The sequence below is a fragment of the Nyctibius grandis genome, chromosome 2 (assembly GCF_013368605.1).
Source record: "Nyctibius grandis isolate bNycGra1 chromosome 2, bNycGra1.pri, whole genome shotgun sequence".
In the NCBI taxonomy this organism is placed as follows: domain Eukaryota; kingdom Metazoa; phylum Chordata; class Aves; order Nyctibiiformes; family Nyctibiidae; genus Nyctibius; species Nyctibius grandis.
The window spans coordinates 41,805,793-42,094,150 of NC_090659.1; the positions used below are offsets into that span (position 1 = coordinate 41,805,793).

Sequence of the window (288,358 nt, forward strand, 5' to 3'; positions counted from 1 at the left end):
AAAATTTTAGCAAAGTTTAGTTTTTAAAGGCTCAAGAAATGAAAGTTAATGACTTCCAGCACGGCTTTGAAAATTAGAAAGATTTCTAAGATTAAGTGAGCAAGAGGTCATCTAGCAGATGAGTGAAAGATTTAGATTTACTTCCACACTGGGGGTTTGACATCACATTTGGCACTAAATATTTTGTAATTTATCCACAAGATGCAGATTCATACAAGCATGTGCTAACCCATTTAGTACTTGAAAATTTAGAACAAATTTCATTTGTAGATAGCTTTGACTCTCCAGGAGTTCAGCTCTCACCTCATACCTGTTGGCAGCTGGGGCTTTTTCAAAGGAAGTATTTTTGGTGGTAAATGCCTACTGGTGGAACTATAACTTGCCAAAATGTATTATTTTAACAAAAGTTTTAATTTGGAAAAAACAAGGCTGAAACAGGATTCCTGGTCAAAATTGGAGCGCAGTCTTTCCCACAGTAGCTAGTCTCACACCTGGGTTGTGGCAAATAGTCTGCAGTCGTTGCTATGCCTGATTTGCTGCACAGATGTGTAAAATCAGATTACATCCAACCTTAGTGATGATGAGAAATGAACAATTTTACTTACAATTTCAGGTACCTACTGCCATCTCTAGCTTTTTCTCCATGTATCTGTCTGCATATTTACACACTCCTTATGTCTGTGGTTTTGGGGTACCTGCTAGATGTATAGGGGCTTGTGGCACAAAGCCAGCAAGTTCAGATGCTGTGCATTAGGTGACAATAACACAGAAACCCATGACAGCCAGGGAACTAACTACTTTAACCAAGTATGCACAATGGTATTTGGAGCAGCACAGAATTTAGATTAATGTACCCCCCCTTGTTTTTTTATCATAATATTTTTTTTTCTAATTTGTTTCTGCATTTGCAGCTTCAGAAAGGTATTTTTGAGAGAGGCAAGGAGTCTGTGACAGTTCTGGGAATAAAAGTCAGATTTCCCAGCTGCAAATCATGCGCCTTGACCACAAACTTTTTCCCTCTTAGAAAATCCAGTTTTGTCCTGGCTTGTATCCTTGATTGTCTTTTTTTTTTTTTTTAAAGAATCTACGGATTTTGGTTTGGTTTGCATGGTGTCATATGATACTTCAGAATAATGTCTCAGATGAATAATCTTTGAATAGTAAGAGACAGTATTTTAACTTTCTTCGGTTGTGGGTTGTTTTTTGGTTTTTTTTGTCGTGTGTTTTTTTTTTTTTTTTTTTTTAGCAATGACTACATTTATATTTCACCATTGTCTGTCCAGGATGTGTTTGATCCCATGATTGCTGTTTCATTTTAACAGTCATAAGTATGTGCATTTTTAAAAGGTGTGGAGGTATTTGAGTATGGCAAGAGGTCCTTCAGATACCAGCTACCATTTAGAATTTATGAGTTTTTGCTGATATAAGTAATGAAAGCTCTGAAAGAGAGCCCAATAGGCCAAGCATGCTTTCATTTTTAATTGAATTGTTTTGTTAATTTTTTTTTTTTTTAAGAGGAACTATTTCTGGGTTATTATAGTTATCTTACTAAAGGTACGTCTTCTCTAAAATACTAGGAGGAAAATGCTTCAATACTGTCATCTTTTTACATGCTAATAGGCGTTTTTCTGTGGAAGTTCTAAAAGTCCTAAACTACATGAAATATTTTTAATACATAAATACTGTCAAAATCTTCAGATGTATTTTTAGAGCCTGCTCTCAGTGTATAGTTCATCTGTGGAATGATAATTAGGAATTTAAAGGAGCTGATAGTCTTCCTTTGCAGTTAACCATTTAAGTACTCAGGAGGGGCTTAAGAAATATGCAGATATCCCTTAGTTTTGCATTTCAGCACTGTTTTTAGGTCTTGCATGTTCTTTTTTGGAGTGTCATGCTCCATAAATACCTGGAATTTGCTGTAAAATTGGAGCAATAATAATGGTGCTTTCCTGTTCTGCAATGTTCTCTCTTCTCAATGCCTGTTGAATGCTGTTCTGACAAGTACAGCAGTGTATAGTGTTAGCAAACTAGGGAATATTATAGGTAGGAGCCCAAGTCAAAACTGCCAAATATCTACTATGAAATTCATGATCAGAGATATGATCCTGCTTTTCTGAGCTGCTATTATGTAAAATATATTTTTTCTTTCATTTCTAGGGTGTCATTTACATTTATATGCCAAAAGCTTGCCTTGAAATGTGAACTTTAAAGGACTGCAGTCTTTCATACATGAGCACATTTGAGTACCTGGCTGCATTTGTGAATGGGTTGGAGATACAAATGCTTAACATTTGTAATGCAGACACTAAATGGTATATTTGAAATTACGTGTCATAAAATATAAGTACAGAATCCCTCTTCTCCCAGCTCCCAGGAATTAAATGAAAGATAACTAGTGTGTTGGGGTAGAGGGAGAAAATTGATGTTTTGTACTAATAAAGACATCTTAATCCCTTAATCTGCTTAGAAAAAATATGTTTATCTTCATTTTTCCTATCTTGTTTATCATATTTTTAACTGTAATGTTACAGCGTGGGGAAGGGACTCTGTTATCTGCATATATTTCTTAAGGTTCAGCAAAATGGTGCTTCTATTTTGACTGGAACTTTTAGATGTGAGTTCAGCATGTTTTTAAGTCGTTAGTATTGAATATATAAACAGAGCTCTTTCTTTGGTATGCTTACTGCTTTAGACAGGTACTCTCTAGTAATTAAGAGAGTGGGAAGACCTGCAAACTTCATACCCAGGGCAGTGTAGCGCGCACGTACTTTTACCCTCTCATTCTCTGGAGAGCAATGAATTCGTCAATTATTTTCTGTGATGTAGGTGCGTCCTCTAAATTCCCATGAAAATGTTGTTTAAAGTAAGGAGTTGAATGCAAAACATCAGATGTAATTTGTTACCATGCACAAATAAATATGGTAGAAATAATTCCCCTTAGATAATACATGGTAGATTTGGAGCTGTGGAACATAGGCTAAATGTGCTTGTGAGGAAATGACCTCCATAATTCATTTGAACTGCACCTTTCATCCATTATGAACAAATTTGTCAGATCATTCTGTATCCCTAAATCTCCAGCACACCCCTGATATATCCTCCTAACTCTTACATTTTTGCTTGTTTTTCTCATTATCTAGCAAAAGGAGGGACAAAAGAGCAGAAAAGCAAAATACGTTTCGGATAAGGTATAGATGCAAAGTATAGAACCCACGATGGGGGTTAGAGAAGAATGTAAATTGTGCAGGACAGCGGTTCAATAGAGTCTCTATGCCTGCTTGTCCTGTTTATGTTTTATTGAACTTTTGTTTAGTTTAACAAAACCTGCTGTAATTACAGCATCACATTGTTTTATTACACACACAAGGATCAAACAAGGGCTGATACGATTCTGTTAACAATTTTTAATTCTCTGTTTTTCATCATACCTTACACTTTAACTGAGGGTAGGAGAGAAACTGTGAGAAGATAAGCTCACGTAAAGAAGCTGGAAGAAACCTCCCTGATTGAAACATCACTTTCCTGCTTTTTCAGTACCATGTACAGGAAAGCCTCCTCAGAAACCTTTCTATTATAACACTTGCAGTCAAAATGCTACTGCATCTTAGCTTCAGTCTTCATTAAACTCCTTTATATAGACTTTGATTATTCAAAGAGGAAACTATTATTTCATAATTATAAAGTCTTTTCTCATTCAATTGAAAGGTTTTGTGGTTATTGTTAAATTATTTAATTTTCCACCTTTAAGCAAAACCAGATCTGTCTAGTCTAATCATATAAAATCCTGCCTACGTTAAGAAATCTGTTCTGCAAGTCACTTTGGGTCCTCCAGACCTGCAGTAATGTATCCTGATCATACATTCCCCTGATTACAAACGGATTTCTACCCTTGCTCTGTTTATACTGGTTGTGAAGAGGTTGTTGCAATAATCCCTACGGAGCTCACCATCAGCACACAAGGCTCCTGCTGCCTGGGTGATTTGCCCAGTTATCTGGGAACTGTAGCCCTGAAGACTGTTGTAGGGCCAGTGTTACATTTTCATGCTGTTGAAATTACTCTGCTTTTTTTTTTTTTTAATTACTTATAACCATAGTAGTCAAATTACTAGTTCATTCTTTTCAGAGGCTTTAAATGTAGTCAGTTCATAGCATCATAGGACAGTTCAGGTTGGAAGGAACATTTGAAGGTAATCTAGACCAACTCTTTCCTTAGTTATAAGCTATAAACATACATGAAAAAGCAGTTCTTTAAGTTTTTTTTTTTATTTTAAAGTACATGTTTTTGTTGGATCCTAACTGATGATATAAAGCACCTTATTTAAGTAAGCTTACAAAAATGCTTCAGCTAACGTAACTTTTCCGATGTCTATAAAAATTCAATTTATGTGTGTGTGTGACTTAGCAAAGCTGACGATCGCAAAGATTTGTTATATGTTTACTTTTTAAGTTTCATCCATTTCTTGATCTTTTGTTCAAACTGGAATCTTGTGTGTTTGATAACACCATCAGGGAAAAAAAATAATAAAATATGACTTTGAAAGTATTGTTCTACTACATGGTGATGTGAAAACCCTTATCCTAACCATTAACTTCAGTAATGTGGTGGGATGTATATAAATTATACTTAAAGTAATGGATTTTAGAAGGCAAGATGACTGGAGGATAGAAATACATTTATTTTGATGTTGAATCTGTACGTCTTTCTTTAGAAGATGTGTTTTCTTTTACATTTAATGATTTTCCACTGAATCATACTGCTAGTGAAAAGTGTTAGGTAATGCCCCTCCTAAAAATAGCTTCACTGTAGAAACATATGTTTGTATTTTCAAAATGGTGTGACAGTGCCTTTGGTTTTATTTTTCGTCAAGTATCAGTATCTCAGTAGGACAGTTCAGGGATCTGCTGTGTCTTTTTGTATCTGAACATTTATCTCTAAAGACAGCGAAGCACACATCATTACACATCTATGTTAATCACAGTGTGATTAATTAATCTGTCTCTTAATTGGGTGTGTGGTGTGCCATGTTCCTTGATAGTCTCATAACTCGGTTAGTGCCAGATGTCTGTCCTGGAATCTGGAAGAACTCTCTTTACTGGTCCTTAAAATATCCGGTGCATCCACAACCACATTTCATGGATCTACTAAGTGCAGTGATTGAATCCAGCTGTTTGCATTCCATGTCTTGCTATCATTTGCCAGCCACTCACCATGAGAGCTGGGCAGGAAACAATTTTCCCATCCCATTAAAATTTTCAGGGATTAAAAAAAAAAAAAGAGTATTTTAAGGCTGTTCCCCAGAAGGGGACAAAGCCCAAAGATTCACCCTGAAAATAACTTGTCCTTATGGCAGTCACTTCAGATGAGGAGATTCAGATTCAAAACTCCAATCTGGATATCTTCATGAAATGTTTATCTTTTTGAATAAATTTTTTGGAAGGATAATTTCCTGATGAAAAGCATTTAATGTCTCAAATTCCTGACTGTTTCTATGCACCAAAGCCACTATATGCACATAGATGAACTGTCCTAATTGTAAAGGGTGTTTTTTTTTTTTTTTTTTCCTATTTGAGTAACTGCCAAGGCTTTGGGAAAAGTGGACATTGCACACTGATTTCCCTCTCACCACCCTGCATCATCCATGCTTCATATAATATAATTTGATATATCTGCTGAGAGCATGGATTGAATTTGCTGCCCCTTTTTGATTTGTAGTCACTGTCAGGGGCACAAATCTAATAGAAGTAGTAGGTACATGTCTGTTCTCATGGTGCTTTTTTGCAAAAGGGGAGGGTGTACACCAATATCTACCTCTTTCTATTATCCATCTAAATGTCAATTTTGGCTCTAATATTAGTGCTTCATTTTATTATTCATAGTATTATACTGCATTATACACTATTATTTTTATACTATATTGTATTTGAAAAGTACATTATTCTAGGCACCGTACCAGCATAGTAGATAACTGTCTTTCACAGCCTAAAACTGAGGATCTAAGGATTTACAGTCCTACTGTATTTAACCCAAATCCCTGCTGCAGTGTATAACTTGAAAGGTCTACTCACTGGAAATTTTGCCCTAACACATATTCCATGGCCATGGGGGTGTGGGCTCTTAAGGGAGAATGGGAAAAGCGAAGAAAGGGAAAGAGTACTCTAATTTTTTTCCCTCACCAAGGTTGGGTATACTTTGGGGGCTGAAGGCTAAGAAGGCCTAGAGCTAGTTGGCGTAGTAATGAGAAATAGCGACATACTTGTACACCAGGTAACTGTGAGCCCTGTAGATTTCCACAGTGCAGAGCAGCAACTGGTTGAACACTAGGACTGCTGCAGCCAACTATCTAATGTTGCTTCAGGACATCCATGTGTGCAGGAGCAGCTTTGGTGAATGCAGCGTATGCCTACTTTGACACAGAATATGATGCTGTCCCTACTGAATGCAATAATAAGGCTTCCAGCTGTTTTTCCCATAGCTGAAATGTTATCTGTTGGCTCTCAGGCATGTGCTTAGAGTGTGTGCCTGTTCACTCCTCCTAGATTTTTCTTTGTAGTACTACAAAGGGTGCATGATGTTTGTGAAGAAGCTGCCAGTACTGGGACAGTCTATATGGAGAAACTGTACTGGCATGTCTGGCACTTGGGCATCTGGCATATTGCAAAGGATTGGGCAGTACTGGTTTACTCTATCAGTGCAGCTCTTGGGTATTCAACACATCATCTTTCTCTCTTACTGGAGGCAGTATGATTTGTTGAATGTGATTTGAATGTCTTATTAAATTGTAAGTGAATCCTTTAAAAATGAAATTCTGTATAGGTGAAATGACTAGATAATTTCTGCATACTATAAATCTCTCTTCTGATTTATGGTTATTTCTATTCATTCTGTGAAAAGATCAGCAGTAAAAGGAACACAGCAATGAACAGCTTTTTTTTGATACTTTCCTTGACTAGTGGTGTATAAATAATTTCCAAAAGATACTATTAACTTCCCTCGTGGGAAAATAAAAATGCTAAATAATTCTAAAGACTGCAAACAGTTCTACCCACCAATTTATTTCTTATAATACCAATAAAAGGGCTTGGTAGCTTCATGATTATTTTCTTTAAATAATTCAAAACCACCAACAACAAAAATATCAAGGTATAACTGTGAGATATAGACCTTGTAGGGTGATCTTCTCACAGGTATATCTTTTATTTATAGACTCAAAGGCTTTTTTATGATACTCCTCCACAGCATAGCTGGGTATCTCATAAAGTTTAATGGCTTTTTCCTAGCAATGCTTATCTTTTGAGGGAGCAATATCTCTGTTATAAGAACAGGTAAGGAAAAAACAGTGAGCTCAGAATTACCCAAGGTCACAGCGAAAGAACACAATAGTAATAGAGGTGGAGTGCAAACTTCAAAATGGTGTATTAATACCTAGTGTCTCTCTCCACAATATCCTTTCCACTGCCACACACTGCTTATTTATAAGGAGCATCATTGCATATTGTGAGATTTAGTTTTGTGTTAACAGTAAAGCGCCTATGATTATTTCTCTTCCAATGCTCTTTGAAAATGTGTTTATCGGTACCTCAAAATGTCGCCATTCTTTTTGTCACAGTCACTGTTCAAATGATAGAAACATGTAGAAAAAAAGGTTCGTCTGTATGAAAGGATTCCCACGATGGAAAGTGACCTCCTCTGTCTGTCAGATGCATCGCGCTGGTTCGCTGCGTGATCCAGCATAAGCAGGGATGACTTCCAGTCTCTGAGCACAATGCGTGGTGTGTGGGGTCACTCTCAGGCTCCCCTGCCCCCTGCTCCCAGGCCACGCGGCTGACCTCCTCCCTCGGGGAGCGTGACCCCTGCCAGTCCAGCTCAAATGAGCTCAGCGGACTCCCAGCCGGAGTGCAAGGCTCAGAGCACGGTTTTCGGCAACAGAAATGGTAATAGGAGAAAACATTTGTCTTTGGAGGCACTGCTACCGCCAAAGAGTATATTCACCTCCATTCTTATTTAAATAGGGTGCATCAAGACTTCACTTGTTTTAAGAGCTCTGTGAGATCTCTGAGGAGAGAAAAATAGAAGCATGCTGTCAAGCTTCTCTGGCAATTAAAAGAAAAATAAAGGGACACCTACTCTGCTATGATTTAGAGTATGTAATTTTAGTGATGTGTATGCACATATATATGTATGCATCTATATACACGTGTGCATGTATAAGTCCATATGTGCAGGGGAAAAAATACAAGTTGCTGTAGTTCACCATCAGCAAAAAAATGGGATGTTTGAATTATTCGATAATCTGTGGAACTAGCAAGTTCCTTGTGTGATTAATCTAGATTCACTCCAGTAACCTTGTTGAGTTCAGTGGAACTACTGGCATAAATGAGAGATGTCGCATCTGGTCCTTGAGTTAGTCCCACCAAGTGGTTACTGTGTGGGTTGAAACGACACACAAATCAAAACCAATGCATTTTTCGTATTTTATATCTAACTTGATTCAAGCACTTCCAATATTGTTTCCATTATATCGTCATGCAGAAAACAAGTCAATCAGCTGCATTATAGAAAATTGAACATTTCCAGGGTACAATACTTAAAATGTTGTTACTTCTTACTGTTATGGTATGCATGATACTTATGGTTCAAACTGAATTTCACTCAGAGGAGATTTACAGTCTGAGGATTAGATTAGTGTGTCCTTCACATCCTTGAATAAGAGAGGGCATGGAAGAAGGACCGGAAGGCCTTGAAATCTGGTGCAATATACTTCTGGATGTGAAGGCTTCTATCTAGCAGGTTACTTCTTGGAGTTATTGTGACCCTGGCCTGTGTAATAGCTCTGTGTAACTGTTCCTATCTCTTCTTCAACCTCCACTCACATGCAGAGACCTGGGAGAATCTCTTTGTTCATCAAGATGAAAAAAAGAGATGTAGCACCTTAGAAGAAAGGTAGGGAAATGGTCAAGCAGATGAGGAAGAGGTTGATAAGTGAATATTTTCATATCAGGGACTAGTGCAATTGGCTAGATGTATGTATTTATCTCATTCTTTATTTTAATAAAATTGTAGCTTATACCCAGCCTTGAAGAAGCATGTGTTTTTAAATTATTTAACAGAGCAATGGCAGAGTAAATTGATGGAGATGGTATGCAAAATTGTTTTACATGCTACATGTGAAATATGAGGTGCCCTGGCTGCTGCTGGCAATTACTTTTTAAAGCCCATTCCTCTCAAGGATTTTGTGATTTATTTTTTATGTTCTTTAAGGCTATGCTCTTGTGACAATTCTCATAACATATTCACTCGTGTAGATAAATCTACGTAAAACTATGAGATCATGAGGGCTTCTTAGGTGTTTCAGTTTCTATTACTTTTTTGGGTTTTATTTGTAGAATCACAGGATGGTTGAGGTGGGAAGGGACCTCTGGAGGTCATCCGGTCCAACTCCCCCTGCTCAAGCAGGGCCACCTAGAGGCAGTTGCCCAGGACCATGCCCAGATAGCTTTTGAATGCCTCCAAAGATGGAGACTCTACAACTTCTCTGGGCAATCTGCACCAGTGTCCAGTCACCCTCACAGTGAAAAAGTGTTCACTTATGTTCAGAGGGAATCTCCTGTGTTTCATTTTGTGCTCATTGCCTCTGATCCTGTCACTGGGCACCACTGAGAAGAGCCTGTCTCTGTCCTCTTTGCACTCCCGCTTCAGGTATTTATATATAGTAATATGTTCCCCCTGAGCCTTCTCTTCTCCAGGCTGAACAGTCCCAGCTCTCTCAGCCTTTCCTCGTCTTAGAGATACTCCAGTCTCTTAATCATTTTCATGGCCCTTCACTGGACTCTCTCCGGTAAGTCCCTGTCTCTCTTGTACTAGGGAGCCCAGAACTGGACCCAGTGCTCCAGCTGTGGCCTGACCAGTGGAGAATGGAGGGGAACACTCATTTGGTTATAATCAGCGTTTGTTCACATTTGCCTGAAAACTTGCAGTGGTCGTGACTGGAGGGTCAGCCCAGATGTCCCAGCTGGTTTTACACTGCTCTACCACAGTTCTCAAAGAGGCCAACTTTTGAGACAGTGATGGGCTGAGACAATGAAAACTGATTAAAACCCAGATGATATTACATGCACATTAGGTGCTTTTACTAAGCTTTCTCTTCATATGCTAGCCTGGGGCCAGGTCCTGATCAAGTACCAGCTGACCACTTGAGAAAACATGCTGGTGACCCAGGGAAGGCACAGGACCAGCCCTTAAGCCACCTAGTCACAGTTCCACATAGCTGGCATGGAAGTCAGTGCGTATTGTCCTTCTGGCTTCAGGGGCACTTGGAACAGATGCTTAATGGCCTCAGAAAACCTAACGATTGTTGGCATGTCAAAACTCAAAGCAAATATGAAGTTCAGTTGTAGATTAATATTTATATGAAAATTGAAGCTGTCCTTTTTGTTTTTCATAAAAGCTGTAATTGTTTAAACTCTCTGAGAAAAGCTGGTACGTAGGACAAACAGGTTTTCTTACCACATGATCAGGGTTGATTTTATATCCCCCTTTTCACTAATCTAAGATGCCTTGGAGAACTGGGTACATGTCGGGCTACATTTTACTGTAGAGCTTAATTGCTGCAAAGGATGATCTGTCTACTAGAATTTTTGTTCCCATTAATAAACTCTCTTGGTAGTTATATAAACATTTACTGTAGTCCGTTAATGAAAAGTGTGCTGGTGCAGGTGTTGAGTGTACCACAATAAAATTTTAGCAGTCAAGAGGTTGTTTATTGTACTCAGTCACATATCTTGTTGTACTCCCAGGTATTGACACTGAAATGGAACACGTGAAAAACCAAGATTAGAGCCTCTTAAAATGGGAAATAAGTTAAAGGAAAACATTTTTAGCCACTGTGCCTTTTTTTTTCAGTTGCAAAACAATGCATGATTAATTTAGAGGAAATAATATTATTTCTTCAAGCAGGCTCTCCATGATTTTTTTTTTTTTTTTTTTAACATAATAAATACTGTTGCCATAAAAACAATGGAAACCAAGAACTCTTGACAACTCATTTTAGGTCTGGTAGGCTTGAATGTAAACTGAGCTGCCCAGAGAGAGTTGGTGAAAGAGTTTACTTGCTGTAATTGTAATAAAGGAAATTTAAAAACCACAATCTGTTTCAAGTCAAAAACCGAACAACTGAATATTGTCTTAAACTTTTTTTTTTTCCCTATTCTTGGCATGCCTATGCTCTTTAGGCAAGTGGCATTACGTGACTCAGGATACAAATGTTATTTCTTTTAGATAAGTAAAAGTGTGTTGTTTCTGAACCCTCCAGTCTATTAATTCAAAGTTTGTAGTTTCAGAGTCTTTGCTTTACAGTGTAAGAAAATAAAACATAAAAGCTAGGAATAAGTCGTAAGTAGGGATCAAATCACATAATCTATTTGTTTCTGGTGTTACACTTCAATTGGTAAACTATACATGCCTAATGGGTTTGATATGATATTAAATGCATTTGGTAATTTTATGCAATGTATCTTCATTATTTTTCTCTAATATTTATGCCAGAAAGGTGTCCTTTCTCTGACTGGCATGCTATTTTAGCTATTACAATATTACAAAACCATAACAAATAATTTTTAAAAGAATGTCTGGAGGGAGGTGTGAACATTTGTGTCTGGCATTAAGCTTTCATTTGAAAACTAAGATTAATGTCATTATTATTATATGATATTATCATTATAACATCATTTTGGTGTAAGCAAAATACGGATTTCTGGCCTAGCTTCTAGATGTCTTGCATATGTAATAGGCATTTTTGAATAGTTTTCTTACTTAAGGTGGTATTCTGGCTAGTATAACTACCGAGTGACTTTGTCTGAAGGATCCATGCTCATGATGGTGCTCACAGTTTTACACCGATTTAACCATAGGAGGGAGCCTCTCCTCCTTCAAAGTTACACGGGAAAATGCAATCATGGGCCTTTGGAAGTCTCTTCTTAGCAGTTTGCATTTGGAAGTGTAAATGCTTCTCTTTTCCCTATAAGGCTGATCTACTGCAGTTTCAAGGCAGGTACATTTACATCTGAGTCAAGCCTGCTAGTTCCAGAAACAGCTATGCAGAAACTATCAAACCCTGCTCCCAATGGATTGTAAGAGTGTGATCATAAGTGAACACGAATGGGATTTAGTCCTTGTTAGAAAGTAGCTGGGTTGCATAAATAACCGCCAGCATCACTACAGCTGCTTCAGGAAAGAGTGCTTGTTTAGCTGTTGCTGCAGAGGTTGTACTCTCTCTTTTTCCATGGCATCTCTGTCTTCATTACAATTGTTATTGGACAAGTAAATATTTTGGTTGTTGTCCCTTTATTACAATCAGGTTAGGTTTGGCCTTAGCACAAAGTTTACACAGTTCAAAGTAAAATTTATGTTTTAATAGAGTTGATTAAGTGGAAGGAAACGTGTGTGAGTATATTTAAATACATTTGTGACTACATTGATTACATTGAATTAGATCAATAAGGTGATATAAGAGAGAGAGAAATTAATCTGTCATTAAAAACCACAAAAGAAATGCAGAAGGGAGATATATAACATTAGAGAGGAAAAAAATGGACCATGGTTAGAGAAGCTTGAGCAAAAGAATGACTTTAATGACTGATTATTAAAGCTTAATACCCAAATTAAGTTAAATTTTAGGTAATTTCATATTTTAATCTATATAAATGAGATCTGAAAGAAGCTACCCTTAAAGTTTTTATGTGGTCAGAAATTATTTCCCAGGTTACTTGTGTTTCATGATTCAGCTTGGGTCTCCCCTTTGTGGTGAGCAGAGGTTTCTCTAATACTTTGACCATCAGGCCTGCTCTCCTCTTCCTCATCTTACATGTCTGAGCTGGGGCACTGGATCTGGAGTGGCCTCTGAATGAGAGAGAGTGATTGTTGCTGAGATGCTATAGAGATGCATAGTGCTTCTGGAGCCTGGAGTGAGAGCTCACAGTAAACTCAAACAGGAAAGAGAGGTCTTGCTTAGGCCGACCTGTTTCTCCAGCCTTGCAAAGCTGCTTTTCCAAGTTTCTCCCCTTGTAACTCCAGTTCTGGGCTGTATTATTGCTTTCTGAATCCTCTGCCCGTGAAATGTATACAATGAAATCTGTCCTGGATAGCAACAGGTTTATCTTACATTATTAGAATCATAGAGTAGTTTTCATTGGAAAAGACCTTTAAGATCATCAAGTCCAACCATTAACCTAGCACTGCTAAGTCCACCACTAAACCATGTCCCAAAGCACCATACCTACATGTCTTTTAAATACCTCCGGGAGTGGTGACTCAAGCACTTCCCTGGGCAGCCTGTTCCAATTCTTGACAACCCTTTCAGTGAAGAAATTTTTCCTAATGTCCAGTCTAAATCTTCCCTGGTGCAACTTGAGGCTGTTTCCTCTTGTCCTATTGCTTGTTATTGAGTACAGGGGGACGATCACTTGCTTAGTCCTGCTGGCCACACTATTTTTGATACAAGCCAGGATGCTGTTGGCCTTCTTGGCCACCTGGGCACTCTTCTGGCTCATATTCAGCTGGCTGTCCACCCATACCACCAGGCAGCTTTCCAGCTACTCTTCCCCAAGCCTGTAGCGTTGTATGGGGTTGTTGTGCCCCAAGTGCAGGACCTGACACTTGCCCTTGTTGAACCTCATACAATTGGCCTCAGCCCATCGATCCAGCCTGCCCAGATCCCTCTGCAGAGCCTTCCTACCCTTAAGCAGATCAACACTCCCACCCAACTTGGTGTCAACTTGCAATCTTACTGAGGGTGCACTCGATCCCCTCATCAAGACCATTGATAAAGATATTAGAGAACTGCACAAATAAAAAAATCCCACGTTTTCTCACAGCAAAACCAGTGCATGGCATTAACTCAGGCATTTCTCACACCTAATATTCTACTACTTTCCTTGTGTACATTATTGGATAATGTCCAGATAAAGTCATATGTTATTTTTTCTTGTCATGTGAATGTGATGATAAGTCCTAGGAGGAATCTTTAATGAGGGGCTAAATCTGCAACAGTGCTTATGTCACAGCTCAGTACTACAAATTCTTGTTCGTATAAGTAGATTTCTTGTATGGAGTGTGATTAACTGTAAGACATTGATGATGCTTGTGTTTGCATTAGTTTGCAGGGCATTTTCCTGGAAGCTATTTATACCATATGTCAGTATGCCACTTTATTCCTTACTTCTCCCTCTTCCCAAATACATCCAAGTTAACTATATTAATTTTGCTTTGTTTTGGGAAAAATGGGCAATAATACCACTATGTAAATCATGGTGTATATGTTTTCACTGTAGTAGTATCCAAAAGTTGGAATTCCAACTGTGCTGCAAACCTCTGAACTACAGGGAAAATGTGCATCTCCTCCAAGATACTTAACAGCCTGAGGCTTCAAGCCTTGGAATTTTTTATGCAGATGTTTGTCTTTAAATACTGAAGGGGTTACAAAAGTCTTGATGGTTGGGCTTGCAAAGGCCTTTCAGTCTTCTCAATGCCTATGTCTGTGTGCCTGCTCCTATCAGTCTGTCTGTAGCTCAATAGTGATGACAATATCTGATCAATTAAAAAAAATTCAGGGAATGTCTGTAGCATGGATGTTTCCTGATCCCGGGCTGCTCGGTCATCCTCAGGCTGGTGCAGAGGTCTGCAGAGGATGGGCTGGATTATGGGGATTTTTCATGGCTGCACAGGGGCAGTACTTCACTGTCCAAATGACAGTTGTTGGCTCATTTCTGACCAGCTCTTCTCTGACCAGCATGCCATGTATGCAAAAGCCTCTGAAAAGGCAGTTGGAAGTGTTTTCTGTATAATTTATAGAGAGCAACATCCTTCTTGCTCCTTACTGCTTATGGATAGAGGAAGGATGAAGATCTAACCTTTTACAACCCACAGGCTGTTCTTTCCATTTGCTGTTTTAATTTTGTTGTTCTATCCAACTTTAGGAAGACTGACACATTTACTGATGTTCGCAGGCTAGATGCACCAGTGTTGGCTGACGAGCTTTGAAGTTCCAAGCCAGATATCCTCAGTTTCACACATATACTCCTAATGTAAACCCAGCTGCACTGCTGAATCCTTGCTTTCATCCAACTCAGAAACAAAAGCAAAGAGAGAGTAGGTTTAGACAGAGTCCATGGAGATCAAACCTAAAGGAAATGCTATTAGAAAACCCTTGTCAAAGTGGAACACTGACTTGAGTAATGTTCTTGCTAGAGTGACTCTCTCTAATCACCTGAGTTTCTTATTCCTTTTACTTGACTATCTTTTTTACTGTGTTCTTCCCTCATTGCTAGTAGTCATCCTTCCTTCTTGTCAGGTCACTCCTCTTCCAGTTTGCAGAACAGCCACCACATTGCTTTCTCAGAAGGTGAATCCTATGAAATAGCTAAAGAATATCCCTGAATTTCAACATACATATGTTACAGGCTGGCTGAGCATAGAACATTAAATAGCCTTACCTGTGAATGGTAAAGTTTTAATATTAATTGACTGTGTTAAAGAGTCAGTTACAAGGTGTGCTCTCTAGGGCATCTACTGACTATGGAATTTGCACTTCTTGATCAAGTGCTTAAAAGTCAGATGATGTGTGTACTCCTAAAATGTGCATTTCCTTCTGTTTATAAAGACATGCTACCTCAATTTTCTACGCTGCCTTTAAGAATTACTGGGAGTTTCTTTCCAGGAGAAGGTAAGCAAACAAAATCATAGAACTGCAGTGTATTGCACTAATCAGTCACACCAGCGAGTCTCAAAGAGCTTAGCAGCCTTTAAAGTTTAGTTTTGCTGGAGTCTTTTCCAGTGCAATTGCCTGCATCACTCTGCTTGTAGAAAAGATTATTTGAAATGCACTTACGACTGCCATTAAAAATGCAGGGCTATTATCCAAATGGCCTTGCCTTATGCTTTTTATTAATCCAAGAAACACAGAAAGGAGTAAATGCTATGCAAAAAAAAGTGGTTTTGACAGATGATACAGATAAAAGATTACACAATTGTGAGTAAATAGAGAAAAAACTATGCAGCAAAGCGTGTAAACCTGCTGATATTTCCTAAAGCTCAGACTTCCTTCAGGCGTTTTTCGTGAGTTAGTCTGAAAGTTACGTTCTGCTACAAGAATGAGAAAAATGAGGTTTTTTTTAGTGCCTGTTGTTTTTGGTATTATGTCCTATCGTGAGATTGTTCTCCTCTATGCAAACTCATTTTAACTGGCTTCCAAGTACAAGGGTGGCTACACTTTTCATGCTTCATTCTTTCTTTTTACAGGTAGAGCTCTTCTCATTTGTGCGTATCATAGTTAACTACATGCTGGATGCTACGAACTTCTGTTATTTAGAAGTTATATATTTTATAAAGTAGTATGTGAAGAGGTCTTATTGTTTATGAAACACTTAATGTACTTCCTTCTTTACAATGGGAATGCTCTCAGATTGTTAGGGACAAACAATGACAGCAGTTTAGAAGCTGTAATTGGGATATAAATGGTTCACAAGTACATCTCTTAAAACTCCTTTTTAAGGGGTGAAATTCACACCACATGACTTTCACCATGCTAGAATCCCACCTAAATCCCTGAATGGGGTCACCTAACGCAAGTGTAATTCTAAGGTGGTTCTCACAGAAAAAAAAAATTAAAAAATTGGACTTAAGTTGGTGAAACAAGATAACTGCAGGTATTCCTCTGTATAAATCTGTCAGATTTTGCTTTTTTTGGGTGTCAATCAATCTCTGGCTTCTATTTGATTATCTTTCAGTATTATCGTGAGTTAGGTACCACATCACAGAAAGTCTACAGAAAGAAAAATATTCATAAATATGAAAGCACGTAAATACCATCATCTGAAACAAAGTGAATATTTTTGGAAAGACAATAGTATTTTTTGAAAGAATGAATAGGAGTCGCATATATTTATGATACATTTTTGCTGCTGGAGTGACTTCTTGTATATTTTCAGACAGAATTATGAATATCAAATCCAAAACTAGAAACAATAGCAACATAATTTGTGTGATAACAAATACAAAATATATAAGAACTTTATCTCAGACATAGGGTAGACTAGTCCTCGTTTTCAGAAATCATCTTTCAGAGCATGAGGACCAATGGAGATGGGACGCACTAGTATGGAACAGCAGAAACTTGGCTTCCTGCCTGAGACTTCCTTGAGCCAGGTCATTTGGCCTCTGTATCCACCTATAAAATCAGAGATTTGACACCCCCCAGTATTATCATAATGAACCAGTCTGATTAGATGAACAGGCAGAAACAAAGACATAAATATATTAGCAACCTGTGTTCCTCTCTAAGGAAATAAGAGGCTGACTTCACATATTATGTTGTTTGTTAATGAGCTCAAGCCTATGGAGGCAGAGTCTTAGATTTTAGAGAGTTCATTCACCATCTTCCTTTTTCATGGAAAGGCAATTTCATCACAGAAAGTTCTGTGAAATCTGGCAGGTTTTATGTTAAATATGTTAATCTTGTAAAAAAGCTTTCTGAACTCATTTTAGCAGAGAATCTGCATTCCAATACTGAATTTGCAGACACCAATTTTATTATATATGAATCTTCTGGTATTTTATGGTAATTTTTAGGTAATAAAGAAAACGCTTTGCATTGCAATGGTTTACCCCAGGTTACTGCACTAAAGCCTGTGTCCAGTAAAGAATTGTTCAAGAATCCTGGTTAAGTAATTAAATTAGCATAGTTAGGAGACAATTCACTAAATTCACAGTCCAAGTGATCTTTGGTCATAAATGAAATAAACAGAATTCCCTCCTTCCCTCCTTCCCTCCTTCCCTCCTTCCCTCCTTCCCTCCTTCCCTCCTTCCCTCCTTCCCTCCTTCCCTCCTTCCCTCCTTCCCTCCTTCCCTCCTTCCCTCCTTCCCTCCTTCCCATTTTCTTAAACTAAAATACGATTTGGAGTAAACCATTGGGATTAATTCCTCTCCTTGGAGCCTCTTCTTATCCCCTAACACCAACAAAGTGGAAACAATTTCCTCCAACTTCCCAATTTTGAGGTAGGCACCTTAGGTGCCTAAGGTGTTCCAGGCATTTATTGCACACATTTGATTCATTTTCACTGTCAAAATGGCTCTGTATGGTGGAAGATCCTCCTCTGCTCCTGTCTCCTCCTTCAGCTAAGCAATAATGAGGAGACAGAGCCATGAAGTCACAACCCATATTGTGAAAAAAAGATCTCATCCATCAAACTGTCACCTCAGTTTTCTGTCCAGGGTCACAGAGGAACAAAGTCAGCTTGTGTCAGGTTGAAATAGCATTGGTAAGTGTTAGTGTGTGTGAAGCTGGTGGTTTGAAGTCTATTTATTTTGTTTGAAAGGCTCAAACAGCATGCTGCTGAGCAGAGGAACAAGCAGGAGGAAGTCTCCTTATAAATTATTACTGGAAGACTCACAGCCATCATTTAAGATGTGAAATTATGCCATCTGCTTTTCTAGGTCTTTGATTTACTTTGTGGCAGCGGTCTGTTTCTGAGTTTCCGCATCTCACAGAGAGGTAAAACTTGCATTAAAAACTAATATGACAACAGCATTTCTTTAACAAAGCTTTAAATCTTTCTTGAAAACTAAAGAATATGCAGGGGAGGTTATCTCAATATCTATGGCATGTTTTCAAGACAAATTATATGAAAAAAATGCTGTCTTTACATAAACTGTGAATGTGGATAGAAATCTATTTTTGTTGTTAAAAATGCAGTTGTTTGTTCTGATTTTAGCTATCATTTCAGGGAGGCACCAATGTTTTTTTTTATATTGCTTTTAATTTGGTGATTCCTAACGTTATTGATTTCATGTCTGTTGGGGTCTTTTTTCTTATACTTTTTCTTATTGATTTTCTGGGGGAACATCTTTGTTGTTACTTTGCTGCTTGAAATATTTAAGGTTTATTTACATGTTCTTTGTTAAAAAGAAAAATCTTAGGCCCGACAGCAGCTTTGGGAAGTCACACAGCTGATTTAAAAAGAACAAAAAGGGCTAACTACTTCAGTGCAGGCTAACCAAGATGCACATGAGGAACTCCTGCAAGTACCCAGGGGTGTGCTCATTTCAGAAATTAGCAGCTGAGAGGGTGAAGAATGGAGATGCGCACTTTTCCGTGCCTTGTCCTGAAGCACTGTCTGTGTACAGGGTGTGATGCCCAAATGCCCAGGGAGCTTGTTTGGACACCCTCCCTGAGGATGGCCATGCAGCGGGGAGCGGGGGGCTGAGTGGCAGCAGCATCTCTTCCCCCACCCCCCAGGAGACTCGCTTCTGCTGAAGTCATTTGGTGTGCGCTGCTTTTTCCTGTGCGAGGATTAGGGAGTAGGAGAAAGGCTTTGTGAGAAGGCTCGGAGAGAGGGAGCTGAAGAGAGGCTGAACAGAGGGGCCGAAAGATTTTAGCCTTTCATAGTTCTTTCAGTCAATTCATTCTGGGAGACCAATTGCGTGCGATACGGCAGCTGGGGGGATTGTTTTCCTTTCAGCTATATACTGTAGGAGAAGCTGGTAAGGTTGTTTTTTTTTCCCTTGTTCTACTGTTCCACGATGCTATTGTAATTGCTTTATCGAAGTGACTGTTTGGTGAGGAAGGGAAGTTGGTTAATGATGCTGAGAGTCCCCTGCATTGTCTCTGCTTTATGCAGCTGCACAGTTTGGGGAGAGGCACTGTTTACAGTAGAGGGGCTGGTTTCCGTTGAACAACTTTGCTCTTATTTTTCCAAAGTTGTTTCAGCCTTTCTTTTGGGTGAAGCTAGGAAAATAAGCAAATAAATGGATCTGGCTGTTTAGAAATGGGTAAATTTATAGATGCTGCAATTTGTTGAAAACGCTGTTCTGCCTAAATCCCAGTTTCAACTGTTCTGCCTTTGATGTTATCGGATTTGTCACTCTGCTGGATCAACTCCAAAACTGGGTTTTATGTGAGAACCTTCTCTCAGAAATCTTTTCTTTGCATTTTCAGCAGGGACAAGATAGGTCACTTGAATTGATAGCCAAAGAAAACAAAAGAAAAATTTATCTGTGGAAGGTGGAAACACTTGGGGAAAGGAAAAATCCTAGGGGAACTCTGGAATTAAAAAAAAAAACGAAGGAGCTTTAATTCTTGGCAGTAATTTTTAGCAGAATGTTCCTGATCAGTGTAATAGGAAGCATGTGGTTAGGCAGAGAATATAAATGCTCTTTCAGAAGATTCAAGATGCGCAGGTGCATATCCTGTCTAACTGCACCCTTCCAAAGAGGAAGTTATCAGATTTATCCTCTTTGGCGGGGGGGTGGGGGTGGGGGAAGAGGGAGGATGGGGGCAGGAAGGAAAAAGAAAACCAGAAGATCCTGGCTATCGTGTCCCTTTCCCTGCTTCTTGTTATTTTTAGAATAGTGACTTGTGTTTGTCAGAGTCTTTTATTTCCTTTCATATTATCGTGGGAAACTTTAGCTTGAATTGGTTGGACATACATGAGCGCAGCTTGGGGCATACCATGTCTATTCCACAGGCAGGCTATGAAAATCCTGCCTGTGACTCAGATGAATTGTAAAGACCATAATTACCAACAAAAGTTTCTTTTGTGGCCATTCAAAAATCGTAAACAAGGTAAGAGGGAATGATTGACAGCACATACACTACTGATTGACAGAGAACCAAAAACTTGGTCCGTGACTTAGTATGTTAGTTTTTCAAGAAGCATTGACCTTCTTCACTATTATTCTGTCCTTTCTGGTGGACTGTTCCCAACTCCCCTGTTGAGGCTAGAATGTCTATCTAAAACGTGTCTTTGTAATTACTGCCTATAGTCTGTACGTCTCTTTACAATGATATGCTTATTTGTTGATGCCGAAACCAAATTGAGAGGTGCATTGCAATCAGACCTCCATGAAAGAATACATATCTTTTATATGCCTCACATGCTTAGCTATTGATTTCAGCTACAGATTTCACTCTTATGAAGCAACGAAGCGCCACATCCAAATCCTGCAATTTTATACTCGCAGTTCCAGCTCTTAATAATGAAAGGCCCAAGGATATCAATGTGGTTACTCATGTGAGTAAAGATTTGGAGACTCATTTCCCGTTCGTGAATGAAATGGTTTAGGAAGTGTGCGGTTACTATGGTTCTCTTTTGGCTTAAAAACAAAAATCTCCATTAAAACAACCACTAATGAGACTTGTTAGAGAGGCCCAAGGATAGACAAATTCACTGATTTAATATAAGAATGTGGTAGACTGTCAACAGCAGTATTTGAAGAAGAACGATAAAAATGTTCTCCCTCTTCAGCTTACTAACAGTTTTAGAAACATGGGAAACATAATTCATCTCTTTGTGCTGCACCACTAGATACGGCCATGACCCTTGAAATACCACCACAACTATGAGTGTTACTCCTTCCTTTGAGAATAAAAGTTAATTTAGTGTGGTCTTTATCACATACTCCCCCCTACTGCTAGTAATAGCTGTCAGTTCTGGCAAATGACAATAAACTGATATTTCAGGTTAGGCTTCCCTGATCTTCTGTAGACAAAGGTACAGTATCTCCAGCATGCAGTGTTTATTACTTTCACATCCTTGGTTTCATTGCAAGCAAACAAGGCAGGATGCGTTCCCTGGTTATTGACACACCAGTTAAGGCTCCTTAGTTCTCTAGTGGAGAAATTACTTTGGTTCAGTGTTTCTAAACTCTTCAACAGCATCCTTCAGTTTACAGAGAGAGATGTATTTTCTGCTACTTCTTTCCTAGTTTTCATTAATTCTAAATTCCCAAATGTGATTTTTGAAGAAAAAATGATTATGTATCTTAAAAGAACTCACAACTGATGTTATATCTATACATGTATATGGTAAAGGAACTACACTAAAGTTGTTGTGGAAGAAAGCCCTAAAATTAACTGCCTGAAACAGAGAAGTGGCTATCTTATCATTTTTTATAAAGCAGAAATACATATACCTTTATATGGCCATTATTGTTGGAAAAAGGGCCTCTAATTGTAAATGAAAGATCACCACCAATATCACATTTATGCATAAAGAAGTAAATCTTGGCTATAAATGTCTTTTATTAAGTTAAAGCAGAACAAATTTAATTCCAAAGGTGGAGGGAAACACATATAAATAAACAACATCCATTTACTCATAAAATTAGAGCAATCTCAACATATTCCAGCAGTCATTAGCTACCAGCTATTTGTCAAAACTAGAAGGTTTAGGCAGGTGAAAACTGTAATATTGCTTCTTGAAACACATACACAATTCTGTAAAAGAAATTGTAAGGTTGGAGCTGCCATATTGGCGCTGTTCTGCAATTCGGAGATTTTTTTGTGAGCTTTTTCACATTCCTTAGTCCAGATATCACATAAAGACCAAAAAAAAAAAAAAAGTGTGTTTTCTATACTATATACATACATACTTCTATATGGTTGTATAAACATTAGTGGCAATTTATGAAAATGCAGTTGGCACACTGAAGATTATTTTCAAGCTGCTTTTGTTAGCATTCTTTTACTTGTACTCTTGTTTGCAGTAGAGTAAGAGTTGTTGTTTGAACAGACCTGTAAAGATGCGTGCTGACATCATGCACGTTCTGTGTTAACTAAACACTTTCTATGTTCATTATTACACAGAAGATTCACAAAGCCTACGCTTAGAGCTCATGTCTACCCATCTTCCTAGAAATAACTACCTGAAGGGAATGTCACCATAAGTCAGGCTAAACACAGTGTAAAAGAGTTCTACTTTTCTTACCCTTAACTGGAAGAAAACATACCTAGGCCCTCATGGGAAGCTGCTATTTTACCAACAGTAAGCAGCAGGAGGTCCAGTCTGGTGGAATAGGATAGGAATTAGAGAATACAGCTCCCACTTGACTGCCTGACAAAACAAGATATTTTGAATGTTGTTTCAAAATCGTCTTCATTTATTTTCTTTTAAATTGCTGTGAAAGTAGTTAGATACTAATTCAGTCATTTTAACGCATGAAGTAACAGAATATAGAACAGGCTGAGTATTTTTTCATATATATTTAAATTATACTTGTAGTTTCTAAGTAGATCTATGCAATTTTCAAAACTTTTTGATGAAATTCTCCATGACTGCTGATGCATCTTTCTGTTACGCACATCCTCCAGCACCTTAGAAGTGCAGCATGTTCCATAGCTTGGGATTTACTTGGTTTTTAAATCCAGTGTAAACAGAGGGAAATTGAACTGCTGAGTAGATCATCTGCAGAACGATTTGAGCACAAGAACGGTGAGAAATTGTAATGATATATGCCCCAGGTTTGCAAAGTTCACAAGCATCCCACTATCTTCCCAGAATGTGTTTCAATGATGCATGTCCATATCCCTTCATCTTTGAAAAGCTGTAACATTTACAAGCATGTTGTCCCCTCTGATTGGATGTAGTAGGTATCTTTCATCTTAGAAATCTTAGTCTTTTAGAAAAGTGGTATCCATTTGCATGATAAACTTCCAGGGTTTGAGATTGACTTGCGGTCCATTGTAAGTTAAAATTTAGCCCACATGGTGTGGCAGACTGGGCAGGATGCTGTCTGTCAAGGTCTCATAGTTGATGCAGAATGAAATTATTGAGACGTGTGGTCTTATCCAATTAATACTTTGACTGAAATGTTAACGGTCTTTTGTCTGACCCTTTGGGAAAGACCACCAGTAATTTCCTAAGGGAAAAGAACTATCAGCTTCCAACCATACCAGAGTCTGTCCAAGCCCAGTACACTATTAGCTGATATCTATGTAGATTTGTAAAAGCTTTTGAAGTTTTCTGGATTATTTGCAGACAGAAAAAAGATGGATTATTTTTACTTCCATGAACCAGAGTATCATACTTCAGTGCTAAATAAAGGAAGCTAAGGGTCAACCTGTCAGTCAAAACTCATCTACATTAGAAAAATGTGTGAAGCTTTTTTTCTGCACTAGTCCTTCTAATCCAGTGCAACCAGCTGTAGAAGTGGTATAAGCTGAGACTTCGGAACTTCAATGGCTTTCAGAGCATTCTTGGGTGGCAAATGAAGGAACAATAAATTTTGACTGCCTCTGCACCTCTCCCAAAGTAGTCCCAGTAGACACATTGGTGGGGATGGAGCTTATGTTAGGACTTGGATCACAGTTTTAACTTCTGGGGTTTTTTTCTATTGCGTTTAACTGGGTCAGATTTAAGCAATCAATGATTGCCCTTTGTGACTGGTTTTCTTCACACGCCCTGTTGATAGTAGCATAGTGTCCTACAAAGAGACATCACTTGTCTTTTGTAAGTTCTCTCAATGACTTTTTTGCTTCTTGCAGTTTCAAGGACATATATTAGACTTTGCATGGGGTGCTATTCCCTTTTGTAAGATTGTTTCTGTACTCCACTCCTTCTTGCAGTCTAAGTTAATAAATTGCCTTGAAATATGGTTCTGAAATGTCAGTAGATGCTGAGAGAACGATATAGTGAAACCTGGGAGCATGTACAATACAATTTAGGTGGAATTTGGTTCCAGATAGACTCTAAAACTTGTGTGACTGCGTACAAATGTCTACATGTGATTCAGCTCAAATGACAGCTGACACCTATGGTTCAATTAAGCTGCCCACCCACAGGCATTTAATGCCATTACAGATGCATTAAGCTACCTTAGACATCTACATGGAACTGAGAGGTAACACAGGACATGTGAACACATTGTCTTTCTGGAGAAGTGGCTCTGCCAGGGCATCCAAAATAATGTTAGGCACCTATGTATAGGTACAGGGAGGTCATTTTAGCTGGCCAGCTCAACAGCTCTTCTAGTTCCACTGCTCATGTTGACTAGATCATCCCTGGCTACAATGCAACCTTGCACAGTTAGCTTGTCTAGAGACAGCTACCCACAATTTGAATAACTGCTGGGTTTTTACATCTTTTTATTGTGTCATTACTCTTGAAGAAAAAGAGTTGAGTTATTTATGCATCAAAATTAAAGTGTTCCTGTTCATTATGGTAGGGGAAGAAGGAAAGCAGGAAGGAAGGGGAAAAGTGTATTTATCCTATATTCTGAAGGCATCTACTTTGAATGCTGAAGTTAGGACACTGAGCTGCTTTGTAATCAAGAGAGAGAGCAATAGACCTTATCTGAATTATTCAAATTCTGTATAAATCACTAGCCAAGGGGAGATAAAGTCTCCCTGGACTGATTCAGGTGGCCTTGGTAAGATGCTTAGGGGGTAACATCTAGGACGAGTCAACATGAAACATCAGGCATGGTCATTATAGCTTAGGCCATGTGAATATGACATACTTTCCTAAGGTTGTTCTAAGTTTTGTTAATAAGTGTTTATGCATATCTATAGTGTTTGTTGAATGTATTCCTGTGTATTTTGAAACAATATACATACGCACTCCACAATTCTTTTGTGGGTGCTGTGCCAGAAAATAATATCCCCAACTGAACAACCTAAATTACAAGTCCAGTTATTGTCTGCTTTGAGGCCCATAATTAGAACTCAGATGGCAGGGCAATCGCAGAAGAGAGTTTACCGATTTACATGTTAATCAAACATAGTCTGATGGACCATGATTAACGCAGGCTCAGTCAACATCTTAATTAACCAGAAGCACATCATGAGGCATTGGTGCCTGTCTTCCTACCCCTGAGATTTTTTTTCCAAGCAAGCACAGGTTCCCCAATAGCTGTTTTCCATAGCATTGTTAAAGCTAAGACCTTAATAATTGCTTTAATGAGGGAAGTCAGTTAAAAACTGTTTAGCCTTGTGTAGAACACCTGAGGTAGCATAGCATCTTCATTAGAGGGCAGAGCCTGGCCAATTTGTAACCTGGATCAGGTACGATATTAAATAACAGATTTGTGCCAAAATCATATTGAACACAGAATATGTTTTTTAAGAACTGTGGATGGTTTTATCTGATTGATTAGTTCCACATGTCTACAGCCCCAGGAATCTCTCCACAGGAGCCCACATGGAATCAGGATAAGCACAATTTAAGTATGCCTTTGTAGTTGGGTAACCTGCTGAGCAGGACTTCATCTCTGCTGACAATGACTCTCCTGATACTTTTTTAAAGGTTTGCTAGTCTGCAGCTAATTTATTTTACAAGTAAAAACCAACTTTCTCCATCCAAATATATTTTAAAATTCCTTGAATACTATCAAATATTGTTTTCAAAATCTAGCCTGTCTGAGGACTAACTACCAGGGGGACTAGGAGTTGTTTAGAATTTTTCCCCATTTGATTCCTTGCTGTACATCTTTCACTGCTGCAAGATATACACAGTGATATGTAGATGGAAATGTTGAGTGTATACTTAATTTTATTTTTAAAAGGAAAATCCTGTTATGAGAGGTTTGATTTTAGTGGGAAGAAGTTCTTTTATTGATGAAACCAGAAACTCTACCTCTCTGGTATTATACATTCCCACTACCACAAGAGTGCAGAATAAAAGTGCAAATAACATGTACATTGTGTGCAATTTCTGTCCTTGCTTTCACGATAGCTGGTGTAAGAGCTGCTGGTGGTGACAAGGAGAAAAACGTCTGTTGTGTTGTTTAAAATTGACAGCAGAGCAGATATGGGAGTGATTTATGATCTTATATTTTCTATTATCTTTAGGCATAACATTGTGATTTTCTGCTTGGTTTCTGAGAGGTATGAACTGTGCTTGGAATCAATACCAGTCACCGCATGAGTGTCGGATGCTGCCCTGGCCTTCCGCCCAGGGGACTGGTATCACAGCCTCCCATACAGAAAGTCTTCCCTCATTAAAGAAATAAAGGAAAGATGTCCTGAGATAAAAAACACTTACAAATTTACAGATATTTCCTGCCAAAACAGAGATAATTTATCAGTGGAAAAGACCCAGGAAGCTTCCTTGGTCTATTTGCCTGCCAATGCCTTGTTATTTCTTACATCCTCTCAAAGGCTTCATTATGTTCAATCCATCCTCTGAGGCTTTAGTGGCAGTTTGGCCTCTTATTTAGAGGATTATTTGTTTGGTATTAAATGTTCACTTAACTCCATGCTTCTGTTTGTAGTACAAATCATCCTGCTCCCTTCAACTCTGGTCACTAAACAAAAGTAGTACTCTGTATGTAATTATAAAAACGTTTTTATTACATTTCTGAGTATACTGTAAGCTTCACATGAATGGTAAGAATTTGTGTTGAATCCTTTTGCGAAAAGCTAACCTTGAAGGTTATTTAAGCCCTAATGTTTGCCATCATAAAATAAGAATTTCATGCCTTGAAATATGGAGTGTTGGAAAGTGCCTTGACATACAGTACTTGAAATATCTTAGGCTAAAAAAGAGCAATTTTAATCTTCATGGAGCCAAACATTCAAAAAGATTCAGCAGCTATCTGCAGCTACCGTATTGCATTAATGTGGACGCTACCGATATTTCTTAACCTAATCACAAAGAAATTGTTGGGTACAATATTTTTTAGCCTAAACGCATACTGACAGAGTTGCCACTGAAGTTACTGCAGTCTAGAGATGGCATGTGGTGACTGACAATGGCTGTTTGGATGAGTAACATGACTGTGTCTACGAAAACTCGGTTTTTGACGGCTGAAAACATAAGAGAAAGCAGCTTATAAATGACACCTTTAAATGCTGATTCTTAAGGTGGTTTTGATATTTGAAGTTTGGATATTTTAGTTGTATTTTAGCTATGAGCAATAGCTCTGGAAACTCTGTTCCCTCTAAATCCAGAAGGAACCTTTTCCAACAGCAGGTTATAACTTTAGCCTTACCTACCCTGAGACATCAGTGGAGGTACCTGTGCTTGGTCTCTGTTCTGTCTTCCAATAGATCCATATTATTAGTATGCTTTATATTATTCCTCTTTATCTTTCTTTCTGATATCCATTCCAGATAACTAGTTTAAAACGGGGACTTATCTCTGCTAACCTCAATGAATGAAAATGCTAGATAGTTTCATAGTTGATTCTAAAGGATAAGTCTTTTCATCTGTGCCTTCTGGAGGTTCATGTCTTTCTCCATTATAGCGAAAGCTCACGTGTTAGATTTAACCCCTAACTGCAACATTTAAAACCTAAGTGAGATAAATCTCTACTTTTATGACTTAAATTTGGTGTCATTATAATGTTAAAGTTTGAAGAACTATCTTTACAGTTAAAGAAAGTAAAATACTATCCCTACACAAATAGAGTGCAAAAGTTTTTAAACAGAAGAAATATCCAAAAGATTTAATCACTGTTTGAAATTGACAGTTAACAGCAAAATGTGTTTACTAATCTATAACCTGTTTTTATTTGGAAAGACCTAATTGCAGCACCTATTTTCAATGGTTCTAGAACATTTTTTTCTAGGTTTTTTTTTTTTTTTAGTTTTTAGATTAAATACTGAATTCAAGTGAATGCAATCAAGACGCAAAACAAAATATTAAAATATGGTGAAGTGATATGAGCAGAGTTTTCTTAAGATGCTTAGTTTGCAAGTCTTAAGAGTGGTCAACTGTCTTCTACAGTATTATGAGTTTCCATTTAACTGCTTACAATGTACTTTCAAAGAGCAAAAGATCTAAAAATATCTTGTATCATACACAGAATTCATTGTGTTGATGCATCCCCGTAATCAGACATCCTCCCAGAAGTATTCAAGTAACAACACTAGAATTATCTTGCATTTACAGTGTCTTTTGCAGTATAAGGAAACCTGTACAAAGTGCTCCCATTTTGCAGAAAGGAAAACAAAGACAGAGGTTCAGTGTTTTGATCATGATTCTGGTATTTCTGAGCCAAGAAGATCTCTAGTGTTCATGATCAGAGCACTGGACATCTTTCACAGATGATCCTCTCTCATCTATGAGATGTTCTCCTGGAATCAGTCCCAGGGAGACATATTGAGGGAGCAGGTGGGCATTTATTGAAAAGAAGACACGGCTATTTGAACACTATTGTAGTCATTAATGATGCAGCCATTAAGCTGAACATACACAGAAAGTAAATATTTATGTGACTGGCGATCTAGATGGAAAAAGTGGAAAATGGGACAAAAATGTCTACGTATTAATTTTGTTTCAGTTAGGTGTCTGACTCTTCCTGTTATGCTATTTCTGTCCTGTCATCTTTCTATAGAGCTGTGGGCTTGGGAAATGCTAGATCAAATTGAGAAAGGTAAAAGTAAAAAAAAAAAATAAAAAAATCTGTTGAGAAAAAGCAGGCCAAGAAAAAACAACCAGCTGTAGTCGATACTGTTCAGTGTGAAAAATGTGGTGTTAATTCTCTCTATTTTTTTTTTTTTCTGTAGGAGATCATTAGAGGGCTTTATGGTCTTTCCACATCAGTACAAAAGACATTCTATATCTTGATGTGTCTCTATGAATTTGAAAGATGTGACCTCCGTAGGGGATACTACTGTTGGTTTTACATCATTAATGTTTCTCTTCATTTATTTCTGCAGAATACCTGTACTGTCTTTTAAAGTGGGAATTGCCTGGGGTGATAAATTGAATCTTGAATCTTTGCACCTGATGCCATGAGAGCCTATAAATTAGTTACTGGCTAGGAAGATAGAATCCTAAATGTTTCTATTTCTCATAGAAAAAATGACCCTTGGGGTCACTAACCAAAGAATGAAAAACCTGGTCTTGTTAACAAGAAAACAATTATTTACAAGCATGTGGGTATTTGCCATTAGCATCTTTAGAATTAGAAGTCCTTGTTCTGCTAGATTTAATTCTGCCCTTGAGACTGTAGTTGTGTTAAAAATGGGGTTCAGTCTAGCCCATATAATACCAGGAAATACGTACAACAGAAACTGTGAGTTAAAGCAGGGCTGTATGTGTCCATTGCCTTTTGGTCTTTCAAAGAAACGAAAATTAATCTACCTTATTTCAAAGTTACAGTAGTGTGGAATCACCAGCAGTAATATGGTAGTTTATTATTCTAGCACATTCATGGCCAAGATGAAGTAAATAAATTATTGAGTGCTGTGGGTGATTTCATTTATTTATTTATGTATGTATGTATGTCATTGTTAGAGCAAACAGTGGAGAAAAACCTTGCATCCTAGTACGACTCCATGGGGAAATCTTAATGCCATTCAGCCAGGTGGAGCTTCTATGTGTTTTTTTTCCATTCACTGCCATCCGCCTATCCATCATAATGCCCTGAGCACTTTTCATCCATGAAAACTCCTCGCTACAGCAATATATAAGCTTTGTAAATAAAGTCTGGCACCCCTAAGGGGAACAATATAGACTTCTAGGAATTCTCATATATTTAATGTGTTTTAAGGCCTGAAAAGTATATTTCTGTAATAAAATATTTTAAGACCTTTTTTGTCCTGGGAAATTTCTTTTCCATGACAGGTGACCTTTACAGGTCCTATCTGGCTACATAACTGCTACGGATATGAACATTTAGGGGTTTCAAACAGATACAGTATGATGCAGGCATTTTTTTAAAGATTACTCCAAGGCTAAAGCACTTCCCCTTCCTCAATATTTGAGCAGTTGGAAAGCATCAAGGTCCATGTTATCCCCACAGATACACGCAGAAAACTCCCAATGGCTACAGACAAAGCTGCACGTGTGCAACCAAGGGCAGTACTTTAGCTCTGAAAGTTAACTAGGATATGAGAGAATAGAATTGGGTTTTGTGTAGCCCCTTTCATACTTGTTATGGCTCAAAGCATCTTGCAAGGAAATAAATGAGATACTACTAGCACAGAGAGCACGTAGGAAGGCTGAGAAGACATTAGGTGCTTAGTAGGAGATCATACAGTGTTTTAAAAGCAGAGCGTGATTTATTAAGAAAAGCAATAGTGGCCAGAAATACTGATGTTATTGTTTTTTCCTTCATCTTCCTCCCTCTATGTCTTACATCCACAAAAGATGCCACTGATTTTTTAACCTTTGGAGTTTTTAACCCACTGTCTTAAAACTATTGATTTTTTTCTTTCCCCTTGGCCTTGTCTTCTGAGCATCCAGCAAGACCTGGGTGTTAGGTCTGAAAAGCAAAATGCCTTCTCAGCCTCAGGCCTACAGTGTCAAGTGCTTTACTGTAGTCATGTTGACATCACATGCACAGCTATGTAGTAGGATATGTGCAGTCACTTGGAGAAAAGACACTCCTAAGCAGGAGTTTAAAAAACTAGGTAGAGTTTTCCAGTAGCTCCTTTAGGGCAATCTGCACTGCTAGAGCAGAGACATCTGGGCTGGCTCTGTCTCTGCTCACTCCAGAATCAGGGGTATGTGGTGCAGCACAGCACCTGAGCTGACAAATCATGTGGGAGCTTAAATTCAGAAGCATTATTGTCACATTTAGCCGGGGGCTAGTGAGTGCTTCCAATATATTAATTCAATTCAAGTCCTACCCTAGTTCAAGTCCCCAGTAGCTTCGATAGCAAGCTACGTGTATCAGGCTCCATGGTACAATGAAGACCTGCCATACAGACCCCAGTCATACAGGAAATGCTGAGCCAGCAGATTCCTCTATAAAGTTCATTGCAAGATTTGGGGTAGCTGGGGTGATGCAAGAGGTGATAACCCACCCGAGACTAAGCACTGTCAAATTTTGAAGGGGAAAGGGTCAGTTAGTCCCAGATACAGTGTATTTAGCCTGGTGCTCCCAGCACCACCAACTGAATCATTTTTAGAATTTGCAGCTTCTCATTATTTGTTTCTAATGCAATGTGAGAGTCGCATATGCCTGTCATTTCTCCTCTAAATCCCTCTGAGAGCAAGCACTCTTGCGGTGATTGCGTAGCTCTCACTGCTTGGAACAGTCTGAATTCATATTACTGACATCAGGGTTGGATTTATCTGATGGTATTTCCTTAATTGTTTAATTTGTTAAACATTTGATAGAACATTTCTGGAATGATGTACTCAATATTTTCAGAATAAAAATGAGCAGCAACATGTGTATCTGTCTGCTACTGTGTTTGAAGTGGTAGGATTCCAATCCCTAACATTCTGTGATTCTGTGATTCTGTGATTTGGTCTTGGGCAGTGCCAGGAGCTTGCTGCTTTTGTAGTTTGGGTGGAATAATTTGGATGCAATCACAGATTTTCTTGCTGATTATTCTCTGTCTTACAGTAAGCAGGATTATTGGAGGTATCCTTAAGTAATGATTGTAATAATAGGATATTATATACCTACAAGCATCCATACACAGATGCATGTGCTACATTTACACTTTTTATATTTGATTTTTTAGCAGCTCTACAGTAATTGCTTAGCTGAACTGCCCCCCTTTGTTGTTTTTTTTTTTTTTTTATATATATATATATATATATCTCTCTCTGTTAACATATCCTTCCTGCTATTCCCTTTTTTAAGCGGAGGTCCTGGTGCAGGACCCAGGGTTTTTAACTACGTAGTGACTGGTGCCCATTTTGGCTCCTTAACTCATACAAGGCTCCCTATTAATCTATGGCTTTGCATTTTGGTGTGGCAGTGGAAGCTGAAGAAGAAAAAATATGAAGTAGTATGATAAGAAGCCCCCAAAGCTTCTAAACTATAGTGTTTTAGCTAGAGTTAAGGGAACATTTGCCTTCCTTTTCAGATCATCCTAGCAGAGTCACAGGCAAAAGCCATCTCATGAAGGACAAAATGGAGTGGGGTCACAGGGTGCTCCTCCACGGGGAAGCGTTGGGAGAAAGAGAAAAGCTGGAAAGAAGAGCCAAGGCAAGACCTCTGGGAACAGGGACTTGTGGCTGCTGCAGTGGCTGAGGGAAGGGGCAGGAAGGGCTGAGATGCGAGAACCTGCCGACAAGGAGCAGCTTCCAGCGGGCACAGCTGCCCCTCTCTGCCTCCTCTGGGGCACACACCAGCAGCCACTGCCTTTGGGCAAAGCAGGCAGCAGGCTGTTGCCACTTTCCTGCCCCCAGCTGCTTCCCTTACCTCTGCCTAGAGCTGGCTGGGGTGGCTCGCCGCGATTTGTGAGGTGTCAGGGTATGGTATGTTCAATACTGGTGAAAAAGGGGAAAATAGAAACCCCAGAACTGTATACACGTGTACAGTTACACAGAAGCATTTGCCAGTGTTTGGCTGTGGGGGAAGTCAGGAGGGCAGGTAATGAATGTCTCCATTAAAATGCTCGTAATGTTGACCATACAAATGACTCTACAATTAATGTTATTTTTAAAAATGTAATGTATAAGTGAGCAATGTGGTTAGTGCCTTATTGATACGTGCCTTGTATGCCGGAAACAGGATAGTTTGTGTGTTGTCTTCAGAAACAAAGATTTCTGTAGTCCCTTCCACTTAAAGAGATTGCAAAGCCTGAGCTAAAGCTGATGAATGACATGGAGTCAGAAGACTGTTTAAAGCAACATGTTATTTGACCTGCGAGTCGGTGTGTTTTACGCAACCTCCTCTGCATCTGCTCTGCAGGGGAAGGGAACTTGCAGCAGCCTTTCTAGCTGTAGCAGGACACATTTTCCCCTCCAGGAGCTCCCTGCCTAGGCTGGCATGAGCACGAGCAGGAGTCTTTTCTTACCTGCAGAGGATGGCTAGCTTTCAAAAAGCATTAACCTCCTACCAGGTTCCACCTCTTTCACAATCATAATATTTTAGCTTAAAAATCATAACATGTTAAAGACAATTTTGCATTCCTTTTCTCTGGCTTTCAAATCGTGGGGTTATATTTGGGTCAGACTGTCAGCTCTCCCTCTGCAACAGTCTAAAGGCTAAATCCCTTTAAAAAAAAAAGAAAATAAATCTTCAGTTCTCACATAATGACTTGGTATCTGAAGCTGAGCCTTCACGGAAAAGATCAAATAGCCTGAGCCTTGTGACAGAACTGTAAGAAATGGCAACGCCTCATTATCCCATAGAGTGACATCTCAGTTATGGTTTTAAAATGGACCAAAAGGACTCGTTCAGTCTTTGAATGTTCCCTGAGACAGATGACCAAGGATATAGTCCCTGGGACAAGAGCTGGAACTGCTTTCACACTGTGTGTGTCGGTGTGTTGGTGATTGTCACTTGTGCTCTAGACTCTTACATTGTTGTAGCTGCTCACTCAGGTGTTACATGGAGTTAAATTGGATGGTTGTGGCATGCAAAGTGGTAATGAGATGTGGGATACTGCGCAAAAATAATGACTTATGGGCACAGATGGGGCCAAAGGTGGTTATGAGCAGCTGCTTGACACTAAACCCCTAGAAAGTCTGAGAAGAACAGAGGTAGAGGGACTATACAGAGAACAGCTTGTTCTCCCTTGACAATCTTTCATTAAAAAGAGAGCAGGATCCTTGTCCCATTTGGACCCAACCATGAGCTCATCTCAGCCTGCACACTCTTCTCCAACAGCTGCAGCTGTGTTACAGAAGCCTCTGTGCCTGTGCTAATGGGAAAAAAGCCTTTCCATGTGCTCTTTTCATTCGGAGAGTGTACACCCCTCTCCACAGCCTCCAGTGTATCCTCGTTCCCTTGAAATGGATTCAAATATTAAAGCCTATTAAGTTTAATTATACCTAAAAGTCTGGGAGGAAACAAAATCTTATGGCCATGTTAAGCTGTTTCAAGACAGGTACGTATAAATCACAAATGTGCAATCACTTATGGGAAATTCAGAAGCCAACAGAAAGCAGTACTGTGTACTGAAGAGAGTGATCATAAAACTCACACGGTCTGCTCAGCCACGTGTGTAGTGTTTTGCAGTTCCTGGCCTGGTGAATATCGTTTCTTAGTGAGGGCCTCTCATGGTCAGGACCTGCGCAGGACAAAGTCATAGCCGCCAGGTGCCGTGTCGTGACACGCCAGAGGCACCACCTGCCTTTCCAGGCTTTCATAAACAAGCCCATGAGCTGGTACATTGCTACTGGGACAACTTTGTGCTTTGTCCTGAAAATTGTTGAATCCCCATAATTTCAAAGGAAGTCAAGGGGAAGAGCTTGCCTTTCAGCCCTTTTACCAGCCACGTGCAAAACAAAATTTGATTTAGAGATTTTTTTTTTTGCTTGTAAGAGAGTATAGAATAAGGCACACGGGGGAAAGTTTTCCCTGTTATATACATACCCCTGCTATCCCTCTGCTATGCTTCTCCCAGCACTGGGATTTCTGATTTTGGGGAAATACTGTATTATGCATGGACAGTGGATCAGCCAGTGGACATCTACTCTTTGATCTGAATGGAGTTTTGTATATAAGTATACACATTTGATGAGGCTGTGCCTACACTTCCCTTCTCCCCCTCCGTTTTCTAATACAAAAGCTATTGCTTTCATTAAGTTATGCTGCAGCAAAACAGCACCATAACAAAAAAATAAATCATTCAGGCCACATTGAGGGGCAGTGCAAAAAAAAAAAAACAGTATTGGTGAGTAGCTGTACTTATGGAGGGGCTGAAGAAAGAAGTGTATTTCCCTCTTCTATTGTTGGGCTGACTTCAAATCAAAGTTCACGGGAAATCTCAGTTTACAATTTAGCATCATTCTCTCTTCTCCCATTAAGAGTATTCATGATGACATCTGGCAGCCACAGCAGCAGCAGGCAAGCTCCACTATCCTTTAAGTATTTGTATGTTTGTTGAGAAGCAACCACCCAATCAAAATAGAAACAGTGGCTTACTTTCAGTTTTACACGTGCTACATGCTTCTTAACATCATCTTTTCTTGTTAATGAACTATTTCAACTTCCTTCTGATGCGTAATCACATTGCTCTTTCTTCATGTATAAAATTTTCCCATAAAAGTTTAAAGCCTCATGATTCTGCTGGAAAGGCCTCCTGTCTTTCTGTTTCTGAAGACTTTTTTTTATCTTTAACTTCATGCTACACAGGTTAAAAAAAGCCATTACTAACAGATTGGGGAGGTGCTATAAAACGTTTCTTGGAAGGGGATATAAAAAGCATATATCATGTTTTGTGGAGGATGCTGCACCTAGTATTGTGGTTGGAAGAGCTGAATCACTTGTTTCTCACATGGAGATGGGACTGTTTGCTAATGCGTGTTGACAATGTGCACTGATGATGCTTGTCCTCTAGGCTGAGCGCTAGCATATGCTGATAAATTCCAGACTCTAATCAAACATCTTACAGAAACATTAACATTTGCTAAATAAACATCTTTTCCTCTTCTCTGTTGCATGTAATGGACGTTTTTAACATTGTTTGCCAGTCTTTCTACAAAGCATAACAGATGGCCACTGCTTCTAATGAAATAATTGTATTACTTAACCCTTTCCTTGGGAAAGAAAAGATTTGGGATTGATTTTTCACTGTCTTACCTCTTGATTTCTGTGAAGTATCTTACCTCTTGATTTCTGTGAAGTATCTTGCATTTGTCACTAGTATTTTCTATTATTGACCCTGACGACAAAGATGATAGGAAAGTTTTTGGCTGAAAAATCTATTGCCAATTTTAAATGAAAGAATGGCTACTTCTCATCGTATTGCTTTTTGGTTTGGTCACCCTCTCTGTTCACAAAATGTAAAAGGGAAAGCTCAATCCAAAAGTCTGTGAAGAAGCATAGAGCTGTTAAGAACCAACTGTCAGAGTGATGTGGTAGATCTATGCTGCTCTCAGAGGCAGATCTTGGGAGTGCTCAGAAACACCCTCTTCTTGATTTACCCATAACATGTTGATGCAATTGCTTAAAGGATATCGTGTCGATACCCTCTGGTTGTCTTCTTTGCATGTTCTTGGTGATGTGCTAAGCCAGCTGGCTGAGTATTATTGAGGTACTAAACCGGTAGATATGCTTATATATGCAAGGAGCCATATGTAGTGGAAACTGGCCTCTAAAATAGGTTGGGTTCAAGCTCCCAGGTCCAGTGTTTGTACAGACAGAGATGAAGCCTTGAGAACTGTCTGCTGGTGAGGTTAGTCTGCTCTCTGAAATACATGTTTGTCCTGCTGAGAACCTGAGCATGCTATCAAAACGGATGCACTGGGAGCGTTCAGGAGCCTACTGGCAAGATGGAGTCTTTCTGCATGCAGCACGCTCTCGTGTGTCCGTGTGAATGGCAGAGTGAGAACAGAGACTCCTCAGACTCAGAATATACTTGATTCCTAAACATTTCAACAAACTATTTGGCCTTTGACATTGATGACATACCATAGATTGCTAATAATAGCATGCCTGAACTTGTGTTAGAAAAATAAGCACACCCCTCAGTAATTCCCACACTCCTAGGTTAAATCACCACAATATTGTATCAATGCCAGGGCTGATGAAATACAGAGAAATAGCAAAACATCAGCTGAATAAAATTTGTTCTCCTTTGAGGGGTCTTTTTTATGAGACTGAAAAGAAGAACAATAAGATGTCAGATAGTCATATGTCAGCACCACTGCTTTTGGACACATATAGGGGTGACAGGATGCTCTTCTTGTCCCGTCTTCTTCACAAGTGTTGAGATCTTGCACAAAGCTGCTGATCTTCTGCTGAATTATTACGGCAAATGCAGTTTCATTAACTACCCCTAACAAAAAGGAAGTATGAGTAAGAGGAAGAATTTACTGAGTTAAGACAGAGGAATTCTTCGAAGGAAATACTATGAATAGACAAGCTTGGAGAGGAAGCTCAGTCTGAAGATTAGGTTGTATTACTTTTTTTTGATTTTTGTAAGATGAATAAAATCTATCTCTAAGAGGAGTTCAAGCTTGGATATTAATTCTAGGTCTGAGCACAGAGGTAAGGACTCAACCTGTTCACACCCACAAATAGTATGAAACTGATTATTTACAAAGGGGGAAATAGTGGGATTTATGCCAAAATTCCTTAGTACTTACATTCATGCATCTAGGAAGAAATGAGTAACAGAAATCTGTGAGTGCAGACAGGGATAAAAGTTCATTTCATTATGAGAAGACCTGTTTTTTGCATTAATCTTGGAGGATGTAGTAATTAACAGAATAATATTATTTCCACAGAGTCATTATATAAAAGGTAGCTGCCCTAGTATTGAACTTATTTCTTACCTGTCTGGACATGACATTCAAAACTGTATTGTTTGTTTGATACAAAAATCCAGTGTTAGGGTTTGCTGGATATCTCTTCTGAAAGCAAACAAAAAGTCTATGTTAAATCAGGAAAGACAGAATGAACATGAAAATGAGCAAGATGGATTGATATCCACATACTTTAAGTGGAATAGTTCAAGTTATCCTGAGGTTTACTTGCTGGTGTTTTTATCCCCTTTATGCTGACTATCAGGATATCCTGTTGCTATAGGCTAATATGTGGAATGCACTCTGCTTTAATGGTCAGAATTCAGTGGTTTCGTCGTATTTTCACAAGCAGAAAGAGGGTCCTTAAGAAAATTTTTTTTTTGGCCCCAAGGGGCTAGGCATATGCTGGGAACAAAATGTATCATAAATTTCAAGTATGCAAACTCTTCTGGGCTTTTAAGACTGTAACTACAGAGAAATTACAGCCTAGAGACTTCACGGTGGTAGTAGTGCTGGGGCATAAAGTGTTATATAGCATACTCCTGGTGTGCACTGGTAATGTACTCCCTTTACAATCATTCAGGCTAGGAGAAAAGTAGTTGCCATCTTGAACCTACGCTGTCTTCTTTTTGCCTGTAGAAATCAGCTTTATGCATTACAAAGGTTTAGAAGCAGAGTTCATGTCACACCTCAGGAACAAGAAGAAGATATCTTACAATGTTATAGATGGCATTATCAGCAGAACCGCCTGCTGTATATGGTTTTTAAAATTTATTTTAACGTTGCTAGGTTTGGATCTGAAGCTCAGCCGAGAAGCAACCGAAACTACAGAACTTTAGCTTTACCCTGCAAATAGAAAGTTTTTGCAGTTCCTACAAGAAACCGGTGTCACGGCTGCCTCGAAGGGAGCCCGCCGAGCGCTCCCGTTTCTTTCCGAGCCACCTGACGTCGGAGCTTGCGAGTTGTCCCGGGTGAGCGGGCAGGGCGGGCGGGCGGGCGGGCGTTGGGGGAAGGGGAGGGGAGAGAGGGGGGCGGCCGCCAGGGGTCGCTGCGCGCCCGGCCAGGGCCCGCCTGGGCCCGGCTGTCCCTCCCTCCGCCCCGGGCTCCACCCCCACCGTCAGCCTGTGCTCTCCGGTTGGCTCCGTCTGCTGTCAGTTACGTGGAACTGGTTGCCGCCATAAGCATGGAAAAGTCAATCCCAAACCAACTCCTTGCTACCGCAGGCATTTTCCCCCTCTCCTTAGTTGTACATGCGAAAAGTTTTGGGGGGTCGTTCTCCTGAGCAGTGTCTCTCTCAGATCTTCTGGTAGCTTTTGCAGTTTTTGTGTATTCCTGAGTTTGGTATTCAGGAGTTTGTTATTCTATTTTAACATAGATGAGCATATTTGCATGGAAAACTCACAGTTCTTTCTTTTGCCACTTCCCTGTCTCATCATTTATCACCCCATCCACTTTTTCATGCTTATTCCTACAGTCATCACTTATCCTGTAAGCACCAGAAGTACCTAATTACTCAAATCAGTAACAGAATCATTATGATAGATGATATCTATCTTGGTAAACAGAGGGTTAGCTCTAGGTTTGGGAACACCTTTCCTTAAAATTGCTAAGCCTTCCAGTGTCTGACTTCACCGTCACCTTCAAACATTTACAAGTCAGGTTGGTGTGTGCTGAGGAACAAGGAGGCAACAAAAGACATTCTTACACTTCGGAAAGGAACACAAATACCAAGTGAGTAAGGATGGGTTGTTCAGTGGATAACAAAAGTGGCGACTGTAGAACAAACATGACAATTTTACCTCTGCTAGCTGTGGCACAAAAATACTTCTTGCTGAATGCTCATTATTGTATTTGTAGATTGGCTTCATATGTACCACATGTGCTTATTGTTGTTGTATTGTGATTTCAAGCTTTTATGAAGTGATAAGCCACATATTAATAGTTTTAACAGAAGGTGCTTTAGTTGTTAACATGGTAACACCTTGCAAGAACAATATGTTATGTATGTCCATTTTTGATTCTAGAAATATGCAACATTCAGCCTAGTTAGTACTTAGATCTGTTCAATATATTATCTTCCACAAATCCCTACCCTGTTGCTTAGTCCTGCTATAAAACTTTGCTGCCTCAGACTGAAAAATATTAATTCATTTCCCAGGAATCTCTTTGGGTATGAGCTGTGAAAACGGATCTGGAAGTTGCAAGCACATTTGTTCTTTTAATCTTACGCAGAACTGAACTGATTACTAACACTAGTATAATAACAGGTGTTCAAATACATACAACTAAGTTATTGCCCTAGCTTGGAGGAATCTCTTTTTTTTCCTGATCACAATCAGGTTATCAGTGGCATATAGACGAAATCCTAGTCACATTCAGCTCAGTAAAAATTGTGCTATTACTACTATAAATGTGTTTCATAGTAGCAGGATTCCACCCTATGACTGCAACCAATGTCAATGAAAGTTTTCACAATAAGGTATCAGGTATATAATGGTCACAGTGGTCCAAAGAAAATCAGTGGTGTTCTCATCATAATAAAAATTAGGGAACTTCATATTTCCTTACATTCTTGATATCTTAATAAACAAGATAAAACTAAATGAAATGAGCATGTTAAAACTTTTCTTTAGTTACATCACAAAGGGGACAGGCAAGGATAAAAATACCAAATTTTATGTCTTTACAGTAACTCCTTTCAACCTGCCCTTCTGAATAGGCAATGCATGAAAGCATTTGCCCGTGAGTAATATCTTATTAAACTGTCATATTTGATGTGACACATTTTTCTCCCAATTTGTAGGCCTGATAATAGACTTCCTAAATATCACTTTCAGGTATATTGGCAAAAAAGTAACCCAGCTGAAAGAAACGTTGGATCGAATGTTGGTGATGGGACAATCTCAGGGCTGTGTATGAATGTGAAACGAAGGGTTCAGGCCATTAAAAGCTATACGGTCTGTTGCCATGCTAATGTTCAGTTCTTTGCGTAGTGTGGGCTTGTTGCCTCAGAAACACATTTCCATGACTCATTAAGTCCTCTGAAATAAAGCTCTCACAATTCCAGTACAGTGGAGCAGTCATTTTCCTATTTAACTATAAACAGGCTAGATAACGAGCTACGTAACTTGTTCTCTTTTCTGAAGGAGGAGAATGGTTAGTGACCTCTCCTTTCTCTTAAACAGTGCCAAAACAGTGCCACTTTATTTGAAAGATGAAGGAGTGGAAAGTCCTTAACAAAACAAAATGGGTTCATAAGAAAATGCCAGCTGGGTGACTAATATTTTACATAACAAGTAAGAATATATATTTTGTGAACATATTTAGTATTCAGCTTAAGAGAATATAGTAACCATAGCAACCCCTTATCACCTGTTTGAGACACTGCAACATCTTAACGAAATGTGCACCAAGTGCCCTGCTAATATCTGTAAAATGTTGATGATATTGTCTGTTGGAGAAGAGCTACACTGAAAGATAAATGTGTAAAATCGCTTGAGATTCATGATTCCCCTGTCTACTATCTGCTTTCTCCTTGCCCTTTTACTTTGCTTATACATATATCAGGTTTATTTGTCAAAAGCAAAAGATTAATGGGTACAAGGAGTCACTGGAGGGTGCAGGGTGATGGACACACATCACTCTTCACCCTATAGCATGCCTATAACCCTCAGTTAAGTGCTCTGAAGGCTTTAGCAGTTTGTGGTGGCCAAACAGAGGTAACATAAAGGGAAAGGTTTCCCAAAATAGTTGAATGTGGAAACTCGCAGGAAGGCACCCAAAAATTACAAGGTAAGCACAGATCCCTTCCTTGAAGCAGTTATCAATTTGCAAAGACAGTTGTGTCCATTTTATTTGCAGGCTTCTGAATCACATACAGACGTAACAATAATGATATTTCTGGCTGTAGTGACAGCTTCTGCCATTTTAGACTTTGCATTTCAGGTGCTCTCCCTTCCTTTTAAGCTTCCAAGCTGAAAGTAGTCAGGGCTTTACACTTCTGAAGTCTAAAATGTGGGTATGGCAGGTGAAGTTTTCTGTGGGGTTATTTCTCTGCCCCACAGCCCTAAAGCGAAGGATGCCAACATGGCCTGCAGAGATCCACTGCTGAAGTGTTGTCACTTTTTCCCAAAGGACTCTGTATGTTGTCCTTTTTTTGTGGTGGACTTCATTTTACCAGTCTGTAAACTACTTAGAGAGGCAGGTGGTTATCAATTATCTGAAGATCCCAGTGAATTCAGAGTTCCTTTGATAAAAGATGGATGGAAACTGTGTTTAAATCACAAAAAGTCTTTTGTTTTGAATCCTCAATATGATTTTTCTTTCTCTCTTCATTATGAAGTGATGTACACTGTGTATACTCCTGAGTACACGTGTAGAAGTAGGGTAGCAAAATCAACGGTTACCAAGTGATTTGGCGATCAGGCAACACAGTTGCACAATTCAGTCTAAATCCTCTGTACGTGCTGAGGGTTCTTCATGTCCAGTTTTGGTCTGCAGCACCATGTAGTACCAAGTTCTTCGCTCTTAATTGCAGGTGGCAGATAGGAAACTGAGGGCACTGAAAGCATGGGTGGCTGGAGCTGACAGGATTATCAGGACATCACTCCCCATGCCCATCAAGATAAAGGGCCTTCTTGGTGCCCAAGAGGTGTAAAAAAGACCTCTGTGAAATGGAAATTAGGACCTTCGCATATCATTGCAGTTTCATAGTGCATTACAGCAAAATATGAGCTAAGGAAGGTGTTGGAACAAGAGGGAGAGAGAGAGTATAAGCACATGTGACGAAGTGTGGCGCTAGGGATCAAAATCTATGTGAAATAGCTTAGGAGGCATGCATTAACCTTCACTGTTGGGGTAATGTGCAGCAGCAGCTACCACTGTTTTTTTTTTTCCTGCTGTCAGAGAGTGTGTTGCAGGCAGGGGTTAGAATGGTTGGATGTCCTTGTAAAAAAACATGTGTACTCATGAATATCTGCAATATCTGCAAATTTCAGCATTGAAATGACAAATAGGGACTAATAATAAACTGTGGAATTATGAGATGCAAAAATTAAAGCCTAGTGGTGAGCATTTATTTCTGTGCTGGCCTTCATATTCCACAAGTCTTACCCAAATCAGATTTTTGGAGTTACTCAATCTTCATGAAGAAGTTTAACACCAACTATGAAAATATAGTTTTCATGGACCAGTCTGTTTTTTTATTTTAGTATTTTTTATAAGAGTAGCTTATAAAATGAGAAACAAAGTATTGGATTATGAAACTGGTTTGCCTGGAACCTGGAGAAGTACATTATCTTTGCAGTCATTGTCTTTTATTGCCAGTGCCATTTAACAAAAAGGGAGGCCCGAAGAGGGGACACATCTGGAAATGTGAGCTAAATAAAGTAAAAATTCTTTAGGAAACTGGTAAACCTACACTATATATGTCTGTAATTATAAGGAATGATGTACAGTGGCTCATAAAAGTACCATCTGAAAACAGTTTAAAGGTTAAAAAAGGGCTACTTGGCACAGATAGAAGGGTGAGACCTGACCAGACCAGTCCTCCCAGGGCAGTACTCCCAATAGGCCTATTTCTAAGTGTAGTGTTTCAAACCCCTCCTTAGCTGGTGTACACATAAATAATTTTAAGCAATGCTCCCTGTGAGAAAAAGCATTAATGCGATAGGGAAGACTCTCTGAAACTGTCTCTTATTTTACTGCTGTGACTAATGCTTTGTGATATCTGCCCACATCCTTGAATTACTCAATTTAAAATTCACTCGTAAGAAGGTTCTTTTGATTTTCTTCTAATTCTTTGCCTGTTTTTCTCATTTGAAATTAGAAGAACGTCATTTTTTTGTGTAAAACTTCCCACGTAAATATATTACATGTTCAGCACCAAGGGCCTTGCTGAAGCAGTGGGAAGGGATAGTAATTTGATATTTCATAGGTAATCTGACCTTGACGGTAACCCCAGTGAACTCCAGAAGCTTATGAGTCAAATCATGAGTCACATATGTTAGCAAATTCTCAGTTGTATAAAGAAGTTTTTCTGGGCAGAGTCTAAGGACCTCAGGTTTGGGCTTAGGCTTTTTGTTGTCATTCCCCAGCCCACTCACCACAAACATTGCAATCCATTGGTATCCTGGCTAGGGAAATACTTCGCTCAGTTGTAGGGAAGACAACCTTAAGACTTCTTTCTCTTTAACAGAGAAAGTCAAAGAATATACATTTATTTTTACTTGAAGAATTTGAATATATTTCTCTTACGCATTCATGTGTGCGCACACACACACACAATTTTCTAGAAATAATTTCAGCAGTCTACTTGTTGTGTTGTCTGATTAATACTGTCTTTCCCACTCTGGCTACATATATTTAGCCCAGAAACTTGTAGTCACGTCTATAAAGATTAGTCTTTTTGTGTCTTTCATTCCTGCTTATGGAAGAGCCTGTGCTGCCCCGATTACTATAATGTGTAAAGATATTTTATTTTTTCTAGATCTATTCTCTCCTTTATTATCCTCAGGAAAATAAAGGCAGCTTCAATACGCAGTTTGAGAATTAAAATGGGGGAGATGAAATGCCTTGCCCATAGACACACAAGCAGTTTAATGGTTGCAGTTTGTATTATCATTGTTCAAGATACAATCCCGAGTCACTTCACAAGGTTTCCATCTGACCCTGTAGCTGTATAGCTGACAGACAGGTGACTTTTACATCTCTTGTCCCAACAGGCTGCCTGCTTCACAGAAGCCCTTTTTCCATGTGGCAGGCAGCTGGCATGGGTAGCTGGGGCACTGGAGAGAAGAGATAAATGAGAATTTCCTACAGGAATATTCTTGGGGGGTTTCAGCTGCAAAAAGTAATTTTCTCATGAAGTTAGGTTTCATGAGAAAATACATTTATTGACAAATTTTTCTGCCTAGAAAGATGAAACAAAAGATTTTAGTCTACCTTGAACTTTTAGACAATTTCAGCTCTGTTGATCTGAGCCAAAACATCTGATTTCAAGTCAGTGAAATATTGGTTGGTTGTCCCTCCAGTGGCAGTTTGCTTCATGGGATTTGTAGAGAGATGCCTGAGCTCCATTTTCATCTCAGTGCAACCCAAGCTGTGAAGTGTCATTCCAGGGAAATACAGTAGAACTTTGAAATATCAAACATTTTCTGAGAACAAGAAATGTGGAGAAGAAAAAATGGTGCAGAAATGTTCCAACTTTTCTTGGTAATGCCTTGCCTCACCTGGGGGGTTGAAAAGTTATTAAAATGCCAGCATTTCTTGTGTCTTGGAAAATTTTGCAACACAGAGTAGATCTCCCTATAGTTCTTTCTGGACATGGCATAATCCCAACAGTGCTTAGAGTTTCTCACGTCTGGCACAGACTTCTGCATGGCATATGATATGTCTAACCTGCTGTGTGCAGGCTGAAGAAAAACTCTCTGTTAGAGCAGAATGGTTTTATTGTGAGAATGCTACACATTTTTTGGTAAACCTGTGGTTAAAGGGTTTCATTTGGAAAGGAAGGATTTGCATGGTTTGATGGTCTCAGCTAATACGTGGACAATGGGAGTTTGGGTAGGTACTTGCTTGCTTCAAGTGAAAATTTATCAGTTTAGGTTTTAACTTGTTTCAGTGAAATTGTGGCCAGATGACTCTTTATCGAATTTGTGTGATCATATGTTTGGACATGACTCCTGGAATAGCAGAGTGGTGTTGGGTTTCACAGCTACTCCTTGATGTTTGGCTGTAAAAAGCATATATCATACAACTTTTGCTATTTGCCTGAATCTTTAATTGCTTAGCTTGAGTCATTGCATGACTCATTTTTGCAATAGGTCGCTAAATAAGTAGTTGGTACAAAATGCAATGAAATAAATTTACTCTTTTTTTCTACGCTAGTAGGGGTTATAGAAACATAAGGCAATTCTTGTCTTGTTACTTTATCATTCTTGTTTTCATGGAGGCTTCTTAAGACTGGAACATTAAGAAAAAAATGGTGTCATTTAACTACTATCTGTTGCTTTTAAGAGTAACGAGGTGTAATTGTCACTGAAGTATCAACTAATTGTAAAACCCTAGGAAATAAAATGGAGGAACAACAGTAAACTAATTACGATTTCCATTTAATTCTGCGTGTATATATACCAGAGAACAGATGTTTTGGAAACTCTGAACCTTTATAGCATCCTTCTTTGTCAGTATTTTTAACTTACTGTACTTCCATATAATTTTGGAATAGACTATCAGAGTCTTCTTATCACTAATTTATTACAGATGAATCTGCACTAATTTGTTCAGCCTAGCAGATCAAGTATCTGCAGATGTGGTAAAATGAAATCCAGCAGATATTGTTCTTTTGATTACAATACCTTAATCAAAAAGTCTAGTCAGTGTTGTCATTAAGGCAAGGGGCAGGTGGATTGGTTTTTACTACCTTTCTGTCTGTCTGAGCTGTGGATTACTTAGATTGCCTAAGTGATGGAGGAAGAAGTTGTCCTAAAGATATCTTGTCTTTTCTGTTACCTGTGGCTGGTGCAGCCCCCAGTGAGCTCAGAGCAGTTTGAGGGACGCTTTAAATAACCAAGTGAGAATGAATGGTCATTTAAGGTCCACTCCACCAAAAGGACTGCAGGATGCTCTGATCTTTCGGATCTCTTCTCTGTTTTGATGATATCCTACTAAAAGGCTGAATCCTCTTGCTTGAAAGGCAATGAATTTCCCAACGGTCTGCCTTGAGGACATCTTTGTGCAGTGTGGCTTTCAGTGTGTATTTGTAAATTTAAGGATGTCTGACATTACTTGTCTTATTTTTAAAATTCTGTTGGAAAACATGTGTGCATTTAAATACCCATGAGTCAGATGCTCTGCCAGGGGAATTAGTTTATCTTCATTGTATTCACTGCAGCGATGATGTTGATAAAAGCAGTTAAGTACAGCTTTATGAGACCCAGCTCTGCACATTCTTATATTCACAAGTATTAGCTATATATTTTCAAAGTATTGTGTGACACTTTCACATCTTGAGAACAGTTTTTCATATTAACACTATTTCAGAGGTTTTGCATTTTTTATACTGTCTTCTCAGAAATTTGTCTTAATCTTGTAACCTCATGTTTTGTGCCAGTTCTTCTGGAGATTGTTTTTACATTCCAGTGTTGCTTTGAGTTATATATCCTAGCGTTATCTGGGGTTATTAAATAGTATTTTGTATTCTGGACATCCTGCTGTCCCTGCAGGTACCAATTTGAAACTGCCGAAGGAGGAACTATAAAAACCATTAGAAATTAATTTCAACACTGATAGTTTGGGTGTGAGTATTACTTTCTCTTCTCAAAGTGTAACATTTTAGCTGCTTGTTTAATTTTAAAAAGTATATCTTTATTTTCATCAGCTGTCTATATTGCAAGTTAAAGGAAATCTATTTGCGATTGACTTCACACCTGAAGATGTTAATTTTTCAAGCTAGGTCTATTTCTTTCTAGGCTATGTGCTGGGTCATTTTTTTCCCTGCTGCAACTCTTTCACTCCTACCATATAATCAGATCCTGGGGTCTGGTCTGTCTCTGTTTGGCACACCTCTGTAAGGAGACAGAGTTGTTCTACCGTCTTCAGCGTATATTGAATTCTCTGGGCCCAGAAGGATTTCCATGGCAGCTGGAATTCAGCTAATGAGAGAAAGTCCTTTTCTCCACTTCCTGTTCTGTGCTCCCCCTGCAGCTGGTGCAGACCTAGCTTGGTCTGGACTGCATAAAATTGTGTTACACCAAAAAAAAGCCAGTGTTTGAGTAATTCCACATTAGGTTGCATTGCATCTGGTCCACCAGTTCAAAACTGTTCCTTTGTTTAATAATTTATTGGAAAGAATGGAAATAATTAAGGAAGGCTGAGTTAACAAATCAGAATAAGCAAAGCTTCAGGTTTTGAAACAGTGGTAAATTTTTGGTATCAAGGTGGTTGTCCTTGCCTTAAAACCTTCAAATGTATCCACTGCATTGATGAGCACTGAACTAAGCCTCATCCCAGTCAACTCAGTTGGAATTTTCCAGAATGAGAGATGACAGGCTGCCAAAGAACACACAACACCAAGTTTACTATGTTTTAGTATAAATACGTGATATTTGTACACAATGTACAATTTGTAACTGATATTGCATTGTGGTGGTGTTTGTTGCACATTCATAAGAACTCCCAAAGCTTTTTGGCTACTTAAACCAGCTCAGGACACATGCTAAAATTACCTCTTTATCTCAAGTAGCAATAGGAGGCAGGATTGTGAGTTAGCACCCAACACCCTGAGCTCTCACAAGTACCTGCTAACTGCTTTTGCCAGGTCAGGAGCAGAACGGCATAGACCATGCTGAAGTTTTTTTTTTGGTCAATGCTGTTGCTACTGGAAGCCCAGCTAAAGTTATCCCACCTTACCTCAGCTTCAGTGAATGGGGCAATATGGTGCTTGAGGCATGAGGCTAGATGGAGGGCTCACGTGTCTGCCCTTTTTGCCTGGGAGGTGCTTGGTGTGTGATAAGGAGTGTGGCAGACACCTGCAGTGAGCAGCAAGGTCACAGCTACTTGGTACTTCTATGTCTGCTAGAATCACACACAACTCTGAGAGCAGGTGAAACTAGGATTGATAAGGAGGATCTGACTATTACTACCAATAACCAGAGTTCACAGAACATAAAACTGCCAATGATTTGGTGTACTTGTTGGCCATTTGTCTTTTAACTTGAATTAACCCCATGAGAATCCTCTAAAACTATCAGGCTCCCAACCATGACTTTGGTCTTGCTTATACAGATCTTTCCCAATGATGCCTGAACTTACACCTGGCCACCACCTCCTCTTGCTGTCCTTACCTCCATAGGTTCCCACTGGACAGACTGTAAAAGTTTCCTGCTTCAGGGGCAGAATCTTCTTTCAGTTCCCCAAAGACAGTAGGACTTTCTCATGCATGCACATACACTTGGGTTATAGATGTGAAACTGGATATTCAGAGGAAGGTGTAAAAAAACAGCACCTGCCTTTTTGTGCATCCCTAGTGGCAATTCCTCTTCCTCACATCTAGCTGTACCATTATGTCTTTGGAGGCTGACTACCTTCAAAACCAATTCAGATGTGGACCTTCTTTCTTCCTCTCATGCCACTCGGAAGACCTTAAGAAGTTAAGTGCACAACCTAGTTTTCCAGTCCACCATCTGTGATAGTACTGCTGCCATGAGGCTTGGTCACAAAGCACATTCCTCAAAGGCGGAAAGTGAATGGTGGAATTAGAAGGGGTGTTTGGTTATTTTCGTAAAAAAATATTCCCCACCTCACCCTGAACCTGTGTCATTGAGGATTTTTTTTGAATGCTTTTATTTTTTTGATAACACTAAAAATGAGTTTTCATCCTATGGGACGAACTCATTTTTTGATGCCACATTCTGCTGAGTTTTCAGAAAAACGCAATTCCCATCACAGCCTGTAAGGAGTGCATGTTGTATATGAAAAGGTGTGCATTTCCAGAAAAGTTCTGCAATGGTTTTATCCTTACAATGTTGGAGTTCTTACTGAATCTTTTGCTATGTTTCCACATGAAACTCTGAAACTGTCCTCAGAATCCCCTTCTTAAAGCCCTGAAACCAAATACAGGTTTTGGGGTGAATCCTTCATAATCCTTACTAATTTTGTAAGTTTTGCACATTTTGGTAAATGACTTTCACCAGGGAAGTTTATCCCTAAGGCTCTAATTACTTCGGAAAAACATTTTTATTATTCCTTTGAATGCATCCTGGAGAGGATTCTCCTAGATTTAACCACAGTAAAATGTCTTCGCATACCACACACTCATTTCAAGTGACACGTGTCCACTGGGCTATGCTTGGGGAACAGAGGACAAGCATTCCTGTTAAGTGCTCTCAATGCAGCTCGTTCTGTGCATTGCAGCTGCTTCGAGCAGCTTGTGCATGTGTGCAGGACTAGACCGTCACTGGAGGATCACTAAGTTGTCTCCACGTTGGCTAGTGTAAATGGCTGGTCATACCCTTATGCAAAGTGCTGTGTCAATCCCTGGGGATAGCTGGTTTCTGTTGCATGCTAAAGCATATAACTGGATCCTTCCACCTGAGGACATGGACCAGGCAAGAGCACAGCCAGCCCTGTATAAAGTGCAATAGTGCTTTAAATCATGTTTTCCCTCCATCCACACCTTGCTTCTGAGCTGGACAGTGCCAATATTAGGCAAACAACTTTCTTGGTTGCGCTTATGAGAAAGATCGTTATTGTCTTTAAATAGAAAAGCAAATGAATAAATTTTTCAGACCTTTTCTTCCTTTCCCTGTGACATACCCCGTGCTGGCGCTTATCAGAAGTTAAAAGGAAATATATTTTACGAAGCCTTTAATTAAAATCCTGGCAGCACATCATTGTAACATTTTTTTTTTTTTTTGCAGATTAATTCAATAAGATTTCTTGTACTGATAGGAATTTTTCTGGATAGTGACTACTTTTCGCCTTGGTAGATAAAGCCCTTGAAGAAGCAAATCCATGATATTGGGGCTTTTCTTCAGACATCAGATTTGCCTGATTGTCCCCTGAGATCAAAAGACAGATTTCCATTTAGAGTGGAACAGAGAGACTAACAGGCTCCTGAACTGATATTAAGTCAGAGGCAAAGAATCTGGAGAAGGGTGGGTGGTATGAATTTGCAGGTTTGTCTTTCTCCGCATTTTTTTTGACTCAAAAAAGGTGTAACTCGAACAGCAATGGCACTTCAGATTTGGGATTTTTTCTTTTTGCCTTTTGGTTGTTTATTTTAATGAAAGCCACGGAGGGGCAGCAGATAAAAGCTGATCTCATTGTCAAAAAAAAACAAACGTTTTTTCTTTAAAGTTGCATTTGGGGTCCAGTGTTATCCTGCACAAGGAACTAAGCTTCAGGAATGAGGAAATCACCCTCCCTAAAGAAGGGAAAGCAGATAACACACTAATGCTAAGGATGATTAAACATTTGCCACGGAGGCGAATACAGCTTTGCAACAAAACATTTCCAAAGCCTATGGATTCGCACACATACTTCTGGTCCTTCCGGCAGACAGGCACTTGCTCTTGATGCAGACGGCAGACGGTATTTTACTACTTTCCTGCTGGTGTCATTATGTAATTTACTTTTTAATCTGATGTGAGGAAATCGGTGCTTCTGGAGTGCATGTGGCTCCCACTAGTACGGGATATTACCACTTTACCGGGCGGCTGTTTAGTGTTTCTGCGTCACTCTGTTGTTTCAGTAGTTTCAACTGGACATTCACATTTTCTTGCTGAAGTCCTGTGAGCCCGTTAAGCTTTAAGCAGACCCAGAGCAGTTAGATGAGAATGGGAATAATCTCTTACATCGCAAATTGACTTCCTTCTTTGTAGCCCTAGACACTGTTTCCAGCTGCTTTCAGTCTTTTAAATCCTTGAAAGCTTTCCTAATCCTCATGTAGGCAGCCTTTATGTGCTCTACCTCCCTCCCCTTCCTCCTGATTGGCGAGGCTATTTCACGGCCTAATTCAGCCAACTACTACATCCCTGGGCTGCGGTTTGAAATAAGAGCCAGGCGGACAGTTGCCTCCCCGCTCCCGACTTTTAATAGGCTGGGGAAGGAAGGTTGGGAAACTTGACATTGTCTTAAGAAGAGTCCCCCCAGCAAAGGATAAAAAGGGAGGCGGGGGGGTGGGAGGGTGGGAAATAATAATAGAGGGAGAGGAGGGCGGGGGGAAACTTGCTTAGGGTGGGAAACTTGATGGATTTCTGCCCTGTCGACAGCAGAGCGGTGTGAGCAGCCCCTTGCCGGCTGGATGGATGATGGGAATCTCACCATGAGGCAGGTAAGGAGCCGCTGTCCATCAGGGCCTCCCGGGTGAGGTGAGCCTGGGACGGGCTGTCGGGGCTCACCTGGCCCAGCCGGCCCCAGGTAGTACCGGTATCAACCTCTGCAGAGCTCCAGCTGCTCTTTTTTCCCCCTTTCTTCTTTCTTAGCCTTGTCAAAAGTAAGTTTCCGAGGTGGAAAAAAAAAAATTAACCGATTTGAGGGTTTTTGCTTAATCCTCCCGGTAGGCAGTGATGCCATGCAGGTCATTGTGCATTTCAGGTTTGCACGGGCATGAAAAGCGGTTTGCGAGGGATGTAAATCAATTCCAGTTTGCCATGGTTTAAAGGCATTGTGTAGGCTGTCTCGCAGCCCTGTTTGTGACATGCAAAAGGAAAGAACTTGCTGTGTTATAAGGCTAAATATGCCAATAATTCAGCCCAGGGATAATTTATTAAACAGCTCTGCATGAGTTTCTTGCCTGCCAGTGCTTTAATCTTGTGATTGTTTTAAAATGTAGTAGTTTCAAGCTGCCTTACAGCTTCACAAAAGTACTTCAAGATGGGTTTTCTAGGGATTTTTTTCCCCAAGATTATTCAAATGAGATTTTTTTTTAAAACTTCTATTCACCTGAGGAGACAAAAGGGGCTTTTATTCTCATTCTTGCAGTTAAAAGGCACAGTGGCAAAATGTTTTTGATTCTTGCTGTTCATAGCTTTGCAACAGCAATGTGCGGTTAGAAGAGCCTTGTGGGAGCAAGGAAAACTGGCTGGGTTGTATCTTAAGACTGAATCAGAGATCTGTCCCAGTCTAAAAAGCCTTGCCAGTCCACTTCTGAAACTTGCACTTAATATGTTATTTTCTAGGTAGGCAATGGGTAAATATGAGGAAATGAAAGAAGTTTTCTAGGTTCTTTTCTGTGTGGGTGTTATTTATTTGGCTCTCAGTGGGACTTTTATAGTACGTGTCCAGGGAACGCATGTGTGAGGATGTTGCACCTGTAGTGCAAATGGAGCATTTGTTTTCCACTCACTTTCTGAAACCATGGTGGGAAATCTCAGCTTCCTGAGATTTCCTACTAGTTTTCTGTAAATTACAGGAGGTGGAGAAGAGCAAAGAAAGAGAGAATACAGGTGATGGGAGGAATAAAGGTATTTATTTCTCTCACTAGCCCCCAAAAAATACTTTTATAGCTCTTAAAGAGAGAGGGGAATTCTTGTCCTTGCGAAGCAAAATGAAGGGCTTTTTTTATATAGTGCATAGCTCAAGTTGGTCAGTTGGATGCACGTAGTCATCAGAAATCATTATCACCGCAAGAGGGTACTTTGGCACAGGGGGTTGCCAGCGAGGAATGAGAAAGCAGCAGAAATGTTACAGGATGGCAATAATAAGAAGTAAAACGCTCTGTGAAACATTCACTTCACTCTCCTGAAGTATTTCTACCTGAAGAATAAGGCTTCATGGGTAATGAAGATTCATAGATGGTGGGTGAGAACAGCAAAGCAGAGAAGTCAGAACGGGGGAGGGGGGGAATGTTAGTGCTCACCCGACACACGAACCCTCCCTCCCCCCCAAAACGGGAGGAGGGGGAAGGCGGCAGACATTCCAGCCTAAAAAGAGGTACAGGCACAGGCGGGCTCATTCTTGCGGGGCCGGCCCGTCCCCGCCGGTGCCTGTCTCCCCGTCTTTCCCCCGCGGGAGCGCAGCGAGCGGTACGCGCCTTCCCGCGGCGGGTACGCGCCGCCCCGCCCGGCCGCGGTGCCTTCTCCCGGGGCGGGGCGGGGGGGCGGGGGTGGAATGGGGAGCGCCAGCTGAAACGCTGCCAGAGTTTGTTTAAACACCTGCCCGTGAGCGCGGTTTCTCTGTGCCGTGCCAAGCGAGCAATTTAGAAGCGTTTCTCCGGGTTTGTGTTGGTTTGTTGGGCACAAATATTTTCCTGTTTGGCAGTGAAAGTCCGCGGGCGCTGCTAGGGCCTGAGGGAGAAAATCCAGGGAGGTGGCAGACAAGGGTGGGGGGGGGGGGGGCGGTGCAGAGCCACTGGGCACATGGGCCCCCCGCAGCAGACTGTGGGTTCTAGTGGGAACTGAAGATTGTGATGAGCTATGAACTAACCGTACAAAATGTTCAGGAAATCCATTATAGTGGACACTTAGGAGCAGGAAAGTCACGTGCAGCTGGAGCCCTTCCTCCTGCTTCTGGGTTGAAGTTGTTACGGAAAAGAGGAATATACAGAAGGTGACTTTTCTGATGGCCCGTTTACTGCCCTCCTATTCAGAGCAACAAAACTTTTTTTCACCTCATCTTCTGCCTTCCAGCCCTCTCTCGCTACCTGTCCTGTTGCTTTCCCTGCCCTCCCCTGGTGCTCCCTTCCTCAGCCTTACACCAGACAGCTATAAGGCAGTGAGGGGGTGAGTTAACTCCTTCCTCTTATCAGGCTCTGGGAGCGAGTGCTCACACTTTGAGAGGCTCTTGGCAGGAGCTATAGCTTAATTTGGGGTTGCAGAGTTAACCATCAAGCAGGCAGTGTGTTGCCTATGTTGCAATGAAACCGTGTATTTTGCTGATGACTGATCTGGCCTAAAGGCAGCCCACAGGTACTGAACAATAGCACATAGTAAGACAAATGCACTAATTTTCCCAATGGAAGTGCAGGAGTTACTGTAGAAATGTAATATTCAGCCTGTTGAGTTGATAAGATTCAACCTACTTTACCACTGTGCCAGGCCAATAGTCTCTGGCAGATAATCAGGGGTTGGTGTAAATGTTGTGTTGAGATTTGTAAATGAGACGGTATAAAGAAGCAGTCATTTTTAGGTGATAATTGAAAACCTGAAAACCTCAGCAAGAAGTGTCTACTTGCTGTCTGCTAGAATGATCTCGCATACAATCTCCAGTAACCAAAATGGGAAATTTTCCATCCTATTGATGTGCATACGACATCTGGGAAAGTATACTGGTCACCGTGTACCTGTAAAAGTTTAAGCATCCACAGGAAATATACCCATTTGGGTGTGCTAGTGTGCTATAAGACTAGTGTTACGAAGTAGAAGTGCAGTTTTTTAAAGGTATCTAACATGATTGCAAGACAAAAAAAAAACTAACCTGACAAGAAAAAATCCTTTGCAAGTAACACATTTTCTGCTTTGCAGAGTACTAGATTCAGTTTATTACTTAAAAAGAAACTCCTAAGTAAGGAAACTTGCAAGCGATGGAAACTCCTGAGAAGATGCTCAGCTTTCATGTGGTAGAAGGGTGGTTTCATGTGGCTGGACACAGTTACATGGCTGGATTTCCTGAGTTTGCTGCAGAACTGGAGAGGGCACTGTGGGCTCTGTTTTAAGTTCCCTAAGCCTACTTCACAGAAAATCAAGTGTTTGATGAATTTTAATACTTCATTTTCACTCACTTTCACCCACAACATATCCCTGAAGTGTAGCTCGTGGGAGTGTAGTTGACAACAAATGCAACTCCTTAATTTAGCCTCTTCCTATTGAAGTCCCATTGACTTTGATCCAGGCAGACTTGAGCCCTTCATCACATGAAGAGGTTCAACAAAACAACTGTTAACTGACAGGCCACCTAAAAATGAAAAGTTTTGTTTCTAAGGCACATAAAGCCATTACAATTACATATCATGACTGCAGTCATGTAGCTTTTAGCGTGCGTATAATTCACCAAGTGAATAAATGCTGCACATAATTTCGGTGCAAAGCACATGCAAAATTCAAAATCATCCCCTTTCCTTACAGCTGTTTAAGTTCTTAGCATGTGTTTCTTATTTCCTATTTTCTTTTGCATACCTTTTAAAATTCTTAATGTGTTCCTCGGTAGGAAAGCTGTATGCTTATCCTGGAGTGCTGTAATCCTTAGCCTTACTTTAGGAAATTATCTTTTAAAGTTCATCCTGGGACATTTTGTTGTTTGTTTGGTCTGTAAGGGAAGAATGAGCATCTTGGAGAATGCTGCTTTTTTGTGTGTGCCACGCAGAATAAAGAAAACAAGTGTACAGAGTCCGCAGGCTGGGAGTGTATCAGTTAATTAGCGGCTGGACATTGCTCGGTAGGAAGCCTGGCGAGGTTTTTTGTGCGTGTGTGTATGTGTGTTGTCTGCTCCCTTTGATCACTTGTGTGGTAAATAGACATGCAGGGTAGCTATAGCAACATGTGCTGTAGGTTGGTGGGAACAGAGGGGACTGGATCCCTGGACAAAGGGTAGTTTGTTAGAGTGGTTGGTTCTGATTAGAAAAAGGTGGCACCAATCAGGGCATTTAAAAACATCAGTTTTGCAAAACGCAAATGGATGTTATTGGTTTCAAAGTGACGGTTGTTTCTGTAGCTCTGAAAGAGCAGATCATACGGAAGATTGGGAAGGAAGGGGGAGGGATAATAAAAAGCAGAAGCAAAACCCTGTAACACTTTTGAATGTAAAAATGTTCATGCTGGATGTGCTTTTTCTGGCGTTGTGACACCACCTATGCATTTTGCAAGAAAGTATTTGTAGGAACCAAATTACCACAGATTATGTTACAGATAGTAGTGTTTTTAAAATATGGCTTTAGAGATGCAATGATGATAACCTGACGTTATGTAGTACATCTGATCCATTACCTTTCTCCAATTTCTAAAAGTCCGATGTACAATTTGCGATCAAAAGGTACTGTACCTATTTCAGCAGCCTACCTGTAGAGGTCAGACTTGAAGTTCTCAAAATCTTCACTTGATGATAGAATTTCAACCTAAAGCTAAAGCTATAAAAATACAAACCCAGGCACAGCCACTTCCCTCATTAACTTTATGTGGAATACTCTTAAAATAATGTTGGTTTGTCAGTGTCGGGTTATTAAGTAACACAGCATTCTGCATTGATGGCAGCCTGAAATACATCAAAATTCAGCCTCGTCTCACGTCTTGATCAGAGCCCAGCCTAAAGCTTTTATTAGCTCCTGAATTATTTAGATGTGTATCTCCCTCTCTCTGATCCCCACCAGGCCTCGTACCTTTGATGAGATCTGTCTCCGGCTCTCTCCCTCCCGCCTGCCCAGCACTCTGCTGCGCTGGCTGCCGCCTTCCCACTGCTGCCCAGTCCCAGGGCTTCCCCGCTGGGGAGGGACGGGGAGGCAAGCGGCGGCACGGAGGGCTTCAACAGCTTCTGAGCTCTGCAAAAAGTTCTCAGACCTCAGAGTCCCTCCGCAGAGTAGCACCAGAGGTAAGGGGTCTGCTGGAGCCTGGGGTCGAGGAAAATGAACTGCTGGGAACGAGGAGCCTGTGGCAGTAAATGTTCAGGGAATATGCTGAAGCTCAGTAAATGCTTCAGCGTTTGGAGAAACAGTTTGATTTGGCTGTGGGTGAAGACTGAGCTGAGACAAAGAAGTAGACCTGTATTCACATACAACCATGTGAATAGCCTTTTGAATGTGCGCTGGAGTTCGTTTGAACTGAATTTCAGACTTCTTAGGGTACTCCATTCTTTAGCCTGTTCTTGGATTCAAGTCTTTTATTACAGTCATGCAGCTTAGAGCTTGTAATGCTTTAGCAAGCTGTAAGGAATTACTGAATATCCCTGAGATCCCTGGCTTGCAGTGCAGAATCCACCCTGTCTGAAAGCTGGGAAAGGCGCTAAAGGGTAGGAAGCTGATTTTGATCTCTTTTCTAAACAATAAAAATAGCTCTTAATTCTTTAAAATTCTTTCCTATTTGCTGTCATGTCATGGTTGTTTATCATTATTATTTATGTCTTCCCAGAGGGGTGTGGGAGGACAAAAAAGCTGGCAAATAGGCCATGTTTGTTTGGCCCTGAAGTACGATAAAACTTTTTGGATTGCATAAGTGTTGAGATAGCTGGGTGCAAGAACAATTTTAAGATAGTAAAACAAACAGAAGAGAGTCCAGGCTTTTCCTCCTGGCTTAGCGGGACAGTAAATGAGGAGATCCACGGGGCTGATAGGATTTTGCATTGTAGTGTGATAGACTGTAATGAAAATATTTATGGAGGGATATTTCATGGCCCCAGAAAGGAGCTGGTGATACGCTACGACAGTTGCTCCACATTTTGGGCAGGGAGGCCGACATATTTCTCATGCCTCTGGCGGTGCCGACAGCATCCCTGTCACGCTGCACCCTGGCCGCCTTGGGCTGCCTGTGCACCTGCGGGCCTGTGGCATTGCCTACCGCCTCCCTTCGGCACCCCTGCGTCCCAAGCAGGTGCCCATGACTAATGGCATTAATCTGGCTCTTCGGGTCTGCAGGTATTTAATTACTGAACAGCTGCAGCGGGAGCTCAGAGAGACCACCCCCCCACCATCAGAGCGGTAGGCTGGACTCATTTGTGATACCCACAAGCCAACGCACTACTTAGACTGAGGTGAAGAGAGAGCTTGCTCAGATGAGACCCCTCAGACCACCTCTGGGATCTCCCTTTCTGTTTTGTTTTTTTTTTTTTAATTAGAACTTTTATTCTGAGCATTAGCTGAGACTGGTGCTTTCTTCTGAAAAATACCGAGAAATCAGTATTTTATGGCAAAATGGTTCTCAAAAAAAGTCTCTTATTTTTTTCAGTAGTTGTCCCATATGGAAATATGATCCTTCTTTTTATTTGGTGTTGTTTTGTTTGTTTGTTTTGTGTATTGTTTTTTTTTCCTTCCTGAGAGGTAATTGGCAATATAAAAAAAAGAAGAAAACAAAAAGAAAAGAGGAACTCTACACATTTACACATATATACATAGAGTTATTTAGAATTGTATATATGTAATAGAATAGATATTTAGAATTGGAGTTTCTAAATTGAGCCACTCTGTCATAAGAACAGCCAGCATCCCAGTTTTGAGGTACTCTTCGTCACCAAACAACCTTCAAAAGTGTTGGAAGGGGTTTTATCATTGGAACATATTGGGTTTTCCCACGTCAGATTGCCCCCTCCCCCCATTGCAAAATCTAGGTATTCTACAGGAAGACGTAAACTCTATGGACAACTTCTGCTTTGTGGACCACCAAGGTCTGCCTCTGTCTCCTGCCTCAGCTTTTTTCTTCCTTCCTGACCAGCCCCATCTCCCTGGGTAGCTGGGGCCTCAGGCTCTCAGCTGCGTCTCTGGTCTCACCTCAGCTCTGGAGGCAGGGATACAGACATATCACTCTCACCTCTCGTGTTTCTGTTCTTGAGGGAGTCATGAGGGGCTGTAGGTGGAAACCTACACAACTCTCTTTATAGTCTCACTGAAAAATACACATGCTGTAAATCTGACGTGAAGAGGAACAAGAAAAGTAGGGGAAGGGAAGGCTGCCCTGAGCAAGGAAAAGGACTGTTCCTTTCAGAGCACCGCACGCAGATAAAGCTTTTGGGCAGGGACGCGTGATGGCCAAGCACGAAGCAGATTTGTTCACGTGATGCTCAGGAGAGTGTATATGCCTGGGTTCTGCCTTGTGTTAAGTTGCATCAAAATTAGTGCACACTTTGCTTGCTGACTGATGTTATCTATGCGGACCTTGTTTATGACAAATATGCAACTTCCGAAGCTTAGATTTTGACCTGTGTTCAAAGTTATGCTACTCTACCAGCCTTAGTTACACCTATTGAAACAAGTGACTGTAAAGAGTTAATGACTTCATTTCTAACTGGATAACCTCAGAAGTATAGTTTAGGCAGAGATTTCAAACTGGGAGTTAAGCAGTTCAAAAGTGCACTATATTGTTTTGGTCTAATTAACACAACATGGTGATAAGACATTAAAGCAGAGTGACAACACTATACATTGATAAGAGGGGACATTAATGCCTGCAGACACAGTCTACATTGTAAAAATCTGAAAAAAAAGGCTTATTATGTTAGATAGGTCAATGTGATTTGACCTAGTTTTGCTTTGCTGCTTGAAAATTATGTCAGTATTCATTATATCATCTCCTTGGATGAGCAATTCAACATCCTTTTTGCATTGCAGTGTTGTCCTAATATTTTATATATATTTACTTACTCTCTAAAAGGATCCTTCAGGCTAATTCTAGAGATCAGGGAAAAACTGATACAAAACAAAACCTCCTGAGACTGGCTTCCATTTTACATGTCCTCTGTGCAACAAAAAGGAGTGAATTTAGTCACAGCAAAATTATAGCTACAAATTCTGAAAAGCATCTTATTCCTTTTGCATGTAAAGCTCATTAAAGTTAATAAATAAAGAATGACTATGCTAACTCATACAGCCACGTACACCTTTCCTGTGAAGGTTTTTCATCGCTAGAAAATAGCATTTTTAGCTTTACCTGGATGCTTATGTAAAATAGAGTGGATAAAAGGAATCACACCATATACTTTCCTTGTGAAATGTAAGGTCTCATATGAAGTCATCAGTATTTCTCTTGGAAAAAGTGAGGTGGTTTTTTTAGTCTTCAACAAAATTGCAAGGACTTTCCTTCATGCATATGTTTACTCTTTTTTTTTTTTCTCCTACCATCTGGACTTGTAAGGCAAGACATTTTGTTTGCCAGGACTCAAATTGTGGTACGTCAGGGAACAACCAGAGGATTAAATGCTACTGTTCTTTGTTCCAATGGAAAAATAATCTGTTGCTGTTATAGCCAATTACAGTATTTTGGTAAGTGCTAGCAAAGGAAAGCTCTGTCTTTTCCTTAGCTTTACTTATCTGCCCACAGCTATGCCCCTTACTGGTGTGTAACCAATGTAGGATATTGCAAGGTTGCACCTTTTGCTTCTTAGCCTTGCTTGATCCAAAATGGGCAGCTCTGAAGCCTGATTTTGCTTCTGCTGAAGTCAGTGGGATTGGGCAGGTGGGATGGAATCCTCCTTCAAAATACTGTGTTATAGTAGTTATTCGAGAAGTATGTCTGTGAGTAAATTCACACCCTTGTGACAAATGCTGAACAGATCAGATGATAGTGTGGAAGCAAAACCAGGCTTTCTTTCCCTTTTTTTTCTTTTTACAATTTTAATTTTCATTCATATTTTCTTGAATAATAAAAAAAACGTTTTTGAATTTCAGCATGAGCTTGTTCCTTGCAGTGTTGAAATATTTTAATGAGGTAAGAGCTGTACAGGTTCCTCACCATTTCTTCACAAATACATCTAATCTTCAAAAGGCCCCACTAACGCAGATTTTTCAGCTCAAGTAAAATTTAAAATTGTAATAGCTATACTTCAGATGCAAATGCTCTTACATCCCTTGTTAACCAGCTTAATTGGAACAAAAGCCTGATACAAATGAGTGTTCAGAGGTGCCTCTTCTGTGCTATAACATTTGCTCTTGATCCCTAATTAAGCATTGTTACTGAAGGTTAAAAATCCTCCCATAATATAACTCTCCTTGAATGTCTTGACTGCAAAAGGCACTGTCATGAGAGAAGTCTGGTATTACCTCCCATGCTCCTCCTCCCTTTAAAGAGAATTAGAGTGTAAACTGCTTCTGAAAGATTAGCAATGACTGGAAATAAATATCACATATCCCCAGAGTAGTAGAAGCCCCATGCCTGAGGGAGAAGATGATTGTGGACTGACAACACTATTCGTACAGCTAGCAAGACTGTGCATGGATAGGGATTCACAGAAAGTTCTGATTGGGCTCTGGAGATTATCTGGTCCAACCTTCTTTTCAACACAGATCGCTATAGCAACTTATTCAAACACTCTTGAACATTTCCAGCCCATGAGAGTCCACCACTTCCCTGGGCAGCCTCTTTCAATCTCCAGCTGCTCTCACGGGGAAGAATTTTTTTTTCTGTATTCAGACAGAATTTACCTCAAAGTAGCTCATGCCCACTGCCTCTTGTCCTGTCAGCGGGCATCCTTGTGAAGAGAGTAGCTCTGTTTCCTCTATAACTAACTTTTTAGATATCCAAGAAGTGTAATTATATCTCCCTTGAGCCTTCTCTTCTCCAGTCACAGTATTCCAGGTGTGGCCTAATAAGTGCCAAGTTGACTTAAATAGCCATATTCCTTGATTTACTGACTGTACTCTTGCTGGTGCAGCCCAGGAGACTGCTGGCCACCTTCCCTGCCAGGGCACACCACTGGCTCCCGTTCAGCTTGCTGCCTGCTGCCACCCCCAGGTCCCTTTCAGGAGAGCTGCTCCTCAGCCCATCAATCGCCAGCTTGTGCTGCTGCTTGGGATTACTTCTTTCCAGGTGCAGGACATTACATTTATCTTTGTTAAAGCTCATATTATAGCTGCATTGAGAAAGTTACTTTACAGCCTCCAAGAGAGGCTTCGTGGCCAACACAACAAAACAAAACCCAACCAAACTTTTCCCCGTTTAGCTTGATCTTATTGAATGATTGCCTACAAAAGGCTTTAGTTGTTTCTCAAGGATCATCTGTCTTTCTGGACCAGAAATCCATGATCTAATGATCATGGATTTTGTCTAATTTGTCTATTTCCATTATTTTTTCTATTGTCTGTTTCTATGAATTTATACCTGCAAATATTGTAGAGGAGTTAGCTTTAGGAAGACAGATTTTGTTGTTGTGGTCTAGAAAATCTGGAAACTGTTAACAGAGAAAACAGGCTTGTGGAGAAATGTGCTTTATTTCCCAGTTTGTCTTGAGCTGATGAGGTAGGTATGCCCCAAGAGAGACTAATAACCAATGATGCTAATTTTTTCCCTAAGGTTCCCTTGAGTTTTCAGAGTAATTCCAGTACATTCTCCTAGTCCAGTGATTTTTTTACCTCTTTGAATCGAGCCTTGCTGCCGTCCACCCTGACCTTGCTCTAGGGTTTCTATTACTGCCTCCTCACTTCCCTGTCCCCAGGTTTTTTGCCTCTCTTTAACTTCCTGCTCCTTCCTCAGACATCTGGACAACACTAGAGCTCAGGGAACTGTAGGGTAAACCCATAGGGAAGAGAGGGCTCTTGAAGAAAGAGGGGAAATACCATCTCAATACCATCTCAATCCCTCTTCTTTTTGAACGTGCTTTTAACTTCATCAGGGAGGTAGTCTTTGCCAACCTAGGACTCCTGTCCCTATCAGTGTGCAGCTGGAAGTTTGAGCATGACAAAGAAGAAGAAAACTGGTAGCACTTTTTAAATCTTCTCTTCCTTCTATCATTGAACTGGAATTGGGAATTTTCCTTGACAATTCTAAGGTTGAAAATATTTTTTAGTCTTTCTGAACATCTTTTGGCTGATGTTTATGCCATTGGTTGATGCTATGCCATGGGATGACTAAATGGGTTTACCTTCTTGAGGTACTTGAGGAGAGGTAAAGGAAGCGGAAGAGAAAGCAAAAGAAAGGGTCAGCTCTGGCTGTTTGTGTGCTATTCCTACATAACAACAGGGGAAGCAGCTCTCTGTATTTTTCTTGACAGCAGTACATTTTTAAAATATCAGGGTGCATTCCTGAGACTAGACTAGGTTACTCAGAAAATAAAGTACAGAAGAGAGGGACAAAGAGAGGCCCAGAGGGAAAACAACTATGTGGGAGAGGAGACCAGGAGGAGCCTGCAGAGAAGGAAAATATTATCAGACTCTCTTCTTAAAATTACATTAGGAAAGCAGAGGAAGCAGCCTTTATACAGCAATTGTGAATGAAGCTTGTTTGAAAGCCTCGAGGATGAAAATAGGACTTTTCAGTGCTACAGAATCAGAAGTTGCCTTGGTAAGCACAGATGCAAGGAAGAGGAATAGTTCATAAACTTCAAGAGCTTGGAGGCAAAGAGAAGGAAGGCAGCAGACAGAAAGGTAAGGGGAGGATAAAGAAGACCTCTAAAGGCATGCAAAGGGGGTTAAACATTCAGAACAGCCATTTTAACTTCCCATTCTTTCTCAGTTAAACTGTCTGACCTACATCTTCTTGAAAGAACCATTCCTGATGGTACCCATCCTTTACAGGCCCCTTTGCGTTGCAGTATAAAGGTGTAATGGAATGAACAATGGAGTTTTGTTTTATAAATCCTCTAGAAAACTATTTTCCTAGCAAGCTTTTCTTTCTAGTAGGTATTAAAAAGACACTGCAATATTCTGGGGTTTTGGGTTTTTAACATCTCAAAAACCAACTAAAATACAAGGCTTAGTTTTCTGATCAAACTGCAAGGCTTTTGGCTTTTTCAATCTTGAGGTCATTACGTAGTGTGTGTGAACAAATGTTTTCTACTAGGCGCTGAAAACTTGCACATGAAGGCTGGAGGTATACATAATCCGTTAAAAAGTCAAATGTACCAATAACTTTATGCATCTTTATTTCTAAAATTTGTAAGCCAGTCTTATGGGACAACATTGATGTAAAAAATTCTGGGAATTTCTTTTACCATAAGGCGCTGTTAAAAAAGGGCTTCATTCCAATTAAAACACCCTTACTCCTAATGATCTTGTGGGTCTTCCACTGTGTGAACAAAGACTCACCCTGCAGAAGTGACAATCTGGCTTTTAGCAGACAGAAAAACAAACCCATCTTGCTTTATTTTGCAAAATTCTTACTCCCCAAAACTAAAGTTTTCCCACACAATTTCATTACTACAGTTATATGGGAAAAGCTAGTTTTTATGATAAAGTCATTTGATGTTGTGATATGTCATCTCAGTAAAAAGTACTATGAAAGGTGTGACACCAGTTAGAAGCTTGTATGATATGGACAGATATTGTACAATGCTGTACTTCAGGCCAGGCATAAGTCCAGCCATTAGAGTTGAAAGGTGACCGACTTAATTAATTTTCCCAGCTTTGGACTGTTTCATTTGAAAGTGCTGTGCAAAGACTTATCCATTAGAGATTTAAAAAATACATGTTAATGTGCTTTGCTGTGCAGATATAGACTAAGCAGTATTAGGGTGCCATATGCACTGTAGCAAATCAAGCAAGCTTGGGGATTTAGTAATATTTACAATAGACATTTGTTTACTTACTCTGTTCTCTTTCTTGTGTAGGGTGAAAAGGTTACCCATGTCTTCAGGTGATAATGGACAAATTATTTAATTAGTAGGGGTGGTTTTGCTCCGAATCAAAAGGTCAAGAATCTTTGCTTAGTGTGTGGGAAAGAATGATATTCAGAGTGATTAACACCCAGAGGAAATTTCTCAGAGTTTATTTTGGCTGGTTTGTAGTTGACCACTCCCTTGGCTAATGGCATGCCCAGCTCCACGTCAATCACCATTTGCAGAGTTTAACTCTGAATAGCAGTTATTGGTCACATATGTTGGCCTTTCAACTCTCTTTTCAGAAACAGGATGCAAAATAGCACGTGGATAAGCCGTAGCATTTGTGGGTTTTGTTTCTATTTTGTTGTTGTTGTTGAAAGACTCCGATTTTTAAAAAATGAAAAACAAGAAGGCTCTTGATGGAAGTCTGTTTGTATGAGGTAAGAGATTCTCCATGCCACACTACTTCATTTTGCAGGCAGGAGGAGTTTGAGAGAGAGGGATTAGGAGAATGGGAATGACTGAACAAGTTCCCACGGCTGTTGCCACTTGTGCCCTAGGCTGACAGGCAGTGCTCTAATGATATTAAGGATTGTATATGGATAAAAATGATGACCTGATATCATACCGTTGGTTGTTGTTGATGATACGCACTGCTGGCTAGGCTTGTTTCTGTAGAGAGTTGGAGGAGAGGATACTCTTTGTGTCCGAAGAGTGTTAGCTGATGTGTGGTCCAGGGCATCTATGATATTCTGGTGTACTGCTGCTCAAGGAGTTGCAAGTACAGCAAATCCACACCAGCTAGCTGAAACAAACTGTTAATCAGGAGGGGGAGCTGAACAATGACATACTGGAGAGCCTTGTCATGCCTTGGTCTTGTCTGGAAATGGAGATTATAATAATGACTTTGAACGATGTTTTGAAGTTTACTTACAGTTTTACTTACAAAAAGTGGTAAGAACTGGTGATATTGATGATTTAAGAAGGCATAGGAGACAGCTTCTTACCGTAGGGTTGAAATGTATACTGTGTCTTTGTGTAATATGCTTCTCTTAAAATGGTATCCTCTTCCCCAGCAACATCCAATCTTTCTTCTCTCCCCAAATCCTTAAAAAAAAACCACCCCAAAAAAACTCCTTCCAAACCAATCAACCCACTAAAACTGCTTCATTTTCAGATGACAGAACCCCAAAATAAGGCTACTGTTGTGCTCTGAGGTGTATCTGGACTGAGCAATTGTTTTGTTCATCTTGACTGTATTAAAGCACTAAGTATGTTATTCTACATACTATATGTAAAACAAAACTATTTTGTATTTAATGGCAAAATTAATTGAAATAATTTTTGATTTATTTCTTCATTCATGTTGACATACTCCTGTAAAATTTGTATATTTTGATGAAACTGAACTTCTCAACAGGGAGTTGTTCTATCAAAAAAAAGTTTGATCTGTTCCTGTGATCTGAATGAGACTGAAATATTCATTGGAATTAAAACATCTGATGAAACAGGAGATGAAGAATTCACATGAATAAAAAAAAAAACCAACATTATTTCATTGTGAAATTTTGTGTCAGACCAGACAATATAAAAGACTTTATGAAATGTAAAATATGAAATATTTTATTTTTTTTAAAAATTAAGAATGTTTGTATTTAACTGTTGATAAACAAGTCTCCAGTAGTTAGAAGGACTTAATCTGATTAAGTCTCCTGACCCCAGTAATAATTGGTCTTTTTTATTATCACAGGATTACTATTATATTTTAGCTATTCTGGAAGAGAAAAAGTCATTATATGGTGGATAAACATCCTTAGCCTAGGCTATAGTGAGGATCTGGCTAGCTACCTTAAGGTAAACATTGCAGGTACCTTGTTTCTTCATGAGCTTTTATAACAAGATAACTAACGTGTTTAGTTTTTGAATTCTTTCTCCCTTACCACATCTCTATCCAGACAGACATGCACATAGTTTTGTAAGAAGTGAAGGAAAAAAGCTTGAAAGGTTACATGAGGCATCAACAGCGGGCTATGTTCAGATATCATTCAGTGATAGTCTTGAAGCAGAAACTGATGCAAAATTTAGTAGTGATACGTAGATAGGAACAAGGGACCAATTCCAATCTTGAATATAGTTGCTTAAATATAATTCCAGCAATGATGTTCCAGTAGCTCAAAAGGGTACAAAGAACATCCATTCTCCAAATCCTGATTATACAAGTAATGAAAAGAGTCCTGGTATCTCATAAAATATTTGAGATGGTATAAAAGATCAAAAGCCGTAAAAGCCTCTAGAAAGACTCAGAATGAGGGAGATAAATTGCTAGTGTCATTGCACTAGCAGGAAATTCTTTTGGGGGGAAATTGCAAATAATGCTAGGAAGTGGACTATGCTCACACTAAGGAGGACTACTCCACAAAATATACTCTAAATCTGCAAATCTGACTGGGGGAATTTCTGTCCAGACTCTAGATCCATTATCGTTTTAACTTTGAGCATGTAAGATGTGTTGACGACATTTTCCAAATATTCAGAGCATTTAGTTTCAGTGGATAAAATAATTCACAGATATTTTAGTATGCCAAAATTTGGCTGTGGTTTAAAGCATCGCATTAAAGGTTTGCTACATGGTTGTATTTTTAATATTTTGCAGGTTTCTCTTTATTTTTTAAATGTGAGTATGCTGAGACAGGAAGCCTGTACTGGGTCAGTTTGTGTCTCTGTTAAAATTTCATGTCTCCATCTGTCCATGCTGCAACTGAGGAGTTACTTATTCATCTTGTGGTGGTGGTGACCCCCAGCTCTCCCAAGCTAATGACATAGGCGTAGGTATGAAGTAGGCCCCCAGTTCTACTTTCATGTCAGCCACTATACATCCCCATGTCACCTCAGGGAGAGGACACAGATTAAATCAGTTTATGCTGCTAGTTCTCTAGTGCCTGTCTATACTTCCCTCCAAGTGCCCAGAAGGTTGGGGAAGCCTTCCTGCAATTGACTGGAAAGCATCGTGGAGGGGTTTCAGATTGCAGCTGGAGGAACCACAGGAATTGCCTCAACAAATCTTAGTAACAGACATGGGAACTTCAGTCTGAAAACTGGTGTGAAAGAACAACAGAGTGAAAATTGTAAATACCTGCGTGAACACAATTTTATCTACCTTATTAACTGAATTTTAGATGCTTAGGTCTAAATCTGTGGCTTATTACTTATAACAAGGAAAGGAGGAGATATATAAAAGAGGACCAGCAGAATCAGGCCTTTCTCAGCAAAACCTTGCGTAACTAATCTTTATTAACTGTGCCATCTATCTTCACACTATATATGGTTTGACATACAGAGCTGCAGCCTCCTGGTCTTATGTGGGATGTTTGCTTTAACTTAAGGAAGAAAAGTGGTGGGAAGGTTTTAAATAGATTGTGGTGAAGGATATTTTTTTTTTTAAACATAGGTTTGATCTAGGCAGAACAATACAGAATAATGGAAATAGCATTGCTGCTATCTATCTGAGAAGTCAAGTTTAGTGAAGGAATGCTGTGTTAGTGTTTCAGCAAGGTCTAATATGGCATGAGGGAATAGGGTGAGGGAAAGGCATCTCCAGTAGGTTTGGGATTTTTAAGAAAACAATAAAAAATTCATGCTAGCCTTAAATCCAATAGTACTCTTAGTTTGCACTGTTCTCCCCTCATTCTTACTTAAAAAGATTGAAAAATGGAAGTGTTTGTTTTTAAGACAGAAATATTATTTATACAATGAGACAGCAAAAGTCTACGCTGCCTATAAGACATACCTTTTAAAACTGACTTCAACAGGAAATCCAGATGTATATAACTAAACATTTGCAAGAAATTCAATGACCCATTTGATATGCATGCGCGAAGGGATGCCATCCAGAGGGATCCTGACAGGCTTGAGGAGTGGACCAATGTGAACCTAATGAAGCCGGGGCGATGCCCAGTATCAGTACAGACTGGATGATGAATGGATTGAGAGCAGCCCTGAAGAGAAGGCCTTCCCATACTGGTGGATGGGAAGCTGGACATGAGCCAACAATGTGCACTTGCAACCCAAAAAGCCAACAGTATCCTGGGCTGCATCAGAGGAAGAGTCACCAGCAGGCCGAGGGAGGTGATTCTGCCCCTCTACTCTGCTCTCATGAGACCCCACCTGGAGTACTGTGTCCAGCTCTGGGGTTTCCAGCAGAGGAAAGACATGGACCTGTTGAAGTGAGTCCAGAGGAGGGCCACAAAAATGATCAGAGGGCTGGAGCACCTCTCCTATGAAGACAGGCTGAGAGAGCTGGGCTTGTTCAGCCTGGAGAAGAGAAGGCTCTGGGGAGACTTTGTAGCAGTCTTTCAATATATAAAGGGGCTTATAAGAAAGATGGAGAGACACTTGTTACCAGGGCATGTAGTGACAGACAAGGGGCAATGGTTTTAAACTGAAAGAAGGTAGGGTTACTTTGGACATAAGGAAGACATTTTTTATGATGAAGGTGATGAGACACTGGAACAGGTTGCCTAGAGAAACTGTGGATGCCCCATCATTGGAAGTGTTCAAGGCCAGGATGGATGGGGCTTAGAGCGACCTGATCTAGTGAAGTCCCTGCCCACAGCAAGGGGGTTGGACTAGATTATCTTTGAAGGTCTTTTCAACCCAAACCATTCTATGATTCTATGATTTTTTTTCTTTTTGTTTATTTAGGTCCTGTTTTAGGCAATATTATGAGATGCCCTCTTTTAATAAGCGATTCTAATCTTGTTTAAACCATGCACAATTGCATTCCAGGAAGTGTACTAATTTAACTGGAAATATTTTGGATATACTGCACTCTTGTGATGGGAATCACCTGACAATATAGTCACTGACAATGGGATATCTATGTCTTAGCCCATTTGCTGCAGGCTTCTTTTCTAGTCCATGGATATAGGTACTTGCAGAACAGGATTCTTTTTTTTGCACTAAAGACATGTAAAACTGATCAGATAAATTGCTTCCTTGAAAAGCCTGTTGAGTATAAAAGGATCCCAGGATCAGTAGGATCTCGTGATCTGTAGGCTTCTATATTACGGACACGTCTACTTCGTCAGATGAACTGAAATTTAGTAACATTTAGAGTGGGCTTTGTTTTCCCTGACATCTGTTATATCCCATTCGAAGACTGCTGTATAAGACATGCAGAAAAATCTTGCTTTATGTTGTCTTTCTGAACTAAAGTCAGGTGAGATGAATTTCAGCCTCTATAGAGCGTGTGACCAACTAAGGTTAGCAGAGTGGTACTGCAGTCTCCTAGCAGCCAGGGATGATTTCTTCAGCAGAATTCATGCTACAGTTTAAGTGCTACTCTCTGATATTTAGTCACAGTGAACTGAGCGAGGGCATAAACTAACAACTTAATTTCAAAAATGTTAACTTTAGAAACATTTTTCCCATCCAGAATGTTAATATGGCTGAGAGCTGTATTACACCTTGCAGGTCTCCTAACAGGAATCTCAGCCTGTGGCAACAAGGGTTACCTACTTCATACCACACATATTTGTCTTCATAAACCAGGGCTTCAGTCATGAGTATCTCCCGTCTTTTCAGTGTCTTCCACTCCCACTCATTCCCATTCCCATTACTTCACCTTTCCCCATATGTTCTGTTTATGAAACTCCATGTTTCCCACTTCCCAAACTTGCCTGTGCCTGAATCCTCAGTCAGATTTTCCTGAGGGTCCTGAGGTTTTGGCATACTCAGTACCTGTGTCCACGTTAACAAGTCATGCTGGACCAGTTAACAGCAGATCTGTAAAGCAAAATGATTGATGCAGAGAACCCAATACCCAGACTATGCAGATTTTACTCCCAAACTGTATTCCTTCTAGTCAGGGCCTGAGGACTGCGTATTCATTAGTGGCTGAAGGTCATTCTTAAGTGCTCATCTAGAGCTCATCATCTGGATTATTTCATCTGAGAGGATGAAACTTAATATGCTCCAGCATCAGTCAGCAATGTGAACCAAAGTTTGATTAATGGAGAGGATTGAGAGATTGCTTAAAAATGTTCTCATGACCTGAACTGAAGCACTATCAGGAAGGCATACAGCAAGCACAGAGGCTTATGCTTTGCAAAAACAGAGATATCCTTGAATTAGCATATGCATTTGAACCGCTCATTCCCTTAATACTGCTTTCCAAACCAGGCTCATCCTGAGTGATGATGTTAACAATGCAGATACAGTTAATGAGCAAGTCACACTCAAACCACTCATAAGGCACAATGGTGTGACTATCCCTCAAGTGAGGAGGTTAAGTTATACATGAGTGAACTTAGTATTCTGAGCACAGTAAAAATGCTGAAGGGCAGGCTTAGTAAGAGGAAGATGGGTTTGGGTCAGGGGGAGAGAGGGGAGTACTGATGTCAAACAGTGTTACAGTGCTAATCCTTTTAACTTCCTCTCTGGGCTTTGTTGCCAGACCCCTGTTGGGACCTGATTATTCAGACTTCTCTCTGTCTTCCCAGGCATCTGTTTCGAGCAGAGCTGCCTCTTTCCATAGTTAACAGGGAGCTGAACGGCAATAAGCAGCTAGTGTTTCTTCAAGGTGGCAGACGGCTTTTTACTGTTCAAACATTGTAATTCAGCCAAAGGTACGGAATATCAACTGACCAAGCATATGAATGTGTTTAGGAAGCTATATTGCTCAGAAGTGTAAGAGTATTGTATCTGTGTTGCATTATTTCTTATCTCAACGAACCATGGAAAGATTTCTTCTATAGAAAAGCTCAGGAGTACATAAAGGCACTGTTGTTTCTTGGAGTTAGTGAAGCTATGAAACGCATGAACTTTACCCCTTGCCTCTACAAAAGGTCTGCCAATTCTATGAATTTTAAATCCATGGGAAATTTTTGTTGCCCTCGGCTGTTGAGTTTCAATGGCTAAAACTCTTTCTGAAGTTATGCTTGAATGCTGTTTTCTTTCTAGCCTCCAAAATGACGCCTTATGCTTTTCTTGCATTCATAATGCTGAGAAAAAGATGAACAAGTGTTCTCTGTTCAGACAACCGTCATATATAATCTGGTCTGTTTGGCTGTTTGAATGTAGTGATTTAATGCCAATAATTCAAAGAAGTACTAAAATGTGTTTAGCAGTTTGGTGTTTTAAAATCCGGGAATAAAAAAGCTGATGTTATGATCCATGAAGGAATAGCACATACAAACTGGGGCTAGGGCACAAGAAAACTGAAACCGTTTCCTGGGTAATGAACCATGCATGGCAAAGACTGTAAGCAATGGCTGGCAGCAAAGAGCTATCTGCAGTGGTGTAGTCATTTTATGTTCCATTAAGGTCTTGTTATTTTACTATTTAAACAAAATTATGCTGCAGGAAAATATGGAGCCTGTTGCCAACTCTGGTAAGGAGGAAAATCAAACTTCAAAGCGTTGGGCTGTCACTTAGAAGAATTACATCCATCAAATTCTGATTTTTAGGTGAGTATTTTGGAGATGGAAGAGGGGAAGCTTTGATTCAGGAAGGAAATGGTGGCACACTGAGCCCTGGAAATGTCAAGGCACACGTGGGCAGATGCAAACAGCACTTTTTTGGCTATGTGACCGCAACTTCATTTTTGCTTACTCAAGAGGATGGGCAGAACAGCCTGTATTTTCAAGAGTCACTAGTAACATATCAAATGGATCTGTTTTTAAAAGAGTACTGAGTGCTTATTCCTCTGAAAAATTGGACACAAGATGGACATATAAAAATATATATATTCTCGTATACCCTTTTGAAAATGTAAGACACAGCAGTAAGCAAGGGGAAAAAATGAAATCTGCCTTCAATTTTCATTGGTATTATAAACCAGTATCATAACCAAAACCATTCCAAGATATGTCCAGACTACATGGCTACAATGGCTCAGACAACATTGTGGTCATTTGCAGTGCATTTGCCCCAAGCAGCCCTATCCTGCTGTAGACTTGAGAGACTTAATGTGAATTTGATCTCTGGACAGTTTGCTTTCAACCACCTAAATGTGTAGGTGTGATGACTTCCACCCTCAGTGAGGCTAACACTCACTCATGTCCCTTGCTGGGTGGCTTTGCAGACTTGTTTTTCACACAGAAAAAGAGTTGAGCTCTTGTGGCAGTGCAGACACCCAATGAATCAAAGCCCAGGAAGCACACTGAAAGATTTCTCAGTTTATTTTATGTCAAATGTAATAAAATAATAGCTTTTACATAATTTTTCTAAATCCAGTTTCTGAATTGCGTGCACGTGAGAGTAGTAATAACAAGTCTCCAGCTGGCCCATGGAGCTTGTCTTGTTGTGGGCTGTGATGGAAGGAGGTGAATATCAGATCCATTCTCCCTGATGGCACTCTGCTAACCCATTCACAAACCAGTTGTCCTGGAAAAGTCAACCTGTTCCAGATGCTGTGTACCAACACACAATTCCTTTCCGCTCCCCAAGCACCTGAGAAAGGCAGACGGGGAGCTGAAGGGAGGCTTGGTAATATTGAGCACACAAAGACACCTCTTCCCACTATCTAAACTATATCTTTTTAATATGTCATTTTCTAATATAAACAAACATTTGCTTCTGAAATATGTAAGTTGAAAGCAAGACTGTGGCCCCAATTCTTTAATAGATGAAGTAACATAATAAAAATATATATGTGAGAATGCTTTAAAAGATTGTATTTTTAAAATGTTTTGTCTTAAGAACAAGCACTATTCAATGTACTAGAGATCTTTTCCAAACAAGCAATCCATTGGGAGAACTGATATACTTCATCTGATACAATAGGGTAATATTTATCTTCAGACTAGACAGAACAAATCTTCTTCTTAAGCCCTTGTGGCCCATTGAATACTGGTCTGACTCAAAGTAAAGATATTTATCAAAGAATCTCAAGTGGATGGTGAAGTATTATGCTTTGAATGATTTATATTCTCTTCTCTCTCCTATATATTATTTTAAACTCTGTTTCGCATTGCATCTGAAATATGATGGTAGGATATCTATGTTCCTGATGCAACATGAAGGTATGTGACATAGGGTTTTTTGTTTGAGTGTTTTGGGGGAGGGGTGTTACACAAATGCTGCTGAAAAATTAACATCATTCACTGATTGAGGGCTCAGATTTCATATGTCTGATTTTCACTGTTCAGACCATTAGTGGTGGCATACACATGAATAATTCTGTTCATAATATTGTCGGAAGTTTTCCTTGTTACTCAGGTATAAAACCTGAATAATATAATTTACTTTATTGGCTTCTAGAAGTGAAAATCATTCTAGGCATTGTGGTCAGTCACTTGAATTTGGTATTTTTCACCATATAGTTGAGTCATTTCAAGGATCTCTCACACAGTGTTTTGGGTTTTTGTCGCTTTTTCCCTTTTTTTTTATTATGCACATAATATATTGAGGTTTCCACACAAATGAAAGAGGTAACATCTAAAGCAAGGCTGATAATACCTTGTAGTTGTTTACATGGTTCATAATTATAAACCATCTTGACCACATCTGGATTGCGTACAAAGGGTCCAGCCCACCTTCCACCTACAGACAATTATGAAGCTCAGTTTGACTTGATAATAAAGCACTCAGGAAGACAAGAACTGTGTCTCTCAGAATCACATTTCAGTACATTATTTTCCAGGAAATGCTAATTCTTATAACTTCATAATCCCAAGTGCAAATATAATGCAAAGCAATAGATCTTAATAATATATGTTTTTTATTTGAGTAGTAGCACTTCAACATTTCAAAATAATTTACAATAAAATAAGTGGTAAAGGGAACAGAGTTTCTCTGCTGAAGTCACTCTATGCTTTGTGTATGTGATAAAATCCCAGCATGAATGCACAGCAAAATGAGTATTAACTTTCTTTTCTTCCTAAGAGTTCAAAACATTTTGCCCCTGTGGGATTTAATGTAAGTGATGCTGGATGTTTAGTCTACAGTCTTCTATTCACCTTTGAAAAGCCTAGGTTGTAATCTGATTTAGGTCACAATTGAAAGAGCTCAGTGGTCTCAGTTTAGTTTCTTGTTTATGAAACCACCTTCATATACTTAACACACTACTGAGCATGGCAATAACAGACCCATTTTGAGGCACACTGGCACAATTGCAGTAAAAGAGGCATGGAGTATAAATTTGGCTTTTAAAAGAAAAAATCCAACAAATTCCTTTCTTTTAAACAGCACAAACATTTACTGAAATTTTGCAATGTCGAACCCTCCCCACTGGATGGGATGCCTTTATTCTCACAGATGATGGACTATTCTGCATTACAAATGGCAAAGCTTTTGGTACTACTGGAAAAGAAATCCTCACTAGGAGTAACTGCATTATGGTAAAAGTGATTTGTACTGGTTTATTACTGATATCAGTAGAGCAGAATCTGGCCAGATGGTATGTTGTTAAGTGGCCTTCAAGCCAGAAACTGTGCTAGTTTAAGAAGATACTGACTCTGATCAACATCTTCAATCATCTGTTTACATCTGACCCATCCTGAAGTTGTAATAGACTTGATAAGGTAGTGTAAAATTCTGCAATAATAAATTAATTAAAATAAGCTGATATTGGAATAAATTAACAAGTAGTCTTGAGCCATAAAGGCAACAAAAAAAGAATTTCTTTATAAAAAGAATGTTTCTCATCCTGCATTATTAAATTCTGAAAAGAAAGCTCTATTGTAATTTTTGAAAAACACCATGCCAGTTAATTCCATTTCTGCAACCAAGTATAGATGAAAAGCTGTGCATCACAACCATCAGTAAAGGTCTTTGCGAGATACAGAGTAGATATAGCAGAAGAAACATGTTTGGAGTTTAGCACTTAAGGGGGCTAATGTGTGTTAAAGCTACTTCTCGAATGGACCATAGCTTAATCCCTGTGCTACCAGTCAAAATAGTGATTAAAAATCACCCATCCAGGAAATTGCTTCCGGATGTTGATGTGCTGGGTTGTGGGATGGAGTTAAGGGGGTGGAGAAGAGGAGGGTTTATGTATGTATGGCTGATGTTTGAGCAGCTGAATTTCAAAAAGAGGGAGGGGAAGACAGGCAAAAACTTGGCTGGCCCCACGAGGGAGAAAACAGAGAGAACAAAGCTTCCTTCAGTAAACTCAGCCAGTCACACCATCATAATTTCTGAGTTCCTCACAAGAGAGCTACCCCACTATCACTACTCTAAAGAGAAAACAAAGTTGTGAAATTCAAAGTCAGCACTGGGGTGGGGTGGGGTGGGGGGAGGTAACTTGTAAATGAGACAGGGTTTATGCTGAAATAATAACCTTAGTAGTGATAGCAAGGCTCCTGGTGAACCACTTGGTGGACTTTTTAATCTATCTTCTCAGATGCAGAGTGTCTGCTGTTTTTAAAGTAGGTTCTTTGTGTCAAAGGAGCTTAGCGTTGGTGACAGGATAACGTACTCTTTAATGTGAATATGGAGGAAAAAAATACCTTCCCCATCTCCACTTCTGGTAATTCTGATATGTAGATAATATCTCTATATTGCTTGCTTATTTATTTTGTAGATATTTTTTTTTATCCAATTATTACTAAATGACTTTTAAAAATCAATGTGGAGAAAATACATTTGTTTTCTGGTTAACTGAAACAAATGAAAGTTTGCTGAGGATAGCATTAAATCGTCTTTCAACATTAAGTATTTAAGTAAGTGATGACTGTGCTGCTGCCTTTTGAATTCACACACGGCTGCTAAAATATTCCGTCTCTCAGGCTTTCCTGCACATCTCATCCATGCTAATGGGAGGAAAATGTGTTGGTTTGTGATCTTTTCCAGAGAATATCTCATTGAGTGGCTGGTACACTCAGCTCCTTGAACAGAGAGGGTAGCGTATTGCTGATGGTTTTAGCCCGACAGATTTACTTCAGATTAGCTGAAACACATGGAGTCCTTAAGGACCATACATTTTTAATAGAACAAAGCAGCATGCCATAAATTACTTTCCTCTGTCCTTTAGATTCATTCCTTTTGAAAGAAGGGAGAAAAATTAATATCTTGTCAAGGAGAAGGCCTAAGCTGGCAGCAAAGATCATTCAGAATACATTATATAGTTAAATTTAGGAAAACAGATAAGAAAAATTAGTCCTACCAGTTCTATTTCCCACAGATGCACTTCTTTTTTCTTTCTTTCTTTTTTGATTTTTAATTTGGTATTACTGCCTGAGAAATGGGCTGCACAACAGCTGCAGGGTATTTTACACGTTGAGGACTTCAAAACTTGATGTTTTACACAGGTTCTTTCTCAGAGTAACACTTCAGAATCTGGTCTTCCCCCTGCTGTAGGAACTGTGTTGTTTCATTGCTAAATTACAGGCACCTCAAGATGAGCTGGAAGCTCTGCTAGGCACTGCTGCTACCACTTCATCTTTTATATCTTCCTTATATCTTTTGGACAGGAGACCTGCCATGCTTCTTGCCAGGGGTTTAAACTAGTCCTTATTTTCTAGAGGTGTCCATAGTTTAGGGAAGGAAAACACTCCAGAAAATATCATAAAAGTAGTATTTTAACAAATAAGGTGTCCATACATGGCCCTTTCTCATATGCAATGTTGATGATTGAGTTGAAAGACAAGCAAAAAAATAGAAGCGGCTTCTACGAGGGGTTTTTCAAGGCTTGGTTCTTATGAGCTTGAAATGAGAGCTGCCATTGGCTTTAATCAGTATTTTAGATACTGTTCAAAAATTGGGCTAAAGTAAGCTTCTGAAAATGGACTTGATTTCTTGCCCTGGCTTGTGTGAGTATTTTTATGTCATCAAGATGGAGTCTTCCCTCACCACTGCATCTGGAAGTCTTCCAAGTGCATTTGCAAGGCTAGTGGAAAGGGGAAATGTGCAGTGGAACAAGCTCTGCCCATTTCTGCTCGGCTTAAGTAGGTCTGGCCTTTGTGAAAGTCTTGAAGGAATGCTGGATCATCCATTCCTGAATGGCAATCCAGGAACACGAGCAAGGCTTGAAGGAAGTGATATAGGATATCAACTATCTGGTCACCGCAATTATACACTCCCCTCTCTTCCAGAGAGGACTGGTTTAGCTGTTAGAAGGTCAGAAACCCAGAACAGCTGGCTGTACTGACTTTCTCTAAGTTAACAGTGGAAGAGATGGTTACTTACAAAGGGACACTCATGCTATCTAGTTTGGACATCTACCTCCAGAGGAAGATTTATCCCATCCTGGGGTGCCTGTTTCACTCCATTTTCTAGAAAGAACCTAAACAGCTTGCTAAAATTTTGTTTAGCTTTTCAATGGCTAAAATTAAAGTTTCACTCTCAGTCATGTCTAGAGAAACTTATCTATCAGTCCTTTGACATGGGAAACCTAACTGAAGCAACATGTGTCTCCCACCCTGCCCTCTTGCCCCATTTGCCCTTTCTCAGACCTGTTTCTTGGCAATATAATCAGTCCCATGCTATCCAGCTCATCCTGTCTGTGGCACTAGAGATGACTGAAGTTGTCTTTTCCTAAGTGAAGGTGGGAAAAGAAGCTGCAAGAAATCTAATTATGGAGTGAACGGATCAAAGCATGGATCCAGGTGTGACTCTATGGCAGATGACGATTCTGCCACTATTGTAGGTGTGTGTCAGAGTGCAGTAGCAGAGCCCTTAACACATCAGTCTCACAGGGTATACCAACTATATTTACCTTAAATTCCAGTAGCAGCAAAAATCTTCTTTCTGCCATACTGTAGCTACTTCTTTTCTCCAGCACCTCAGGTAATACAATACTTCTTCACCATTTCTTGTAGCTGGAATGGAGATGATAAATGTTCATGTTCTTCTTAGGGGATTTTCTTAGCTAGGACAAATGCAAGCAGAAGATAGTATTAGGTTGATCCAGAAGAAAACAAGGGTGGTGAGAAAATGTAACATTTACATCCTTATATCCACCTGCAAGAGTCTGTGGTTTTAAGACTGATACAGGAAATCTCGTGTCAAGGAGCAGTTAGTTGCCAGACGGATTGGTTTCCCGGAAAAGAAGTTCCTGTAGGCTAGCTGCTATTTAATAAATGCCCTGTGGCCATCAATCAAGCTCTTAAGCAGATTCTTTTTGTTTGTTAAGGGAAAAAAATGGAATTATTCACTCTTTGTTATGCAAAAATCATCATGATCTTGAATTTACCACAGACTCACAGAAGTTAGTGCAGTGTAATCCAAAGGTGGCTTGTTTGGCCTGTCTTGTCTTTCTCTTTTTTTGAAACTCATTTTTGGATATCAGATGTTGCTGAACCTGTTTGGTTGCTTTGTGAAGTATGGATGGACGCGAAATACCACCTGGAGCAGCTACCTGGAGCAGCCGCTACTATGTCTGACTAGTTCACAAAGACACATTTATTCTGGTTGGCATTAATTAGATGGAGAAGGTGGGAAAGAAAAAGGGAAGAAAAGAGAAGTTATTGCATTCCTGAGCTGATGATACATACAGGACTGACAAGTGGAGGGGAAAATTGCAGAGCATAGCAGCTGTCTCTACTGGCAACTGAAAACTGAGCTAAGTCAACAAAAGTGGCTAAAGCAATCTAGCCCATTATTTGCAGCCTGATAACTTCATTATTTCGAGGGACTTCTGCTTTGTCTATTTGACCTAAAGAGAGGTAGAATAAATTAGTGATAACTGTGGCAAATAAATGTTACCTGGAATGGAAAATTGATTTTGCAATTAATATTAAAATGCTGTGCAGCTTCACTATGGAAAGCACTAGTAGGCATCGCATCTGCTTTTCTGTTAAATTATGGTGCAGCAGGTCCAAAACTTAAAATTAACAGTGAATCTCATTGCCATGGGATGTTATGAAGGCCCAAACTAAAAAAGGGCTCTCAAAGGAAAAACTGATGGGACATGGGCACATGGATGGCTGTCCAGCTGCCTATTGCCAGCAGTAGAGTGGATATTCCCGGGAGAGGTTCAGTCAGTAACTGGTTGATTCTTCCATTTTGTCTTAACTTACACATCTTCCATGGGACATAACCTGTCCATGGCAATAGTGAAGAGGGACATTTGGTTAATTCATAGTTGTTTCCCATGAAAAAATATGTCTGTATTAAAAATCTGAAGTTCAAATAGATTAAATTAATGACTGTAATATGTATTATTCTCAGCTGGTTAACTGGTGTTCTCTGTGGCTTATTAGTATCAGTCTTGTATGATCTTTAGCTTTTGAAACATATCTTTGAGTGTGTGATGACTTCTTCATTGACAGAAACTTGAAGTTTAACACCCTTACCAGTTAGAGGACTTTGTCATTCCTTTCTGGCTGGAAAATTTCATGCTCTAGACCTGGAAGTTTCATAACAATCCCTCCTCAAGGATATTGTTACTGCTTGAATAACCAGCTGATTTTTTTTTCTTGAGTCACTACTGAAGTCTTTGTTCTTAGGCCTACCTGCTAGATTTTGTTATTATTTAAACTTTTTCCTTTTCTCTTGCTTGACAAAAAATGCACCATTTCCCCTTGGTTTTGAGGTATGCTCTTAGTTGTAATTTATGTTGCAATTTATGATAGGTTACAGTAGCAGGAAACTCTTTTGAAGAAAAGCAGAAAGTAAACAGTATCATGTTTCTTTCCTTGTCTCTTGGTTGGCATTACTTTTTGGGGAAAATTCCTTTACGTAGGCTACAGTGATAGTGAATCTGAGAACTGCAGGGGCTATGGAGAGCCTACAACTTCAGTGACAGTCTCTTATTTCAGGCTGATGTGAGAGAATACTTACCTGAGTCCTTAATCTGTAATTTGGCAATGAGCTGTGTTTTTTCTGTCTAGATGCAGGTGCACCACCATGATGAAGACACTGACAAGAGAATAAAGATTAAAGAGGACAGTTGCCAGATAATTAGAGATTTAATAATAAATAGAAAAAAAATAGTTGCTCTGTTACCCAAAATTGGTGCTCATATAATTTCTTGGAAATCATGAGTACTTAAAGAGGGAGAATGATTGACGGGATTAATTAGAGCTATATGTTTAACAAGTGCTCCTAGCTGTAATGGCCTCATTAATTAAAACTTGAACTTTGTAAGAAGCTCTTTACAATCCATACTGGTTTATGAATTCTCTCTTTTCTTTGTTTTTGAATGGAGGAAAAATCAGATGAACGGGTCAGTAGCACAAACTACAAATAGTATGTAAAGTGTTACAGTGATCTATATTTCTTTGGAGAATCAGAAAAACACAAATCAAAACATAAATAAAGCATAATCAGCAAGACCAGCGTTTATGGAGATGTTTGCTTTAGCAATCTCTGGAGGTCTGTGTTTAAATTTATTTTATGTGAGGTTATATGAACCAGTCTTTGAACTAACTGTAGACTAAGTATAACATTTTTATGTTTTAAGCAATTTGTTTTCCATTGAGAACATTGAATATCCATAATCCTCTTCTTTTACACACTTGCGTTTGTAAATAGTTATATCTCTTCAGTTGATAAACTCTTGGCAAAATAACGTAAGGTTGTCTGTGTTTCCATGTGCATCAACAGTCTCGATCCTGCAGTCTTTTGCAAATGTAAAATGCACTTAAGTCACTCAACAGGCCCTATGTTGTTAAGTAAGGATTTGTGTTCCCTGATGCCTGCCTTTGTTTTGCATCAGTTAATGTCCTTTAAAAGGCACAGCTTTCTTTTACTGACACATTTCAAGGCTATTCATTTCAATTTGCTAATGATCCTCATTCATTTTAAAATACACTGGTACAGTGAATATAGGAATATCCCTGGAAGACAATAGGTAAACCCTCAGAACTAAAGATCATTTCATTAGCATACACTTGCTTTGGCTCTAATCCTTTAAGTATTTGTCCATGTACTTAACTTTACTTAACATTCCCAGGAAATTCATGTATCTGGTCCTGTCTCTTAGTACTAAGTCTGCAGAGCAACTGCCACTACTATTTGCAATAAGAAGACACCCTCTTTAAAGAAAGCTGTTGAACTATGTCTTTAGTTGGAAACTGAAGTTGGAACTGAAGTTTCAGCTGCAATTCACATGTGTACATGCACATTTTATTAATAAGCAAATAACAGATTTCTGTATGCACTCCTAAGTTTGTAATTAAAGTAACAGTTTGGTAACAACACATAGTTTAGAGAGCGCTATGTACTTTCCAATTATTACACAGTTGCTTGGGAATACATGGATTCCTGTAGGACAAAGCACAGCCTGTAGGAAGTCTGTATGGCAAAGAGAAATGTAGCTGGACTTGCCTGTGAACATACAGTGGCTGAGTCACTAAAGATAACATATTATGTCTTAACATGAAGTTTAATGAGAGTGTTTAATATCTATCAGTCTTGATCACTTTTCTGCAATTTTTAAGGAATTTTGAGTTAAATGCAATTTTTTAAAGAAACCTTGACCTAATTCTGTATTGTTTATGACTCAAAACTTGCATCATTTTCAGCAAGGATGTTGGCTTAAAAGCAAAGAATAAAGACATCTTGGTACTTACTAAGACACTTAGACATGGAAATACTAATTGTTCCTTATTCAGCACAGAGCCTGCGCTTGCAGAGCTCTTTGGGAAACTCATCTTTCGATTTTTAACACTGAAGCATCACTGTTGCCCTCAGCAAAACTGAGAGCTGAGTATGAGGCTAAAATATACTTTTAATTACTGGAAGTGTAGATTTATAATACTACTCTTAAATACCACTCATAAATGCCACATAATCTTCCTGTGAGACTAAGGGTTATGTTTCAGTGCTTAAGAATATAAATTTAAATTGGTTCTCTAATACAGTTCCTTGTGGCCACTGTATAAAAACATGAACAGATTCAGGCAGTGTTTCTGAAGTTTGTTAATGCGATATTCACATCCCAGTTTTCTGAGTCAGAAGAGCACGTAGAGGTAAAGCATAATCAGATATCCTCTTTGTAAAGCACCTCTGAAGCTCCACCAAAGAGATTAATCAGCTTGTTATGTTAAAAAAATATTTTTTAAAAAAAATATGAAACACTGGGGGATTTACATATAGCCAGCAGCCTCAAAATCAAGACTCATCTCTAAACCTCGCAGAATTTTGAGGCTTTGTAGATTTGAGATCTCATTGTCCTCTGCAGCATTTAGGATTAATTGCTTTTCCAAATGCTGTAGCAGAGACACTGACTTCAGAAGACTTCTTTAGAAACTTCAGGCTTCATGTTTAGTAAATTTCAGATCAAGTTTGTTTTGGCATCATACTGCTAAAAAGCAGTTTACAGCAAAGCAAAAGAAAATATTTTTGTTATCTTTTCAGCACAAAACCTTTTCTGTGTGATGAATTTGAACAGGTAAACAATCCTTTAGGCTATGCTGGAGGAGAAGACGAAAAAAAGAGCAAGTTCCTGTGGATTTGGCTGGGGTAGTTTGTGTCTTTTTTTTTCCCCTGTCTTTAAGCATACAGTTGCACACTGATATTCTTCAAATCTTATTTTAATAATTTGGTCCAACTGTGTCATTCAAGGGGACAGATTAGAATTCAGTGCTGCATCATTAATCTGATAATTGTGAACAGAGTAATTAATCTTCTCTTTCTCATTCTGAAACCCAAAATGCAGCACTGAGCAAATGGCTTCATTGATCACAGGGAATTGTTAAAAGCAAGTCCTGTGTAGTAGTGAAATGGGATGAGAGTAGCTTTTATTTTTCCCTCTCCTCACCTCACCTACCCCCCAAGATTACAAGTAGCTGCTGTACATTGTAAGCAAGGGGATTTTTTGTCTGTGGCTTACTTTGATGTTTAGAAAGATACTATTTTGTTGGAATAAGGGAAATCTGATATTCGATGGTGCAATTCATAATCTATTCTGCTGATACGAATCAAGTACTACATGTTGCTCCTCCAGCGAGGCACAAAGTTTTGAGATCACATGCTGCTGTTGAAATTACAGTTTGCCTCCCTCCAGAGAGCATTAATGGTGGGTCATTTATAGTATGGCTTGCTGGGCCAAATTAAAATGATATTTAAATACCGTTGTAAAATGCAGATGAAACATTAGAGGGGAAAATGGCGTACCTCCCTACAGTCACCCATTGTTGTCCTAAGATTTCCACCAGTGAGACAAGAGAGGGGTTTTATAGCTCGAAGAGCAATTAATATTAAACAACCTTTTGAAGGAGAATTGGTACTCAGCAGTCATATGAAACAATTTCATATTAAGAAGCTGTTCATGTTGTATCACGAGTTGCTTTTGCTGACATGATATTTCCTAATTTTTCCAAAAAGCTGGACTGACTTTTGCTTCCTTCTATGTCCTTGATGTGCAAAGAGAATCACAAGGTGCAGACACTGACTAAAAGGCAGGAGCATCTGTACTTTCTTCATTTCTTTTACTTGTGGTGGGCAGAGGACGTGACTAATCAGTAATGTACTGAAGGCATTTGCCCAGAGCAGGAGAGCCCTAAGTCTCTGACATGCTGTTCAGAACAGCAATGAGGCTGCTCTGACTTTGGCCCTGTTCAGTGAAAGAGAGAGTCACAAATGTCTTTTGGATCAGCCCCTTTGTGCTGACTGACAATATGGCAAGAGAAGAAAGAACGGAGAGAGAGTATTTTTAACCAATTTTTCTTCATCAGAAGATCCTATAATTAGCTGTATAGAACAATTTGTGTGAGTGTTCTTGCCTATGAGGAAGTTACAAACCACAGACATATTAACACATTTGTTCTAATTGTTAATATTACAGCTCCACTATGATCTCATTATACTACGCTACGTCGTCTGCTTTCTGTAGACAGTGGATTGATTGGTTGGAGTGTCAATTGCCTGGTACCTGGTAGCAGCACCTATCAATCTAAAAATGTATGTCTCCTGTCCATCAAAATAAGATAAAATAAAATCCCAGAAGTAATGGGCTTAAAAAAAAAAAAAGATTGTATTTCTATTTTGGACATGGAATGAGTGGCATAGAGAATTCTCTTTCGTGGGTGGATGGCAAAGCAATAAAATGAGGTTTTGGAAACTGCATATTAGGATTTCCAAACCAACAAATAAAAAATCTTACTGTCTCGCTTTCTTAAAAACCACCTGGACCAATTTCAAAGTCCAGCTGTTTTTACCAAGATATTTATGCCTGACTTATTAGCGAGACAACTGAACCCAACAAAAAGCTGTACTGGACGCTTGTGGATCAATGAATTCCAGTAGTGACACTGGAGTAGTTTTTTGCCTTGTCTAAGTTGCTTCTCCCAGTCAGTCCTGGTGTTATCTTTTTCTAGGACTTTGAATGTTTTGTGGAAATAGGACTTCTTGTAACCTGATTGGGCATCTCTTTGTTTCTTTCCTATTGTTGATCTGCTCCAGCTCTTGAGGTGCTCTGTTTCTTGATTGCAAGGAGCATTGTAACCAGAATAATCCTGGATTACTATATAGCACAGTTATGAGGTATAAAGCATGCTATTTGTCAGTCCCTTAAATAATGGGATCACACTGGACAAACTCTTACCATGCAGAGCTGACCCTGAATTCTGCAGAAACAGAAGACTGCACAGCAAATAGGTAAATTCTGGCGAATCTGCCATCAGAAATACATAACTTAGAACTCACACATGATGAAATAATAATTTTACAGTGGTTCAATAGATGGATATTTGTTAAGTATCTGAGGCTTAAGCTATGTTAAATTTAGATACATTAACTTACCTCTCTAGTAATATATTAGCTCATAGTCTTAAACTGAATTTCTTCAGAACCTGATTGAGCTAGGCACGTTGCCAGTTGAAATCTAGTAAATCTTTTGGACATAGCTTAAGACATTACTGTCACCAGCTATCTGCTTCTTTCCCCTGCTGTACCTTACTGCAACCATATACACCTTGAGCAATAATTTTTTAGTTTGTACCTTGCAAAGAAATTCGTGAGTTGTGGTTCAGCACATAATCTACTGGTTATGTGGTGAAGGTGGTAACTTTCAGCAGAAAGGGGCCATTGGTGGCTGACACATCTTGTGTTTCCTTAGTAAGATTCACCAAAGCTCTTAGTGAGTACCATATGTATGCAAGTGCACAGCTGTGCTGGCTCTGAACTCTAAAGATGGTATCTTGTTAAACTGTAATAATTTGATCCTATTCAGTCGTATATCTCAGTCCTGCTGCTATGTGAGAATCTAACTCCATATCCAAAGACTTGTCTAGTGGAGCTTTTATGAATTTCAGTAGATATTGCAGAGGAGGAAGGTTAGAAATCATCTATTTTACACTTGACACATGAGTTCAGAAAGTGGAAGAAGGGAGATTAGTATGGTAGAGGATGTGGATATTTGTAGGATGCATTCTTTATCTTAAGCTAAGGTTGCTGGATGATAACTGGAACAAACTAACGTAGCTAGTGGCACAGGTAGAAGTTCCAGAGGCTATCAGTTTGAACCCATAATTATTTATTTACACACATGTGTGTGCATACTTGTGTATGTACAGTGAGAAGTGCACTGAAGCCTTCACAGACATACCACCGTATAGACATACTCAGATAAGTTTTGAAAGCTTCTTCCAGTGTTGTCTTTTAAAACATACGCAATGTTACCCTCTGACTGAAGAAGCACACGTGCAGAAATCAAGGCGGATGTATCATCAGTAGAATTAAGATTATTGGAATTATTTTGCATCACTTTTGTGACTGATTAAGGAGAAGATTTAAATACAAAGGGCTATTTATTTATTGAAACTCTGTTTCAGACTGTGACTGGTTGTCTCCAGGCAAAGGACATGAAAGACTCAGGCTGACTGTAATGTGGGCAAACAGAGCAGCAGAACAGCACCTGCTGATAATACTGGTCTTTGGACTAGTTGATCCCAAATGCATCTGGATGACTATGAGCCAGCATGGCTGGAGAGTCGGTCCAAATAAGTTGCATGATGCTGTTCAATGAAAGATCAAGGACAGGATATGAGCTGAGGAATCTAAAATCCTTCCGGCTAGGACTTGTGCTATGGCCCCTGCTGGGCTGCTTATAAGTCGTCTTGACTATAGGTTGTCCAGGGACATTTAATATAATGGAAAAGACTTCCAATAACCGTAATCCCTCCACACATCTGTCTTGCTTTCTGCATGCTCATTTCGCCAGTTACAAGCTGTCATTCCACACACATACTAACAGAGGTTGCCAGTAGAAACCTTTAAAAACCTTATGAACAGTGTGCATTTGTGAGGGCTCCAGTCTGTTGTTTCAAGGAAATGAAACGAATAGGAAATTAAATAATCACAATAGTTGTTTATTGTTTCAATGAGAGCAAAGTGCAGACTCGTCCATGGAAGAAAGACCAAAGACAGTGTGGATTTGCAACCTTATGCTCAAATGTCTGAGGTATGTTTCATTTCACTTTGCTATGTTACCATTGTATGAAAAAGGGCATTGCAACATGAAAAACAGAGAACACGAGGAAGCAATTCTTTCCTGCTGTTTCCACTTTGCATTAAATTTTAACACCTTTGCTGGAGACCAAATGTCTGATGTGACTTCAGTCAGGATTCCTCCTGGACATTTTGCTGAAGCATTTCTAGTTTTCTGTTGCAGTTTGCTGCTTACACACAAGTTTAGCTAAGAAAAAAAAAATAATGAAGCAACTGCTATCACCTTGTGTTTCACCTCCTGAACTTCAGAAAGTGGAGTCTCCACGGTGTTTGTAGGAAGAAAAGTCTTAGGTACTATGCTCTTTCAGACTGTCCCCACTTTTGTCAAACTCCTGCCGGACTTTGTGTTGTTAAGTTTGGAAGTGATCGTCCCCCTGTACTCGGCACTGGTGAGGCTGCACCTTGAATACTGTGTTCAGTTTTGGGCCCCTCACTACAAGGAAGACATTGAGGTGCTGGAGAGAGCCCAAAGAAGGACAACGAAGCTGGTGAAGGGTCTAGAGAACAAGTCTTATGAGGAGCGGCTGAGGTAACTGGGGTTGTTCAGTCTGGAGAAAAGGAGGCTCAGAGGAGATCTTATTGCTGTCTACAAGTACCTGAAAGGAGGTTGTAGCAAGGAGGGTGTTAGTCTCTTCTCACAGGTAACAAGCGACAGAATGAGAGGGAATGGCCTCAAGTTGTGCCAGGGGAGGTTTAAATTAGATATTAGGAAAAATTTCTTCATGGAAAGAGTTATCAAGCAGTGGAAGAGGCTGCCCAGGGAAGTGATGGAGTCGCCATCCCTGGAGGTATTTAAAAGATGAGTAGATGTAGTACTTAGGGATATTGTTTAGTGGTTGACTTGGTAGTGTTGGATTGATGGTTGGACTCAATGATCTTAAAGGTCCTTCCCAACCAAGATGATTCTGTGATTCTGTTTTTGAGTAATATTTGGAGAAAACTGTAAAAAGAAGTGAACTGCTTGTTTACTGTGAGTCTGTTGTGCAGGGTTCTGCCTTTCCAGAGAACAGCAATTTCTGAAATGTTCATTTTGTGCATGACAGGTTTCCCAGTCCAGCTCAGGCTCCTCTTTTGGGCCTGGGCACTGCTGGCTGGTTGTCACTCAGTGCTGGGTTAATTGCTCCCAGGGCTGAGCATTGCCCTTCCCGGGGCTTCAAGTTGCTGTGATGGTGAGAGGATCCATTTCTCCTGGCTTTATCACCCCACCGAGGCTGGCCCTTGGGAGGGAGAGGAGGTATTTTACTGTGGGCTCAGCGCGAAGGGCTGGCTTTGGGAGCGCGGATGCTGGCGGAGGCGGTTAGGTGGAGCAGGTTTTCCTGCAATTGTAGGGGAGATTTTCCTGTTGTGTTTCGGCCGTGACTGTTTTGCAGTTGCAGATGCAGTCAGTACTGCTACAGGATTACTGGGACGGTGCAGCTGCTACCGCCTGTCCCGGCTGGGCTGCCGGTGCTTTCCGAGAGGGTCAGCGTGGTCCCTGTCTCCGCAGCAATGTTTCAGCCAGAAGATGTAGGGCGGGATCCAGCGGTGGGTATGCGGCTGGGTGGCTTCTCGGGAGCTGGAGCCAATGCATATGTGTAGGCTTCCCATTGCAAGTAATTTAGGAAGTGTTTTATAATGCATTTAGCAGTCGTAAGGGAGGAGTTGAGGTCTGCTCTGTTCTGTGATGAATTATCTTTCTGGTACTGAAAACTCAGGAAAAAAGGGAACTTTTTTAGCAAAGAGCATTTTTTGTCTTGTGTTTTCAAATAAGGGCTTATTGTTGCCTTGTTAGTTGTCGTAAAACTAGTAAGAGAGATAAAGGGAAGATTAGCATCTTCATACTGTTAACAACATCTGGAACATTATAGTTCTGTTTTAAAAATAACAGATGAAGGCTGAGATACATGTTTACATGAGAAGAATGAAAAAAATATGGTCATTCCCTAAAGCCTGCTCCACTCCTTGTGCAAAGTCTTTCAAATCCCATTTATTTGTGTGTAACTGATGAAGTTACATAACCTAAAGCGATGACGTGTTTAAGTGTGATAGCCAAGAGATGATGTTTTTTCAAAGGCTGTACTTTTTGGCACTAGCATGCTCAAAGAGATGGTCTGGTCACTACAGTTATTTTATATGCAAATTCTATATCCAGAAAAGCCCACAAAATGCGTCATACATTAAGGAGGATGAGAAGCATGTGTAGTCCACAGGTACAGAATTTCTGATGTGATTTTCCTGGTACAATATTTCAAGCTGAACAATTGTCTGAGAACAAGATAAGCAGTCATTCAGTCAAGGTTTAAAGTAGATATTTAACAAGCTCATGGAAAAACAAAGCTTGAGGCTGGAGGTTGTGCAGATGCATGCCAGTAGTTATTTCATGAGAGCTACTCTCTTTATTGCAGTAATGGTGACCTGCTTGCTAGCTGACAGGAAATGTACAATTTATTCTAGTTTTTTGAGATAAACTGTGAGACTTTATATGTTGTTGATGAGAAATGTCTCAAAGGGATGTGATAAAGCTATTGTTTTCTCTTTCCATGCTATCTTGAAAGCTGCTAAGCTATTTTGTGAGTGACATTGAGAACCTTTTACTTGAGAGGCCTATCTGGGGTATTGATACTGTTATTCAGAAGCAATTGCTCATTTTAGTTGTTTTTTCCTACTCCCTTTTGGGATGTTCTTAAGACTATCTGCAGGACAATTAATTTGAGGATGTCAGATAATATAGCAAGCAGTCCAACCAAACTAGTAAGTAGTACAACAGCTTATAGCCAATGGATCCTTTTCGTGTGCACATCTGTGCGTGCATAGGTGTGCATGTGTTTGGCAGAACACAGCCATAGCTGGGCAGTGAAAAAGCATTTTCCATTCATTTCATGAGGCTACTCAGCAAGACCTTTCCCAGGATCACGATCTCCTTGAGCACGGGAGAAGGGCTGTACAAACCAAACACCACCCACACCTCAGGGCTGGAGAGAGCTGGGACTCTAAGTAACAAAGACACTGTATAGTGACAGCTCAAAAAAACAATGCTTTCACTCGACAGAGTAAGCTTAAATTTAATACTGGAGCTTCTGGCTGTTGTACAGTTCTCTGGTTCATGTCAAGTGAAGCAGAAGTAAATTGGATCATTTTTTCTTATCACTTCACTAGCTGGATTAGAAACTGGTGTTACCTCGTTTCCTAATTTACTTCAGCTCCCAGAGCATTTCTATGGTCATCAGTAGGGTTTAAAAAGACTAGTACTATTTATCATTTCAGTTTCTAAGCTGCAAATTACATTGCTGATGATACAATGCAACCCTTTGCTGCTTTTAATTTCTTAGCTTGAAGCAATGAAGTTTTGCCACAGTGTGGTTACTCAAAACCTGTGAGGCAAGATTATGTGGCTGTGGTTAATGATTGGTTTTGTCTCAGGTCTTTAAAAAGTCATTAAAGAATAACATTCTTAAAGGATGTAAACGCATAGAAGAAAATATCTGAGATCACCAGGGTTTATTGTGGTATGCTTCTGTTAAGTAACTTTCTCAAGAAATCAAATGCATGTGGGTGTGCCTTTGGGAAGCAATAAAGCATTACTGGTTCTTTGCAAAAAGCACCAGCTGACATGACTTAGAAAGTCCTCAAGAGAGGTTAAGTGGAAACTTGCCACATTCTTAGGATTTAGCTATATTAGCAAGGAATAAAGACTAAGACTTTGCATCCCATTGTGAGTGAGGGGCGGTACCTCACTGAACAGGCTGGATTGGGATGCCAAACCCTTGAGTGTCTTAGGGGCAGAACAGCTGGCTCTTGTCAACCACTACATACGACTCTGTACTTCTTTCTCTTCTCAGTTGAGTTTGCTGTTTTCGTTTTGTGTCCTGTTGTGTCAGGGTCAGAATTTTTACTCATGCACTATTTTACTCATGCACGAACCATTTTGGAGTGTTTGGCTTAATACTGCCATTTGGTAATGCCAAGTATCCTGAGGAGAGGACTAGTAAAGTAGTTACTCCACTCCCTGGTATTGTCAGGGGGAGAAACTTAACCCTTTGAAGCCTGTTAGAGAGCTGCAGTGGGATGGCAGGAAGGACAGCGATGAATACTGGGAAAGACGAGGGTCTTGCACGTGGTTCATGATCTGCAGTACAGGAAGGCAAGCTACTATTTTGTCAAAAAACTATGAATAAATTAAGACTTAGTGCCGACTCCACTGCGTCTGGTTCTCTGGAACTGTCTGCGTGACCTTCAGATGCAGCAGGGATCGAAACCATCCGAATCCAGAAAAAACCCTGCTCAGTAGTGTCAGCTGGAAACGGGTTGCTTTGGGATCATTCTCCTGCAACTCAGTTCAGTTTTCTGTGTATCCTTTTGGAACTTTACATACAGAGAATGATAGAAATGAGGCACATTGGAAGAGAATTATTGGAAGCAAATTTGACTAAACAAGTAATTGTTGAGCTCATAATAACAAAGAATAGATGTAGATTCTCCATTTTCTTTTTTTTAAAGCTGAAGAACACTGGAAATACTTACTTGTTAGTTGATGTAGTTTTAATTTCTTACATTCTTATATTCCTTTTATACTTGGAATGAAATAAGCACAACTAGAAAGCACAGATCACTTAATCCTAAAGATAATCTAAAATAGTTTAAATGAGATGCCTTTAGAGATGCCTATGTCTTTCTATTGGCTACCAAGGGACTCTACAGAGACCAGTTCAGGTGAATGCCACCCTCTGTGATCAGGAACCACTGTGCAGCAAGAGAGAGGAACTGCTAGTTCTGCTAGTGATTTGCTACAAGGTATTTGCAGATTTCTGTTCTGATCTACAGGGCCAAAGAGTGCTCATAAAATCCTTGTGCTGATGGAGAATATGAACTTAGCACCCAAAGGTGGAGCGGCCGAAGCGTGCTCGTGGCGGCCCCAGTGACATCAGTAGGATGGGAAACGTCTCAGAGCAGGCCTCGGGGTCTGGCGAGGGCCTGCATGAGGGTTCTGCTCCCCAAATGGAGGAGCAGCCCTACTGGTTCCCATTCTGTTATTCCTGGGCCCAGGAAGCCTGAGATGGGCGTTTCCTGCACCAGTGACAGAGGTTGCTATCAGAGGTCTAAAATAGATTACATTCAGAGCACAAATATAATTTGTTCCTTATCCTCCACCCTCCCACTGTTCACAGCTGATTTCCCCTTCTAATTACTTGTTTATAATCTTGATTTTTAAATACACCATTGATCTTATGGGAGTTCAGTGTGCTGAGAGTACACAAGTATAAATTAGAAGGAGCTCTTCAAGGTTGGACAGTGGGTTTTTTTGCAGTCGCCAGAATCTCTTTGTAGTCTCTGCAAATGTGCAGAATGTAACTCTGAGAACATGTGTTTGTTCTTCTAAAAAAAAACCAAACCCTTTTATAGGCTTTTTTGGTGATCACATATGAGGAGCAGATAGCAGGACAGCAAGAGACTAACATTGTGTGCCTTGTAATGCGATAGGGATAGATTTATAAACACAAGGAGCTTTAGTAAGTCAAAAGTGCATCTTACATGTTAAATCCAGTTGGTGGCCGGTCACAAGTGGTGTTCCCCAGGGCTCAGTATTGGGGCCAGTTCTGTTCAGTATCTTTATCAATGATCTGGACAAGGGGATCAAGTGCACCCTCAGTAAGTTCGCAGACGACACCAAGTTGGGTGGGAGTGTTGGTCTGCTTGAGGATAGAAAGATTCTGCAGAGGGATCTGGACAGGCTGGATCGATGGGCCAAGGCCAACTGTATGAGGTTCAACAAGGCTAAGTGTCAGGTCCTGCACTTAGGGCACAACAACCCCATGCAACACTACAGGCTTGTGGAAGAGTGACTGGAAAGCTGTCTGGTAGAAAAGGACCTGGGGGTGTTGGTTGATCGTTGGCTGAATATGAGCCAGCAGTGTGCCCAAGTGGCCAAGAAGGCCAACAGCATCTTGACTTGTATCAGAAATAGTGTGGCCAGCAGGACTAGGGAAGTGGTCGTCCCCCTGTACTTGGCACTGGTGAGGCCGCACCTTGAATACTGTGTTCTCACTACAAGAAAGACATTGAGGTGCTGGAGAGAGTCCAAAGAAGGGCAACAAAGCTGGTGAAGGGTATAGAGCACAAGTCTTATGAGGAGTGGCTGAGGGAACTAGCGTTGTTTAGTCTGGAGAAAAGGAGGCTGAGGGGAGACCTTATCGCTCTCTACAACTACCTAAAAGGAGGTTGTAGAGAGGTGGATGTCAGTCCCTTCTCCCAAGTAACCAGTGATAGGAGAAGACAAAATGGCCTCAAGTTGTGCCAGGGAGGTTTAGACTGGACATTAGGAAAAATTTCTTCACAGAAAGGGTTATCAAGCATTGGAAGAGGCTGACCAGGGCAGTGGTTGCGTCACCATGCCTGGAGGTATTTAAAAGACGTGTAGATGTGGCATTTAGGGTCATGGTTTAGTGGTGGACTTGGCAGTGCTAGGTTAATGGCTGGACTTGATGATCTTAAAGGTCTTTTCCAACCAAAGCAATTCTATAATTCTATAAATTCAGAGTCCTTTGTGGCAGGTGAGGTTACACCTTCATACCTGTTTTAGTTCCTGGGACATTTCTTGCTGCTTTTTTAAAGGCTCTCTGTGATAAGAAAGCAGACCTTGGGGTTCTTCCCTGAGAACTTATAATGTCATTATCTAGGTGGAGGCTATGATTATGAATTTCAGTAAGTAGTATTTACAATTCCTTTTACTTAGCTGCAGGGAAAGAATTTGTAGGACAACTTAGTGGAAAGAGAATGCAATCATTTCTTTAAGCCATTCTAATATCTTCCCTGAAAACCTGCAGTAGCTTAAGGGCCCAGTGTTTCCAAGCTGCACTAAATTACATATCCATGTGTGTGAACACATATGACTAGAAGGAACGTCCTGAACTATTTCTGGCTATTTCTGTTGCTGTATCATCTACACTAAAGATCAGGGAGTACTGTGTCACCTAAGGCATTACACAAGTGGAATTCTCAGACGGGGAAATGTGAGAGATTTCCAGCTCTACTGTGCAACCAAAGCCCTATGAAAACTTGTGGGTTTTGGTATTTACTATTTGGGTAAAATTATTTTACCTTCCTTTTGTTGCAGAGTAGCATCCATCATTTAGGAAGCTCTTAGCTTGAAATGAGAGAGAAAAAAATTGTGTTGTATATAGCTATTTTTCCCCTTTGGCAAGTTTTTGGGGTTGCTCCAGTTGTTTCCCATGCTGCCAGTATCCAGACCAAGATGTGAACCCAGTTCCTCAATATTTGTTGTTGTATAGTTATGATATAACCCAAAATAAATACCAATTTTTCAAATGAAGAGTGTGAATTTAGTTGAAGAGGTTTATGGAACAGACCTTCAGCCATAGACTTGTTAAGCTGTCACTGCTGATGCCAGTAGACCTATGCTGACTCATGCATGCTAGAGATTAAACAATCCTTTGCTTTCATTCCCCTGAAGCATTTTGAGGAAATCTTGTATCCAAATAATGTAAAGCTACAAGAGTTGCAAGAATATAAAAAATAAAGGTCAAAAAGCATTGGAAATGTATACTGGTATAGATTTATGCACACCTGTGTAATACTGTGTCTAATACTATAGATAATATTAAATAAATGAAATATTTATTGATTGCTTTGGGATTTACAGGACACTATCTTTTTTTTTTCTTGCATGTTAGCTTTTGAGGCTCAGTTATTGTTTTAGCTCCCATGAGAAGGAATATGTGATGTTGTGCCAAAAACCTTAATTCTGTGAGAAGTTCTTGTCTCACTGAATAACTACAGGATTTGGCTTTTTGAAAATATATTCTCCTACTAGCATTTATTTCAACCAGATAAAGGTGTTGTCCGGGCTTTATATGACTACAAACAGCATAGCAGGATGTGCTTTTCCTGTATTAATATCCTTTAAATATTTCAAACAACTGTCTCGTCATGGAAACACTGCATATAACTTACTTCTAGACAAGGCAGCTAATCATTCTTCTGTCAGTGAAAATAGGATGAATAAGATGAACTAGTAATTTTCTTTTATGCTGAGTATTTTTTTTTGCATATCAGGAGCTGTTGAACAGCATTGTCCTTTGAATATTTATTAATTTGCACTGCTTTGATAAAAAAACAAGTGGGAAAACAAGTATTTGCTTGCTTCAAGCTGTGTGCAGCTTGCTTTCTTTAGCGTTATAGAAGTTTTCATTAAACATTTCTAAAGAAAAATTCTGAGATTTTATTATTAGTTCCTTTTACACTGCTTACACGAATTACACCACTTACTCGAATATCTCACTAGCTGTGCTGCTGGCAATTACTAGCATCATGAGTACTCACAGACTTCAATGTCTGTGCTGCAGAAGGTAAAAGCTGTAATTGACTTGGGACAAACTGGGCTATGAAGCAGTCCATTGGTTTAGTCACATTTGAAATGTTTATTGAATGTGATGTGAACCAATCGCATTCACTCATTGGAAGGAAAAGTTGCTCCCAAGACAATTTTGTGCATATCCTAGAACAGGATAGAAAATAGCAAAAATAATAGCATTTTCTTTTTTCTTTTTTTTTTTTTTTTTCCCAGAGCTAACAGAATAAATTGCAAGTGGGTTTTTTATTGCCCATAGCAGATTTTATGACAAGAACGTAAACTTAAAATTTTCCTTAACAGCACTTAACGCACTTAACAGAAAAATACTGCCACTTTGAAAACTACAGCTATGCGCGATAGTAGCCTGCTTAAGCACTTGCAATAGTTTATTCAGGAATAGTGTGTGTGTTGACTGTGATTCTTTTTGTACTATAAACCTCAGATACGTATACGTATGCATGTACACATGCATACATACATGCATAACACATTTTATTACCTTTCATACTTAGATTATCGTATTTCATACAAAATTCCATTTCATATTCATACAATGGCAGTTTAATAAATTTTATTTTCTAACTGAAAAAGTTGGCAAGTGTTTTCTCCAAAAACACTTAAGCTACAAGCATTTGATCTTTAATTTAGCCTGCAGTCTTGTGTCCATTTATGAACATTCCTATATATGGAGGACCAGGGCTGAGAGCCTTACAGTAGTAGGCATTTGGTAATAACCTTAACGCAACAAATTGTTGGAAAATATTATTAGAAAAAAATGCTATTCAAACCTGCTTGGGCATATTTTGGCCATAGTTCATCAAAACATGAGAAACTGCGATTTTGCTAGAGAGTTAACACATTGAGGAATTTTGCAACATGGCACAAGTCCAGCTCTTTTACCCAGTGCTATTTGTTACTAAGATGCTTAAAATTTGCAGAATGGCCTACAGCTCTGATTCCTCCTTCAATGTCACTGAGTTCACTACAATTTAAGAGTTCACTGAAACAGCTTTAATTCATGCTGTGAGCTCCACCTTTACTAGAGTGGAAAGCAAAGCTTTGCAGGACATCCTCTTCCACCACTTTTTCACTCCTGGCAGACTCTCTTCTCGCCTTCACCGAAGGATGTAAGAGCAGCTGGAATAGAAAAGGAGCAGGAGGCCACACATGGCACGCTAAAACATTGCCTGCTAACTTTATTCTAAAAGGTAGTGATTTATTCTGCATGGGGAGAATTCTGTAGTGTTTACTGACAGAAAGTGACCTCAGTATACTGGAATTTTTGACACATTCATTTTTAAGGGTAGTTTTATATTTTAGTCATTTTACCTCAGACATTACGTTAACACTTCAGAAACATGCCCTAGCTTGAATGTCCTGCGTTAAGGTGAAGAATGTTCTTTGGCAGTATCACACTATAATTACTTTGTAAAATACAACAAATGTAAATAATTATCAATATTATTGGTCATCTAGTTAACACCAATGAGAAACAGATAAATGTAAAGACCATGTCAGGTCACTAGTTGCCTTTCTGGTGACTGTTACTAGTTAGGCTGAAAAGTCCTATCCAGATCCAAATTTAAAGATGGTGTTAGCCTTCTTAAAGTATTTTATTACTGTAGCATCACCAGGTCCTATGGTATTTCTGCTGCATGTTTGTCTTTTTCCCAAGGAGGTTAGCAGGATAATTGTTTTGGACATTAATTACAATTTTCTGATTGTTATTTGGGTGCAGAAAGAGTGCTAGCCCATGTACAGGAGCCGTATAGGGGTATTTGGTGTGAGAACGGCTCTACGTAGCAGCGTATGGTTTGCAATATCTTTCTAATGGTAGGTTATTTCTTCAGACTATAGATGTTTGTTGCTTCCTGTGAGGAAATGCTTACAATTCTGGTTCATGGAAATCTCCCCCCACCAACACTTTCTGGTATTTTTATCCTGCTGCTTCTATATAACTGCTTTCTGTACTTAAAACATAGGGATCATCCGTAAGACTGGAACTCCAAGCGATGGAAAATCAGGAGTCAGCCTTCAGTCAACCCTCTGCTGATTTCAGGGACACCAAATCACCAGATTTTCCTATAAACAGTAATGTTTCAAAGAGTGATGAACTGCATATTTTATGTCCTCCTCAGGAAATGTATTTATGGTCTTTGATTACTAGGGTCTCTTTGAGATCAGTGGTAACAGTCTTCTGGACTTTGGTAGTACCTCTGATCCATAATTTTTCAAGTAGAAAACAAATGGAAGGTATAATACAGCGTTTTTGCAGCATAGCATTGCATCCAGTTATGAAACAGCTTGACAGATTTTTTTATCTGTTCAGCTTTACTGGTACTTAACATACTGAAATTTATCTAGTTTAGTTTTAGTTTTAATTTCTGTCATGTCTCTTTACTTCAGAAAAGTTTTGGGTGCCCTTCTGTGCATCTGATGGCAATAATACCACCTGCAAAATATGTCATGCTTAAAACAAGAAGTAAAAAGATGCTAATTCCACTAGGGTTAGTAGAAGTCTTGCCATGAACTACATTGAGATCAGGATTTCATTTACTGCATTGCTTGCCAAATAACGCATAACTAATCGTTATGTGCTGGGGAGATGTCACAAATCCGAAGTTACTAAGTATATTTTTGATTTTTAAGTGACACTAGTCTTCTAACAATCACTTTTGCTTTGATATCTGTTCTTAAAACTACCTCTCGTGGATAGAAAAATAATACTTCTCATTTCAATTATGTTTTGGTAATAGTATAATTTTCTGCCAGTCATTCCATATTTTTGCAAATAAGAAATTATGTGCTCATAATTCATTCTTTCTTTTCTGTGTCTGGAGACTGTCTATGTGGCTTTCAATTTATGGGCCTTGTTGAATATGGAATACAACCATGTGCATATATAAACCATGTGCATTGAGTTTCTGCCTAATCTTCCAGTTTACCCTAGCTATGGATTATCTACCGCTCTCAAGAAAAAAATTACTGAATATGAAACTTTAAGGCAAGGGCCAGTGGGTTTGAAAGATTTTGTAGCTGAATCAGCAGCATGCTCTGTGCTTCAGGCACCAACCTAAATGTGAAAGCAGAATTGCAGTCGATTAAAGAGTAATCATTGGATTGCCCAGAAAATGCAGCCCCTCTTCAGCACCCATTAAGGGATTCATTATTCAGTCCCAGATGCAGTGTGTTTTGACTTATGGGCAACTGCAAAAGAAAACAGGGAAATGCCATTTTTTGATTTCTATCAGTGTGCTCAGCTTTGGTTACCTTGGAAGATAAGCTCTTATTCCAAGATGTTTACAGTCTAAGATCAGATATTGGCACCCTTGCTCATACTGAATAGCATTAGTCAGGGCTGAGCTGCTGCTCATTCAGGTCAGATAGATCAGAATTAGTCAACAATTGAGACGGTGGTATTTCTGTACAACCACGACAGTGATTCAAACATCTTTCCACAAGACAGTGGTGGAAATGTTTTCCTGTTGGTTTTATCTGTTTATCCATACCTCACTTTTATATGAGTACCATAAAAAAAACTTTAATTTAAAAAAAAATTAGTGCTTTAGGAAGGAAACTGAATGAATGAAACCTTTTGGCGTGCAAAGGAGCAGGAGGGATTTTACACAGAAAGAATAGCATGGAAGAAAGCCCAAACATGGTCCTAAGGAACAAACCCAAAAGGTTTTCACTGGACTACCAATAGATGAGCAACGATTAGTTTGCCTTTTTAAAACGTTGTCTCCTGCCAGCTCCAAATCCCCTTCTCTGATTTCCAGCACAGCATTCGGCCTGCATGATAAGCAGATGATGAGGTACACAGTTGTGAAGTGGAAGGGATTCAAACAATGTGAATGAGATTTTGATCTTCTGGGACTTGTGTGATACAAAGAGTGAAGAGGAGGAAAGACAAACTGTTCTTCGTTTGCAGAAAAGGCTTTCATCTTTTCTGTGCTGTGTGGCTATGGCTGAGGAGAGAGGAGGGGAGTTGTTTTCCTGCGTATATTAAATTGCCAGGCCTTTAATTTTGACCAGATGCACCATACAATTATGGCAGCTGATGGATAGTTATGAATGAATTAGTCTTTGGCAAACTGAACTATATTTCAAGTAAGATCAGCATCACGGAAGATACAGTAAAGCAAATTCTGTGATGGGGTCAGTGCATTTTTTAAATGCTCAGATTTCTTGGCAGAATAAAAGGACGCATTAGTGCAAAGAGGCAAAGTATCCTAATTTCTAAGCGTACCTCTTCAACAGATGCCTTACTGCTCTTCCCACAGAGCAAGCAGGACTAAATACCGATGGGCAGTCTGAACCTTGCCTTTGCTGAAATTTTGTTTTTGCAGTGGTTCATATTGGGGTTATAGGTAGCATTCCTGTCACTGCCACTGCGCTCCCCACACTAATTGTCATGAAGTACAGAAGGTTCAAGCACGCTTGGTTCCCAAGGCTGCTAATGAGCCCTGAGCACTCCTCACCCTTAATGAACCAAGATTTGTTTGTGGGGGATTCTTGTCCGTCCCTCCTTTTCCCTGGTGAGGGGAGGAGGCAAGAGTTCACACAACCCAACAATGACTTTACAGTGTAAAGACAATGCAGCTGTGCCATCTGAAGCCATCCTCAGTTATGAGCAACAAAGCTTAAATAGATTGTACTGTGAAGAGGTACGGCTCTGTGAGTGTGAAGCGTAGCTTTTGCTTCTGCTTCACTGACCTGTCTGCTTGCGGCAATGATGGGCCCTTGATGGGAGCTTAGGCAGGGAGAACTGCGTAGGGCGACTCTTTCAAAACCACTCTCTGTAACACCGAGCGCAGGAAAGGAAACAAAATGAAGTTTCAGTTGATCTCTGACGGGGGTGTACTGCTGTGTTCTCCAGAAAATCCCATGCCCTCCATTTAAGTGTCATTGATTCCTAATCCACTTCAGGTGATTAATAAGGCCACTAAAGCAAGGAGTAGTTCATAAGTTTTAGCAATGGAGAGTACTCACACAAAAGTGCAAGCACACACACACACACACACAAACCCCTAAGCATATCAGACATTTCACTGTTGTACTCTCTAGAGTCTCTTCTTGTACTATAGATTAAGATCATCAGAAATTTGGACTAAACTACTGTTTATCATTTACTTATCCACCTTCCTTCCGGCATTTCAGTTACGACACTGTGTGATCCTCTGGCTATATTTATCTTTCTGCAAATATGTATGTGGTATATGTCTGTGTATATGTGTACAGGTACATATACACAAAAATATAGGTACATATAAATACAGCTACATATGTTCTTGAAATAGGTAGGAGGAGTATATAAGTATATGATAAATACATGTTATATATATTATATGTAAAAATATCACATGCTTTCCTAGAAACATTATTCCCTGTATATATTCAGATATATATTTGCACAGGTAAACACAGATGTACTTTAAATGCTGTACTATTGCTTTAATAGCAAATGAAAATTTCAATCTGTGAAAATAACTGTTAATTGTAATAGCAGTGAGAGATTTAAGGTTATCAGTTATAATACTCTGGACTAATCCCTGCACACTGCTGTACAAAGGTGAAGTTTTTTAAAAAAGTTTTACTAGTAGATTAGTGAAGCCAAAAGCAGCATCTGCAGAAGAAATCTAATTTTGCTGTAATAGGCTGTTTGAAGGTCATCATTTTGGTCTTTAATAACGCACAGAAACATCTGCTGTTTTCCTCTATCGCATGAGAAAGGGAAAGAGAAAAAATTAAGAAGGAGCTTTTGTTTTGCATTCTTAAGTGAACAGAGGCAAGAAAAAAAAATAAAGCAGTCCAGGTTTAAATACCTTGATGTGTGCATGTGCAGGTTCAAAACTTTAGATTGCTCTCCCTCCTGGCGTGGTGGGTTGATAGTCCCGGGAGCAGTGGCGAAAGTTGACAACCCCCCACGGCTGACCCCTCATGTTGTCTCTCGCCTAATCGAATTTTACTTGTGTTTCCAGATAGCTGATCAGCTTCCCTGGATTTCGCTGACGCCACAGGAAAGCTTTGCCTGAAGATGGAAACACTGGAGTCGGAACTGACCTGCCCTATCTGTCTGGAGCTGTTTGAAGACCCGCTGCTGCTGCCTTGTGCTCACAGCCTCTGCTTCAACTGCGCGCACCGCATCCTGGTCTCCCACTGCGCCACCAACGAACCGGTGGAGTCAATCACCGCCTTCCAGTGCCCGACCTGCCGCTATGTCATCACCCTCAGCCAGCGTGGTCTAGACGGGCTCAAGCGCAACGTCACCCTGCAGAACATCATCGACAGGTTTCAGAAAGCCTCGGTCAGCGGGCCCAATTCCCCCAGCGAGACCCGCCGGGAGCGGGCGTTTGATAGCAACAGCATGTCGTCCTGCGAGAAGGTTCTCTGCCAGTTCTGCGACCAGGACCCTGCCCAGGAGGCGGTGAAAACCTGCGTTACCTGCGAGGTGTCCTACTGCGAGGAGTGCCTGAAAGCCACTCACCCCAACAAGAAGCCGTTCACTGGCCACCGTCTCATTGAGCCCATCCCGGACTCTCACATCAGGGGATTAATGTGCTTGGAGCACGAGGACGAGAAAGTTAACATGTACTGCGTGACTGATGACCAGTTAATCTGTGCCTTGTGTAAACTGGTCGGGCGACACCGTGACCATCAGGTGGCAGCTTTAAGTGAGCGCTATGACAAGCTAAAGGTTAGTGCTACCTATCAGCATCTCTAGCCAAGCGGCATGTGCTTGGGAAGGAAAGTGCCCTTTGGTTGCATGCTAAATTCCTCATTTGGGCAGGCATTGGTAAAAGCAGATGTGTGGTCTCTAATCAGACAAGATACACGTATAAATCTATGCATGCATTTGCTCATCACCATTGAAAAGGTGTCTGATTTTGCTTAAGGAAAGATTCCTCAGTTGTGCTTTGGTTTCTCTATAGCTATCATAAGGAATGTGCAGCATATACTACTGTTCAGGTGAATTTTCTTATCTATCTATGGCTTTATTCGTGGCAGCTGACAAGGTTTAGTACTGACTGCACATACACAGGTGCTGATTGAAATGTCAGGCATTCTTTGCGTACACTCTGCTGTTGATTACTTTTCATTTGGTTGCTTTCATTGTGAAAAGCCCTTCGCATCGTTGCTAACAGGAGATGCATTTATCCATGCTGGCTTCAGGGACGCCAGCTGCCTGTCCAGACAGGGAAACCGAATGCCGGCTCCACTCTTCCCGCGCTGCCTCCCACCCAGGCTCGCAGGCGATGCAGTCCTGGAAACAAAACCAAAATTGTTTCTGAGCTTCTTGTGGCATTCCCACGGTTCAGCGAGCTCCCAGCACATCCCCTGCCAGGTAGCCGGGCAGCTCCGGCAGCCCCCTGGCCCCGCGCAGGATGCCCTCAGTGGGATGGCAACGGGCAGCCATGTCACAGGGTGCTCTGGTGGTTCTCCAGGCTGCTGGTGGAGGCAGATCTTCCACTGAACAGTGAGGCCACGGTGAGTGGCCTCCCACCCACCTGGATGTATGTTCCTCTCATGCCGATTTAGGTGTTGCTGCAGAGCAAAGGCAGGAATTAAGCATCCCAGACTTCCCTCCCTCCTATCCCTCCAGACGGTCTGTGTGTGCCTGTGCATGGCTGGGGGGGGGGATTTTTTAAAGATGGACTGAAATTGAGAAACAGCAAGTGTGGAGGGCAAAGCTTATCTGCCAGCTTTCTCACTCGGAATTTCAGAGGTGGAAAAAGAAACTGAATTAATATGTTTAACTAACTGGGAAGGTTTTCTTAAATACCTTTAGGTATTTAAATTTCTTAAATACCTAATATTTTCTTAAATACCTTAATATTAAGAAATATTAAGAATACCTTTCTTAAATACCACACCAAATATGTGGCTGCACATGTCTGTGATAACTTTATGTGAGTGCAGGTAAAACCTGCATACACATGCTGCGTGGATTTTGTGCCTCTATGTATGTGCAAATATGCAGATCATATTCTGTGATTATATTCATTTAATGAAAGATGCTTCTTCACCTGGACCTGATAGCTTCTTTCCATGTCGTAAAGACTTTATATTTACTAAGGATGAGTTGCTATTTTTGCTTTCTGAACTCGTTTGTTATTTTAATAGGCAAGAGTTTGGCCATTGATAAATTGGGACATAGACTATAAATGGGAATAGAAGGTGCATGGAGTTACAGTGCTTTTCAATAATCCACCAGGTTTATATCCTTAACAGGTGCTACTATTTAGGAAGCCAACAGTGTATTGTTTATCAACTTTATATGAGTAGGAATACACTACTTAACATGAAGTACCTTCAACATTAAATACTGAATAAGTATATTTTTGAGGATGTAAAAAAATACTAAACATTTCTCAATGTTGATGTACACACATACGGCAAGTCTTGAAAGAAGACTTTAAAAGGCATGTGTCTTCTCTTAAGATCTTTGACTTAATATTGCAAATAGTTAGGAACATAAATGAGGGTATTTTTGCATGATCTATGACATTTCTGTGCAAGATGCCTAAGCAAACTCCGAAAGGGTATCTCAGACAGACAAGCAACATTCACATTAGATGTTACCCTGTTTAGCTAACTTGGCAGAAGTCTAATAGAGTACTTTCCACTAGCCTCCTTGAAGAGTAATTCAAGTAGTAATTTAATGGTTAACATAGGCCTGGGTCAAATAACTCTTTCCTTGTAATGGCAACTCTTATCATTGTTTATAATAACTGTACGGTTTTTTTTTTTTGAGCTGTGGACTTTCTTTATACCTAAACTATCTAAAAGTCATTTGTACAGACAATTATTAGTCTACATGAAATCCAGTTACTATCCTCTTTGTCATAAGGCAGCCTATTTCACTTCGCTAATGCCAATCAGTCATGCCAATTATGCCAGCGGTCATGACACATTTATACTCTGAGCCCAGGAACAGAAGGCTAGGTGGTTTCCATCCAGATCCAGCATCCACTCTCTGTTCACAAGAAGGTAATCTGAAAACTGTATCTTTCCTTTCCTCATTGCCTCTTCCATCTCAGAAATTTGTACCATTTGATATATAGAACTCCAAGAATGAGATTTTCAGTTCCATAGATTGGCACTTATCCCTCTGGAGTAAAGGAATGATATCTGTTCACATCAGCGTTTGGTAGCAGAAATGCAAAAATTTCAGGTCCATTTTCATGTTCAGGCCTTCTCCTTCATAAATGGTGATACAACCTCTTGAGTCACTGGCTATGCTGCTAACGTAAATCTTAGGTATGAGCTTGCAGATGATCTTTGATAACTTACAGATAATGTGCACACATCATTGGCAAATTCAGTATTCAAGTGGATCAGAAAATCACCACTGGAAAAAATGGGTTGTTAATTGCTATATTGCTGCTGCTGCGGGTTTTTAAAATACATGGGGTTTGATAGACAGGCTGAAAGAATTCTGAAAGAATGAGTGTTCAGTAGCCAATAGTATAGTGGATTCATTCAAAAATGGGTGGTTAATTGTATCTTTAAAAAAGAAAAGCAAAACCGCTTCAAGCGACACTTTCTTTCTCGTGATTTTTCTTTTTAAATTGAGACATTGTTGATGCTAACAACAGCAACTGGTGTTCCTCTGGGTGTCAAGCTATGCTAATTACATGCATTCTCTTCCAGCAGTGTTACTAATTATTTAAACAATATCTCACACTTCATTAAGCATAGGACAAAAGATGCCATTACAATCTGGCTCCTTTTGTGGCAAAAAATGAAAACCCTTAATTAGGAGTTCTGTGTACTTGTCCAACAGAGACATCTATGCTGAAGCGTGTTTAACAGTCAATGTAATAGCAATTGTGGACATCTGAAAATGAGAAAGTGTTTTCCTTTAGCAATGACGGCTACAACCCTGAGAGGTGCTTTTCTTTCTCAACTTGTGCTGGGGTGGAGGGTGTTGAGAGCACTTGTGTTCTTCCAGGGGCAGTCCTTTCTTGCTTAGTTACATGACCACATAACACACCTTCATGCTTATAGTTGGTTTAGGGTTTATAGATGTGGTGTTGGGGTTTTTTTGAGTAGATCATAGACAGGTACGTATTAAAAATGGAAAAACAATAAACCATGACCAAAACAGAGAATAGGGTATATCCTGGTGATACACTGAATTTATGAGGTAGTGGTCAAAACTGTGGTATAAACTGTAAATAATTTTTAGTTGCATAAACAACGAGAGCTTTAAAAACAGAAAGTGTGGAGACTTATGCTTACCCCACCATATTACCTCAAAGAAAATATTTATGGCTAATTACTTTTGATACTGATTCTTTGCTTTTTTTCTTGTTGCAATGAAAAGGAAAAGGCAACTTAAAAGTACATTCATTTTCTTCAGAGAAAATTCATTAAGTTACCATTATTCTATGGATATATTTATTGTCAAGAAAGTGATAAGAAAAATGAAAAGATAAAATTTATTTTGAACGAGAGAGAATATTTTGGGGAGAAAGAAGTTACAAGGTGTGGATGGAAAGATGTCACTCATTTAATATTAGTGAAGAGCCATGAAGAGGTGTAACAAAAGAGGAAGACAGAAGGTAAGCTGTGGTGTAGAACCAGCATAACTCCATTGAAACCAATGGATTTACTTGCCTTCATATTTACTGAGAATATGGCTGCTGACGCATATGTTCTTCCCAAAAAATAATTTTGACACAGTTTTTGTACTGCTTTGTCAAGAAAGATCTTTTGTTGAATCAAACTGCTGTAGGCTAGCTGTGGTTCTCCATGGTTTTATTTGAATTTTATTGGTGCTGACGTGTATTGGACATGTTTATGAAGGCAGGGCAGCCCTCAGAATGACACTCAGCAATTCCAGGAACAAAAGGGAACTTCTTGTTTGTGTGGTTTTCATCTAGTTTTAGTAGCACAATCCATATACATCTATCTTTCCTACACTGTTAGTTCAGGATGCAAGGATTAAGATGTGTTTTCTGGATGTGTTTAAGAAAAGACTGGACATGGCACTTAGTGCCATGGTCTAGTTGACAGGGTGGTGTAAGGGCAACGGTTGGACTCGATGATCCCTGAGGTCTCTTCCAACCTGGTTGATTCTGTGATTCTGTGATTCATTTTTCTATGGTGTGTCAATTCAATTACAAATATTTTTTTGGTGGGAAGCAGCCATAAACTGTTCCCACATAGGGAGAAATGCATTCAGCTCTTATAAGCCTACTTTGACTGGGTAAAGATAGGACTTTGTCAAGTGCACAACTGCTACAAACAGAGCGCAAAAATATGTCTGCTTCCCTGCTACGTATATTATGAATTAAAAAAACTTGCCATATTTAAATGTCTTTGCAGAGATACTGGCTAAATATGTGTTGAAGCTTTCCAGCTATTTTTATTTTGCAATATTTTGTATGTGCAGCTTCATCATTAGTTGGTATACTGTGATACCATAAGAACCCAGCTCTTACAGATGTGTACTTGTACAAACAGTTGGGCTGACAATCCAGAAATACTGGTTTCCGGATTTACATATAAATATATTATGCATGTATATGTAAATATATGTCTATATACATTTTATTCATTTTATGCACATATTTATAGTACTGGTGTTAGTATGTAAAGGCAATACTACGTAAGTTTGTGTGTGTATGTAGAATTGTTTGTGTAGCATAGAAATACATGTAATTTCTAGCAGTGTCTAAGTTCATGAATATCTAGAATCTTGAATTTGAATAAATACAAGTATGCCTATATTGTAATTAAAATATATAGTTTCATATATATGTTAGGTTAGTAAAAATATATTTGATCATATATATAAACTACACATTAATTGTTTTACTTGATATGCATTTTTAATACTCCATGCATATATTTTTTTTAGTAACTGAATATTTTCACATCTAAATCTATAGTTTCCCTGTATACCCTTAACTTTACTAACATCCTCTTTAATGGGTGCTATTTACACTAAAAAAAATCCAACTGATATGTAAAGAGGTAGTATGTAAGTGTTATAGAGGTATGTGTTATTAAACATTTAGATAAGTGGCGCTTTTCCTTACATTGTACTTAATAGATTCAGATTGTGGAAAGTTACTTTCTATAGTGCCAGTTATGCAGGTTTAACATATCGTTAAAACACTATATCCACCCTGACAAAATATGGAACTTGTGGACTTATGCTATTAGGTTATTATTAGATTAGCTACAGCTTGACAGATACTTCAGTGCATTCATTTTTTATGAAATTAAAATGATGAATGGTGACATCTATTAGTATGGAATATTATCTGACATTACTCAACCCAGAAATAGATGCAAAAGTATAACTAACTGGTTGTTCTACAGTATTTTCAGAGATCCAAAAATATTAAGTTGCTTCATGTAAGAGGATTGATGTAGGAATGAACTATTTCACTACAAATATTTTCCAGCTACACTTATTTTATTACATTAATATATAAATATTAAGGCAGACTTTAGAACATTCTCTCTTTAGTCTAGTGTTATCTCAAGTGGCTGTCTTTCCTCCATCTGATATTTCTTTGGTGGAGTTTTGAAGGATAATAGAAAAAGTCAATACAGTAATAACATTAGTCCTTTTTGGGAGGGAGGGGGTGTTTTTTGGTTTATGTTTGTGTTTGTTTTTTTTTTTAATTTTAGACTGGTTTAGACTAGCTAAACACAAGTTCCTTGTGTTTATGACTGTGGATAATGAACTATGACTTTACAATAGTTACAAGTACTATGAGATTGTTTGTGTTTTAGCTAGCTGAGATCCTTTAAATAATATAAGCCATAGGTTTTTAAAACTTATCTTCACAAATGTAACAGTTGGCAAGTCTTTCAAAAATGTTCACATACCACTTATTTCCTTCCATTTTAAGGGGAAATGATAGTGTTGAAGCATTACCTATTCAGGAAGAACAAGAGAATTTAAAAAAAATTGTAAAAAGTACAGCATTATCATCTTTGTTTTCATGACTCTGGTTTCCAGGGAAGCCAGACTAGGAATTAAGCAAAATGTATTTTAATACTTTTCTGTGAATCTGTTCCAAACTGTTCAGATAATGGACTTTAAGTCCATGTTCTAGCTCTGAATTTGCTTATTGTAATGACCTCCTGAATGGCCCTTCGTTGCTTATGCGTTTTTAGATCATACGATGCTTGAGAGTTGGAGGTGGAATATAATGCATGACAGATACTTCCTCAGAATGAGAATTTGTGTTCAAACAATAAATAATAAAGCAATAAAAAATAAAGTAATAAAAATGGAAATGAAGCAAATAGATAAAGTTAAGGGAAAATAACAAACTGTTTTAGAATGTGTAGTGATGGCACAGGTTGATCCTTTGTTTAGGAAATGTAGCATCTGCCTGCCGGGGTAACAAAGATAGGGTCGGTAACAGAAAAAGTTATAAACAAGTGACCTTTCAAAGGCAGAACATTTATGGGTTTTAGCATGACAGTACGTTTTCTTATAACTGATAAATAGAATGAATAAGCTAATTCTTTTAGTGCTTTACTGGGGAGTGATAAAGCTAGTTGGGACGGTATGGCTAAAAATGCTGACCATGGACAGTAGGCTAAATCTCGCACTCTTCAGTGGCATTGAGAGGTGTGTGGAAGAGTATGAATATGTGTGTCTATAGGTTAGGTGTGTATATCCTGAACTTATTTTAAGGTATAACCTTATTTTAATGTGAATTTAAAAAATAATGTGACAGCAAATACATTTTCAGACAAAAGTGAAGGTGGTTAATAGTATGCTTTAAATAGCAAAAAACCCACACCAAAACCTGGATGAAAATATCTCCCATATAAGAACTGCAGAACACTCAATATTCAGATTTCTCTCAAGCTTTAATTTAATATGTTAAATTACTCCATGAAGAGAAATACAAATTACTTTAACTCTGCCCTGTAATGACATACAATCATAGGAGCATGATTAAAGCATTTTAGTTCTTCGTTTTATATTGGACAATTTTCATGACCTATTATAATTTTTTTTTCATATTGTCTGATCTTAAAACACAAACCCAGCAATGATCCCAGTACCCTGCTTTCCATTTCAGGCTTTACAAGTGTACATCTGTTATGGTTTTCTTTGGCCTTCTTTTCTTCAGCAAAATGTTCACTTCCTAGCAAACGATAGTACTTGTATGTATCCTCAGCCCTGTGAGCCTATACATAGGGGTTCATACCAATCAGATACGGTGCCTAATTTGGAAAGCCTGAATAGTCCATCGAGAGGGAAGCTCCTCCAGAAGGTCACAGACTGCAAAGCTGTGTTGCGTTGCTAAAGCACACTTGGGACTCAAAGCCTGATATGGGTGATAAGACTGTGTGTTTCATCTTTCTCCCATCTGTATTTACCTCTCCCCAAAACCAGCCACCCAGCCCCCGATCTCCCTTGGCATCCCTTGACCCTCCATGCAGAAAGCCTTTTCTTTTTCTAGGAAGGACGTTGTTGCCCCTGAGAGCGAGCACCCACACTGAGGATGTGGGGCAAGGGGTTTCCTGCCCTTCGCAGCTTTCATGTCTCATGTACAAAGCATTCTCTCAAATCAGACAGAGCCTGCTCTGTTTTTCCAGTTGTCTAAAGTTAGTGAAAAGTGAAGGAGGATAAAAGAAAATGGAAAGTAGGTGATTTTATCGTAGTGTGACTATAACGAGTTATTCCTAGACCTTCTGTAAATGCTTACTTAAGCAAGTCTTACCTTGTAACAGTATAAACGCTTATTTGAAAGTGCATTGTCTTCATCAGTAAAATGCTTAGAACAGGTCGGGTAGCTAATAAATAAGTAATATATCACTGGATTTCTTGGTGGTCTGCCCTATTGTGCCAGCAGGATTGCTTTTTATGATAGCCTTTTCGTTTTCAATTTCTGCAGGCTGAAGTGGAAATATTACTTGTTTTACAAATTTCTGCTTTGTGTGTGCTGTTGGCCCTATGCAATATCCTGGTTTACAACTGTGGAAGGGGAGCACGTGCAGCGTTGTTTTAATGCCCCAGACAAAAGCACTGGAGGGACTGGAGCTCTGGGCTGCCACTTACAGGTCCCCTCCGTTAGAGTTTGTCGACCTGCTTTCAGCTGTCCCCAGCTGTCAAGATGTGAGACTTTGTTGTATCTACAATTGCACTGCAAAATTTAGAAAATTCTGAGCTGTCTACTAGCGCCTGTCTGTTTGCTCAGGTGCCTTGTTTCCTCTGAAAGAGCTCCGTGAGATTCTGGGTGCTGAAAACTGGAAGGGAAGAAAAAGGGACAAGCAATGAGTCCATAGTCAGAAGTACAGTTCTGTAGAAATACTTCCTCATCCATCCCGAGTATGACGCTATTGCACTTCCAGAATTTCTGGGCTATTTGCATGTTTGTACTGAATGCATGTTCCAAGTTGCATCAGTTTGACTTTGAAAGCAATGGGGTTTGGTGTGGGTTTGTTTGGGTTTCTTTTTTCCATACTCACAACATTTCATTTTCAGATAGATTAAAATCTTCTGCCAGAATGTAATCTGTCTACTCTCTTGAAACTTTGCAATTTTAACTTCCTTACAGCATGTTGGCCAGAGTAGCATAAAGTAGCATTATGATCCTTTAATTATACATTACAGTATGAGAGGGATCAAATTCAGCACAGATGAGAGATGTAACTGGAGTGCCTATGGCTAGCTTTTTCCTTTTGTGATTTATCTGTTCAATTAGTTGTGATATTGAGAATGGTCTTCTAAACTATGACAGACCCCTGATCCATAGCCTTTTGGTGGCCCACAGAACATTGGCTGCAGAAACCAAATGCTGAAAATTTGCAAAGGCAAGGATATTTTGGTGGAGTAATATACAATATACAATTTCATATCTAGATGGAAGTTGAGTTTTTTTCTAAGAAAAAAAAAAAAAAGGAAATCTCTGTGGGCATTTGTGATTTTGGAATAGAGAGTATTCCACTGTACTATCATATCTGCCAACTGTGTCTGTAAATTATAGAAATGATTTTACTTCATTTTGCTATGGTAATTCCCAAAGGTTCAATTCAAAAAAAGTCCTGTAATATAAGATCTTGTACAAGTACATGATATGTAATCCCAGCTTCAAGAAATATTCATTCAACTATGCTTAGAAGAAAATATGAAAGCAAGCATGACAGGTATGTAGAAATTTTATACGGTCACAGTAATATTCAGGCGAGCTGTTGGCATCAAGTAAATGGGTAAGGTTAAATAAGAAAAAAGTCTTAAATTAATATTGGCTGGTTCCACTAGTCAGTGGAGGCACTAGTATTTGATTTCTTATAATCATTCTGGTTTGAAATAGAATGGGCTCACTCCCTCTTGCCACTACGCTGAAAGGCCTGGATTCTTGTGGCCTTCCTTTAGGACAAGAGGTCCCAGTGCAACTCCTGGCTCTCTATGTCCCATCTCATGTGCCAGTCTCATAACAAATTAATTCTGATGTCCAAACTGATCTTAGTACACTGTTATAGCAGTACTCTCTATTGACATTTGAAAAAAAAGAACTGAAATATGAGAGATTCCAAAACAAGAGAGAATCTCTCTCATATCTTATGAGAGAGAGGTTCTCTTCTATCTTATAAGTGTTTCAGCTTTTATTTCTTAATGAAATTATGATTTTGATATCACATTCTTTTCCAAAAGGTTATGCTAAATAAAATGAACATTAAAACCTGGCACAATGAGCAAAGAACTTTCAATAAGTAGTAATAAAATGTGTATTCTTTTCTCAAAAAACTAAAAAGTACAAAGGGGCCTTTTCGGTACCATTACTTCCTAGTACACAGAATCACAGAATCAACCAGGTTGGAAGAGACGTCAGGGATCATCTAGTCCAACCGCTGCCCCTACACCACCCTGTCAACTAGACCATGGCACTAAGTGCCATGTCCAGTCTTTTCTTAAACACATCCAGAGATGGTGACTCCACCACCTCCCTGGGCAGCCCATTCCAATGTCTAATAACCCTTTCTGAAAAGAAATTCTTCCTAATGTCCAACCTGAACCTCCCCTGGCGAAGCTTGAGGCTGTGCCCTCTTGTCCTATCGCTAGTTGCCCGGGAGAAGAGGCCAACTCCCACTTCACTACAACCTCCCTTCAGGTAGTTGTAGACTGCAATAAGGTCACCTCGGAGCCTCCTCTTCTCCAGGCTAAACAACCCCAGCTCCCTCAGCCGTTCCTCGTAGGTCATACCCTCCAGACCCTTCACCAGCTTGGTCACCCTCCTCTGGACTCGCTCCAACACCTCAACATCTTTCTTGAAGTGAGGGGCCCAGAACTGAACACAGTACTCAAGATGCGGCCTCACCAGTGCCGAGTACAGAGGGACGATCACTTCCCTAGACCAGCTGGCTACACTATTCCTAATAGAGGCCAGGATGCCATTGGCCGCCTTGGCCACCTGGGCACACTGCTGGCTCATGTTTAGCCATTTAGTACCATACTGCACGAATCATTTCTTATGCCATTACTCACCATACGCTCACCAGTTGTGGGTGATAAATCACCATTGTTAATACCAAGACTGAGTGAAGAGATGGGAGTGAGATGGAGACGGAGCTCTTGGGTGCCAGGGCTAGTATCAGGATGGGTTTGTTAATATGCCTGTTGTTCAGGGGTATGCCTAAAATCATAAGCCACCCCAGCATATTTTATGTATTGTTTCCTGTAATTCCACACACATTTTGAAATACATACTTCAAAGGTGTTAAATTTCCATTTTTGCCTCAGAAGATAAACACTAACCTGTTCAGCTACAAATAAGCTGCAACATCTCTTATGGCAGATAGTACTGAAAGATTTCTTAGAGTGCTCAGAGTAGCAGAACTGGAGGAAGCAATGACTAATTTGAAGTTGATGAAGGAAAAAACAATTTAAGTGCTTCCCTGATCAAAATAATCCAGTTCCCTTTTCTTTAAATTTTGTTTGCATATATGTGGATACTTTTATGACTTGCTAAACTCTCCTGTTTTCCTCATGCCGTGTATATTGAGATTTCATGCTATGTGTGAATAACAATGTCAATTCAACCTTGTAGTGCATTTGAATGTCAGAGTTTTCCGTATCTGAGTCTAGCTGATAGGTAAAATTAGTTAAAGGTAAAAACTTCTTTCATTAACTACTAGAGAAACAAAAACATCCTGTGACAAAGTAAAAGAGAAGAACCTGTGTTGCTGTATTAGTTATATAGATTCATGTTCTTTTGGTAAGGACTCAGTGCTTTAAGACTGGCTGGCAGTTGCTTTAGGTTCCAGCGTTACAGTAGCCTTCCCACTGAAACGCATCTCTCTGCTCCTGGAGATGTACTGGCTATTTTGAAATGTGAGGCTATACTCCCAAGTCTTGGTATTTGCTGTGATACGGTCAAACTTTAAAAGATATTAAAGAAGCATTAAGCAGACTCCTTAGAGTATGTGCAAACTTTATTTCCAGATTAAGCCAGCAACATATGGAGAATATAACTCATTCAAACTGAATTTGAGTAATATCTGTCTTAATAATAAGTTACTAAAGAGAAGAAAACTTATTGATCAGTGTATAGATGACAGTTCCTCTGAGTTGGTATTTAAAATGTTTTATTTGTGGCCCCAAGACTCTAAACACATACATGCAGGAAATCCCTTCAAAGGAATAACTGAAGGATCTATTAAAATATTACAAATAATATTTGACAGATATCATCAGTTTTAAAAAAACTAAAATTTGACAATCCAAAAATTGATGTTTTCAATGGCTGGCCCAGTATACCAAACCTGACTATATTCTGTAGACTGTAAAAGGGGAAAAATATATCTGAAGATATGCAAAAGATTGGTAGAGGTGAATACTTGGAAGAGAAAACCCCTGTGTTTTCCCAGTAGTCATGGACCTCCTAGTCGCTGTATGGTCTTTCCTGTGATTCCTGCTTCTCCCGTGTAGATGGATGCTGGGGGCTGCTGGGGCAGTGGGTCACTCCAGGATGACCCTACCAATGCTGGGGCTCTCCCATTGCACACGGTGTTCTTCAGCTTGGTGGGAGTGAGCCACATTTGCTTTTCTGTGAGTAAGTTCTTGCTGTTGGAAGGCTAGCATTGAGGCTTAAAATGCATCTGTACATTGAAAACTGCCGTGTGAGGGAGCTCCTGCATTGAGACCCTTTTTCATCCCAAGGGGTGGTAGGTGCCCACTTACCGAAAGGACCCACTCGAGATGCCTGGTGAGATTATGCAAACTTTGGGTGAATTTATATGATGATGCAATCTTTTTTTTCATGTGCCTTAAGTATGGGCAGGTGTTGTTCTCTCCCCTGCATTTGGTTACAACCTTCAACTTGAAAAATACACTGCAGCTTAAGGGTAGGGGGAAGGGGTGTTATATTAGACATACAATAATGTTTTCACCCTCTTTTGAGCATTTCTTATGATCGCTCTTGAGGAAAAAGTGACCTTTCCACTCAGATCCACCAATTAGATCAGGAACCATGAAACCTTTTTGTGTTTGTTTTTTTTTTTTTTAATGTTATCTTTTCCTCTGCTGAATTAGCTTTCTTTTCAGACTTGGAAGACACATGCTCCAGCTCTCCTGAAATTCTGATGCACTGAAATTCTTATGCAGGCAGGATGCTATGAATTACTGTAGTTCTTTTTGGGTAATAATATTGTCAGAGGAACCTTTTTTTACCCCTCTAATTTGCTTGATTACTTCCAGCTTTGTCTGCATTTATACAAATGGAAAACCATTGTCTGAACGTACAGTGAATTACTGTAAGTAATACCACCTCTTTAGATTAGTTAATTTAGATTCTTGTAATGTCTTTTGTTAAAAGAGGTCAAGTAAAGGAGAAAGGGAAGAATAGAAAAGTGATAAACTAAAAAAACATTTTTTGAACACCTGAAAAACATTTAAATTAAGTCTGAATTTTGAGCAGTTTTAAATGAATTCTTGCTCTGCCTAAATCAGTTTGCACATTCTCACTTGAAAGCCATGTAAATTTTCTGTGAAATAAATCACTACTAGTCTTTAGGAAAAATCAAACAAACAAGCAAGCAAAACCAATTTGGAGTTCTGCTCTTAAATCTCATAATGCTTAATTTCAGCACTGTTAAAGTCAGTAAAGCCTTTAGATTTTAATGCGTACTGTATCAAAATAATTTTGAATAAATCAGGAAGCTATTTTATTCTAATTGTTGCCTCTCTTGTGTGCAGAGTTGAGTGTTTTCAGTATAGGGGTACAAGTAAATTGTTGGGTTACAGGTAAATGATTGTCACAAGTTACAAATTCAGATGTGGGAGGGCTTATTTTGTAACGGTTGCTTATAATTAGCAATGAAACTGTCACTCCAAGGAAGAAAACAACAGAAAAGGAGAGGAAGGAGAGGATGCTTGGTTTTTACATTTTTTCTTCTGACATATTCTGAGCGTGGTAAGAACCCCATTTCACCCTGAAGTTCAAGGCAGGAGTGCCTCAGTGAATGACTCCTGCTTGCAGAACAGGCTCTGAATCTGCTGTCACGTGTTTTCCTTGGAGGAACTCGTTTCCTTCCTGAGGAGGTCTGCAAGGTCAGGCAAATATCCAGTCTTGGAAGCTGCCTGTCTCAGGGCTGCCCTCTCTGAGTCATTATTTCTACAGAAAAAGTCAGAAACCCTGGAGTGTAGCTAAGCGTTTCAGTAATGGGAAGCCATTTTAAATTGGGCGTGCCAGGTAGAAAAATGTTTTGAAGCTTTGGGGTTTTGTTTTCTTACATAGTATATATGTAATTTCAGTGTTTTTGTTTAAGAATCAGAATTCATGCAATTGGTTTCTAGTGCTGTGAAACAGTAAGAGCTTGGTAGTGTGAGTAAAAGGCCTCCTGTCCAGTCTTAAAAATTTGGCCCTATTACTACTTTTGCTTTATATTATGTTTACAGTATAGACCAAGTTCTGGCCTTAGGCATACCAGCAGAATCCCACATTGCTTCAGCAAATATTATTGGATTTTAAAATTATTTTTACTTAATAATTATTTATTTATTAGGTACTTATTATTGACTATTTGGGGGTTTTCTTATTTATACTGTTAGCACTGAGGGTACATTATGGGATCAGTGAACTGATTTAACAAGCCTGCTGCTAGCAAAAAATGGTTCATCCTGTTATGTCATTCTCCCTCTTTGCTGCACGCTACTGCTGATCCTGCTGAAGGAGCTCCGGTACTTATGCGACCGTTTGGTGAGCTGATTCCCTGCCTTTTCTGCTGGCAGTGAGCAGCCCTGACAATGCAGTGGTGCAGGCGTGCATGAGGTGGGACCACTGAGTCCACTCCATTTTATCCCTCTTTAGGCACCCAGCCATCTTCACTGACCGCACAGGTGTACTCTAGGAAGACTGCTGCACTAGATGCTCATGGTAGATGCACAAGTCAGGTGCCTAAAATATAATTTCCCAGCAGCCAAATCAATTTAATGGATGGTTTCTGTGGGTCCACCATTTTCCTCCTCCTGTAGTGGTGCATCCTTACCTCCTCCCCAGCATCTGTGCCGTGCCTATCTGATCCCACCCTGAGCTATCCCAGCTCTCAGGGATGGTAGAAAAACAACTCTGTGTAGTAAGTGAATAATTTTCTGGATGTCTAGCAAGTTGAAATGACTCAGTGATGGGTCAGACTTACTCTGGTTCTGGCACAAAGTAGAGATGAGGATCTTACAGAGTAGGACAGAGAGGAAAGTGATTGAACGGACTTTAAATATTATCCTAAGCAAGAAGGAGCAATTCCACCTATAGCCCTTAACTGTGTATAAAAAGGGGGGTATAGTAACTTCTCTATGTCCAGCTCTGTTAAGGGTTGTTCTCTTTATCACCATAGACCACCGTTAAGATGTACAGATGTGACTCTTGATATTGAGTCAACCTTTCAGAATTTGAGGAAAGATGAAAAAAGAAAGTTTTGTTTTTCCTTGTGCCGTTAAAGTGGCCAGAAAGTATTTTTGCCAATAAAAACGACTGTATTGATAAACAAAGCAAAACAAACTACAGAGGTACAAAAGTGGTGCTATAACTATGCCTATACAAAGACTTTTTCAGTACTAAAATTCCCTGCGGAAGTTACACCCCTCATATGATTTTACCACTCTGGCAAAAGCTTCTAATGCAGCTTCTATTGTGAAGCTGGGGCTTTTGTTGGGAATAGTGGTGGGAGAACAAATTTGATCTTTGGAGGTTTTTACCCCCCTGCTGTGAGTTTTGCCCTAAGATTAGGCTTCGTGTCACCCCCTAGTATGTGCTCAGTACTTACTGTAAGTCCTCCAGACAGTTTCAAAAAATTGAATGAATATTTCGCAAATCTGGCTTAAAGTTTGAGCTTGGAAGCAGTCACAGAGATAATTTGTTTTAGATTTCCTTGAGAACCCTTACGAGATTTCTAGTAGGGATGTAATCTTTTCTGCTTTGGGAAAAGTTCATCCACGAAAAATATGGACAGAACTGAGGATTTGTTATTTATGTATTTATTTTGATTTATACACATGGCTTTTGAAATAGTCCTGGAATATTCCTTGAAATATAGTGGAACGGCTCTGTCTCTTGATTAGCTTTTAACCACAAACCAGCAGGACTTCAATAGCTGAGCTGCAACAGGTGTAGATATATCTGATTTTTAAGAACTCCTGTCAGAGCCTTCCCACTTTCTCACAGACTTCAGGATCAAATGGACTTGGGAGTCACACTCACTAAAACAGGGCTATTCTAAACTAAATAAAGAGGAAATTCCAAAACACATCAGAGCTAATTTGCCATTGTTTTTCCCATAAACCATAATGAATCCTCATCAAATGAATGCAGCTGCTGTGGTGCTGTATCCAAAATAATGTAATTAAATTGCTGCTTGGGGAATTTTAGAATACAAATTTGGCAGAGACTCATTACTGGCAATTCAACAATGAAACATTTATAATCTTATCCAGAGAGGTGATCCTGTGTTCTGTCATTCTAAGAACAGAGAGAGGAGAAACAGAACCAGGATGACAAATGGCCAGACTGAAATCTGAAACAAGAAACCACAAGAACTTATGGCTAATCCAAGCCATGCTGGAAAGCCTATTGGGAAGGCAAGGGGAGTACAGGAGGAGAAACCTTGGATGGGTTGCATTAGAAAAATTCTCCAGCATGCTCTGTGGTGACAAGGTCAACGAGGAAAGAGAGTCCACCAAAGGGAGCCTGCAGGAGTCACAGCTTTGCCACCATCAGGGTAAGAAGAGTCACAGTCCCAAAGGAGATGAGCAGGCTCATCCTCGCTGCTTGCTCCCCTACAAAAACATTCTCCCCCCTGCTGTCAGTGAGTGTGTGGATGCTTGATCATAACTTAAGCAGCCTCATCTAGGGGAAAGCAGTGACGTGCAGCTTGGCCTCTTACATGATGAATTCCCCTGGAGCTGCCAGGACCCAGGCTGGCACATGAAGATACAACATGCAACTCAAACATCTGTAAAAACTTCCGTGATGAATGTGTGCTGAACACACCACCATTGTCTTTACTTGGGCTGTTCCAGATCAAACAAGCAGTCATTAAAGTGCCAAGAGTTATGATGAAGTGACTACTACAATCATTTTCTTAGTTACAAAACTGTAAAATTAAAACCAGTGTCATCCTGTCTCATCAGAAAGCATATTTTATTTATAATTTGTGTTAAAAGTGACCCCAAATTAAATTTCAATTTCAGGAGAGAGAAATTTGCATTGGGGCCAAATCTGAGCCTTTAGATGTTTATGTTTAATAAGCCTTACTATGCTCATTCTGATAAATCATACATGAAATATTGCAGCCTAGAACATACTTTAGTTTAACAGCTATGTTTCTGTTCCTTTACATGCTAAGCAAAGCTCCTGGGATTGTGTTTCCAATCTGAATATTCAGTATTATGGCTTTAGAATTGGATATCCATGAATATTTAACATTACATGTTCCCAAAGGAGTTATCTAACACTTCAGGTTAGGGACAGCTGATCAGATGAAGCCAACAAAGTCCTTCACATTATCGTCAAACAAAGGCCTTCACATTATCTTCTCTTTTTAAATTTTTTTTATTCCTTAGTGCATAGCAGTTGCTAGCAAACTTGCAGAAGGAGCGGCTGACAGCAGTGCCAGCAGAAGTAGTTGAAAGTGGGGGACGAGGCAAAGAAGGAAATTTCAGGCTTTTGATGAAAAAAAAAATCATTTACTAAGAAAGAAAATTGTAGAGATCAAATGTTGAGATTAGGGACATATTCAACAATAAATTTCACAGAACGTCTTTGATGTGGAAAGAACATTAAAAAATAAAAGAGCAAAGAGTTCAGAGGTAGGTGGGAATCCCTATTATAGATATATTTAGAGAAAAACTATATTTTGAGGTTTGATATTCTTTCTACCCTAAGGTTTAAAACAAGAAGACAAAATGAGCCTGCTGTGTCCTTCTGTTGCGCAGCATTGGCCAGTAACCTTTCTTCTGGATGGGAATAAAAAATAGTTATTAGAGCTACCATTTGGCCTCAAGGTAAGTGTTCCAGCAACATAAATCTACTCTAGCAAGAGACTGGTGTCTCCTGAATTTGAACTGCCAGAAGGGGAAGTGAAAAGAGATACAGGCAGGGTGGGATTTGTAGGTCAGTCACAGATTTTATGTGATTCATTTGTTTATGTAGCTTTGCAAACCCAAAGCTATCTGAGATTTAGAAAAACAAATACTCGTATCTTCTCAGAGGTCTGCCAAATGACAGAGTGCTGATAATCTTAGTGAGAGGCTGAAATCATTTGTTGCCATGTTGTTTCAGCTCACAATAAGCTTTACAGTTATCCTGGATTTCATATGTAATACCTTCAGCATTGCTGAAGGCAACCGGGTGCCTCTATCCCGTGCTATACCCAAAAAAATGTTGTAGCAGTTGCTTAACAACTCCACTGTGATTTCTTTAGCATTACTGGAGGATGACTTTGGTTTTGGCCTGTCTGGTCAGGTTAATTGGCTGCTGTAAAGTTCTGCAAAGTCACTGAGAAAATGCTGGCATAATCTTGAGCTTATTGGAAGGATCAGACTGGCCTTATTCTGCAGTTTAAGCAGTAGATTTGGGTAACATTTTTAGTGACTCCAAATTCATCACAAATATGGTTTTAATCCTGAAGCTGTTTCCACTTTTGAGTAGAACTGCAAAATCAGCTTGGGGTGAGGCAAAAAAATAGCCTGGAGATAAATTCTAGTCATGTCACCCTTCTTTTAGCCACTGACTCGAGGATTGTGGAATTTGATTTTTACCTCAGCTTGAGAGTCTTGGAAACCGCACCTCCCTCTGCAAAAAGACAGTGTCTCTGAGGAGAAAATCAGAGGGAATTTGGAGTGGCTCTTCTTTTTCTCTCTTCACTGTGCTTTGTGTCTTTCACTTGTGAGGGTAGAAAGAGATTCTTCCTCTGGCCCTTTCCTCAGTAAACCACAGTAGCGTAGTTTATCCCTGATGCCATGCATGGAGTCTCTTGTGCCCAGCGAGCCAGAGGTGCTGGGCTCTGCTGTCCCCAGGGTCTGCAGCCTGCTCTCCTGGCTGCTCTGGCACTCAGAGTCCCCTGCAGCACACAGCCTCGACACTCATACCGCAGCTGAAACAGCTTTGACAGCAGAGATGTCGTTGGCTGTGTTTGCCCTCCTGTTTGGTTGTCCTAGAGCCTGAAGGTTCAGTCTCTCTTAGAAAAGTGGGAACTGCAGCTCAAATTTGTTCTTTCCCAGTCCAGGGTGGGGATAGGACCAAAGAGACATAGTCACTTTTCTGATTCCAGCATTTCAGTTTGGCTGCTGACTCAGAAAATCAGTTACAGTCACAGCCCTACATAGTGTAGAGTAAAGTAATATTCAGTATGACAGTGGTTATGTCTGGCCTATGTGGAGATAAGACACATGCGGAGGCTGCTTTCCACGTGCTGCCATATTTATCCCTTTATACTCCTTTACATTCTCCAAAGGAATCCTCTTTTCTGTGCAGGTTTATTTAAAATAGAGATGCAGTACATTAAAAGAATACTGACTCTTTTTTTTTTTTTTTTTGGCACAATAGTTCTACAGAGTGGCCTTAGATGAAGTTCAGTTAATTTATGTACTAACAATAGTGATCTGATATTTCCTCTGATACTGAGATTTGGCAGAGAGGACCAGAAGGAAGTGTTTCAATCCAATATATAGGAGAACAGCAAAAGGGAAAAGAGAGACTTCCTCTTTATTATGTGAGGAGAATAATATATTACAAATAATTTCCACCCATTAGAATGCCCTTTTGTTCTTACAGCCTGGTTTGGGATTTGCAGTCAGTCCAGTTTTGATCATTGTAATATCTTTGCAACATCCCATCTTTGCTTCCTCCTATCTATAGCTTGCCCTTGCATGTGTTGCATCTGATCCCAGCTATTTACAGTCCAAGATCATTAACCAGGTCACTTATTACTAAAGAGTAGTGATCAAAGTTTGGGCTATTCTGGCCCAGCTGTTGTGGCTGGATTTTTGTGGTCCTCAAATCCAGTCATTTCTGGATACCTTCATCTTTAATCAACTGACCAGCTGTAATTTAGTGAGAGCAAGCACTAGTGGGCCAAGTTCTCTGAACAGGGATATTTAAATCAGCTTTCTGTAATTTTGCAAATCCCAAGGTTAAATGTCAGGTTGAGAAGCTTCCCACAGAGTTTGAAGGAAAAAAACATTGTGCCGTGCTATCAGCTTTTTCGGTATTCACCTGAGTGACTGAATGGTATGGTTTTGCATTGCAAATGAATTATAACTGGAGGAGAAAGAAGGAAAGATTTTACGCTGTTCTTTTTTGTACACCACCAGCAACACAGCAGTGTTTCATTTATTCGTATAAGGGATATTTTCTTTACTGAAGCACTTGGCTTCTGTGGCCCATTTTGTCCTACCAGCATTAGGAAACTCTATTAGCGACTTGTCGCTGCGAGCATTATTTCAGCCTCAGAGCGCTGAGGGGCTTGCATTGTTTGCGAAGCACACAGTGCAGAAGAGCTGAGTTGCTCAAAGTCTTTTCCATCCGAGGCATGCCATGAAGCCTGATGTGTGTCTGATTCAGAAACCTTGGGGCAGTGTGCAGTTTAACAGCGGAAGGGACTGGGAAAGATGTTGCCAAGTCCTGTGGAACCCAACACCAGGTTTCCCAATGTGGCAGAGGAGGGAAAGATTTCTGATGCCAAGGTTTTCAAAACAATCAAGAAATGGCAGTAAATTCTGTCATGCCTTGGGAAAGGGCTGCTTTCCAACCACTGATTTTGGATAGCTTTAGGATATAGTCAAGCGATAAATGCCAAAATAGTGCTGCTCTCTTCTGCACTTTCACATTAGTTGCAGCTAAAATCCAGAAGCCTGGAGGTTTGTTTAACAGCCTATGGAGTGCAGTCCTGGGAATTAAAATTATCCAAATAATGAGCAATATGGAAAAAGTTGTGTTTCTGATTTGGTCCAATTTTTGGTTGATTTCTCTTTATTAAAACTAACTGCTATCATAATGAGCCTCTCCTTCCAAGAAGCACTGGAGTTTAATTTCTACAAGGACGCTCACCCAAAATATTACTTTCTATTGCTTAGTTCTTATCTAAGTAGAAATTTACAATTGCGAAGTTTCAATCACAGAATAAAGTTAGAATGGAAAAATATTTTTTTGCTATGGTTATTGTGTGTGAGCCAGAGGTCCATTCCCAATGAGGGAACTTTTGTTTCAAGAATTTAAGTTTTGCAGAACACAGATACTGATACTCTAGTAGACAGCTGATGACAGCAACAAAAATGTTTATCCTTTTCTGGAAAATAACACCTTACTAGTTTAAGTGGAATTTCTTTACGATGAACAAGCTATAGTACTAGTTTTTACCCAGCTTTTCAGCTGAGTTTAGCTTGTATAATAACAACACAGCTTTTCAGTGTCAACTCTGCATCAGATCAGAAGGATGTTTTCTATTAGCCTTGTCCATTCTGCTCAAGTGGACTTCATGGGAGAGATGGGCTTGGGAAACCTACTGTGGTTCCCTGATTCTGGCTAACTGAAGTTCAGCAGCATTCATTGTTGTGATATATTTTTCACATTCTTATCCCTGGCAAGTTTGTAATAAAAAGCTTCTATCCACCCAGGTTTTATCAGGTAAGTCCTCTCCTTCTGGATTGCGCAGATTTTAAAGGCTGTAAAAGAGTGCCCAGAATTTCCAGATGGTAGCTCTAATGGATCACATGCTTCTAATTTGGCTGCTCTTCATCTGGAATCCTAAATGTCTTTGGGATTTCCAGCGATCACCACGCAGGCATGTGCATGCTGCTATTTACCCGTGCACAGGAATTCTGATGCTGTCAGGACATCCCAGCCTTCCTGAACATGCACTATATTATATGTTCACTTTCAACTGCATAATAAACCTTCATTAGGTCTCTGGGAAGAGTCACACATTGCCCAGACAACCTCTGCAGCCCCTGCAATTCTATATGGCCTTAAAACTTCAGATTTATTGAATATATAGCAAATGTTCACAGCCTTTCACAGGAAATCTTGCCTAGCAATAACAGAGTCCTCTTCTATGTAACCCAACCTCCTGCCTCCCTGGATGATCCACATAGGTGGAAACAAAACCACCACCAGCTTTCTAACTACAAAGAGCTTTTTTGCATGGTGAGAATGGTCCATTTTACTTTTGCTGACCCACTTAACTCTGTGTTGATGCTTCACTATAAAAATAGTGAGTATTTAAATTTTATATAAATGCCCTGCAAGTATATTGGCTATATTAGTCTTGAAGGTAAAAGAATGACTGTGTGGTACAAGGAAATCTGTCACCAGGATACTGGGCATTTGATCTTTATTTCATTCTTTATTTCTTTGTTTCATTCTTTTTTATCTTCTGCATTTCATTCATGAATTAGTAGCCTACGAAGTTATGGTGAAAATAGTTGGAAAATATGTCCTGTCTTTCTACTATTAAAATAGTGTTGCGTGAATTGTAATCAAAAGGAATTTGAATTTCTGGAATTACTTGTTGCTGTATCTACTTGTTTTATTTCTCGTCACAAAGTCATAAGAGACACAAAATAAGTTAGTGTCTACTTTAAGGAGCAAAAATCGATGTCTCTTGAATACTCTTTTTTTCATTCTGAGACAGTATTCTTTGCTCCTGAATTAAGATGTTACTCAACTCCTTTTATTTTTGATGTATGTAATTACATATTTTTTGAGTATCCTAATGCATTTTTTTGCTTTCAAACTGCATGTGAAAAGTGAATAATTGCTATGTCTCTGAAATTCATGGTTCTAATATGTTTTAAGATATTTCTGAGGCAGATATTTGGTGGATCTGTTGTTTATTGACTTCTTATTCTGGAGAACATCAGCATTCATGGTGTCATTATAGTTGTTGATCTATCTGAACATTACAACTTGCTATTTGACTGAAGTGAAGGGCTGCTTATTTTGACGATGTATAAATTAATTGGTGAAAATTCTAGTTGAATGTAGTTCAATAATTACAAATATTTCAAGATAGATTTTTTTACTCAGTTAATTTGTAAAAAAATTGTAAAAGAGAGGAGGAGAGGAAAGAATGGAAATTAGCATAGAAGTATGTAAGAAAAGAAAAGGTAAATAAAAGCTGTGTAAAGGTCCCAGTCCTCTATGTGGAAATGTTGCTGTTGATTTAAATGGGAGTGGAACTTGCTCTTTAGTAGAATGACTGCTTACAATATATGGGACTGTCATTATGTAAAATAATTTTGTGTATTTGCTATATTTTTTTCATACCATGGAAAACACCCAAGAGCTAAAGACCCCTAGGCTAGCATTTAATGTGTAAAATAAGTTTAGTAAACCTCTTATTTTTATTGGCAACCTGCAGTTTGTTGCAGCTCTCATTCTGCTGTCAAAAAATCCAGGGTCTTTAGTGAGGTAAAATATGAGCTTTTCATGTCTGGGGACTTGGCAGAGGATGAACACTGGAGTCTCAGTTCAGCATCTAATGTACAATAGGTGATTTCACAAAGCACCTTTGCAATTTGGCAGCCTTGTTTGCAAGAGACCTCAGGATTAAATGAGCCTATAGTGAATTACTTAACATTACCCCATAGAAACCTGCCTCTGTAGGTCAGCTCTGAAGTTAATTCACTAGAAGTAGTGCAGTTTCTTCCTTCTGTGCTGTTCTGGGCCTCAGAGTACAGCAGGAGACATCTGGCTCACCTCAGTACCTACTTCACCCTTTAGGTATTGGTGTGAAATGTATTTACAGCTCTGAAATACACTGAAGAACTCAGTGAATATAGAAGTGACATTCAATGAGAGACTTTAAAAATTTTTTTCACCTAAAAAAAATTTATCCGGGATCACCAAATTAAATCTTACTGTAAATGCTATGGGTTATGTTTAGGGAATTAGAACTAATATTACCCTAGTTCTTCCTACTCTGATTGTGACCCCTTACAAAGTACCATTCAGTTTTTATCATCCATTTTTAGGGGTGTGCTTCAGTTTCTGTACCCTGCTCTTCCAAAGTTGGTATTAACATTGTTCTGTGATGATAGGCCTGATTCAGGGCTCGTTGGCATCAGCAGAAAAGGCCCTAAATGACTTTGGAGGCAGCTGCACAAGTACCACAGGGAATCAATGGCTATATCCATAAAAAATTTACTGGGATTAATTTGAGTGTTTTGTCTGCATCTTGAGTAGTAAAGTCTCAAGTAAGGTCCAGGGAGTCAAACTCTGTATAAACCATTTAAAAGCACTGCAGCAAAAACCATGTGCTGTGACTGAACACTTAATCAAGCAATTAAATGCCCAAGTACCACGAACTTTGCATTGTGAATTAGGTATCTGACTGCTATTTACTGATTAACTCCTCTACAAGCCCTAATAATGTCATTGTATGTTATTTTTCTCACATATCTTTTTTTCTCATTCCATGCAAAATATGTCTAGAAACCTTTAAAATATGAGGGTTTTCTAAAACAATTTTTTTTTATGTTTGGTTTGGAGAAAAAAAATATATTTACAAGCTCTTCCAGATTACTCTTTGTTCTATTTGCTCTTGGCTGTTTTATTTAAATTTTACAAGACAGAGATAATGTCTGCTCTGGTTTTATAAAGATCCATGAGTACTTTTACCATATATATGTGATGGAGGGTCTAATTCTAAGATTAGCTCTTCATAGGTAAGGTTCTACAGGAGGCCATGAAACATTATGTATTATTAAATCCAGGTGTGTAATTGCCTGCAGGATCGGCAGGCATCGTCTCATAAGTGAATTTTTTTGTTCAGGCATGTTTGATGCAAATGTTGCAAATACTTTTTAGTACAGTTCTACTTTACTTAATTATCCTTGTAGTCTGACTGAGGTATAAGGAGGTCAATTGACTGTCACAAGGTTCATGGGGTTCCTTAACTCAATTCCTCAGCAGCCAGACTGAGTGACGTCCTTATTTAACACTCATGTCTTTCACAAATTCATAGAATCATAGAATGGTTTGGGTTGGAAGGCACCTTAAAGATCACCTAGTTCCAACCCCCCTGCCATGGGCAGGGACACCTTTCCACTAGACCAGGTTGCTCAAAGCCCCATCCAACCTGGCCTTGAACACTGCCAGGGAGGGGGCATCCACAGCTTCTCTGGGCAACCTGTTCCAGTGTCTCACCACCCTCAGGAGAGAGAATTTCTTTAAAAAGTCAAAAGAATAAAGAAATTATAGAAGACCTCTGCTTTGAGACTCTTAGAGATGGATGTTTACTAGCAGTATTTGTTTGATAGGTTCATAATTATATCACATATTTTATACTGCACTCGTACAATGCAGAAACCTTCAGGATTATAGTTCACTCAAGACATGGTGAAAAAAAGGCTTTGTTTTCAAATAAAGTCAACTTTTCTAAATACATGCATTGGATTAATTGTGGCATTTATCTGTTGGCCTAAGCTAAGGATAATGGGAAGCTGTTTATTCTGCCCTTATGGGGGCACTGCCCCCTCAGTGTGCTTAGGTCCCATGAGGTGGGATAACTGTGATGGAACCTCTACCTGGAAGAGGTCACAGCAGTCCAATCCATGTTGCTTGCAAATAAAAATTATCCTGCGTTTTGTGGTACCATTTGGAATGGAACTTCTAAAGACTGCACATGTTATCCCAAAGCTTTTAAGAAGGGAGAGGCATGAAAAGTAAAAAGTAATATAGTGTATCATCAGCCCCATGTAATGGAAATATATGGTACATAGTGATCTGTTGCTGTCTCCAGATGTGCTACTTACAAGAGTAAGGGTCACTCATATGAGAGCTTATGGGACAAAATCCAGGGCTGCTGTTTCAAAGCACTAAGCAGAATTGCTAAATAATAGTATTTTCCAGGAATGCCTCCAAACAGCATTTTTTTACCACAGTGCAAGAAACAACAAACTGAAAACATCCCTTTCTCTTTGGCATATTTTTCACCACATGATAAAGCTACACAGACATGTTGAAAAAACGAACATACTCTTTTAAATGTAAGGCTGCATAAAGCAGGACAGATTCACTTGAAAATGATAAATAAATAAAAAAATAGAATAGTCTATTTTTTTAATCCTCTGAATTTCTTGGTATCTTAAGTTTAAATAAAAAATTATTGAGTCTTAAACATTGTCTGAGCCAAAATCCATTTAAAGCATTACAGCTAGCATTGTTGTGTGTTGTAAGTCATCATTGAAAAGTGGGAGTGTAGCATGTCCCAAATGTATAAACAACCTGAAAAACAGAGATGCAGCCTGTTACTGCTAGCTGTGACTTTATTCCTGTGAGTCACCATCAAAGGTTGCAGCAGAGATCACAGAGATCATGCAGTTTTTGTATTGTATAGTGGATTGCACCTGAAAATCAACTCATTCAGTCACAGGGCTAGCATAACTACCAGAGAATTTTGGAGACTGAAAATTATTTTGGTTGCTATAACAGGTATAGTTATGATCTCTTGATTTTTGTCTGGATTTTTTAGTCTAGTTTCTTTATCTAAACTTTTGAGTTAAGGTGCTAGTGGAAATTAAGCAGGATGGAAGAAAAGCTTTGTTGGAACTTTAAAGAAAACCACAGCATGAAGTGGAAGCAATGTGACACTGCAGAACACCACAAATGTTCTTTCATCGCTTCTATTGTGCTCTCTCCTCTTGAACCACTTCAAAACCATATCTACTCCCACACTAAGGGTGAGCGTACCCTTAGTTTAAAGCGAGAACAGAAAGCATTGTGTTTGTCTCACCCACAGTCGTTGCCAAGCCTTGAGATGGAACCTAGAATTTTTTCTTCTCTCAATAGTCAGGTATAAATATTGTGCTCCTATTCTAACTAGTAAACAATGCTGCCTCAAGTAACTGAAAAAAAAATTCTCAATTCCTATCTAGGTTTCAGATTTGGATTACCTATGTTATTCCAAATGTTTCAATGTTTATTTCAAACAAGGAAGCTGATCAAATGTTTTATTTTTAATTATGTTAGATAGAAGTATCTTAAAAGTCTGACAAAGCATTATGTCCTAGTGGAACAAATAAAGCAACCTGAAACTTCACAAATAATGAAGTATAACTTCCAATAGAAAATCTCAGTATACGACACAGGCAGATCAGATAGGTTTATCTTTGATCAAGGGCCAAAAGCATCAGGAAAATGATAGTCATTTTGTATTTTTTTATTTTCATAGAGAACATGAGATAAGCATTGGAAACAGTTATTATTTATGTTAACAGGGGTATTCATTATTAAATTACTTTTTTTAAAACAAAGCTAAGACTGAATGAAATAAAATGATATACTCTCCTCCCATCCTTACTCTTAATATTTAATAAATTATCTTATCTTCTGTCATCTGCTGTCTAATATTCTATTCCATTCTTCAGTCTGCAAGAAAAAAACTTTAAATTAATTATAGTTTAATGCCTGGGCACAAAGCCACTTTTAATGCTGTAATTCACTTCAATAGTTTTTTATAATTTCAGAACCAATAACTGAATCTCCTGTCACTTATACACACTGTTAGGTCATAAAGATTCAATTTGCATTCCGGTGTAAACTTTCAAATAGAAACACTTGTGGGTTTTTTATGGTTGTGTTTTTTTTTTTTCTTAATTAAACATTCCAGTCTGCATTGCAAAGAAAATAATTAGTCCAAAGGTGAACCCTACCTGTCTTTACAGAACTTTTATTACAGAGATCTATAGATACCAGGATGATAGGATTGTGTATGGGATTGGAAGCAGGGACAATAAGGAATTTGGGAATGAACTTTCTATTGCTGTTTTTTTGTAAATGCTGGTATATATATAATTTTTTTCTCCAGAAATGATCCATTTTTAGTAAAATTCTGCAGAGAGAGACAGAAATTGCTCGAGGGAAAGGGAAAAGGAGAACCATCTCAGAATAACCTTTGTATTCTTCTGTAATGATCAGGGACAACTCCCTGTTGGAAGTTCATGACAGTTTCTATAAGTGAACATGTATGTAAGGGAGGACTTTGTGAAAGAGGATGATAGGAACTGCATGCTCCAGTCACAGGTATATTGCTAATTGACATTTAAGGCAACTTTTTCAAATCAATAATATGGGATACCAAAGTTCAAGTAGGAGTTCAATAGAATATATGATCAATATGTAACTATTTATAAAAGTTGAAATCACAGCAGGAACATGGACCTCACACACTAGTATATTGATACACAATGAGAAAATTGCTCTGCAATTCCAGAAAGAAAACATAGCTCCTTATATGTGTAGTTGTGTTGAAAGAGTCATCTTGGGGACGAAAGGAGATTTAAAAGCCTACTTTTACTTACCTTATGAAGATTCTGACCAGTGTATTCATTTAATACAGTATCTTTCTACCATTATTCTTACAAAGCTCTACAGTCTTCATTCATTTTTTGCTAGAATACATTCAGCCAGCTGTGGTTTTCTCATACACGTTTCCCTCCCATGCCCCCACACTTTCTTTTGTTCCTTAAACTACATGAACTTCCTTTCTCAATAGCTGCAACTGTTTCCTTGTTCCCATCTGTCTACTGCTCTCTGTAAAACTTTCCTTCAGAGAATGTGCATCTAAGAAATTAATTTTTAAGTTTTTTGACACTCTGACCTTTAATGACATTTGTGGGGCTTGACATCTTTCTCTGAGAGTCGTATCTCAGCATCCCATACACTCAGGCAGTACTTCTCATCAGCATGCTTGGTTTTAGCTTTTTGCAGTTGAGATCAGTCGGGAACAAGCTCTGAAGGTGAAGCAGCTGGGGAGAAACAAACACAGCTTGAAACAAAAAGAAAAATCACTGGAGTCTGGAGAAAGTCAACCAATTGCATGGGTTGAATAGTACACATTCACAGAAGTTATTTAATTTTGTCAAGATATTTTTGACCACTGACAAACATGTGCATATATGTGTGTGTCTGCATATATACACACATATGCAGGTATTTATTTTTACATACGTATATGTGTGTGTATGTATGTATGCATTTTTCTAAAACAATGGTTTCAGGCTGAAGTTTCTCATGTCTTCAGCCTTTCATTTTCTGATACAGCTTCTCACATGCTCACGTCCTTGCTTGTCCACGTGCTCATCATTCCCCATATAGGCTCCTACTTTGGCCTTCTCATGAATGTTGATTCCAGTCTCGCTTTACTCCTCCTTATTGTCCAAGGTACTACTGTCAAAATGTCTCAGCTGTTGCTTCAGCCATGTTACTTTGCCATCACTTTAGTATCCTTCTGTTTTGATGTCCTGAATTGCAACTTTCCATCGTTCCTTTGAACAGCCTACATGATGGTACTTTGGCTGCATCTTCTATGTCTTCCCTGTTCTCATTGTCTCAATGCTGCCATTTTCCAAATATGCATCCATTTCTCACATTGAGTCCCCTTACCTAGAACAAAGCTTAGTGATTCAAGGCAAGGTCACTGCAGGCTCTAAGATGGCTCTTTGAAAGCAATGAAGTCTGTATTTCTGCTTTTTCAGGAGGTCATATGTCAAGGATTAAAAAATAGTCTTAATAAAAGGTGATATTAATTTTTCATATTTTTTAATGTTAGGATCTGTGCTTGTAATGTTTAACTACATTTGGGCAAGGGCTAAATTTTTGTCTTACATTTATACAGTATCTAGCAGAGCAGAATTATGTGTGGCAGGACTCTGCAGCAAGAGACAGAAGAAAGAATAGAGTGTGTCACTTCAATTGCTTATAAATTCATTACTTTATTGCGAGTATTTCAAAACTACTGACTAATTCACTTTTTATCTTGGATCCACTATATAACAATATAGTAAGTATTAAAAACTGCAGGGAAAAATTTTAAATATTAGTTTTATGATTTTTTTACTTATAAATATTTGGGATAGTTCTCTAATCATAAATTATTGGTTTTGAAGCATACTATTTACATAGAAGCATTTCTATTTACATAGAAAGTTGATAAATTAGTTTAATTTTGGCCAACTCATCAGTAATCAATTAGTCATCTGTGGGTTATGGAAAATTATCATTATTTAAGTTTTAGCCTAAATCCTCTAACTTTTAAACAAGGCAGTATTGGAGTAAGTGTCCCTGGAGGGAATGTTTCAGTGTTCAGCTCTGCCTTTAATTACTACAAATTTCTTTTAACTTCACAATTATTCACTAGTGACATTTTATTTACAGATAAATGTCTCAGGCACCAAAGAAGGAAAGGGTTTCTAGCAGGCTCAAAATTCAATGTTTTGTCCTTTGCTCTCTGTTAATAATTAGCATATTAATGGATTCTCTGAATATTGCTTTATTTTATGTGCTTATTTTTTTATAAATTGAAGGCTCACATCGATCTTTGCATGTTGTAGAAACAGCATAGTTCAGATGGACTCCTAGTGCTGAGTAACTCTCTGAATAATTATGAAGGAGCTTAAGGGTGAGCACATACTTATGCAGCTTGATGAATTCCAGCCTACATCCTCTGAACCATTCCAGGAGTCGAGAAAAAGGCTCCCTTCACTCTCAGCAGATTTATAAATGGGGCACTATGATTGCAAATGGCAAAGTCTACCTGCCTAGATATGATGCATTAGCTGAGTGCTTCACATTATTCTTTGGAAGGAATTAGCTAAAGAAAAGTTCTTTAGGATAGATCAGTTCCTCGGAACCTTCTTAAAAAGTGCTTAGAGGAAATCTGCCAGTCTATAGATCTAACTGCATTATTTTGATAATTTAGATCTTTCTCATTAATTCAGACACTTTTTCCAAATTTGACAGGCATACAAATATTGCAAACATGAATGTGAAACTGTGATAATACAACAAATGTGCTAAAAATGCAAAGCTGTATTCACTGTAGTACTTGACTATAATCCTTTCCAGGCTGTGGACTATGCTTTTACTTCTCCTGTTACAACTAGTGATACTGCAGTAGTGCACTGCAGTATTGCAATATAGTATACCAAGTAATAATGTATAGTATATAGTATCAAATGTATTTTAGTATACTACATAATGATATATAGTGGTACCCTGCAGTATTGCTGGTGATACAGCCGGTATTACTGTAGCACTTTCCAGCTAAGGTTGATACTATACTTTCTGCTTTGAGAGTGGTAGATGCTCAAGAATTTAGCCAAGAATTTATTCTTTGCTTTTACTTCTCCTGTAGCCAGACGTTAGCCCCTTTTCTGGTGTGCATAACCCAGCCCCAGTCCAGGCTGGAGACTCTGGAAAGGTGGAAAGTGCATTACAAAGTAGTCTGTATGGGCAACAGGACTAACAAAGCTACAAATAGAGTGGCCTGTGCCTCGATAACTCCTCCAAATAAGCCCAGTTTCCTCCCATGCTCCATGGATTCAGTTTTCCTTCCTTGCAATACTTTCTTGAAAACCCATGGGTGTCCTCAGGACCTCTTCCCTTCCTGAGGCTACTTTCTGGGCAAGCAGCTGTGCAGCACAGGGGGTGCTTCCAGGGTAGCTGTATGCTCCAGTAGGTCCTGTGGGTCAGCTCAGTTCACCCCACGGTCTTCCTCCTAAGCAGGGTCATGAACTGAGTCCTCACTCCACTACTCAGCAGTCAATTTTCATGAACTTTGTAGGACTTCAACATATCCAACGCTTCTCTCTGCTTTTTTGAAGCTAGCCATTCAGTTTGTAAGCTATAGTAGATGTGGCAGATATCTGCATGGAGGTGTAACAGGTCAAAGTTAGAGAGAAGGATGAATTTAAATGAAACCCTGTTGGAAACAAAACCATTTCTATCCTCAATATATTCTCTCCCTCCAGAATGCTAAAAAGCTACTTTTTCACCCCCTGCTCTTCCCTCCTTCCCCAGCACAACTCTACAGGGTTAGTTGGACCAAATTTTTGCAGGGAGTGGCTAGTGTATTTTCTGTACTTATGAGTGACCCCTGTGCTTCTAGAGATAAGTGTTCTGAGGATACTCACCATTCTATAGTTGTAACTTGTTTATCTAAAAGCATAAGCAAACTATAATAGCATGAAAATAAAATATTTCTGACTAGCTGAAATCTAACTGACCCTTTGCTCATAGAGCAGTAACATACTTCTTTGTGTGGCAAAGCATATAGATGCTACAATGGGGGCTGTAAATCAACTATGTTGAGCTTATGCAAGATTTGCAAAAGTTATTCAGGAGTTAGAGTGCCCAAAATGTAATGCTTCATGGGAGTCTAATTTTTCTAGTGCTTTTTAAAATCCATGCCTTGTAATGTGTCCTTCAAATCCAAAGCATCTGGAAAAACGAATCAGTAACGTTTCTAAGTAAAAGTAGCTTAATTTTCAGAGGGGCTGTAAGACTTTCAAAAGTCATAAGCCTAAAGAAAAAAAAGTGTAGGCTCTAGAAACTTCTGAGAAAAATATCATTTACAGAAGTTTTGTAAGCAGTTTCAGCTAATCTGAGACCTCATCAATAGGAGAGATGGTTCTGCTTCACCACTTGCTTCGAGATAACTTGTTATCCACTGCCTCACTGGTCCTGGCTGTTACAATCATGCACCTTTGGGAAGGATTTGTTTTCAGCAAGATGAATATTTTGATGCACTTGACTATATGCTCCCACATGCTGTAGTGGTGATGAAAGGGTGACAGCGGGAATGCCCCTTTCAACAATGGCACGTACTTAAGTTATTTTAATAACTTTTGAAATTAAGTCACTAGCTGACAAAAAAAAAAAGTAAGGCAAATAAAACTATGCAATTTTGTCTGACTGTCTGGTGAAAGGAGCTTAAACAAAGTCCTTCCTCTACTCAGAGAAACAGTGTGAGGTTTTCTATGAGGGAGTCTTTTCTGGAGTTTCAGAACCAGTCTCCGAGTCACATACCACACACTGACTTTGTTATAGAATTGTAGAATCATAGAATGGTTTGGTTTGGAAGGGACCTTAAAGATCATCTAGTTCCAAACCCCCTGCCATGGGCAGGGCCACCTTTCCACTAGACCACGTTGCTCAAAGCCCCATCCAATCTGGCCTTAAACACCGCCAGGGAGAGTGCATCCACAACTTCTTTGGGCAATCTAATCTAATCTATCTAATTCCTCTCTCAAATTGTATCTACCATAAATAAAAGATGCAAGGATGCCATAAACTCCATCTGTGTCAATTAATTTCTTTCTCACTAAGGAACTAACCCCACCCTGGAGTCCAGACCTTGCTGAGAGTTCAGGAGCTGTGACAGTATCTCTCTATAGTGCCATGATAGGCCAGGTAAGGAAACCTGCATTCATAATTCAGTTTCCTGAACACAAGCATATACACATCCAGTAATGAGTACATTTTCAGTTGTCACGTGAAAGAAATGGTGTCAGATAACTGAAGTAAATGAGGGCGTTGGGTTTTGTACTTTAAAGGAGAGCAAGTGTTTTGGCCACATACGTAAATTTAAAATAGATCTTAGAAGGGAAGTAAGACACATTCATAGCAGAGATCATCATGCCAGTTTAAAATAAGTAAATAGAACATCATTAAATTATCAGGTTTAATGAGTAAGTAACATTAATTTTCACCTGGAGTTGACTGGCTGTTTTGCAAATTCGATAATGTTTGACCAAGGAGACATGATCACACACCTCAGCTTATGCTTTTCTGAGAACTAGCACCAGTTACACAGTTACTCTATTCCTTCCCTTTCTCTTTTACCATCACATGTAGTATCAGATGCTGACTTCACATTTTTCTTTAGTAAATTCCTCTCTTCTTTTAATATCACAATATCAGTGAAAAGTAGTGATCTTTATAATTATATTTTACAGTATTTAAAGGGACTTAGTGAGACAGAATGACTTTTTAGTGAATCTACAAGATGATGGCTCTGTTGTGAAGACCGCCTGGCAATTTCTGACCCTTCAGGACCTTGCTCTCACTGCTCTGTCACAGCTCATCACCTCCTCAGTTTTTCTGCTACAGCTGTCTGTGGAGCTGCGTTGCAAAGTGGATCTCTTATACTGGTTTAAAGTATATTCCCACTCCCTCCTCTTTTCTTCCAGAGGTTTATTTTTAACCCAGACCTGGATTACAGTGCAGCTGCACAGAGTGGTGCCAGCAGGGGTAGGGCAGTGCCTGTACTTCTTAAACTGGCCTTGTCATCACAGCCAGTAAGTGACAATATCATGCTAAAGACTACAGGACTCTTCATGTTCACTGTTCTTGCAACACTTCTATCTAATCAGTCCCGATCAGTTGACTGGTGCACGCTGAGAGTGAACTTGCACAGGCTGCCAGAACATTCGTAGCGGCTGCTCCCACCCCACGAAAACCAGCAAGTGCCAGTACATGGTGGGGGAGCTGTGGAAGGCCTCTGGGTACTGCCCTGAGGCCAGCTTTGCATTGCCTCATTAAACAGAGTTAGGCCAGTATTACTTTCTTTCTTTTATAAATGAAGGAACTGAAATACTCAGTGATGTGAAGTGGCAAAGGCCAGAGAATAAACATCACTCCTGGGAATAAAAGTCAAGACAAAATGTATGTGAAAAACTTGCTCTGTAGTTTTTTTCCTACCAGCCTGTGCTCAAAATAATGCAGCTCTCATAACAATATTTTTTTTTTCTTTGCCAGATGTTACCAGTCAGGAATGCTTTTTCCTTAAGACAAATAAGAAAGTAACATAGTAAACCTGTTACTTTAAAAACGTGCTTACTGTGCACTGGAGCTATATGCCATTTCCAGAATCTCTTAAAGAAATCGTAAATCTTGTTTTGCTTAAGTATTTTTTTCACAAGGGAATTGGGATTTGCTGAGATATCTCTGTGTGGGTTAAGTCAGACATATGAACTTTATTTTCAAAAGCAGTTTTTCTTCCAGATAGTGACTTACTCCTTGAACAAATAGCAATATCTAGCAGTGTAAGAGAAATGCCTAGCACTGAATAAAGGTATTGAGGGAGAACATTTCACCTTTGGCATACGGCAAGTGTTGGATGAGCACTAAAATATCTCTAAACCATCTCACAGAGTCAGGCTGTGGCTTTCCTAAGTGGTCTTAACTTGTCTCTGGATGTAAGGAATACAGACACGTTTGCTTATTGCAGTATTAGCACCTAGCAATGTTTTTTTCCATTGTGTAATATTTTCACCAGATTTGGCCTCAGTGCAAGATATAGGGAGATAGGCTTTGGGTATAGAAACATGGATGACTGAAAAGAATGAGTTTTTACCTGATATTTTCAAACATTCAGAATGGGCCTTGCATTTAGGAGTCTGAGTCCCTTTGAAATTTATAAGTGTTAGATATGAATGACTTTTTTCAGATCTGTATTCTAGACACCTGCTTCTCTAGGTGTTTAAGAATATCCCACAAAAAACATATTTGCATTGCAGCCAACATACCTGTGAAAAGCATAAGCATAACACATTGAGCCTGCTCTAACACCAGATGCTTATTTACCTGGTTGCAATCCAAACCAGCTCCTCAGAATTGAATGTACACACAGATCAGAAATCGATGCAGTTCAGTGCTGTACACACTGAAGGTCTCAACCCTGACAGAGATGGGTTGCAGGGACAACTGGGCTGTAATGGCATCCTTGACTGGATTGTATCTGGTAATAAATATGGAATTGAAACATAGTGAACCCCACATGTTCATAATTAACATTTTAGCATGCTTTTGAAGCACTTTGATAGGCAAGACTTTCACTTCTTTTGTGGTGTGAGACAAAGTGTTGCCAAGTGGCTGGACACAAGTTTTGAATACTGATGGTTGTAGGACCACACGACATATAGGGGTGCAAGGACAGGGTGGCTCAGTCAGGGCAGTGTGGGCAATAGAGCTAATCTGGGGAAAAGTCCCTGCAATGTAGCATATGGCTTGGTGTCAGGGCAGAGCAAGGTCTCTCCCACTGTGACCCCAGGTGCTAGAGGGAGCTGCTCCCAAGAGATGGCCACAGCCTAGCCCACCTTAAACCTGTTTGATGCATAGCCACTGAGTAGTACACTAAAAAATGCCTCCTGTAGTTTTCTGATCTGTTTTCCCATCTTATGACAAAGTTATACCACCGCTTTGCTAAATCCTACAGTTAGATCTGTCATTATATTTGTACTTGACTGTCCTATATTAGCCTGAAAACTCAGTGCTCTTCATGTTTTTAGTGTAAGCTTTTAAATGACTCATGTAGAACCTTAGACTTGTGTGTCAGATTAAGTAGCACAGCCTCAAAATTGTGATATCTGTGGGATATTTGTCATGATAAATATAATAAGGTACCTCACCTGTTTTTCAAAGTAAATAATCAGCAGCACATTTAGCAGGGACACATTTTTCAGTTGACATAAATAACTTTGTCAGTCACAATTCACATCAATCAAGGATCTGTTCCTTAAAAGCAGATGCTTAAAATTCTAGACACTTTCCAAAGCAACAAATTGCTGTAGGCCAAAACTGTCACACATTTGGTAAGAAAACACATTTTGTGAAATAATTGTAATATGGGAAATTAAATCACTTTAATTTCTTTTTTGATTGGCAATGTCAAAAAAGAAAAAGAACTACAAACTCCACAGAGTCTTCTATTTGGAGAACTTATTAATAAGAACACTAAACACTCAACCTGACTAAAGCTGATGACAAGTTGCATTGTATTATACGTTATACTTGGTAGCAGGTAGAAGGAAAAATGTCGTCCTCTAACACCCTGCTAACTTGCAGAGACTAAAGAGCTGATCATTACACTGAAATATCCCTAACAAAAATGGAAGCCAAACAATCATATTAACATTGCAGCCTTTTATTAATTAAAAGCTGGATTAGGAGAACAAGTGCTTTATTTCGGTTTCCTTTTCAAAGAAAGATGGGGTGAAATCCTACCTAAATCAAATAAATGGCAAAACTCATAGAAACAGAAATCACAGGTTGGTAATTTAAAAGAGTAAAGGATCCTTTGATATTTCCCTTTTCAGTGCCTACAAAAGAGCAGCATTTCCAGAGGCAACAATTGGACTGTTTATGCTTTTCACATCTCACTTTTTGCATATAAACAGAATTCCCAAGGCTGCAAAAAAGAATTGTGAGAAACAAAAACAGAACGTTGCCTCTATTGGTCTCATTTATGTGATTCAGCTGTAATATATGATTGCATTTCTGCTGGCAGACAGAAATATTTTGCTAAATGGGAAGTATAGCTGATATCATAGGGGTCATTTGAGAATTACAAGAATGCTGTCTGGAGGTGACTTTTTTCTCTGTCAATATAAGCCCACACAAAGGCTTGCAAAATTGTTCACCTAGAGGCCTCTCCCTCTGAGGAAGACTAATTTCTAATTCCCATCTTCTTTCCATAGACTCAGTCTTCCCCTTTCCTGACACCTGGTCTCAGCCTTCTTGCTTGCTCAGACCCTTTTCCAGTTATACATGCTCAGCATCCATGCCCCAAGAGTACCATTTCCCTGGCTCTACATCTGTATTTACTCTGAACCTTTTTCTTTGGTTCCCAGACTGCTTGGATCTCCATGGATGCTCATCTATTTTCAGTAAGCCTCCCCTTCCACAGACCACTGTTCTGCTCAGGGATCTGCCCTCCCTGGTCTTTTGCCCTAGTGGCTCTGACCTGCAAGGCTTTATTTTCTCAGTCCCAGCTGTTTCCCCATCACTGTAACTCCCATATACAGATTCTCATCTAACTCGTGCTGACCTTCCCTGGTCCTCTGGAAGGTCAGCATGAGAGCTTCCCTGGAAGCTCTGCTTCTTCCTCCCCTCACCTTATCTTTCAACCATCTCTGCCTCTTTTTCGTTCCTGGGGTTATCATGTCCAGTATCTACATTGCTATTTTACCCTCTGACTTCCAGGCTCTCCTGTCTAGCTGTACTTCCAGAGGGGCTTCCAGCTCACCTGACTCCCAGCCTCAGCATCCCTTTCCAAAGTCACTCTTTGATTGCTCTGCTTTTCCAGCTGCTCATCCCCATTTCTTCCCAGCACCTCCTTCCAATCTAGCCTCACCAGGAGCAATTTTTATCCATTGCTAGTCTACAAGATCCCATGTCTTTGTCAAACTCCTTTCTCTGTCTCTAATCAAAATACGGTACTTGCTTCTTTTCAATTTTCAGTTGAACTTCCCTGCATTAACTAATGCGTCCTCATGGAGGGCAGCTGAGGACACAGGGGAGACAAACTCTCTGCTTTTAGATCTGGAATATGACCCTGCCTCGGGTCATCAGGTGGGAGAAGTCATTACAAGGATATTGTAATTTGATTTTAGTAGCCCTGAGCTGTACCATGATGGTACACGTACTATCTGGTCAGCTGGGAGTCTGGAGCTCAGCTAGCATTGACAATCTTCAGAGCTTTTAGTTGCAAAACTGTGATACGCAGTTTTTTCAGATCTTGCCTGAATTTGGAAGGACTTCCAGCAAAAGGCAAGAAGGCATATACCTGGCACAGAAATCTCTACTGCCAAATTTACATCCAGCTTTCAAAGCACTGAAGCAGCAGAGAAAGAATGTTTATCATTGACGGTGACATATTTCCCCTAGCCTGTTTTGTGAAAACAAAAATTAAATAAAATCAGGACAAGGAAACAATGTAACTGGAAAATTTAGTCTGGAATAACTAAAATTTGACATTGCTCTATGTGAAATCAGGATTTAATAATGGGAAAAGTCAAATGTACATAGTCCTAGGAGAAACCACAAACCTTGCTGATATGAGTAACAGCTTTAAAAAGTCTAAAATATGTTCTAAATAGTTAAGGATAAATTAGGAACTGAGCTACATCTCTGGAAATCATCTGGTTCTTACATTCAACTAATGGCTGAATTTAGGCCTTTGTGTATAGCAAAACTACTTTTTAAAACTTGCTTCAGGCAGACATTACAAATTCTCAACTTTCTAAGGCCAGACATGACCATGGTAATTGCAGAACCTGACCTCATGTGCAAGAGAGACTGCAACCTTTTGCATACCAATTCTTTTATTTCCCCTAAAACTCACAGTTGAACAAGAAGATAGCCGTTAGTGTATCTAAATCCAGCTATCAATATGCATTTGTGGGGGTGGGGGGCATGGGTCTGTTTCCTGGGTTGTGTTCAAGAGAAGAGGTTGAACCTAATGGCCGTAATGACATGACTGTATATCTTAATGAGAACACACCGCTAGCAAAACATTCCAATTAACAGGGGAAGTACTGAGCTGAAATAAATGGGTTTAAGTGATGATCAGCCTGGTGTGAAATTATAAACTCCATTGTCAGTATGAAAATGACTAATTACAGCTCTGATGCAGAATAGCACTCAAATTTTTAGATCTGTGGGAGTAAACTGAAAATGCTTTCAGTTTTTTTGCAAGACCTCCAGGGAAAAATGAAGACCATGCAATTTTTAGCTTGCATTTCTATTTAATTGGTGCATTATTTCGGTACAAAGCATTATATAATATTTATTTTCTCTTTCTCCAGTCTTTTTTTAAATTGAGTTTCCACAGGACATCCTAATTAGGAGACCCATACTGTATATCCTCAAAAGAATTAAGGATTTCACTTCAGCTAAGTGGCATTTTTGACTGTGGAAAAAAAAGCACAATTTAATGGGACAGAGAAAATCAGGGCAGCCAGGCTATTCAGGGAAAACTGAGAAACAGGCACAAGTTTTATATAAGGATTTGTAATTCATTTAGGTGGTGCTCTTTTCTTTACACTTTTCTAACACTGCATAATACTAAATTCTCTTAATTTAATTTGTACTTCTGTGTAAAGCAATCCACACACATTTTAAGGCTTTTTCTTCCTTTTGCCCTACAGCTTTCATATTGAGCAAGCAAATGTTAAAAACAGTTAAAAGCAGGCTTGAATCTGCTCTCTCCATTGATGGGTTTTAAAATTAAAGTTGTTTGAATCTTTCATGCCTATCAGTGCAGCCCAGGAGCACTAAACCACAAATGTCTGGTGCCACACGCTGACAGACCAAGTCTTGAAAAAAGGGTGGCAATTTTACCACCCTTGCTCAGAGTGCCTGACCAATGCTGAAAGGAGGAAAATAAATCAGGTTTTTCTTTTTAGTAGAGTAAAGGCTCTCCCTTCAGTAAAGGCTGAAGATGCCTTGAAGTTCCTGTTCTGTTTTATTTATCATCTCTCACAATTGTCCTGAAAACTGAAAACACCTCTTAATAAATTACAGTCTCTTTCTTTGTGACAGATTCTAGGTGAAGTAGAAAAGGTGTGATGTTTCTGTAATTGTACACTACCCAGAAAGTATATTTTTCACTGAAAATTGATATCCTGCAGAAGATAAGAATTCAAAGAATAGTTTCAATGAAGCTAACAGAACAAGCTATGTAGGCATATTATTCACTCCTGGTTTACAATGTACTTTGAATAGCGTAATCAAGTGTACAAAAAAAGTTGGCACCTACGTACTATAATGATGGGCATATTAGGCATATCTGATAAAGCTCGCAAGCTTATCAAAATCCTAAAAGCTGATTTTTCTGAAATCTGTCTCCTTGAATATTTAAAACAAAATCTTAAATTAATAGATATTTATTAGTTCCTTGTACTTTTATAAAAATCACATTAGCTTACCTCATATCTGGATATTATAGGTCTCATAGCTCTGGTGAAAGATAAAATAGTGTGTAAGAAATCTCCTAAGTAAATATATTCCATTAAATTCTTTATATAAAAATTATTTAAGGCTCAACTATGTAGCTCAAAAGATCTTCAGATTTTCATGATTTTAGTAAAATTTATGATTTATGAAGATAAACACTTTAATTACAGAATTACAGAATAATTTAGTTTGTAAGAGACGTCTGGAGGTTATCTAGTCCAGCTCCCTGCACAATAGGACAGGTTACTTAGAGACTGTCTATTTTGAATATCTTTGAGGATGGAACCCCACAGCGTCTTTGGGCAATCTCTTCCAGCATTTGAACACATTCAAGGTGACAACAGCCACCTTTGCTGTGAGAGCACATGGTCAGCTTGTTGTCCACCAGGATCCACGGGGCCTCTTCTGCAATCGTCAGGGTGAGCAGCTGTTTTACCAAGTACAGTGTTTCCTTAAAGAAAATCACCAAGGTGTACTATTAGATGCATTGTTTTTACAGTGATTTCCTTTTCTTTCATTCACGTTTGATTTTAGTGCTAGCTGTTCGACCCCAACTGTCGAAAGAATTTTTATTGGACAAATTTCATTTGTACCTAAGACATTTCTGAAGGTACCTGTAGAGAACTCTGCAAAATGAAACAAACCAGACTTCTATTTGCTTTGAAAAGCACCCAGCAGCTAATGTTATACACTGGAGACATATCGCAGCGCATGTTTAGTAATGGAAATGTACAGGTCTTAACGGTCTGGACAAACCCACCAGGAACTACTAAAATCTCCTTTTATCAGTCATGCAGTTTCAAAATGACATTCGGCAACAAGACAATAATTTTTCATAAAATGTTTCTGATGTGCTAGGTTTAGAAGACTGAATTGGGAATGTTTATCCAGTAAGTTTTAAATTTGATCATGTGTCAACAGACTGTGGCAAGGGCAATGTTATGTTAAACCTTTGAGTCATTGCTTTTGTTGTCATCGGTAATCATGTATATGTTCTTTGAGCAATAGTTTGATATCAAATACTGACAACAGAGTAATAATTAATCAGTATCTTGAGTGCTCAGATTACTTGTCTGTACAAGCATGTGTTACCAGCACATGGTATCTGTGACAGGAGGGACCTTCTTCTTAACTTTACTGGCATCTGATGAATCTCATTCAAAACCTGCTGACGCAGTAGAAAAAGTAGCATAGCCTTCAGTGGGTTTTGGATTGAAGGCATCTGATTTTAGGGAAATTGAATAATCTGTAAAATAAGGATCATAATGTTTCTCTCTTGTAAAAGTAATTGAAATTCATAGAGGGAAAGTACAAAGTATGCACTATTACTGTTCTCAATTAAGAAAACTGGTTTTATCAATTTTTATTTGATTACTTAAATGAGTAATTTAAGGCATTTTAAGGCCTCATGTTTTTGGTGTTTCATTTGTTTCAGTTGAAACAATGTGGTTACTATGGAAACAAAGACATTGCAAGATTTGAGTTGCTGTTAGCTTTGGGAACAAATACATTACTATGAAAACAAAAAACCCCTGAGATATTGAACTATAAAGTAGAATAAGATCCTTATTAATTAACAAATCCTGGGTAAAAGCTAGTTTTATGCTGTAAGTGTGTGGAATGGGAACCACTCTGGCAGAAACAACTGAAAAAATGAAAGTTAATAGAGCTGTCATGTCAATATTCAATAATATTGTCTAGAATATGCAATTTCCCAGATGTAATTCCCATATCCTGCACGAACAGTTACAAGTGTGAAAGGTTTATGGATGCCAACGTGCTTTTTGTGTCACAATGTAACTGCAAAATATATGTGCTTCTAGAAACAGCAGAGCAATTGGGAAAATAGAGCTGCTCTCAACATCATTTTTGTGGGCAATATATGGCATAATCCTCCCGGCACCCCCTCAGCTATTTGCACAATTATTTTCTTGGCCATCTCACAGACTTGCGTGTTTATGCATGGGGCAAACAGGCGTGCATGCAGAAAGGAGGAATCGAAGCCCCTTAGTCTGGGAGAACCTGACGACCTGAGGGTTGGCAAGTGTTGCCAGGCTTTGCTTTCCAAACTCCTGGAGATATGGGAAAAAGTGGACCAGGCCAGTAGGAATTAGAGAGATGTCAGTTCTCCTCTCCCTTATGTAGCTCATTTTTGACTGTTAGTGACCCTACAGTGGTCTAAATCAGGAAAGAGTTGCATAGTTGAAATGAGCTCAAACTGGGCAAATCAGCTCAAAATACAGGCATGGAGCCAGTGAGCTAGAATAAGAGCCTGAGTTAACCTGTAGGTTGATTTCACTGTAGTATTTGCTAAAACACACCCATATGCATGCACACGCCTGCACATGCACACGCACACACATGCAGAGCCACACTTAGAAGAATGATTCAATTATAGATACAGCTCTTTAACTAATAAATATATGTTATAAATCATCAATCATAGAACACCCCAGTTTGGAAGGGGCATCGAAAGATGATCTGTTCCAACCTTTTGTGGGAAAGGGAGCCTAGATGAGGTTATCTAGACTATCTGTCCAATTGCATCTTGAAAACCTCCAGCGATGAGGACTACCATGTCCCTGGGGAGGTTTTTACAGTGAATGATCTGTAAAAAATTTCTTACATCAAGATGAAACCTCTTCCAGTGTCACTTGTACCCATTGCCCTTTGTCTTCTTCATGTGGCTTCTTGTGAAGAGAGAGCCTCCATTATCTTTGTAGCTGCCCTTTAAGTACAGGAATAGTGTGATGAGGTCCTCCCTGAGCCTTCTCTTCTCCAAGGAGAAGAGCCCTAACTCCTTCAGTCAAGGAAAAGAATAAAGGAAATTAAAGAGCTATATTTTCATGGGGTGTTTTAAATACTGTTGAGTGTACAAAATCAGGCTCAGCCCTCAATCATTGTCGTGTGACCTTAAAATGCTCTTGTTAATCATGCACAGAAACACAAGAGGAGACTCTGTGTTCTCCCTCTACAACTTGGGCACATTGCGTAACTTATTTTTTCTGTGTTACAGAACATGTATAAGCACCCATGTAAATGCGTGCTTGTTTGTGTATGTTTTATACAGCTAAAGAGAAGGTGTTTCTCACAGTCAGTAGGCCTGACTCTCAGAAACAACGGATGTAGAAAATACAAGCCTAAAGTAATGTACTGGGTGAATTAAGTCCATGTCTTTTCTCCAAAGAAAACTTTGTCTGAGATCAAAATCAAAATTAGTTAATTAAAGGCCCCAAATAAATACTTCCATGGGCTTTACAGTTTTCTTATCTTCTCAAAGTGCCATGAAAAATCATATACTTATATAATCAGCATTGGCTCATGTTTTCAGTGGAAAAAATTTGCCAGCCTTGATAGCAGTGAAAACTTCAAAGGCTGTGATAAATCAAATGAATAATTTGTCTGGAGGGAGGTCTGTGTAAATTAGTCGCATTATCTAAATGTGTCAAATGAAATGTTAAGAACTCCCTCTCTTTCTCCGGGAATAATTGGATTTGCACATCTCTAAATTGTTAGTCTTTTCCCCAAAATGTAGGCACATATATTTTTTATGGCCTGAATGCCTGTCATGATAAATGATAACAGAAAAGTGGCCGAAGTTATGTGGGAGTGTTCAGGCAGGCTGATTCTACATTTTCCTACTGTTAACCCATGTAATATGAAGATGATCAGCAGGCCATGTAAGACTAGCTCAGTTCTGCATCCCTAATTTAAGTGTGCTGGACTGGATAAGATGAAAGAGTCTAAGATTCTTTGTAAGTCATTCAAAAGTAAGTTAGGCAGCTTCATTATGCACACGAGTTCCTCTAGTGGACCATCATTTCTGCATTTGGCATTCTAGAAGAAGAAGAGGTAACAGGAAAATCGCACTTTAAAATGATCTTGATTTTTGTTAAGTTTCTCAGGTTTTTAAAGAAGGTATGGGTTATACCTATCACTTGCTGTTCTTATAGAAAAGGGACTGAGGATTCATATGCTTTATTCTCTGTTATTCATATTTTGTTCTTAATTGGGCATTTATTAAATTCTGGGATATATATGTACTTTAAAATTGCTCTGTTTTTCTATGCATTAAATGCTCTCTTTTCTGATGCCGTATTTACCAAATCTACTAATGCAAATTTGGTTGTTTAATGTTAAGGCCAAAGACAAAGCATCTTGTCCTTATTTTATTAGTAAAATGTCCAAAGTCTCTTCCTGTTAGATCATGTGGATCTCTTATTAATTGTTCCAGTTCTTTTATGAAGAGAACATGCAGATCTTTCCTTAGTGTTTTGCCTTTCAGCTGAGAATCTGAAATGCCAAGAAAACAGAGAAAGTTCAATTTAGAAGCTGCTGCGCAGAATAATGCGTTTGAAATTAAAACAGTGATAGATAAGCTTGTACTTGTGCAGTGTGAGTTTGAAATCTTACAGGTGCATGTATTTAGGCTTCTGTTTACACTTTTTTCCTAAAAACATCCTTTGATTTCATATGATGTTATCTATTACCTTGCCAAACCACAGCAGAATTTTTATTTTTTAATGGTATGTTTTAAATGTCTTCAGAGACCAGAGTTCTGTAGTGCTACTAGGAACGCATTGTCACAGTCCACTGGTTCTTACCAACAGAAGTTTTACCCTGGATATGCTTTCAAGCTACATGTAAGCTGAAGCAAGAAATGGAAAATAACATTTGGAATATAATAATGGGACATCAAATATTGATGAAGTAGAACTGGCTTGAGTTAAGTTTATGGTTTGGCATGCTACAAGTGATTTATTATCGTAGGAATATAGTAAAAATAAACTACAAAAGTACTTGCAAACATGCTTTCTTGAGCTAAAATTCACTATTTTGAAGTATCCTCATGCAATTGTTCTTTTTATTATGAACAATTCATTAGTTCATACTAATTGATTAGTTCACATTTGTAAAATGAAACACATCTGTGATTATCTGCAATGCTGAAATAAGCAAAATACGCAAGTCTGCTGTGGCCTCCACATGGGACATTTGCTTTTGGCTGTTGGTTTTTTTAACTATTCCATATACATCGTCAAGGACTGTTAAATAATCATCTGTTCTTGAATTATTGGCCCTTCAAATGATAGCTGGATTAACTTGAATTGATTGTTGCATTTTAATCTGTGTGAATGCACGCTCCAATAGGGACTGAAAAATAATATCTTAGCAGGGGAAGGAAAGGAATTATTTCTTCGGGTGCTCCCCTGGCTGTAGCATGTATCTCTCACCCCCTGAGCATTTTCTTGAGCATCCAAGTTACTTTCAGACCTTCCACCCAGAACCTCTTGGCACCGCACACTGCCTGCAAGGCAAGAGCCAGCAACTGGGTTCAACTCAGGTTCATACAATCTAGCAGGAGGTGAGGGGCACATTGTAGCGGCAGGTCACAGCATGACCAAAGGAAAAGGGGCAAAATACGTACATGTTTTCTAGGTGAGAGTGGTGAGGGAGATCAGGATGTCTGGGAATGGAGTTGGATCCACTGCTGAGGCAAGGGGAGGAAAAGCTTTTAGTGTTCTACATTAAATAAGAGAGGGTGATACTTCTGCCTGCTGACTATTTCCTTGGTATGCTTTTCTTTCATTTATCATTTGCAAATACAAGGCAAAAATGAAGTGCTATTTTTATTGTGGTTATTTTTCTGGTGCATCGGTATTTAAATTATACTCAGACCTGAACCTGGTTTTAAAACCAAAAGCTCCTGCTTTTTTGTTGTTGTTTTGGTTTGGTTTTTGTCTTTTTTGTGTTTGTTTTTTTTTGTTTTGTTGGCTGGTGAATTTGAATTCTGGAGTTGATCTCTGATGAAGTATTGGGCATAAGGGTTAGGCAGGTCAGAACAGAAACTTCACCTGAGTATGACAGAAATATGAAACAAAATCTGATTCCAAATCATAATCTGTACCTTGCAATTTATACTCACTATTTAGTTTAAACTCATCTCACCACCATCACACTGTTTTAATAAGTCCCTAAGTATGTAATTGTACTAAGATTATTTAACATTATTATCTGGTTTTATTCATAGCAACTTGTGAAGTCAAAAATTTAAATATAATAACAACTCTGTAGCTGAAATCTGAGTCAAGGATTATTATTTTCCTCACTCCTAAATTCAAGATCTGGTGCTTGGTCAAAAGCTTTGTACAGAAAAATACTGATAAATTATATTATCAGGCCAAGTTGACAAGTATTTTAGATGAATGTTTATGCCTTCGTTTCAAAAAAGTATTTAAGCCCAGGTCTAAACTTTAAAACTGTGAGTAACTCAAGTTCACCATAATTCTTTCAGGGCGTTTACTCAATATAGTAGAGAGTTTTAGTTTACTGAATAGGAAATAGAGCAAATGAAGAGAGGAAAACACAGATTTACACTTCTGTCTAGACCAAGCTCTAACTGTGGGCAGCAAGGCAATGAGCATGTGCCGGAATGAGCACTAAACTGGACAGATGCCAACTTTTTTATTGCAAGTAACTTCTTGCAGCTGGAGCCTGTTCACTGGAAGGTAAAGGCAGAGCCACCAATGGCTTCAGTGGCACAAAACCAGAGCGCTCCATGAGTGGAAGAATTAGGTCATGGTGTACTTCTGGGCAAAATCCTGAAGAGATTATAAACAGAAAAAATACCATAAAATGTAATTGTAAATGGTGCTTTGTTCAGTACTATTCGCCCCAAGTCAGAGCTGGGTCTTTCTGGTTGACTGGTTGGCTGACACTTGCCTCATGCACCATGCTGTTGGACAGTGAGATCAGCATTTTCCAAAAGAGGTTATGTGCTCTGGCTTCACTTGGGCTTACTGATGGTCCTTATATATGACTCCTACAATGCCGCTAGAGCAACAGCTGGGAATATATGGTGTTCACAGACGCACCTGTTTCCTCGCTGTAAAGGATTTGCACAGAAAGTCACTCCCATTTCTTGAATAAATTCCTGCTGGTGGTCTGTTTAGCCCAACTGCTAGATGCTGCACCAGAAGCAGGCAAAGCCAATGTGTGCCCTGGTTGTCCCAGTCCTTCCAGCCGTACCAGGAGATGGACTTTCAGCTTCGTTCTCCGGATGGACAATTAATATCCTAGGAGGGCAAAACTATTGATGTCCTTCAGAGTGCTGTTTGCTATACTGAGAAACATAAATGCAGATCGGTGTAGCTGCCTCAAATGGCAGCTTTGTTACAGGCCAGCAGAAAGAGCTGGATTAGATTTGTGACAGCTCCACCGTTCTGCTGCCTAACACAGACCAAATCACCATGTTGACCCTCTCTAATCTTTGCCCACATAGCTGTCCTTTCTAACTTGCCAGTTTTGCATAATACTGATTTGCTTTTTATACATACCTGGTTAGATAAGAGGGAATTTTTCAACCGTAAAATGCAGTAATATGTACTGACTGAATAAAACCAGATTTTTTCTATAATACAACCTCTTAAATAAAATACAAACTTTCAGAAATGTTTAGGCAGACATCTGTAGAAGCCAGGATTTTAATAACACTGCATAAATTGTGGTTCTTTAGATGAGATTTTTGCTTTCTCTTCATATAAATGTCTGTCATTAGTTATGTGCAAAACTCAGAACTTCAGTATTTGGAATCAATACTTCCCAGATCTTGCTTGTGCAGGATTAGATTAGGCATCTCATGAGCAGGAGCTCTTGTTGAACTCCTGATTTCAAGTACATTTTTTGTCCTGGGAGACTGAAAGCGGATGTAGCCAGGATGCTGCAGGACAGCTGTGCAACAGTTCAAGTTCTCCTTAACCCCCCTTCATTGCACTGATTAGCCCATGGGGAAAAGAATGAGTTTATGAACCCTGTAGCTCTCCACAGTAAGTCTTTAATGACATGCTTATATGCAGGGTGTCTGGTATTTGTTGTGCTCTTTTAACACTTCAGCTTCCAGTTTGACTAGTGCATTGAAAGAAAACAAAATCAAATAGATTGGGCCCTCAAATATATCTACAGTTTTGCAAACCTTTATTAACTCACATATCAGTCCAAGACTGGTTTTGGTTTTTAATTTAGTCAAATGCTTAATCCAGTCTTTCTTGATCCTTGATTCCTGATTATTATTTTTGGTCCTTCTTTGATTAATGACTCATTAGAAATAGGGCTGAACCAACCCCTCAGATCCCAGACAAGTCAACTTTTGGATATCTTCTATTAGTTTAATTGAAATGGGAAGCTCCTAAAAAAATTGCTTGTCCTATATGGTCAGTTTTGTCACTGTCTAAACTAGGACAAAGTTCTTATAACCATGTTTGAACTGCCCTCAGAAAATGAATTGCTTTCTCTGTTTAAAAGAAAATGTTCTTTTCATTTTTTGTATGTCCATTTCACATTATAATATTGAAAATAACTAAGCAGTGTCAGTTCTATTTGCCTGTGTTCTTGGTAATCATGCAGGCAGAACAGATTTTAAGTATATATATTGTTTCTTTCCCAAACCTAATACTGCACATCAAGGAAAACTTCTGCTATAGTGTACTATATAGGGCTCTAGTCCTGTCCTTTTTTCCTCAGAGAACCCAGCTGTGAAATTTCTCTATGCTCTGAGGAAGGGAGAAGAAGCAGTGAAGGAAAGCTAAAGAGCATGGCAGCAAGCAACTCACAAGGCAGATCAGTGTAGTTAAATCAAAGGGCAGAGCCATGACAGTGACACATGGCTGCAAGTGGCAAGTACTCATGGTGTATTTGAGGGCCCGACTTTGCAGAGAAGTGAGAGTGCAATTGTAGGTTTTCCCTAGAATATTGTCCTCTCGGTTAATAAAGATTTTATGTGGACAAGAACATGAAATGCTTGGATTTCCTTTAATTTTAACAATGTTCCATTTTAAATAAGTGTTAATAAAAAAATAAGCGACATCCTTATGAAATATGAAAAGAGGCCCAACTCAGTCAATATCATTTAAGTCATAGTGGCTTCAAATGGAGCTATTTTTAATAAAAATACTCCTGGACAATTAATTAACAGTGCTGTATCTCATGGATCTTTCCTTGTGATATACTGTAATTACTTAAGGTAAAAATCTCAGTCCCCAGGAGTGTATCAACATCATAGCTGTTATTTCTTTTCACATAGAAAAGCAGAGTGCAGTTGTCAAGCTCTGCACATTTGAGACTTGAGGTCAATCATTCCTATTAACCGCAAATGTTACCATTCCCTGGCTGGAGAAATACAGGGCCGAGCATGTGCATCCTACGGAAGAGTAGTCATCTGTTTCAGGACAAGTACATAGAATAAAAATCAGCTTAAGTTTTTCCATCTGCACCTGGCTTGTCCATTTAAATAAAGAACACCAAAGGAAACATTAAACTTGCATACACCCAAAACCTGGCTCAAAACCATGCTTGATATTCTGGCAGTTCTTCTGGAATTGATTGTCAACTTTTTTAATAGGTTAGACACAAGTCCTGGAGGCAACAGGCCTGGTTCGTAGGGTATGTCACCACGACAAAGTGGAAACATAACTGGAGCACATGCAAGCATAACTTCTTCGAGTTAGGAGGAAAAACAGTTGCAGTGAAGATGTGGTTGCATGGACTTTGTTAGTGACAGGGTATATACTTACGACCTCCAGCCAGCCTGCATATGCTAAAGACTGATCTGCCACGTCAACACCACTCTGGTTGCCTTGCTAGCTTGAGCAAGTTAGGATACGATCACACTTCTGGTTTGTGGCAGTTTATTCCTCACCTCTGTTTTACTGCAGTGTAACTGTGTGGCTTTTGGTTACATGCTTTAACCAAACAGATCTGAAAATATATAACCTCTGTTATATACCTTTCAGTTTGACCACTTCTAAAGAGATGATGGGAAGGTGGCTGTGGTTCTCATGAAACCTGTGTAATTACTTAACCTAATTTCCACTATGCAGGGGTCTGATAACCCCAGAAGGCTCTCCAAAGGTGTTTTCTTCTGTAAACCAGGAGGTAGCCTCAAAATATGCCTTACTCTGGTCAATTCTACACCAGGAGCAAGGAAATGCAAACTGCTGTCTATGTCTGCTGCCAAAGGGCTTTGATCATGATGCATTTGGTGTAAATGTAGAGCAAAGCTGTTGTTACCAAGGACTGTCCCACAGTGTGTGAGTCTTAGCACGTGCTGCAGTTTTAGTGGATCGATTGGTTCTCAAAACTTTCCAGTAAGCAGTGAGTGGAAAATACAAATGTGTACTTATATTTAACAATGGCAGGAAAGAGAATATTCTTCATGAGAAAAAGACAGTGGCTTTACTTCAAATGGAATTTAAAATCTCATTGTAGCTAATAGCTATATGTTTTATCTTGTGGCCCTTTGAATAGACATTTTTTATGAACCAGGAAAATGCCTCTGAGAAGATCATCTCTGGGATGTTGCTGTTTTCTCTGCTGTGACACAAGGCAGGAGCACACAAGTCAGCGTTTTTCTTCTTAAGAAACTTACGTTAATTTATTTTGACAACATTTTCAACCCATATAGTAGTTTAGGACTATCTGTTTGTGCTACCTTCTTATTTTAGAGAAGCGATGCTTTGCGTGAGACTGTTAATTTGGCAAAGGGCATGGGTTCACATTTGGTTTTCATAGACTGATAGATTTAAAGGCCAGAAGAGACCATTATGATCATCTAGTCTGACCTCCCATTTCAATCAGGGCACAAGCCTCACGCAATTGTTACTGCAACGAAATCATGACTTCAGTGTGAGCTAGACAGCAGCTTAAAGAAGGCATCCAGTCCTGAGTTGCTTTCCTCTAATTTTTAGCATTAATTTTTCCAACTTCAGACTCCAGTCCCTGGATCATATCATTTTATAGGCATGCAGAGTCAAAATGAAACATCACCCTCAACTGTCCTTTTCAATTACATGCCTGTGATTCCATCTACTTGGATTTATCCCAAGATTATAGGAATATTTATGTTGAATAGTTGTCAGACCATGCTAAATGGACAGTAAGCATTCTTTTCACTTTATACTGGATCTTGTAAAAACAATTGCAAAGCACGCATGGAATGTCAAGATCTTGGGCTAGGTCTGCACTGGTAAGTCAGGAAGCATTCAGCCTGGCTTTTGTGAGCAGTTTGCTTCCACTGAGTTAACATGCAGGAAGTCTGTTCACAGAACAAATGCACAGCAGCTATTGTCCTTTTAAAAACCACGCCCTGCATTTCTAAGATCAGTTTTTAATAGACAAGTGATGATGAAAATTGGCAAGTGACCAAAAAAGATAAGGAAAGGCAGATGGAAGTGTTTAAGAAATTATCATTTATCTAGAAAATTTCTAAAAATCCAGTTGCAATTTGGTTCACCTAAGAGAACAGCAGTAGAAGATTAGGTGGGAGGAAGGAAGATACTTTGAATAAGCTTATTCTGCCACTCATTTTCACATGTACTCGTCATAGTGCAGGAGCACACTTTCTCCAGACTTAAAACCTGGCTACAATTCACTACCCCAGGAATTGTGCTCTACAGCACTGGATCAATTTTTCAAAATGGCCAGAGCTCCACATTTGGCATTGAAGTTTTACACAACCTGCGAAGCGTCAGGTGTGGATGTGAAATGAATCTGTGACACTTTGGAAAGTCTGAGCAAGTTAAAGTACTTCTGAAATAATAGAGACTTTCAGAACCTTTCCAGCTCCACCTGTACAGAGTAAAGAAAGAGGGCAGGGCTTGAACTCTGCTTCTGGTACATACCATCATATGGTAACCAAAGTGGTGCCACTTCGTGTATGGTCTGTATGGGAATGGAATAGGGGAAAGGACTAGAGGAAGATAACTGCCAAGAGAAAATCTGGGTAAACTTGCTGCAAGAATTGTGATCGAGTTTTATGACCTTTAAAACTTTCAAGTCAGGCCAGTTTGAAGAGCTGCCATTCAGTACTTGCCCTAGTGAAACTGGAAAGATTGACATGAATTTCAGAAAGCAGCTGCCAGGTTTTTGCTATTTAGCAAAGCATTAATATGAACTGATGTTCTTCAACACAAGTTTATCAAAATTCTGATACTTCTTGACTTAAAAAGACCCCAACCTCTTGCATACCAGACTGCAAGGAAACAAAATTCCAGGCTTTCCAGTTTGAAAATGACACAGTTTGAGGAGCTACAGCACAGGAGTGCCTTAACTCTAATTTTTGTAAGGCAACTCATTTCTTTAGTGGTTATCCTCTGTTTTCACAATTGGGAAATGCAGAGGACATCAAGAGACCTGTGAAACCATAACAATATATATGGGTTTATGTTTATATTCACTGGATAGAGAACATATTCTAAAATTTTGTTCTTTATTCAGGATTTGAAATATCCTGGATATAATAATCTATATATAATGTATGGGTAAATAAATTTCTGTTTCAGAGAAAATACTTGCTCTTCATGTATTAATGGCCTTAGTTGAAGACACTTGCAGGTTATTTAAAATCACTGCAGTATTCCATAACAGCTTTAAGAACATTTTGTCTTCATAGTATGTGCCGATCCCGACTGTTAGCATTTATCGTGTCCAATAGTACATTTGAAATTAGGCAATCTCAATCAAGACATATATTTTTCATTTCAAATATTTTGGTATAAAATATTAGAACATGTACAAAATGAATATATGGGCAATATAAATATCATTTCGACAGTATTTGCACATTTTGACCCCCTTAACAAAACCATTTTTTAAAGACAAACATCTGATACTGTAACTATATATGGTATTTTGACTTTGCATGTGAGTCTCAGCTCTACAAACGGACGTCTAACAGCACAGCAAACATGCCTTTGCAATTAAATGATCATTCACAGTACAGCTTATGGAAATGTGAGATACAGCTCAAACTGTTCAGTAAAGAATGCCCGTTCTTGTTACTCTTTGTTTTAATGGGCTATAAAATAAATGCAGTGTAGAAGGTATTTTTACAGCCATAGTTTCTGATACACAATATGCGTGGTTGTGCTGGGAAGAAAATGCCAAAATTATGTACTTCAAACACCCGCTTCTCGGAAGGGTTATACATGTAAAGCTATCAAAATCCTGTGCTATCTTTAATGGAACAAGACTGACTGCTCCTCTGGTGTTTACAGCATCAACCCTGGTAAATGCCAAAGTATGTATGGTTCAACAGTGAAATACTGCCAGCTTCATTCATTTGTAGAAGGAGTGAGAATACTGCATGGCTGCAGAAAGGGAGGGCAAGGAACAAAGTGTTTGAAAACAGCATGAAATAGGCAGGGAGTAACAGCACCAGAAAGCGCAGACACGCACACACATTAAATGCGTGCACAGAGGTGGTAAGGATGCAGGGGGAAAAAAAGGATGAGAAAAGTCAGGTGAGTTAATGGTAGCTGAAGGGACTTAAGCGATGTAATAGATACATTGGGGGGAAAAGTAGTAGCGTGAGGAAGCCTATTAATAAAAGATGAGGAGGGATGAAATTAATGAGAGCTCTGCAGAGATGCTACAGCCCTTGTGAGGAGAGAAGCACAGCGCGCAGTTCTGGTATTCTTGTTCAGTACCTCCTAGATACTGGGGACTGCTTAGAGGATGAAGTACAATTAAAAGGCAGGGAGAAGTACAATTAAAAGACAGGGACTGTCAGCCTGTCAGCCTGTCAGCTAAGCAAGGGACTAGTCTCACACGCTTAAGGTGGGTGAATAACTATGAGGAACAGCTTGTCATGCCAGCAGTCCCCGGAATTCGCAAAATGAAATATAGGCCTCTGAAGTTACTGAAATAAATGAGTGTTTACGGTCAGGACTCTCTTTAATGGCTTGCTTCTTTTTTTTCTTCTTCTTTTTTATGTGCTTTACAGCGCTTTTTTATCTCTCTGGAAACTTTGCATTTCATGCAAAATCCAGGACTTTTTCATGCCCATGTGCTTCCAGAACATGGAATTTCCTGTAAAACAGCAGCTGTCACAGGATGTTTAGTAAAAAGCAAGGAGCTGGTAGTTGCAGGTTTCACGGTGCACCGCAGGATTCTGGTCCTAAGGCAGCCAGACAAGGGGATGGGTCACAGCCATCACAGACCTCCTCCTCCTCATGCGCTTGGATTTCCTTGCTGTGGATATAGAGGGGAGAAGGGATGCTGAAACATCTGTTTCTAGACCTCATTAGCATTTTGTAGAATTTAAACCTCAATCTCACATGCAATTGTACAGCGGCCAGGATGTGGCCTCAGATCTGGAAGCTGGAAAACACCTCGAGCTCACGCAGTTCCAGATATTTATTGCAGCCCTAATCAGTTGACAAACACAGACACAAGCCACAAGTTCTCTCTTAAGAACGATTAGTGAAGGCACAGTCTGTGAGTAGGTATTTCATTCTTATGTGTAGAAAGGATGTTTTTCTTTAAAATTATTTATTAAAAAATATAACTCTACTGAACTAGGGGATTAAATCAATAAGATCAATCCCCCCAACACTGCAAGTGCCAAGAAGAAAATGCTGATCCATCTACTGGGTCCTTACAAGGACAGTCCCAAAGGGGCACATGCTTGGAGACCTCAGTTAGCAGTAGGCTTTTAAATTCAGATGTTAGATCGAGAGCAGGAAATAAGGAATCAAAAAGTGTTCTCAGCCAAAATAAACCACTTTTTCTGGTGAAATGTTTTTACCTTCCTGCTCTTCTCCTTACTCCTTTTTTTTTCCCCCTGACTCAAACTAATTGCTTAATCTAGTTTTCAGTAGGTCCTTAGAATCTCTATTTTCTAGAACTTGCTCTCATCTTGAACTTCTCTGCTCTCTTATCTGGCCATACTTGATGCATAAACGAAACATCTAATGGAGCATACCAAAATGAAAGTCTCATGTTCATACCTGTGTAATTACAAAATTCAGATCCTGAAAATATATCCCCTTTTCAACTGTTCACTTAAACATTAAATTCTACAAAATGCTAATGTGCTCTTTTCTTTCTTTTTGACAGCAAAACTTGGAGAGTAACCTCACCAACCTTATTAAGAGGAATACTGAACTGGAAACTCTTTTGGCAAAACTCATTCAGACCTGTCAACATGTAGAAGTGAGTACTGACTTGCATTTGAAATACTTGTAAACTTAATTACAATCACTTCTAGCATTCAGGAACAAAAATTTAAACAAAAAAAAACAAGCACAGAACTGAATTAAAATAGTGATAAACTGATTTGGAGCTTTTTCACTGATAAATGGTATTCTCAATACAGATGACCTCCTTTACATTCCTTCCTATCCCCTTTTAATTATGATATATTTGTATGGCCCCCACCACTGCTATACTTGAGCACATCACTCACTATCTACTATAACATGGTTTTGGGTTCTTTGTGAGGTAGAATAATATTTACAGGTAGAGAACTAAGGCAAAGAAATAGTAACACCCAGATCCACAATGATATTTAAGATTCTATCAGCCACTGATTATTTTTTTTTCATCAAAATTAAGTATCTAAATACATATGTGGACTCAAAAGTCATACATGAAATATATTTATCTTCAGAAGAAGAAAGATGCTTACAGGCCTTAGAGTTACATCAGTTATGTATTCCACTTTGAGTGTCACAGAAAATCTTTAGCAGGGAGGGACCTGAATCCATGTTTCCCCCAAATCTGGGGGATTTTTTAGATAGCTCTGTTGAGGCTGCTGCTCTACATGCAAATTAAAATAATCACAGACTAATTCAGCATGGGAGCTGACACAGGAGGAAATCAGAGTCCAAAATAGACTCTTTTTTAGCAAAATTTTTCTTTTTAATTTTTGCCATGCTGTAAGACCTTCTCAGTCTCTTATAGTACATTCAGGTCAACAAAGCCAAAGCCACTATGAACAAAAAGCTTCCGTGTCATACAAAACTTGCAAAAGATAACATGAATTTATGCTTTCTGCTAGTAAATATTATACAAGCATCCCCATGGCATCAAAACTTTATCACCAGTGCTTTCCTCATTGTCACTTTCAGCCGTGAGACTGAGGTGACACACCACACACTTTCACCCCTCCTCCAGGTAAATTGTGGCTGAGAAACACAGGAAGACTAGGAAAAGCCTGATATCGTGAGGCGCACGTGCTTGTTGACAGATATACTGGATTCATTGAGATACAGCAAGTTCATCATTGGCAGTGTTATCAGTTTTCATAAGTTCTAAGTTCAGTTTAAGATGTCATGGGAAGGTTAAGGCGATAGGAATCAGAGTAGCTGGCACAACATAAATACTGCTGATTTAGAGTGGAACAAACTTCAGACCTCAATCATAGTGAAAAGGTATTTTCAGTTGAACAGCTAATTACTAGTCAGATTAGCAGGGAAAACTTATTTTCCCTGTGAAAAATGGTTGGGTTGCCATTCGCATTACAGTGTTGTCTGTTGACAGGCTTCTGCATAGGACCATTTCACTTCTGACTGCATTATAGTTCCTGCAGCAGCCTCGTTTATTCAGAGAAGGGCGCACTGCCTGTTCCTAGGACAGGCAGCATAAATAATAATAGTGTTGCGTAGAAAAGGTATTTCACTTTGAGTATGGTTGTCTATATGTGTGAAAGGAAGACAGGTTTCTTCATCAGTGCTACCTAGGGAGTAGCCCTCGGGAATTTGAGTGAGGAAGGTAGCCTTAACCCAGGGATTCTGAAACATGGATATAATTTAAGAGACAGTTAGCTGTGACATACACTGCCATAACACAGCCACCTGCCAGCTCTGCAGAAAGGCACTCTCTTTTTAAAGAAGCCTCTTCTTTAACCTTGTAAAGTCCCATGGAAGTTCTCCGTAGGACTACTTCTTTTCTGTCTTTTCCAGACTAAAGTTGAGTCACCTAAGTAAGCCCAAGAGCAACTTTTCTTGTGAACAGATTCAAAGTCACATTTTGATAATTTGGCGTCTGCTTAAGTACCTTGTTGACTGTGGCAACAGCACAAGCTGCAGAATAAAAAAGGAAAAAAAAATCCACCCAAAAACCCCAAAGTAAATAAAAGAAAACCAAACAAAAAAGCAAAACAAAAAAAAAACCCCACCAAGATTGTTCTTCCAAAGGTATCATCTCATCCATTTTTCTATCTGCTCCACTTCTGTGGAGCCTCACTGACTTCATGGGGCTCAACAAACCATGAAAGTCTATCCACAGTATCAGACCTGAGGTGAACGGTTTGAGTTCTTTGTGTAGGCAGCAATAATGTCAGGCAGAACAACTGTAGTATCAGCTGGAACGACTGTAGTAGGTAATGAGAGACAGAGAGAAGGCATATTTTCTTCCTCTATATATAAAACTCAGAGCAAACCCCATGAAGCAGATGGGCCCAGGACAGCATAAGGCCTCTTCTTCATTAGTGGCCTATGTCCAAGATGGGCTAGATCTGGAAAATTTAAAATTGCTCCTCCATCTCCTGTGCAATTCTGCATTATATTACCAACTCTAAGGTTTAGTATTACAAAAAAATCCAACTTGTTCAACTGATAACAGATGCGCTACTGTCCCTGGAGTCCTGTTTCAGAAAATATCTCTGTAGACATAAAGCAATAGCAGCAAAGTTGTTAATGAATTCCTACCACGTTTTATTCATCAAATTAGTCTAATTAGCATTTTAATTAGCTAAATATTAAGAAATGAGCTTCAGTCAAAACCCTGGACCTGGGCCGTGCTGGAAATCAGGCAAGCAGGGATGTGGAAGCAAACTTTAAAGCTATCTCTGTTTCTCAGAGCTCTCTGAAAACTTCAGTTATGATGTGAATATCTCCAACCTTAGAGAAGCTGAAGCTTAGATAGATTTTTAAAAAGTCAGTATGCTGTCTTTCTTTGTGCTTTTTCATGACAGAAATTCATCCCAAACCATGAACCTGAATGAAGCAAACAATATATTGGTTGTAACATTAATGTTATAAATTTAAAATTACAAAATCTTAGGAAAAGAAAAGCTGCTTTCCAGTGACTGTATTAGTGTTGCCATATGAACTCACTCAAAGATTGAAACCAAACAGGTAATTAATTTTATAGGAAATGTTTTCTTTTTTCATTTTTTGATACAATATATTACAGATAGTGATGTAAAATATATTGTATACAGTTTGTAAACACGTGAAAATATAGGTAGTACACTTTAAAAACTGCTGTTACATACTTTGATTTTCCTCACCTAATTTTAAATCATTTTAATAATGTTATTTCACTGTCAATTTAGATTTTTGGGGGTTTAAGACCAGTTGAAAAAAAAAAAGAAAACAAGCTTTGGGTCTCACATATAATTTGAACTTTGAAAGACAAGGAAGGAAAGGAAATTATTGTTCCTTATGTTAAAGTTACCAAGTTTTATTAAAGGATATATAAACTTTAAAGTTATGCTAATTAACATTTATTTGCAGAAATAAACACTAACATTTTTTGTCATGTCATAAGCTAAAAAATTCAATATTACATAAAAAATGAAAAAGGAATGTCTTTTTTGGCTTTTGATATGGAGTAGAAGCTGATGTTTCTGAAAATGAACAACAAACAGGCTCTGTGTCTTTTGAATAAACGAATCCTCGCCAGCCAAACCAAATGTTGTTGCAGAGCCACTGTTTCTCATCAACCAAGCGAGCTGTTAATGGCTTCCCAGCAACCAGCTTCACTGCAGGTTAATTATCCACCCATACATCCTTCGCATCAGGCAATCGTAACTTCACTGATAGGAAAGGCCAAATCCCAGTTTCTCTGTGTTTTAAAACTAATGTTTATTCCCTTCTGAAAGAGACTTGTTTTCACTTTTCGTTCACTTGAGCAGGCAAGGACTGGTCGGGGATGTTTGCTATCTGGAAGCCGGACACCTTCCAGCCACACAGGAAGTGGGGGGAACTGGAGATGCCTTTCATCACAGCAATGGAGGCTTACATCTCACCTATTTTTAGATGGCGTTTATTAATCTATGACAAGATTTATCCTGATGAGGGACCTGATCTTGGGAGAATCGAGAAGTCCACTTCGAGTCTTGAAGTCCCATGGGTGGTTCTGGGCATATTGGCAGGAAAACTTTTTCTAATAAATGAAGCCAAACTTATATTCTTCACTGCTTTAAGTACAGCAAAGATACTGTTAAGCATTTTGTAATAATAATAGTAATAATTCTAATATCTAAATGTCTGATTTCATGCCTAATATAAAAGCAGTCTGTGATAATAGTTTATGGTTACGCTTAATTTTAAAAATCCCATTTTCTCAAAGGGAACCACACCCTGAAAAGTGAATCCTTGAGACTATAACACTCCTCTCTGTCCTAAATATTTCTGTTTTGTTAGGAGCACCCTCGCACACTGTTTTTCTCTCATCTTTCAGACACATCCCTAACATATTTTTTGTTTTACACTCATTTTTTATCTTTCCGCTCTCCCTCCCTCTGTAATCCCGTCTGTCATTTCTTGGTTTTGCAGAAAGCCCGAAGGCCGTTAATCAGGAAAGTTTTGTTTTCCTTCCTTGGAGATGATGGCAGGTCTACAACCTCATGCTTTTGGCAGGGCTGCTTTCTGCGGAGCACTCCCTTGCTCAGGGCAGCTCGCTGGGTTGGCCCCCATGATCCAGCTCTGCTCCTCGCTCTGTTTAGGGAAGGCAGCTGTGGCTGCCTCCCCAGGGACAGCAGGCTTGGCTGTGTCAAATGATAAACTGATTCATAGGATAAAATATAGTTTTCTCCACAAACAGGGAAAATGGAAAAGAAATGGTTACTAATCTGAAATATGTTTACTTGTAGTCCTAGTTCACAACATTCACTCATCTCATAGTATCTGTAGAAAACTTTTTTAAAAGCATTAAAAACCATCCTGGAGAATTTTATCTTTGAATTCTGTGGACATTCACCCAGAAAGCCCTCTAGCATGTGGCTAAATCAGTGTGTAGTTCTTAAAAGTCCATAAAAACATCCGTATGTGTCAGGAAAGCAGCTACTTAGTTCTGGAGCTATGGTAAGGGGAAGATGTTGGAGGGAAGAGGAAGTAATGTAATTATTTATGCTTTGGCATAAATTAACAGTCTAGGTACAAATTGTCTACATCAGCTGAGGGAGAAGAGGCTCTAGCTGGATCTAGTCCCACTGGGTGAAAAAAGGCTGCAATAATTTGCTCGTAACAAATGTGCTGCGCAAATTGCTCGTGTGTATATCTGAACATTTCTGTAGGAGCCTTGGACAAATCTTCAAAAAAAACTATTGTAAAATTGAGGTTGACAGGCCTAGGATATGGCAATATAGGTTAATCCCTGGGTGATAGCATCCCCATGGCCATACCAACCCACTGCCAGGTCTCTCTGCCTCCCACCTTGTGCCAAAGGGACACCAGCACGGTGCCCTGGGGTGGCCTTTGGAACACCTCCCCTACCTGCCCCCCTGCATTCTGCAGCACTGCCAGCCTCCCCTGCACGCCCACTACACGCAAGGGAATGGGGGCCGCATCCTGCTCTGCTGACCTGTGGCTTTGCCAGCTGTATGCAACTCCGGATTTAGCCACTTCTCAGTTGAATCAGGGAAGGATTTAATGCTGTAAGTGCTTAGGTTCTCCCCTTGGTTTTAGTGTCACAGGTTTCTCTGGCTGACAAAGTGCTATGTCACAGCAAATTTGCTTCTTTGTCATAGTTTCCAAGGCACATTGCTTCTATGAATGTGTGAGGCTTCTGGAGACCTCTTTTAGATCGTGACATTAATTGGCATAAGGCACAAATTTGAGCATGAGCCTTTTTTGCCAATTACTTTTTTCCTAAGCAATTTGAGTTTTGTTTCTGGACTTTTTTCTCATCTCTTCTAGGAAATATATGATTAAATGTCTGTTACATAGTCAATACCATGAAGCTTCTCTCATCTGTTCAGCAGAAACATAATCTGAACTCAGCTGGAGGAAAAATTGGAGCAATTATCTGAGGGGGAGGGGAAAGGAAATAGGTTTTGCTTGTAGACAGCTTTATAACATCTGTATCTCCATCTTTCTGTTTGTTTTGTTTTGTTTACAATTCACCAAATGTCATAGGAAGCAAATTCTGGACACCACTGCAAAATCGTTTTTGGTTGTATAAAGAAGGGAAGGCATTTTCCTCTAGCTATGTAACCCTCAAACTGCTGCATCCTTTGCTTTCTGTTTGTAATGGAAATGCTCAGTTTCTAGCTCACTTCTAAAGATCTGCTGCAGGCTAAATCTCAGCATAAAGTTCCCAGTCAAAAACTGGTTTTGTGTGGGTCAAACAGTGGTTTTTTTATAGCCATGTTATATAATCACCTGAAAAAAAAATAGTATATTGAAAGACCCTTTATTTCACTGGCACGGATACTGAACACTCACGCATATCAGACACATTTTAAATCAATGTAACAACAGTAGTGCAAAAGTGATGAAGAGAAGATGGTAGCACCTGGAAAATCCTGCTGTTGCCTTTTTTTGTGTGTGGTGGATCAAAAAGGAGCGAGCCAAGTGGGAAAATTGTAAATAATGAAAGTTTGAGTTTCTGGTAAGACTTCAGCTACAAGGTAGCTTCTTCAAATTTTGCAACAAAATGCCTCCATCAGTTTTGGTATAAGAGACATATAGCATTTCTGTTACTTGAAGGGCAGCAAAATCAAAACTTGTCTGTCAGTGTAATTCTCTGAGGACACTCAAACAATGTAGAGGCTTTGTCTGGTGTCTGAACCATAGCAAATGGCCTTCCTAGTCATACAAAGGTGACCACTAGTGGTTTGGAATAAAGAACTTACTTTGCTGGGGGTTTTTTTAGATAGTAAGAAAGGGGCAATGGGTTAAGTAAGTGTTTACCATCACTGTGAAATACGTGGAGCAGATGATAACTTTGAAAATAGCTCCACTGAAAGCTGCTTTTTCCTCAGCCCCAGTATCTTCCATTTTTGTGAAGATGTTAGTTCAGCAACTAAATTTATTTGCTATATTTAAGTGCTAGAAGTAACTGTCATTTTTTGATTTGTGAAATAGACAGGAAAATGTGACTTGAAAGGAATCAGGAGTTCTTACTTTCAGTAAGAGGCTAATTAACAAACTTCATGATGTGCATAAAACCCTAAGGAGGAGTTTACAGCATTTGTTTCCTAAGACAGTTTCTGATGAGCGAGGGTACAGGAGACACTTGCTTTATTAACATTATTTAGATGAAATACATGGCATGATCTACTTTTGATTTCTAATTACTTTAGTTCTACTTTTAATTCCACTCTCATAAAAGTTTATTTCATTCAATGAAAGCCTTGGGTAATCTTTAGTCAGAGTCTTAATTTTATATAGCATTAGAGAACAGAGAAACTTCAGAAATAAAAACTGACAAAACATGCTGCATGACATGGCAATGTGGAGTATTCATTCAAGGATGTCGTAAACTGCATGCCCAGTAAGCCCTAGCCTAGTAGTCAAATATTATTTGCCTAAAGAATTATTTAATTGCTTTTACAAATTACTAATTAAATGTGTAATTGGTCCTATATATATATATCTAGAACTGCAGCGCTTATGCATACATTTTACGTACAGATTAGGCACATGCTGGAATATGTTATTGCATCTACAACTTTTGTAACTTCTGGAAACTGGAGTCATAATTATAATAACAGGTCACACAGATTGTATATAAACTAACAGCAGTGCTTGCCATTGCCTGTTAAGGTGCCCAAATCCCATTCACTCCATCTCTCCCTCTGTCTCACATCCATACATGTATATGTGTTCACATTGTGTATGTGTTCACATTCTTGTTAGGCTGATATTTCTGCAAAACTTTGTCCTTAGACTAGAAAATGGGGTTTAGTTCACTGTTAGTCATGGGTTAACTAATGCAGCAGGTAATACTTTGTGCCTGCCATCAGAGAATGTAACTTGTCAGTCAAAATCTTGTTACTTTTTGGAACCTTCTGTCTTTGAGACATTTACAAATGTCTTCTGAGTTCCTCCTTTTTCTGCCTAACATAAATAGTTGCAGAGCAATTAGAGCAGCAAGGAGACTAAAGGCATTGGTCCTCTAGTGAGTATGTTAAATACTAGGCTAAAGACTCTGGACCCTTGATGAGAGTTTTAAGTACCGAACTGTTGGTTACAAGGGCACTGGCTTCATCTTCATCAAAGGACAGGCAGTCTTTTGAATTCTAGTGATTACTTAATTGTTTTTGTTTTTCTACCCTAAATGAAACACACCAAATGGAATATTTTGCTCAACATGAAACAAAGGCTTAATGTCAGCAGGAAAAACAAAATAAAAACAATAAATAAGTAAATATAGTTCAATTCAAAATATATTTTCCTTATTTAGGTTCAAAGAAAGGACTAACATAAAGGACAAAAATAATGACTGAAAATAAATTATTAATATGGCCCTTTTACTGCATTTTGAAAAAAACACATCCCTCTTAGGGGTTAGTTTCACAGTTCAATCTGATCTTAAGCCTCATTGCTGCCAAAAGTCTTCCCACCTCTGCTTCAGCCCTCCCCACTGTGTTTCTCTACCTGGTTCCCATGAGTGTGTGCAACAGCTGGGTCAGCCCAGTGAGCTCAGCCCAGCCATTTCCCCAGGTGGCCACACTGGCTTTTGCAGAGGGAAGGAAAATGGGGAATACCTTTTTTCTTTTTGGCAGTATGATCCCAGAGCAGTTTAACCCAGTTGTGAAACTGTGGTTTGTCTCTCAATAAATGTCTTTTTCTCCAGTGTGCTTTCCTGTCCTGAGAAATGTCAGCTATTGTTCCAACATGATGCTGCATTTGTGTTTTATAAAACCAATACTTGGTTCATTGAAGCAAGCCTAGTCCATGGACTTTACAGCTGTCAGCATAAGTGCCTCTGGAGTAGCTCTTTATGAGAACTTTCCAGATCATCTGAGTTTAAGACTTTTTTTTATGTTTTTAATGGAAATCTTATCAAAAGAATTTGTTTGTTTTCTGTGAAACGTCTTGTTTGTTTGGTTTTGTTTTGTTTTGAGATTAGATTGTAAATGTCACTGGAGGACTGCTAGGTATCTTGCTGGTTAGTTTCTCAACAATGTGCTTCAAAGCACAGTGGGACAAAAAACTTTAAAACAACATTTTAATAAGTAACATGAGTATTTCAAACTTCTAAAAATGTTTACTTTCAGTCAAGATTGGGGCAGATAGATAGTCTTATCAGCCTGACCCAAAGTGGTTTAGCTATCCTGGCCCAATCGATTCTTCATTCACAAAATTCTTAGGTAGCCAGAGTAAGATGCTATATTTTTGCATTGACCTTTGTTTAACCTGCTCTGAGATTGCCTCCAAACACAGGTCTCCTGGTTAGAGATAGATGTGGAATGCAAACAAAAACAAAGCCTCTGGCACACTTGAAATGGGAGATGACCATTCCTTTTTCTCTTGTGCCATTCAGAATAAAGAGTTGTAGATGTTCCACTCAGATGGCAAACTGATTAATATCACATATTTCAAGGGCATAGTTTGTCATAACAGATAAAATCAGTTTTACGCTTAGACTAGATAAAGTCTGAAAAGTTTTATTCCAAGAGTTGCTTTTGCTCTACCGAAGACTAAATTGAATAACCTATAATATCAGACAGGGATATGAAATGAAAGAATTTTGAATCCATGACACTCATTCAGTCTAGCCATCCATAAAAAGAAAGGGAAGAAATGTTTTAATAAATGCTCATTAATAATTATCCTTTGTATTTCCATTAAATACATAAATGAAACATGGATGATGTTAAAATATGACTTAAAAGTATTGTGACTCTATGAAGAAAAGTTATTCACTGTACAACGTGGAATGGTTAAAAAACAGATAGACCTCTCTCTTTAGATGAGCATAATCCTTTGATTCATCTAGAGACTCTAATCCCAGAAAGTGTATTCCACATCTACATGACAATGAAGAAAGTTTTCCTAGAATAAACAGGTACTGGCCATTATATGTCATCATTTTAGATTTTTTTTCTCATTTTCTGGGTTTGGCATATCAGGCTCAAAAATCTAGAGTGAAATATGTGGCAATGATGCTGCAGTTGTTAAGTGGAATCATTGCAATTTACTTTTCTGAAGTCTTTGTTTATATGTGAGTATATAGTAGTTCTATAATCATCAACTCAAACCCATAAAGAAAAGCTGATACCTCCTCTTTACCTGTATGTCCACAACTGCACGCTAATTATTTTTGGAGGCATTGAGACCATTTTTAAATAGTTAAGCTGAAACTCAAATGCATTCCTCACCTTCCAAAGAACAGTCTTTCTACAATCTACTTTCTTCCATTTTGCAGAACTAGTGGAGGACTAGAGAATAAAAATTAGTCTGGTTTTGGTAAATTCGTCCCAGACAGTATAGTCTTAAAAAAGCAGGCCACCTCTGACTTAGGGTGTCTTATTTTGCCTTGTCATTTAGAGATATTTGCCAAAAAGTCACATGTGCATTTCCACTCACAAACAAAATTGCCTCACCCATAAGGACTCCCAGAGGGAGAGTTTTGCTGCTGCAAGGAAAATTCTTCTGAGACAATTAAAAAATCCTTTGATTCCAATATGTTAGTTAGGGAAGTTTTTGTGGTTATAAATCTAGACCTCTGACACTCTGTTTGCCTTTGAATTAACCAGAGAAGCTTCTCTGTAACCTTGAACCTCTAGCCATGCTGTAGTTCTGTGATTTCCCAAACATCTGCTGGGGACTTTGAAACCACCACATTCATTTTCTTATGACCTAAGCTGCAATTTAACTCAGGTCTCTGAAGATGAAAGCCAAGGAAGCCTCTGCAGAGAGCAGAACACTTTCCAAAGCACTTCTCAGCTTGTAGAGATGGGAACAGCTGGCCTGCTCTCCCCTTCGGGTTGGGAGGGCTTGTTGTTTCCAGCTCCCTGTCAGACAGTTGAGGAACCCCCATTTTTCTTTTTTTTCTACACCCACTCCTTGAGGCAAAGGCCATCAGTCCCTACCTATCTGTCTGGAAAACCTGGAAAGAACCCTGAATTTTTTTGGGGGGGGTAAACTGTCTGAGGTCTTCGGATATTACAGAAATAGGGAATAAATTCCCCACAAAAGCAGCAGGACTAGAATCAGTCCTTGCTTGCTTGTTTGTAGTCAGAAAATGACATAATTTCTGCTAAATTGTAACAAGGACTCCTAGTCAATTTTAGAAGCAGTTTTGTGGCATGGAAGGGAAGTTTATAAAAATGATACTAACAAAACACAAAGTTTAGGTTCAAAGTAGTTCTGGACATGGATTTTTAAGGAATTGTTGATACCAAAACTAAGTGTATTGATGTCAGTGAGCTTTTCTACAGAAATGTGTCCCCAAGTCCAGCATAAACTCTCAGACAATAGATATCTCAGATTAAGGAGTCAACATTCATCTGGATGGAGGAAGCACAGATTTAAGTTTGCTTTCTGCATGATTCAGAGCCTCCACAACCAAAGTGAGTGACAGAGTCTCCAGACTTTTCTAATGCAGCTCTCAGTCTCTTTAATGAACTCCTTGGAAAGAGGTCTTGTTTTAATGTGGAAAAATGTAGAACGTAAAACCTCAAATATTTTCACCAGACAGAACTCGGCATTCCTTGGCCAGCCCAGATGGAAGTTATTGTCAAGGTTGCTGTTCATCAAAGGACTCAAGCAAAAGGCAGAGCCTTATTCTGCTGTTTCTGTAGCACCTGTACAGCAGGAGCCCTGCTCTGTGCCTGTGGCTCTTTGGTCTGACATATGACTCCTCAGAAACATACAAGTAAATAATATTCAATGTTAATCTCGCAATGGTCCCTTTAGGGCCACAGCTAATACGGTGCACCTTAAAGTTAGGCATGTGCTCAATTATAAAGTTATTACTGAATCAGAGGCCTTGTAGGCTGAAAATTTGATTAAGGAGTATTTCAACTTGAGAAAAGCCCCTAGATTAAATGTGGGTTTTTTTCATACAAAGCTCAGACATATCAAATAATTTTGGAATATTCTTTCACTTTAATAAGCTTGTCGCAGCTATAAAGTTGGAAATGTCTTCAAATGAAGTTTATAAAAGTGTATACTTTTCAGATTTCAAAGAAAAAGAGAAGTCTGCAGTCAGTGTGTAAGTAATCCGAAGTTTTTTTCCAAGCAATTTGTTTTTCTTAGTCTAGACTTTTTTAAGTTAAGATTTAATTAATACATTATTATTATTCAAACCAACCAGAGCATTAAATGAAACAATGTTGACTTAGCATTCGGTAACTCTACGTTTCAAGACAGTTACCCCAAAGATTAATTAGATCTGCTCAACAAAATGAATTCGTGATGAGAGTGGTGACAGAAGTAACACTTTGAGTGGAACCTACTCAAAAATCCTGTGAAGTGTTACTGTAATAAAGTGCCAAAGCTGGCTCTGGCACGAGCAGGCCTCAGTATCAACACAGAAGGAGTTGCACCCGTGTGCAGTGAATGTGTTCGTTGCCCCTGACTGAGCCCATTTGGGATTCCTGCTCTTGGTGGAATTTCAATCCACTAGTGAAACTGGAGTCGGGGCAGGGGGAACTTGTGCACTGGACGGCTCATTGAAACAGCTCTGCAGAGGTTCATGCCCAAGTACGGTGCATGACGGGAGGGTGTGATGCAGCTGGGGTGGTGGGATGACGAGAAGTGGGGGAATAGGACGGGCAGTGTTCATTGACTAGTTCTTCCAGGCTCCCTGTGCGGTCAGTGGAGAGACCCTGACAACTGCCAGAGGCTTTGGGTGAGCTGCTCTGTTGTCTGTCTCTCCTTCCGGACCACAATGGGAAGCCAGGCAGAGCAAACAGCTAACGTAAGGAGATAAATAGGCACCTAAAACTGCACAGTGGAAGTACTTTCTACATCTTCACCTACTGCATGCAGATCTCCCCAGCGCTTTCAATACCATCCGACCCCTTTCAGAAACAAATATATTTTCTCCTTATAATCCTGATACCTTAATTAATAATTAAGCCTGTAAAATATGCAATCAAACTTTAATTTTATGATGGTTTGGGAAGGATAATCCAAAACCTTAATGAAAACAGGCCTTTGTAAACAACACACCTCTTTGCCTGGAAGACACAATGTATTTCACATAAGAAGGTTATTAGTAAAATTGGCGCTCATCCAAATTTAGATATATAAGCATTTGCTTAATCATAATGAGCTCCATAATGTGCTTACAGGTAAATGCGTGTTTAAACACATTGTTGGAAGAAAAAAAAAAAGAAGGGTGAGGCAGATCAAGGGGCTCATCAGACTGAAAAATAACCAAGGGGAGAAATACAGTTACTTGTCACCAGAACTGTTCCCTGTTGTTGTTCACTGCTAGCTCTTACTAGTCCAGTGGAGAAGGTGACGTGGCTCTAGGAGCAATTGGCCAGGCCTGAAGGCTTGCTCTACCCTCTTAGCAACAGTGTGTATAGAAACACAGCTCTGAAATCACTCCTTTAAATTTTTCTTTATTCTAGATACAATTAGAACTTTTTGCCTTTTCCTCCGACTCTTTATGCATACATGTAAGCTCTATATACTACTGCTGGTGGGGAAGTACATTTTCCTTGTCGTACAGAATGTTGACTTTTCACTGAAAAAATTCAGTCTCCCTCAGAAACAAAACATTTTCAGCTGAGAACCAAAACTTTTTTGTTTTAAGTTTTCTATTTTTTTGACAGAAGTCAACATTTTCCATAAAAAACTAATATCCTTTGTGATTTTTTTTTTCATTAAAAATAGTTTCACTGGCTCATATATTTATACTGTAGAAAACTACATGAGCATAGCGATTATTTTCTATCATCTGATTCATTGTTGAGGCAAAGTGGTAATAACAAAGACAGTCAATACACATGACTTCATAACGTTGCTTGGATCCTTAGTGATTTGAATCTTTCAGGAACCACTATATGGATACTGAAAATAATAAACAATATTTTCAAGTGTTAAATTCAGCAAATCAAACGTTAGGAATCATTATGAAAGTATTTGAGATGAAGTAGAGAACATACCGCTGTATGACTTCATACTTTTTTTGTACCTTGAATACTTAGTACAGTTATGTTCCCCATATCAAAAAGTTGATGACAGACTTCGCAAAGTTCCAGAGAAGAAAAACAAAGATGATTGAAGGTATGGTATAGCTTTCATACACGGAAAAACTGAATCACACAAGACTCTTCAATGTAGAAAAGAAGCCCTGCTAGAGGACAAAACAGTGTTCTATAAAAGCACAGGCAACACAGAGATTGTGGATAGGTATCAGTAGTTCACTGTCCTTTCTAGTAAAAGAACTTGGGATCATTAAATGCGGCTGGAAGGAGACAGGTTCAAATCCCTCTAAAGGAGGCAGTTGTTTGCTTGACTGTGAGTTAAGCTGTCGTGCTCATTTTTGTAGGATGGTGGGGATATTTAAAGCTTGCAGGGGTTGAAGGAGAGACTAAATAAAACCACAAAAGATAACTCTTCTAAGGATTAGTGATGATGTAGAAATTTTGTCTGGTTCAAGAAGACTCTGAGCTGCAAATAGTTGGAGGATGAGAAAATATTCATGAGAATAATCGTATATGTTGGGACTTCTTCCTAAGGTGCTTTACTAGCAGACACTGGTGCTAGCAGAAGTAAGAGACAGGATACTGCACTAGAAGGGCTGTCTGATCCAGTACTTGTGCTCTTATGTGCATTAGTATTCACTGCAGTCCTATATATGGCTTGAATCTGTGATGTGTTAAGCACCTTCTGAAGATCCTTAACTTCTCACTGATGTCCACTATGACTGACATCACTCAGTACTCACAGGACCAGGTTTTTCTCACTTAAGTTAGAAATATCTGATGACTATCTATCTGCAAGTCCTACCTCCTACAAAGAAGCCATTCAGACTCATTTCAGTATTTCACAAAATCCAAGACAGGGAAAACAAAATAACACATAGATTATACACAGAAAGGAGCAAAAAATGCCCTAACCAACATTTTAGAAATTACTATTTTTAAATTAGAAAAAGGAAAAGGAAAATGTCAAAAAAGGTTTTCCTGATCATAATGGTTTTCTTTGTAGGTAAATGCATCCCGACAAGAAACCAAGCTGATGGAAGAATGTGACCAGCTCATTGAAGTAATCCAGCAAAGACGACAAATAATTGGAACCAAAATCAAGGAAGGAAAGGTAAAAGCTTTTTTTCTTTAGATCAGAAGTAGGTCAACACTGCTTCCTCATGCTTACAGCTTTTTGACCTCAGGTACTATTAATACAAATTTGTAAAAGTCCTTATGTGGTCCTGGGCTACTGCTATGTCGACATAAAGAGGAATGAAATATATCCTAATTAGTATGCTAGACCTCAACAGTTTATTTGGCATTTCTCTTACTTCATGTGATTATGATTTTTAAGGCTAAACACAGAAATGATGTCACCATCAGTAAATGATAATAAAATGATGACTAATTAATAATTCCTTCACTCTGTTTTATGCCTGACAGTGTTTCCCCCAAAGTTTTCACTTTCACAAAGTGTCACAACATTTGGTATCATGGCTGGCAATTATCTCCATGAATATTTTAGTCTAGATACTTTAAGTATTTATTAAAATACTATCACATAAAGAATTTGTTTCAATCGTTGTCATTATTGAGAATAGGAAGTCTAACTTATTTAGAAAAAAATTTCAAAAATATGCAGGAAGTTAAATGAAGTGTGCATTTCTAATTACTGAAGTACAATGACTATTAGCGACAAACATATTGAGCAGGAAAAATCTGTGATATTCAAGTTTCAACACATTTTGCCAGCTAGCTGTTAACTCAGAAACACATTACAGTTGAATTAATGTTCTTATTTTCTAGGTACATGGTGTTTACTCTTTAACTGCTAAACTAACTAAGTCAAATATAAACTCTTCTTGTGTGGGAAAAGCTCAGGAAAGGAATAAAGGCAAGAGCAGGTTAAATGTTTCATGCAGCTGTCAAGATATTCCAATTAACTTGAAATAAAAAGCCTGTGGGCAAGGGCTGACTTAAACATGTTTGAAACCACAGGTCCTGTGCATTGTGTGACAGAACCTGAATTTCCTCATGCTGTTAACAAAATATAATTCCCTTAAAAATGGAAAAGATGGCCTTCTGCATTATTGCTTCAACTCTGTTTCTCTATGCAGTGAGACCAGCTATGCTTCCAATGAAGTAGAAAACTTTTCATTCATTTGGATTTGTGCTATATACATGAGTTGCTTTTAAAAAATCTATTGCTTGCCAAGATGTATTCTAATGTCCATATAAAGCATGCAAGATTTAATAATACAATTTACTCCAAACTTATCTGAATATAGCTGATATCAGAATCTATCCCATTCTTTGTTCTATTTTGTTCAACCAGAAGTGGTATCAGTGAGGTCCAGTAAAAATCTGGAGTGCTTTGCCTCAACATTGTATATGTTGAAAGATTTCAGGGGTTCAAGAGACCCATGTGGAAAAGCCACAGGGAATTCTGCCCAAAGTACCTTCTTGTAAGAGGACCTGTGGCTAAGAGTCTTGTGTGGAAGGTAGGGCACGGCAAATTTGTCTATAGGACTATAGTTATGGCTACAGAGCTGGAAACACTCAGGTATAATGTTCTAGCTATGGCTGCAAGGCTGCAGATTCAGACATACAAGTCTGACAATGTGATGCATCTCCATCCTTAATCTCACCTATCACCCAAAACCTATAAAATCCCAAAGAGCATGTAAAGAGGGAAAAAACACTTAAAAGCAAATAGATTAGATAATTTCAGTGCAGATGTTGTTCCTGTCATTGGCGGGGTGGGTGGGGAGGCAGTGAGATGAGACTCTTCCTTTTAAAGTTTATCATCAGTTGTCTTCTTGAGAGAAGATATAAAAAAGAATCAAGCAAACAAAAAACCTGGTTCATATGTAGACCTCATGCCTTCTGATTGCTAAAAGCTCACAAGGTAAATTTATTTCTGTTAATTGTTTGTTTTTGTTAATAAGTAATAAAGAGATGAGCTACTTAATACTGCAATGTACCTTTCCCTGGTGTGGACCAAATTGTAATCTTTGCAAACGCAGTTAGAGAAAATATTATGGCAGTAGTTCCTCCTAGAAGCTGACCGGATCATTAGCGTTATCAAAATCTTTAGGCTTTCCCAGCATTTTTCTCCCTTTATTGTTTCTATCTTTAGAAGAAATACCAATGTTAGAGGACACTAATCATTTGACCAGTACTTTCTTTTTGAAAGTTTTCCAAAACATTTATTTTCCTAGTGGCTTCTGTTGTCGGGTAGGTGCACTAAGACACCCTTATCTCTGCTTAGGATGCAATTATTTCTGAAATTCAACTCAGCAACTTCATAGCTTGTGCCCTAATTGCTGAGATTGGGAACTTTATCTTGATTATAAATTTGGATATTTCTGCCAATCCACTTGGTTGTCAGTTTCCTCATTTTACATGTAACTGGGTCTTAATGCCTTTCTAAACTCCAGAATTATTTCATTTCCTTCCTATTGCCTACTCCTGTTCAAACTATGATCCTGGTGTGATAACAATGGGAAGGACTCCCAGACCTTTCAGGAACTAGAAGTTTTGTTAGCCAACATTGTCTTTAAATGGAGGGTCGACTGTGCCCCTCCCTAACCTTTTAGCTAATGATTACAGTCACATCTACTGTGTTTATCTCCAGCACATATCTTTGCAGTAATAATAATCAGCTCTCCAGCACTACTGTGCTTTTGTCCAGCTAAAAATACCCAACAAGAAAACACCCTGTTTGACTAAAAGCACATAATGAAAAGGGCAGGCATGTATTGTTAGTAGACTTGAACAACAACTGTTAGTAGACAGTTTTTTTCTGTCAAGTTTTATTTTCAGGTTACTTTTAACGAAACTCACCTCTAATAGGAAAAAAGTAGTTGATCTATAAGATGCCTTTAACATATATCTCATCATTCAGGGAAATGGTTATCTAAATAACCCTTAGTTATCATGGAAGCAGAAAGTACCAGGAAATGATGTTTCTTCTGGTGGAAAATAGGCCAGCTGTGCTTGTTTTGGCTCTCCCCTGTTGTTTTCCATGTGGAAAACATTGAGGCCGAAAGGCTGTGCCTGTCCCCTTATTTAAAATGTTACGTGGCTAGCGGAAGGGGCTCACCATCAAGCTAGGGTGAAAAAAGCTCTTGTCAGTGAAGCCATTCATCTTAACTCCCTTTGCATTCCAGCTTTGCCTCAGAAGTCCAAATGCAATCATGATTTGTGACCTTAGAGATGTGACTGCTCTCTTATGTTTCCACTCAAGGTGGTGAGGTTGAGAAAACTGGCTCAGCAGATTGCAAACTGCAAACAGTGCATTGAGCGCTCAACATCCCTCATCTCTCAGGCTGAACAGTCACTGAAGGAGAACGATCATGCTCGCTTCCTGCAAACTGCTAAAAATATCACTGAAAGGTAAAGGTGTTCCTCTTGCAAAACCTCAGTGTAAGGCAAATGGGTTGTCGTAGTTGCCATATTGTCTTGTACCACCATAGATGTGGTCAAAGGTGGGGGGTTAATTGACACATTCCCCCAAAATGATACTTTGTGCAGTACCAGAGTGGGAAGGACCTTACAGTAACGCTAAATCAAAACATCACTTTGAAAAGAGGAGCAGTCAAAAAAGGGTGTGAAATAAGAGTTAGAACAGTAATATCATGCACAAATGAAGGACGTATCATGGATGCCAAGCAGATGTCTGGTGCTAAAGACACTAAAAAAACAGGTTTCTGGTGGCTGAAATTCCTACTCCATGAAAAATTCTGAGATTGAGAAAGAAATCAGGCAGCGAGTACATTCCTTAGAAGAAATATGGAATTATCGTAATGGATTCACATTCTTCACAAAATAGCAAGTGGCAAGGTAATGAAATGTGTAACTTTGGAAACCTGCAACATGCATCTCTGAGGTAGCCCACTTGAAGAGTTGGAGATTCAACAGCCTGGCATCTGGAAGTTATGGCAGCTGCTGTGTTGGGTGCAGGGAACTTCTACTGCTTCTAGGATCCTAGCTCCTCTTCAGCATGCCAGATATACCAAGGACCCAAAGACAGAAAATTTGGTCTGGTTTTCAGTGCAACACTGTGCAACGCTGCGAATGCTGAAACATTCCCATTGAATTTCAGCAGTATTTTCTGATGAAAAAATGTTCTGTTGGAATTATCAGAAACAATTATTATTGTTTCTCTGTTTAGCCATCAGTCAAAGAAACAAAAAAAAAGGAGAATGTGTCTGGACAACAAAGAAGAAAACTATAAAAAGTATGCTCATTTATTCAGCTTTTTTTTAATCTCTGGCTTCACATTATATCTTCACATTGTCCAGCCAATTTTTACCTAATCAGACGCATGAAGTTCCCTGCTCTTATTATTTATTAAATCTGTCGCTTACTCTGGAGTGCTGTATGCAGATTCTCTGAATATCAGGCTTCACCAAAGCTATTCAATCAATTTATAAATATGCCAGCAACACTGGGTTCCTCATTACAGGTTCAGAGAATTGAAAATCTATTGAGAAAGGCAAGGCAAGGCACAGGAGAGAAAGGCAAGGCAAGGCAAAGGAAGCGAAGGCAAAGCAAGGCAATTTTCTCTGTCAGATTTGGACCCTGGTTTGTATTCTGTCACCAAGTGACGTTGTGGCACTTCTTTTTCACAACTGAAGCTGATAGTAAACCTACTGCATGAGTATCATGAGTAAAAAGCTGAAGATGAGGATCTGGCCTTTTTCAGTATTCGATGGAACAAGCAATAGGGCAGAAACCTGTGGAGACACAAAGCTTTTTAACTGACAACCAGAGAATATTCAGAGAAGCTCCATTTTGAACTTGTAAACATGAACCATTGCATCATAAATACAGTCACAGGAGAGACACTTGGAGAGCAGAAATTACACCAGCTGACATATGTGCCCAAACAAATCTAATTCTTGGCTATCATAGAATGCTGTCTGTAATGAGATGGCTGTGAACGCCCTGAAAAATCAGAGAATCCTTACAAGCAGTGAATAAAACTGCGGAGAAAAAAACAACACATGCTTGCAGACAAATTGCAAGTGGTAAAAGAGACTAGATCTGATTAATAAATTATTCCCCACAAGTAACTCTCTTAGTTCTCATGTGGTGAGCAATATTTTGTTTGCTTATAGACTGCTCATGTAACAGTCTCACCAGGGCCCTGAGCTCCAGCAGCTAAAACAGTCTCCTGAAATTATGCTCATTGCATTTCTTCATCCACATATTTCAAAGTAATTGCAGTATAATATTCTCTGTTGTAAGCACAACAGGTAACTCTGTATAGCAAAGACATTACACACACTACAATGATTTAGGTCGTGCATTATTTACAGTGGGTGGAATGCATTTATCCTAGAAAAACCCTTTCCAACCAAGAACAGTGTCAGATAGAGCAGGCATAAGTACAAGAGGAAATTCAATCCTCTGAACCTGATATGGTGACATGGTGTCTGAAGCGGCAAACTGTTGAGCTCACCGAAAACTGACTTTAACACACTTACACACAGTGCACCCTTTGCATAGCCCCAAACAGCAGTCCATAAAGGCCTGGTGATATGGTCATCTTCACAATAAATACATGCTTTATGGAGGTATTCAAAGAAGCTCTTAATCTTAGATACCTGCTTGCTGGTTTATTAGCAAAGCCTTTGTTAATTTTGTAGAAGTGTGTATCACCCTGAGTTTGCCCTAACACAGGCGCTACAAGACATGCATGTCTTTTTTTTCCTACCAGATGTAAAAACACCATAGTGTAATTGCAGATGAACTACTAGGGAGTGGAAGGGGTGAGGGAGAAAAAAAAGTGAAAGAGCTCAGGGAATTTTTCCCTCTAAGTACATGGGGCAAAAGGCACTTAAATTGTACTCTCTAAAAAAACCCACATCTGTACCAGGATCTACTTTAAACTAAGTTCTACAACCACAGTTGCAAGAGGAACAGTGATGAAAAGTGTGTAACACAAATTATTGACTAGGCAACCTCCTCAGCTCAGTTTTTGAAAACTATGCTGAAGACAATGATATGTACGGCTCAGTTCTTGACTTTCCTAACTGTATTTTCCTAAAATACTACACAAGAAATATATAAAAACATAGTTCTTAGTAAGCCTTTGTCCTGGAGCCATATGAATCCTGTCTACAGAGACATACTGTAATTTGGAAAACTGTTAATTGAAGCAACCCAAATATTTTGATCTGACGTGTCATAAATGACAGATAACTGACATACACTGTGTGCATGGTTGTGTGTTTACCTCCAAACGGAAACAATTAACAAATTAGGTTTAATAACCTCTTTGCTTAAATGGACCCAACTTTCTGTAAACATATCCGGTATCCAGCTCTCCAGTAAGATGTATTTTGAGATATCAAGCTGAAGGATCTGAAAAATACATCCTGATTGCAGTTTTCTTGTGAAAGCTCATCTCTCTGTATCAGTATGGCTGGACAGACAAAAAGTGGATGTAGCTCCTGAAATGAGGTAGGCAAGGAAACTTTTTGGTTTTGGAGGAAATGTGAGTATGCACACATGCTTTGCAAGGAAAAACCTTTCAAAATAAACTGTGCTGACACCTATTTGTTTTATCTCCCCGCTGTGTTTTTTAAAGTTAACAGCAGTGTGCTGTGCTGAACAGCTGAGGAGGTGTGGGGATCCACACCAAGCCCTTCAGACAGCAGTGCCAAGGAATGCCTGGAGCAAGAAACTACTTGGAAAACAAGGGTTGTGAGAGATGCAGCATCTGTCAGGATTGCTTAAAACACAGATAAAAATGATGCTATTGCTACTTTGATTCAGCAGGTGACTGGAAAGAACAGTACAAAGTATACTGTTGCTTAACCAATATTTTGTTAAAAACTTATCTAACACTGCATGTTAGGCAAAAGCTAAGTAATAAAGGATTGTTGCTGGAGACTTTACTCCCAAAAATAAAAGTGGCAGGAGAAGCTTCTAACTTAAACCATCTAAATAAAATACATGTAAGAGTTTTTCTCAAGCTTTTTGAGAAGTGATAACAGTCATGATGGTCAGGTCCTACTTTGACGTGAAAGTTATCTTGTCTTAGGTGCTAAAAGACTTTTTTCGTTCTGTTATAGGGTTTCCATGGCAACTGCATCCTCCCAGGTTCTAATTCCTGAAATTAATCTCAACGATACTTTTGATACCTTCGCACTTGATTTTACCAGGGAGAAGAAATTGTTGGAATGCCTTGATTACCTTACAGGTAATTTTGTTCTCAAGTTACTACTATTATATGTTTCTCATAAAATAGTAGTGATAGGATTTCTCTCTGTGGTCAGTAAACCTTGGCTGGTGCCCACCAAGCCGCTCTCTCAGTCCACCTCCTCAAAAAGACAGGGGGAGAAAATACGATGAAAAGCTCATGGGTCGAGATAAGGACAGGGAGATTACTCAGCAATTACTGCCACAGGCAAAATGAACTCCACTTGGGGAAGATTAATGTTATTTATTGCCAATTAATTGTAAGAGTAGGATAGTGAGAAATAAAAACAAAACTAAAACCAGTTTCCCCGCACCCTCCCATCTTCCCCAGGCTCAAATTCACTCCCAACTCTTATACCTCTTCCTCCCGAGCAATGCAGGCGTTTGGGGGATGGGTGTTGTGGTCAGCTCGTTACACGTTGCCTCTGCCGCTCCATCCTCCTCACACTCTGCCCCTGCTCTGATGTGGGGTTCCTCCCACAGGATGCAGTTCTTCCCAAACATCTCCAGTGTGGGTCCTTCCCACAGGCTTCAGTTCTCCAAGAACTGCCTTCAGCATGGGTTCTTTTCCATGGAGGTGCAGTCCTTGGGGGATTGACTGCTCCTGCATGGTTTCCCTTCATGGGCTCCTCTCTCACAGGCTTCAGCTTCCTCAGGGCACATCCACCTGCTCCAGTGTGAGTCCGCCACTGGCTGTAGTGTGGATATCTGCTACACTGTTAAACTCCATGGGCTGCAGGGGGACAACCTGCATCACCATGGCTCTTCTCCGCAGACATGCAAGGGAATCTCTGCTCCGGTGCAAGGAGCACCTCCCTCTCCTCCTTCTTCACTGACCTTGGTGTCTGCAGAGCTGTTTCTCTCACTCTTCCAGCTGCTCCACAGCAATTTTTACCCTTTCTTAAATATTCCCTTTCTTAAATATTTACCCTTTCTTAAAATTCTTAGTGACCTGTTGTGCCACTTGGACGCTCACAAGTCTATGGGACCGGACGGTATCCACCCAAGGGTACTGAGGGAACTGACAGAAGAGCTTGCTAAGCTGCTCTCCATTATTTATTATCAGTCCTGGCTAACCAGGGAGGTCCCAGATGACTGGAGGCTGGCCAGTGTGACTCCCATCCACAAGAAGGGCCGGAAGGAGGATCCGGGGCACTACAGGCCGGTCAGCCTGACCTCGGTACCTGGCAAGGTCATGGAAGAGATCATCTTGGGTGCGATTACAAAGCACCTAGAGGACAGCCAGGCAATCAGGCCCAGTCAGCATGGGTTTATGAAAGGCAGGTTCTGCTTGACTAACCTGATCTCCTTCTATGACAAGGTGACCCACTTAGTGGATAAGAGAAAGGCTGTGGATGTAGTATACTTGGACTTCAGCAAAGCCTTTGATACTGCCTCCTATGGCATTCTCCTGGGTAAGCTGGCAGCCCACGGCTTGGACAGGTGCACTCTTCTCCAGGTTAAGGACTGACTGGGTGGCCGGGCCCAGAGAGTGGTGGTGTATGGTATGGCATCCAGTTGGCATCCAGTCACTAGTGGTGTCCCTCAGGGCTCAGCTACTGGGCCTAGTCCTGTTTAATATCTTTCTTGATGATCTGGATGAGGGGATCGAGTGCACCCTCAGTAAATTCGCGGACAACACTAAGTTGGGGGGAAGTGTTGATCTGCCTGAGGGTAGGAAGGCTCTGCAGAGGGTTCTATCTGGACAGGTTAGATAGATGGGCCGAGACCAACTGGCATGAAGTTCAACAAGACCAAGTGCCGGGTCCTACACTTTGGCCATAACAACCCCATACAGCGCTACAGGCTGAGGGAAGAGTGGTTGGAAAGCGGCCCAGTGGAAAAGGAGCTGGGGGCATTGGTGGACAGCCAGCTGAACATGAGCCAGCAGTGTGCCCAGGTGGCCAAGAAGGCCAACAGCATCCTGGTGTGTATCAGGAATAGTGTGGCCAGCAGGGACTAGGGAAGTGATTCGTCCCCCTGTACTCGGCACTGGTGAGGCTGCACCTCGAGTACTGTGTCGAGTTCTGGGCCCCTCACTTCAAGAAAGACATTGAGATGCTGGAGCGAGTCCAGAGGAGGGCAACAAAGCTGGTGAAGGGTCTAGAGGGTATGTCCTATGAGGAGCTGCTGGGGGAACTGGGATTGTTTAGCCTGGAGAAAAGGAGGCTGAGGGGAGGCCTCATTGCTCTCTACAACTACCTGAAAGGAGTTTGTAGCAGGGTGGGGGGTTGGCCCTCTTCTCCCAGGCAACGAGCGACAGGACTAGAGGACATAGCCTCAAGGTACTCCAGGGGAGTTTCAGGTTAGACATTAGGAAAAATTTCTTCAGAGAAAGGGTTATTAGGCATAAGAAAAGACTGGATGTGGCACTTAGTGCCATGGTCTAGTTGACACAGTGGTGTTGGTTCAAAGGTTGGACTCGATGATCCCAGAGATGTCTTCCACCTAGCTGATGCTGTGATTCTGTGAAATACGTTATCACAGAGGTGCTACCACCATCGCTGATGGGCTCAGCTTTGGGCATCAGCGGGTCCATCTTGGAGCTGGCTGTATCTGACATGGGGTCAGCTCCTGGTTTCTTCTCAGGGAAGTCACCCTTGCAGCTTCCCTGCTACCAAAACCTTGCCACGTAAACCCAATACACTCTCCCACTTTATCCCAAAATATATTACTCCCACAGACACAGAATGCCCAGGAAGCATTAGGTGCTAGAGAACACAACTGGGATGCATTTCCTACCTCCTCTCCTTGCATCCCTCCCCACTAGGTGTGGGCAGGTAGGAGTGAGAAATGGTTAAAAGCCACCGCAAAGCAGAGTGAAATGAAAAGAACAGCTGGAGCTCAGCCTGGAGTAGGTAGAGGAGGGAGAGCAGGGAGAAAATCCTGTTTCCCAGGGGATGGATGCTCCTCCTGTTACCTTCTCCCTTGGGGCTGCCTCCTTGCTGCAGCAGATTGCAGCCTGGCAGATTTCCCATGAGCAACCAGAAGCTGTTCAAGCAATCAGTATCAAGAGCTCAGCAATGAAAGATGTTTCTCATGCCAGTGACACTGTGTGTTTCCCCTGTCACAGAACTGGAGGACCTCACTGTGTCTGGGGCTAGAGAGCACACAGTGTGCTCTGCAACAGGGTGTGGGATGGGTTCTCTGCAGAGCAGAGCCCCAGCTCACTTAACTGAGAGCTTTGGCCTGGAGAAGCCTGCAGGATTAGACCCTTACTGAAGGCCTGAGTAATGTGCGATTTCAGAGTATATGACTCACAAAGAGAAAAAATTACTGTAATTTAGGGTGTTTTGATTTCAATGCCAGAATTAGAACAATTCATTCCAGTTGAATTGAAAACAGAAGAGACACAGAATCACAGAATCACAGAATGGTTAGGGTTGGAAGGGACCTCTGGCGATCATCGAGTCCAACCCACTGCCAAAGCAGGTTCACATAGAGCACGTTGCACAGGGTCACATCCAGGTGGTTTTTTAATATCTCCAGAGAAGGAGACACCACAACCTCCCTGGGCAGCCGGTTCCAGTGCTCTGTTGCCCTCAAAATAAAGAAGTTTTTCCTAATATTTAGATAGAACTTCCTGTGTTTCAGTTGTTTCAGAACTTCCTGTGTTTCAGTTGTGCCCATTGCCCCTCATCTTGTTACTGGGCACCACTGGCAAGAGTCTGGCACCATCCTCTTGACACCCACCCCTAAGGTATTTGTAAGCGTTGATAAGACCCCCCCTCAGTCTTCTCTTCTCCCAGCTAAACAGACCCAGCTCCTTCAGCCTCTCCTCGTAAGAGAGATGCTCCAGTCCTCTAGTCAACTTTGTGGCCCTCCGGTGGACTTCCTCCAGTAGTTCCGTGTCTTTCTTGAACTTGGGGCCCCAGAACTGCACACAGTACTCCAGATGTGGCCTCACCAGGGCAGTGTAGAGGGGGCGGATAACCTCCCTTGACCTGTTAGCCACACTCTTCCTAACACACCACAGGATACCACTGGCCTTCTTGGCCTCAAGGGTGCATTGTTGGCTCATGGTGAACTTGTCCACCAGGACTCCCATGTTCTTCTCTGCAGAGCTGCTTTCCAGCAGGTCAACCCCTAACCTGTACTCGTGCATAGGGTTATTCACAGAATCACAGAAATCAGTCAGGTGGAAGAGGACCTCAGGGATCACCGAGTCCAACCGTTGCCCTTACACCACTCTGTCAACTAGACCATGGCACTAAGTGCCATGTCCAGTCTTTTCTTAAACACATCCAGAGATGGTGACTCCACCACCTCCCTGGGCAGCCCATTCCAATGTCTAATAACCCTTTCTGAAAAGAAATTCTTCCTGATGTCCAACCGGAACCTCCCCTGGCGAAGCTTGAGGCTATGTCCTCTTGTCCTATCGCTAGTTGCCCGGGAGAAGAGGCCAACTCCCACTTCACTACAACCTCCCTTCAGGTAGTTGTAGACTGCAATAAGGTCACCTCGGAGCCTCCTCTTCTCCAGGCTAAACAACCCCAGCTCCCTCAGCCGTTCCTCATAGGTCATACCCTCCAGACCCTTCACCAGCTTGGTCGCCCTCCTCTGGACTCGCTCCAAACACTCAACATCTTTCTTGAAGTGCGGGGCCCAGAACTGAACACAGTACTCAAGATGCAGCCTCACCAGTGCCGAGTAGAGAGGGACGATCACTTCCCTAGACCGGCTGGCTACACGATTCCTAATAGAGGCCAGGATGCCATTGGCCTTTCTTGCCACCTGGGCACACTGCTGGCTCATGTTTAGCCGGCTGTCGATCAGCACCCCCAGGTCTCTTTCCACCGGGCCGCTTCTAACCACTCTTCCCCCAGCCTGTAGCGCTGCATGGGGTTGTTGTGGCCGAAGTGTAAAGACCCGGCACTTGTTCTTGTGTTGAACCTCATGCCGTTGGTCTCGGCCCATCTATCTAACCTGTCCAGATCCCTCTGCAGGGCCTTCCTACCCTCCAGCAGATTGACACTCCCACCCAGCTTGGTGTCATCTGCAAATTTGCTGAGGGTGCACTCAGTCCCTATGTCTAGATCATCTATAAAGATATTGAACAGCACCGGCCCCAGAACTGAGCCCTGGGTAGGTTTTCATTTTGCAAGGTCTTTAAGCATCTGCTGTTAACAGCGAGAATTTGCGATGAAATGCACAAAGCACTGTTATAAAAGCACTTGAAAACACATCCTGGGCCCGTTCTCTTAGCCCGATTTGCAGGAGATATACCTGTGTTATTTCAGAAGAATGTGAGACTGCAGAGTCTCCTCATTGCCAAGCACTGGATCTTTTCCATGCAGAGGGATGGCTTCTGGCTTTTCTTCAGAGGAAAGGCTGAAAGAGTTGGGGTTGTTCAGTCTGGAGAAGAGAAAGCTCTGGGGAGACCTTGTCATGGCCTTTCAGTACTTAAAGTGGGCCTATAAGAAAGATGGGGTCAGACTTTTTAGTAGGGCCTGTTGCAACAGGACAAGGGATAATGATTTTAAACTAAAAGAGGATAGATTCAGACTAGATATAAGGAAGAATTTTTTTACAATGAGGGCAGTGAAACACTGGAACAGGTTTCCCAGAGAGGTGGTAGATGCCCCATCCCTGGAAATATTCAAGGTCAGGCTGGGCGGGGCTCTGAGCAACCTGATCTAGTTGAAGGTGTCCCAGCTCATTGCAGGGGAGTTGGACTAGATGATCTTTAAAGGTCCCTTCCAACCCAAACTATTCTGTGATTCTATGAATAAGTGAACAGGTTAATACTGGGAAGAGCAAGACTGTATGCACAGGGCAGCACCACCCTTGCCTTATAGAGCTGTGGGATTCTTGACATATCTGAAAGAGACATTTTATCTGCAAAAAATTTCTGTGTCACTGTGTGACTGGTGAATACAATCAGTGTTTAACACATACTTGAGTAAATAATACACAATAGTAATGTGATGAGAGTCATTTGAACTTTTTATACAGCACCAGTGAAATGTTATGGTGTCTGCCTCTCCCCAAAGTCTGCTGGAATTTTGCCACCATGTTGAGTATTAACCCCAAAATCATAAAAAGCCAAGGAAATGAAAGGAAAGGTTAAGAAAAAGCCAGACACTTTTGACCTAACCTAGGAATCTACCTGTAAAATAATCATCCTCAGCTTCCTTTATAGTCAAAAAAGAGGAATAACCACCTCATTTTAGAGCACATATATCAGATCAGTTGACTCCATTCTGGAGGTGCCTATTTGTCCCAGTTGGCTCCAAACAGAGGCTAAAGAGACTCATTCAAATATAGATAATTGTGGTTTAGATCTTTAAAGTTATATGAGGTGAATTCTACCTAGCAGTCTGTTCCCTCATGCCTCAGGTCTTCTCCCCTTTGCACATCATATGTCAATATTACCACCCTAATTGCTGTACACTGAAGAAAATGAAGGTTGTAAACTTTTGCAAAATCCTTGTAAATCTTGCTAAAATTGAAGGGTAGTCTTGATACAAAGATACTTTCTTTGGTCCATCATGCTGGCTGTGTCATTTACACAGCTCCTTCTCTGCTTTCTTCCTACCTCATCCACAGTCTTGAAAAATTGCTCACAATGCAGTCTAAGGGAACTTGCAAATGTATCAAGCACTTTAGCTGTTTTTTCCTAATTACCGTTTTTGTCCTTGCCCTTGATGCCCAGTGAAGAACAGCTTTAGCTGGCTCTGTCTTCGTACTATTTTTTTTCACATTAATAAATAGCATATGGCTACAATGGCAAAATCCAAACAGATGGACAAATTATTTGAGCATAAAATACAACCTATGTGGACAGTTAAAATACATTTATGTAAATATATGTATATATGTAATGTATATGTGTATATGTATAGTCCCAAGAGTCAAATGCACTTGATTATTCACTATTGTTGTTCAGAAACTCTAGAGGAAGATTTATTTTATTTTACCCCTTTCACATTGATGAAGGGACTCTTCATAGATTTTAAACTGAAAACTGTGTGACAGAGTGAATTGGGCTTTACTTTTATCGTGTTTCATAGTTAAGTAAAATGAAGACCATTTGTAAGTCCTAGTGGTACATCTGTGTTGTGAATCAAGTGAAGAAGCCTATATTATATCTATTGTCTGTACTGCTTCTAACAAAACATCAAAGCCTGAATTCCAGCTTCATTCTCTCTGCTGTCAGTTGCCTTAGAAGCAATTGACCTTGGTTATCTTCTGGAGATTTTCTTCTCCTTTGGTTCTTCCCAGTGTACTTTTTGTCAGATCTCCTTCATCTTCCATCTCCCTGACCTCAGTTTTCTATGTGGCACACTGAAGTTTGCATCTTTCTTTCTTCCTAGGCTATTTCTTTCCCAAATATAAATTTAGCTATTTCGTGCTTATCGTTTACACAGCTGTCTGTCCAAAGCTTCTGCTATCCAAATGAAAATCTCTGATATCTCTCTGAAAGTTGAGATGTCAAGCACAGTACAGTAAAACAATACCCTTAATCTTCCTCTGACTGTTCTGTCCTCTGTATATATAGCCTTGATGTCTTTTAAACCTTTCTTATCTTCCAGTTGCTCAAGCTCTTCATCTGGAACCTCATCTTTTTCTAAACATGTATCTAGCTAGATCCAGGCAATGCATACAATTTGCAAACTCTCTGCACAATATACTGACATAAGGACTTTTTTATATCCATTGTGAATCAGAAATACTTGTTCTGTGTCTTAATACTTTTAAATCAATTGCAGGAACATCTTTCTTTGACCTTGCAATTTGCCCTGCTTCAGAAATCCCATCTGAAACAATGATACATTTTCTCATCTATCACTTTAGCTATGACTGCATGAAGAAATATGCATTGCCTAGCATATGCCAGCAGTTTTTTCACATGAAAACAACTTCATTCTGGAAACCTTCACAACCTGTCTTTCCTCCCTAACTCTTTCAGTATTAAAAGATCAAAAACCACCTCCAGCTAGCTCAATCTCATGCTCTAGGTGTAATCTCTTCTCATTCTGTTGGTTTTGAACAGTTCTGGTCTACCCAAAGACTATGTCTAGATGGTGTATGACTGTGCTCTTGGTGCCAACTCATGCATGACATGTTACTAACACATCAAATTTGTACCTACATCTGATGTAACTGTGCCTTTCAAGTTCCTGCATGCTGGTTCAGTCTAGTGTGATGATACACCATGGAGCCAGTAATGAACAGCTGAGAGAGGTTCAGAGGACCTTCCTCAGCTCCCTCATGTTGATACCAGCAATATGAATATTTCCAGCACCATTAAGTCAAGGAGACGGCTTAGATCTTTGTTTTTTACTCAGTGTCAAAATCAGTAAGGAACTTTTACAAAGTCAATCACCCCATCCCAGCAGGGAGGTGGAGACCGAGCAAACAAAAGGAAGTTGAGGTGGTTTTTAGTCAATCTCTGTGACCTTGAGCTGAAAGGATTTAGAAATAGTCTCAACAGTCACCGAGGAGCCACTGCATTCATGCTGCGAATCACCAATGAGAGGTGGCAGTTTCCCTAAACTGCCTCTCAGGTGTATGGACCATGTGAGTGCATTCAGCCTGCTTCAGAGCAAAAGTCATGCAGATGACATTGAACGGAAGGTGTGTTAGACTAATCTGGTTGAAAGGGAGTAGGTATGCTCACAGGGTCAGTTACTTTTGGGAGCAAATTTAAGAAACTATTTCTCTAATATTAATTATTGCCTTTTGGGCACTTCAGATGTGGTTCCTGACTATTTAAGTGCAGCTGCTCAGTTTTGAGTCAGTCACACAAATGAACTAAAGCAGCCTTCAGCAATGTTTTTCACTCTTGTCAGAGAGTGTTGATCCGTGAATACAGGTGGATGAAAGTCAATGTGACTGAAGCAGTTACCACTCCCAGATGTTTGCCCTGGTCCTCTATGGAGATTGCCACCCCATGACCAAGGAGAGCTGCAGATGTTAGGAAGCAATTCCTTAAACCACTGCAGCTTTCATTGTGCCTTGCTGTCTGCTGGTGCTGATTCCAGGTTCCCTCACTGCTCAAGGCTGTAGATTTGGGATTTTCAAGATCTACTTCACATTTTTTTAGCTCTCCTTGACATTGGGTAGCAGTTTGTAGACAGCAGGCTGCCAATAGCTGAGGATATTAACAGCATCAGCTGTCAAACTTCAGTCTTGTTATGGCTGCAAGCCAGTGCTCCATCCTCACCCTGAAAAGGAGTGGAAGGGCTCATGGGCAATCACTGCTTTTCCACCAGGAAACAGGACGGAAGGGTGGATATGAAGCTTTTTGTGTTATACCATAAAGACATTGCAGAACTGACCAAGACACTTCTTCCACTGCTGTGCCGGAAGTATGCTGGGCTTCCCCTTCTAATGATGGAGCACGCCTGAGTCAAGACCACATGGGGGATGGTTCTGGTGCAGCCTTGAGATTGCTCTGGGGTCTCTGTAGAGCTTTCCCTGTGGCACCTGAGCTCTGTAGCAGTACTAGTAAATGTGCTAAGGAGTGCTAGTAAATGTGGTAGTGAAGATAACTGATGAAGGTCAGTCTCTTTAATTGCATTGTGAACTTACATTCGCCAAAGGAGTATGTGCTGTGGAATGATGAATTTGGCAGTCAGACTTCTACATTATTTTGAAAGTTGTAACAAACTATTTGCATGCAGACTTCCCTGTCTGTCTGCAGCAGAAGCAGGTATATTTTGTTTTATTCTGAGTGGTTTATGAAAAGAGTGTAGCTAAAGATTCGAGTTTCATGCAGTATAGTCTCAGGTGGATGTGGGTTAATCATAAGAGAAAGAGAAAATATGTCCTGCTTAGGTCAAATCTCTTTTCTATCATTCTCATTACATGAAGGCCTGTAAATCTCCAGCCATAAGGCCAGCCAGGTGTACATATGGAGAGAGAACCTAGGCTGTCATTTTCAAAGGAGCTGAAGACACTTAAGTGCTATTGAAATGCAGTTTACAGTTCATTAAACCTTCAGTAATTGTTGCTTTCCATAAATTAATGTTTATTATCTGTGTTGTAGTAATAACAGGTATATTTCTCAAGTAAAAGGTTTTGCTCTGTTAGGTGCAGGAGATGTCTGAAGAAGACTTTAGTTGAATACTAACACACAAAAAAATGGATCCAGTTGTATATTTGTAATTAATATTTTTTCAATTTTTTTTTGCCTTTGAAGGACAGGAAAAATACGAAAATGAAGCCGCAGCTAGAAATAAAAAAAAAAAAGCTCCAGTAGATCATTCTGCTGAATACATTTTTGAAACACAGCTGGTAGGACCAATGCAGTACTGCATAGCTTTCACAACAGTTGTTTGCCTCAGTTAGCACACAACCTCTAAAGCACAGCACTAATCTTTCCAGAAGATTACAGGGTTTTCTCCTCCTCCTTTTGTTTATATTCCCCTCCTGGATGACTGTTCTTATTTTGGTTCATTTCTCTCTCTCTTTATTAATACCCCTCTGTCCCAAGGGTACCTCTACTGAGAAAAAAAAAAAGGCATTGGTAAGCTTCCGTACTACAATATTTAGAGCATCACAAATCACGGTCATATCATGAAACACGTTTGAATGTTTCCTTATGTCCCTTGGTTGAAAGAGGCTGCTTGGAAATGCATCTGCACTTTCATTCTTGGGAACATACATCAATAAACCAGGGACATGAACTATAAAAATTCTTAATGGAAAGTAAAATAGATGTTTCATAAACATAAGTTGTTGCAAAAGTAAAGGTGGAATTCCTTCAGAGGGACTTTTTTTGAGGCCATTATTTGTGGCTAACAGAAGTTAAAAGGCTGAAGCAAAAATACCATTCAGAGTTGCCTTCCTTTTCCTTTAATTCAGGCATATTGTGGTTGTTTCAGCTTGAGTGCATTCCTTCCTCGCTCTGTGACAGCTGGAAGGAACATTATTAAGCATACGGATTTCTTTTTTTGCATGACGGTGGCATGTAGGGAAGATGATTAGGAATGAGGCTCCCACTGAGACAAGCATGCAGGAAGGCTCACCAGTCTTTCAAAGAAAGACTCATTTGTTTCTTATTTAGGTACTTGGCTTTGTAGAGAATGCAAACAAGGAAAATTTAGACCTAAGAAGTTTGCTTCAAGATACACTTCTCTACATCTTTAAAATAAACCTGTGTGTTAATATGGGAGAAGAATGTATAGCTTGCTACACAGAGATCTTGTCTGTTGATTAAAAAAAAAACAACCAGAGGGACAACTTTTTATTAAAGTGTTTGGGTTGTTTTCTAGAATTGTTTAATTAGCTATGGCATTGAAGTTTAGGTTGTAATAGTCATACAGTCATGAAGTTAGGATAAGAACTCTTTAGGTAAGGCTGAAAAAAAGTGAGTTGTAAAGCCAACAGAAATTATATGCATCTATATTAGAAAGGGTAGCTAGGAAATAAAGAATGAACTTGGGGAGACTGAGCATGAAAGCATGAGTGATCGGAGGCTTCCTGAAAATTATATTTTTTAAATACCACTTAGCCAATCTCTGGTAAGATAGGCTAGGCAAACACTGCTCTCAAGTCAACAGTGAAGAGTGTTGACTCTCCCTATTGATATATGCTTCAATGAATCTTTGATAATTTTAGTGTGATGGTCAGAAACAAACCTAGAAAAAATAACATGTCAATTGTACCCATTAATCACAGTTTAACGTGACCACCAACACATGACTTGTGCTAGGGCATCTGAAACAAAAGCTACTTTAATACAAAATATTTTCAAAATCTGGAGTTCCTAGGTAGTTATATTGATAGCAAGAATTCCTTAGCAACAATTTATTGATAACCTAAGTTACTACTGAAATTAGTGAAAAGTTGGTGAAAAGTCTGTTGGACAGTACAGCTGCAAACTCATACATCAGACGCATCCCCTAATTTTAGGTGAGAAGGGAAATATTTTACTGATTGTGCCAGTAAGCCTCCTCTGTTGTATCTCACAGCTCCCAACCCACCCACCATTCGAGAAGAGCTCTGTACAGCTTCTTATGATACCATTACTGTCCACTGGACGTCGGATGATGAGTTCAGTGTGGTCTCTTACGAGCTGCAGTACACCATCTTCACAGGACAAGCTAATGTTGTTAGTAAGTATAAACCTTCTCTTTTCTAGTTCTGTTTCCTTATGGTTTCTCTGTAAACCAAGTGCCTTTAAGTACAAATGTACTCCTATGTCAAGAACAAAAGGAAAATATATTTTTAGGAAGATTTAAAGCCAAAATTTTAAATCCAAACCAATAATGATTTTGAAGGGTTTTAAAATTCAGAATTCATTCAGTTAAAATTTCTTATGTGTTTTCTGGGAATGCCACATAGTGAGAGCTTTTGAAGAGTAAAACCAGCACATATTCCCAAAGGCACAAGTACTGTCCATGTTAAAAGGAATTATAGTTTCATAGAATCATAGAATAGTTTGGGTTGGAAGGGACCTTTAAAGATCATCTAGTCCAAGCCTCCCTGCAATGAGCAGGGACATCTTCAACTAGATCAGGTTGCTCAGAGCCCCGCCCAGCCTGACCTTGAATGTTTCCAGGGATGGGGCATCTACCACCTCTCTGGGCAACCTGTTCCACTGCCCTCATTGTAAAAAATTTCTTCCTCATATCTAGTCTGACTCTACCCTCTTTTAGTTTAAAACCATTACCCCGTGTCTTATTGCAACAGGCCTTACTAAAAATTCTGTCCCCATCTTTGTTATAAGCCTCCTTTAAGTACTGAAAGGCTGCAATAAGGCCTCCCCGGAGCCTTCTCTTCTCCAGGCTGAACAGCCCCAACTCTCTCAGCCTGTCTTCATGGGAGAGATGTTCCAGCCCTCTGATCATTTTTGTGGCCCTTTTCTGGACCTGCTCCAACAGGTCCATATCTTTCATGTGCTGAGGGCTCTAGAGCTGGTCGTAGTACTCCCAGGTGGGGTCTCACGAGAGCAGAGTAGAGGGGCAGAATCACCTCCCTCGACCTGCTGGCCATGCTGCTTTTGATGCAGCCCAGGAAATGGTTGGCCTTCTGGGCTGCAAGCGCACATTGCCAGCTCATGTCCAACTTTTCATCCACCAGTATCCCCAAATTCTTCTCTGCAGGGCTGCTCTCAATCCCTTCATCCCCTGGCCTATATTGATAAAGCGGGTTGCCCTGACCCGGTTGCAGGACATTGCACTTGGCCTTGTTGAACCTCATGAGGTTCTCATAGGCCCATTTCTCAACTTGTCTCTTGCATCTTAGGTCCCTTGTTTCATGTGTAGCCATGGGGGGCAAAGACCCCATTTCCATTGTTTGGGCTAGTCAGGTACTTGGGAGCCTGTGTTGAACTGGTCATTAGTTAGAACTTCAGCCCTGTTGTCATTTAGATACCCTGGACAACTGGACCTTTGTCAGAAATACAGATTAAGTCCTTCGCTCTAATTTTTACTGTCTTCAAGACCACAAAGCATAGGTCTCAGTATATCAAAGGCTAGGGCAGCAAACATCAGTGGAATAACAATTAATATGGTAACTTTGTTTGACTTATAATGACATTAACTATCATTGCTTTATGTTTTGTATTGTAGCACATTTTTTACTAACTACACTCTCTCTTTTGAATCTGTGGCTTTCCTGAATGAACAAGCTTACTGACTATTCCACAGATTGTTTTGTAGTTAAATAACTATTCCTCTGAGAAAATGATATTGTCTAACCTTTGGCCAGGAAGTCAACACTTCTGGGTTCAGTGCATTGCGATCATTGACTACGAACTTGGAGAAGTCATTTAACATCTTCCTATTCCCCACATGTTTAACGGGAATACCACTATCTGACATGTACTTGCGTTGTGAAACTGAAGGATTCTGAAATGAACCAAATCAATCAAAAGGTGGAGTTCGTTCAGTCAACATGTATTTAAATTTGGAACTCATTGCCATGAGGGTTGTTGATTAAAAGTCTGAGTTCAGATGACCGGACAGATCATGCAAGAAAAATCCACTGAGAAGAATGGCGTGCAGAGACTTCCTTCTAGCTCAGGCAGTCCCTGAGCTGTAAGTTGTTGGAGCCTGGGAGAGTGTGTTGAGAAATGATTGCTGTGTGCTTTCCCTGCTCCTCAACACCTTCCTACGCTCTTGCTTTTATCCACCGTCAGATACCTCGGGTACACACTAAGCTAGATAGGCTTGGCTCTGACACAGTGCAGAAGTGATTTTGTTCTTACAAAATTTTTTGAGATGCTTTGATGAAAGTCAGTGCTGTGGACACATTTGCATATTTTATAGCAGTGGAAAAATGGTATGGTCTGTGCCAAGTCTCATTACTGAGCCAAACTCTTGCACTGACTCCTCTGTTGGTGTAAGCGCCTCATTTTCTTCGTTGCTAAAATGGAGTTAGTTCTCCAAGCCACCTGAAAGGATATCTGAGGCTTCATGCACTGGCATTTTAAAACCATGTTTAAGTAGCATACTGTGAATATATCATGGTATTCAAGATCAACTGAAAAATCAGGTGGACTATTGAAAATTTGATGAGTGTTTTGCCGAAACCTCCATTTAGTATTTCACTAAACACCCTAATCTTGGACAACACACTGTAAAATTTAAGACTGCTGGAAAGACCAAGTGACCTTCAACACATGCTCCTACATCTGAGCAAGCTGGATACCAAAAAGGTCTAATAGTAATTTGGAACAAATTGGAGCATGGTAGATAAGGAAGGAAAAGCTTCCCTGATTAATCATTACTAAGCAGTCAGGTCTTAATGATAACACAGTAGTTTGCTTGTTTTCTGACCCATTTTTATCTATGGCTTTATGCAAGTCGGTTACTGGCACTACATGTGAACACAGCAGCAGAAAGGTGTGCCATTTCCACACCTTCGTGATGTGGGGTTTTATTCTTTGCTAACTAGTGAATAAATAACAAGGTATTTCATTTTTGTTGAAACCTGTATTGCAGGTTTCCCATGTGAAGGCAAACACTTTGATCCGCAAAGCATGTATCAATTAGCCTACTTTCAGAGATGCAATATGATAATTTTTGGGTATAGCATGAACTGCTTAGTGTGCAGTCTGAACCTTCATTTTATCACTTTGCAAAAATGGTATCATTAAAATTTTGAAGAGAAAACAAATCAACACTGTAAGAAACTTAGTTTACAAAATGCTGTGAAGATCTTAAATGACAGTAGAAAGAAATCTACTGTCAAACGTAACTGCTGCAGATCTGCCCAGGTTTCTAACACATGGAACTCTCCCAGTTCATTCCAGCTTCCACAGATATGGGAGATTTGCCCAATAACATCCTGATTTTACTCAGAACACTTCTTGGATGTTTCTTCACTTTGTTGTGTTCTATTTGTCCTGCAGAAGGGTCTAATATCCCAACTTTTATAGATGACTTTCCAAGATTGTTCCTAGAATATCGGAGCGTACCTTAATAGTGTGGTATAACACAGAGAGCTATTTTCACTGTGAGTGACATTAGCAGGCGCTGCACTGCAGCCCTCATGTTTTGATGAACTGAAGCTGGGTGATAATTTTTTTTTTAATCCTGTTTTAATGGAATAGATTTTGGATTAGCACAAATTTCTTTCTATTTATGGCATTTGCATGCTGTTGCACTTAATTATTTTTTTAATTTATTTCACTGTCATATCACAAAAAGTTTCCATTGGTATTGTGTGTTGCCTGTAGCAGATAATGTAAACAGGTCCATAGATAGTCTCCAGTTCTGTGTTTTTGTAGCTATGAATTAGTCACAAGGGAGTAGCTAGAGTACTGCATTAAACCAACAAGCTTTTTTCCCCTGGGACAATAGGAATCACTTTGCATACATACCCACCTACCGTGCTAATGGAGGTTGTTATTTTGGAATCCATTTCTTAAAACCACATAGCCAGATGCACTGCACTTTCCACTCTTCAGTACATTTCCTCCACCAGAGGCATATATCATTCAGAGATTGCTAAGAATTCAGTAACAAAAATAAGCAATGCTATGTTTTTCTAGTGTATTTTCTATCCAACATAATCAACTATATTCTTTTTTATTAACTGAAAAATTGGAGAGTTAACATATGATGGAAAAGGTCCAAACAGAGTATTTCATTTTGAATCCTATTTCATACAGGAAAGATTATTTCCAAATGTGGCCAAACTGCTTGGCCATTAAATGCTTGGCAGCTTTGTTCTGTGCGTAAGAGCAATACAGAACTTTAAATTAAGCAGGATTTTACTAAAGCAGCTATTCTCAGAGTTATACCATTCACACATTTGCATTTCTGAGAGGCAGCTAATCACCTGCAATCTGAATATTGTAAAGGCTTTTAGAATTACTTTGTCACTAGCTAGCTAACATGCATTATAACTTCATTATCTCATTTCAATAAATTTTCAAGTATTTATGCATTTTTTTCAAGTATTTTATGCATTTTTTTAACATCACGGAATTGCTTTAGTGTGCTTCAGGAAGGTTAAAATTTAAACACCCAGCCTTTTACCAGCTGCAATACACAAAACCACATTTCTCTCTTCAAGAAAAAAGTAGTAAATAATTCTCTCTTTCCTGGTAACTGGAATTTAGGTTAGTTAGTTAGTTTCATTGACTAAAAGTACTAAAATTCACTGTATTAAGGATACAGTGTACTATCAGAACCTTCCCAGTGTTACATGGTTACTCTTCCTATATGATAGGATAAAATTTTGTTGAAGGATCTAAGACAGTTAGAAGCCAAAGCTTCCATGAATAAAAGTAAGTTTATGAATCACCAATTAATTTTTGAATATTCCAGCTTTTGCCTGTTTCTGGAAGTTTAAATTTATTAAAAAGAGCTTCCTTACAATCTTCAGATTGCTACTGAGAATTTTAATCGGTATGTTTCAATGGCACAAAAGCAAGTTTGGGATAAAACCAAGAAAACTTCTGCCTCTTGAAGAGTATAAAGAAATTGTATTTCTTAAAAAAAAAAGTTATGTGTTTTGCAGAAATCCTGCATATATTATTTTCTTTCACGTGGGAACGCAGAGTAGGGGTGGAGAGCTATCTGTTACCTTCACCTACTGTAACTGTTCTACCAATTTGAACTGGTAATAATTTATTTAAATAAAGCATTTTAAAGTAATTAAAATACTCAAGAGATTAAATAACCTTCCCATGACTTTTGTGCTTCTCTTCCAGTTTTCAAGAAGACATATTTTATTAAAATCTACCAGTGTAAATTTTAGGAGGATTTACACCTTGAGATTTTTCCCATCTGCTTTTTAAAGTACATCAACAGACAACACCAGGGAAACAGCGTTACAAATTATTACCTCCAGACTCTGAGAAACTTGTTTTGAAAACTCACACATCCTGTACGAATATCACCATGCTCCCTGCACCATTCCAGGATGCAGTTTAAATTCTCTACATTTTTGTAGTCTACAGTTTTAAAATACATTGTTTTACCACCTGCATAACCCTGTAAAAAGCCCTGGGTTTTTGAAACAAGAAACCTGAATGTAGCCTGGATTATGAGTGGGTACAATAGAAGACCGTTAGCTCCTGCTGCTACACCAGTGAGGAGAAGATGTGTACTTTTCCACTTAACCTGCTGCAACTGGCAGGGAGCTGAGGGGGCAAACGCTTCCCCTGGATGCCCATGTTACCAGGCTGCTTGCTCATTTCCCTGAACTTTCTTAATCCTCTCCTTTTGCATTCAGAGAAGAAAGGCTGTCCTGACAGGGCACAACTGGAGACAAATTCTTTTGATGTGGTGACAAAATATTCTTTCATACATAAAAGCTTAACTTGGCTACCACTAGTTACTATTCTCTGTTTTGAAGGATTTTGGACTTATAGTTTGACACCATCAAAGCTTCATTCCCAAGATTTCTTAATCAAAGTTCAATTTAAAGCTTGTTGTCAAATGCCTCATAGTCAGGAAGCACATGGACACATCACTGAGCCCCTTGGTGCATAGGCAAGAGCCGAGCTTGTTGGGACAGTAAGGTTTGTCAAGCAAAGTAACCAAGTCAGTCATGCACATCCAACATTTATTGTACATTGGTAGTCTGGGATGCCTAAGACTGAAAGGACAAAGAAAAGATACCCAAGATGTCTTGTGTCATCAAAGAGGATAGAGCCTTTCCCTAGAATATGAGTCAGGTCAAACGGAGGGTTCTCAACTCTCTCTATTGACTGCGCAGAGAGTTTAGGGTAGGTAAGGTCCTAACTCAGGAACTCTGCTCTTTTGTTCAAGATCAGGTGGGATGAATCTGTACCTGCCTGTGAGCATTTTGCCATTAACTCCCAGCAGCAGAAGCCAAGATATAGCAATACCTAAAATTATTGTGGCTTTTCCTTCTGTAGACAGAAATCTAAATTAGGCATTAAATAGATTATTTGACAATACAATTTACCCTGTGTGTGTATTTACAAACTAGTGAGTATTGGGTATGTAGAAATCCACATACACAGGGGGAGAGGGTAGACTGGAGAGGAGACTCATAGCAATGCATCTGTACCTTTACAGTCCTTCATATATTAGATCCAAGTTTTACACTTTTTTAAGGAGCAATCAGCCTCTGGAGGGTAACGTAAAAAGTGTAATGCAAGCCTGAAAAATATGCCCTTTAGAGAGTGGTAGTGACTGATACAAATCCATTTTTGAGCTGATTTAGCAAAAACCTGGGCACTTCTGTGTCTGCATAAGGGTTTGTTTATATATGGCCTGTGTATACCATAGACATTTGCTTTTGAAGTGTGGCTGTGGAAGGACAAGACACTTTCAGGACTCCTGTCTGGATTCATCCCACTTACTGTCATATGTTATTTGATACCACATCAGAGGCATCTGAGTTAGGGATTCCTTGGTTAGCCAGGACTCCTTCTCAATCCAGTGCTTCATTTTGTTTTATTTTAACTTAACACTTAGCTGGAACACAGGAGGTTCCACATAAATATGAGGAAAAACTTCTTTACAGTGAGCGTGACCGAACACTGGAATAGGCTGCCCAGAGAGGTTGTGGAGTCTCCTTCTCTGGAGACATTCAAAACCCGCCTGGACGCGTTCCTGTGTGATATGGTCTAGGCAATCCTGCTCCGGCAGGGGGATTGGACTAGATGATCTTTTGAGGTCCCTTCCAATCCCTAACATTCTGTGATTCTGTGATTCTCTGTAACAGTTATTTTACAATAGCACCTATGAGCCAGGTAAGTGATGGTCTCAATGCAAAATCAATGTGGTAGTTCAACCACACAACAATTGTGCTTTCACTCTAATACCTGTGGCAAATTTTCATTGGGAAAAGATGAGGATTCCTCTGAGCAGTCAGTGGAATATTTTACACCAGGAAACTGCTGCTTTTATTTCCTTTCTTCCTCTTAGGAAACCATTAACACCCTGCCTAAAAAAATAACCATACCATTCAGAAGGTATGGTTCAGTGAAACACGGCGTGGACTAATGTTGCTATAAGCAGTTTACTACAGGTGCTAGGCACAACTGGGGTTTTCATGGGGTATAACACTGGGTTCTTTTTTTTTCGGAGATAGACAGGTGATTGCTCTATGTGATCTAGTTTTTCAATAGTCTTGAGAAAAACAGTGCTGCGAGGTTGCTTTTCTTTGCTGCCTCTATCCACATATACCAAACTGTTTGAATCTCTTGCTGATATTTAGGGAGGCTACATGTGGTCAGGATGCTCACTAGTTGGAGCATAAGGAACATCCTTGAATTCTTTTTTCCCACTTTACACCAGGAAACTGCAACAAAAAAGTGTTCTCCTTCTGGTAAATCATGGTCCAAAGGCCGCAACCCACATGTGAGTTCAGCCACAGGCTTAGACTTGCAGACTTCAAATCAGGGTGGCGGAGGGGTTTAATCTCATCTCATTTCAGATACCTGAAGTTAGAGATCTCACTTATGCTAATCATCTAGGCTTCCTCAGTGGCCAAGAAAAGAGAGGCACTAGTGGTAGGATGTTCACACCTGGAGAAGTGATAGAAACAACTCACTGATTTCTGCCACTCCTCAGAGTCCAGAAAAGTATGTTAAGCATTGCAGCTCTTCATTAGATGACAAGGTGATATGAGTCCCACCTGAAACTGTGCCTCAGTTACCCATCTGCATAGCAGGATGGATAGCTGCCTGGCTCTCAATGTTGGTAAGTAATATAAGATAACTTTGAGACAAAACCTACATAATTCTTAGATTGAAATTTGGGGTATGATTTCTGTTTCTAATGATGTTTTGTTATGAAAGGCACATCCCAAATTAAGAAGGAATATCCCAGTATGGTTATGAATTGTCTAGGAGTCTGTAAACCTGTATCACAAGTCTTTTTCTTTCAAGTTTTGTGTCCAGTAGCCTTTTAATTTTTACTTTACATAAAAGTTTTGTATTGCCTAATATGCAGATCTGAAATTATTATGACTTGTAAAAGATTCTCTTTTAGTACTTACTGGTTTGCTGGTAAAACATGAGTCAAAAGCTGAAAGTTGCTTTTTAATACACAGTAGCTTTCATAACACATTTATGCCCAGTAAAGGCAAAAATCAAGAAGTCTGTCAGGTTCCTAATCCAGTGAAGCATTTTATTTAAGTTTTCCAGCCTTACATATGCACACACATGTATACACTTCCATCTGCATATATTTTTTCTAGCTGTATAGCTATATAAAAGGTTATGAATATATATACACTTCATGAATGTTAAATGTGTTATTTATGTAAAGATTTATAACAAGAGAACTATCTGACTGGGGATCCATTAGACCAGGAGCTGTTCCAAATGTACAGTTAACTAATATGGGTGATTGACTGGCATTGCAGTTATATCAGAGTAGGAAAAATTTATGTAGATGAGTAAGCTCATCTTGATGGAGTATTTTCCTGTTTTGCAGATGATGTTGCTCCTCCCTTATTTGACTTACTTCCTACGTATTATACTTCTGTGGTAGATATCAAACGTACCAAAAAAGTTTGTAACTGGAAAATTATCCAGCTCTTCCCCAGCTGACACCTAACCATGAGGACATAAATCAAAAAGTTGCATCCATTAAATTTACTGGCTTAGATTACATCCTGGCAAAGTCTGGAGTGTAAGAAAGAGCCAAAGCTTGCTCTGGAGCTCACGTTCTGCCCTGTTTGGCCTCCCATGATTTGTCTCAGGTCCTGAAGAATGTGTACCTGGGAACTGTCAGCAAAGGTGCCTCCCTAGCCCTCCTAGCTTTGCTGCTTACATTGGTTTTCTGAGGCTTAAACTGAGTTCATTAATCCAAAGAGTAGATTGACGGGATCTCCATAATCTTCTAGCTCTTAAGCAATAAAGAATTCCTTGTGCTGGGATATGAAAAATCTCAGACTGCTCGTGCCTTCACTGAGTAATTTCTTAAATATCCATTTTTTATGGTTGACTTCACGTAGCAAGGACTTAAAAGGTACCTCGGCTGAGGGCTGATGAAATGAGTTAGTGAAACTAAGTAGCGACTCGGTAAATGTAACAGCACTTTAAAGGGTAGAGAAGCAAAAATGGTATTGGTCGTTGGGTGCTCAGGAGTGCCCTAAATGTTCCTCTGTTACCAAGCGTTTAATATGTTATGACTAACACGCTCTGTTTGAAATTGCAGGTTTATGCAACTCAGCCGACAGCTGGATGATTGTTCCCAATATCAAACAAAACCACTACACGGTGCACGGGTTACAGAGTGGCACTAAGTACATCTTCATTGTTAAGGCCATTAATCAGGCGGGCAGCAGAAGCAGCGAGCCTGGCAAGCTCAAGACAAACAGTGAGTAATGTGAGATCTGGCACGCACGCATTCTTCTCCTTTCTTGCCTTCCTTTTTAGGTTTGATCTTTGGAAGATACAAGAGCGCAGAGCAGCTTAACTTGTTCAAAGTGCTTCCTGCAATGAAAGCCACTTATTTAACTCGATTCAAGACTGCCAGAGTCTTCAGTAGGGCAGAATTTTTTTTTTTTTTTTGAGAGGTGCATCTGTAGTTTGGTCACTGGAAATAGCATTTAGGAACACAGCCATCTCATGTGAAATGATTGAAAATACTCTTTTGTGGTTTTGTTTTAATGTCCTCTCTATGCTTTTTTCCTCTACAAAGAAAAAATTTGTCTTATGTTTGCAATGAAACATTTTATTTTTGTATGATGTTCGTAAGATAATTGCTAGTTTAATTTTATCCTCCAAAACGATCTCTTTCTTAGGACACTAGAAAACTTCCTTAACTCCATCCCCCTCAATTTTTTATGGGGTTCAACAAGGTGGTAGATTAGTCAGAGATCCCACTTCAAATAAACAATGGTTACACAAAGTATTAGCAGATGTAGTATAGCAATTTTAAGACTGGTTTTCAGCCTTTTTCTTCTTGTGTCCCAGCCAATCCTTCAGTCACGTAGTCATCACGGGCAGCTCTGAGCACAGGGAAGGCAACACTGGGATCTGTGCACCCTCTGAAACCTGCTTATTATAGCGGGTGGTGCTCGAAGAGGGGTGATACTGAATGTCGCAAGAGGGAGGCTGCAGGGAATGGCACGCACACGTTTCTCGTTTTCCCCTTTCTGCTATTAACTTGGCTTGTGTTTCTGTGTAAAAGCTGCTCATACAAACCCCACATCTGCTACCAAGCATCTGCTTGTTGTTAAACCTGGTAACCTACAAGCAAATGCATAACCAGAGGACCTGTTTGGAAATGGCAATCTTTTATCCTTTTGTCTCTATGTGACCCAGTGTTGCACAAAATCAATCTCTCAGGTGACTGTAAGAAATGACGTGACCAGATATTTCTTCAGTACAGAGAAAGACATCCTACAGATACTGCTTCAGCAGCACAAAGGCTGCTAACCAGTTAGAGAGTCAGGGCATAGGTATTTTACTGCTACTGAACGGTAAGAAAAAGCAGCTAAAATGTGCCCCAAATACTTTCCAATCGGTTCATTTTATATGATCATAATACATAACTAAATACACATTATGAAAGTAGATGATAACTCTAAAACTAAAAGTACTCCCTATCTAATTCCTGACCCATCTCTAATAATGTTAATTGAGAATTAGTATGGCCTCAATCATCTCTCATTTTAAATGTCTGCATTTTCAGATAGCCTAGAGATCTGAACCAACACATATTGACTGTCACTGTTCAGATGAACTTAATTTCTTCTTACCTTCCACATTAATTCTTTCAGGTTTACTGCATGAGAAATGTATAACTGTTCTTCATAAACTCTGAACAATTTACATCTTATTTGAAGTACACGTGTCAGTGCCTGACACAGACCCCGTGAGCAAGCTCGTTTGTGTTTTCTGTGCATGTCATCATATCTTCCACTTACATTTTTTTTTCCCCTGATATGAAAGACAATCAGAAGGGAAAAGGGCTTTGCTGGACCACTCGTAGAGTCACAGTTTCTTATTTATCTCCTGGTGGAGGTAAATGATCGTTCTGCTTTTTGACACAATGTGCAAACCTGTCAGAATTGTGACGGGCTTTATATATCTACAGGGTTCGGTTTACCAAAAAGCTTCCTGTTATTGTCTACAAACCTTGTGCTTCAGCTGAAGCTACTTGCCAAGAGCAACAGCCTCAGTAATGTTTTTACACCATATTATTTGACCAAGTTACAGTTCACTTCCTTCTTTTTAATGCACAGTATCCAGCACCACATGGGCGTCCTTCCAAAGCGATCCTGAATTGTTGACTGTGCTTGTTATAAATAAAGCTGTGAGTGAACGAACTGACAAGGCTAGTGCTTCTTCTTATTTTCAAACTCATTTTGTGAGATTTGAAATCATACTTTTTTTGTAGGAATGATGAAGATGTTATTATGGAGCTTTATAGCTCCATAAGAGCTAGAGAATTAATAGAACGTAGCTTATTCTAAATCTAATATGCTGTGAAAAAAGCAACCCTCAGACCTTTATTAGCATGTATATTGGTTTCAATTACATGCAAGAATCAGAGTATTCAGGTTACCTCTAGGTCAGAGATAATGGGCTTGATGATTATGCAAGGCTTTTTTCAGGGATTATCGACACTGGGAAGTTAGTGCACAATGAGATTGATGGTAAACTGACAATGCAAACTAGCTATTGCATGGAACAGAATAGGTTAGGCTATCTCAAGAATGCTTCAGAGCAGAGATTAATATGATTGTATAATCTTGTGGGCTTCTTAGAGGCTCACTAATCCACTCTCCTTTTCAAAATCAAAGCCAAACAATTCTGCCATCTTTGTCTCTGCCTCCCTAGGTCAGCCATTTAAACTGGACCCCAAATCTGCTCATAGAAAATTGAAAGTGTCTCATGATAACTTGACAGTGGAACGTGATGAAACATCCTCCAAAAAGAGTCACACACCAGAGAGATTCACAAGCCAGGGGAGCTATGGAGTAGCTGGCAACGTGTTCATTGACAGCGGGCGGCATTACTGGGAGGTGGTTATAAGCGGGAGTACGTGGTATGTATATAAAAACATATGTAAAATAATCACTAGTTCACATCATTCAGGTCCTGGCACAGTTTCTCTGATAGAGACCAGTAACAGAGGCAAGGGGAGCAATACCAGAGCAGGACAAGCCTCTGCGTGAGGAACAGTGCAAGAGCAGGACAAGCATATACTTTCATGTAGCATGTCAGACTATTTTCCCAATCTATCTCCAGCACTTTTGGATAGAGCATCTTTATATTTAACAGCCTTCACAAGACTTTTACTCCATGACTGGGGATGGTTTTCTTTTGAACCCACATACAGTACATTTTAAGATTTTAGCAGATTGGAGAGCTCAGAAAGTTTCGTCTTATTTATATAACAGAGCAAACTTTTTAAGTGTGATCATTTATTTACTAAATGTGAAAGCTCTTAACGTCCTTCAGTAAAAAAAAAAAAATAAATGTGAGGACAATTTGGTGATCCAGTTTCACGGGGGTGGAGGTCAGGTTTGCTTCTGGGGAGGGGGCGTGGAGCAGCAGAGCTTGTAGGTTTGTGCCCCAGGGTATGAAGCAAGGGGCAGGAAATGGAAGAGTGCATTCCTCTGCTCCTGAATGGTCCTCTGTATCATACAGGGGTGGATTTCAGAGGCTCTTTAGTCAGTGAAAAAGTTGTCATCCTTTGGGATTCAAAGGCAACAATCGCAATGGAGGTTAATGGAGTGGAAAAATCAGTAAGGTCTTCAGGTATGCCCACTACCTCAAACAAGAAAAATGCTGTTTTCCTGTGCCAATGCTAAGGAATGGAAATGGAGTAACTTATGGCACATTAATCTCTGTTGGTTGAAAGCCGAACAAATACTGCAGTGTCTCTAGAACGTGAGGAACTTTTACATTTCTGTTATATATGAGAAATCAGGTATTTGCCCTCAGTGTCCATTAATGAGAACTTTTTCACAATTCTTTTTACCCTGCACATCTTGTCATAAATTATGGTTTGCAGAGCAAATGTCTTCACCTACAATTGCTTCACTTGGCCCCAAACCCAGTCTCAAAAATGCTCATTTGAATCTAAAAACCACACCAACATCTGGTATAACCTATTTGGGAATGGCAAAAATGGGGATTTTTATGTGTCCTTTGATGTTTACTCTTGCATTCCTTCTTCTGGGCCATATATTAAAGGAGCAAGGAGAGATCAGATTAGCTGACAGATAGCAGTGCATTTTAAAATCAATGAACTGCTCTGTATTCATCTATTTGGAAGTGGAAATTTGAGGCCCAGTAATTTAAACCCTGAGTTGCTGAGTACTCAACAATCTTCCTTTTGAATACAAGAGGCAAGTGCTCCAAAAAATTACCGTAGCAGCCAAACTACAAACAGTACAGGGACAATAAAGTTCCCCTGACCCCTCAGACCCAAAAGAGAGATGGGGGAAAACATTAATTAAGCCTATGCAGATATTGCAGTGAAACATCACTTGATTAGAACTTAACCAGCAGAAGAGGCTGGGGCATTCCAGTGAGTCCTCTGGGCTAACATTTGACTTCACTGAGACACAAACTTGGCAGGAAACATTTGTTTCCTTGACTTGTTTTTTGTTTTGCAGGTATGCCATTGGTATTTCCTACAAGTCAGCTCCAAAGCATGAGTGGATCGGGAAGAATTCTGCCTCCTGGGTGCTTTGCCGCTGCAATAACACATGGGTGGTGCGGCACAACAGCAAAGAAATCCCCATTGAGCCTGCACCTCACCTCCGGCGGGTTGGGATTTTGCTGGACTATGACAACGGTTCCCTTGCTTTTTATGATGCTTTGAACTCCCTACACCTTTACACTTTTGACATTACATTTGGGCAGCCGGTGTGCCCCACGTTCACTGTGTGGAATAAGTGTTTGACCATTATAACTGGCTTACCTATCCCTGACCATCTTGACTCCTCCGAGCAGCTCGCATGACTGCTAAAAGCCAAAAAGTAGGACAACACGTCTTCCCAGGGCGGCTAGGCAGCTGCCCGCAGGAGCTTGCCGGGAGCTGGTGGACTGTGCAGCATCCCGGCTGTCACTGCTGAATCCGGCCAGAACTGAAAAGGAGAGAGTATCTCTTTACTGTATACTGTGTACGGAAGGACAAGAAGTGGCTTTAATAATATCTTAGAACTTTCTTTTGAAGTTGGTTTTGTTTGGTTGGTTTTGTATTTAGTCTCTTACAGGAAGATTTATAAATTATTTATAAAAACAAAAAAAAAAAAAGAGAGAGGGAAGGGAAAGCCTGGTTTGGACACCTGGAAAATGACTTATTTGTTTTGCACATTGATGGTCCTATTAAAGTTTCATCAGCCCTTTACATCATTTTATTTTACAGTGGATAAAGGCAGGAAATTGGAAGGATGAAAACTGCACAGTGGACAAGTCAGTCTACTGAAGGTTTTATTTGTGCCAATATTGGCGCTCTCCTTACCAGTCTTATTGAGTGCGGGATCTCCTAATTTCTGCTTTGCACATGGGAGTGTGCAGACCAAAAAGAAGAAAAATAAACAAGTGAGGAAGTGCAGCTAACCAACACAACAAAAGAAGAAATTTTGATTTACTTCTGTTCACAGGGCAGTGCCCTCTCTGTTCATAAAAAAAGATGTGGAATGTCTCCTAGAAATGTGAGTGGATAAATCATCTGGTGATTTATGTTATTGATGGCACCATTCCCATCTACCAGTGCTTCATCTTTGTCTTTGGGAAACACTGTAGAATCACTGAGGATGTGAAAGACTGTTGCTGTCTCTGAGAATCAGCAACACTGGAGGAGAGCAGCCAATCCAAGGTCTGACTGTAGACTAATTTGATAAAGCACGGCATCATTTAAGGACTGATTGTGGTAGAAGATGTCAGGTTCTGATGGTAGACATGTGAATGCTTATTGCTGATTTTACAAGGTTCAACATAGCCAGCCCAGCCAACAACTCGGAAGTGAGACATGCGCTACTTTACCATTGATTTTAAATCAAATACAAATGTTTCATTGTCGTACATTATGTAGTCTCTATAAGAAAGCAAGGAAATCTGTTTTACATATGTTGCATGGAGAAACACTGCAGCTGGGGTTTTCTCATAGTTACCATTGTCCTGGGTTGTTTGCGAAAGCACAGTGCTCTCTGTGAACGAGGAGTAAATAATGAATTTTCAGCAGCAGTAGGAATCTGCAGGTTCAGACCCTACGTTCATCCTGATGTTGGTGGATGAACTTCAGTGAAGTCAATAGAGGTTATACCTACTTTATCTCACAGCTGCACCAGGTGCATTTTTCTTCTCTTTTCCTTCTACAGAATAGAAGCCCTTTGTAATTACTACAATGCTTATGTATAAATTATCATTTTGAGAGATGCTTGAGGCATATGACAACTTTAAAAGAGTCGTTTTCCTACAATGTTTTGTTGTTACTATGCAAGTGGTGAAAATCTGCCTGTGTAGAAAGAGGATAAATTGAATACCAGCTCTAAGAAAATATTTGCTCAGTAATTTATAACCATGCTTTAGGTGTCTTTTGAAAAGGATGCCTTAATGCACTTTGTTCACTAATGGGTCCAAACTAAAAAGGTCCCAAGCTCAGCTTCAGATTTTTAGAATACCACTTCTCCAGGTACCAGGCTGTACTGAGGTTTGCCTTATGATGATGTAGAAAAATTATGAGCAAGATGAGGAATAAATACATGCCTATTTGTTTTTTTCCTTTTTTTTTTTAATGCAAAATAAATACCTATCCATGTTCCTTTGATTTCCTTTTACATGCCCTGCTAAATGCTGAATTAAATGGAGAAAAGTCTGACACTACGTTGCTGGTACCATGGCTTTCAGCTGGGGCAGCATCCCATGGTTCACAGGTAGGAGCCATTGATCTTTCCAGATTTGACATAAATAAGCAAAAAGTGTACATATAGTGAATTGCAGAGTTTATCGTAGTGTCTTTAATAATGCAGAAATTTATACCGTCAAAAATGAAAAAGTAAATAAATCCCCAAATATTATATTTTATAATTAATCACAAGGCTACTAATACAATCTGAGGTACATTGCCCAGATGATCTGGCCTGGGATGTTTGGAACGTAGCTGAGATGGCATGAAAATTGTTATAATGAGTTTACAGGAGACTTCTGATGCAAAACAGTGATAAAAAGACACAGGAGGAAAGGAGTTTTAATGTAGGATTATTGATAAGTTTCTGCCTAAAAGGGAAGGGTGTATTACCAAAGTACACGTAGCAAGGCTGTGTATCTTCTCTTTTGCCAGAAATATTAAATCTAGAAGCTGATTTCAGTAGTGGACAAACTCAGAACACTGTTCAGTGTTTGGCCATACAGTGTTGGCAGAGATTGAGCTGGATGGAAGTAATACCATGAATTTTGAAAGATCCCAAATAATCTCACATATTTTCATTGTAAAGATAGATAGTGAGTCGAAAGACAGAACACAGTTTTGGCCAATGGAAGAAGAATGGTCTGTTATCTACAGGCCTTGCAGTATCATTTTTATTTTAACACATAATACTTCATTTGGAGCTAAGCCACATTTCTCCAGTGAACTATTCATTCAGTCAGTACTCTTTGTGCATGTATGTTTGTGTATATATGTATACATATGTATGGGCATACACACACCAGTATATGCACAAATACAGTGTGTAATTTGTGTATATGCATACGTACATATATACACACACAGACTGACAGCAATTAGTCAGGTGTTCCTTTTTTGCTTGTTTCTTGAACAATTTCATGTTCTGTATGACTATGAGGAAACAAGTTTGCTATGTATGAATGATATTCTTCTGGACATTTTTTAATGAACAAAATACTGTTTATTTTACAATATTTGATTCAATGCCTGATTAATCAATAAAAAATCCATTCGAAAATGTAGCTTCTGTGGTTTCTGACATGGTCCATAATAATCAATTGAAATCTGGAGGAATGGTAGTCCTCATGTAAAAATAAAACATGGTACTTTAATGTAGCTTGTCATCTTAGATGAAGGTTTTCCCTGATTTTTGAAAGCTTTGTGACTAGGAATGAGGTAGCGTTGAATAATGGCGTGTTTAACAAAGGCAGATTTTTGAGGTAATAGTCTGCTGAAATGCAAGCAATGAATGTAGTAGATAAAAACCTGTGTTTGTATAATGATTGTTTCAAAGGTGTATTTAAAATCCAAGTTGGGATTCAACAGAGTTAGAGCAAACTGTAGCACAACTTCTTTAGAAGACAGTAGCATTAGCTCAGTCAAAACTCTTGTCTAGCTTGAGGTAGTGGAACGGTGGGGGACTTTTTTCTCTCTGAGGCCAGATAAGATTTTCCATGTGTTAGGTTCCCATGTGTTAATGCACGCCTAATGGGGAAAAAGTCATTCAGGAATGCACTGTATGTCATAAATTATTTAGTAGACTGCCTCCAGCCCACTGTAGTTTCCCATTGTTGGCTTTGAGAGAGCAATGAGAGAGCTGAAGTTGCTGCATTTTCTTCCATGAGTTTATTCTTTGTCTGTTTTGAATATCCCATTTCTCCATCGCTCAGCAAAGTGACCCCCACTGAGCAGTGGGTCCCAAGGGTAGGGAGCAGCTGTGGGTACACTGTGAAAAGCTGGAAATCAGCAAGTACAGGTGAAAACACATGTACGTCCTTCGTTATACTAGCACTAGTAAGTCACTAAACAGCAGTGTGCATCATCTGTTTTAGTCCTGCATCTTAATTGCAAAGACTATATTCTTTCCACGTTAGAAAACACAACAGGACAGTATTGACAGCACAAATTAAAGTGTCAGCTATTTAACCATTTCATTTTGAGATGGCCGGCATTTATAGCACTATAAAGAACTATTGTCTGTGTGAGATTTCATTAAACTATTATTTGACATCAAACACAGTATAAGTATTTCTTTCTTCATTATTCTGATAAAGCAGATGTCTAGTAGTTCCCAGATTCTACTTTTAGTTATAACAGCATGAATTCCAAATAAGCCCATGCACCAAAACAAAGTGAGACCTGCTAGTGGCTCTCATCTGTTTCGCGAAAACTGAGGCTATTCATTTTAATTGGAAACATTGTCTTCATTTCTGGTTTAGGAGTGAAGAAGTGTTGGATCCACACAGAAAGTACACACTGGGCCATCTCAGTAACTGGCCAGGCATGCCTGGCCTGAAGGCCATTGGTGGGGCAGCTTTGGGAAGCTAGTGATAAAAAAAATATGTGCACAGGTTGCTTATGTAGTGATGTACACTCAATTTTTTTGTAACACCATCTCTAATGTCTTTTCACACACTGATCTTTCCAGTAGTGGAAGTGTGTATTAAGATACAGGAATGTAAAATGCAGTCTTTTCCTGTGTTATTGGATTGGTTGCCGCTTTAGAAATTAGCATTTTCAGCATAGTGTTCTGAACTTCAGCCTTAATCTTTGTCTTCTCCACATGGAGAAAATCCCTGGTCACTCCCAAGTGCTGCTGGTGGGTGTTCCAGATTATGCTAAACTATTGTTTTTCACTTTCTGAAGTGAAAGAAACTCTCTTTACATTTTAACCTTTGATTTAGGAGTTGATTTTCGTATAAAAAAATTAAGAGACTGAAGAGCAATGATGTTAACAGTGCTTCAATGTGGATGAGACTCTTAGTTTGGACCATGAGGCTTAAGGCATCTGTGTACATAAATCTCTATGCCAGGATAGACTGATTTGTCATTCACGTGGGAGTTGAACAGTACAGGTGCAAGTATTTTCTTTTGAGGCAGGCTTTTGCATTAAGTTCACTGTTGCAGCGAAATATTCTGTTTCTTTAATTTTTTTAAATTGGTTTTCTGATTCAAGTGCAGAGCATGTTAGTAAGACTGTAAGTAAGATAATCTTTCATCATGTTACTTATTTTGGCAAACCCTACATTGTCAAGTGCCTCTGAACCCATCAACTGCAACTATAACCTTTGCAACATCACCTCCAATGTGTGGAATGATGTTAAGCCATTGCCTAAGTATTTAACTTTCCCAGGTGGGATTCATCTTGCTTTGAGTAAGGAACTCAACACAAATGGTAATACCAGTTCAAGGTTAGAGGCTCATATATTTCACAAAGATGATATAGGAAAGATATGGGCTTGACTACCATCAGCATTGAGACAGTTCTGGTTTAGAAGCATGACAATGTATTAGGAAGGCATGAAGTCTACTGTTTCTAGTCTTATTCTCCTACAATGTGATCAACAATGTCACTATTACTGCTGCCTGAGAGACAGAGGGAGGTGGCAAAAAATGGAGTTCTGGAGCAGTGCTGACAGAGATCATTTGGAGTGACAGGACAGATGGAAACCTGCCACCGCTACCTGCCCTGGCACCATGCTGCAGCTCTGCAAAGCGAGTCTGCACCTATTCTTCCTTTTCTTAAGGCTCAGCCCAATCCACATTCCCAAATGACAGGAAAAAAATACTGTTATTATATGTTTGAGATCCTAACTCAAATGAAAGCAGCAGGGCAAGGATGACAGCCCCAGGCCTTGATTCTCCTTTATTCACCCAGATTTTTACATCTGCCGACTTCAAAGGAGATAGTCCTGATTTACACAGAGGTAGGTACAAGCCCATGTATCTTCAGTTTCCAAAAGGTCAAACCCGAGAGAAGCAGGAACCCCTGTGTGAACAGCTCAGCATTCCTATTAAATCATGTCTTTGGAGAAAGCACATTAGCTGCTAGCAAAACTATAGTTTCTCATGAGCTGTTTCCCAAGGCCAGCACAGGTGTGGTTTAAAATGAATGGTTCTTTTAAAATGTATAGTTCAATAACATTCTTCTTGGGTGAACGGTTAGGGCAATGCTTTGCTGTTTCCTCCAAGCAGGATGGGAACAATTCTCTTAGCAGGTGCTGTGTTACTTTTATAAAAATCATGAGAAAGGCAGATACATAAGTTATGATTTAATGCTGCAACATAAGACTGTTGTACTTGGACTCCCATTTAAAAATGGATAATAATTAAAGAAGTTAAAAGTCTACTTCCTCTGTTTGTCCTAAATTATGTAATTATTTGAATGTATGGAGATGTTTCCTCTCCAGGAGTATCACCTCATTTCTTTTTAATACACGCAGACACATAATAATTAGGAGTATTCCTGAAAACCCACGAATTCATAGAATAGCTTATAATCAAGCCTTTGGAAGACAGCAAATAGAGGCTTTGTGTTTTGCATAACGTTAGTCATTGAACAGGGGAAAATGCTATAGCTGTTTATATCACTGAAACATTTAAAAAATTACAGCCAACTGCCACACAAGAGGATGGGAAAGTTTTCATTAGCAATTTTTTATTTCTCCTTCATTTTTATTTTATATGGAGAACAAACTATTCCACTTGAAATTATTTCTCTGTTATCCTTCCATTTCTTCACCTTTCTTTTCTGCTTTCAGTCTCATTTTCAGATTTTAAATCTTAGAGTAGCAAGAAGTGTGTGTTTTTAAAAGTTGGATTTATTTTTTATTTTCTTGAAAATTACCTTTTTCAGGAGACTCACAGAAAATGAAATGAGGAGTCAAAATACTAATGCAATATGGAAACTTGAAAGTTGAGAATATTTTTGAAGTAGAAGTTAGAGAAGGAATGCGGATAAGCCTGTCACTCTTCTACAATTACTGAATTATTTGGTTTCATTATTCTGGGCTTAATAGTATTGCTCTCTAATTAAAACAGTGTTAGGAGGCTTAATTAAGGAGCACAAGCAGAGGAATAGTAGGTTATTGTAGGATAACCTCTGGAACAAGTTCCCTTTAATAGTAACATATATATTCAACCTCATTAATATCAACTCTTTCTTATTTTTTTTCCATTTTTAAATATTGTGTTTCTTCAGTAGCAGTAGTTCACAGCCTAGAAGTATGTGTCTCTTTTGGAAAGCATAGGGTCTAATCCCTTATGAAATTGGGAAAAAGTCCTCTCTATGCCAGGTGTGAAGGTGGTGCTAGCACAGTGACACCATCTCCCACTAGCAGCAGGCAGTTTGATCTATGTTTCTGTCATCTTGTCTGTGCAAGTAGTAGTGATGGCCAAACTGAGGACAAAATAGGTTCATCTGGATTTGTGGGTATGGAAAGAGGTGGAAGGCCTCTCTGGTGAATCATGACTAGTGATTACAACCAGTGGTAGACCTAACCCAGAATTAGAAATTAGCAAATGGAGATTTGTTCCTTATACAATCCTTATACAATCAGTAACATGCCCTTTTAATTTCTTCAAGTGACTGTGACCTCTCTTAATTTGTCCATCAGTTTACATCCACATGTTCATTGATCATCTGTTAAAATTTGAGTTGAAGATGTCTGGGTTTTTTTTAACTGTTAGGTTTTTGTCAAACTACCTTGAAAACAAACATCGCTGATATAGAGCCAGTAGCTTACGGCAGAGGGTAGAGGTGAGGAACAACGTAGGACCTAGAGAATAAATACAGGTGCAGACTGAGTAAACATAGCTTTCATCAATGCTAATGGAAATTATTCATATAAGTGAAGAGAGAGAAACACAAATTCAGCTTTGGCATGTGTATGAATAATAGTCACTACAAAGTAGCACAGGGGGTGAAACAGTTGAAAAACAAAACTCTTCTGTAAAATTAATAGTTGATATTGTTTCTACTCTAACAATTGGTTCACAGCATTCATACATTGCATATATTTAGACAAACAGGAGGCATTATTAAGAAAGTGCCCCGAGTTATGCTGTAAATTCTTACAAATGTAAGATCAATTGATGAAATTAGGATAAATCTTTGAATGACACACACAAAAACAACAGAAAAAAAAAGTTATTTATTCGCAATCAAGAATTCAAACAACTGTACCCAAACCATCCTTTCTTATTAAAATCCTGATGCTGCCTTCCTGCATCCCTCCATGGAGAGGATGAAACAGGAACACTTTTTCTTTCTGCTCTTATGAAGCCAGTGCTCCATATTAGTGTTACTTGGAAATCTCTCAGGATGAATAAATTTAGTAAGAACAAGTACAGAGTTCTCACCAGTCTTGGAGCCTGAATAAGCCAGTTTCAAGGATAAATTACCATCAAGTTATGAATGCTTTCATGTATTTTTTACTGTGCAAGAAGAAACATGTAGCATTAAAAAAGTAGTGACCAATTTTATATAGATGTGGGAATAGACGTCATTTTTTCCAGCTGAAAAGCTGCTATTTGGTACAGGGATAGGAAAATATTTTTATGGTCTTGGTATAAAGCACCTGCACTTGTGCTGTTCTCATGTACGCAGAACTGCTGCAGCCATAGGTCCTGACAACCTTTTATCTGTCTGGAGAATTCAAAAGCTCTGCAAGTCATGCTGAGGAATGGGTTAGTGTATGTGAGTACAAACTTCCCTAAAAGTGCTCCCACTGGCCCAATTTTTCCTGCTTCCAGGAGAGGCAAGTCAGCTACCAAAGGTCTTCAGCTCTAATCCTTCCCTGACCTTTCTCATGGCAGGAACAGTGAGGCTATGGGCTGACCCTTGTTTCCACATCTTGTGTGGCAACAGAATTATGCTATGAAGCTTTAAGCAGGCTCCTCTGGCTGAGGAACTTGACACCACAGAAAGAGAGGTTGAACTAGCTGCACTAGCAAGTTTCAGACATTTCTCCAGTAGCTTCCTCAGCTTCTGCTATAGTCGAGAAATGCAAAGAAAATCTGCTGCAGGACTGGGTGTGAAGATGACACATCTTCTAAAGGCATGTCCAAGAGGCTCTAGGAGAAAATTTTAAGTGGCATTCATCCTCATAGGAAGGTCTGTGTAAGAAGGCTGGGATGCATTTTTCCATGTTTCCATGAAGGCATGGAAAGCCACCTCCTTATGTCCCATGTTTGGTAGTACTTGTGGGCAGGCAGGCCTCACAGTTAATTTTAAGAGTGGAAAATCATTGGCCTGTGTTTTTCTCCTCACTCTCCTAGAAGTTTGACATATGGGAAGAAAAAAATTGTCACATTCCACTGCATGAATGCTCTTACCAGTGGTCTTCATTGTCAAAACAATGACAACGCAAAAAGAGGCAGCCAAACCTGTGTGTGCAGAATTGTTATTTGTTACAACTGTTTCATCTCTGACATATTTTTAATCAGATATTATAATAGTAACAGAAACAAAGTGGAAGATTTATCTTGACAGGAACTCTGATAATGAAAGATAGAACTAGAAGTTGAAGACAGAAATAAAATAACTGAGGAATGCACCTGGGAAGGTAAAACCAGAAAGGGTTGCTACCATGGTGCAATGAGTCTGGTAGAAGTTCATCTGGAAGAGTGCAAAATTCTGGTCTACCACAGTCAAGAAAGGTGCTATTCAGAAACACAGGATCAGAGAAAGGATCATCAGAAGGGAAAGCCAAGGGAGAGACTAGGTTAGAAGGGTAGATGTGTATGTGGTTTATTTAGTCTAGCAATTGATGGCTGAAGGGAGGTAAGGTTGTTGTGTCTGTAAATGTATGATTAGAAGTAGCACCAGGAAAGGAGAATAACAGTTTCAAATAAAAGGCAATATTGATATGAGAATAAATGCAGTCAACCTGCTTATGGACAGTTACATCCATAGAAATCGAGATGGTTGCTTCACGGGACAGCAGGGCGAAGAAAGGAACCTTGCTGTTTCTGAGACGAAGCTTTGTGGGTGAGATTAATCTCCCTTCAATCCAAATGCCCAAATATTAGTTGACTAGGCCTAAGCATATTTTCTAGGCATCTTCTATAAAGAATGTGAAACAAATAGCATCTCCAGGGGTCTATTCATCCCAGTTATTCTAGCAACCTAACTTGAAACAGGAACAATCCCACTCCATGACTGATCTTTCACCATTGGTCATACGAGGAGTCACAGGCAGCTAACACGTACTTGATGCCTACCTTTTAGATAGCTAAAAGCAGATCAAGTGACTGTCACACTACATATTTAGCAAATGGGATATAGACAATTTTACAGTGGTAATTATAGAGTAAATCCGTTTCTTTGGCTAGAATACATAAATTTACAGACAGCTTCTGACTTAAAAACCTTGCTGGGCTGAAGTAAACAAGCAATTTTTCATTGGCCTTCATGAAGCTCAGGTTTCACCTCTTAAATATGGGCAAGGTAAAACATTGTAAGTCAAAGTCGTATTAAATGTAGACATCTCCCCTAACCAAAGAGTATTCTAGACACAGAGCCCTTGTTTTTTCAAAGCAAGTTATTTATAATAATACTTCAGCAAAACGGCCATCCAGGCAAAGTCAATGAATGAAAATGCATCTGTCTGACCACACAATAAACCATCTTGTAAATTATATGTGCTTGTTTGCATTCTGTTGCATTGGTTGTGTGTACAAGTATTTTAGACTCCAAAGTGTGTAGGTTATACAATGCTGCAAAATGCTATCTGTTGATAGTTAGCATTGTTCTATCATTATTCTTAAAGTTTGTTTTAATAGATGTTGCAATCAGATCTCCTCTGGCATTTCCTGAATTCAACAACTAACTATAAGATTGTATCAAAGCTAGAATAGCTAGATACCGGTTGCCACGGCTGCATCATTCATTCCTCACAATAGTAAGCCTAAATTGGTATGATAGATGGAGTACAAGTATTAAAACTCACAGTGCCTGTGCCAGATGGGTTTTGTTTATTGAATCAAGAGCTCCTCAGTGTAATTCTACTAATGGAAAAGTAGCCAACAATTATATGTTAAAAGGAATGTGTAAGAGATAGCTGAGAAGTTCTAGCTCTTTAACATGTAAGTTGGATGCTGAGGTCAAAAGTACTTTACTATGTAATTTAGTTGCATCTTCTGCAAAGGAAATAGGGCTGGTTCTCTAAAGGATAACTGAGAGTTCTTTTGATATTCATGGTAGATTGTTTTGGATGGCTACCATCCAGAAAATCTTAATGGCGAGAGAAAAATATTCTGTGCATGGATATAAATATCCTTTTTTCCAGGGTTTTATCTTAGCCTCACTTCTCTACACTGTATAGGTTACTTTCAGAAGTTTCTTTTTATCTATTTCTAAACAGCATGAGTATTTATCTAATGATGCCATGGTGAGCTATGATTCATCCTTCAGGTTAATAGAGTGCATAGTTGAAAAAAAACCTTCACATGCCAAGTATTGTTAACTGCTTGTTCTTCATAAAAAGAAGGGAAATGACTCAGGCTGGAGAAATGTTGTAGTGAAGATTTTTGATGCTCTTCAGGCTGATAGAAAACTAATTGCTCAAATAAAAGGTGAGAGTTTCTGCAGGAAGCACTTTCTGATGGGAAAAGGATTAGCGCTCCAGGAAGGACAACTGATAGAAATTCACCCACACTAGGCAAATATTTTGGAAAATGCTTGGCAAAGAGGGATTAAATGGGGTTCAAGTCACAGTGAAAAGTGGAGTATGGACAGGACTGTGATAGTCTGGTGTGCTTTGGAGGTACCAGACTGAGGATTTCTATTTGCAGAAAGTGTGGGAATAGCTTGTGAAACTGCACTGGCCCATCCTGCTCAGGAGTCTCAGAATCAGAAGCAGCGGCAGAAAATAAAGGAACTTAAATACAGGTCAAGAAAGAAGGACCTGGGAACATTTGCTTTTGCTTTTCCTTTTCTACTCATTAAAAAGAAAAAGAAATTTGAAATGTCCAACAGCGAGAAGCAGCACAGCATGAAAAACTTTTGTAAAATGACAGTCTTTCTCCTTACCTTTGTGATTTGTAATGTCAATGATTATTGAAATGGAGACAGCTTTTAAATTGTAACTTATTTTCACTTATTGTGGCAACTTGCTTCATTGCTTTTGTTAATTTTTGCTATTTGAACAAAGTGTTCCTTCATTTCTGCTGCCTAAAACTCAGTCAACCTGTGATCCTGATTCACGTGCAAGCAGGGTCTTACCTCCTTAGCTATTTCTCAATCCATACAAGTGTGGAATTAATCCTGTCTCCTTATAAACCCTGGGCCTTTCCAATAGTACAGTGGGAATGCGGAGTCACTTTTTTCAGCTTTAGTTGTCCCTACCGAGGTTTTTGGTAAATGATGTAACTAGGCAGGTACTGAGTCTCTATGAGGCCTCTATGTTTGGGAGCTTGGTGGGTTGATGTGACAGAAGTAGGGCTGATTTGTCTTTTACACAGAAGCAGGCACTGATTAAGTGGTTAAAAGCAACAACGGATGGTTTTGTGTGGAATTGCTGGAATGGAATGTGTCTGAAGGGTGGTGAGGACGTTTGATGGTGGATGATGAGGAAGTTTTGCCAAGGCATTGGTGAGGTCTCATTGTCAAGGATGTCAATGAAATGTAACTACACTCACTGTAATCCAAAAGGATTTTGACAAAATCTTTGTAAGGCTGTTGTGCTCGAAATGGTGTTAAAATATGGAATTTATGTAAATGTAAATGAACTGATGTTTAGTTATTGGAATAAGATACTGCAGATGTATTGTGGGATGTATATAAATGGATGTGTACTCTAGATGATTTGGATTATAAAAGATGGTGCTTTGGCCACCTGTCAGTGATTTTCTCTTACCAGGTCAAGGGAATTGTGGATATGAAAGGAAATAACAATTTCTTAGCAAGTTCTTGGATTGTATGAATGTGTCTTGATTTTTGTAATAAAGAATGTTAACTCTACCTCTTAATTTCTGCTAAAGTAAACCTGTGAATTTCAGTAATTATTTTAGTTTGGGCAGAATCTAGTTTAACAAAAGTAAGAGTGGTAATTAAACCTTATCTAATCTCAATTTAAGATAATGGTCAATAGACTAGTGATTTGCTCATGAATCACTGCCTTGCTAAGGAATTCCTATTGAAGGGAAATCACAGGGCATATGCAGCTCGAGGCAGCTTTCCAGAATTTTATCCCAATGATAGCCTTGAGGAAAGCAGGGAAAGTTGCCATGAGGAAAAACACCAGGTCAACACACGGGTGGATTTGCCTGACTTTTTATGACCAAGGATAGCAGCCTTCATGGCAAGGGGAAGGGCTCCCAGCCTCACACCCTCACATTAGATCAAGGTGAATTCCTGAAACCAAGCCACTCTTCCCAGCTCACACAAGCTTTCTCCTCCATGTAATTTCATAGGAATTGAAACAGTCCTGGAGCAAAATTATTTTGTGATGTAGAACTATTGAAGTCAAGGGTAGTAACAGCAAAGCTACATTTGGAGGGGTGCACAGGTAAATGAGAGAACAAAGAGGGGTTTTACTGGGAGTAAAGAGGTGAGGGCAAGATGAGTAAAGCAAAGTTCAGAGGATTTTTTTTTCTGTCTCTGCATCAACATAAGTTTTGAGATTATCTCTGAGTCACAAATTCCAGCCAGCAGTATAAGAAAAAGTTTAATTTCACTTTTGGCTGAAAGACAACTTTCCATCACATTGCCACACCCTTGCCTCAGAGATACCCTATCTAAACTTGCTCAGAACTGCTCATCGAGCCCCTGCTAGAAGAATCGCACATATTTAGTCACCTTTTATTCCCTAAAATAAAAATAAAAATAATATAAAGTACAAGAGCCAACTACAATACAAGATTTATAAACTCTGAACTTTTCTCTTGGCAGATGCATGACATGATACATAGCTTATCATTCCTTGAATTAGCATGCTTTATAATCACTTTAGTAAAGGGAAACTCTTGGTGAATTCAGTGGGCCTGCAACTATCTCAGTCCTGTCCCGGCCTCCCATCAGCTCTCCCAAGCAGGGCTAGGCCAGGCCCAAGTGCTGGGAATGCTGAGTCCTTTTGCTTCTCAGATTATATGTTGAACCCCATTATGATGTTGTGGCATATCAACACGGGTAAAGAGGTTTAACTGAAGCGCACATGGGCTTACTGAATGAGCCTAACTTAAGCTAATTCAGATTTGTGTTCGGTTTTGGGCCCCTTACTACAAGAAACACATCAAGGTGCTGGAGAGAGTCCAAAGAAGGGCAACGAAGCTGGTGAAGGGTCTGGAGAACAAGTCTTATGAGGAGCGGCTGAGGGAATGGGGGAGGTTTAGATTGGATATCAGGAAAAATTTCTTCACCAAAAGGGTTGTCAAGCAGTGGAACAGGCTGCCCAGGGAAGTGGTGGAGTCACCATCCCTGGAGGTATTTAAAAGACGAGTCAGGGGTGCTTAGGGACATGGTTTAGTGGTTGACTTGGCAGCGCTAGGTTAAGGGTTGGACTCGATGATCTTAAAGGTCTTTTCCAACCAAAACGATTCTGTGATTCTGTAATTCTGACACCAACAGCCATAAATATCCAAATACAACAGTTATGCAACATTTCGCTTGCTGTGCTTGAAGACTGATATCACATCCCCCACATTTTTTTCTCTTGTTTTATGTTTAAAGTCCCTAGTTGATTCAGTCTTTCCCCATAAATTGTGTTTTTCAAGATTTGCCATACTTCATATTGCTTCCTTGTGGATTCTTTTCAATTGTTCTGGATTGCTTTTTCTATAAAAGCAGTGCCCAAAACTGGATAAAAAATTGAGTGCAAGACTTTAGCAGCTGTTTGGAGCAGGATAAAAACAATGGTCTTTCAAGGTCACCACCAGTCTTCAAACCCCAATATGGTGCTTGCCTTTCTTGTAACACCATAGCAATGTTGAATAACATACCTGTCATGCTCACTGCAATCCCTGTAGACTCTTCAGGAGAGCTACCACCAGTCCATCTTCACCTTGTCAGGAGCGTGTCTGGTTTTAATCCCATCTTGTCAGGATCATGTTTGTTTTCAGTCCTGTGCTGCAATGAATTTACAGCCTAGCTTCATGTCAGCTGCGAATGGAATAAATATATCCTCTGTTCCACCTCTTTGGGGTATCTGGGAGTCAACCAAGACATGTTCAGCCTGAGACAGATCCTCCCTTCCTCTGAGGAATACCTATCAGTGCCACTATTGTGACAATGTACTCAGCTACTCTATGAGCAGAGTTTTTCTAATGGCTCTTATACCTACTTGTGGTAGTTTCAGTTTGATAACATTTCCCTAGTTTGTTTCTAAGATTGTCACACGAGACAGTGCCAGAAGTTTCACTGAGTACTAACTACGTGACAAGTACTGCCTCTCATCTCTTCCCAGGTCTGGTTACCCTACTGTAGAAGGAAATATGATTTGTCAGACATATTTGTTCTTGACAAATACATGTTAACTTCTACTCATTTTGAAGTTATTTTCTAGGTGCTTAACAATTTATTTTACATGAATAGGCACATAAAGAGCTGACAATGATGACTGTTATTCTAAAAAAAAAAAGTGATTCTCTTTCCAAAAAATACTAAATGCCTTCTCCAGCTAAATTAATATGCAGTACAAAACAAAAAATGAATTTCAGAACAGATGAAAGAGGAAACAGATATTCTGTGAGATGTTTGATTCAAAACTAAGACACCTAAACACTAACATGTAAGTCAATAGTGCCCAAGCACAGGCATCTAGTGCCATTTGAGAAACCCCAGGGCATGGAAGATATCTATGGGAGGCTGACAGATGTACCACAGGATCTATGGGACACGGCTTCTCCGAAGCAGCAAGCGAAGTATTCTAGACACAAAAAATGGCCCATAGTTAACAACTGGGTCATTCCTGAGTTGACCTAAATTAATTGACCTTAATTTTGTCATTTTAATCTCTAACAGAATCACTGCTCATTCAGTTTTATGTTACTGCTGAACTTTGATCCCCTGGTGTTGGTAGGCCCTCTTGGGCATATCATCTTGAGCCTCAGGTTGAAAGGAAAAAAAAAGCTTTTTTTTTAATTTCTTGCCCTTTTAGAATACAGTTATTGTTATGTATAATGGGAAGGAGGAGGAGAATCTTTTCCCTTTGCTATACCTTCCTCATAGCAGACTTTTCAATAGCTCTATTTAAACTGCCTTTGTGCCAGTAATTACAGTGAGTCAGAAACCTGTCCCAGCACTGCTACTTGCATTTGAATTACTGGTGTTCTCTCAAGCTTTGAAAAAAAAGCCAGGGAGCAAAGAAAGAGGATTCACATACTGGTCTGAGTTCAGAAAAGTCTTTAGTGGATACAATAAATCACTAGCCTAATCTAGGAAGAAAAAGAGATCATATGAAAAAAATCTCGAACCGTTGGGAATCCAGATAGCACTGTGATGCAAATGGGGAATCTTAGAATCAGAAAGCAATATGCATAAAGAAAAAGAGTCATCTGAAATTATTTTTACTTGCACAGAGGAAACTAACAAGTGCCTCTTATCATACTTAAAGTATATCGCAGAACACATGAATTCCTTCATCTATATCATGTGATTTATTCATTTAAGGCCAGATCTCTCTGCTCCCAGAAGGACACTTACCGCAATGGCTGGAGTTGCACACAGGTTTGGTGCTGCGTCCGTGCTCCATACATGTAGCAGAGGGGTAGATGGATTTGCATTCACTGGGGTACTGGAGGAAAGCAGTGGCCTTTCTGCACTCCTAACAGAGCCCACTTATGTGCTCAGGATGCAGTTGCCAGATCCCTGCCCGTTTGACTGTCCGGTCTGCTTATAGCCTGGGGGGGAACTCATCTTCTGCAGCAGCCCCCTTGGCTCTGCAGCAGAACTGCTGCCAGGGTGTCAGCCCCAGCCCCAGGCTCCTGTTGACCTCCATGTATTCTGATGGGTCTCACAGTTCTGGGCTTGTATCCCATGTGCCATACACATGTAGGGATCAAAATTAATAATGGCAGCATGTTGCCTTAAGCATTAGCAGGGAGATTGTCTGTATGGCAAGAACCTGTTACACACATAATTATGTTCTCTTTTAGCTATGTCCACTTTGGCAAATGCCCAATTTTTAAGCTGGCCATATATAAGTCAGTAGTGGTCTGGAAGCTGTAGAGCTGTGTTAACATTGGACTTTCCTGAGTTAACATATAATGTCAGGAAGCAAAGTGGAAGAAGTGAATTGCAACCTAACTCCCATGCTAGCAGAGCCATATACTTTCCAGCTGAGGCAAACTTACAGATGGTGTTTCCAGAGTGTGCGTCTTCTCTATATGTATGTGCATCCATGCTTTGACCAATTAACATCTCATCCATTGATGTAAGTGAAATACAAGCTAAGTCTTCATAAAATAGATTTGAAACAAAAATATTTTTAAGTGTCCTGGCAAAGAGACTTAACTTTTTTCCAAATATACTTCTTTTAAAATAGCCATAAATTTGTAGCTTCACATTATTTCCAGAATTATAGCAGTGAATTTAATGCAACTTCTTATCTGCTTTGAAGATGTCTTTTTTGTACTTTGAAAAACAATCAGACTAGAAAAAGTTAAAGAAAAAAAATGCATTCAAAAAATTAAAAAATTATTCAATGTTTGTTTCAGGATCAATTTTAATTTAATATTAAAAACTGAAAAAGCATGTGAATGCCGTGGTTTCTGACGAATGAACAGCTATGCCATGACAAGCAATCTTAAATGTGTTCCCATTACTAAGAATCTCATCATTTTCATTGTGAGGCTGATTAAACTACAGAAGGCTTCTCTTCTTTTTCTGAGTGTCTCCAGGACAGATGTTGCCAGCCTTCCTGAGGTTAGCACTTCATACCCTGGGAAGTGCTCAGGAGCAAGCCTCAGCTTCCAGGGGAAGAGTCAGAGTAGGATGAGTTATGTCTGGCAGGAGGAGAAGGTGCTTGCAGGACATTGATGAGGGTCTTAAGCCATTTAAGGAACAGTTTTATCCCAGTCTACTTGCAAATCAGGGCATAGAATTAGTAAATAAATACGTATGTATTCACACTATATATTACTTACCTTTAATATTCTGCCTACATAAATGAAAGTTTCATGCAGATGATAGGTATCTAGACAGCTGGATTGGTAGTTTTAAGCCCAGAGATGAAGACTGGCTGCTTCTCTCTCTTTTCTGTGGAGGGCGGACTGCCCCTGAGCTGGGGGATCACCCCTTGCACACAAGCCCGCTGTGAGTGTGGCAATAAGAGGCAGCAGGAATGTGCCCTTCGGAGGATGCTAGGCACTGCGTATGAGCGTGCCAGGGCAGCCTGTGGGCTGCCTCAGGGGACAGGGAGGGAGCTGCTAGCCAGGAGCAGGCAGGGCATGCCATGGGGTGCTGGCTATGGATCTGGCTCCCCTGAAGCATATCAGTATAGCTGTAACCCCTCTCTACAGCAGAGCTGTTAACTGGGTTTCTTTCAGCCTGTGCAAAGAGTTGAGGAAGGACTATACACAGTTTGTGACACACAGCATGTATTTATTGGCTAATGAGTATTAATATGCTCACCACTCACTGGCGAGGCTCTCCTGGCCCTGCAGCCATCAGTCAGGTAGGGAAGTGCCATCCCTCGTTGCATGGCTGAACATTCATCTTGCTGAGCTTCCATTGTCTGCCTCTGTACTTCCCCCCGCCATCAACCATTTTTACTGCTTTCCCAGCAACAGTTCTCTCTGAAGTCCTGGACTAACAATTACAGACTCACTCCTGCCTTTGTTTTCACTTTTCTTTGCTCATGTAGCTTTAGCTTAGGAGAGGGCTCAAGGACCCCCCCGGCAACAATTCTGCAGGAGCAGGGCTGAGCCAGGCTCACAGTGGTGCCTGGCAGAGCCGAACCTGGGGTTGTATCGCCCTCAGCACTAAAACTCAATTTAATTTAGTGATTTACACCAGTACCTTCCAGTGTGACTGTGTCTCCTAAGTATACACTCAAGGTGGATTCAAAGATTTCAGTAGATGGAGAGTTTCTATATTGAAATTGTTCCAGTGATTAATGTAATAGAAGTATGATTTAAATAAAAAAAAACTTACCTTAATTCCACTTTTAATTAATCTAGTTTCAGCTGCACATGAAAACACACAATTCAAGATTTAAACAAATAAAAAAATCTCTTTTTGAGAAATAGGTGTATCTGAAACAATGGAGGTGGACAATTTCTTGGAAGACTGTTTTTAGAACTTGGCATTATACATAAGATTGGAAAAAAAAAGGAAGCTTGGGGGGGAATATTATCTTTTTCCCCTACCGTTTAAATCATCAGATAATTCAATAAACAGAGGAGCACCTCTCTCTGCTTGTCATATTCTCAGCTTTAATCTCAGCTATAAAAAGCTAGTCCATTGTTAAGACTTAAAATCCTCTACTGTGAAAGGGAAATATAATAACCTTTGCTGTATATACACCAGCTGTTGTTCCCTAACAAGCACTGTTGATAGAGTGATGTTTAATCTTTGATGGTAATATCAAGGATATATTGAATTGCAACAAAAGCACTTTTCAGACACAATATCTTCCAGGATTATAAAAATTTATGGACAAACCATATGATTCTGTATAATGGAGTTGAATACTGACTAGTAGTGCCAAGGTAATTCGGGTAATATTGTAAGTTTGATCTCTTACGTGGGAAAAATCCAGAGAGTTTAATAGCTTTATTAAGTGGTAAGATTTTGTTCCTGCACATCAGGTCAGCAATAAATTCTTACATTACTACTGTTATAAAACTCAGTAACAGAAACCTGAAGCTGTGTTATATGACTCTCCCCTAGGAAGGGTCAGTGATTCACTTCTCTCAGTGCTGCACAATGACAGTAGGAAGCACCAGATTTACACAGAAAATTGGGAAAAATTGTGATCCAAACTCAGTGCTACACAGTTGCAATTTAATGTACCACTGTTGAAAAATTCGTTTGATTATCATGTTCAAAGTGGATTCTCACTAAAAGCAGAATTTGGGAGGCAAAACCTGTTATTAAAATACACTGAGAATTCTGCATGAGCTGAAAATGACAGGGAAGAGTGGGAGGAAGCAAAGGCTAGAGGCAGAAAGTAGAGTGATTTGCACCCATTCTTATATGACATTCTTAGCAGGCGTCTAACTTGTTCATTATTTTAAAAATCCTGTCTCAATCTAGCACCATTTTTAATCCTTATCCTCAAGTTAGATCGTGGTCTTAAATGTCTGTGGTTCAGTCTTATGCCCTGAAAAAAGCAAGAAAATCACCACCCTTCTCAACATGAAGACCCAAAGTAACAGAACCCTAACAAGAAAAAGTGTCATGTCTCTTAGGGCCTTTGGCTAGGATATCTTTGCATTTCTGTAAGACCCAGCTCATTGTTACCACTGAAAAGTAAAATCCAGGTTTCAAACCAGCCATGGCCACAAACTGGAACGCAGGAAAATGTTGAGATAAAGGGTTAATGTGGCTCCAGCAGCTTAGCACAAGACAGAAGTCTGCCTGTGTTTCAGGGCTCGAAACATGCCTCGTTTCCACCTCTAGGCAATAGTAAAGTATGTTACAGAATTCATGGGAAGGCATTAAGCATGTTGTAGCCAGGGAAGTTTTAAAATGAACTGGGATTAATCTTGCCTACCAATTAAATGCTAATCATTTAACCTAAACTAGCACTTAGCTTCCTGCTATAGCCAAGGGAAAAGGACAGACACCTCTAAAGAGTGATTACTCCACCCTCTACTGAACACCCAGCATGGGAAGAATCGCCTTTCATAAGTGTCTGTAAGTCTCTACAGAATACAGAAGGTGTCTAGATGATTAGCTAAACTCACAACTTTATTTTGAGTCAGCTTAAACTAGATAAGATTCATTTCACTGCTGGTGATTAAAATAAGGCATTTTTCACTGTTAACATCAATTGTCCAGAGAATTGTCAAATGCATCCACTTCTATCCGGTCTCATAAATAGAGGAAAACATGGAAAAGGAGTATGGTATTTTGGCTAGCTCATTCTTTTCTTCCAGCTAGCATTATTTAAGTCTGGCATGGATAGTCTGAGTCAGCACCTTTTCCTCCAGATACTGATTCCTCCTAGAGAGAAAAGCAATCTGATGATGTCTCTGGTTACACCAGAGCACCGTCAATGTTCTGTGGGCCTGACATCACGTAACATCCCGTCACAATCCCAAATATTATATTTATATTTTGAAAATATGAAAAAAAAGAACATTTGGGCTAGAAAGACTGTTGCCTACCGTGAGTCACTGACTTTTGTTAAGGCGAATAGTTAAAACCAGAGTAATGCCCATTGCTCCAGGTGTGGTGACTCTGTAATTCATGCTCTGAGGTTCTGGAGCTGCAGAGAGCCAAACAACAGGAGCTTTAGGATGTAATTTGTATTCATTGTCCTAAGTAATATTATAGTGCCTTGAAGACCAGGTCAGCTCAGTTAGGAAGCATGATGGCAGATGTCACATGCTTTTCATTCTTTGCCTCTCAGCAATTTTCCCAGGCTGGGGATAGGGAAACGGGTGATGTGGCTTTTCTAACTTCCTTATTCGTTTTGGAACTGTGACTGTTTTCAGGGAGCTTGACAAACTAGCTTCTTTGAAGAAGGTGTTGATAATTTCCATTAGCAGCTGACAGTAGTTTTTCCACTGGCTTTCACCAGTCATCGAGAGTACAAATCTGCTTTGTAGGAGGCAGCTCGCATAATCCTAGGGGCTTCTAGAGTTTCATTGTGTTTGATGGAGTTTCATTATGCTGGGGTAGTCAGGTGGTTAATACCAACCAGACCAACTCAAAGTTTTCTGCCCCTGTGAGTTCCTGTTGCATTTAGTTCATTTCTTCTGCAAAGTAAGATGAGAGTTCTTTGTAACAGGCTGGTCTCAGGTTTAACTCAAAGACAGTGTTTGAATGTCAGCTGTAACTGGCCTCTACTGATTACTTATCACACTATACTTAAGCAGAAATGAAAATACAAATAATAGATACAGGGAGATAGATAAGATAGATAGATAGATAAATACACACACAGGCAGCCTTTACACAAAGGTGTTGTACATAGAGCTTCCTGCAGCCCACAATTCCTCAGTTTCTACATGATATATCCCTAGTCACCACACTGTTTGTCAAAAATTAGCTTTTTTAAAGGAAAAAAATATTCATCTAGCCTCTCAACTAAGCAGCCACCCACTGAAAGTGCCTAGAAAGGCATTGGTGTTCCCAGCAAAAGCTATGGTCACGTTTGGGAAGAAAGCAGCCCAAGGAACTGAGATCTCCCCATTTTGTGGTGGGTTATGTAGCAAGGCAACACCAAGAGTGGCAAGACCCATGTGGTCCTGCCTGGGGTCCTGCAGCCAGCTTGTGAGGTTTAAGAGCTGGAGAGAGACTGAAGAGTTGGACTGGGAATCTGTGTTTCCAGGGCCATGAGAAGCTGACTGTGAGACAGGCACTGCTAGGGGAGTAGGAAAGTCTTTCTAGCAGAGTAAACCCTATGCCTGTTCATACGGGCAGGCTGGACCAGGAGTATTAACCCTGAAACAGAAAAGGGCTGGTGTCCCACAGAAAGAAGCATAAAACAAATCCAGCCTCTGCATGAATGACCAGAGAGTCTGGATCAATCGTTTTTATATGTGTACCTAAAACCAAACCCAAACCAAATAGACTGGCATGTTCTTGGGAAATCAGCACAAATGATAGGACTGCTAAAGAACATGCCAGGATTTTGCCATATGCAAATGGTTGTCTTTGTGTGATTTAAGGAGGACAATTATCCTTCTAGCTAATTTTAGCTGACTATCATTTATCTTTATTACTGTATCAGCTGTAATTACAGAGCAAATTATTGACACTGTGAGGAATTAAACCTACCCATTTAGCTTGAAAGCTTTGTTAAGATTTCCTTGATCTTTGACACCTGACACCTTTTTACTATTTTGAAGGGACATCCTTGGCAAGTTCGAGACCTTGATTGAAACGGCTGTGAAACAACGGTGCATTCTTCCAGTGAGACACACCACAGTGCACAGGGAAGTAAAAAAACACCTTGTGCTCGGGACCAAGAGTCATTTCTCTCTACAGGGTACCAAATCTAAATTTAGCTACTGTCAGCAGTGGCTACCCTTCATTGTTACCCCATGGCTCTTCGCAGCTTTGGTTGGGATTTCTAATAACTATGTTGTAAATCTGTCATCATTTTCCCTTCTAATTCTGAGTTACTTTTTGTCTGACAACATGCCTAAGAGTGTATCACGGACCTTTTTTTTCGGTACCAGATGAAAGGCAGATGGGAATAATTCTCTTTGTTAGTTCCTACTCTACTCACATCTCTCTTGCTCTTCAAAATGTGTTCCCACAGGTGCCCCTGCTCCCCACAGACATTTTTTCTTCATCTTTCTGCTGTCTTTTTTCTCATAATCTCATAGGACTCTTTTTTTCTGTGAAGTCTTCAAGTCCTCTTTTTTTTTCTCCTCCAAATGGTCTTATAGTACATTTTACCACAGTTCTCCTTATGCTGGATCTTCCCACATACAACCACTGTCTCGGCATCATGCAGAGACTGTGGACACAGAGCTGGGCAGGCATCAGTTTTCAATTAGTTTCTGGATCATCCCTTCCACAGCAGGAAGAAGGGGGAGTCACAGAGGGGTTTCAAAATCATGGTCAAAAAACTATAGATGTCGCATCAGGTCCGGAGAGGATCCAGAAAAAAATTGAAAGTTTAGCAGGTTCGTAGCTTTAAAATTGAGTTGATACAATGGGAAGAAGGGGAGAAACCAAAACTAAAATAGGACTTGCAACACAGGCAAAGAAAATAAAAGGAGCTGAGCAGGAAGCATAACTGAAAACACTATAAAAGAGGCAAAATTGCAAATAAATAGTAAATGGAAAGAAAACCATGGTCTCTGCTTCCCTATCCTTGGTACTGCAGTAAGTGTTCAGGGCTCCAAGTACCTGTGTTTTTTAGAAAGTCTCTACTGTACAAGTGTTGGAAAACAGATGCTTTCATGGTTTCTGCATTCCTTCTTGTTATTGTCAAGGACTGTAGTAACACACTGCCTGGTGAACTCAGCTGAAATATTAAAAGCCCTCTGCTGCAGACAAGCCATTCATTGCTGATCCAGAAATGGATACCTTCTGAGATGGTGGGAGAATTCCTGCCAAATGAGACTGGATTGCTTGGTATTCTATAAAAACTGCATGAGATCAATTTTTTTTTCCTCACTTCTCTATGGGGTATTAACTGGAGACTCACTGACTGAACCAGAATGGTGTTATGAAAATATTTAATATGCAAAAATGTACCTTTTATTATGATCAATTTTAGCAAAACACATCTACTGCAGTAGTGCATCAAAGAAGTGTATTTTGTCTGAAAACCACAGGTAATTTGTAGGTATCTGTTGTTGTCTGACTCTTCATTATAGCTAACCCTTATTTTTATTTATCATTGGACATAAAGACACCAAAAAAGTATTGAACTCCATTGTCTTAGGCAGTATACGAGTTCAGGATAAGAAATGAGCTAATAAAATGTCTCATGAAATGTGTGTGTGTTTGCATTAGTTGTGAGCGTATCAGTCTTTCCCTTTGTCTGAGATTTCTGCATGGGTGCTTCCATACATGCATAAAAAAAATCACACATACATCACCACACACAGGTATGATAAGGGTAAAATTAATGTAATGTGGCAGAAGGCTTTAGTACAAGCATTTTTTGAAATACCACATTTCTAAAAAATGAGCATCTTTTGACTTAAATAGGCATACCACAGAGTAGTGGAATTTCAAAGACGATCTCCAGATGATCTCTGGAGATCATCTCATCCAACCATTCTGCTTGGAGCAGGGTCAGCTGGAGCAGGTTGCCTAGGATCATGTCCAGTCAGATTTTGAATATCTTCATAGACAGAAACTCCACAGCCTCTCTGGGCAACCTGTGGCAGTGTCCAATCACCCTCAGAGGAAGGAAGTTTTTCCTTATGTTTAAACAGAATTTCCTGTATTTCAGTGTGTGCCCTCTGCCTCTTGTCCTGTCGCTGGGCACCACAAAGCAGAGTCTGGCTCCTTCTTCTTTATTCCTCCCATCAGGTATTTATATCCATGGACAAGATCCCCTTGAGCTTTCCCATTTCCAGGCTGAATAGTCCCAGCTCTCTCAGCCTCTGCTTGTATGGAAGATACTACAGCCTCTTAGTAAACTTTGTGGCCCTTAACTGGACTCGCTCCAGTATCTCCATGTCCCTCTTGTATTGAGCAGTCCAGAACTGGACCCAGCACTCCAGAGGTGTCTCACCAGGGCTGAGCACAGATAAAGGACCACCACCCTTGACCTGATGGTGACACTTTGCCTAAAGCAGCCCAGGACGCTGTTGGCCGCCTTTGCCATGCTGGCTCATGTTCAGCTTGATATTCACCAGATCACCCAGGTCCTCTTCTACCAAACTGCTTCCCAGACACGTGGTCCCCAGGAATAACAAATGCAGGACTTTGCATTTGTCTTTGCTGAACTTCATAAGGTAACTCTGTGCCCATTTCTCCAGCCTGTGAAGGTCACTGTGTATGGTAGCACACTCATCTAGGGATTAGCCACTTGTCCCAGTTTTGTAACACGTGCAAACTTGCTGAGTGCACTCTGTCCCAACATCCAGGCCATTAATGAGGATACTAAACAGTACTGGTAACTGCACTGTTCTCCTGCGACCAGCCTCCAGCTGGGCTTTGTGCTGCTGGTCACAATCATCTGAGTCTGGCAATTCAGCCATGCCTTACCTGCATGCATATGCTTGAGCTGGGCCTCCTTGGCACCAATTTGTTGATTAAGAAGTATCTCTTGTGCATGTCACCCTGCATCTTTTGCTTACCAACCCAGTCTACCATTTTCTCTCTTCACTATGAGTCATCATTTCCATCTCTCATTGTTCCTGCTTTAAAGGTCTTCTCCCCGTGTTGGCCAGTCTGTTGGCAAAAATGCTTTTGCTCTTTTTGGTTGGCTGGATCCTATCTCTTCTAGACAGTCCCCATCAGCACAAGAGCAGGATGGGTCCAGTCCTCCTGAAGCTTTCCCCCTCATTGACAGAATTGAGGAGAAAATCATGTGCATGTGGACTCCCAAGCCTTTCATCCTTGCCATGAGAGCCATGTAGCCATGCCTGACACTTTCCAGGTCTCGTCTGGCCTTATTGCTGGTGCCAACATGGGAGAATAGCATTGGGCCAAGGGGTAGACACCTCAGCTGTCCCTCCAAGTCCCTGGCAAGCAGCAACCTCCCCCAAAAGCAGGTCAAGTTGGCAGATGAGAGCCTTCATGCCCACAGGAGAGAGCCTTCCACTGCTGCCACTAGCTGCTTCCTCCAGGTGCTGCCATGGGGCTCAGGCTCAGAGGCTGCGGTGCTGGACTGGGGAGAGCTCCCAGCCCCTTGACTGCTACCAGGGCACTGAACCCATTCAGTAGGTGCAGACCTGCAGGCAGAGAAGGAGTCATTCCCCTGATGCTTGAATTCATGAACTTCCAGCCATCCTGTCTCCATTTCCTAAATTGATAGGCACAGACCCTGATTGCCCCTCAGGCTCCTCTTGTACCCACAGAGAAGCTCAGGTCACTTTCCTTTTCACCATCCCTGAGGCCATGCAGCCTACTGATTTCCTCTCCCAGCTCCTTTCCCTGTTAACATAGAGCCTCGTCCCACAAACAAGGGCTGCAGGTGAGGAGCCCCTCTGCCCTGGCCCACAGAGGGAGGTACCAGGCACCTCTCAGTGCCCTGGACCTGCATCTTCCTGGGGGAACTTGCTCTGGGACAAGGCCTCTGCTCCAGTGGGTGCTGGGGACTGTGCCTTGTGGCATGTCACCACCATTGCCAAGTATGTGTATGGGGGTTTTGTCACCCTCCTGTGCACCCTTCTGCATGAACTGCTGCACCAAGTCCTGTGCCTGTTGGCTGCCTCTGCTAGCTGCATGTATTCTTCATAGTTTGCTCAGTCTCCATTCAGGTCATCTGATAAATCCCTTTCCATAAAAATTTCTAAGTTTTTATAGCACGCCATCAAATATTTTATGCATGTTTACAGAGAAATGGACTCAAGCTAACCTGTTGAAGTATTGCTTATAGTCTTGTCCTAGCTCTTCTGTCTATACATAATGTATAAAGAACAGGTTAATAATGTAGTTATGTTGAAGATATTTTGCATATAAATAAATTATTAAATAAATACAAGCACATGCACGCACATGCACACACATGTGCTTGTGCACTTGAGGAAACATTCAATATGTCAGGCATTCAACACAGGGGCCATGGGAATGTGACAGGTGTTGCCACAATGCCTGAAAGCCCACAAGCCAAATTTATCAGGCTCATTTAGGGGCTTGAAGAGCTCTAGACCCTGTATGGGGACACATTAGGCTTTCAGACCAGAGTTTGCCACTGCCAGCGCTGTGGTGCCAAAAACAGGCCAGAGTTTCATGCCTGACTCTCCTAGCATCACTGTCTGTATTTGCTTAGGGAGCTACCTCTGTAGTAGGTGTTCTGGAAAAATGAAATTTAGTGCCTGAAATAGTTTCCTTCATTTGTATGACTAGAGTAGTGATTATGTGACTTACACAGCAAACGGAGGCTCTGGAATTACAGGTGTTCCCCAGTGGAGCAGCTGGACAGCTTGGCACACCAGGAGAGTGCCCTATCCACTGGATCCTGGAGAGCAGGGGAGCCCGCATCACCTTTCCTATTGAAGTTGGACTGGCATGCAGCCAGAAAAACCAAACTGTGGGACTCGCTTGAAGGTTTTGGATGAAAAAAAGAAAAAAAAGCCAAGAGAATTTCTACACACACGAGTGGAAAATAAATATTTTTTCAATCAAAATATTTCACGATAGTAAATAACTTCCAGTGCAATGAGACCTACCATTTTCACAGACAGAGCAGAACAAGATCTTACAGAGAAAAAAATGCAACTAGAGATGACTTGCTCTACCAATAAGGGCACTAGGCTTTTGAGAGTTGGACTAAGCTAGAAGCTTGCTAGGACCAGTAGTTGCTTGTTTCTTGTTATGTGCTATAATGGTGTACAAGTAGTGTAATGATGAGCCAGTGTTATCAATCCAGTCACCACTGAAACATTCCTGAAAACATTCTAGGAATTTCAGGTTACATTAAAATTCTGTGAGCTTTTTTTTTAATTTTAAGACTTTTCCTGGAAGACTCCTTACTGCTTTACAAATATAAGAAAAATATCTCATATGTGTTTTCTGAGTTGTTTTGGGGGCAAAAATCTTAATTAGCAAGAGAACAAAGGAATCAGATGCACAGCCACACCAATGTGCTGCAAAAATCCTACCTATGAATTTTATCATCTGTGAAAAATATATACAAGTCAACACAGAATTGGCAGTTGTCTGCTATGTTTTCCAAAACAGGGTGGGTGTTAATTGCTTAATAGTATATCCAAGGAGTCTTTGTACTGAATTTTTTTTTTCTGCTTTGGGATTCTGAGATTTTCAGAGATGACTGTATCCTTTCAGAGAGTCTGAAATTGTGTTTCTGAAGCAAATTTCTTACAGCACTTCCGCATCCTTAAAAGTCATTGACAGAAATAGTATCTCTGACAGATACCACTGAACTGAATTTAAAGTCCAGTCCAATTAGTCATTTCGTTGTCTGTGAATGACTGTTCCCTACACACTCCTTTTTAAATTGTATAGCTCAGCCTAACTTTCAAATGACCTCAGAGCCTTTAAAAGATCTTAGTGACAGAGCTGAACAGTGCAGTAATAGAAATAAGTCTCCACAGAAGAAAACGTTTATTGACCTTTTGAATATTCAGGAATGCAATATAACAATGCATGGCTCAAATTATGTTAATCTTTACATATAATTAAGCATACTTTAAGTCTCCCTATTGGGAGTCTACATCAGAATTCCAAACAGAACTTGTTTGTCGAGATATTTATTGTCTGCCAGTAACATAATATATGCTTTGGTGGGGTAAGGGGACCAGCAGCTAGGGAATTAATTGTTAGAATGGGGAAAGATTATTTATCCATGCTGCAATGTGCCTAATTTAAGAGTTTGAACTATCAGGGAAGGAAAACATGTTTAAAATTCTCATTTCTATTATTTCAGTGAGTCACAGAATCACAGAATCACAGAATCAATCAGGTTGGAAGACACCTCTGGGATCATCGAGTCCAACCATTGCCCTGACACCACCATGTCAACTAGACCATGACACTAGTCATTCTGGATTCACACCAGACTCCATGTTTTTCACATTCTGAGCCTGATATGAAGCTCCCATTTTGACGGGAACACAGCTTTTAGCATCCCCGATAGTTTGTTAAATCTTGCACTTCTTTTTGTGGTCTTTCCACACATCTTTTAGCATACATTGTCTCAAGCTGACTGTTTGTTTAACATATAACCAGCTGGATTTGTATTTTTAGGCCAGTTGTTGTGGGGAAACAAAGATCTTGAGTGACATTCAGCAGATTTTCTTCAAGTTTGCTCAGCTGAGCATCTGCCTTTGGCATCACTTCAACATTTGTTGTCTGAGAAACTCTGTGGGTTGGGTTGAGATTTGAGTCTTATCCTATAACCACCTTTTTGAGCTTTTCGCAGTCATAAGCTCTGTGAATGTCAGTGAACCCCGGGGCTCTGTCCTGAGCCTTTCAGATCTTTCATTAAATTTAAGTCTCCTTCAAGCATTGATTGTGTCATATGGCTTTCATTATCATAAGCATGCTGATGATACTCAGATTTGTGGTTCACGTTAACCTTTCCTACTGAGGTCAGTAACAGTATCTCTGAGCGTCTAACGGCTGTCTCACTCTGGATGTCTCATAATTTTTTTACATTAAACATAGGCAGTAGGAGGCTCTGTTAATTGGGGCTGACAGTTTCTGTTCTTCTTTTGCTTTGCATTTCATGGAATCTGCTCAGGACCTTTAGCTGGGAACTTGGGTCTTAATCCTGAAAATAATGTGTCATTTACTGCTCTTATTATTTTCTTCAATAAAAAAACATGTCGTTACTTAACATCTCATAAATTTTTCTGTACTTAATCATTACATCAATAAAAACATCCGTCTATATGCTTGTGGTTTTGTGTTTAGAGTTTGCCTTTATTCAAAAACATTTATCATGTCAACATATGCATACTCTTCTGTTTGTAGCATCTCTCCTCGTACTAGAGGCATCTCTCCTTATACTGGATCTGCCAAGGCTGTATGGTAGCATGTGCTTAGTGACAATGTATATGACCTTGGGCACGGTGCCCCCCTAGTGCACAGGGCACTTGTATTCTGGGCTGGAGCATGTTTGGGCATCCTGGAGCATGTGCAAAGGAGCCAGTCAGAGACAAACCCTTTTGTAATTTAACTAAATTGTATCTGTGTGCATGAAAGAAGAGTGTATAGTCTGCTCCCTGCTTCTCAGTAGGGGCTGTTGCTCTCAAGCGGGGTATTAAATAAAACAATACAGTCATTCTCCGATGATTCTTAAAGTGATTAGAGGAATTCTGTTGTGTCTGACCAGCAGCTCCTCTCCTGAGTGACAGCAATGGGGCAACCAAGAAGTTTCTGTTTAAACAGATTAGTAGAGGGAATACGCATGTGGTTTTCCTGTATCAAAGGTTAAAAAAAAGTATTAAGTTTTTTATTTGGTGGTTATTGAGAAGTGACAGAGATGGTTTTCATTTTGTGTTTGTGCTCAGTTTTAAATAGGCGCTGGTTAGCCTGCCAGAGTTAAAATGTTGTCCTCATCTGGGCAAAGATCAGCTTGTACTTTTTTTCTTTTTAAAACCAGGAGCAACAGAAATATAACCTTCAGCCCATAATGAAAAAAATCAACAAATTACAAAGGCTTCGAAAGCTTGAAGGTCTGGAGACGGAGTGTATTGCTGTATATAATCAGGTACTCCAGCATAATGGTGAATATCAGGTAAACATTATGTTAATTTTTTGGTATGGCATGACTTGGGTGTCCTTTACAATGATGAGACCTGAGAGAGACATAGGAAGAAAATTTACCTCATGGTAACGGACACAGTAAGTTCTTTACAGTCAATATGATGCTGCTCTGCACCTACTCATCTCCCTAAGAAGAGAGAGCTCAGCTCTCAGCTCAACACTGTCCCTCTCCAAACAAGCTTCCAGCAGGGAATAAAGGAAAACATAAAGTCTGGATGTGTTCTGAGAGCAGCATGCTTACATAGGCACAAATGCTAGCCCCGAGCTGAGGAGGTTGCAGAGTAGTGTCTGGAGAATTATGTCAGAAACGCATGACAACAATCAGTGCTTGAAATAATCTCCAAAAGATTAGCTTATGTCAGATTTGAGTGCATGGCTCAGGACTGCCATGCCATACTGTTGGGCTCTCTGCTGCCCACTGGCATCAGTAGCTTCCATATAGGTGACTTGTTGCCTCTTCAGTTCATGGAGAGAGGGTGGCACCCAGCAGCTCTCCAGGAGGCAGGCAGGCAGTGAGAAATACCCCCAGGAAGGTTTGGTTGTGTAGATTAGCTCCTTCCTGCTGAGAGAGAAGACAACTCTGCATGCTCAGGTCTGCTGCCAGACACCCTCTCCCAAATCTTAAGGCAGGTCATTGCTTTATCAAATAAACTCAGGGGTAATTGCAGTACTGTGGATTTTCACCTTCACATACATCCACTTTCCCAACAACTTGGGAATAAGGGTTCTCTGCTTGATTTGAAATTGGGATTTGAACCTCAGTGTGTCCCCAGAGTGTCCCAGCTTCTTTGTTATTCAGAGGCAAATGTCTCCCATTACAGCGAGGCATTTGTTGTAAGCAGTCATTATCCCATGAAGCAGTATGATAAAAGTGTCTTGTCCACCAGGTAGTGGTAAGCCTTGCTTCTTATGCCTTCCTTTGCTTAGTGAATTGGGAATAATTCTGACATTTAGAATCAAGAAAAAGCATTAAAAAAAATTCCACTTTATTACACTAAGAAATATTTCACTTTTTATATAAGTATAGCTATACAACTGGGAATCAAAAGAAGCTAAGACAGGATTCCCTATTCAGTAAATTACTTTGTGGATAAGTATGGAAAAGAAAATTTTGGGAAAAAACATGATGCATATTTCTCTTCTATTGTAATATGGTCTTATTTAGTTGGAAATAAGTTTGGTTTCTCCACTGCAAGGATGGCAAAGGGCACCATGAATCTTCATCTGAAAAAGACTGTCTGAACATGACTTGCAAATGAAATGAAAGTCAGTACAGCTGAAGGATGGAATCAGACATATTTTTAACAGTATTATGCTGCAGGGAGAAATAAGTTTTAACAAGCCCAATACTTTCTGTGGGAACAGGAGAATGATTTGGGAGAATTGTGTGGGAAGTTTGATTGACAGTTAGTTGAAGGAACAGTCATTGACAATAGGTTTATCTTCTGATTTCATAGCATTTCTTAAAGCTTTATTAGCTGCAGTCTGGAGAAAAATAAAAAGACAGAGAAAAACTTCCAACACTGACTGTGAAATTGGTAACCACAGAAAAAACTTTCTCTGAATTTGAATGCCTCTACCTCATGCAGGCTAGATCATTTGCAGGCATTTCCAATGGCTGTATAGTTACATTTCTTTTCCTACTTTTGGACAACATTTCCCTTGCATCCTAGAAAATGGTTAAACGAATTTATGTATGTTTGTCAAGTAGAAAGATCATATCAAGACATAATAAAGACAGTCACAGTGAATGAATCTGTGAATTTAGATTTTGAGGTAAAAAAGTAAAAGCAGCTCTTCCCATTTATTTGTTTATCTTCTGCATGTTTCACTGATGAAGGTGTTACTAGCACCTCAGTGCTAGACACATCTATTATCTTGAATCCTAGGAGGACTTTTCCTGCTTAGATTCTGTTTACAAACAATTTCTAGGGCAGTTTTCTTTGTCAGAATATTTAAGTCTCTTTCACTGAACTCCTATATATAATTTTTGCATTTCTTCCTTTTTAAGGTCATTCCCTGTTGGGAATACCCAATAAGAGCAGGAGCAAATAGTTCGTGGGGGCTATCTGGAAATAAATGTATCATCTCCAAACTCTCCCTGGAACAGTGTGATTTGAAGACATTTGTTGAGAAAGTTCTTAAAATACAGTTGTAAAATTTCCTAATCACAGTCCCATTTCTCATTATAGGCAATAAAGCTTTCAAGAAGATAGATAAGCAAAACACTAGTGTATAAGTAAAAGTGTGTAAAAGTGTATAAAAGTATAGACCCAAATATGCTATTCCATTCTTCTGTGGAAGAGCTGTCTCTGTCAAACACGAGCTTATACATCCTTTACTTTCCATATTAACTATGTGCAGTTGTCCTATCTGCTCCAAACAGCTAGGGGTTTTTTAACAATCTGACAGAGAAAGTAAAAACATGTATTCCTCTTGCCATGGCTGTATGATGTGTCTCCATGCTCAGTGCTAATAAACATGGTTCTTACAGGGTTGTAAAGGGTATACCAGCACAAGATCCTTGTAACGGACTGCTGGAGAGAGAATAGTATTCTTCATTGCTTTTTACTACCTCCCAATATACAGCAATGCATCACTAGCAGATGTATAACCTGAGCGTCACAATAAACTTAGAAAGCAAAACTGAAATGAGTTCTGGTCATGTGAATATTGATGTAATCTAAAATGTCATTGCCCACCATTCCTATTACAGACAAAATTTTGCTAAAGAGAACAATGCATGGCCCAGACTGTGGTTCATATCTCAAAATTTTCACATTTCTTTGCTTCTGATATATTTTCCTTAGACTTATTGTCTTCCAGTAAAAGTTTTATAGAGTAATTCTTGCCGCTTTACTAAGAGCTAAATCCACTTTACTAAAGCTAAATTAGAAAAGAAATCTGAAGCATATAGTCTAAAACATTACACATATAAAAAATGTCAAGTTAGAAAAATAATAAGCTAACTCTGAAGAGATTTTATTTCTATAAAAAATAGGCACATAATAGCATTTAAACTCAAGTTAAACCAGAGGTAGTTAGGGAAATTTGGCCATTCTCATAAGACTGACAAATCTTACATATGGGAACTATAAATTTGGTAAAGAAATTAAAGGCTAACTGAGACCTATTTGTTTATTTGACTTGACTATATAAATAAGAAGCTACATTTTTCCCCATCTTGACTACTATAGATGTTTTTTTTAGAAGTCGCTAACTCGAAGCTACCTTTCTTTGCTCATGTAAAATGTCTTGTGTTGGATATATTCCTTTAGCATCTTTGGTCTAGTCAGGGCAGATCCTAAAAACACAGAGAATTTCAAAATAATATCAACATGCAACTGAAGCCAAAAAAAAAAGCATGTTTTATGTGCATTCCAGGACCATTCAGAAATCTTTGTATCAGAACTACAAATGATTACTGGCCAACATTGGTAAAAACCCAAAGCACATACAAGTTATGTAAAGTGTTGCCTATATGCTACGTGCTTAGCTTTCAGACCACGATCTGAAATGTAGAGTGAGGAACTGAAATCTCTTCTCAGTGGCATGGGGTCAAGCAAGATACTCCAGAGGAGCTTCCAGAGAAACCCATGCATTGAGCGAAGAGGTGCTTTGACTTGTCACTAAGAAAGCTGAATGTCCTCCTCTAGTCTAACTGAAACAGAACCACAGAATCACAGAATGGCTGGGGTTGGAAAAGACCTCTGGAGATCATCTAGTCCAACTCCCTGCTAAAGTAGTTTCACCTAGAGAACATTGCACAGGGTTGCATCAGGCAGGTTTTTAATATCTCCAGAGAAGGAGACTCCGCAACCTCCCTGGGCAGCCTGTTCCAGTGTTCTGTCACCCTCAAAGTAAGAAGTTTTGTCCTCATTTTCAGATGGAACTTCCCATGTTTCAGTTTGTGGCCCGTTGCCCTTGTCCTGTTGCTGGGCACCACTGAGAAGAGTCTGGCCCCATCCTCTCAACACCTGCCCTTAGGTATTTATAAGTATTGATAAGGTCCCCCCCTCACGTCTTCTCTTCTCCAGGCTAACAGAACCAGCTCTCTCAGCCTCTCCTCATAAGAGAGATGCTGCAGTCCTCTGATCATCTTTGTAGCCCTCCGTTGGACTCTCTCCAGTAGTTCCTTGTCTTTCTTGAACTGGGGGGGCCCGAACTGCACACAGTACTCCAGGAGTGGCCTCACTAGGGCAGTGTATAGGGGGAGGATACCTCCCTTGACCTTCTGGCTACACTCTTCCTAATGCACCCCAGGATACCATTGGCCTTCCTGGCCACAAGGGCTCACTGCTGGCTCATGGTGAACTTGTGTTCAAGAAACAAGGATTTTGTTCACACAACAGGTCTTCATGAAGTGGCTCACTTTTACTAGGTGTCCATATAAGCAGCAGCATAGAGGGCACAGCCCCGTTGAGCAGCAGAGCCTTGCAGCAGAGGACTGGCAGAGAGCATTCCTCAGCCGGCACAGCGCCCTGCCCCTGCAAAGCACCTAGACAGGAATGGATGTGTTTCCTGCACTGCATGTGGATTAGACACACATATCTACATAGATTTAGTTTGCCATGTACAGACACTTACAATGCCCAAGTATCCAACTAGAACAGTTAAACCATTTTTGACCCCTGCACTGTCTTGTCTGCTCTGTGTTTTAATGTGTTAAGACATGTTTAATTAACCCTTGCAAACACCGGTCTTTTGCCATGTTCATATATACCTTGGATATGCAATGTCATCCTGAAATTGCTCAACATCCCCTTAAGGACACTATATCCCATCCAAAATATGGCAACTATCAAATATTGTCATATCCTTTCTTTTTTAGTTATACTAATTTCTGTTCACAATACCTGCTGTACCTCTGTTTTCCAGCTTCTTTTACCAATGACTTGTGATTAGCAAGCTCTAGGGTTTAAGGGACCTCTTTGTTTGTTTGTTTTTTCCAGATAATTTCCAGATGTGTCCCATGGCGATTTGTTCTGTGATGCAGGAATTCCATCTGTTCCCTCCCATACATTGGCTCTGCTTTATTTCGCATCTGCATCACATCATTGTGATTCAGAGGGTTTGAATTAGTACCTCTTATACGCTGTACCGCCTATTTATCATAATTTCTGCATTTGCAGATTGTCTCTTCCACTTGTCTGAGATAAATATTGCAATAAATAATAAATAATTCATCAAAATGTATTAGGCACTTTTCTACACACTTCAGTGTATCTGCAGACTCATATTTGAAACTACTTGCAAAAAACTATTCCTGACCTTAACAGAGTTCCAAAGATAATAGGTACTTGAAAGCTGACAATTAATAAAGACACTTAGGGTAGTATTAACACATAGGTATGACAAACATAATGTGTCTTGGAAAGAATACAAAACCTCCAATTTCTTATTGCAAAATAATACAGACAAGTTAGTACTTGACTTATTGCTAGAAAGTCAGTACTTCTCCGTAAATGTACTTGTGAGTAGCCCTTGAAAGTACCAGATCATTAGCCAGACATTTTATTTATCTTCAGTAAAAAGCTGTGTTTACTGTATGACCAGGCAAGACCTCTGCTTGGCTTTGACCAAGCAAATTTTAAAAATACCTCAATGCAGAAGAGAAGTTAGACTCCAATGGTCAGCCAGCTGTTGCAAGATGTGGTAAAACTGACACCTTGATAAAGTTTGTTAATCTAAAGAAGCACCAGCTGGGAAGAGTTCCTTAGTAATGGATCACTTTGTATGGAACTGAATATATGAGAGGACTTTTGCCTCTGTGTGTTATCCTATTTAGGAGAAAAACATCTCCACTAACAGTTGAGAGCTTTTTAGTTGAAATAGCAGTAGGAAATCCTTACAGAGCTTATCAAAATCCAGAGTCAACAGGCATGGTTTTTACCTGTCTCTGTGCATCTGTCTTTGAACATAATAATTGCTTTTTAATCCCTGCATTTTTTATAAAATTATTTCTGTTACATTTTTCTCATGTTAAATATGACTTCAGGATGGCTGGCTAAACCTGAGGAAATTTGTTCTCCAAAGGAGCGTTTCTAAACAGGCTATTGCTCCATTCTTGTCATGTCCAGAACCTCCAAAAAGACTGGGCAGCAGCAAGGTGCAAGGGGGCAGTTTGATTATGCAGGGTAGCAGCCTAGAGGAAGCATTTCCAATGAATAAAATATGCCTGGTATGCAAGGAGGATGCCTATATCACGGAAATATTCTTGAAAATATAAAGTTAGCTTTTGAAGTTCCCACAGAAATCTTTGGAGTTACAAAGAATTTAAAACTTACCTTTTAAAATTAGGTTGGCTGATTAAACTCAGTTGGAACTATAATCAGTAAAGAATGAACAGGTACTGACTGAAATTGCATGTTTAAGGGTGTGGGGTGGTTCATTGAGGGTAAGAAGCAAAGATGTCATTCAAACCTTTAGAATGCTTCTGGGTAATTATCTTTTACCAATTTTAATGCATTTATTTCATGCAATGTCTTTGTTGGCATCAAGCAAGACACCAGCTTTTCTATATTAACCTTTTATGTACAGGCTAATAGATTTCATAATACAAAGTGTGAATCAGCAGTTGTTGCTGGGGGAAATTCTGACCTGTGCTCCAGCACAAGTCTTTGTGCAGCTGTTCCGAACTAAAAAAAACCTCAACCAACTAAACTCTAAAAACCTGCCAAAATTTATTTTAAACTGATTTGCTCCCCGATAGAGTTCACAGTCTATCGTTTGAGAAACTGTGCAGGTGAACTCAGGAAAAGGTAGCAACGGGAATACCTGCAGCCAATATTACTGCCAGAGACTTCATGTTGTGGAACTACGGGTCCCCTGTATTCCCGAGGGCAGATCATTTAGTTGATGTACCCTGGGTCATTATGTTCCTTACTAAAAGCTTTAAGTTGTCTCCTCATGCTTTCTTTGGCATTCTCACTGCTTTAGGAAATAATGTTCAAGAATTAAGCTCTAGATTTTGTGTGTTACCAGTTATCCAGTTCATCAAATCAGATTCACTTCTTCATTGACCTAGTATTTCCATAAGTGTTATTAATATTAACATTTTAATGTATTTCTGAAGTGCATGGCTGTAATATGATGTAAGGAATTTTACATTTGTATTTTTTAAAACTTCAGATTTTTACCATCTCCCCATTGAATATTAATTTCATGTCCAAAAGATCGTCTAGAAGTTTATCTCTCTTCTGTGCAGTCTATCGGTACTAAACATATTATCCTTTGTTCCAGGGATTTCTCAAATGCATTCCGTTTTGCATACTGCTAATGCAGTAAAGACCAAACATTTGGATTGTATGTATAAATGTGATTTTATGGCCCATCTTAAAATAACTTGCTCTTACTAGCACACTACTGGTATGGTTATCCAGAATCCAGTCTGCTTTCAATAATTTTTATTCTGTATTTAAAACAGCCTAGTGAGTAGCTATCATTTCTACCTATAGTGTATAATCTTTGTTTTGGACACTCATAAATGGCTGAGCCATGTACAGAAAAAAATCCTTGAAAATTACAGAAAAAAAGAAACTGGTAGATGTGCAGAATATCCAGAAACATAAAGTGTAAAGCCCTGAATATTCACATAACTTTTGAGAAGCTTGCTTACATATTCAGCTTCATTATTATGTCTTCTTTTCTCTCACCCTAATAAGGCATAAAGCCTCTTTTCTTCCTTCTAACCCTTTGCTGTGGAGAGATTTCATCAGCAGAAACCCAATACAGCCATTCCTGTCAATTTACAACAGAAATCCTTTTCTTCCTTCCTTCCCTCTGTTTGTTGTTTTTTCATGTAAACTGTTTGGAAAGGCTACTGAGATTAGACTGCTCCTTGTATCAGTAGGCATTGCCTTCCCAGAGTGACAGGTTAATTTCCTCCTTTTCTCCTCGTAGCCTTGCACCCTGCTAGCACTGTCGTGGGAACCGGAGAGTTCGACATTAGCATCCTGAAAAGGTTTACCTAGGTCTTCATTTGTATGCATTGGCAAGTGAAAAATGGAGGGATAACTGAAATGCATGGGGTTTGGAGGTGGGGTTTTACTGCTTCAAGCATTGGCAATCAAATTTTCAGGGACAAAAATGTAGCACTTGGGACACTAACATAGGGATATTTTGCAAAATGTAAATTACATGAAGACAATGCTTTCAAAAGAATGAGTTTAGAACCAATTAGGGGATATTTTCATAAAAGGCATGAAATCACACTTTCTGGGGAAAAGCTGAGGTAGTACGCAGCAGTCTGACAAACTGGCACACGGTGGCTCTTTCTCCCGGCAACACACAATTTATCTCGGTTTCTGTTTCGACGTCAGAATGTCAAACTGTGAGATTCAGAACTGAGCCAATACAGGAACGTCCAATAGAGGGGAGGGGATATGGCTAAGTACAAGTGCACTGCTGCTGGCTTTGTCCACATCGAGCTGTTAGATGCCGAATATTATCAGGCCCTTGCTCAGCTGTGAAACGTGCTACAGAGGAGTACTGAAACTGAGCTGGAAGGCATCTCACCAGCTTCTCCTCAGGGTGAGATGTTCTGCACTCATGAATCCTCCCCTGGAGCACAGTCATAGAGGGGGCTTGCCCTGTCCTTCTGGCACACAGTACAGCCTGCAAAGGTATTTTATCTCATTACTGGATGATCACTATGGAAAAGTAAATGATAATGAAGTTTTGATTTCAGCTGCTGTCTCACCCCAGTGAAGTCCTTTGTCATATTCGAATGGGTCAAAAGGAGGTTTGCGGTCTGAAGTTTTAGCTGAATCGTGAATCTGCTCTGAATCAAAATTAGGTCTTCTCCTTTTTGTAAAAGCTAAAGCTAAGATGCCTTTTTTTCAGCCAGATCCTACTGCTAATTCCCTTTACATTTTATTCCCTTAAGCTCACATTTTAGCAAATCACAATCTTATTGTCATATTGATTATGCCCTCGGCATGAAACTGTTTCAATTTCACAGTAAATTGTAGCGCTGATCTTATTAAACACCACTGAGAGCCCTTACCCTATGCACTGATGTCATACTTGTTTCTGATAAACAGAATTAAAAATGTATGTATCTGATACCAACCATGTGCGCTTCTTACCTATTATGACCACAGCACAGTTAGAAATCAATTGAAGAACTGCTGTTTTGAGAACATCTTTAGTCAAACAGTATAGATCTGACAGTAAAATACTTCACAACTGAGTCAGGATGAGTCTGGACTAATACTAAAATACAGATGACATTCAGTACTTCTACAGTAAAATCTATAGAAACCTCATCTGGAGTACAGAGGAAAATTAATTTAGCACAGCAATTTAAATTAATTTAGTACAGCAGTACATGCTGATTTCTTTTATTCATTTTCTGGCATCTAGAAACTGTGTATTTTAGGTAAGTAAAGACACACTATTCTGTCTAAACTGTCCAGCTGCTCAAATACCAGAGAGGTGGAATATTTTTTTTTTTAAATCTATGTCTCAGGGACAGAGTTAGGGATGGTATTTTCTTCAGCAAGCGGCTTTTTCCTTTGGTATTTTGTGTAAAAAAAAGGTGAAACAAAGATGACCTTTTAACTTTTCTGCTATGGTTCTTATTTCTAAGGGAGGCATGTAATCAAAGTATGGTCCGGGAGCAGTCACAAAACTACATTAGGTGTCTTTGCTTAAAAAAGCCAAAAACCAAATAGCAACACCCTTCACAACAATTTTCAGAAGGTGGCAAAACAGTTCCTGTCCTGAAATTGCTTAAAGGGTAGAACAATCCTTGCTTTAAAAATAGATTATTTTAGCTTGGCAACAGCAGAAAACAGAGGTAGGATTCTGCCTCTGGACCTCTGGGCGGCTTCTGGAGTGAGACGTGCTCATGTAGGAGAATTTACATCTCTTTGCAGAGATTTTTCTCAAAATAACAGTAAGAGACTGTAAAGGAACACGACTGGTCGATTTAATTTCCAAGTAACCTGTATAAGAATATAAAGGCAAAAGGATTTGGTACTGAAATATGATTCTGTTACAGTTGCCCAGAAATTCAATGCATTGTCAACACAAGGCCACTCAGTATTTCACTTAAAACAGGTGGACTATAAAAGGAGAACAACCTGGCATATTATTACACAGAACTCCTTTTAAGTTCAGTGAATTAAAGTCTCTTTGGACCTACAGTTGTTCTCATTAAAAATTAAAGATTTTCCTTTGAACTCAGTAGATATTATTCAAACTGATACAAAGGGAAGAGGCTGAAGTGGTGAAATAATAATACACAATATAGATAGCATTCTTCTCATGTCCCCTTTGTTGTCTTCTTGTAAGCTTTTCATATAGATTCCCTCTCTAATCAACAGATTGGGCTAGTTTTTCTGCAGAAAGGTTCCTTCCACACTGAAACAAAAGCCTAAGGCAAGGGACCCTGGAAATGTCTCTGCTGACTACGGAGAGATTTGAGATAGCCAACTTAAACACAGGACTCATTCAGAAATTCAGTTCCAGGTTCAGATTCTTGTGTTCCTGTTACATTCAATGAAAATCGACAGCTCCATTCAGTTGCCCTGACTTAGCACCTAGTGCCTTTTAAGATGCCCTAGGTAAGATATTTTGTCTGCCTGTCAGCTGCCTGCCCATCATAGTGTGGGTCTACTGTAGGGCCTGACCCATATTTGCCATACCCAAGTAGATTTTCCTGACATCTTGAGTCCTCTGAAATGGCTTATTTTTAGGCCACCCTTATTTAGGCAACTGAATTGAGCCTCTAGTAACCACAGTAAACAAAAGGTGAGATTCAGTTACCTAAGCTTTGGCAGCTAGTGCCAAACGAGATGCCCTAGGGCACCCCAGGCATTCGTTGCTCAGGGCTGGCAGATCTGGTCTATGACTTTCTGTAGCAGCAGCTGCAGCAGTGTAGAACAATTGAAAATGTCTAAACACAGAAAACATTTACCATCCCAAAAGGCCTGTTCAGGCAACAGAACTTCCCCATTCCCTGGGTCTAAAGAGCTATTCAGCTGATGAAAAGTAGTTCTAGATACCGAGCTCAACTCACTGTAACGCCTCTCTCGCATTCAGAGGGTAGGGTAGACACCTAAATACAGACGTTTGAATATTGGGCTCAATCTGAAAATTAATTAATTACGGATGGGATGAAGCTCACTGCAGTTGCTTTATGCAGATGAAGTTATATATAAACCTTTGCTGATCTGGCAGTGATTGCCATGATTAGACTTTGCAAAGTATACACATTTCTACTGTCAATTACAAAAAGAATACCTCACAAAATATGCACATTTTTAATGTTATTTTACTCTCTAGCACTGTGATAGTTACAGTTTGTCAGCATTTCCCTTTATCTTTTATTAATCTGACTTTTCTGAGTGAGTTTTACAGCATTAGACTAATTTATTTTCAAATTAAATTACACCTTGTTTTGCTTGTCATCAGCCTAAATACATTTTTAACAAACACTGTAAATCAGGGAAAACATTTTAACCAGGTTAGTTCTTCTAGACACATTTTTGGCAGGCTGTGTGTAACAATTTAGGCTAGAAACACAAATTTGGCATCACAGTTTTAGTTCTTCCTAAAGTCTGGATTGGGCTGAACGATCCTTTTAAAAGATGTGATGAGGAATGAGCCAAAATATTCTTTTTCCACTTAAGTTTAAACTATTTCAGGAGATAGATTCTTTTTTTCAAAAGCTAAAGCTATTAGTTTGGAAGTCAAAGAACTCAAACTGTTATGACCTTATCGCAGTCTACAATTACGTGAAGGGAGGTTGTAGCAGAGTGGGAGTCAGCCTGTTCTCCCAGGCAACTAGCGACAGGACAAGAGGACACAACCTCAAGCTTCGCCAGGGGAGAATTTCTTTTCAGAAAGGTTCATTAGACATTGGAACGGGCTGCCCAGGGAGGTGGAGGAGTCACCATCTCTGGATGTGTTTAAGAAAAGACTGGACATGGCACTTAGTGCCATGGTCTAGTTGACATGGTGGTGTCAGGGCAATGGTTGGACTCGATGATCCCAGAGGTGTCTTCCAACCTGATTGATTCTGTGATTCTGTGACTTATTAGAAAAAGTTCTGGCAACTTGAGGCCCTTTTTCCATTTCATTGACCAATTTCTGATTCAAACTTTACTTCCTTACTTGATGGTGCCTTAGATTTATACACACCTGCCTGTGTGTTATATATTAATAGCTTGTTACCAGGTTAGCAGTCCTATGAAAAAAAGAAGATTATTATAGAAGCCAGAATGGAAAACAAGAAAAATAAATTGTATGAACTGCATGTAGGTATAGAGAAAAGGTCTAGGATTTAAGTACCAGTCACATACCTGAGCCATAATAATGACTTTGTTTCTAGGGTTATAGAAACAAGCATCTCAGATCTCTTGCTCTTGGATGAATTGGGTTAAGATCCTGACTGTTTTCCCTCATTAGGATGTATAGCAGATGTGACATGTTAACTTAATTGTTGCAGCGGAAGCACAGAAAGATGCCACAGGGAAATTTGTTGTCCTTTTTCATCCTCATACGTTAGAAAAAAAAGATAATGCTTTGACCGGACCAAAATAATTACGTCTGAAAATTGTACCCTGAATGCCACTTTTTTTTTTCTTTTCTTTTTTAATTCTTACTGTGTGGCTTAGGGCAAGCGACCAGTATGACACAACTTTACATATGACTAATAAAATAAAACTGATCCAATACCCACAGCTAAATAATACTGTGTCTTTGCTTAGATAGCCAACAAGCATTCCCAAGAGGTCCTGAGACATTTTCTGTCTCTGCAGTTGGTTCAGCAGTGGATGGGAAGAAAATTCTTGGTGCTTACTGAAGTCCTAAAGGAAGTCCGTAATGAGAATTGCTGATCTTGGAAAGGATGTGACTGCAAGTGCTGGGAAGTGTCTCCCTGTGTGTGGTTTCCAGTGGCTGGGGTCACAGCTCCCCACTGCTGGATGCTCTCTCTCTGCGCTGCCTCTTCAGAGCTCAGCTCCTCCCGGCATTCCCCTCAGCTGTCATCTGCATCCAGCTTGCTTCCAGGAACTGCTGGCAACATGCATTTTAGAGGCACCAGGCTGCTACAGAACAGATAACTTTTTGTGAACTGAACTTTCTTTGTCCTGAAAGAACGATACTTTCAGCAGTAAAAATACACTTTTAATCTGTGTGGGTAGTCAAGTTCCCTAAATGGGATAAATGGTGGCTGGCCCGTTTGCTTAAGCATTGCTTTGGTTGACCATAAGTTGGAATGGGCAGAAACTTTGCAGAAGAACCATGCTGTCTGCTGAATAGTTTAGTAGTTTTGCAGCTGAACCTAACCTCCTCCCCAGTATATGTATTTATTATCTGTGATATGCAACTGTATCACCTCTTACTGAAGATCTTAAATGGTCTGTAAATAAGAATCTAGTTATATCAGCTTAATGCACGTGAGACTGAGAGACGTAATTTTTCAGTTACTATATGCCTTATTCTTGTATATGTCATTTTTGTCTTCTAGAAAGCTCTTTTCGTAATAAGGGGGAAAACCTATCCAACCAAAATCACAGCAGCATTGTAGAAATTGCACTCTGCAGCTAGTGAGTCTATATCGGAATGACACCTTTTTTATCAAATTTGAAATTCCCCTGAAAAATCCATAGCAAGCATTACCTCTTATATTCTAAGCTACCTTAAAATCACTATAATTTTCCTTCTGACTCCTGGGGAATTTTCATAACCACTAGAAAACTCTTGGCTGAATCCTATTTTCCTTATTCCGAAATTTAGTCTGGGTCTTACTGAAATTACCAGGAAAGTTTGCATGAGTAAGGCAGGAAACATTTTATACTATCCCCACAAACTATGCGATAGGGAAATTTGTCAGCCAGGCTTTCCAGGAATGATCACATTGATTTATCTTCAGTGTGGTATGTCTCAACAAGATTTCTTCAAACACTTCATTCTTAAAGCTATTTCCCCTTAAGATAATCCTGACATCTGCAGCTTTTATAGCTTGAAGCACTAGAAGGTTGCTCCTCAGATGGTCGTTACTTCACAAACAGTCATGGTTTTGACAGTCATGGGCTACACACTGCAAAATCCCAAATCTCCGCATCAGAGACTGGATTTCTTCTTTCAGAGAATAATTCTTCTGACTTTCTCCAAAGCTTTCTTGTTTTATTTTGCTTAGTTTCTTGTTATATTTTCTGGAGCCAAAAAAGGGCTCTTTATCCCTTCCCATGAGCTCCCTACATATCATGCTTGTGAGTGCTTTCTGTCCTGTGTCTGTCCTCCCAAAAACATTTCCACCATGGCAGTTGGCTATGTTACAAGTGGAAGATAAAGAATAACAATATTTCCTGGGCCCCTTGACTTCAGGGTAAATCCTACATGGCAGCAGCAGTCACTGCTTGTCCAGAAGAGCTGCAGCGGGACAGATAAAAAAGGCATACGGGCTCTGGGGAGACCCTCCATGGGAGGCATGGACCTCTGCAAAAGTGAAGGTCTAAGCACCAGGAGGGAAGTGCCTGGGCTTTATCCCATGCAGACTGACCAGAAAACCAGGAGATATCCTAATTCCACAGCAAGCTCAACCATTTTCCATTACAGACTTCATAGCTTGAAACGGTTCTTGTTTTCATCTGGAGCCTCCTCCAGTAAGACCACAGTGGCATTCATCCTGAGCTGTGAAGGGAGAACTTTTGAAAGCTCAGGCTTGGCAGCTTTGTCTGGAAAAGCTTTGCTGCTGCCATAATGCCCTGGGAGAATGACAGAGAAAATGTAGGCTGCTAAAAATTAAAAGGATGAATAATGTAAACAAGCTGATTAAATTCTGTAACCTTTTCAACTTCATGGCTCTAGGGTGGTTTATGTCCCACTAAAATGAATGGATTCTGTGAGCTGGGAGGGGGAAATTAGAATTGGCTAACATAAAAACAACAGGCAGCGTGCAGTAAAAGAAGGCACAAAAAGCTAAAGAGAAATTGCTATTTTATTTTATCCATCTGGTCTATGCTTGTGGTGATCTGCCTCATTATTTCATAGAGTAGAATATGATAAGTGCCTACAGACAAGGCTTTATAGAACGCAGGTAATTTTTTCTACCTAGTTATCTGATCCTGTTTGAAGCAGGTTAGAAGGATACCACATCCAGAGCAGTTTCCAGGATAATTGTGTCAATCGAAATATAAAATACTTTAAGATATAATATGACAAAATTCCTGTTCTGCCCTATTTTGAAATTCCTGAGATGCAAAGTGTCTTCAAATTAAGAAACTTATGAAGGACAAAACTCCTTGCCAGCCATTCCTTCATAGCACAATCTTATTTTCGTGAAGGTTGATGGGTATGACTCCGTATAATAAAGTAGGAGAGAGAGTAAACATAAACTATTAAACACGCCATAGATTTTCGTTTTTACGTGTGAGCTTAGAAGAGGCATGAGATGTTTTGTGTCTCTGTCCTTTGCCAAAAGTTCTGTCAGGTTGGGAAGCTTTATCTTCTCTGGAGTGTCCCAAAGTACCTACACAATGGCAATCCCATAAAGTATGTGCCTACTTTGTCTGCTGGACACACAGATGCAGCCAGAGAGCTCTTTGGTGTTACTATTAACATGCTTGATAAGCCCTGTGGAGGACAGTATAACAAAAACATGTGGTCACAGGCTCCCTTGGGATCCTTGAGGTTCAGAGGTGCTCTCCACTGCAAGAGAACATGTGAGCCAGTAAGAGTGCAGATGGGCAACTGGCCCTGCTCTCTCAGGTAAGAGGTGCAGGTGATGGGATGTCATACCTGGGATGTCATACTCTGAGCATGACAAAATGGGTTATGTGTACCCTCGGCAATGGAATAAGACAGAGGAAACTTCCCTTTTCCTCAGGAAAGTGTAGGGGAAATCATTACTGAAATTTGTCCAAGTCTTGAGCTGGTAATGTCATTAGCAGAGGAAGAGGTCAGGCAGAGTAGAAATGTACCCACAGATTTACACCTAACTAGTGAACACACTTCTAAAGAGACACACCAGTGCTGGAGAACTGCACATTTTGCTGTGAAAAAGGATGATGAAGCTACCACTCTGAAGGTCTTGAGTCAGAGAGGAACATGACGTAATAACTGAAATGTCTCATGAAATTATCAGTCCTGTTTCTTCTCTCTATATCACGAATACAGGTAGTGTCCCACACAACGAATTCTGGCCAGGCAGGAGAACAACTGAGAGGGGCTGAAATACTCCAGTAAGAATCAAAGCAGTAGAGGAACTTCAATGAGTTCAGTCCCCTGTCATTTCTGGTAGTCACATCATGTAACCCCACAGGTTTATAATTGATCAAGCTCTATTTTACAGTTAATTAGATTTTTTTTTTTTTTGCCTTACTGCCTCCAAGTAGAAAGCTATTCCAAATCTTCACTGCATAATGTCTAGAAGTCTTCTAATTATCAGCATAAGCTCCTTTATAGCCAGGTTATATTAGTAGCTTAACCTAAATAACACTTTCTCCACCACTGGATTTCCTTTGTTAACATAATTATAAAGACCAAACATAGCCCCTTTCAGACATTAATGGGAACCTAAACAAACAAAGTCGATTGCTTTCTTATTATTTATACATGCTATCCTTAACAACTTGGAGTGGGGGAGGGAGAGACGGAAATCTGGGGAGACGATCTGCATTAAACTTGATATAAGTCAGAGGGTTAAACCCCTGCTCATCACTCAGAAGAGAAGCACCTCTGGGATCCTCCCTTCCTAAACTTGTAGAAGAGTTAAATAGTTCAGACAAAACTCTGATCTCCAATTGACTGAATTGCACTAGATGCCTAAATAATGTCTTTGATATAAATTAAAAATGAGACAGCCAATGTTACTGTCTTTATAAACTCATGGGAATGAGCTTTCATACATGTACTGTACTTTCTCTCATTGATTTCTTTACTCATTCTGGTTTGTTTGATCTTCATTTGTTTGTAACAATAGAGGGAAGAGAAACCTGAACTGGTTTTCCTATTCAGTGTTTAAAGTGTTTGTATAATTTCAAGCACGTAAGAGACTATCATATTTTTAATGTGTGCTTCTATAAATTCTTTGAAAACTAACCTGAGTGGCACCATTTAGATATTATTTACATAAAGACAACCTTTATATAACAAAATACAGTGAAATGAAATGAAATAAAATCAAATTAGAAGTACAATACAAAATTGCAATAACCAGAATAGGTGAACTTTGGAACAGGTTATTGAGAATAATGGGAGTTTCTACAGCAGCAGCAATTTTAAAATCAAGACTGCATGCTTTTCTAAAATGTATGCATTATCTTAGATAAGAAATTATCTCACTGAAGAATTTAGGTTGCAGTAGGTGTTCATAGTAACCCTGGCTGTCAAGAAAAACAATTTGTTTCAAATTATTGGATGTATTGTAGGATTATTCAAACTGTTCTAGGCTAGTTGTAAAAAATGAGGTAACTCCACTGCAGAGAGGTGAAGCTGGTAGCTACCTATCTAATAAGAAGTTGGAGTGGCAGCAAAAAAAGCTTATACATAAATATGGAATTCATACTACCTTTTAATGACTGTTTCTTGTTAAGATTAGCAATTTCTCTGGAATAACGAATACAATAGGTAAGGTATTCACTGTTATGGATGACTAGGGGAACCGATAAGACTTGCAAGGCTAGCTCCCATTTGTGTTTAAAGGAGCAATTCCTGGAACTGAAAATCCTTGTGAAACCTCTCCATATGTGTCAAGGATGCTGGGAGAAGCTGATTGGAAGATTTGCACTACACAAATCTTGGACAAAATGCCAATAATATGACAGGTTTATATTGGGTACAAACACACACCAGCACACCAGACCTGCCCTTTCATGTTCAGCATGAGCAAAGTGTTGCCATATTGTAAGCAAGAGTCATTTCAAGAAAATACATGGTGATACTAAGCAGATGCTGCCCTTCAGTCACCAAAACACACAGTTGTAGAAATGCTATTCGGAGGAAGCATCTGGAGTCATCTAGCTCAAAAAGCTGGGTTACTGCCAGTCATCAGCCCTGGCATAGTTTTGCCACATCTTGAAATCCTCTGGTGAGGGAGATCCCACAATGTGTCTGGGCACCTGTTGCAGCACTGCACTGCCTTCCTACATTTTCTATACATCCTGCCTTCCAGAGTTTGCTAACATCCAAACTGAACTCCCACTCTGTGGGCATTGCCCTCTGCTTTACCTTAAATTGAGAGGGCTTAGGTCCATCATCTCTGTAGCAATCCTTCCTTAGCAGGATTGCCTCTTTGGCAAGTTTTGAGTTGGTTTGCATATAACTTTCTCTACCTCTTTATTGCCTCACGCTCATTAGTTACTTTTCTTGACACCCCTACGTTCCAAATTCTATGGTCATTTTAGTGTTCTCTGGTGGGGAAAAGCATCGTATTTCCCTTTACTTTGTGATGTTTCTATGATGTAATTCTCAGTTCTGCTTTACTTATGAAGTATTTGAGGGACTGACTCAAAGTTCACTGAAATCTTATGGGAAAGGCCTCAAAAATTCCGATTTGATTTCAGCTTCAGGTGAGTGATTCTGACCTTCTTCAATGTATTGACCATTCCAGAAGTAAAAGCATAATAAAACTGCGCAGTAATAAGATTCCCCACATATAGCATGAGGCTTAGCAACATAAACTAGTGCAAGGGTAATGATTTCACCCCTCTATCCAAGTAGGTGTGGATCTAGGCCTTTCCTATTTCTCAAACAAGTATAGAACAGGCTGAAGACAGGCAAAATATGAGGAATTTTCTTTTTAACATAATGATGATGTAATTTTTGACAATAAGCATTCGCTAGTTTCATGTTTCTCTTCTGCAAGATGGGGAGAGAGAAGCATAAGAAAATTTTTACTAAGTGCTACTCCATGTACAAGGTACATTCTTTTGAAGTATCAATGCTCTTTTAGAGCATCTGCTCTTCAAAGGAAAAAATGACAACTGGTTTGAATAGGAAACCTTAAGCCCTAAGCATAATAGATAAAGAATGTGAATGTCTTTTGATGTAACCAGAAGTCTTTGATGTATTTATAAAATCTTGCAACTCATCTTGTATTTTCAGCCAGTTAATATATGGATTAAAATAATTAGTTATAACTAACACGTTTTACAATGTTTTAAAGCTGTTCTCCTGGATCTTCCCTTTTCTTCCTTCACTACTGACACGCCTGCTACTTTTGGAAGCCATGTCACTGGTTTCTATAGTCAAATGCAGATGTGTTAATACAGAAACGCTTAATGACCCAAATAAAGCTTCCTTAATACAAATGGAAATTAAAAGCAGAGTGTGTGTTGTATGAGGGAAACCAGGCTGTTGCTATGCGGCTGGTTTCGTTTATAAAGTTGACAGTTCCCTTGCTTAGCAGAGCAAGAGCCAAACTGTACTTTCATTTCATGACACGATAGTATAATCCACACTAGCTCCACTGAGATCAGTGAATTTACATTCAATTTGTCTCTTGGGTAGCAGTATTTGGCCTTCACTAGAATAGGATTTAATTTGTCACCTTATAAGATAAATGCGTTGGAGACATTTAAGAAAAATCTAAACTAAAGTATTCGTTCTGTAGAGGTACCCGTGTTATTAAAATAACCTTATTCCTTTTTCAGTGACTGTCTTCTATGAAGAAAAAAGACTCTCTCTCTGGGTTTGGGGAATTTTGTCTGACCAGCACTCTCCACTGCTCCTGTCCTGCAATCTGAGAATAATGCCTTCCCTGAAGCCCTCCTTTAATAGCTGCAGACTTGTCTGGTGCTTCCATTTCATAGAAAAGTTGCTGCCATCAGAAAATATCAAGAGCTGTCTTGGCTTTTTGGCCACACATGACTTTATTTTTCACAATAAAATCAGTTGTTTTCAAATCAGCAGAGTGTAATTGCATGTGCTAAGGGAGCATTCACATCTCCTCTGCTATAATAAATGTGTCCCAGGGCTATGGTATCTATCTGCCCTTTCAAACTGCCTGCTTAATTTCCCCTGCAGCAGCCCAGCACCTGCTGCTCATTTCACCATGGGGACTCATCATGAATTTTTCTAATAATATTCATGCATCTGTCCTGCACACTTTCTTATGTGAACATCTCTATTACTTTCCTTCAATCAACCTCCCTGTGTTTCTATGACCTTTCTTTTACAAATAACTAGGGACTTTGTGTTATGTGAAGCTTTATCACATGAGTGTCACCTGGTCTTCAGAGTTGTCCACATACCTGAATGGCAGATATGACATACCAAACACCAAAAATATGACAGAAAGCCTCCTGGTCTCTATTTCATGTATTTTATACTTTCAGAGAAGGTTTTCCTTGTAAAATCATGTGGTTTAGGGAAAAATGTCAACAAAATGCTCTTTCTGCTTCATATGTCTTCTGTCTTACTGTTCTCTCGTCACTTCTTTTCTTACAGGTCAGTGCAATTGCTTCAGCTGAATTATTGACAATCATTAATGCAGTTACTAAGTAATGCTTCTGCTCTTTGCTTGATTTATTGTTTTGTTACAACTCCACAGGTAAAGTTACTATGGCTCTTTTCCAGTTATGTACTGGACAATACAGAGGCAGGATTCAGCCTGGGATTAAGACGTGAATTGAGGTGTCTATGTTTGAGCTACATAAGAAAATCAGTTGCTAAACTCAGCCTGAAGTTAGGTGCCTCATGGCAGCTGAGGCATGCCAGGACATTCAACACATCCGTAATGGACCAGCAGGCATGACACTGAAATCATGGGAGATATTCTGGAGAAGCAGGTCCAAGCAGAAGGCCCCATAGCATCTAAAACGATGTTTAAACATCTACCACCGGAAAACTGCAAGCCTGTTACTAATACTATCTCTTTTTAGGTATCCTAATCTTGAACTGAATCCTACCTTATGTTATACACGAGGGTCAATCCAGCATGCTTTTCAGGCAATAACTACTCTGTTGATGGATGGGCTTTTCCCTGAACAAGGCCAGTTGGATTTGGTTTCTATGCATGTTTGTGATTACTTTTATTGCACTATCTGCTTTAAATAATCTTTATTTTTTTTTTAGAAAATCCTCTGTTAAAACCACTTTTGTTATTCTTTTTCCTAAAAAAAACAGGTGAAAGCTGCCAAATTTGAAGGTTTTCTTTTCCATTCTTATACAGTACCTTTCAATTTTCTGCTCCCTAAGTCTAGTACATAGGTTTCCCATTATTTCCCTTTGAATTGCTCCCAGATACGTAATGGGCCCTATTTGCACTCTTGTTGAAGAAGTGTCATGAGCAACAGATTTTGCTCAGCACTTTGTTACATCAGACCTTATCTTCACACATTTTCTGTGGAAATTCTGCGACATTATGGGCCTGAACTGTGCTGTGATCAGAGAATCAGCACAACTCATAACTGGTGTGAGAAGGGCAGTTTCCAAGATTTGAGTAGTGCACAATGATCCAGCTGATGATTTTCAGACTTGACCTGCACCATGTTTTTATTGCAACTGGCCTCTTTCCTTTAGTACACATTAGAAAAGGGGTTGCTGTTCATTGATTCTGGAGAATGATCTAAAAGAGACTTCCAAACTGGCATCTATCCCACCATATTGGGAAGCTCTCTCCAAGTTTGCACCACTTTAGTAGGAAACAACAGTAAATGAGAAGCAGAATCTGGAAGAGCCTCATTCAAACTGTTCAGATGCCCAGTCCTTTATCTCTGCCTCCTCAGCAAGAACAGGAATGTTGGAGATTGTCATAGGAGCTCCTGCTCAGGAGTCTCTGCTTGACTTCATAGCACTCAGGGCTGAGCAGCTATACTAATGAATAAGTCCTGATACTTCAGATTGTCTCTGTGAGAGTTTTGTTTGCTTTTGACCTTACAAAGATAATTAATCATAGCCTTTGGCTTCTGATTTTTACCGAGGAATCCTTCTCTCTCCTGGATTAAAAAAAAAAATCCCAGAGGCTTGGTTTTTAATAAAGGTGACTTATCTTCTCTTAGATTTTCTTATGAATGTGATTCTCCTGGTTTTGAAACTCCTCCTCAATCTCCTGCTGGTGCCCCATGCAAATACATCGGGTAGATGAGTAGAAGAAGACAGGAAGAAAAACTGCATTGCTTCACCGAAGCTGCCATTATATTTCATTTCCTCCAGTTACATAAGGCCTTGAAGAATGAGTATGTAGCAAATTAAAAGCTGCTCAGTGAAATTGAGTGAATTAATGAGAAATACACAAATACCAACACAAAGAAAAGGACTCGAAAGGAGAGTAAGGCAAGGAATCAAGGAAGACAGTTCAGCCAAAGCCCACCTTCACATTTAAACATAATCTTTTCCCTCTTTAAATAAAAATAAAAAGCTAGAAAGCAAAATGCTGGAAGCGTTCTGTTAAGAAGTTGCAGAGGCTAGCAACTCAGGTGCTGGCACAATCCTCAGCAGAGCGCTCCAGCGCGCAGTGCACAGCCAGGTTTCCTGAAGTGGGGGAACATCAAGAGGAGATGGGAGAGCCACCAGGAGCCCGCAGCTCGTGCCACAGCGGCTGATGAGACCTGGATAGGGCCAGGACGAAGGGCAGCCAAGCCCCGCCCCCCCCCCCCCCATATAAAAGAAGCCCTTAGGGACCGCCAGCGACCAGGGCAGGCAAACAGGGTATGTCATGGCAGCAAGGACATGGCGCAGCAGCAAGGGCATGGTGCAGGAGTTTGTGCAGCAGTTCATGCAGAAGGGCATGCAGGAAGGAAGCTGAAGCTCTGCCAGCTCGACTAGGGAGCAATGGTATCCACCTGGCTGAAAGCCATGGTCTCTCTCAGATCTGCACCCCCCCCCAGGACTGATGCAGGCTGCCCAGACAGAGTTTCCGGTGGCAACACACTGCCATCCAGGTGTCAGGCTGTAGGGACTGCCCTGCTCTTACACAAGCACCGGACAGCAGCAGTGAGCACACCTGTGGGAGGTGCACCCAGGTAGAGGAACTCCTTGGCTAGTGATAGAGCTGCAGGAGGAGATGAGTAGGTTTGAGGAGTATCAGGGAGTGCAAGAGAGGGAGGCACTACTGGAATCGCACCCTACCTTCCCTGGGACAGGCCTGACAGGCAGACAGGATACATGACATGGAGGATTCCCTGTCCTCTCTCCTCCTGGCTGAACACAGTGACTTAAGGGATAGGGGGCAATGGTGACAAGTTCCTGCCTGGCACAGCAGGCATGTCTCCTCTGTGACTACCCCACCTTTCCTGGTGCCCTTGCATAATAAGTATGAGGTTCTGAAAGTGGGACCAAACAACAACAAGGATGATGGTTCATCTAGCTTGGAGGTGTTGCTGAGGTTAAGTTGGCCTGCAACCTGTGTCGAAACTGCTTCCATAAAGAAAAAAAGATGCATCATTGTCCTAGGAGACTCTCTTCTGAAGGGAACAGAAGGCCCAATATACAGACCAGACCCACTTCTTAGGGAAGTCTGCTGCCTCCCTGGGGCCTGGGTTAAAGACATGAAGAGAAAGCTTCCTACCCTGGTACAGCCCTCAGATTATTATCCATTATTGATTTTTCAGGTAGGCATTGACAAAGTTGCAACAAGTCCAAAGGCAATCAAGAGAGACTTCAGGGCCTTGGGACTACTGGTTAAGGCATCAGGAGCACAAGTAGTGTTCTCCTCTACCCCTCCAGTTGCCAGGAATGATGAGAGAAGAAACAGGAAGAGCCAGCAGATCAATACCTGGCTCCAAGTCTGGTGTCATCAGCAGAATTTTGGGTGTTCTGATCGTGTGTCAATCTACACAGCAGCAGGCCTGCTGGCAACAGACAGGGTACACCTGTCTCAAAGGGGGAAAATGATGAGGAGTTAGCATGGCTCATTAGGGATAAGCCTGGGGGTGGCACACCAATGTTTATGGGATAGTGTGCTAGTGAGGTCCTTCAGTCTGCTGTCTCAGTGGAGGCAGGGGATGGAGATCCATGTGGCAGCAAAGACACAAGGGTTAGTGATGAGTTAGAAACCACAGAAGCACCTGAGAATAGTCACGTAGGAATTAGGGCTTCTCCCCCCAAAAAGGTGGCAAGATCAGTAGGCCAGCTGAAGTGCATCTACACCAATGCACACAGCACGGGTAACAAACAGGAGGTGCTGGAAGCCATTGTGCAGCAGGAAAACTATGATATAGTTGCCATCACAGAAACATGGTGAAATGACTTGCACAACTGGAGTGCTGCAATGGATAGCTATAAACTCTTCAGAAGAGATAGACAAGGAAGGAGAGGGGGTGGGATGGCCCTATATGTTAGGGAGTGTTTTGATTGTCTAGAGCTTGAGGATGGTGATGACAGGGTTGAGTGTTTAAGGGTAAGAATCAAGGGGAAGGTCAACAAGACAGCTATCATGGTGGGAGTGTGATCAATGTCTTTCTTGTGGTGAGGAGTCCAAAACTGAACACAGTATTCGAGGTGCGGCCTCACTAGGGCCGAGTACAGGGGGACGATCACTCCCCTAGTCCTGCTGGCCACACTATTACTGATACAAATCAGGATGCTGTTGGCCTTCTTGGCCACATGGGCACACGCCTGGCTCATATTCAGTCAGCTATCGATCAACACCCCCAGGTCTTTTTCCACAGGGCCGCTTTCCAGCCACTCTTCCCCAAGCCTGTAGCGTTGCATGGAGTTGTTGTGCCCCAACTGCAGGACCCACATTTAGCCTTGTTGAACCTCGTACAGTTGGCCTCGGCCCATTGATCCAGCCTGTCCAGATCCCTCTGCAGAGCCTTCTTTCCCTCAAGCAGATCAACACTCTAGCCCAGCTTGGCGTCATCTGTGAACTTACTGAGGGTGCACTCAATCCCCTCATCCAGACCATTGATATTGAACAGAACTGGCCACAGTACTGAGCCCTGGGGAACACCACTTGTGACCGGCTGCCAACTGGATTTAACTCCATTCACCACCACTCTTTGGGCTTGGCCCTCCAGATAGTTTTTTTAGCCAGCAAAGCATACACCCGCCCAAGCCATGAGCAGCCAGTTTCTCCAGGAGAATGCTGGGGGAAACAATGCCAAAGGTTTTACTAAAGTCTAGGTAGACAACATCCACAGCCTTTCCCTCATCTACTAAGTGGATCACCTTGTCATAGAAGGATATCAGGTTAGTCACGCAGGACCTGCCTTTCATAAACCCATGCTGACTGGGCCTGATCGCCTGGTTGTCCTGTACGTGCCACATAATGGCACTCAAGATGATCTGCTCCATGACTTTTCCCAGCATCGAGATCAGACTGACAGGCCTGTAGTTCCCCTTATCCTCCTTCCGGCCCTTCTTGTAGATGGGCATCACGTTTGTTAACCTCCAGTCACCTGAGACCTCCCAGCCAGGACTGATGATAAATGATGGAAAGTGGTGTTGGTGAGCACTTCAACCACCAACTCCCTCAGTGCCCTTGGGTGTATCCCATCTGGTCCATAGACTTGTGTGTGTGTAAGTGGTGTAGCAGGTCTCTAACCATTTCCCCGTGGATTATGGGGGCTTCACTCTGCTCCCCATCCCTGTCCTCCAGCTCAGGGGGCTGGGTACCTGGAGAACAACTGGTCTTACTACTGAAGACTGAGGCAAAGCTGGCATTAAGCACCTCAGCCTTTTCCTCATCCTTTGTCATTGTGTTTCCCCCTGCATCCAATAAAGGATCCCTCCTTTTGTTGGTGATAGAAACATTTTTACAACAATAGCCAGATTAAGTTCTAGTTGGGCTTTGGCCTTCCTAATTTTCTCCCTGCATAGCCTCACAACATCCTTGTAGTCCTCATGAGTGGCCTGCCCCTTCTTCCAAAGGCCATAAACTCTCCTTTTTTTCATGAGTTCCAGCCAAAACTCTCTGTTCAGCCAGGCCAGTCTTCTTCCCCGCTGGCTCGTTTTTCGGCACATGGGGATAGGCTGCTCCTGTGCCTTTAAGATTTCTTTCTTGAAGATTGTCCAGCCTTCCTGGACCCCTTTGGCCTTCAGGACTGCCTCCCAAGGGACTCTGTCAACCAGGCTCCCAAGTAGGCCAAAGTCTGCCCTGCAGAAGTCCAAGGTAGCAGTTCTGCTGACCCCCCTCCTTACTTCTCCAAGAATAGAAAACTCTATCATTTCAAGATCACTATGCCCAAGACAGCCTCCAACCATCACATCACTGACAAGTCCTTCCCTTTTTGCAAACAAGAGATCCAGTGGGGCACCTTCCCTTGTTGGCTCACTCACTGGCTGTGTCAGGAAGTTCTCTTCCACACATTCCAGGAACCTCCTAGACTGTTTCCTCTCTGCTGTATTGTATTTCCAGCAGACATCTGGTAAGTTGAAATCCCCCACGAGAACAAGGGCTACTGATTGCTAGCCCTTATTCTCATGGAGGACTTCAACTTACCAAAAGCCTGGAGGTATTTAAAAGACCTGTAGATGTGGTGCTTTCCAAACAAAATGATTCTATGATTCTCTCAACAGAGACCATAGAGTTTTGGCAACCTGTTCAGCCACCTGAAGAAGCTGAGCCCCTGTTTCAGGAGTGAAATATTTATATTCAGTTAGAAGCCTCAAGATGTTATTTTTTTAAAGCTCAAAATCATCTAACTCAGGTCTGTTGATTTCAACAGTTATGACTGGACTGAGATCAGAGGTAGTAATACCAAAACTCTACAAGAAAAAAAAAGTCTCACGTGAAATTCAGAGGCAACTAATGTCAGGAAATCTTATAAGGAAGTTTGTCCCATGAAGATGTTTAACATGAGTCTCCAGCCAGAGACGGCAAAATTAGCATCAGGAAAAAGATCCAAGGAAACGGTATCTTGTGCCCTTTGCATGTTCGTCTATCACTTATCATCTCCTAGGATTAAAAAAAAGGAAGTGATGCATAATTTACTTTTTGTGTCGGTTTTGTGTCTTCTAATAACTAACATTTTCTCATTAAAAGAAAGTCTTATTTTACATTTTGATTTATTAGTTACCCATGTAGATCTCGTCTTGCTAAGATTCTGCCTGAAGACACAGGGCTCTGAAAAAGAGCCATTTGGGTAGTAATATCAATGGAAAATATTTTTGTCCTCTATTTTTCCTATGCCTTCTTTGCTTTTGGTCAGGCAAGCATGTTGGCCAAAACAAACCTCATAGGCTTGTCACTGAAGGTGTCTCTGCATTCAACCAGCTGTTTTCTATGGAGGTTGCACAAAAAGTTGTTGTTCAGGAGCACTGGTTTTTCTCCAACAGCTTGGTCTATTTCCAGCAGAGGCCTGTGGCTGGGGAACCACATTAGGACCTGCATTTACATGTTTCCTCACGCAGTGTTTATACACATCATCAGGTTTGGCTAGAAATTGTGTCTAATACAAGAACACATTCCTTGAGTCTATGCCTTTCCATTAATAAAAGCAGAGCATCTTCACCAGTGCAGTACTTTTGAGTGAGATTCATCTCTCCTGACTCTGGATATTAACAATGAAGATATCTGCACATGAAATTATTGAATCATCTTAAGCTTCATTTGCAGTCAACAGAGAAAACCTCTAGGGTGTGATTCATCAGGCTTATTTGAGATTTTACAAAATGATGAATTGCACTTAGAGGAACATCCTTCTCTCTATTGACTGCAAAGTGAGCCTGGGATGTTTACCTGAGGTGCAATTATCTAGTGCTACAGCTTGTATCTTAAAAAGAGAGAAAGAAGGAAAGAGGTGTCTTGTTGGAATAATGTCTCGTAATATAAAGGCTGGTACCAGTCCTTCAGGCCTCATAACTAATACTTCTGGCTATGATTTTTATATATAGGACTCAGTATTTCTGCTGCCTTCTTTTAACTTGTTTATTGGGTCACTTGTAACAGCTTATTAGTTACACTCCTGCCTCTTCTGACAACTGTTGGCCCAATTGTCCAAAACTAGTAGGATCTCATTCATGACCTTTCTTGACCTCTCATTAGGATTACAGCTGGGCTCCAGTTTATCAGCAACAGTCTGAAACAATTTTAATCAATGTTGACCCCCACAGCCAAGCAAGCAACCTTATTAAAATTAATGAGATGGCAACCCTGTAAGAGCAGGCAAGACTGACTGATGGGGAAGCTACCTGATGACAGCAGAGTCTCTTGACAAATCAGACACACTCAGGTGTCTTGTCAACTTTGCACTCACTTTATTTTCCCACATGAGCCACCAGAAATAGACACTTCTTCTTCATTCCACCTAGCACTCACTTCCTCAGGGTAAACAACTGCCCAGAGCAATCCAGTCCTGTTACTCTCAAAGGATCATACAGGAATTACGCAGCTATGCTGTGGCCATGTAATTCTAACAATTTGAAGGAACGATTTGTAGGAGAGTGAGACAAAAATATAGTGCTACAATAGGAGATGAAAATTTCCTTAAAAAAGCTATTATTCCACAAGAAGTAAAGATGAACAACATTTTTAATCTGTGTATTTTTAAAAGCAGAATGTTGATTGTTTATGTCTATTGAAAGTTCATATTAAAAATATTATATCTGGTACTGAAGAATGTTTGTAAAAAATCTGAGGTAGCAGTGTTGTCTCTGAAGAATTGCGTTAGAGCACTTCATGTTCCTCTACTCCTCAACTGGTTGAGGTTGTCTTTCTTCAAAGTACATCACAGCAAGGGATTCCTTTTCTACTGAGAATTAAGAAAATAAAGGATCATGGAAATTAAGTCTGATAAAGAAGAAAATTGGAGTGAAAATTGTTCAAATTCTCATAGTTGTTACTCTGAATGAAAGCTTTTTTAAAAAAAAAATTAATTGAAAGGTCCTGTTTTTTCCCACAAAAAGGGAAGATCTGCCCTCACATACCTCTGTTTGGCAACCATTTGGAAATATTATGAAATGGCCTACAGATCCCACGCACTTACATCACTGATTTACCATCCTCTCTCATGTCCTCCATGGCTTGGTATCCCGTCTCATGAAGTATCATACCAGACAAAAGAGGTCATTTTCAAAGGAGTATGCTAAAGACTTGAGTCCATTAGCTCTTAGAATAAGGTTGGATTAACTCCACTGAAACTAGTAGAAAATTCCTGATGTGTTACTGGGGTCTAATTCTGAGCCCTCAGTATGTAAGATCCCAGCACATCTTGGACATTGGAAGTTCATGTTTCTTGACCGATAATAGGTGCCACTGATTGGAGAATTCCTCTGGTTAGCATCAGTGACAAAGCTGGTGGTCTCTGGTTTTCTTCAGCTTTAATCCTTTAGCTGGTCAGGAAAGCTATTTCAGAGAGCATTAGGGAAGAATACATGGAAAGGGGACAGAGGCCTCAGTGCTATGCAGCTTTCAAATCCCCAAGAGAACAAACAGATAGGCTGCAGGGGACCTCTGAAAGGGTGCATTTTATAGCAAAATTGTGAAAGCTTTCATGCAGGGGGACTGACTCCATGGCAAACTCATGGAGAGCTGGAGAAGTAGCTCAGAGCAAAAGCATCTTACATTTCTTATCAAACACTACAAGGTTATCGCAAACAGCCTCACACATTTGTGCTGCGGGGCTCCATTAAGTGAGATTCCTTCCCCAGCAACCCACACTGCCTACAAGTTTCTCTCAATAGCTTTTTGTCTGACCTTCTGGGTAATTGCACATGACCTATAATTGCAGAGTTCTTTTTTTCTTTATTTTAATTCAGTGAACAAAAGTGTTGGCCTTAGGTTTTGAGACTCGGTATCTTATTTTCAGGGGATGATGTTAATATTTAAATACCCTGTGGACTGAGTTACCTTTATGTTTGTACATAGGCAACCTAAAAAAAGGCGGGGGGAATGCAAAAAACCAGCAAGCGCGGGATTGTTTACAATTTTTAAATAAGCTGGAGCATATTTAGACAGCAATACTTTTTTCAATTGTCTTAAAAAGAAACTTTCTTAGATATTGTATCAGGTTTCACATTATTTTTGCAAACTGTAAAGAAAAATACGCAAGAACTCTGATGGATGCAGTGATCATGCAATTTCCCATACAACTATAGCACAGGCAGCTTCATCACCAAAGAAATAATATCCTTCAGTATTTCAGATTGAATATTTATGAAGGCTCAATGGAGCGTCACATTAGAAATTCTGCAGCTCCATTTGTTATGATCCATGGAGTGATTTGGAGCAACCAAACTCAACGTTGATTACAGAAAGAAGGACAGGATGGTAGAAGTCACTTCTGAGCATAAAAGCTTGGGTAATTCTGTACAAGCAGCCAGGAAAGAAGCAGAGTCATGTTTATGCAATCAGGAAAGATAACAGGACAACTAAAGATAAACATGGAGGACTCAGGCAGTGCTCTGCAGCATCTAATAATAGTTTGTTCCCTGCACCTGGAGACAACAGGACTGTGTTATGTGGGGATGAAGCATCGAAGGGATGGAAGGCAAAGGGTGACTAAAGGCAGTTTGCTTTATGTTTTATACAGTCTCCTTTTTCCTTCTCTTTCTTCCAAACCTGAGGTACTGAACTTTGTTTCCTTCAGACAATGTGAGACAATCTTCCCACCACCCACATGTTCTCCCTCTCGAAATTAAGCAAGGAAACACAAAGATAGAAACAAATACCCTGATCACTGGGGGTGGAAAAAAGGAGTGAGGTCCTCTTCTCTATAAATGGTCTTGGCTTTGCACAGGACCTTTTTCCAGCCATTTCAAGACTAAGGTACTGACATGGCCTAGAAGCATGAGTTCTCTGCTGTTGGAGACTGAGCCAAGATGCTTTGGGCTTTCAAGAAGTCTGCAAACAGCACTGGTGACTACTTTCATTAGGATGAGCATGGAGGTGGAGAGCGCTATTGCGCTGTGGGTGGGAGAAGGCACTGTGAGTGGCTACCAAGTCACATGGCAGCAGTACATCCCTCCTACGTCCCTTTTTCTCCTTCATTCAGTAAAGCCATCACTCAGGTGTAAATAAGAGGCGCTGCCATAAAGAGTCAAGAAAGAAAGCAGGATGGTAAAAGCAAAGAGCATAAAAAATATACTTGTCTATTTTAAACTAGTGGTGATCCAGAAAAATCAGTGAGACAACTCATGCCTAGTTATTATGTTTCTTCAGCAAACCCCTGCAACAACATGTCTTTTAACCAACAGGACTCATGGCACAGCTGACATTGCGAGAAAATATATGTGGATTTGACATGGTGCACTCAAAGAGCTGTGGGAGCCATGGGGCACTTGTGACAAGCTCCTTTCTGACAGCACCAAAATTTCTGCACTGCAGCTGCTAGATAGTCTCTTTGACAAAGAGAGACAAGCAGAGTCCCACGGTCACCCCATTAGTGCCTTTCAGGGCCAGGGCAAGACAGCTGAGATGCTGTCAGCATCAGTTACACTGACACTACGGGAGATTGCAGTGCCTTTTCTCTGATAATAAGGATTAAAATTAATAGAGATTTATAAAAAATAAAATTAGTTTTGTTTCTGTCAAGGTCCAATGTGAGACTAGGATATCCTTAGGATACAGAAAAAGAGAAAGAGAGCACAAAGCATTTTAAAATCTTAACATCAGTTTGGCTACTTGATTTTGAACTAGTATGTGGGTGGATGGAGAAATAAGGGAAGGAGAGGGTGATAATCAACACTCTGCCACTAGTAGTTGTTAATAGAGGAAAAACAGATTATTGGGATTGATTTTTATGGTCAACACTCACTCTCTTCCTGGAATCACCAATGTCCTGGGGATTTAATGTTCCTGAAACCTGGGATAATTCACTCTGATCTTTCAGAGTAAGATTAGGAGTGGAGGGAATGCATAAAAACAGTCTATGCTGACTTGTGATGTCATGCAGTCTTACTGTCTTTTAGTGTCTTTGTTAGTAAAATATATCAGTGCAAAACATTAAAAATAGTTTGGTTGGGTTTGGACAAGGGTTGGGTTTTTTGTTTTCTTTTTTTTTTTTTTTTTTCATTTTTAAGTACACCAAGTTAAATTGTACCATGTATCTCACTGAATTCTATCTCTGCTTTATGGTGCTAGTGATTTTGAAGGCAATGCAGTTATCTGGACTGCAATCTCAGCTAGAAACAGAATTTAAACTTTTTAGATCATAAAATAAACACGTGTACATTAGGAAATATTTGCCATGTTTATTTTTATGCCAGCATTTTGGCCTGACCATGGGTGTTGGATATTTATCCAGAATATTTTCCCCTGAGTACTTCTTCTTACCTCTTCCTATCCCTTTTGCATGCATATACACTCTGCAGACTTTCCAGGCAGGTTTTAAGCCACCAAAGGTAGCTGCTCATTCAGCTAAGACAGAGAGCTCTTAGTAATGATTTCTTAAAATAATTAACTATTAACTAGCTAAATGCCTGATGAAGGAATGCTTTCTGCCTTAGGTGCTTAAACTCAAGGCGTGAAATATTTTCCTTTTCTTTATTTAGAAAAAAATCAGAAAAGTGATACTAATCTGTTTACAAGGAAAGCCAGGGCTTTTATTTAAGTACCAAAAGCCTGGCTCCCTATTTAGCCCATTACACTCTGTGGCTCTGTTCAACTTCAGACAACATGTAGATGATCAGCATTTTGGAGAAACACTTAACAGCAAAACCAAAGTAACACAACTGTACTCTTGACCAAAAAACTACTAGCCTAACTTTGAAGTGTGTTAGTCAATGCATACACAATTCTCATTGCCTTCAATTTTTCTCTCTCACCCTTGTTTTCCCTCCAGACTGGTTCCTCTTTACCTCCCTTATTTCTTCTGATTTTACTGTACATCCCTTTATCTGATTACTGTGGGAATATAGTAACTACTTGGTATGTTTCCCTACAAGTATATGCATTTATATATATCTGGATTTAATTCTTTTCTCCACTTTCTGGCAAAGGGACACTCTATTAGCTGGCAGACTTCACGTTACAAGCAGCTTCCAACAAGCCTTAAGGGCTCAGAAAGAGAACTCTCCAAAGCAGCTTTGCTTAGGATTTGCTCCACTTCCTCTTTGTGGGACTGCCTAACAGATAACACACAGACAGTCCATTCCACTGAGCTGCTGGCACACTGCCCAACGCAAACCCACCATGCCTATTCAGACAGATGGGTTCTCACGTATCATGCAAGGTATTTCTCAACTATTCTGTGTCCACATTTGCACGGATGCCTTCAGCAGCCAAGAGAGACACACTTGATATTATCTTCTCTCTGTCCTCTTAAATGGCGACCTAATTGTAAAAGGATAATTAGACACCCACTCTGAGCTGCAGCCTTACATTGCTTCTTCACCTGCGGTTGGCATCTATTCCATTGGTCCAACATATCCTCTTTTCCTGAAGCCCTGGTATAAAATTGGACTTCAAAAGCTTCTTTTTTCATATCATTAAACCATTCATTTCTTTTTGCTTCTTTAGAATTTAACTTCTTTAAGGTATTTGGGCTTCATCTTATATTGTCACCTACTATCATTCAGCAGAGAAAACAGGTTTTCCATGAAAGAGTAGGAAGAGGTATTCTATCGTCTTCCTTTCCAACATGCCCTAAAACCTGCCATAAGCCATGGTCTGCTGCCTCTTGTATAGGACTCGAGACTGACCCATCCTACAACCTGGAAAGGCCCAAAGCTGTACAGATTTCAGAAGAAAGTGATCTTGAGGATTGCTCTTTACTGTCAGGCAGGTGACAGCAGTAGAAGAGGAAGGAGTGATTGTAAAGACTCTCTGAGCTTATTATCTGGGTAGAGCTTTATGGAAGGCATTTTTTTTTGTAAGCAGCACATCCAAATATTTGTTTTATTTTTGTTTCTTTGGATGGAGGGAAATGCAGAGAGATTTCCACTCAGCAGGTCATGAGCAAGTTCCCTCCCTGTGACAGCCATGCATTACTGTATGTGGTCGTAACAGAGATACCTCCCGCCAGCCAGCATGGGGGGACAGCTTCCTGAGGAACTGTGGGAGTGCTTCATGCCCACACTCACATTGCATTCAAAACTCTTAATCAAAGCAGAACTTCTCTTGATTAAAAACAAGTGTTATGAATCATAGACAGTTACAAATGACTAAAACTCTGTTGTTTGAGGCCTGGAGCTAGAATGAACTGGAAAAAACAGTGGAAAAATAGGGTTTATGGACTCTTGTATCCTTTCTTTTATTATTCAGCTGCTTGATTTAAAAAAAAAAATTCTTTTCTTAAAGAAAAAGGATTTTAGCATAGGATGGCAGCATTTACTCTGAATGTACAGAACCTTTTATGAAAGATTTAGGTGCATTTCTCTGAAGACTGAAGAAAACATGAGGTTTAAAAGCAATTTGAACAGGAGTGATGCACCGAAGTTTTTGCAGTCTCCTTTATTTATGTCAGGGCATTAGTCAAATTCACTTGTTTACTTTCAAAACCAAAGTTCATCATAGTTTAAGACAATTTATCTCTCTTTAATAACAATTCAGTGCTGTATCCAGTTAAGTTCAGTGACATAGAAATACATTTTTAATGTCAATGAACCCACATTTTGAAAAGATATCATCTGAAAATTGATCTACTTCCAAACAATGGGTCTTTAATAGTAATGACTGACAATCATACATTATATTTTATGTATTTAGAGAGCTGTACAACACATTACATAAGTGACCTTATCCCTATGAGATTGGTAGGGGTTATTGTCCCTAGTTTGTTAGGTGAGATAACTATAGCACAGAGATGGTAAGTGACTCATTTAATATGATACACTATACAAACATAAAGCTTCTCAAAAGATTTTCTAATGCTCTAAGCATGAAGGATCAGCTGTGCTAAAGGTATCTAAATACTTAATATTTAAATTCACTTAAAAAAGAGCTAAGAAACTGGGCCCACTACCCATTTAAAAAATTAAACAGTGTTTGTACATAAATTATTAAATCAACCTGTACAAACCTAAAAAACAGCGGTGTGGACAACAGAACAGTAGGAACGGAAGAGGGAAAGATTCATCTTGCATAAAATGCTCAATGATGTAAAACTTCACTTAGGACTTTCATAGAAAATGCTCATGAGATGCATCAGAAAGATTCAATTCAGAAAACTCCCTCTGTCAAGTAGGCGTCTTAGGTCTGAACATGTTTTTTGAGTGAAGTATTGCATCTTTCCTGATTCTTGCAGTCAGCCACAAAAAGCTTCCTGCCAAACACCCACAATGTTTATATATTTTGAGAACTATTTCATAGCCATAATTGAAACAGTAAGTGAAATAAACTCTTGGAAAGCATGTTCTTTAAAATAATGTTGTACATATGGATATCTAAAATGATAAAATAGAATCATTCACAATGTACCAGCAATAAATTAATGTTAAAAATGGAACAAAAATAGTTCACATTAAGAGATATAGGCAATATTACAAGCACAGGAAAAAGTACAAACTCAATGTCCCCAATGTACTAAAGTTTTCCAGATGTTGACACTGTGTTTCAGATGACTAGACAAATGCTAATTCCAACACAAATGACCAACCAATGAAAAAATACAGAAGCCATCCTATTACAGCCAGCCAAACCATAGATGCAGTGCTGACAAGAACATATTTACACAGGGAGAATAAAAAAGCCACAGAGGAAGAGCCAGGAGTTATGTCTCCCTTGTGGTAGGCGCTGTATACCCTTGCAATAAGAAGACTGTCTGCAACTCAGCAGGCTTGTTTCATGCAGTTCAGCTGTAGACAGTGAAAAATAGGTTACTTCAGCCTTGTGAGGTTCCAATACTGTACAATTCCTGGAGATTTTAGAAAAAATCAGTGTGTGTTTAACTGTTCATTTTAAGAGTTCTGAAGAAGCAACAGAAAAATTATGTCATTTAATTTTTAAGTCATGAAGACAATTCAGGTGGATACCTTCTCAAACGGGATACCTATCTGTAAGGTTAAAAAAACACTGTAATGCACAGTTAACGTTATGTGAGAAGGGCCATAGTCTGGTTTTAACACACCTCCACTTTGCCAAGGTGAAAAATCTTAGGAGCAAAACAGTTATTTACTTCACACAATACTTGATAAGAAAGGTGAAACTTATCTTGTACAAACCAGAATCAAACATAACCACAAAGACACTGAATAAATGAATGAAGGATAAGACCATTGGTGACCACGAACCCAGGGTAGGTCAAAATGGAAAGAAGGTATCTGTGACAGGAATATAATCATTCAAGCCACTTGTGAGAAGATGGTTTTAGATGTCTAGCTTACACATGATTCAGAGTACTTTATATTGAAGCATACGTTCCTTTTTAATCACTGGAGAGAGTTAGGTGACTTCTGAAGGTTGTTCAAGTGCCTGAAGGTAAACTGTGCAAAACCACTGGGATAGGTTTCATTACCACAGAAGATCAGTGTTTTAAATGCTCTATGCCCATTGGCTAAATGGAGAAGCAACAATTGAAAGGCCCTGGTAAGAAAAATCCTTTAAATTCTTTGTTTCATCTGTCATGTACTTTACTCTCTAATAAGAAAATGATGTGAAGATAGATAGCCTTTATCTTGCTTCACAAAGTGTGTGTGCTAGTGCTTTCATTATGCAGCTCAATAAGCATCCTTCCCCTCCAAAAATCAGCCTCTCCAAAAATCATGTTCACAGTATACAGATCTACATGCACACAGAGATTTTTTTCCCATACAAAGAAAATTTCAGAGGTAACTGCATCACACCCCTTTCCTAATAGATGAACTTTCATATCCAGTGTAGGAAAATGCAGTCATAACAATTTTTTTTTCTGTAATAATTACTCCTTTACACAAAGAGTTATGTTGCCATGTGTTTCAGATTAAAATGTTTTACCTTTCTTTTTCTGTAAAACTTTAATAATTGTTTATTCTTTCTGTGAGTGGTGAAAGTTTAGAACTAGGTTTTAAGGACATCCCCACTTTTTTGATAAACGCCTGCTTTTTCATTTAAAGAGTTCAAACTATAGTCCAGGTTAATCAGCATATAGATTTGTACTTCCAGATGTAGGACATGTTAAACCACTGTGGCTTTGAAGTATACAGGAAATCCTTTTGCAAATGCTTAGTGCATATGGTACTTTTGAAGTTGTTCGAGTTCGTTTTCTCCCTCCTCTTTCCCTCCTCCACAAACTTTCTCCTATGCTTTTTGGTTTTATTTTATATGCCCCTTGAATGGTAATCCCATGGACCTTTGAAGGCTTGAAGTGAGGTCTGACATTCTGTATCTAGACTGAGGCACTTTTCTCTCCAAAGGCAAGGACACCATTTTGTTACCTAAATACAGGCACACAGTTCTGTGTCAGATGACATAGTTCATGCACGGAAAGACCAGACGTGACATGGGGCTGTTGGGAAACCTCCATCTTGCTGGAATAGCAGGAGAGAGGAGAGACACCCAACAGTGCCTGACAAAACACTGCACGCCTACATTCAGGCACCTGAATCCAACAGGTGGGCAACATACCACAGCGTACTTCTACTTCTGAGCTCGGTGTCTGACCTCACATTATGGTCAGTGGTCAGAAGTAGGCAGGACTCTTTCCACTCTAAAGCTGGCATCTAAAATGCAGTGAGTCATACTCAGAAGATTCGTTTCTCTCTGTTGACTATGAAAAGTGTAAGCACCGAAAGCTAGGTGAGATGAGTTACACCTTAATGTCCACATAAACTGATGCAATCTGTGAAACTCCTGGCCAAGTCAAGTGTTACTTTGTTTGAACACAGAAAAATTTGGCCCTGTATTAACTCACTTTTATTTAAAATTTCCTATGATTAATTGCCATAATTAAATTCCTTTGCTTTCCCTTAATTAAGAGAAATTAAAAGTTTTCCCCTTTTTCACTCACATTTTCCTTTGGCTAAATGTATTTTTCAGGAGTAAGCAAGTAGCCCGTTCTAATTTGTGAATTATATAAATATTCAAGGTTATTTAACAGCTCAGATTCTCACAACCAGTATTAAACTAATTCTAGGTTGCCACTACTAGAATTTTCTGTTTATTAATATGTTTATGTGCCATGATGTGAATAGGATGCTACATGCTCTTTGCTGGGGAGTATGTACTGCGTTTCATATGGTGCAAGTACTTTTATAAATTCTATATCATTGCAAACATTTCACAGATTGAATTTATATGAGATCATAGAGTAACTCATTACATGAAAGAAGCTTTAATATACTGCAGTCTTCAGTGTTGCTATATGAAATACGACACATACTTTATGTACTGTATATGAAACATATGTCTGTCCCATACAAGAATTAAGGGTGCAACACTTTCATCACAAACACCTGTTGCCAGACTATCTAAAATATGACTATCATTATCACAGGATCTGAAACCCTTTACCCTCATGGTGACTCTGTGACATGCTGCTATCCCCATTTTAGTGAATATGGGAACAGCACAGCGCAGCCTGGAAAAGTGACACCCCAAGGCCACAGGGGAAATTTAAGCTAATATGGGCATTGGAAACTTTATCACCCATCTCTGGATCTGTTCCATGATCTTGCCAGGCACAGAGGTGAGACTGACTACACTAGTCAGTCTCACCTCTGTGCCTAGCAGGATCATAGAATATCTCAATTGGAAGGGACCCAATAAGGATCATCAAGTTCAACTCCCTGCTCCTCACTGGACTACCTGGAACTAAATCATATGACTAGGTGCATCGTCCAGATGGTCCTTGAACTCTAACAGGTATATAAAGACTGACAGAAATAAGAAATTATCTAGTAGCTCCAAGTCATCACTAGCACTTCTTGTTTTGCAGGATCACAGCTTTATTTGAGGCTGGAATTATCTTTGTCTGGCTTTAGAAGAAGATATGAAAAGTTGGTCAGGATCCAAATGGTAAAGCAAGTGTCCAATGGTATCAATGCTTTAAATGTGCAAGATACATATAAGCTTTTCCTAATTATTTCAATCCTCCTGGAAACTATACTGAGGCACATGGAAATCAAGGAGGTGACTGGTGACAGCCAACATGGCTTCAGTAAGGGCAAATCGTGTCTGACAAATTTGATGGCCTTCTATGACAGAGTTACAGCGCTGGTGGATAGAGGAAGAGCGACTGATGTCATCTGCCTGGACTTGTGCAAAGCATTTGACGCTGTCCCGCACGACATCCTTGTCCCTAAATTGGAGAGACATGGACTTGATGGATGGACCATTCTGTGGCTAAGGAATTGGCTGGATGGTCGCACTCAAAATATTATGTTCAAGGGCTCAATTGCCCTAGTGTACACCAGTGATGAGTGGCGTTCCTCAGGGGTCGGTATTGGGACCAGTGCTGTTTAACATCTTTGTCGGTGACAATGGGATTGAGTGCACCCTCAGCAAGTTTGCCAACAACACCAAGCTGTGTGGTGCAGTCAACACGCTGGAGGGAAGGGATGCCATCCAGAGGGACCTTGACAGGCTTGAGAGCTGCATGCGAACTGCATGAAGATCAACAAGGCCAAGTGCAAGGTCCTGCATGTGGGTCAGGGCAATCCCAAGCACAAATACAGGCTGGGTGGAGAATGGATGGAGAGCAGCCCTGAGCAGAAGGACTTGGGGGTGATGGTTGATGAGAAGCTCAACATGAGCCAGCAATGTGCGCTTGCAGCCCAGAAGGCAAACTGTATCCTGGGCTGCATTAAAAGCAGCATGGCCAGCAGGTCGAGGGAGGTGATTCTGCCCCTCTACTCCGCTCTCATGAGACCCCACCTGGAGTACTGTGTCCAGCTCTGGGGCCCCCAACATAAGAAGGGCATGGAGCTGTTGGAGCGAGTCCAGAGGAGGGCCACAAAGATTATGAGAGGGCTGGAGTACCTCTCTTATGAAGAGAGGCTGAGAGAGTTGGGGCTGTTCAGCCTGGAGAAGAGAAGGCTCCGGGGACACCTCATAGCAGCCTTCCAATACCTGAAGGGGGCCTACAGGAAAGCAGGAGAGGGACTTTTTACAAGGTAGTGATAACATGAGGCGTAATGGTTTTAAACTGAAAGAGGGTAGATTTAGATTAGACCTTAGGAAGAAATTCTTTACTGTGAGGGTAGTGAGACACTGGAACAGGTTGCCCAGAGAAGTTGTGGATGCTCCCTCCCTGGCATTGTTCAAGGTCAAGTGAGATGGTGCTTTGAGCAACCTGGTCTAGTGGAAAGGTGACCCTTCCTGTGGCAGGGGGGGTTGGAACTAGATGATCTTTAAGGTCCTTTCCAACTCAAACCATTCTATGATTCTGTGATTCTATGACCTTAGCCTGCATCATCCATGCTCTTCATTTTCCGGAAATATGCGTTGTTAACCTGTATCTCTTCCTTGTGTTGGTTATGGGGTGATTTCTTTATCAAGAGTTTTATTAAACGTTATTCTAAAACCTTATTATAACATTGTAATAGTCTTAATCTTTGGTGCATGTACTACACGCAAGATAATGCTTACTACATAAATTTGATGATCATCATAATGTATTCAAAAAGGAGAAATTTAAAACTACTTGTTTTTCAAAAAGTTTGCGGTGTATTAGTAACTTATATGGGGTGAATATAAGAGGATAATGAAGTCACCAATAATGCTGACAAAACAATTCATTGATTTGCACTAATCTGGACAAATTTAGGCAGGAAATCAGCAATGCTGCAGTGGCATCCCATTAGGACTGAAGGGACAAAAAGTTCAGCTAGTTTTACGGTGGTTCCTCAGTTCACCAGAAAGGTTATCTGAAATGGCAGAGGATCAGACTCAGTGACCCAGGAAGTCTTTTCCAAGCCTTTACTCCTCATTTGAACTTTCATATTTCCTGCCATTTGAGTAGTTTCTTTTTCAAACCTCTTAGAATCACAGAATCATTTTGGTAGGAAAAGACCTTTATGATCACTGAGTCCGACCACTAACATAGCACTGCCAAGTTCACCACTAAACCATGGCCCTAAGCACCACATCTACACATCTTTTAAATACTTCCAGGGATGGTGAGTCCACCACTTCCCTGGTTAGCCCCTTCCAATGTTTGACAACCCTTTCGGTGAAGAAATTTTTCCTAGTATCCAATCTAAATGTCCCCTGGCACAACTTGAGGTCATTTCCTCTCGTCCTATCGCTTGTTGCCTGGGAGAAGAGACTGATACCCACCTCACTGCAACCTCCTTTCAGGTAATTGTACAGAGCAATAAAGTCTCCCCTCAGCCTCCTTTTCTCCAGGCTAAACAACCCCAGTTCCCCTAGTTACTCCTCACAAGACTTGTGCTCTAAACCCTTCACCAGCTTCATTGTCCTTCTTTGGACTCTCTCCAGGGCCTTGATATCTTTCTTGTAGTGAGGAGTCCAAAACTGAACACAGTATTTGAGGTGAGGCCTCACGAGTGCCGAGTACAGGGGGACAATCACTTCCCTAGTCCTGCTGGCCACACTATTTCTGACATGAGCCAGGATGCTGTTGGCCTTCTTGGCCACATGGTCACACACCTGGCTCATATTCAGCCAGCTGTCGACCAACACCTCCAGGTCCTTTTCCACTGGGCAGCTTTCTAGCCACTCTTCCACAAGCGTGTATCGGTGCATGGGGCTGTTATGACCCAAGTGCAGGACCCAACTTTATGATAACTTGTGATACAGCTCACACTGCTCATGCTGGCCAGAAATTGAAGAGCTCTGTCATGGAAAATTTTGTTTTTTCATAAAGTTCCTGCAAAATAAACAATCCCAGTCTAATTAGTGCAAAGAGGGTGCCTGGTCTAAACAGTGCAACTTTTCATAGTTGACCAGTTAACAGTCCAGACCAAACTGCCTCAGAAACCATACCCTTTATTTGTTTTTAAATACTTATGAAACCCAAAGACTTTCAGACGAAAGATGTTGTCCTCAACATGCTGCCTTTTGAAATGTTTTTTTTTTAATTGGAATGTTTCCAAATAGTTCAGCATACAGAATTTCTCTCAGCTCCACAGAGCAGCTGGAAGCAACTGTTGAAAAATCTCCCTAAGGTATGTAGCTAGACCTTTAAGGATCACATATTTCACCCTAAGTCAATTGAATATAAGGTCAGTGTTTGACCTTGTTCTCTATGCTTACTCTATACTCCACCGATGAGCTATCCAAGTCTATCCACTCATCCCAAAGCTATCCTACCTGTATTAAATATCTGTTTTTGGAAGTGACGAACTGCCCCTGGAAGTATCTTTCTCTCTCTGAAGTTAGATAAGACAAATTAAAATCTAAAATGCCACTTAGTAGTAGTTTGCAAACTCAGAATGGCACATTCAATTTAAGTAAATCTAGCAGTGTGTAGTAATTTATCTAGCCTTGACTTCACCCTCATTCTTTTCACTCACATTATTCTCTGTCCTTCAGTAGACACCAAGTGCTACAGACAGGTTTGGACCAAGAAGCAATTTTGGGACCATAAATTGATAAAATTCCCAGACAAAGATATTTTGAGTCTGATATCAGGAACAAGAGCAAGTGATCAAAGACAGGAGAGTAGGGGAAACAGGAAAGTTACCTTGCAAAAACACAGTAAAAGCATAGTAACTGTGCTTACATTCACATTCTTTCAGGTTGCCAGTGTGTGATATTCATCTGGGGAAAGTGATATTTAACATGATGGTTTGCAAGGCAGCTGCAAAAATGAGTTTCTATAGCACTGCTCTAAGCTGTGGCCATGCTGGAGGTACCAGGGAGCAGGATGAGGTATAGCTGAATGGGGACAATCTCCTATATATTCAGGTTCTCACGCTTTACTGTGATAGATAATGTCATTTCCATACATCTGTTTTTTTTGTCCACATTTTTACCCATTACCAAAGAAGATATAATTCAGAAATAAATCCTCATTCCCTAACATTTGATCCCAGTAGCCCAACCTGACCTTGGCAGCGTAGTAGAAACCCCAGCACCAAAGTTCCTCAGCTCCTGTCTTCCATATGCTTTCTTTTGACAAGTTTATAAGTTCTAGATATCACATACACACACAGCCAAAGCCAGCACAGCTGATAAGGCCTTATCCATGCTCTGTTCTGGACACCTTTTCAGCACACCCAGATTCTTTCTTTGGACTCCTTTCTCCTCTCTGCCAAAGAGAACTCAAGGTCACAGTAAACACACACAAGGTCTTGCCTCAAAACCATTCCCTTGATCTGCTGTGCACCCATGTGAGATTGCTCACAGTTCTGATATCGAGTCTCCTGCTGCGGTTTTTGGCTGCTGTTCAGCAGCAGTGTTTATTCCAAATTTTTTTTTTTTTTTTTTTTTCTTTCACATCAGAGTTTGCATCTGGAAGAACTGTCTTCTAGTATATTAGAGGATAGAGGAAATCTTGATCAGTGGTTTAACAGCTTCTGATCTGGGTTGTTTTGGGGTTTTTTTTCTCCCTCTTTAATATGATACTGAAAAAGAACTTTACCTAGACTTCCCTGCATGGTTTTGTGAAACATTTATTGGCACTGAAAACACTTTATGTATTCCAGCCAGTATTGCAATATCTTTGATCTGGGACTACTCCAATAAACACATTCTCTGTGCATGATGCACTGTATTTCTTTTTCACCTGGTCTGTTTCATTTAAATGCTTTCATCTTTGTACATTGCTTTTAACTCTTTAATATTACTGTTTTAAATGTTATGCTTTAATCAGCCCATACTGATTTTTCTCTGCTTCTTAATATAGTCATATAAAGCAAAAAATAGTACAAAAAAATTTATTGGGAAGACATGAACAAAATTGGTTTGAGATGAGAAGAAAAAGTAGCCTAAATGTCTTGGGACTTGCTTTAGAAACGTGTAAGGTACATGTACTTTTTAGTAATGAATGTTACATCCTTGTCACGGTTTAAAGCTGGGCTGGCTATTAACCAGGTGGCAGATGCTCTCTGTTAACCCTCTCCCCCCCCCGCCACCAAGGGAAAGGGAAAGGGAAAAGGGAGAGAGACTTATGGATTGGAAAGTTAGAACAGTTTTAATAAACTATAATAATGAAAAAGAGTATAATAACAATAATAATAGAAATAATCAAATATATACAAAACCAAGACTGAGAGCTTGGAAATCCTCCTCAGGCAGAGTTGCTCCCCCCAGCACAGGCAGAGGGGAAAATGCAGTAGCTCCCCCCAGCACGGGCAGAGGGCAAAATGCAATAGCTCTCCCCAGCACGGGCAGAGGGCAAAATGCAATAGCTCCCACTGCCATCACACCTGCAGGCTTTTAACTGGAAACTGGCAAAGCTGGTACCAATCAGTGGGAGACAGGAGGGCCCCTCCCTCCTGGGCCCCACCTCCAGGAGGCAGTGGGTTAGTGATAAATAGGAAAGTGAGAATGACGTGTGTGGGATGGAATACCTCGTTGGTCAATCTTGGGTCACCTGCCCTGTCTGCTCCCCCCTGCAGCTGCGACCCCCCTTTGGCTCTTCACTCGTAAGCAGTGAGGAATTTAGCAGTGACTTTGGTTTCTCTAAGACTAATTGGCCTGGTTTGGGCCAAACCAGGACAATCCTAAAGCAGCGCATTGCTGTAGCAAGAAGTCTCAGTGTAGGATAGAAGCAGTCCAGCAACAAACGTGATAAAACAGAATAAGGACATCAGGATTTGCTTCCAATAGTTTCAGAGCAGGCACAGCATCCAAACTGCATTCTAAATGTCAGAATAAATATTCCACACTCAGAGACTGTATCCAATATATGCAACACTGACCTATCAATTACATCACTCATTTGTCTACTGCATTTGGATTACGGCTTTTAAAATTAGATGGTAATCACAAATTAAGGTTACCAAGCAACACGTCAGGAACAACACAAACCTGTGGGAGAACAGGTATGCTTTTGAAAAGAAAAATTGCATAAACATTTCAGGAGCACAAGCGCCACTGCTTCATTTCTTCTTGCCACGATCCATTTTCATTTCAACAACAGATTTCTTTCTAAGGGCTTCCAACAAAGGGAAACATATTTACATATGTAATCAAATATCAAGGATAAAATAAGACATTTGGTAAAATGTTGAAGTGCCTTGTACCAGGAAGGGAGACTTGCTTCCACTAACTTGATTTTGTATTCTTAAATGAGATAAGCATATTTTAAAATTCCAAACACTTTCTAAACTCTTCGATCTTTTTGCAGACTTTAATGCATTTTTTCCACATTACACTAGGAATTCAGTCAACAGGACGCTCAGATGTGATTTATTTCACCAGATGTAGATGTTTATATCCAAGTTGGTCATCTGGCTGATTACATAGCAAGGACTTAACAGGTGAAATTCATCTGGAAGGAGGTACTTCCCTTCATAAGGTATATTTCTACGCATGCCTCGAAGAGCCAAATGCTAGGAGTGCCTCTTTCTTTTCTCTGACTCTGAAAACTGGTATGGGTGAGCAACCAAGGTATAAATGTTTCTACGGTAGACATCTCAAGTCAGGTACGATGAATCCCAGTTTGACAGTCCATTCCAGACAATACATCCACGTTAACCATACCATACCACAGAGCCACTATCAGTCTTCATTTGCTGCTAAAAGAAAGACAGAAGTCTTTCATCCCTGTCTTTTATCATTCTATAGCAATGGTGGTGATGCCATGACAGAGCATACCCCAGCCAACAAATCTCATTCAAACAAAACACATGCAGTTTTACAGGAAGGAGGGTAAAAGCAGTGCTACTTTCAAATAGAAAAGTCTTCTTGACCCTCTCAAGAGTTTTCCTACCTAATGTGTCACTGAGCTAATGGCAAGAAATATCAATACATTATAGTTACCTACTATCAAACCTTCCGTCTTTGAAGCTATGGTTTTCATTTTTTCCCTTTCTGACAAGAGCTGCATGTTTGACCAAAAAAGCTCAAACATAACAGGTCAATAAATCCTAGTAGATAAGAGATTTTTTTGCCTTCTGGGACATTGCTACTATTCCCACCGTCCTCTTGGTTAAAAGGTGTTCAGCTGCACTCATTGACACGTCTGCCTCCTTTCTGTTAGTATTCCCAAACGTGCTGCCTTTTAAGCTTTTTCCTTCTTTTACCAAATTTGACAGCACTGTCTCCACTTCAGCCTCAGTGCATGAGGGAGGTTGCCTTGTGCAATACAGTGAATTTCTGTCTGGTTTTGGGATATTTCCTGGGTAAAACATCGACGATTTGTCATTCAGGCTGTGCTGCAGATTAGAAGCCTTATTATAACTGACAGCTGTTCAAGAGGGCGGCCAGGAGGAGGTAAGAGCTGCCTGGTGTCCCAGGCTGGCTCATGCTGGAGGGAGCGACCCAGGGGCCAGTTGTGCATGCACGGCCGCATGTCACTCCGGGCTGCTCCAGGGTGGTGGCAGTCCCTGTGCCCAGCGCCCCTGTGCCCTTTAAATTCATGTATTGTAATGCGTTAAACTAGGATTCCCTTTTGAACGAGGCAGGGAGAAGTGGAAAGTACTCTGGGCTGCTTTCTTTTCAAAAAGGCACTCTTCTTTCAAACTCAGTCAGCCCCAGATTTTTAAGATTATGATTCACTTGCTAGGTCCTTGTTAGAGGGTAACCATTTTGTCCTTTTTTAAAGTAGGAATGAATAACCCAAGTACAAATTCTTAATTTTCCAATATAGTAAAGTGGCTATAAATATGATGCCATTCCAAACAACAGCTCTTATTCTTTTCACCCAATACTTTTTTCTTTTCCCTCTGTACTAGCTCATAGGAATGTAGCTCATATCTCTGAAAAATATGCTTACTGATATAGGTATTTGTGGGAAAATATAGGTCCTTGGAATAATATGTTTAGAATACACAGTGAAGCAACTGGGAAACTGCTGTTATTCTTACATATCTCCTCTGGAATATATTTACCTCTTCATGCACGGCAGCTTTTATAAGCACTGCTTGTGATCTTGATTTTGTTTTAATTTGTTCCCTGTTCAGAAAACATGTAGACATTACCACCTGTCTGAGTCTTAATTTAAATATGCAGAATAGAATAAAGCCAAACAGAACAAAATAGAACAGAACAGAATGAACATGTCAATGTAATTAATATAGGATATTCTAGCATTTATTGCCTTTTAAAGTGCAATTCAGTCATATGTATATTTTAGCTTTTCGCTGCAATCATAATGGCTAAAATATTACTTTCCTTTTTTTAAAAAAGTCTTGCATATTGGATGATTTCAAGACATTTGTAAGTAGTGTGAATTATCATGAGATTTGTCAGAAATTGTGAAAGTTGGCAATGCTGTTTAGAGTACCAAGACGCGACTAGTTTTTTGCAAATGATAAGAAATAAGACTTCCTTGAGCTTCTTTGTTTATCTGGAAAAAGAAGCAGAAAAAAACCCCAAGATTTAATTTTTAATGGTTTATACTGAATTTGCCTAAATATATTTAGATAAAGATATTTCTCTGGGAGCAGTAGTCTTTATTCCGAAAACCTTTGTCTGGATGGCTGAGTGTGGCGGTGCTGGGTAACAGAGAGTTTTTGCAAACACTGGAGAAATAAGGTTTTGGCCTTCTTTCGAATGGTGTCTATAAACTGGAGTCTTTGCTCGGCCAGTTTTGTCTGATCAGACTTTATCTGTCTGGTGTCTCTCCGCATTCAGAGGAGAGAAATAATCACCTCCAGGCACATCCTATCATGTCAGTTGAAATGCCCTCTCTGGGTGCCTACGTGTCTCCATGGAGGGTGCCTTGATGAATACTGAGAATAGATAGACAGCCTTTACGGAGGGAAAAAAATTAGATGCGATGGATCCCTCCTGACTGATCATGAGGAAGAGCCCTGCCCCCATCCTGAGCCAGTGAAACCTGCCACGATAACTCATCCAGACTTTAAACAGTCAAAGTGCTGGCGATCCTGCATTCCTCAGTACATGATGTGGAGAGCTTCAAAGGGAGCTTGTTCTTCACTCAGACTTCAGCAAAAATACCAGGTCAAAGGTTGAGGGTTTGTAAACTAATAATCCCCAGATGACAGGCAAGAGAAGCCCTTACCAAAATGCCTTCCCTCTTTTTTTTTTCCCCCTCATTTCTTTACTTCATGGGGACTATGTCAAAAAATGGTCAAAGGAAGAGAATTTTTAACGCAAAGAGAAACACTGTGAATATCTTGCGTAAGGAGAGAAAGAACACGTACACATTTTCACACATACATTTTAAAAAAGGAATATGCATGAGCCTAGAAGAGGCTTATGGTTCGACTCACTGAAGATTGTATTAACATTTGCAATAATGTTAAGTTTTGGTGGTTTCTTTTTATCCTCTTTTAGTTGTCTTGGAGCCACCTGAATTGTGCAATAAAGAGGAAAAATAGGAATTCAGCTGATATCCCCACCTTTACTGGTAAATGAGTTATTAAAAAATACATAAGACAAAGGAGATCCTGGAAGCAAATTTCAGTACCCAGCTGTACACAGGTCTGCTTTACTAACACAAGGCTTAGAAGTTTCATATGGGGGACTTTGTAGGCAGGGAATATGAGTGGAAGTTCTGCAATGACCTGAGGCACTGAAATAGTCATTAGGGGAGCAATTTCCAGCCAGAGGCATCTGTTGTCTCTCAGGCAGCAATGCCAACCTGTGCAAGATCAGAAGTTTATCTCCAGGAAGCTTTCTTCAGCTCAAGCTCCCACAGCTCAAGTACCCCCATCTCTGAAAAACATGAGACAGAGCAGCTCACTCTTTCACCCATGGTCCCTAACTACTTGGTCTGAGAAGGAATTTCTTTGCCGGGCTTAGTATGTGTATATATAGATAATGAAGACATTTACAGCTACATTAAACAGGAGGAAAGCAGCCAGGGAGCAAGCTGTGTGAGCAGCAATGCTTTCCCAATGCACTGCCACACTTCTCAACACATGTAAGGTGCCAGAGATAAGAAGCAGGAGAGAAGCCACTCCAGCAACTACTGATGTCTGGGAGGTATGAAATTTCTTAACTGCCCAGCAGTGGGACAGAGGCTAAAAAGATTGCACTACACTAAGGCCTGACAGAAAATGTTGAAAAAACACTGAATTTTCCACACAGTTGGTCTTTGACTCCCACCACAGTTTTCTTGGACCGTTATGGGCTTTGTCTGAGTGAGATATGGTCAGATATGATATGACAGTCACTATGCATATGAGTCTCACCAAATCAGCTCATAGGCTTTCTTGCAGCTAGAAATATGGATCAAAAATGGATATAACTGTATCAGTTTAAAGGTTAGATGGCCAGTCTGAGCTGGTTATCCATGCTCAACTTATAACAGAGGTGAAGGAATAAAAAAAGAATTTTGTTAGCAGCTCCTCTCATGCCATCTGGGAAATATTAATTTGCAAGCCTTCATACTTTGACTGAAATTTTGCTAAAGTCTAAGTGGGAAATAGCTGCTTTGAAGATCTTCTCAACCTCATGTGCTATGACAAGCAGATCTCTGTAACTCAGCCTGTCTGAAGCCCAGATGAATTACTGTAGCAGGTTTCACCAGCTTAGGACAGGTTATCTCTGCCCATACTGCCAACTCCAAGTGGAAACCACCTTCACTTACCTAAAAGATGGGCTGGTTTAACCTTTCAGTCTCTGCTTAAAAAAATGCTAGAAGCCTTTAGAGGGCAATTCAGCCACCTCTCTTGGACACCTGTTTTAGGACCTGCCGAACTGCCCTCTTTAGTTGCAGCTCTCCCTCTCTCCCTCTTGCATTGACCACAAGCAGCTCCCAAGGAGCTGGCCCAGAAGAGGCACCTTCTGCAAGGACTCCAAAGAATGACTCAGAGAAAATGGCAAAAAGAGGTGTGGAAGAGGAAGACAAGAACAGTGGGCATAAAGCTAAAGAGTAAAAGGGTTATGGTATGTAGTGCTTCACAGGCGGAAAAATATACTGTGCATCCATTCATTTAGTCACATACAACTGCTTCCTACGCAGCGCTGCTGTTTTTTTTGCTGGGGGCTTTGTTCTATCCTCCATCCAAACAAAAACACTTCAGTTTTTCAGAGAAATAGCTTTGTCTGCAAAATTTTTTGTCTTTGTGAGCAATGACCAGAAAAAGATGAAGGTAAAGCCACAGAATGGTGGCCCTTGTCCACATATTCTACCTCCAACGTAGCCAGTGTGGTTTTCCTTAAGAATAGCAAATTTGTCATATAACAAATACGTTACATGCTCCATATGGCTTATCATAGCCAAGAATATATGACAAAGAAAAGAAAGAAAATGCTTAGTGTTACAAAATCAACAGAGTTCATGCTCAGAAAAATGTAAGCAATTTATTACAAGTCTAACTGGTATCATTCTGCATGATTTTAAGAAACCAGGGGAGTTTAATTGTTAGGAAAAAAACAATCAATCTTTTACTGGAATCCCAAGGATCAAGACAAAACATGGCACTGAGCCCAGCTTTAATAACCTTCAATGACATATGAACCTTAATTTTCTTCAGCAGATAGGTATTTTTACTTCAAGTACATTTTTTTTCTTTTGGACAGATATTTGACTACTGTAGAGCCCATAATACACACAAACTGCCTTAAATTCATTTTTTTATAAAGTATATGGTGTCCAGTTCTGGATTAAGAAAATTTTTTAAACAACTGGAAATCCCTGAATATACATTTTTAATATTTTTAAGGATTTTCTAACCCTACTATGGTAACATAGATAAATTAAGCAAAAAGTTGGTATAACTGGCTTCTACGGAAATAATGAAATGCTCAGCTCTCAAGCTGTAAAACTATTGTCCTTTGATATAAGCATACCCAATATTTGGTAGATCTGTGATTGTTAATTATTTTTTTCTCGTGTGTCTGGCCCAGATTTCCCCCGTATATTCTTTTCCAACTGGCTTATCTGCAAGGAAAATCCCAGCTGTTGTTAAATCCAAGTACAACTGAAAAAAACAGACCTTTGAATTTTCCCACAACACTTGTGCTTCTGCATTTCCTGGATGATGGATGAAGATTGGTTTGATTCCAGGAGTTTTCCTGTGCACTATGCCATGAAAAGGTGGGGGTGAAACAAAACAGGAGAAGTCTCAGCTAGGTTTTGTTGGTTTTGACCTCCGTTTCCTTCTTGTACTCCCATTGCATATAGAAAAGTTTTGCCATTAAATTCCATTCTCGTGTGCAGACGGTGAACCATACTGAAGTCTGCTGAAACTGGAATATCTCTATGAATATATGCAAAGTTAAAATCTGTCTTTTAAGCATCTATAGACAGAACCAATTCTGCTGAGAAAACTTAATACATCCTTTATCACACGTATGATGCTGGGAAAGGTTAGAAAGAGCCCAGGGAAGAAGTGTTGGCCTTGACATTGGCTCTCCCTTCTGTCATTCCTAGACTGCATCCTATATAGGTGCACTCTTACTCAGTTAACTAATAACAAGATGTTTTGTCAGAAAACAGAGCTGCATCCAGCTCTGGGACACACAGCACAAGAAAGATATAGACCTGTTAGAGTGGGGCCAGAGGAGAGCCATGAAAATTATCAGAGGGCTGGAACACCTCTCCTATGAAGACAGGCTGAGAGAGTTGGGGTTGTTCAGCCTCAAGAAGAGAAGGCTCCAGGGAGACCATATTGGGACCTTTCAATATTAAAGGGGGCCTACAAGAAAGATGGAGAGAGACTTTTTACCAGGGTCTGTAGTGATAGGACAAGGGGAAATGGTTTTAAGGTAAGAGAGGGTAGCTTTAGATTAGGTATAAGGAAGAATTTTTTTTACGATGGAGGTGGTGAGACACTGGAACAGGTTCCCCAGAGAAGCTTTGGATGCCCCATCACTGGCAGTGTTCAAGGCCAGGTTGGATGGGGCTTAGAGCAACCTGATCTAGTGAAAGATGTCCCTGCCCATGGCAGGGGGGTTGGAACTAGATGATCTTTAACGGTCCCTTCTGACCCAAAACACTCTGTGATTCTATGAAAACATTGCTTGCCTTTTTACATTTGTGCCATTATCCTGGTTCCATTTTATTTCCATTTTATTATTCTTCCTTTTTTTCTTTTTCTTCTTCCCCCCCTGGCCAAAGAAATATACTTCAGGCTACTGTACAATGGAAATTTTAGAAAATGTGATTCTCCAATTCCTTTTTGGATGGGAAAGAAACCAAGACCTCATAAATGGTCAGAAGACAGGGAAAGACTTTCCTTCTCAGTTCTGTTGCTAACAGTTACATTTGACATATTGGTGAAATCTTGATCCAGTGATACCTGTACAAAAAATTTCAACAGATTTTAGCAGGAGCTGCTCTTACA

General features: G+C 39.8%; 1 protein-coding gene across 3 annotated transcripts; it reads left to right on the forward strand.

The window, feature by feature from the left end:
• Positions 1 to 51,644: 51,644 nt before the first annotated feature.
• MID1 (midline 1) lies at positions 51,645 to 228,334 on the forward strand. 3 transcript variants are annotated; one of them, XR_011049888.1, is made up of 11 exons: positions 88,279 to 88,398; positions 101,203 to 101,918; positions 157,117 to 157,212; positions 172,131 to 172,238; positions 175,359 to 175,507; positions 179,197 to 179,324; positions 191,245 to 191,388; positions 200,872 to 201,033; positions 203,505 to 203,712; positions 205,292 to 207,556; positions 228,313 to 228,334. XR_011049888.1 is itself a non-coding variant. In XM_068421004.1 (10 exons), the coding sequence occupies exons 2-10, from the start codon at positions 101,259 to 101,261 to the stop codon at positions 205,638 to 205,640; spliced, it is 2,004 nt and encodes a 667-aa protein (XP_068277105.1). In that variant the 5' UTR covers positions 51,645 to 51,709; positions 101,203 to 101,258; the 3' UTR covers positions 205,641 to 208,590. The 3 variants fall into 3 exon arrangements, 2 of the variants coding, with proteins under 2 accessions (XP_068277105.1, XP_068277094.1); XM_068421004.1 differs by lacking the exons at positions 88,279 to 88,398; positions 228,313 to 228,334 and adding an exon at positions 51,645 to 51,709 and having other exon boundaries at positions 205,292 to 208,590; XM_068420993.1 differs by lacking the exon at positions 228,313 to 228,334 and having other exon boundaries at positions 205,292 to 208,590.
• The last annotated feature ends 60,024 nt before the right edge of the window (positions 228,335 to 288,358 follow it).

Excerpts from the sequence above, each read along its gene's own strand:
- MID1 (XM_068421004.1), top strand. The coding sequence starts at position 101,259 with ATGGAAACACTGGAGTCGGAACTGACCTGCCCTATCTGTCTGGAGCTG. Across the intron at positions 175,508-179,196 it reads GCTAAAAATATCACTGAAAG|GGTTTCCATGGCAACTGCAT; the intron begins GTAAAGGTGTTC and ends GTTCTGTTATAG. Across the intron at positions 201,034-203,504 it reads TGGCAAGCTCAAGACAAACA|GTCAGCCATTTAAACTGGAC; the intron begins GTGAGTAATGTG and ends CTGCCTCCCTAG.